Source organism: Triturus cristatus, chromosome 5_2, assembly GCF_964204655.1.
Source record: "Triturus cristatus chromosome 5_2, aTriCri1.1, whole genome shotgun sequence".
In the NCBI taxonomy this organism is placed as follows: domain Eukaryota; kingdom Metazoa; phylum Chordata; class Amphibia; order Caudata; family Salamandridae; genus Triturus; species Triturus cristatus.
In genome coordinates this window covers 580,871,417-581,159,774 of record NC_140588.1, presented here as the reverse complement: position 1 = coordinate 581,159,774, position 288,358 = coordinate 580,871,417, and the positions used below count along the sequence as shown (strand labels likewise).

Here is a 288,358-nt window from a genome sequence, read left to right as displayed (position 1 = left end):
TGTCACTCACAAACCAGACAGTCAATCCACAAACAGGCAGAGGCACACAGAAAGGTTGAGCAGGAAAATAGCCACTTTCTAAAAGTGTTATTTTCAAACACGGAATTTAAAAAACATCTTTCCTAAAAGATGCGTTATCAAATTCCGCGTTCAGAGATACCAGACTTCAGCTTCCCATCTTGCTCCTATGGGGAGATATGCAGGTACACATGGGACACAGCATTCCCCATTCTATCCTATGGGCAAGATGGCCTTTCAATAGCGAAAAACAAAAGTGGCAGTATTTCACTATCAAGACATGTTACCCACACTAGAACATGTCCTACCTTTCACATACACTGCACCCTGCCCAGGGGGGTACCTTGGGCCTACCATAGGGGTGTCCAATGTGTAAGAAAAGTGAAGGGTCAGGCCTGGCAAGTGTGTACACTGGCCAGGACAACATGGCAGTTCACAGACTGCACACAGGCACTGCGGTGGCAGGCCTGAGACATCATTTTAGGGCTACTCAGGTGAGTGGCACAATCAGTGCTGCAGGCCCACTAGTAGCATATGAATTACCAGCCTTGGCACACTCACTGCACGTTACTAGGGACCTACTGGTAAAACAAAGATGCCAATCATGGATAATGAATCACAGTAACAATTTACAGGGAGAGCATATGCACTTTAGCACTGATCAGAAGTGGTAAAGTGCCCAGAGTCCTATAGCCAACAACCACAGATCAGGAAAAATAAAGGGGGAAAAAGCAAAAGGTTTGGGGATAACCCGGCAAAAAGGGCCATTTCCAACAAGAATCGTGAACCCTGTGATGGCCAACCCAGCCACATGCTTCCCCATGGTTGCAAAGGCAATGACTGATTTACTTAACTGACTTTTCCTTCCCTCTGACAGTCCTCCCTCTACCACACCGCAATGACATGGCAGAAAAGCAGCATGTTTCCTCCCTTTGTTCCTCTCAGACCATTAGCAGCCAACAGGAAACTGCTGAAAAGCAATGGGAAGGACATGAAGTGGTATTTTCTGCCTCTTCCCCCATCCTTCAATGGCCTCATATTGTCCACTCTATTGTAGGGCTGGGTAGGAACAAAAGGAGAGGACATCACAAAGTGATTTTGACTCTTGAAGAACCCTGTTCACTTGTTTACTTCTATTTTCTCTGCGCTGGACCGGCCAATCCAGCCGTGTGCTTCCTCATGGCTGCAGAGGCAATGGCTAATCCCCCTAACTGGCTTTCTTACCCTCTGCCATCAGCTACGCCTCAGTGACATGGCGGAAGGGCAATATGTTTCCTTCTTTTGTTCCTCGCAACCCCTTTGGAGCCATCAGGAAACTGATGACAAGCTATTGAAAGGACTTAAAGTGGAACTTCTCCTTCTTCCATGCTTCAATGGCCTCATGTTGTCCACTCCATTGTAGGGCTCATTGTAGGGCTGGATAGGAACAATAGGTGAGGACATCACAGAGTGATATTGACTCTTGGATAACCCTGTTCACTTGTTTACTTACATTTTTGCTGGACAGGCCAATCCAGCCATGTGCTTCCTCATGGCTGCAGAGGCAATGGCTGATCAGCTTAACTGGCTTTCTTTCCCTCTGCCAGTCATCCCTCAGCTACTCCTCAGTGACATGGCTGAAGGGCAACATGTTTCCTTCTTTTGTTACTCCCACCCCCTTAGCAGCCAACAGGAAACTGATGACGAGCTATTGAAAGGACTTGAAGTGGGACTTCTCCTTCTTCCATGCTTCAATGGCCTCATGTTTTCCACTCCATTGTAGGGCTCATTGTAGGGCTGGATAGGAACAATAGGCGAGGACATCACAGAGTGCTATTGATTCTTGGAGAACCCTGTTCACTTGTTTGCTTCCATTTTTCTGGCACTTTCCTGCAATCTCTGAGACAGGGTTGCAAGAGCAGTGCCACGTGCTGCAATTTGCTACCCTTGGTAACTCCCAATTGACATCTAAGCCCAAATACAGATAAAAGATCCAGAGCTGGGGCAGCAGCAGTTCAAGGTTCACTCACTGTCAGACCCTGTTCGGGAGGGAGACAGGGCCTTCTGCACTCCAACCATAGTAATTGAGGCAATTTGCCAATGGTGTCCTACAGTCCATTCTACTATGGCTTTGCATACTGGGCCAAGTACAACCCTTTCCACATATAACATTCTGGGTAGCAAGGGCGAACAGACATTAGCTTGTCAGGGAGGTTATGTGGTAGGAAAGAGTTTGGAAGTCAACAGCCAAATAGCAATCACAATAAAGAATTGTTGAGTCCAGTGCTGTTTTAATTAAAACAAAGTACATTAATCAGCCTGCTCTAATGCAGACACAGTGTGGTGCCCACTTTTTTCATTCTGTTGTGACTCCTGCAAAGCTGAGGGTACAGACATAGATTAGGCACAGGTGCACAACTCTAGTGATTACCCCAAAGATTTGCCTGTAGGTCAGTTCAATTGTCTTTTGGCCCAACAAGTCTGTGTCACTAAAGGTTAGCGTTAGCAGCAACACCCTCTTCTCTTGTTTGGCATGGCATCTCAGGTTGTGCAGGTCAGTACCATATTATCTGCTCAGTTAGTCTGGTAAGTGCCGGGGTGAGTCTATGCAAACAATGTCTTCATGCGCTTGACCTTTATACAGATACAGAGGTCTAGCCCGCTTCAGGATCACAAATGCTGATCAATGCTCTCAGCAATCTTGTTGGAGGTTGCAGCCTTTGGGCCACCATGGGTGAGGTTAATCTTTGGCAGTTATGGCAGGGGGCAATGAAGGCAGATACTTTTTGGCATTAGCAGTCTCAGGACTGACACAGGTGGACACTCATATTCAGCAGTTGCAGCCCTTGAGGCCAATGCAGGTGAATGCCTGTTTTTGGCAGTTGCAGCCCTGAAGTTCCTCTTGTTTGGGCACCTCAGAGGGTAGCAGTAGCACTAGGCCCTCAGGGTTGATGGCAGGAATGCCAAACCATACAATGAGAATATAGTGAATACCTCTTTACGCAACTCTCATTGGGAGTTGCAAAGTGCAACAGTGGAACCCTGCAGATTCAGAGTCAGAAGTGACTTTTCTCCCTCTCAGCAGTCATCCACCTCTGGGTGCCCCACGCCCTGGGAACATACTGGGCTTCCACTCCTAAAATATCTTTCCTCCTTCAGGTACAGGTACTCTGCTTCCATCTCTCACCAGGTCGACACACTTCTAGGCACTTAAGCCTACCTTCATCATCTCCAGCAAGTTGCAGATTTGAAGGGATGTTCCCTGACCAGTGCTGGCCTCACAGCAGTCTTCCAAATACCCTGGGAAACAATCCCATTCTTGGTCATAAAGGACTTGGAATTGTAACAGTGGGGTGGGTTGAATCCCACTTTTATTCACAATTTCCAGACAAAGGATGTTGATTCACTGTCTCAGACTTCATAACTAGTTTCACTTGGTTATCATGGTTCTCTTTTAATGTAATTTCAGCCTTGTGCAAAGTGATCGTTCTCACAGCAGGAAACAATGGGCCTAACTCTAAGCAGGAGCATTCAAACATGGGCACAGTGAAGTGTGTGGACTCTGTATCCACTTGCCATAATCTTCCTGAAGCAGTAAGGCAGATAAAAGGGCAAGTATATCCTAGAAAGATCTTTATATTGGACAGCAGAAACTGCAGTCCCATCCCTAACATCTACCAAAGGGCAGTCTTGGAAGAACTAATTGTCAGGTTTCTGCTAGCAGGGCACTCAGCGAATTTCTTCCACTCTATGGGGAAGCTGTGCTCAACTTCTATCCAAAATGGATCCACTGGCCCCAGTACTCACATTCATCAAGCACACAGAGGTCTACTACCCTTCATGTGATACAATCAATCCGTGCATATACACACACTCAACATACACACACAGAGAATGTCAGCCTAAGGTTCTGTGTTTCACATAAAAGTAGACTACACTCTCACTGACACAAAGAAGAAGATCTGGTCTAACTATAACTTCAAAATCATTATTTGCTGCCTTTGGTTCTTTATTTGATGTACTGTGGGCAAAGAAAGATGTTCAGTGCCTAATCTACCCTTGGTGCATTCCTCTAGGTCTCAAGGCAAGTCCTGGACCTTGCATTGACAGGGACAGGCCTAAGGCCTCTGTGCACATGCTAGGTTAACATGACATCAGGGGCAAGATAAAAGTCAGGATACCAGTTTCACATGGAGTCAGACAGGAGTCAGGCAGGAGTAAACACCTGTTTGCCATGCAGGTGCAATTCTAGTCCTAACACTTACACACAGAACCTTCAAAACACAGGTAGCAGTGTTTGCAGAGCTTACTACATCTCTTGCATTTAGAGGTAAAGCACAAGCAATAAAGGAATAATTACAGTACAACAACAGCAGTGCATGATTCCTCAAACAAAGAATACGTGTAATATGCAAGGCAGCAGTGTAAGTTTCATTCATTAAGTACGCACATTTTGTTAAAAAGTGGTGTGAATGTCTGATGGTGTATGATCTGAGGGAAAGTTAAGGAGAGAAGCAGACCTGCCAACACACATGATGCCACCATGGTTCACACGTTATCAGCTCTGCTCACACTGTCTCCTGTTGAGGAGCTGATATCACATGGTAGAAGATAACAGGAGCTAGAAGCCCCTGTGCAGTTTTGGTTTCCAGGTTGTGTTTGGAGGCTGAGCTCAACTGATGTTCAGGCATTTTGCAAACTCCCTAGGATATTTGCAGCAGCCTCAGAAGTTTTATTTGGATGGATATAGAGGGGGCAGAAGAATCAGTGCTCGGCAGAAAGCCCTCCTGCCCTATTTGGCCCCTGCCCCCTCATACCTCTAAAAGTAATTGGATGGAGGCCCTGCCCTCTACCCTTTAATCCTCTGCCTCCATTCTTACTGTGAGACTCATCTCAACGGTGGCAGAAATGAAGGACTTAATTTGAGAGAGATGTGAGGAGGAGAAGGGAAGTTTGGAAACATGGAAAATTAGTTGACAATAAAATGGTGGAGCACAGATTGGAGAGGGAAGTGAAAGAAGAGCTCGCAGGAGGAAGAGCGTGGAGAAGTTCAGCACTCAGCTTCCTAAAATGGAGTGAATAACTCTGAGAAACAAATAGACTAATTGTTGTGCCAAAAAAGTGATGGCCAAATTCCTCAGTAGGACTGGCAAGTTTGGAGAATTGTTTTTTCCCCCAAAAAAGGAGCAGTTATAGAATACATATAAAAATGGTTTCGGTCATTTTAATAAATCATTCAGAACAATCCATTATCATTCATCAATGACTGCCTGAGCACATACGAGGACTAAGTCATAAAAATGAATACATCAATTTATCATGAAATTAGTTCATCATGGAAATTATACCGGTATCACAAGATTACAAAAAAGCAGAAACACAAGCTTCATCCAAATTTGGCAGCCCATGATTAGATGTTTTGATCCCAAAGACTTGAAGTTATACACTCCTTGGTTGGCAAAGTATCCTCAAATGGGGTGGTACCCGAACAGTACCCATAAAACCTCTACATCACTCATTTTAATCATCAATAACATTAGGCCCTACCACCATCAAGTCATTGAACCCCTGATTATCAGCTAACCAATCTGTCATTGGTGACCAGAGGCTCCTTCCAAGCCTCTTCTAGAGGGTTTTCTCTAAATTGTACATGCTCAATAAACACGCAAATCATTGTTGTAAAGTTGGTGGTTACACGCTTTGGCATGCTGTTGCTTTGAGAAGGCATGCTACAGCCATAGAGATAAATATAATGTACAGAAGCCCCAGATCCTCTGAGGATCCCTGATCAATGCCAAATAACATCATTGCAGGGCTGATATGAATCTCCACTGTAAACAACTTCCTCCAAATGGCCTCAATCCCTTCTTTAAATGCCTGCAGTCTTTCAGCATTCTTAAAACATATGCACCATATCTACAGGCCCCACCCCACAGCAGGGGCACTTATCATCATCTCTCTTACTCCAGCTAAACAATTTGGCAGGTGTATAATACAAATTAAACAAAGATTTGTAATGCTGGGTTCTGAAGTTAGAAGTTAAGGAGGTCTCATTCCGACTTCAATTGAGGCCTGCAGATCTATACCCTGAATGCTTTTCTTCCCATCTTGCCTCTTGTGATTCTAGCTCATCCAGTACCATATCAGTCGGCGATGCATAAATCTGGCCTGTCTTACTATCAGGATGCAGGATATGTCCAACAGGGTAATTCTTTAAACCAATATGGACTCATCCGTTAGCTTATTCATGAATTCCCTGATCCGTAGATATTTAAAGAACGTCATTACTCCCAACCAAAAATCCTGCTGTAAGTCACCAAACTAACACAGTTGCACTTGAGAGAAGTCATCCAGCCTGTACAGCCCCGACTTCTCCCATTGCTTACACTCCCCATCATTAAATGTTGCAGGGAAGATGGGATGTACCACTTATACCTTTTGATTCTCACCTTCCTCTTGAAATTCTTCCAAATTTTCCAGGCTGCGCCCATGGCCTTGAACTTCATTTTCTTATAGTAGTTAGGCTCAACCTGCCTCAAGAAACATCCCCTTGCCTCCTTTCAGAGGGATAGTTCATTGATGTTTGAAAGTACGATGTGTGGGAAAGAAATATCAATTGTGCCCCTCTTTGATTAATAAACAACGCCCATATGTTACAGGAAGGCTGCCTAGTAATAAAACAGCTAGTTAGGCACTGCCCAGCACCCTGCACTTGGGGAGGGTTAAACATTTTAAGGCCTGTTGCGTCCTTTTATGCTGCCATACAAAGTTAGTGCACATGGCATCTAATTTCCTGAGCAACTGCCCTTCTAGCTCTAGTGGTATGGCTCTAGACAAATATCATGTTTTTGAAAGGACAGTCATCTTTAACATATTACATCTTCCCACTAGGGTAAAATGTAACCCATTGATGCAGCTCAGGTCTCTACTAACTTTACCAAATAGCGGGTCAAGGTTTAATCCATAAATAGAACCTAACTAGGACACCATTCTAATCCCTAAGTAGGTAGCATTCTCTACCCTACAGATGTCTACCAAGTCGTTGTGGTCAGAACATACAGTCTGTTTTTTATTTTGTATTAAGAACGTATCCTCAAATTGACACACATTTTTCTGCCAGTTTTTCCACTTCAGCTAGCACATTTTAGGGGTCTGGAGTTAACACAGCAATGTCATTGGCCTATGCTAAAACATTTGTTTCACATATGTTAACCTTCACTGGCTTAATAATCTAGCTCCTTAATAATCTATTCACCAGTGGGCCAATATAAAGAGAAAACAGTATGGGGGAGCCCGAACAACCCTGTCTTGTCCCCCTAGTTATCGCAATCCTGCCTGACACTAGGCCCATGATTTGAAGTTGAGCAGATGGAGAACAATACAGCACCCTTATAGCCTTAATCAATCCTGGGCCCAACCCCCTACACCTGAGTGCTCCACAGAGATAAACCCCAGGACACTCTATCAAATGCCTTTTCTGCGTCGAGGAGGGTCATAGCCATCGGGATTCTAGTCGCCTCAGTGATGTTGAATAATGTGATATGATATGATCTGTAGTTCCTTGACCCAGTATGAACCTGTGCTGCCAGGCCATGGCCATTTTGGCCATGGCCCTCCCCAAACACGTCACAAGTATTTTTTAATACAATTTGGCATCAGAATTAATCAAAGGAATAGACCTATAGGAGCCCAGCTTGTCTGGTGGCTTACCCTTTTTCCTGAAAACCACTATACTAGTCCCCCCCCAAGAGGTTGGTGGGATCCCCTCCTGCTGCATCCCAAGGAGCATCTCCAGCAGATCCTTAGCCAGTTCTGTAAGGAATACCTTATAGAACTCTAAAGATATTTTATCAGCACCTGCAGCTTTGCCTGAGGCAATGTTTTTAAAGCATTAGTGACTTCCTCCAGCAAGATACAAGATTCTAACGCAAATTCCAAAGGATAATTCTTTATTTCCTCACGAAAGCCTCCTACCTGAGCCAATGAATGAGAGCTACCCTTCTGATATAATTCTTTATAATAGTACTTACAACACTTTGACAATACCAACTGATTCTATGACCGAGCTGCCGTTGCACTTTTCAGTGTTTTTGATGCTCTTACCCACATCTTGTTGCACCGTACAAAGGGCCAGTAGCCTACCCACTGTTTTGTATGTCTGAAACCTTTCCCCCAGCTTCCAAAGGGGGATAGCTACTAATCATAGCTTTTACAACTGCTATTGTCTACTGAGTCTCTAGGGCTTACGGACCTACTGCAATTATCTTAATATGTTGAACTTCCATTTCAGTTAATTTCTCATACAACCCACTAACCTCCTTAGCCTGCTGTCTCGGATTGAGTGAAGCAAAACTGATGGTCTCGCCCCTTACTCCAGGTTTTAATGCATCCCAGACCATCTCTCTGTGTATATGAGGTTCCAGGTAATCAGTTATCCACTTTCTCATATGGTTGGCATACTGAGTGATGAGGAGCAATTTTCTATCAACTCTACGTAGTCTGGCTCCTGGTTGCCCCTATATCAGAGAGCTCTAATATTAAGTGATTGTGGTCAGAAACAACTTTGGGAAGTCTCCCAATAGGGACTTTGCCCACTTGACCCAAAGATATAAAGAAATAGTCCAACCGGGCATAAAATTTGTGCGGGCATGAGAAATAGGTATACCCAGGATCTGGAGCTTTGATTCTGTCCCATACGTCTACCAGCCCATCGCTACTCATAAGATGTCTCATTGCTCTGCACACCGGCGGTTTCCTCCCCAATACTTAATCTATTGTTTCCTACTGACATCCAGATGCAGGTTAAAATCTCCACACACAATCAGCAAAGTAAGACAGGTAGCCAGCTCCACCACCAGTTGCTCTAAGGCAGCAGCTTCATCCAAATTAGATCCATAAATGGAACGGTTAGTGAGTCCATTCCCTACAATCTAACATTCAACAATTTCCTATCTACTGTATTTATCTACTAGCTAGCGTTTCCCAAACCCCAAACCTTTTTGCTAATATTGCCACTCCCTTGTTAGAAGTTCTTTGAGTTTTGCATTCAAGGAGAGAATACCCCCAAACCTTCAACAGGTCCTTTTTGCCCATGGTACATGAATCTCCTATTCACAGCTAATGTTGGGGCCCAGAGTTCTCAGTATCTCCGCCACATTTTGCTTCTTAGATTTGTCATTTAGCCCACAGATATTTACCAAGCACAAACAAATTTTACCCACCTGCATCATGTTTCAGTCAGATGTGTCTCCTGAAAAAAAATACATCCTCACCAGCACTCATACACCCCTCATGATGAAATCCTCCGATCCTTAAACTAGAAACCGTGGTGTTCCAGCTTCCACTGGTCTTAACTTGTACCCCTTTGCCTCAACTTTTACTTTTGCCCTAGCATACTTTTTTATCTTATCCACCCCTGACCCAATCCCCCACCCACCCGAATTCCCTCTAGACTCACCTTCCCCCTATGCCCCTCCCACCCATGTGAAGCATACAGACCATGCATAGGTGTGTTGGAGATGCATGCATGCTCAGCGCCCTGCCACCAGAGCCTAAACTTCTTCAATCGGAGTGAGTTAACCTATATAATGACACTAGAACGCTTGCAACAGATATCTTAATTATAGAAATACCTTGCACCCCCTAAATCACACCCGGCAGAAGGGTAGGAGAAACAAACATTTCATCAAATTTCTGACAGCCCAGGCTTTCAGAATTTACACAAATATGTCCTCTAGAAACACCTTAGCCTTAAACATCTGCTTTTTATTGTGCCAGACCACCTTGAGCCTTATGGGAGTCATCAAAAATGCTTGAGCCACCTTCTCCTGAAAGGGTTTAATCAGTTGTCATAGCTTCCCTCATCTCTCAACTAATATGTGGCAGTAGTCAGGTCTACAAAAGAAAGAGCAATCTCCCACTATACCCTTAGAATCCAGCTTTGCTTTCTCAAAGATTGCTTGTCTCAAGAGTAAGTTCCCAACATAGACCAGGATTGCCATGGGTTTCCCACCATCCTGATTTGTTTGCTTCAGTGTCAGTGGAAGTCTGTGAGTTCTTTGGATCTCTTGATCCCAATTCCACCACTCCATGTCTGGAAAGGTTCATTGAAACAGATCTACCGAAAACAGTCTTGCATCATTCCCTTCATTCCCTTCTGCCACTCCCAAAACCTGTAGGTTGTTTCGTTACTGTCAATTTTCATGATCTTCCAGCTTCTACTGGATATCAATCAGCTCGGCTTTATGTGCCTAATTCTGCCCACAGGCAGCAGCAACATCAGACTTGCAAGTTGGAGCCCTAGTTTCCAGGTGTGATATTCTCTCTGCTATAGAGGCACATGACTTCGCCAACTTGCGGACTGCCTCTTGTAGTTTCCGTTTCACAGCTTGGGCCCTGCTATTTGTCAGAGTGGGTCTCGTCCCTGTGTGTCAGAATACATTGGAAGATTATCTCTGGAGTAGGAGGATTTGAGTTGTTGGGGCCCTGAGCAGCTTTCACTGCATCTCCTACCAAATGAGCTACTTCCGGAAAATAGTCCCATTCTAGCCCTTTCACAGCAGCTGCATTTCGCCCCATCATTCTGAGAACCTTACATGTAGTTCGTGGAGTATTAACATCTGAGGTAAAACAAGGCTCACTAGCTTCACAGCCCCTAGGTTCATCCAATGAATCTGTATCTTCTTCATACCAATCTATTCTACCTGACAGTGAAAAAAATCTCTCATTAGCTTCAGGCTCAAACCACCTCTTTTAGATGCAGTAGGTGGACTTTTATGGTACTTGTGGGGCTTCGGAGATTTAAACAGATTAGCACAATCCGGTCTAGTAGGGTTTGATCCGGAGGCTCCCCATGCATCACAGGTTTCCCAGGCCTCCTTTACCTGGACGGCTTTAATTGCGAACTGTCCCTTTCGGGTACTTGTGCTTTTCCTGACTTGCCAGCTATATCTGTGCACGTACCTGTATATACCTGTGTCCCTGTCCCGGTATGATTAACCTCCATTATATGATGCTAGCATATGTGATCATGCATTGTAGATTTAGTGAGGTAATTTACCTCAGGTACAGCAGTCGGTTGTCCAGTGGGATGACCTTTTGCGCAGTACACTAGCCCAAGCTGCTCTCCATTGTATACAGTCTGCTCCGGAGGTACTGCATGCCCTGCCTTCATTGATGGTGTAGCAATTTCTTCATCCCTTGGCTGCCTGATATCCCCAGAAGATTTGCGAAGCAAATTAGCAATTGTAAGCCCAGGCAATTGAGGGAGAGAGGAGCCAGCCGCTTCACTTTTTCCTCTCTTCTCTGGCAAATCTCCTTTTCTGCCTGGTGTAGTAATGTGTAAATGACACTATGATGTCATTAGTTCCAAAGAGAATGTTAAGACTGAAGGAATGTTCAAGGGGCATTCAATTGATGCATGAAGATGAATGTGGAGGCTGATTTACAAGCTCCATTAAAGGATATTAATAACTTCATTTATTGTGTTTGGAAGATTCTTTTACATTGGCGACAAGGATGGGATCAAGATACACAGGAAAAGTGAAGATTTATTTCCTGAAGGAGATACACTATGGGATTTTAAATTGATCACAACTGAATGACAGCAGTTGGAAGCTTCAGAGTGCTGCAAGCTGAATTATATATTCAAAATCGCATGGACTACACAGGACCTGTATGGAAGCAGATTAATCAACAAGAAGAATGGAGTCAGAGAAAATCAGAAAGAATTGCTAAAAGACCAGAAAGATTAATTGAACATTGTTAATCTGTTTACCTTGCTTGCATTATTTTTCTCTTTTCTATCTTTATTTAATTAATTTGTTTTAGGGGGGAGGGGGGAGAATGTAGTAATGTGTAAATGACACTATGATGTCATTAGTTCCAAAGAGAATGTTAAGACTGAAGGAATGTTCAAGGGGCATTCAATTGATGCATGGAGATGAATGTGGAGGCTGATTTACAAGCTCCATTAAAGGATATTAATAACTTCATTTATTGTGTTTGGAAGATTCCTTTACACCTGGGAGTGCCTGGCAGTCACTCTTTCTCCCAGCTCCACTGCCGGTATTCTCATTGCATCTTCCAATTGCACCAGTAATTGTAAAATTTGAAACTGGCCTGTCTTTTGAGATACCAGCACTAGCACCGATAGTCTTTGGCCCCATCGTGGCCAGGGGCCTTCCCTGTGACAGCTTTTGCTGTCTCAGCATGCTCTGAACAGCTCACTGAAGTGTTTCCAGGCTTGCAGGAGCCGTCTCCCAGCTATAGCGTGTTCATGCTTACTGCAGCTAAAAACGCCCAGTTGGGGCACCGTGAACCACATACCAAGAACAGTTCTAGGATGTATGCTATCGCTGAGGTTCAGGTAGATTCAGATCAGGTTCTTGCGTTGACAGGATGTGGAGCGGCGTCTGACAGGCTCACATGGCCTCCGTCTTGCTTGTAAGTTTGGATAATACCCAAAATCCTAAGACACTATTAGCTACTAATTACTAGCTTCTAGAAGCAACTGGAATAAGGTCACCAAATGACTTCATGCCATCATGCACACCATTTTCCAGTACTGTGCTTTCCTTTATCAACCTAAATTATTCTGGAAGTTGAAGTCTTGGCAAGCTTTTGTTGATAACCTTCAGGACATTTCGAACTAGTTATGATAGGCTTTTATGGAAACGTCCATTACATCGCAGTCTTTAATTCATAATACCTTTGCCATGCATATCATTACCACACAAGCTTTAAATATATACATTTACCACACATGCCATTACCACACATTTTTGTTATATGCATTATTGGGTAAGTATACAGGTAAGCATAAAGGAAATGATATGGTATATTTATTTCCATAATAATAATTTTTAGGGGAGTGATATAGGGATATTGGGAGTGTATTGCACATTTTCAACTCGTAATATGGTCGGTGGTACTTGTACGGCTTTGGCCCAGCAGAGGCGCCATGGCGCCAGCGCCACTGTGCCAAACTTGTAATCAGGCTCAAAGTTATGGAGACTGGATGTTCTTTTTGCAATTTATAAATAATTTCTTTTCTTTGGGACTTTCCTTTTGGGATTGCTTTTATTTAGATTTTTTGTGGATTGCCACTGAATGGAGCGTAGGAGTAGCTTTGTTTATTTTATTTTTATTTTTCAAGAGTTGGCATTTTCCATGGATGTTGGTTTCACTCTTTTGATTATAGGACTACTCAAGACAGGTGGTAGGAAATATCACCAAGAAGACAACTACAGAAAGGAACACAAACTTTAGTTTGATTATGTTAAAAAAAATGCCAATTGCTTTTGTAAATGTTGATAAAACAGGCGAGTAATTCAACAGGTTGTTAGTTTGTGTTAGAAGAGTAAGATATGTGCAATATTGTCTAGGTATTCTAAACCTACCATCAATGACAATTGATAGATTTTTGCCAATAGTATATCAGACATTTTTTACTTTTTCTGAACACACTATAGACTATCTGACAATGACTGCACCATTCGTATTTCCTAGAAATGTGGGGGTTCATTACGATGGCGGTGAATCCGTCACCAACAGGTTGTCAGTAGCGGGTTCACCGCCATCGTGAGGTCATTTCCCGCCCACCATATTACAATGGCTGTCGGAAAATCCCACCGCCACGCATCCGACAAGCTCCTTGAGCCTGACAGTGCGGTGGAGGCCTTCCCATCCCAAAAATGGTGGCTGTGACTACCAGGCACCACCACTGGGTTTATGATGTGCCTCACCACCAGCCTTTCCATGACGGTTCACCCTCCATCAAAAGCTTGGTGGGGATGGACTTTGGGTGCCCGTAGCGCGCCCCCTTGCTACTGGGAACTTTGGTTTTGGTTTTGGGGGGCATCTATGGTGCCCTCCTACATTTCCCTGCACCACGTGGCAGGCACCGTGTGGTGCTTGCCACATTGTGTAGGCAAATGAAAAATGTGCATTTTTTTCCATTGCGGCAGCTGCTGCAGCCAGCAGCACGTGCCGCAATGGAAACCCCGAAACCGGTCCTAGGAGGCTTGTTTCCGGTCCAGGGAGGACCTGGCTTGGCAGTTCGGGCTGGACTGTTCCCATGAGGCACAGGGTCAAGACTTATTTGCATATGGCCAGATCTAAACTGGGGTGGCATGGTGAGCAAAAGAATGATGGATTTAACCCTGATCTCTTGACTGGGGGTGAATGTTTTGATTTGTTCTGCATTCCGTCTATCAATTGTGTGTCTTTTGATTTCTCACCCTAAGTGCGCCAGGTATGCCCAGACGTGGGTCCTGGGCTCACTGTGCCACTGGAATCATGCTATCCTGGCTGAAGAGGGGTGAAACCCCGCTACCGGTCCTAGGATGCTTGTTTCCGGTCCAGGGAGGACCTGGCTTGGCAGTTCGGGCTGGACTGTTCCCATGAGGCACAGGGTCAAGACTGGTTTGCATATGGCCAGGTCTAAACTGGGGCGGCATGGTGAGCAAAAGAATGATGGATTTAACCCAGATCTCTTGACTGGGGGTGAATGTTTTGATGTGTTCTACATTCCATCCATCAATTGTGTGTCTTTTGCTTTCTCGCCCTAAGTGCGCCAGTTATGCCCAGACATGGGTCCTGGGCTCACTGTGCCACTGGAATCAAGCTATCCTAGCTGAAGAGGGGTGAAACCCTAAAACTGGTCCTAGGATGCTTGTTTCCAGTCCAGGGAGGACCTGGCTTGGCAGTTCGGGCTGGACTGTTTCCATGAGGCACAGGGTCAAGACTGGTTTGAATATGGCCAGGTCTAAACTGGGGTGGCATGGTGAGCAAAAGAATGATGGATTTAACCCAGATTTCTTGATTGGGGGTGAATGTTTTGATTTGTTCTGCATTCCGTTCATCAATTGTGTGTCTTTTGCTTTCTCACCCTAAGGGCGCCAGGTATGCCCAGACGTGGGTCCTGGGCTCACTGTACCACTGGAATCAAGCTATCCTGGCTGAAGAGGGGTGAAACCCTGAAACTGGTCTCAGGATGCTTGATTCTGGTCCAGGGAGGACCTGGCTTGGCAGTTCGGGCTGGACTGTTCCCATGAGGCACGGGGTCAAGACTGATTTGCATATGGACTGGTCTAAACTGGGGTGGCATGGTGAGCAAAAGAATGAGGGATTTAACCCAGATCTCTCGACTGGGTTGAATGTTTTGATTTGTTCTGCATTCCGTCCATCAATTGCGTGTCTTTTGCTTTCTCGCCCTAAGTGCGCCAGGTATGCCCAGACGTGGGTCCTGGGCTCACTGTGCCACTGGAATCACGCTATCCTGGCTGAAGAGAGGTGAAACCCTGATACCGGTCCGAGGGTGCTTGTTTCCGGTCTAGGGAGGACCTGGCTTGGCAGTTCGGGCTGGACTGTTCCCATGAGGCACAGGGTCGAGACTGGTGTGCATATGGCCAGGTCTAAACTGGGGTGGCATGGTGAGCAAAAGAATGATGGATTTAACCCAGATCTCTTGACTGGGGGTGAATGTTTTGATTTGTTCTACATTCCGTCCATCAATTGCATGTCTTTTGCTTTCTCGCCCTAAGTGCGCCAGGTATACCCAGACGTGGGTTTTGGGCTCACTGTGCCACTTGAATCAAGCTATCCTAGATGAAGAGGGGTGAAACCCTGTAACTGGTCCTAGGATGCTTGTTTCCGGTCCAGGGAGGACCTGGCTTGGCAGTTCGGGCTGGACTGTTCCCATGAGGCACAGGATCAAGACTGGTGTGCATATGGCCAGGTCTAAACTGGGGTGGCATGGTGAGCAAAAGAATGATGGATTTAACCCAGATCTCTTGACTGGGGGTGAATGTTTTGATTTGTTCTACATTCCGTCCATCAATTGTGTGTCTTTTGCTTCCTCGCCCTAAGTGCTCCAGGTATGCCCAGACGTGGGTCCTGGGCTCACTGTGCCACTGGAATCAAGCTTTCCTAGCTGAAGAGGGGTGAAACCCCGAAACCGGTCGTAGGATGCTTGTTTCCGGTCCAGGGAGGACCTGGCTTGGCAGTTCGGGCTGGACTGTTCCCATAAGGCACAGGGTCAAGAGTGATTTGCATATGGTTAGGTCTAAACTGGGGTGGCATGGTGAGCAAAAGAATGATGGATTTAACCCTAATCTCTTGACTGGGGGTGAATGTTTTGATTCGTTCTGCATTCTGTCCATCAATTGTGTGTCTTTTGCTTTCTCACCCTAATTGCGCCAGGTATGCCCAGACGTGGATCCTGGGCTCACTGTGCCACTGGAATCAAGCTATCCTGGCTGAAGAGGGGTGAAAACCCGAAACCGGTCCTAAGATGCTTGTTTCCGGTCCAGGGAGGACCTGGCTTGGCAGTTGGGGCTGGACTGTTTCCATGAGGCACAGGGTGAAGACTGATTTGCATATGGCCAGGTCTAAACTGGGGTGGCATGGTGAGCTAAGGAATGATGGATTTAACCCAGATCTCTTGACTTGGGGTGAATGTTTTGATTCGTTCTGCATTCTGTCCATCAATTGTGTGTCTTTTGCTTTCTCGCCCTAAGTGCGCCAGGTATGCCCAGACGTGGGTCATGGGCTCACTGTGCCACTGGAATCAAGCTATCCTGGTTGAAGAGGGGTGAAACCCTGAAACTGGTCATAGGATGCTTGTTTCCGGTCCAGGGAGGACCTGGCTTGGCAGTTCGGGCTGGACTGTTCCCATGAGGCAAAGGGTCAAGACTGATTTGCATATGGCCAGGTCTAAACTGGGGTGGCATGGTGAGCAAAAGAATGATGGATTTAACCCAGATCTCTTGATTCTGCAATTGATGTGTAGAATTCATCCACACACTCAGGAGGTACAAGACAAAATGGTGTTAGTTTTTTCAAGTGCTTGATATATTATCCTCAGCTAAGGACGATTTTTGAATGTTTTGTCAGTGTACCTCGGAAAAGTGAAGAAAGCATTCTTGAATTTGGGTCTCAGGGTACATTTTATTAATAGTATTAATAATTTGTAATTCCAAATCAATTATAATTTCGTAGCACATGTATTCACAGCTTTGGTTTTTAGTACTGATAAAAATTCAGTGTATGTTGAGGATTGCTTGTCAGGGAGTAAGCTGTACACTAATGCAGTGGTTCCCAAACTTTTGCGACCCTCTGCTCCCTTGACCTATTGGCCATTGCCTGTGCCTCCCCATTATGTTATTTTGTTTCAGCAGGTGGGGCGATGTTAGCCCGGCCTCTGGAGTACTTTAATTTTTGTCCCGGAAAATGACTGGGATTAAGCAGATGAAGGTAATATAATCATGCAGCCTCCCTCTTGCCTGCAGGCCCCACAGTGCCAGCAGAGTGGCATTCACAGATGTTGGTGCTTCAAGGAGATCACCACTGTGAGGGTGATTAAAATACTCTGGGAGAGGTGTCAGAATCAAAGTACACCTTTTAGTAGATGCTAATGGAGACCTATTAGATTTCAGATACAAAGGAGAGATTTGCATCGAACATTATACACAAATTACAGACTTCAGTTACTGGCTGAGGGGTAGTGTGGCCAGGTACACATGCCAGAAGACAGATCTGTAGGTCAGAGATACCAACCGCAGAAGCAGGACTTGTGGTTTCTCACTAATCAGGCATAACCACTCTGTCTGCCCCAGCAACAAACTTGGAATGGACAGTTTGAAAGTTTCAGTGGCCAGGATTCTCATGAACCTTAAGTTCTCATGAAGCTTAAGATGTGGTTGGGAGTCAGCAGCAAACATATGATATCTTACACCAGTAGAGTTTAGGACCACAGAGTGAAGAGTCATACAGGACTTAAGCACCGCTGGTGATAGCGTGGAGTCTGGAGAAGCACCACAGACAGTTAGCAGTGGATCAAGAGTGGGGTGTCACCACCACAGTTATGAGGAAATAGTCGCAATGGTTTAAGAAGAGGCATGGCTGTGTGAAGATAGTATAAAGGAGTGAGGGGGACAGAGCAGAACTCAGGTGGACTCCACACTGCAGACTAGTGAATCATGATATGAATGAAGGAAAGATAAATTCCAACTAAGCAATCATCACAAAATACTGCCAGTGCGTTCTCAGTTAGCCCTGGCAGTACCAGGCGGTGACCTAGCATGGAGGGTGAGATGCAGTCAAAGAGGTCAACCAATCTAGGAGAACCATGGTAAGAATACTGTCCTGGACATTCTACAGATGCAGATCCCACACATTCATATGATGCTGAAATAGAGCTCTTGTTGAGCCTGAAGCCAGCCTAAGGATCATCCAGCTAATTGACTGATTGCACAAATGATTGCAACTGTGACGTCATCAACTCCTCCAACAAATAACAACCATTTGAAATTGGCCTAAAATGGCAATATATCTGTGAGCTCAAACAAGGTGAGTGCACTTTGTATAGATTCACATCACAAGAAAGTTGCACTCAGCAATTCACTTAAGCTTCTAACATGGTGCAAAAGTGCTAGGCACGTCATGCTCCCTCTTGGATGTGACAATGACCCCTCTCTCCTCTCATGTCCCTTTAAAGTTCTGAATACTTGTTTTTAGGCCACACAAGAGGTAATAGTCAAGTAACAAGCATTCAAACAAAAACTGAGCACCTGCAACTCCTGATTTAATCACAATTCTCCTAACATCATGACATGAGCTGAAATCGATGAAACAAAAAGAGGAGTCTCTTGATTTCAGAGCCCAGCCGGTCGCCAGATTCCTTCCTCGCTCTGCTTTGGTGTCCCTCCACAGCCCTGGTAACGTGGATGGTACAAGGAAGGTAATGCACCTGTGGAATCTGTGTGTCATATAACATATTTTGCAAAGGAGTGTCATCACTGGAACTGAAATATTTTGATTTTTTTCAGCAATTGTTAAGTTAAAAATAGGGACAGCTGAGAATGGACACAAAATAACTTTATCAATGGAAAGTGAATCCTTCAAACATACATTTAAATAAAGAGCAAACACACACAGAAAATCAATATTGGCAGTATTGCTGTTATTTGAAATGATTATGGGCACAGATAAATGTCAGACTATATTATTTGTCACAGTGTTCGCCCCACCTTGCACAAGTTTTGTGCACAAGGCTATTCGTGTATATGCTTTAAAGTACGTTTGGCTGGAGGGCTGGGGACACATTCGCTGTTAGGTCATTGTCCCAGGGTACAATAAAGCTTAATTTATTTTCTCTTCAAAGACTGTCAGGAAGCCGGGGTAGCTTCAATGAATGTGAGAAATGTCACACAGCAGGAGGGGAGGCTGGTCCCTACCAACAGGGTTGGTTTCAGCGGTGAACTTAGGAGAAAACTTAATAAAACAAGGTGCAAGGAATGAGAGAAGATGTGAATGTCAGGAGATGATAGTGCAGTCACCAGCACCCCTGTGTGGTTGTTGGGAGAATGAGCAAATATGGTAAAACATGATCTAAATATAATGCAATTATATAATTTTTACGCATCTGTTTGCGGCGCCCCTGGCTAGTTCTGACGGTGCACTGGGGTGCCGCGGCGCACACATTGAGAACTGCTGCACTAATGGGACAGTTGTGTTGTTTATGTTAGCATTGATAGTGTAAATCACGGTGAATGGATGGGGCTCTGATTTAAAAGTTTCATCCATCATCCCAATTTCCCTATTCACAAAGGTTACTATGGGGCATATTATCAAGCACGGCGTTAAAATTATCGCCGCTTTAGCGGCAGAAAACTGCCGCTAAAGCGGCGATAATGGGCTTGATTATATGCCCTGGAGAATTCCAATAGAAGCCCATGTTGACACCAGAACATGAGCTTCCATTGGAATTCACCAGGGCATATTATCAAGCCCATTATCGCCGCTTTAGCTGCAGTTTTCGGCCGCTAAAGCGGCGATAATTTTAATGCCGTTTCTTGATAATATACCCCTATATTATGGGTTGTGTTAAAGACTAATATTCTTTTGAGAGGGTTTTCGTTATTAAACAGGAGGAAAGGTTAATTAGTATAAAAAACTGTAAGTTCGGTGGGGATGTTCATTTCCGGGTAGGATTGTGATTTTACTTTTTGGGGATTACTTGCCTGTTTTTGTCTCTAAACCATTCTTTTCTAATTGGGTATTGTGGGTATTCTACAAGCAACATGCATGGGATGTTTTGGGCTTCCTTCTTAGAAACTGACCCACAGAGTTCATCGGAGTTGGATGCTAACATTTTTATCTGCTGGATATTCTCTCCATTGATCTCTATATGATCTCCACTGAAGAGGCAAAATTATTATATTCTGTGGTCCTTTCAAACGTGTCACCCAGACTAATCGTTCTGTCTTTACAATAGGAATAAGGACACTGCACACATCTCTAATGACTCCTGGGCCAGTTAATTACACCTAACAATAAATATAGCCACCATATTTCAACAGTCAGTTTCCTCACTGTGATTGAACATAGTTAGCCTGCTTTGGGATTTCCATGTTTCAGTGATCTGTAGACAAAGAAGAAAAAAATGTTTGTGAATGCTTATGATCTAAAATGGCAAATTATTTTGGTTGCGAAGAAGCTGCTTGCTATGGAAAAAATTATTTGTATTGTTATTTTACACAGTCTGTTACAAAGATTTTTTTTTACAGTTAGTTCTCCTGTAGCAAAAAGAGAGAAAGTGAATTGCTATTCATTGTATTCTGTGAGGAGACAGTTGTTAGATGTGGCAGTTTATATATATATATTTTTTAATGTAACTGGTGTATTTTTTCTCTGTTACAATGTGGTTTTGCAAACTTTGTTGTAAAAAATATTTTGGTTATCTGGTGTACTGTAATGCTTCTTGCTTGGTTTTCTATTTTAATTTAGAAGATAAAAAGGCAATATATTTGCTATTTTGTTTTGTTGTAGCTTTTTTTTGCATTTTGTCTTCTTAAAAAGATACGTAACCTGTATTCTGTTAAATCTTTTCAAAAGCTGAACTTTGATTTTGCGCTGTTTCTGCTTTCTTTTGTTCTTTAATGTCTTTCTTTGCTTTTAAGGTCTGTCGGAAAGAAAAAGAAGTAAGTACTCCACTGAGATAGAATAGTAATTTTGACGCCTCTAGTCATTGTTCAAGCTAAACATAAACATTTATGGGGAAAGATCAGACAGTAATTTGTATCGCAATGAAACTTAAATTAGTACCTGATATAGGAGAATGATTTAAAGTATACAAAGTATTTACTTTGTTGTGGAGTAATAATCTTCACTCCTCACACTTAATCACAGAGGTTTTTAACACAAATCAAATGTAACAACTAAAATGCAGCAGGCAATTTTTCTTCAGTCTTTCATTTGTTTTAAACAAAGCTTTGACTGCACTCTTTATTTAATGTGCAATCCATATGGGGAGTAGTCCTTAAATGGTGTCACATTGGTGGGCAATACTGTCCCCTGTCCCTGTTCAGCACATTCCCTGAGGTAAGTACCCAGTGGAGTTAGAAAAGCAATTTCACTCCACAGTCACTGTCCAGCACCATTCCTATGGCAAGTACCCAGTGGAGTCAGAGTAGGAATTGTGCTCCCAGTCACTGTCCAGCACCTTCTCTGAGGTGAGTACTTGGCAGAGTTAGAATAGCAATTTTGTTCTCAGTCACTGTCCAGCACCTTCTCTCAGGTAAGTACTTTTCGGAGTAAGAACAGGAATTTTGCCCCCATCATTATCCAGCACCTTCCCTGAGGTAAGTACCTGGCGCAGTCAGAATAGAAAATTTGCCCCCAGTCACTGTTCACCACCTTCCCTGAGGTAAGTACCCCGGTGGAGTTAAAATAGTAATTTTTCCCCCCAGTAACTGTCCAGCACCTTCCCTGAGGTAAGTACCCAGCGAAGTTAGAAGAGTAATTTTTTTCCCTCAGTCATTGTCCAGAACTCAATCTCAGTAGGTGGCATGTTTCATTTTTTATAAATAGCATTGTCATAAATCTTTTTTTAAATACGGTTGCTTTTTTACCTTCCATTGGTGTAAAATTGGTAATTCAACAGAAAATGGTAGCTGTAGGGAACTTTCACAAAGTCAGTAACACATTATAATTTTCTGAATAGATACTTGTTTTGGTGATAGCGTTTGTATTGTTTGTGAACGTTATTGGTCAAATTTATACCTACTTATCTAGCTAGATGTCAGAGTTTCGAACTACTCTCAATGGTGTATGACTTTATTTGATGTAGATTTTGTAAAGCAAGGCGTCTTCCCATGGGCATCTTGGCACTGCTATCCTCTTTAAGGTGAGAAAATTGCCCAAAGTCTGCCTCGCGTCTAACCAACAAGGGAAGTGTAAACAGCCAGGCTTTAAGGAGTTTTCTGAAAATAAGAAAATTGTGCTGATTTCTCAGATGCCATGGCATTTGATTTCAGAGATGACAAGTAACATGGGATAAGCTTCTACCATCCCAAGAGGCTTCGTAAATTAATGAAACAGACACTTTCCTAGCTGTGGCTGATCAAAGCAATTTATTAGGGGTTTACCAGGAGATTTTGTTCTTTAGAAAATCAGGTCCGGAGTGATTAAGCGTTTTATGTGATATACATAGCACTTTGAAAGTTACTCTCTTTTTTATTGGGAGACTATATAGTTGTTCCATAATCTTAAACACTGGTTCAAATTTCTTAACATTTTTAAGAAGTGTAACTGCTGCATTTTGCAGTCCTAGAAGATTTATTTTAAATGCCAGCTGAGCACCAGCATAACGGGAATTACAGTAGTCCAACTTTGATAATGCATAAGAAGTGACCACTGTTTTCTGTAGGTCATAGGGTGAAAAGGGAAGAATTTTCTTTAAGATTTTAAAACAAGGAAACATGAGGAAGTGAGTTGACTGGTCTTGTCTCTAAAAGAGAGATTGGAATCAATAATGATTCCCAGGTTCCTAGTTTTTGGTACTGGGATGGGGAGACAGCAGCCACCAAGCACCATTCCAAAAGGAGTTATCTCGTCCAAAGAGGAGCACCTCCATCTTCTTGGAATTTAATTTAAGAGCATTGGGTGCTTATCCAATTTACTATTGCACTAATGCACTTATTAAATTGGGAGGCCGCCTTGTTTAAGTTGTTGTCCATAGATACCACAATTTGGGTTTTGTCAGTGTAAGAGACAGCAGAGAAGCCATATGATCTCATCAAATTCAGAAGGGGAGCCTATTATATATTAAATAATGTGGGACTTAATGAGGTCCCCTGCGGGATGCCACAAGGTAAGGTGAAAGGCTTGGAGCTGAACTCTCCCATATTAACTGTTTGCTTCCTTTTATCAAAAAGGAGCATAGTAGCTTAAAAGTGGATCTTGGTCAGCCGGTGCTTCAAAAACACATGAATCAACATGTCAAAGGCTGCTGATATGTCCAAAAACACCACCACAGCCTTGCCACCGTTGTCCATTATGTCCCTAATCTCCTCATTAATGCTACCAGCACAGTTTCATAGCTATGCCCTTTCCTAAAACTGCCTTGGGCTCCATCTAGGATGCCATTCTGGTCAGAAACTTCAGAGAGAGAGATGTTTAAGTGTCTTTCTAGAATTTTAGCAAGCGTAGTGAGCTGAGCAATCGGCCGGTAGCACTTTTCCTCTAAGGTATGAGGAATAAGCCAGAGGGGGCACAATTAGTTCAGTTATCTCTTGCAACACCTTAGCGGGGCAGGGGTCCGTTATTGCTCCTGACTTATATACATTTATGACCTTGATCATACTTTCTGTTGTGATAATGGGAAACCTGCCAGAGAGCTGGAAGGCTATAGTCTAATAAAGAGGCTGCTTGAGATAATGATTCAGTACCCTTGCAAAGGTTAAAATAATTGTAAACTGCCTCTACTTTATTTCTTAAACAATTTGCTAAATTATTCCTAAGCTGTTGTGTGGGTAATATATTGGCTATAGCAGGGGGAGTGGAAAATCTCTGTGCTGTTTGAAACAGTTCTTGAGGTGAATTTGTGGCAGACTTAATCTTTTTTTTAAAGTAGCTGGTTTTCTCTGGGGGGTTTTCACGTCTGAGGCATAATTACTCCTCCAGATCCTTTCTTGTTGAGGACAATTCTTCTTTAAGTCCAGGAGCCTGGGGGAGTACCAAGGGGCCGAAGGAAAAGATCTATAGTTAATCACCTTCTTGAGCGGGGTCACTCACGACCTCTCGGGTCGATTTGTTTCGGTTCCCAGAAAGTGGGAGGGCAGATCTCTTAATGTCACATCGCTATATGTTCCTCCACGATTGCACGCTACCACCTTGAATGACTTGGGTGCACATCTGTTGCGTTTGCCTGAAAGGAACATGCTTTTGCGGGGGGATTGTAGTGCTGCTTTGGATGGGATGTTGGATCGCCTACCCCCTAGGTCGGGCGAATTACCGGGTAGTCTGCTATCTGATTTTTTGAGGGCTCTTGGCCTCACGGATGTATGGCGAGTTTGTAATCCCAGTGAGAAACAATATACCTTTCATTCTGGTGCACACTATAGTCTCTCACGTATTGATTATCTCTTCTGTAAGGCTGCTCAGCTACCCATGTTTGATGAGATGTCCATACTTCCTAGGGGCATCTCTGATCACTCACCCATTGTGACTTATTATGGAGGCACGCTCCCGCGGGCTGATGGGAGATGGTTCTTCAAGCCTGTTATCTCCAAATTCCTGAAATACGCTCCAAATTGACTGAGGATACTCAACACTATTTTGATGAAAATGTGGGTTTGGTTCAGTCAGATGTTGTATTGTGGGAAGCATTTAAGACCGTGATACCCGGATGTGGGGTGGCGGCGGTGGCCGGGCATAAGAAAGAAAAACAGAAACAACTTGAGGCTATGGAAAGTGAGAGTTTGGCCCTTGAACGGGATCTGGTTTCTGACGGATCGCCAGAGATTTCACATCAATTGGCCGTTAAGCAAAAAGAATACCAGGATATTGTGGGGGACGCTGCTAAGACTTACTATAGGGCCACCCAACATAGGATTTATGATATTGGTGAGAAAGCGAGTAAATTGCTGGCTTGACTCGATAAAAGAGACCTGGCAAATAGATGGGTGGCGGATATTGTTGATGACATTACTGTCCATCACCACGTCAGAGCTGGAATTGCAGGCGCCCTTGCCACTTATTTTAGCAACGTTTATACCCCCATGTCGTCATCCACGCAGGAAGAGGCAGCAGAATTGCTCGCCACGCTACCACTGCCGTGTCTTGACCCGCAAGTGGTCACAGAGCTGGATGGGGTGTTAACACCCGAGGAAATATCCAAGGCGATTTTCTCCTTGCAGTCTGGGAAGGCCATGGGCTCAAGTGGACTTCTGATTGAACTATACAAAACCGGGGCTTCGATATATCGCCCCTCATCTGCAGCGCATGTATGATGCCAGTCTGCAAGAGGGCGTTCTCCCACCCACTCAACGTTTGGACAATATAGTCGTCATTCACAAGCAAGGGAAACCTCCAGATCAATGTTCTTCCTACCGTCCCATTTCCCTCCTTGATCCTGAGGTCAAAATCCTGGCCAAAATACTGGCTCTACGCCTCTCGCCCTTTCTTCCCAAACTGATCCACCCGGACCAATCCGGCTTGATGCCAGCGAAAAATACAGCCCTTAATCTCTGTTGCTTATTCGGTGTCTTGGGGCCGGCCTCTACTATACAGGAAGATTCGGTTATTATGTCCTTGGACGCCAAAATGGCATTTGACATGATTGAATGGTCGTTCCTCTTTGCAGCGTTGAAAAGGTATGGTTTCAGCAACCGGTTCATGGCTTGGATACGTCTCCTCTAGTCGAAACCCCTGTCGAGAATTGCGGTTAACGTGTGCAGGTCGGCAGTTTTTAATTTGGACGCGGTACACGAAAGGGCTGCCCATTGTCCCCTTTGTTGTTTGCCCTGGCGCTTGAACCTCTTGCTATATGGCTATCCTGAATCCAGTTAAAGTAATTAGAAGCTGCCACGTTAGTATGATCAGTAACGATGGGTTGAGAAACCTCTAGGTTCCTTACTCTGTGGTCATGATAGAAGTCAGTGTAGTACTGACCACAAAATGGTGGAGGGCTGCTTTTATATTTTTTTAGGGGTATACGATAATTCACAGTAAAATATGTTTTGGAATGTATTTTATGTGGTGTTCATTCTGACTGAATTTACAATTAATTTGTTTATTGTAAAAAACTCCTTTTTGACCTTCACATTTTATGACAGCCACCTTGGTTGGGGACAGCTAACATATGTAAGGCTGAAATTAAGGAAAGACTATTGTGTACATGTCAAAAATGTTAAAGTGTTTCTTAAGCTGTTTACTCTATATTTACGTGTTTTTTTATATTTATCCATTTCAGAAAATGTGTACAAAAAAGTTACAGAGGTGCTTTGTTTTCCCACGTGTTGCATTGTTTCTAGTAATATTTTGTGTACTACTTAACTGACAATTTCTATATACAAATGTGTTGTAAATGTTCGCTTTGTAGTGGTAGGCGTGGTAATGGTTTGAGTGGTAAGGGTTCTTATAATGTATCTCTATGTATGTTTGTGGTAGTGACATACAGGGTAAAGACGTGCCTGGTGGTGGTAGATGCGTTGTAAAAACTGTGTTGTAAAGGCATGTGTGGTAATGGCATGCATTGTTCCGTCATACATCCAGACTTCCCAGTTCTATGTGAAGCTAATTGAGAGAATACAAAACAAGTAATTTAATCTGGTTTTCTGGCACCAGATCTTTGGTGAGCTGCCACATTGAGGGCTGCTTTCAAGGTAGCAAGGTCTAGGTTGGGATTCTGATGAGCAGGTTGATACCATAGACAAATCCTGACCCACTAGGGTTTTAACCACAGATTTGAAGTCATCAGGTGGGAGGATAAATTAAATTCTTATAGAAATCTGATTTGGTGGTTCACTCATTTAGCTTGGACATTAGTGTGTGACTACATATTTAAATTTTGTTTAGTGGTTAGCCTTAAGGATCTAGCACTGACTACAATTGTAGGTTTACAGTCTAACATGTTTATTGCATCCAGCCACATGTTAACTGGCTTAGAACATTTTTGGGGTACAATGCAAATGAACTCTGCTTCCATTAGGTTTAAAATTGAGTTGTTTGACTGTCGTCTTGCAAATCTCCCCTATTCCGATAGGAGCAGAGGGTGCCGAGAGGATCTTCCCTCTCCTCTACTTGGTGACTCGGTTGGGCTGTGATCTGCGGTGGCCCTCCTTGTGTACGGAAGCGACCGGAGCATTGAGCATTCTTAAGACTCCGAAAAGATTGGAAGCTACTTCCTTGACTCTTTCCCCCACCCCGTTATTTGTGGTGCGGCTGTGGTTAGTGATCTGAGCATCTGACACTGGCAGTGGGCCCCTCTGGCTATTTCGTTGATCTGGGTGTCTTGTGTGGTAGCGAGGGTGGAAGCTGCCACACATATATTTGACTCTCATTATATGCCCTTGGGATAGCAAACATGGCCGGGGCGAAGGGTACCAAGCAGCGCCCGGCTGCACGGCTTACTAAGTTTGCACACACAAGATCAGGGGGGGCGGAGGAGCACAGGAGTTCGCCGGACGCAAAGCACCAGCCGGAAGATATCGCATTGACCTTGGCTGATGTAATGGAGGCAATCCAGGGGGTTTGCATGGCACTCAAACGGAAAATCAACACTGTTACTACCGAGATCACCCTGATACACGCAGACCTCAGAAACATAGGGGATATGGTCAAGACGAACGAGGGCTCCATCTCCACCCTTCAACAACCCACAAAAGTGATGGAAACTATGATTAAGTGCCTTCAAGCACAGACCTTGGATCTGGCGACTAAGCTGGAGGACTATGAAGGGAGGGCGCGTCAAAATAACGTGCGGATTTTGGGGGTCCCGGAATGGGCAGAGGGGCAGGCGACAGATCTCTTTGTAGAAGACCTCATTCAGAAACATTTGCAACCCCGCTTTCTGTCACAATTCTTCCTTGTGGAGCATGCTCATAGGGTCCCTGGAGGTCCCTCGAAACCTGGAGCCTCGCTGGGCCCTCTTCCGGCCCGGATCTTCAATTTCCGTGATAGAGATGCCATTCTCCAGACGGCAAGAGCTGCTCCACCGCTTAAGATAGACAATTCTACCATAACCTTCTTCCCGGACTTCACCTACAAAGTACAACTACAGCACGATCCTTCCTGGAAGTCAAGTGTGCTCTTCGTGGTCATAACTTAAAGTACACCATGCTGTTCCCTGCTAAACTATGGGTGCAGGATGCTGGGGGACATGGTTCTTCTAAACCCCGGAGAACACTTCGGACTGGCTGGAGGGCTGGAGAGCTGCTGGGGCACAGAAGCGTGCCTCCCCATCTGTAGACTCTCGCTGTGAGGAAGTATGAAGCCCTTGGGACCTGGCGGATGCATACGGCATCTGCATAATGGTAGAGTGGTATGGTCTGTGATGGGTTGCTACGGAGTTCAGGTGGACTATTGTCCGGCTTGGTATTATGATGCATGGTAAATGGTTGGACAGACTGCAGATCTATTTGAATGACTTATTTGTATTGTTTCTCTTTTAAGATCTTTGACCAAAATCTGAGGGTTGTGGGGGTGCGGGTGGACGGGACTTGAGCTGCTATAGGACGTTGAGAAGTATTGCTGAGAAACTTGTTAGAACATTTGCTATTGGGCAAACTTATGATGTTGTTTTGGGGGACCGAAACCAGTTTTTCGTGGGCGGCGTCATTGGGATGTTTGGGCTGAGTACCGTTTCCCTCTATACAGTTCTTTGGGGTTTGGGAATACAGGCACTCTGCAAGTTTGGGGGTGGGCAGTTCTAAGTCCACAGTGCAGGGAGGCAGGGTGGGGGGTTTCTCTGAGTAGTTTTGGGGTTCTTTATTGTGTGTTTTTTTTATTTTTGTGTGTTGAATCCTCAGTGGACGCTATTAGAAGTCTAGCGTGCACCGAAGTCCGCTTTTTACATTGTGTTGGTGACTGTCCCATTGGATTGGCATATGTGGTCAGTTTGTCTCTATATGCACATTGTATAGAGAAGGGTTCTTGTCGGAGCGAATGTTTGCCGGATCAATAATGTTCATCATCTATGTCAGGGTCCGGGGGGCCCTGCCTATAACTGTACAAGAATGAGTGTTGAAGAGTGTGTGTGTCCTCCACTGGGCCATCTCAAACTTCTCTCCTAGAACGTTAATGGTCTAGGGGATCGAATAACGAGGGGTTGTGGTGTTACAATACCTAAAACACCATACGCCAGACCTGGTGCTCCTTCAGGAAACTCATATCCAAGGTTCCTCTTACTGTGCGCTCAATAGATGGGGCTATAGGCTCATAGCTCACACAGGTTATACCTGTGGATCCAGGAGGGTTGGAATACTAGTGCACAGCTCCCTTCTTTTTCAGGTTCAGAACGTCACTCACGACCTCTCGGGTCGATTTGTTTCGGTTCCCAGAAAGTGGGAGGGCAGATCTCTTAATGTCACATCGCTATATGTTCCTCCACGATTGCACGCTACCACCTTGAATGACTTGGGTGCACATCTGTTGCGTTTGCCTGAAAGGAACATGCTTTTGCGGGGGGATTGTAGTGCTGCTTTGGATGGGATGTTGGATCGCCTACCCCCTAGGTCGGGCGAATTACCGGGTAGTCTGCTATCTGATTTTTTGAGGGCTCTTGGCCTCACGGATGTATGGCGAGTTTGTAATCCCAGTGAGAAACAATATACCTTTCATTCTGGTGCACACTATAGTCTCTCACGTATTGATTATCTCTTCTGTAAGGCTGCTCAGCTACCCATGTTTGATGAGATGTCCATACTTCCTAGGGGCATCTCTGATCACTCACCCATTGTGACTTATTATGGAGGCACGCTCCCGCGGGCTGATGGGAGATGGTTCTTCAAGCCTGTTATCTCCAAATTCCTGAAATACGCTCCAAATTGACTGAGGATACTCAACACTATTTTGATGAAAATGTGGGTTTGGTTCAGTCAGATGTTGTATTGTGGGAAGCATTTAAGACCGTGATACCCGGATGTGGGGTGGCGGCGGTGGCCGGGCATAAGAAAGAAAAACAGAAACAACTTGAGGCTATGGAAAGTGAGAGTTTGGCCCTTGAACGGGATCTGGTTTCTGACGGATCGCCAGAGATTTCACATCAATTGGCCGTTAAGCAAAAAGAATACCAGGATATTGTGGGGGACGCTGCTAAGACTTACTATAGGGCCACCCAACATAGGATTTATGATATTGGTGAGAAAGCGAGTAAATTGCTGGCTTGACTCGATAAAAGAGACCTGGCAAATAGATGGGTGGCGGATATTGTTGATGACATTACTGTCCATCACCACGTCAGAGCTGGAATTGCAGGCGCCCTTGCCACTTATTTTAGCAATGTTTATACCCCCATGTCGTCATCCACGCAGGAAGAGGCAGCAGAATTGCTCGCCACGCTACCACTGCCGTGTCTTGACCCGCAAGTGGTCACAGAGCTGGATGGGGTGTTAACACCCGAGGAAATATCCAAGGCGATTTTCTCCTTGCAGTCTGGGAAGGCCATGGGCTCAAGTGGACTTCTGATTGAACTATACAAAACCGGGGCTTCGATATATCGCCCCTCATCTGCAGCGCATGTATGATGCCAGTCTGCAAGAGGGCGTTCTCCCACCCACTCAACGTTTGGACAATATAGTCGTCATTCACAAGCAAGGGAAACCTCCAGATCAATGTTCTTCCTACCGTCCCATTTCCCTCCTTGATCCTGAGGTCAAAATCCTGGCCAAAATACTGGCTCTACGCCTCTCGCCCTTTCTTCCCAAACTGATCCACCCGGACCAATCCGGCTTGATGCCAGCGAAAAATACAGCCCTTAATCTCTGTTGCTTATTCGGTGTCTTGGGGCCGGCCTCTACTATACAGGAAGATTCGGTTATTATGTCCTTGGACGCCAAAATGGCATTTGACATGATTGAATGGTCGTTCCTCTTTGCAGCATTGAAAAGGTATGGTTTCAGCAACCGGTTCATGGCTTGGATACGTCTCCTCTAGTCGAAACCCCTGTCGAGAATTGCGGTTAACGTGTGCAGGTCGGCAGTTTTTAATTTGGACGCGGTACACGAAAGGGCTGCCCATTGTCCCCTTTGTTGTTTGCCCTGGCGCTTGAACCTCTTGCTATATGGCTCAGGGGGGACCCCTGGATTCGGGGACTCAACTGGTCACCGGATTGGATGGACAAAGTGTCCCTCTACGCAGATGATATTTTGCTTTATCTTGTTAATCCCTGATCTTCTATCCATGAAGTGCTCCACGTCTTTACTCTTTTTAAAAAAGATTCCGGCTATTCAATTAACTGGGATAAGTCCCTTATATATGTTTTGAGTGGCCGCCCTCCTATTCTTCCCTCGGGTTGTGGTGCTAAAATTGTCACTGACGGTTTCTGATATTTGGAAAACTACGTCACGACAGATGAGAGTTTTTTTTATCACAAAATCTGCTCCCTCCCCTTCAGCGTCTCAGTGCGGATGTGCAACATTGGAGGACTCTTCCTCTTACGCTTCTAGGAAGAGCAGCACTTTATAAAATGATGGCATTCCCTTGCTTCCTTTATGTGTTACAGAGTACACCTCATTTAGTACCGGCTCAGTATTTTAATTCTGACGAGTCTGAAGTCCGTAACCTTTTGTGGAACAACGGCACGCCTCGAATTGCCTACGCCAAGCTTATTCGGAGCTGGTATGATGGTGGCATTGCTCTACCATCCATCAGAGCTTATTACTGGGCTTCGCAACTTATTGTTCTTAACCACTGGATGCATCGACCAGTACATGACCCAGCATATTGGATGGATAGGCATAATATGCTGCCTGAGATGTACTTAAGGGCGGTCTATGGTGGGTCGAAACTAGAGCCCAAATTCACTCAGACATCCACAACAGTCTCCGTCTGGCATAGGGCAAATGTAGCGCTGGGATGGAAGGGCAAAATTATGCAGGCAACCCCATTACTTGGCTCCTGTCGTCTGAGCATATTCAGGCAGCAATAAATGGGATTTGATAGGCTTGTCTAGGGTGGGCGACTTGTGGGTGAAGGGCAATGTGTTGTCTTTCAGTGCTTTGCAACGGTAATACCAATTGCATGATGAAGAGACTTTTCGCTATCTACAGGTGCGTAGTGTATTGACTAAGCTTCTTCCTAGAGGTGAGGACCTGCCGTTGTCTTCCCCTTTGGAGGACAGACTATTGGATGACTATCTCCCTAAGAAAGCCATATCTCTCACATACTGTAAAATTCTCAACAACTCGCCTGACCCCCTTGATAAAGTCTGCACAAAGTGGTGTTCTGATGTGGGTGAGCTAACAGACGAGGAGTGGAGGGAGGCTCTGGTGTCGCCCCGGCGGGAGGTTTCAATTCGCTTCCGGTTCAAACTGGTTCAACTCAAACTATTACACAGGACCTATTACACAAGCTCTACACTGGTTAAAATGGGTCTTCTGGAATCTCCGTTATGTCCGCGTGGTTGTGGCAAAGTAGGCACGTATTTGCACCAGTGGTGGGACTGCCCGGCTATTCAGGGCTATTGGGTAAAATTAATTGCTGCAATGTCTCAAACTTGCTGTAAAGCGGTGGAGGCCACCCGGAAGCCGTGCCTCTTGAATATTTAGGACGTCAATGATCTGTCTAGGCCGGAGCGGTTGTGGGTCACTTTGGGATGCATGGTTGCGAAACGCAATATCGCCAGGGCTTGGAAGGGAGGGGTTGCTCTGAAATGTGCTGATTGGGAGTCTGATATGGATTGGTGAATGCAGGCTGAGAGAGTTGTGTATGAAAGTAGAGGATGCCGGGGTAAATGGATGAAAATCTGGGCCCCCGGAACAAGAGCAGAGGCTGGCTATGTGCTTCTTTTACTGATACCTCTCAGTTTACTGTTGATCATGAAACATTGCAATTGAGCATCACGAGATTGTTTATCAATAGGTATTCTTTCATCAAGTTCCACTCGACTATGCCTTTGTGAATGTTCAGGATTATTTGGGTTGACCACTTTTCATTTATTGTATATTGTGCATTTTAGACGATGGTTTATTTTGTATTTGGTCATTTTATGTAATGTCATTTGATTTGTTTTTCTTTTCAATAAACAGATTTAAAAATATATATATATATATATATAAGCTCACACTCTTTGATACTTTAAACCAGACTAGAAAGTAAAAGTAGTGTAGGCCACTGCACTGAATTTGTTTATCCAGTGAATGTTGACTCACTTGAATAATTCCAATAGATGATGTTGTTCTTCCTTGTAGTTTTAATATTACCCAATGCATTGTAGATATACAATATCCTTCATCAGAGATTGCCGTTTCTATAACACCAAATCTTTCCTGCTGGAAAGATTTGGTGTTTATTCAGCAGAACTAGCAGATTAACAGGAGTGCAGCCAACAAACTCATAATTCCTTTTATTATTTGTGGTTTATGCTCACGAGTTTCTTGCACCCATATTTGAGAGTCATTTGAAGAAACTGCGCACCTGAATGGTTATTGGGATGCTACTTTAGCGTATACACAGGATGAAGTGTTAGAGGTATACTCATTGAGTAAACAAACCACACAGGCACCAGATTAGATGGTTCGATACAACAAAACACAGGTCAAGTTAAATATGTCATCAGAAGTGAGATAAACCAAAGACTTCACACAATGAATCTCATACAATGCCATAAGGCAAAAATAATTCCTCATGGGTTACCTGTGGCTCTTATACCAACTCTATCCCACACTAATAAAAAGTTTCTGGAATTATGGTAGAGTATTATCAACAGGTGTTCACTGTATATAAATTTATTGATAGTAGAGTAACTATCGAAAGTCATCAATGAACTGGAGGAAGAAATCACACAGGTTAAAACGGAACTGAAAAAAACATTAAATGCTAATGAATGGCAAACGATCTTAGAAGAAGTGATCAAAAAGACTGAATTCTATGACAGAAAAAATAAAAAAATTAAATGTGTCACAATTAACTATTAACTTCAAAAGGTTTATAGAGGAGCAGCAGTCCAATCCAGAATAAGGATTAACAAAAGTACCACAAATTTGACATCGGAGGAAAGTGGCATGTCTGATGAGGATAGACCAACAACATCCAAAAACTTGGTTCCACCAATGATAACTAGATTCCCATAAACTGTACCTACAAATACACAGCATACCCCCATAGTGAGGGTATAGAAGCCATAGAATGGGCTATGTTGAACACTGACGAAATCGTTGTGAGCAAAGAGTTTCTTATAGAACTGCTGCAGTTTTCACAATATTCCTTTGGCACTTATTGTTTCTAAGCCTATTAATATATGACACACTAAGCAACTAAACAGTAGACCTCCCTTTGGGAATATTTCAATACACAAGTGTAATGTTATGTTAAATGAACTTTTGAGCACACAAATACCCGTGGGTGTCTTGGCGCTGGCTACTGTGAACGTTAGTGAGAGTGTTCATAAATTAAGTAACTATACAGGGCTGAATAACCATGCTTTTAGAGCCTTTCTAGAAGATAGAAGATTTGAGGATGATTTAATGTGTAGGGGGAGCCTATTTTGTTAGTGGAGACACAAAGCATGAAGCTCCGGCATCCCCACGAAGCACACTTGTATCTGGGCACAATTACTTATTTTGTGGAAGAAGCTCTCAAAGGCCTGTGAGGGATATACCACTTCAGGCTATTCCTCAGAAAAACAGGTACTTGATTATGTAGGGCTGTGCGGGTGATACATAGTGCCTTGAAGATTATTCTGGACCTAATCGGTAACCAGTGAAGTTTCCTTCAAATGTATTGGGACTGATGGGTGCTTTGGAATATTAAGAAGAAATCGGGCCGTAGTGTTCTGTAACATTTGCAGCTTATTGATCACATAATGATGAGCATTAGGATACAATTGATTGCAAACATCCAACCTAGAAATTGCCAAAGAGGTTACTAAGGATGTTTGTAAGTGTGATGGAATGAAAGGCAGGAGCTTTTTTATCATCTTCATAGTGTAACAAACAGTGGAAGAGACAGCATTAGCTTGATCATTGAGGGAGAGTTTATCATTTATCACAACACCCAAAATGTGGGCTTTCTTGACTGGTGAGTGCAGAGGACCAAGCTCTTTGGGCCTCAAGCTCTGTGTCCAGAATGAGGAGTTTGCACTGGAGAGCAGGACATCTGTTTTACCTGAATTCAGCTGAAGACAGTTGTCAGACATCCAGTTACTAACTGCCTTCATACATCCAGCGAAGCAGGCACCTTGTATCAGACCATTCTAGCCAAGATAGACAACAAATTGTGTGTCATTTGCGAGGAGGTAATAGCGAAGCCATAGGATTTGACAAACTAGGCAAAGGGGTCACATAAATAATGAACAATGTAGGGCTAAGTGCTAACCCCTACTGGACCCCACATGGAAAGGAGAACGATGGAGGAACAAAACTTTCCAATCGGAGTGATTGTTCTCATGATGATAAGAATGAGCTGAGTAGGTTCCACACGGAACCAGTTGTACTGATATTATTCAAGTGCTTGACGTGGCCTTCTCTGAAGGCTCATCCACGTTTGTGGCATTCACCCCACCAGTTTTCATTCCCCATTTACATTCGATGTAATGAGTTTGTGCACATTATGACCAATAACCAGTGCTAAAGTGTTTAAAGACTCTCCTAATAGTCTTCTAAAGTTGCCTTTCACACTATATGAATTTTTTACTTCACTTATACGTTTCCAATAAAGTCCAAATACATGTATCTATTCTAGACCCTCCAAAATATATACTACTAGTGGTCCTTCTGTACTCATAAGGCCAACCACTTAAGTAGAATGTTCAGACATATTTCAGGTCTACATTTCAAGCCTGTGTGGAGTCTATTTATGGCAAATCGACAAGCCACATGTAACCTTTGTCCAAGCATAATCCTTCATTTCTAATACATATACGTCACCCCTGAGGTAAAAACTAAACAACTAATAGTCCAGGGTGCATTATTGTTACAAAGCTGGACAAGTAACATATACTTTAATGCTTAGTTGAATGTTAACTCAAATATCTGCAAATGTGCCTTAAGAAAAGACATTCCTTTTCCCTAACCATTTGGTGCCTGCAGCCTGTGTCTTCTATCAGTGTGATTAGTTTTTCAGGTGTTCTTGGTTTTTAAACTCTATACAGGTGCAGATTGTGGCTTAATTCATGGCAGAGTTGCCCATTCTGACTGGATGGATGTGTTGGAGAAATTCCTTGGCCAAATTAACTTTTAAAGAGTTCCTTGCAGAGCACAAACAAAGGGGCTTGGCACCCACCAGTCTTTTGTGACCCTACAATTCGTATAGATTGCCAGGTAAAGAAATGGAGCTGCTGAAACCAGTGTGGGTTTATGCTAGTTGTTGGGAAACATTTTCAAGGCTGACAACATCCATATTTGTAACTGCCTGTTTAGTAGAAATTAAGTTAACAACCTTTAAAAACTAATGATTAGTGTATCTTAAATCATTATTAATGAGCATTCATTTTGTGAGTATATATGTATATTTTTATTTGTGTGAAATATAAATATTTACCCAAACTGCTACCTACCTTCACCATATTTGTATATGTATGCATGTATGAATGTATGTATGTATGTATGTATGCATATACGTATGTATGTATTTATATAGATATGTATGTATATACACTTTGCCTATACCTATTTATCAATGTATTTTTAATTTTTATACAAATAAATTGCAAATTCTCCTTCATAACACATCTATCTATGACTAATAAACCTCTACATATTATTTAATTACATGAACATATAATTATATATTTTTGAAGTTTTATATGTGAGCTATTATCTTTGTTGCTTTATATATACATTCATAAAAAATTATAAACATGTATTAAATCACATCTCTCCTCCACTTTGTCTCTGTCTCTCTGTATTTCTATCGATCTCGATGTGTGTGTGTGTGTATATATATATAATTAAGTGTAATACATATAAATGTACAGAGATTTTATTTAAATACATACTATATATATATTTATAGCACACATATAGATACATACATATCTTTAAGTAATTTAACAAGAACATTTATTAAAGTTTTTTTTTAAACCATCTTTATTTTCTTTTCTAAGAATCACAGGCAGATGGGTTTCAAAAGATATGCATATATTCAGCCTTTCAATCACATTGCTAGAATCAATATTGCATTATATCGATATCAATAGGAGTTTCTGGTTCAATCTACTCAGCTAAATAAAGAAAACCATTCCAGGAACAGAACGTGTGGGATGTGCATTTGAAAGCATGAGAGAGAGAGATGTGGAATGTACTTCTTGATCTTGAAGTGCAGTGTTATAAGCAGTGGTTCTCAAATGTGCATTATGTTGTACAATGGGAGCTGAAGTGTGTGATGCTATAGGTAGTGGTGCTCAAATGAGCATTGTGTTCTACATTGGAAAGTATTATGAAGTTCTTGCTATTGACTTTGACGTGCCCTCGTGTCATCTTGCATTCTGACTCTGTCTTGCTTTAGCTTTTTGCGCGCACAGGCAGGCCCCCAGATTACTTACGTTGTTTAGGTTATTTACGTTCAGGGTTACTTTGTTTTGGGTGATTGTTGAAAGTACTGCCAGAGAGTTACATAAGCATTGTTAGGATAAAGGCTGGAACACATGAGAATGCAGAAGGAATGTGAGAACTCCTTTGCCTTTGGATTGCTTGCATGGAGAGTGACCAATTCCAGTAAGTTTCCTTGGCCGAGAGGGAAGGCCTCTCGGAACCTTCTTTTTTTTTTTTAAATATTTTTTATTTTTTCCCCACAAATAATAAACCCCACCCTAGCTCAGAACAATCCAATACATACAGATAACAATTTTTATCGTAACATGATACACTTAGGACAACATTGAAAAAAGCGGATGAAGACTTCAACAAAAAATGAACACTATGCTTTATCTTTGTAGCCATCGTAGAAGAGGATCCCAAATTGTTAACCCTTTTTTGCGTATGATAAAGCCCTTTCTTTTGTATATAGCTACTTCTAGACTGCAAACTGCTAAAAACCGAGCTCTCCATTGTTGAAACGCCGGAGCACTGGTATCTAACCAAGCTGAGGCAATACACAGTCTAAAGACAGCCATTGCAATGAATATTAATCCACGCATATGTTTAGGTCGTATGACATTTGACGTGCCCAGCATGATTTCTGCAATAGAAATTTCTATTCTTGTATTAAAGATATCGGAAAGGAAAGTGGAGATATCGTTCACAGTGTTCGATAATACCGTGCACGTAGCAAAAATATGAATGCTATCAGCTTCGGGTAGTGTGCATCTGGGGCACGTAGTTCCTTTCCCTGAACCCCATTTACCAATTTTATAAGGGGTATAATACAAGAAAAAAAAAGTCTTATAAAATTAGGCCTGAAGCTTGATTGACATAAAGCTAGACTGATATAAGCTAAATGAGAATTGGACGATTTCAGCCGAAATCCCAAGTTTATCCTGCCATTTACATATATATTTATCCATATCATCTGGAATACAAAAATGTAATAGTTCGTAAATTTCCCCAATTTTAATTTTTGAGTTGTTTAACAAATTCTCGATTAATGGGACTGTCAGGAATCTTGACCCACTCCCCCCTCTCTTCAAAAGAAAATCTCGAATCTGCAAAAATTAAAAAAAATCCCGGTGGTCTAGGTTAAATTCAGTCTGCAATTCGTCAAAAGATTTGATTCCGGATATAGTATATAAACAACCAAGTTGTGTAACTCTTTTCGTTATCCACCTTTCCATATATAAGTCGCTAAAAATCGCGGGAAGATTACTATTATTGAGAATTGGAGTATAATGAGATAATCGTCCAATACCGGCTAATTTCCGTACAAAGTTCCAGATTTTATGAATACACGTTATTGACTTAAATCTTACTTTTTTAAAATAGCCATCGTTCATATGACGCCATAAGCAGCCGCTAGACTCATTTCCTAGCAGTAGCTCTTGTGGGGTTGGGATATCTCCTTCGTTATTATTATTTATGGGAGAGAGTAGACCGACGCAGAATTTTAAGGTGGTAGCCCAATAGTATAATTTGAAATTGGGCAATGCCAGTCCTCCTCTATCTCTAGGTAAAGTGATAGTTCGTAATGCCCTGCGTGGTTTCTTATACCCCCATAGAAATCTACTGAACATATTGTCCATATTCTTAAATGTTTGCGGGGGGAACTCCAAACAGATTAATCTAAAAAAATATAGAAATCTAGGCAAAATAAGCATTTTAATTAAATTACAACGACCTCCGATGGATAGGTGAATATTGTTGTAACGAATCATGTCCTTCTTAGTATGCTGCATTAAAGGAGAGATATTATCATCAACTAGGTTTTCTAATTTTGAAGTTATGCTCACTCCCAGGTAGTTAGCTTTTTCGGTCACTCGTGAATCTATCAGACTTATTTTGCTATTGGGGATAATCTGGGTTTTGGCTTGATTTAATTTGTAACCTGACACTTCCCCAAAAATCTTCGCCTCTTCTTCGATCGCCCTGATAAAGTTTGCAGGGTCACTAGTGACCACTGCGATGTCATCCGCATAGGCTAGTATTTTCGTCGCTTGGTCCCTTACCCAAACAGGTGAGATCCGAGCGATATTCTCCAATCTCCGTATGAATGGGTCAATGTATATAGCGAATAAAAGAGGAGAGCATGGACATCCCTGTCTAGTCCCTCTAGTTATTGACAGAGATTCTGATATTGACCCATTCACCATGACCACTGCAGTTGGCTCTCTATACAGCATCTGCGTTGCTTTGATAAAGGGTTCCCCTATACCACTTTTAGTCATGACAGTCCAGAGATATTTCCAGGAGACCCTATCGAAAGCTTTCTCGGCATCTAATAAAATCAAAGCCATAGGGTCTCCTGAAACCTCGCACCAATCAAATAATGAGATTACTCTCTGGATATGATCGGTGGTACCCCTTCCAGGGATAAACCCATGTTGTCTAGCCGAGACTAATTTATGTATGTTAGGAGCTAATCTTGTAGCCAATAACTTCGAGTAAATTTTGGAGTCGCTAGTTATTAACGTGATAGGTCTATAGGACCCTAATTCAGTAGCGTCTTTATGTTTTTTAAAAAAGACTACGATTTTAGCCATAGACCAAGATCCCGGGGGTCGTCCCCCTTGGAATACATGAGCTACTAGCTCAGACAATATATCTTTCATTTGTAAAGAAAATTTAATATAAAATTCGGTAGGAATTCCATCCATACCTGCAGCTTTACCAATAGCAAGGCTATTCAATGCGAGGAGGATTTCCTCCCATTTTGGTATTGCGTCCATGCTATCGGCATCATTGCTCTCTAGCCTCATGTGGACATCTTGTCTTATGTATTCATTAATTGCATCGTGAATATTATGGTGTGTGAAAGTTTCCCTGTATAGAGTCTGATAATATTTATGGAACGTGATTCTAATTGTGTCGGAATCTGTCAAAAGCCCGGCTTCCGGATCTCTGATAGCCTTGATAAGGTTAGCAGTGTTTGATTCTCGGGGGCGCACAGCTAGCTGGTGCCCTACCTGTTCACTTAATTCATAAATATTTTCTTTATGTATTGTGGCTTGGTCGATAGCTTTAGCTGTTAATATCTCGATCACATGGTTCTTGGCAATTGTGATCTGTTTAAGCTCTTCTTCGACTTCCCTTCCCTCCCGAATAGGTCTTCTTCCGCGGTTATGACATTATTCTGTAATACTGCCATCTCTTGATTGATTTTTTTGTTAGCAGATAATGAGAATCGTAGAGTTTCAACTCTGATCCCGGCCTTAAGAGCATCCCAGACTATCTCGATTGGCGCGCTACCAATATTCTCAGCTAAAAATCTAGGGATCCATTGTCGCATGAGCTCACAATACGTCTCGTTAATTAGTAGTGCTCTTTCAAACGTCCATATATTAGCATTGCTTTTAATTACAGGAATTTCCATTGTCAATAAGAGGGGGTTGTGTTCAGAAAGTACCCTAGGTAATTTTTCAATAACGCAGCTAGAAACCAAAGAATTAGACACTAAAAAAAAATCTAACCTAGCATGACAAACATGGGGAAAAGAATAGTGGGTATAGCCTGGATTGTCCGGGTGATTAGTTTGCCATATCATGAGATCATGGGTCAAGCATAGATTCTTAAATGCTTGAAAGACTATAGGCTTCCTCCCTTTGTATTTAAAGCATGAATCATCTGTCCAATCAGTCGGTAAATTCAGATTGAAGTCTCCACAGATTATTACCGGGAGTGGCCAGTGGGCGAGCTCATTAGAGATATGATCCAAGAGATCAGGGTCGTCACTGATACTATTGTATATTGAACAAATGACTACTGTAGATCCATTGTTCAAGAGACACTCTGTGATAGCCCATCGTCCGTGTTTATCAGCTTTTGAGCGGTTAAATTGTGTCCCATGCATCTTCCCTAAAATAGCGACACCCTTAGTTCTAACCCCTTGTGTTGTGGCAGTGATCAATTTAAAGCCGAGTTTATGAAGCAAGTGCATATTAGATCCCTCGATATGTGTTTCTTGGATACAAACGATATTTGCTCCTATAGATTGTAGCCCCATAGCCACTCTATACCTTTTTCTCTCATCATTGAGACCACAGATGTTAATGGTCAGAATCTTTACCCTATCCATCTTGGAATTTTAGCTCTCCCAGTTAAAAGAATTTTTATCTTTCCTATAGAAGCTTTTTTTTTTTTTCCCTGTATTCTTTGATCTGATGTCCTTTACAACTAAAAACTTTACCTTCACAATTTATATGTATTATAGTGCTGAGCTTGTCTCCTCCCAACCCTCCCTTGGATCCCCTCCCCCCCACCCCCACCCCCACCCCCACCAATATATAGGCAATCAGGCTCAGTCCTGAGCCTGTTATGATGGCGTCTGTACTGTCCCCACCCAGCCCCGCCGTGGTCCGTAAACTTAAATGATAGTGATAGCCCCCCCTTTTTCCCCCTTTCTCCCTTCTTTTCTTTCCCCCTTTCCCTCTCCTCCCCCCCTTCTTTTTCCTTTTTTCCTTCTCCTCCCCCTCTCCTTCCCCCTCCTTCCTTTCCTTCCTTCCCTTCCTTCCCCACAAAATAGAGAAAAAAACCCAAAAAAAAACAACATTTTTTATATATGTTTCCTTTTCCCTTCCCCCTTTCTTTTTCTTTCCCCTTCTCTTCTTTACTATCCTTTCTATTTCTTCTTTTCACCCCCCGGCCACATAAATTTGCTCTCAGGAAGATTTTTTCTTTTGGCTAGCAGTGATTTCATCTCAGAATTTCTGAGCCTGAACTTCAGAAGTAAAATAATGGAAATGCCCATGAACATTAATCTTAAGTTTTGCAGGATTTTGCAAAAAGGCAGTGGCGCCAATTTTCTGGAAAGGTGTAATCAACTGTCTGAGTGGCCACCTTCATTCTACAGTAGCATGGGCAAAGTCTGGGCGCACAAAATATGAAAAAGTCTCCCAGTTCCTTCTTTTATCTGGTCTTGCGAGTTCAAATACTGATTGCCGGAGCAAAAAGTTCCCAAAAAAGATTAGAATCGCTCTGGGGTATTGTGATTCATCTGAACGTCGCTTGGATATATTTAGAGGGAATCTGTGCACCCGCTGAATTTCTTTGTCCCAGTCCCATTGTGCCAGTTCCAATAGAGAGCTTTTGAGGAGGTTAATAACAAATTTCCTGATGTCTCCTCCCTCGCTGTTCTCTGGAATTCCAAGAAGTCTCAGATTGTTCCGGCGTTGACGATTTTCCGCCTCCTCCAATTTCCACATTACATCGATCATAGACTTTTCTTGAGATGCGGAGTTTTGTTTCAAACCTTCGACAGAGGCTTCGAGTAGATCAGTTCGATTTTCTAATAGGCTTAATCTTTCAGCGATCTCAGTACAGGTTTTGCCGACTTTTCTGATGGAGCCTTGTATTTTTTTAGAGACCAAACGTGCTTGACGACTCTCGGCTTTAGCTTCATCTTGGAAAGCCTTCAGAGACTGTAATATTAAGGATAGGGACGGTTCTCCAGGGTCAGCAGGAATACACGTGTCTACCTGACCGAGCGCTGGTGTACTCTGTGGTTGTTCTCTTGAAGTTGTTGCGTCCTTGAACGATAAGGAGTGTGTATCAGAATAATCCCAACCAAGGTCCCCGTCCTCCTCCATCGACCTCCGTTTCAGATTACTTTTTTTCCTCTCAGAGAATCTCTTAGCTCTCCTAGGTAATTTCTTTCCCTCACCCTCTTGCTGACTGTAATGACTTGTAGAAGTATCGCCACCTCGCTCTGCGTCTGAGATCGAACTAGAGGTTGAGTTGTCTGAGTTGTCCGAGTCTACAGATTCTTCGTTTAACGAGTAGAAGTTCTCTAGAGGGTCTGGTGAGAGAGATCCTGCTTCCTGATCACCCCCCCTAGGTATGTGCTTTCCTTCCGGGATAGGGTGTAGCGGTAGAGTCGTGTTTTTACTGTCAGCAGTTTTGTGATAAGAGGGAGATTCTATCGATCCACTCGAAGTCTTGCCTGGAGCAGCCATATCCGCACTGGAGTTTTTAACTGTAGCTTGGATAGTATTTAAATATACTTCTGGCGTACCCATGACGGTTGTCTCACCACTGGACCCCCATGAGTACCGCTCATCTCTGGCCTCCGTCTGAATGTCAGTAGCAGTAGTATTGGGGCTGGAAGGGCCTATACCAGGTATTCCAGAATTGGCTACATTAGTTATATTACCATCATTAATAGGGGTAGTTGTAACGGTCAAGCCATCCATAACTATGTCTTTTAGATGCGTTATGTTTTTTTCAGGGACAGGTATGTCCTTAGATGGAAACAAGCTAGTGATAGCAAGCTGTTTTTTATTTGAGTCCGCATTAATAGAATTTTTAGATAAGGGTTTTTTAATCACTTCTTTTTTTTCCCCATTCTTACCACTAGTTGCAAGCATCTTGTCAGTCTCAGTCCTCTTAATTATTTCTGTGGGTGCGGATCCGGGGACTGCTGATGTCTGGGCTATGGAGCGCGTCTTGCTCCGAGCTCCGCGGGCCGCCATCCACCCCGTAGGATGTGTGGAGTGAGCAAAGAGAGTCCCAGCGTCTGCGTTGCCTAGCTGCTGTGCCTCAGCGTAGGGAATCCCGTATCCGGCAAACGCCGTCAGCAGAAGCCGAGCGAGGCTTTCCCAGCGTCTCGCTTGATCTGGAGTTTTCGGCAAGCAGTTTCTGCACCATCCGTTTGGGGGAGACCCGCCCTGGCCTCTCTCACGAGCCCCACAAGCCGCCAGAACCATGGGGAGTTTAAGGTAGGGGGTAGCCTCAGGGGGGGGGGTCTCAGTTCATTGAATCCGAAGAGGAGCGCTGCAGGGGTGGATGTCGGGGAAACTCACTACGGCGCCATCTTGCCAATCGCCTCTCATAACCTTCTAGTGTTTTTTGAGATTATAAAGCTGGTGTTTGCTGACTTAGAAACTGGGATTGGAACCTGAACGGTGGACATGTCTTCAGTGCAGCAATCAGGTTGCTAAGTCTCCTGACCTCGGCTGTGAATCCCCTAGTCTGGAGTGGGATGAAGATTGCACCAGATGATGTGTTTTATTTTTTATTGTTGCCATTGTGATGTGTGACTGTCTGTGTGCACAGTCAGTTTCCACTGGCTATAATAGTCATTGTGATGTGTGAGTGTCTGTGTGCACATTCCAGTTTCCAGTGGCTATAATCATATGAGGTCTTTTCTTTGAGTATTGCCTTTGTGATGTGTGATTGTCTGTGTGCACATCCAAGTTAATCATCGGATATATTTAGTCTATATATGTTTCTGATTTCTTGAAGGACGTCCAGCGTTACATGCTTGTGTTTCAATGTATTATTATTATCTGCCTGTGTTTTATTTCATATTATTATTCATGCATTTAACAGCTGCATTTGCCAAATGTGTTATTATTGCTTGCATATCTCTTTCTCTCTCTCTCTCTCTCTCTCTCTCTCTCTCTATCTCTATCTATCGATCTATATATATATATTTGAAAGACAAGAGTTGCCGCCAAAAGTGTTCTGCTGCTTCACTCGAGTCCAATGCCCCTGATGAAGTGCATCACGAAACGCGTCGGGTTGGACAATTGATGTGTGGTTCGAGTTATCTACTGGCCGCAGCTCTCTTGAATAAACGAATTTGGCAAATCACTCACCAGTGGTGCGGTGTCTTCCTCAGCAGGCAACTCGTGCGGTGTTTGATGTTGAGCGGCTGGCCTGAGCCGCGGAAGACGCTCCGATGCTGTTCCAGCATTCCTGTTGGTCCGTCAACCGGCGGACTGGCTAATGGCACTGGCGCTGTTTCTCACGAGATCCAAAGCTGTGACAAGGACAATAACTCTGTGCCACGATCCACTGGGATGTGACTTTAAGAATTAATCGAGTCAGCAGCGGGCAGCTCACCTGAGAAAAATAGCGGCACTACAAGTACCAGCAGGCCTTCGTGTGAGGGCCACGCCCACTGAGGCAGGGTATTTGAAAGACAAGAGTTGCCGCCAAAAGTGTTCTGCTGCTTCACTCGAGTCCAATGCCCCTGATGAAGTGCATCACGAAACGCGTCGGGTTGGACAATTGATGTGTGGTTCGAGTTATCTACTGGCCGCAGCTCTCTTGAATAAACGAATTTAGGAAATCACTCACCAGTGGTGCGGTGTCTTCCTCAGCAGGCAACTCGTGCGGTGTTTGATGTTGAGCGGCTGGCCTAAGCCGCGGAAGACGCTCCGATGCTGTTCCAGCATTCCTGTTGGTCCGTCAACCGGCGGACTGGCTAATGGCACTGGCGCTGTTTCTCACGAGATCCAAAGCTGTGACAAGGACAATAACTCTGTGCCACGATCCACTGGGATGTGACTTTAAGAATTAATCGAGTCAGCAGCGGGCACCTCACCTGAGAAAAATAGCGGCACTACAAGTACCAGCAGGCCTTCGTGTGAGGGCCTCGCCCACTGAGGCAGGGTATTTGAAAGACAAGAGTTGCCGCCAAAAGTGTTCTGCTGCTTCACTCGAGTCCAATGCCCCTGATGAAGTGCATCACGAAACGCGTCGGGTTGGACAATTGATGTGTGGTTCGAGTTATCTACTGGCCGCAGCTCTCTTGAATAAACTAATTTGGCAAATCACTCACCAGTGGTGCGGTATCTTCCTCAGCAGGCAACTCGTGCGGTGTTTGATGTTGAGCGGCTGGCCTGAGCCGCGGAAGATGCTCCGATGCTGTTCCAGCATTCCTGTTGGTCCGTCAACCGGCGGACTGGCTAATGGCACTGGCGCTGTTTCTCACGAGATCCAAAGCTGTGACAAGGACAATAACTCTGTGCCACGATCCACTGGGATGTGACTTTAAGAATTAATCGAGTCAGCAGCGGGCAGCTCACCTGAGAAAAATAGCGGCACTACAAGTACCAGCAGGCCTTCGTGTGAGGGCCACGCCCACTGAGGCAGGGTATTTGAAAGACAAGAGTTGCCGCCAAAAGTGTTCTGCTGCTTCACTCGAGTCCAATGCCCCTGATGAAGTGCATCACGAAACGCGTCGGGTTGGACAATTGATGTGTGGTTCGAGTTATCTACTGGCCGCAGCTCTCTTGAATAAACGAATTTGGCAAATCACTCACCAGTGGTGCGGTGTCTTCCTCAGCAGGCAACTCGTGCGGTGTTTGATGTTAAGCGGCTGGCCTGAGCCGCGGAAGACGCTCCGATGCTGTTCCAGCATTCCTGGTGGTCCGTCAACCGGCGGACTGGCTAATGGCACTGGCGCTGTTTCTCACGAGATCCAAAGCTGTGACAAGGACAATAACTCTGTGCCACGATCCACTGGGATGTGACTTTAAGAATTAATCGAGTCAGCAGCGGGCAGCTCACCTGAGAAAGATAGCGGCACTACAAGTACCAGCAGGCCTTCGTGTGAGGGCCACGCCCACTGAGGCAGGGTATTTGAAAGACAAGAGTTGCCGCCAAAAGTGTTCTGCTGCTTCACTCGAGTCCAATGCCCCTGATGAAGTGCATCAAGAAACGCGTCGGGTTGGACAATTGATGTGTGGTTCGAGTTATATAATGACCGCAGCTCTCTTGAATAAACGAATTTGGCAAATTACTCACCAGTGGTGCGGTGTCTTCCTCAGCAGGCAACTCGTGCGGTGTTTGATGTTGAGCGGCTGGCCTGAGCCGCGGAAGACGCTCCGATGCTGTTCCAGCATTCCTGTTGGTCCGTCAACCGGCGGACTGGCTAATGGCACTGGCGCTGTTTCTCACGAGATCCAAAGCTGTGACAAGGACAATAACTCTGTGCCACGATCCACTGGGATGTGACTTTAAGAATTAATCGAGTCAGCAGCGGGCAGCTCACCTGAGAAAAATAGCGGCACTACAAGTACCAGCAGGCCTTCGTGTGAGGGCCACGCCCACTGAGGCAGGGTATTTGAAAGACAAGAGTTGCCGCCAAAAGTGTTCTGCTGCTTCACTCGAGTCCAATGCCCCTGATGAAGTGCATCACGAAACACGTCGGGTTGGACAATTGATGTGTGGTTCGAGTTATCCACTGGCCGCAGCTCTCTTGAATAAACGAATTTGGCAAATCACTCACCAGTGGTGCGGTGTCTTCCTCAGCAGGCAACTCGTGCGGTGTTTGATGTTGAGCGGCTGGCCTGAGCCGCGGAAGACGCTCCGATGCTGTTCCAGCATTCCTGTTGGTCCGTCAACCGGCGGACTGGCTAATGGCACTGGCGCTGTTTCTCACGAGATCCAAAGCTGTGACAAGGACAATAACTCTGTGCCACGATCCACTGGGATGTGACTTTAAGAATTAATCGAGTCAGCAGCGGGCAGCTCACCTGAGAAAAATAGCGGCACTACAAGTACCAGCAGGCCTTCGTGTGAGGGCCACGCCCACTGAGGCAGGGTATTTGAAAGACAAGAGTTGCCGCCAAAAGTGTTCTGCTGCTTCACTCGAGTCCAATGCGCCTGATGAAGTGCATCACGAAACGCGTCGGGTTGGACAATTGATGTGTGGTTCGAGTTATCTACTGGCCGCAGCTCTCTTGAATAAACGAATTTGGCAAATCACTCACCAGTGGTGCGGTGTCTTCCTCAGCAGGCAACTCGTGCGGTGTTTGATGTTGAGCGGCTGGCCTGAGCCGCGGAAGACGCTCCGATGCTGTTCCAGCATTCCTGTTGGTCCGTCAACCGGCGGACTGGCTAATGGGACTGGCGCTGTTTCTCACGAGATCCAAAGCTGTGACAAGGACAATAACTCTGTGCCACGATCCACTGGGATGTGACTTTAAGAATTAATCGAGTCAGCAGCGGGCAGCTCACCTGAGAAAAATAGCGGCACTACAAGTACCAGCAGGCCTTCGTGTGAGGGCCACGCCCACTGAGGCAGGGTATAGGAAAGACAAGAGTTGCCGCCAAAAGTGTTCTGCTGCTTCACTCGAGTCCAATGCCCCTGATGAAGTGCATCACGAAACGCGTCGGGTTGGACAATTGATGTGTGGTTCGAGTTATCTACTGGCCGCAGCTCTCTTGAATAAACTAATTTGGCAAATCACTCACCAGTGGTGCGGTATCTTCCTCAGCAGGCAACTCGTGCGGTGTTTGATGTTGAGCGGCTGGCCTGAGCCGCGGAAGACGCTCCGATGCTGTTCCAGCATTCCTGTTGGTCCGTCAACCGGCGGACTGGCTAATGGCACTGGCGCTGTTTCTCACGAGATCCAAAGCTGTGACAAGGACAATAACTCTGTGCCACGATCCACTGGGATGTGACTTTAAGAATTAATCGAGTCAGCAGCGGGCAGCTCACCTGAGAAAAATAGCGGCACTACAAGTACCAGCAGGCCTTCGTGTGAGGGCCACGCCCACTGAGGCAGGGTATTTGAAAGACAAGAGTTGCCGCCAAAAGTGTTCTGCTGCTTCACTCGAGTCCAATGCCCCTGATGAAGTGCATCACGAAACGCGTCGGGTTGGACAATTGATGTGTGGTTCGAGTTATCTACTGGCCGCAGCTCTCTTGAATATACGAATTTGGCAAATCACTCACCAGTGGTGCGGTGTCTTCCTCAGCAGGCAACTCGTGCGGTGTTTGATATATATATATATATATATATTCACTTAAAAAACCATAGGTTTCACACATGTTATAGTTAGCTGTACATTTCACTCGTAAAAAACCAATGAAATTCCACGTTATAGTTAGATCAGGTAACTATAACTTGCGCGCCCACAATAAACTGCTGATGACGTCACATAGTACATCACTCATGACATGGTCAGTGACATCACTCATGACATCAATGATGACATCTGAAATTACACATTGTGGATTGCGGTCGCGCAAGTTATAGTTACCTGATCTAACTATAACGTGGAATTTCATTGGTTTTTTACGAGTGAAATGTACAGCTAACTATAACATGTGTGAAACCTATGGTTTTTTAAGTGAATTTGCAAGGTTTTGTAAATGATAATTCCTAACTATAACGTGTGTGAAACCTATGGTTTTTTCAGTGAATTTGTACGGTTTTTTAAATGCTAAGTTGTGTATTTATTTTTATTTTTTTTTCTGGTTTTTCACTATGCGCACACCCTGCTGTGGGCGCTTCGCACAGCGAGCGCCCACGTTGCGCAGTCCATGCCGTGCGCACCTCGCCTTTTTTTACGCAGTAACATTTGTTTTTTTCTCCCTTGTGGGTCCTTTAATTTATTTAATAAATGTGATTGTTACTTCTTTATTTTATTTTTTTATTTTTTTTGCCGTGCGCGTACGGTAAGCTTACCGTACGCGTACCCCGCGATTTTTTTTTAAAATTATTACATTTATTTTTCGTACTTTTCGGTCCTTCTTGGACCCCCTGACAAACACTAGGGGGTCTGCAACTCTCTTAGTTGCCCCCGTTTCACGTTCCCCACCTTTGTTTCTCAGTGCGAGAGACTGAAAATGGCGGCCGACACTTCCTGATTTCGACTGATTCGAATATTTACAGTCATGTAACCACCAATCAGAATTGAGCTCGCGCACGGCACCGTACGCGTACGGTAAGCTTACGGTAAGCGCACGGAGCGCGCTTACAGATATATATATTGATTTAAATGCTATTTTCTCAGGACCTACTGAACAGATTTACACCAGACCTACAAAAGGCACATCCTTGACCTGAGGACTACCTCTCTGCCAAATTTCAAGTAATTCTGTTCAGCCGTTCGGGCTGTAGCTGTGTCTAAAGGTCCTATGGAAAAATGCATGGGGAAAACGCGTTTTGGGACTCCCCTTTTTTCTCAGCCCCCGCTTGACGAATCCCCCCGAGACTTTCAGGGTAGGAGCGGAGCGTAGCGCCCCATTAGTTTTGAAAATTTCGCGAGGATTCGTCGACCGGCGCCAAAGTTATTCCAAATAGAATGTTGCGGATTTCCTATGGAAACACGGTCCTAACTATAACTATCTACTGGCGACCGCCAGTAGATAATATACATATATATATATATCCACAAAGAACCAATGCGTCAAACTCCTCGATTAAAGGCGGAACCAACACTGGAGCCAAGGCCTCAAATACAAAGAGTGTTTATTTCATCAACACTAGGTCCGACGCGTTTCGGACTTAACCGCACTCCTTCTTCACGGGCCCACTTTGTATTTGAGGCCACGGATCGAGTGTTGGTTCTTCCGCCTTTAATCGAGGCATTTGACGCATTGGTTCTTTGTGGATATTTGGGGGTGGCTACACCTGCCGTGTGCCCTCCGAGAAAAAGAGGCTTGGGAACAGCCAGACACTGTTGTGGAGATATATATATATATACATCTCCAGTAATCCAAATCACCACAGTGAAAAGATGACGACGCCATGTCTTGCTGAGATATCAAATATTTAATCGTCAGCTGCTGGACGCGGTTCGCCTGTCCTGCGGGCTTGTTCACCAACAGTATACAATAAAGTTCACCACCATTTTTAACACAGAAGAGCCATGTCACATGACTAAAACTACCAACGTAGTGTGTTAGAAGACAGACTGGTAGTTTATACATTTATAGATTAAAAAAAATGCACTGTAAGACCGCCTAGAATACTGCAAATACAATGAAATTACAATTTAATCAAATTATAATTCAGTAGTTATTTACCACTGCTTTACCAGTTAGCTCCTTTTATTCAAAAAAATAAAAATGAAAAAGCAGCTGGTAACTTTTCCAATGCGCAAGTGATCAAAGTTGTGGACTTTGTTCTGCATATCGGATGAAGATTGTCAATGACACTCAGTGTATAGCCCCAGTGGGCTTAGCAATAGAGGCGGACAGCTAACAATCAGTCTGTATATTTCATTCAATGTGACACCTCTAGTGAGGTCCACCCTATGTGAAAAAAATATATGTATGTAATACTCATACCATGCCAAAGCATTCTGATATGAAAATAAAAAATTGTTAAAAACAAACAGAAAGGGAAGAAGCTAGCGCACTTTAAAACATTTACAAATGTGTATGGAGATCCTCCTCAATGTTCAAACCAGCTGGTGCTTTACAATTTAGTTTGATTATATATGAGGATTCCATTTTCCTCAGCTTTTTCTCCCGGTTGCCACCTCTCATATTGAACCTCACTGCATCAATTACATAATAGGACAGCCCAGTTATATTTTTCTGATGGTGTCGCTCAAAGTGACGCGCTACTGGATAGGACTTGTCGCCATTTTTAATGGCTCTTAAATGTTGTAACACACACTTGTGCACAGGTAAGATCGTGCTGCCCACGTATCTCAATCCACAAGGGCATTGTAACACATAGACAGCATGATCCGTTGAGACTCAGGTGAGCGAGGGTCGATATCTGCGTTGAGGAGAAGGGAAAGCCTTTGTACATTTTGAGCCACGCTGTTTATTTTAACAGGGGCATTGGCGGTTCTTGCATGAGTGAAGGTGACTCACTCATAAGAAAATTGAATTTGATTTAACGATGTCAGCTGATGAAGTTAAACAAAGGGAAGAAGCGGCACTCTCAATATTTGATGACACCACGGCTCGGTCTAGAACCAGTCATGCTGCACATAAAGATCCTGATCAAACAGACGTAGTTACCCGCCTGAAAAGATTGGAAAAACTTAAACGAGCGGAGTTATCTAAATGGTGGGAAGCAAAATCTCTGAAAAGAGAAAAAAGTAAGCATTTATGCTTACTGCCCTAAACATTATTTAACATTCGAAACACACACGTAATGCATAATTAATGCATGCTTGGTTTTACCCTGAAAAAGTAGTAATACAGTTAATATCACACACATAATAATAATTAAATTGTGTACTTGTTGCTCTAATGTGTCATAAAGTTGACTGTACTGGGACTTTACTGAGTAACTCCAGCTCCTCTGCTGTGAAGTTTGGATTCCAGTCTAAAGTATTGTCCGCCATGGAATCTTGCAGAAATTGGGGAGCAGCAATTTTGGAGGAGGTCTGAATTCTTCAAAGGTTAAGAGGCAAGTGAGAAACGTTTACAAAATTGCGTACATCAATGCAACGTACAAATACGCCAACGAACGCCTGCACAAACCATTGGCTAGTTTCTTATCTATCAGACCAGGTTAATCAATGGGTGTATACATCCTTGAGGGACAAAACACCCAGTAGACATACAATGTCCAGCTGTCATGACGGAGAAGTCAGGTAGCAGCCAATTTAAGATGGACCACATGCAGCTTTCTAGATTTTAAAGGCTTCACTTATATTTGTTATATCTATAGCTAAGGATTAGCAGTGATGTACAACATAGTTAGGCCTGGGCAAAATTTCCGTTCCGTTCACGGAATTTGCGATAATTTGGCATTTCCGCGTTCCGCGGAGAGCGCGGAAATGTCAAAATTTCCGCATTCCGCAGCTTTGCGATAATTTGGTTCTTGCTCGCGCTGTAAAATATTACATTCTCGCGCGCGCGCGATCGCCTTACCTGAATCCCGGCGTTCGCCGACAAGTTTTCCCGATCCGGTCGCGTTCTCCATGAGATGTTGTATTGTTTTAGCCATTTGCGCTGTCTCGCGACAGTTCGCGTCCGCAGTGACGTCATGCGTCGCGCGATCACATCTTTCTTCTCGCGATCATGCACCGCGAGACAACTGAAAACAAGATGGCCGCGCCCGCGAGCAACCGCAGGGGTAAGTTAGCGACCCGCAACCATGCAGAAAATATCTCGAACGGGCGGGAAAAAAACTTCTGCATCTTCGCGATATTTCCGCTTGTTTGCGGAGATTTTTAACATTTTCGCGATAATTTGCGAAAGTGACTTCCGCAAATTCCGCCCACCCCTACAACATACCCATATTGCACGCAGTTTAAAAAATCTCAATGTAAGTTGACATACCCGATGTTCATTTCCAGTGCATACATACATGCAGGCAGTCTCATAAAGCGCACCTCCGAGGAGGCGTCCCAGTACTAGTGGAAAACACCCAAGAAGGAGCTGACAACTGCCTTAACAAGAATAAAAAAAGATGAGTTTTAAGGACTTTCTAAAGATAGCTTCAGAAGGGATGCTTTTCAAATTAAGAGGAAGTGAGTTCCACAGCTTAGAAGGCAAAAAGGTGATGGGTCTGGCTCCTCTTCTGGCCCTTTAAATGCAAGGGACTTGGAAGAGTTTAAGATTATTGGATCTCAAGAGTCTCTCTTGTGTGTATGGTTTGAAATGGCTCCTAAGGTCGAGAGGGACTCTTTGATGGTAGGCCTTGAAGACTAGGATCAGAGCTTTAAACTTGATTCCTTTATTAACAGGAAACCAATGAGGGACACGTACACTACCAGACACCGAAACTCAAGGTAGGATTTATTAAATCAGCTGGGCCGCAGCATTCTGAACGGTTTGAAGGCGCTGAATGAAAAAGGCTGGGAGGCCCAAGTAAAGACTGTTTGAATAGTCCAGCCTAGAGGTTATAAAGGCATGGACAATTGTCTTGCGAAGTTCTACGGGATTGAAGTGCAGCATCCTTCTCAAAGATCTGAGGGTAAACAAACAGGAGGAATATAAAGCTTTAACGTGGTGCTCAAATGTTAAGTCGGAGTCAAATTTCACCCCAAGGTTTCTAACTACCAAAGCAGGACTAGGGTACACACCCAACTCTAAAGGCCACCTGAGACCAGGTGAAGGGGTGGACTTGGTGTTGAGAAAAAGAACCTCAGTCTTGTTAAGTCTCAGAGAGCTTGTGTTCATCCAGTCCACTACAAATTTTAGGCAGAGTTTGAAGAAATGAAAGGAAGTAGGAATGTTTTCCTGGAAGGCCAAGAGGAGTTGGGTATCATCCTCATAGGATATTACTCTTACACCCCAGGATTCGATCAACTTAGCCAGGGGCTCCGAATAGATATTAATGAGTGTTGGGCTGAGAGCCGAACCCTGTGGAACCCCACATACTAAGGGTTGGGGCTCAGAAGTAAAAGGGTAGAGGAAGACAGCCTGGAATCTGCCGCTAATGAAGGATTTAAGCCAACAATGGGCTAGACCCCTCACAATGATCATGTCGAATCTCTCCAACAAAATATTATGAGAGACCATGTTGAATGACGCGGAGAGATACAAAAGCATCACCATGACCAGAGTATTTAAATCAAGGTTAGCTTAATGTATTTCTAGACTTCAAGTAGGACAGTCTTGGTGCTATATCCAAAACAGAACCCTGATTGAGAGTCATGTAGCAAGAGGTTTGATTTCAGAAAGTTTAATCGCTGCCTATTTTCATTCTTCTAAAGTTGCCATCTACCTTGGGGTTAGCAGAAGGCTTCCTTAGGAAAGGGAGAACAAGAACTTGTTTCCAGCTGGAGGGAACCAGCGCCTGGTCTAAAGATGCATCAAGCAGCCCATTCAACCAGGTGTTTACCACTGGTGAGGCAAATTTAGGAATGGCAGGGGGACAAGGGTCAAGAGGAGACCCTTGACTTGCACTGCACAAGCTCAATTGCAGATTCCTCAAGTAAAAAAGGGGTAAAGCTAGACAATAGCGGTCCAGAAAAAGTATCAGATGATCCTTGAGCAGTGATACTCCATCCCCGAAAAGTGTTCCCAAATGACTTGTATTCTCCTATCAAAGAAGTCACAGAGGTCCTCGCAAAGTTCCAAAGAAGATTTAAGGGTTTTTAGGTCTCGCCTAGGCAGCGCTTGGGCTGTCTCGTTGAGACATGCAGTATACAATATAGTGTATTTAAGCTCCACCCATCATTTTCATTGGCTGGTGTCCTAGATGGTGCCTTCCGATTGGTTGTAGGCTTGTTAGTCCCTCCTTATGATGGACATTTCTTCATTTGTGTCCTTCCACGGCTATTGGCCCCTTTACTGCACAGACTACTTTCTTCCAATGCCTTCTCACACCCCCATTCTATTGCATTGCCAATGCTTGTTTTATTTGTCTCTGCCAATGCTTGTTTTATTTGTCTTTTATGTGTCTATGCCAATGCTTGTTTTATTTGTCTCTGCCAATGCTTGTTTTATTTGTCTCTGCCAATGCTTGTTTTATGTGTCTCTGCCAATGCTTGTTTTATTTGTCTCTCCCCACAAAGCTTGTTTTATCTGAGATCTCAGTTTAATTATTTAGGATTAATACAGCCCACGCCGCTGACCTTCTTTTAATGATTTATCATTATACAGCCCAAGCCGAGAATCGAACTCTGCCCTCCAACTCCAACGTCGGCAGCTTTATATGTTACGCCACCGCTCGTCGCTTCAAAACAAGCCCCCTTAAAGGGGTTTATCTTTGTGTCCATTGCGTGCACTATAGTGCCCCTTGGGCAAAAGCAGGGACCTACTAGAGTGCTTCTCTATCAGAATGCACTTTGCGGTCCCCCAGGGCACAAGCAGGCATCCACTTCAGCATGCCTAAGCAAGCGTTTACAATGCAATAGGTCTCGGATTTACGCGAGTTTAAGCTATTGGCATTGTAAACGTCAATGTCTTTTATTCACGTTTTAAAATCCAAAACAAAAATAAAAGGCATTGTTATTTACAATAAAAATAGCTCAAACACGGGTATTAGAAGAATGTTCCTGTCGCAGGGGCGGCTGGTCCATAGGGGCGTCGGGGCAGTGCCCCACTAGTCAGAATCAACAAAGAAAAACTGCTCACAAGCAGCAAGAAATGTAAACAGACGGCAGACTTTGTCTGTTTACATTTCTGGCCTGTGCTGGCAGCTGCTTCACAGCCTCAAGTGCGCATGAGTCATTCAACAATTAACTCAGTGCATGTACGCAGGAGAGCAGCAGGAGTTCAGAACTGGACTCCGACTGCGCATCTGCGAGCAGAGCGCATTTTGTTTCAGCACCCCACCCATTGACATTACATTAGGCATGTGCAGGAGTCTGAAAATAGGGTCGTGCTCGGGCGGTGACGTAGAGTCGCCCCATGCCCTGTCAAATGTCAGGATACCGCCAAGTAGCCGCCCCCGGTCGCATCCAGTCTTATGATTTGCCACTTGCCATGCGAGGACTCGGAGACGTGATGCGACGCGGGACCGGCGGGGGAGATGCCTCATCCTAGTAAGTTTTTTAAAATTTAATTAAACGCCCCCCCCCCCTCTCCCTGCGCGTACCCCTCTTCCCCGTCATGCCAGCTGCGACCGGGCGGCAATCACTGCATACTGTTTCCGACTTGTGCTGCCTTCAGTTCACGCATTAACTCCAAGGAATTCCAACTTTAAATTATGCACTGTATAATAGTGCAGGCGCATAAAAACAAGTGGCCATTCTCCTCAAGTCCATCTCTCTGTATTTGTTGCAGGCACGGTGCACCATTCCCTTAGCACACCAGCAATCATTTCTGGATTTGAGCCGAACTTGTGGCGGTCATTCTAACTGCAAAGTTAAAATAGGTCTTAAATACCTCTACTGTTTGGACAGAGGAGCAGCTGCGGCGCTTGCCTTGAAACCAAGCGGGGGCTTTTTGTGTGTACCTGGCCTAAATGAACAAGAGCTGACAGCCCCTTCTGCGTTTCTTGGTGGCTGTTCATATTCGGCGGTTTCACTATGAGATATTTGTCAAACAGCAAACTTAAAGTCCAGTGGGAGCTGAGATAACCATGATATTAAGAAACGAGAGGACAGACAGTGAAACAGAGGGAGGGTCCGGGATAAAACATTTGGGACAGGATTTAAAGTAAGAATCAACATTCTCGAGAACAGGGGCTGGACAGCCTGGAAATCGACCACACATGCTAGATTATTTATATTGGCAATTTCCCCTCAAGATGGCCCTCGTGCCTTTGAGTACATTGTAGAATACAGGAGGAGGAAGTGAGAACTGAATTTTGTGTGACTTTAGAAAATGTTTTATCATATTATGATGCTTTTTATTTCACTCCACTTAACTCGCCAAAGTGGCCGCTCAAATTCATCCACAATTAATTAGGCCCATCTTAATCCCATGGAATATAAATTCATCGTACAGACTCGTAAAACCACAATTTTAAAAGTAGCAGGGAGTGGGAGGGAACACGAACTATCGACAGGCTTGGAGTGTCTGTTGGGCTTGATAGGATGAGGGGTATAGAGCATTTACATTTCCTACCCAACACTCATAGGTCCATGTAAACATCCAAATAAATAAATGAAGTTCATGCTGCAAAACAATTAATTAAAATGAAAAGCTACCATGGCCAAATACTTTCCAGAAGTATACGGACTGAAGTACATGCAAATGACAGCACTACTGTGAATGAAAGAAATGTGAACAATTATTTATATGCCTACAGTCAAATGTTGCACCTGCTGAATGATCTATTCTGCGACTTATTTCTTCAGTGAGATAGTTACTTGTTCCAACTGTGCCTTTATAGTATAATGTGAGAGGAGTTTTTACCACTTCATTTTCGTGACTTTGCAATAAAAAAAAGGAAAATCCTACGTTTTTAGGACTTCATTTTCGTGACTTTGCAATAAAAAAAAGGAAAATCCAACAGATAGGTTTACTTTATTGGATTGTAATTTCATTAGGTTAGCACTTACTACACCCGACGAGGCATTGAAGCACTTTGTGTGAAATTCTTTATCCCTCTGGTTTGCTTGGGTTTTGAAGCCCCGGCACGAATAACCAGGCAGTGCTTTCATCAAAGACAATGGATCCGACCCAACACAGCTCTCGTGAAGGGCACGGAGGCAGGAGCACTTAGAGGGCACTTAAAACCGAATTACCACATTCCTCGGCCGAGTTAAAGAGCTCTGCTAAAGCATTCAAGCTGGCTTCCAGGTAAGCTCCCTCCTACAATAAAATGTTATACTTGCAGGCATCATCTTTCACACTGTGAAACAGGTTTAGTGCTGTTTGTCCAGTTGCAACACTAGCTGAACGCGCACTCTGTTACACATATTGTTCATCTGCCATGGCCTTCATACGCGGGAGACACTACATGACACATACATACAGAGAAAACAATAGGAAAATAAAATGCAAGCACAGGTAACTTGAAAGCTACAGGCGAACAAAGGGAAAAACAGACAGGGAAAGCATATCGAGGAGTCCTGACCAAAACTTGAAAAACATGATACAGCAGAAAAAACCAAAAGAAAAATAACTAATTTCTGTATACAATGCAAATAATGTATTATGTGATGATTACGTTTCTTGTACAGATGTAAATTAATCTGTCACGCATTACATTGTCAGGTACTCCACAGGAGACTGAGTAATACACCACACAACCAACAGAACGACACGAAAGAGTAACACTCCTATGAATAGAGGCAAAGTACACTGTGCATTTTAAAGAATTGGTAACAATAGGTCTTTGCGACAGCTGCACTGTCAAGCCAGTCCTGAAAACCAACGGGATAGCCAATACATATGCTGTAGCACAGACACATAATCTATGCACATGAGACATAGTTCCCATAAATTCACATATATAGAGAAAGCAACACCAATGCCACCAATCATGAACATACGGGGCAATAGGCCTAAAGACATTTACATATTGTGGAAGGGTTCAATAAGGATGTGCTCTATTAAGCGCTGCTGTTTTGCACTGCATTGCGTACAGTGCTGTACTTTAATGTGCTGTGTACTGTTGTGTTATGTTATATTCTGCTTTGATGCTCACTGCTCTAATCGAGTGCCAAGGGGTTTACCGTATTGAATCGGATGTCCGGATTTGAGCTTTTGTCGTGTGCTATGTTGCACTGTTGTATGCTATAGTTTTCTGTACTGTAATGTGCGGTAGCGTTGTGCACTGTGCTTTCTATACCAGTCTTATGTTTGCTCCACAGTTCTGAGGCTTGCTGGACTGTGCTGTGCTTTGCTACACTATACTTTGTGGTGTTTTAGTTGCTTTGCTGCGCTGCACTATACTGCGCACTATTGATGTATACAGGAATGGCCAGCAGTCTGTGCTTTGCTGTACAGTGTTACACCAATCAGCGGCAGCTCTGTCACGTTTGAGCTCACAGCACTCACAGACTTGGGCGATGGGCTCAGGGCTCTTAATTAGGGAGGAAAATGTCTAAATGTATGGAAGTGCATTTCAGAACCTTTGGACCTTTTGAAGCTTGAATTTGGACTCTAAGCTTCACAAGGAGGTCATTAGCGGGGTTACATGTGGCACTTCAGAAGTATTCCAATCGGAAGATATAGTTAACCCAGTATGAACGTTTCTTAACAGGGTGGTGTCAGTGGGAAGTTAGAGGTTGATTTTATTTTATTTTGGTTGTGATTAGTTTAAAGAGCTCATTTATGAAAGAGAGCTGTTTCTATGACGCTGTTATATAGCAACAGGCCTCAGTCTCCTTGCAGTAGTAAGGGGGAGGTCAACATTTTTGTTTTCACAGTGCGCTTTGGGAATAAAAGGTTCAAACTATGAAAAATAAATAAAAAACAAAATAAAGCAAGTCAGAGTGTTCGCAAAGTGGCTAAATTGATTTTATTCACAGAAACAATAAAAATGTCATGATAACGCTGATGGTTAATGTTTTTCCTAGAGAGAGATCAGAGTTTTGTCTAGTGGAAGTTTTGACTCATGGAAAGGTAGCGCAGAAGGTAATGTGCCTGCTGCAAAGAACATGTACCTGATGCAGATCACAAAATGCACATGATGTTTAGATGTTTAGTTGTTTGTTAAATAAAAAACATCTGTGAGGTACTCAGAAATGCATTGTATCTCGAAATCTGTTATGAAGATCTGTGGTTATACTGAATAAGCAGCTACCTATACTGAATAAGCTACTTATGTTATATGACATTTCTTTATTAATGTAATAACTGCACTTTCACAATGCTTTATTAACCTTCCTGCTTTCTCAAATTTGCTTGAAAATGCACCATTTGTCCACTCTTTATTTCAAAATCCCCCCCCACAGCTCCCCTTAGGTTGTTCGGGCTCGCTCGCTACGCTCACTCGCTACGGTGCAGTATGACAATAATTTTACGGCCACCACTTTCAAATGTCACCAGCCGCCCCTGTTCCTGTGCTAAGTTATCCAGGATGGTATATATATATGCGTAGCAGTGTGCCGCCTGACTGATAGTTTGCTGCTTCTGTCATTGCATCCAGGTATATAATGCAACAAGTAACATTACGCCTACAGTAAGCCAGGACTATTGGCTTTGTCAATAACCGTTATTTGCATAAGATAAAAAAAAGCAACATCTAGGGCTTCGGTGTATAGAATATTGAAAATGCTGCAGTTCTAAAATGATGAGACTGTGAAAGAACTATAACCATCTCTTTGAAGTTACATCGCAGTAAAGGGTGGTTCTGCTGCAGAGGTAAGTTTTTTTCCCCTCTAAGGGTGAGGGCAAAAATGAGAGCCCGACAGGGACCCGTTTCAGCACCTGCTTTTTAGAACGGGGGTGCTGAGCACCGGCAGGACCTGGCCCACATACAGCCCCGGGTATTTTGAAGAATCAGGACAGCACCTGGTGCTTCAAGATGCGGCTTCGAAGCACATGGGTGTAGGGTCGGCCAGTTTAGAGGCTACGAGGTATGGCATGTTGTGTTTCCCTTCTTTTAGCACAGCTCCTCCGTCTCCTGCTATGACTACTCTTCAGTTCTCACATCACCCGAGCAGGGCCGCACTACATTGTTAATCGGTGACCTAGCACATATATCGGTGACTCGCGCTCCAGGCCACATGAAATTGCCGGGGTAACGGTATTATCCTGTGGCCCCATGGGTCAGTCAGTGGCAAGATCCCACGACCCCGCGGGGCAATAGGGAGGACCAGGCTGGGCCAGAGAGGCGTGATGGGGAACTGTGTGTCTTCCTGGCGTGGTCGGGAACTGTATGTCTTCATGGCGTGATGGGGAACTGTGTGTCTTCCTGGCGTGGTGGGGAACTGTGTGTCTTCATGGCGTGATGGGGAACTGTGTGTCTTACTTTTATTTGTGAACCAGCTATCAGGTCTCTGCATCTTGAAACGGTGGGAGCGATGGAAAAGAGTCAGTCACAGCCTTTGAAATGACACCTTGTCCAGAATCGGAAGTTATGCAGATTTCGTGTTACTCTCGAGCCAACCAGACATGTGTAAGGCTCGTGCCTTCTCAAAAGTCATAGGACGTATCCGGCTTTTTCTTAGAAGTGGGAGGGTCACTGAAAGCTCTAGCTAGGTGCCTGTCTCTGGCTCAGCTTGAGGCCAATAGGGCAGAGCTTCCATATGGCTGGCCAGATCCACGCTCTATCCTCGAGCCCCCAGAAATGTAAAAACATCACACACCTTGGATATTAAAAAGGTACCCATTTGGTGGCTGAATGGCATAATGTGAAACACTGCAGAAACGGTTTGCAAATGGAATCCGTTTAGTGCTTCTTGTTTGGGCGCTGCTTCTGTCTCCACCTACCGAAGCAAGAGAGGCAAACGAACCACAGCCGCGCTTCATCTCGTCCTGCTTCACTGCTTGTGCTGTCTCTGCCTCTCTTTGTCTCGCATGCGCACAATGTAAGGCATCGCGCGCATGCGAGACAAAGAGTGTGAAATCGCCCACCAATGAGACGGCAAACAAGCACTGAAAATGCAATAGGGCTCAAATTTACGCGAGCCCTATTGCATTTTACACAGAAGTGCGGGGGTATAAGAAGGCACAAACGGGAGGAGGTGGAGGGGTGGTAGTGGTGTAATAAGTGAAAGACTACAGGAGGGAATGATGAGAGGCACAGGAACAAAACAGTTTTTCTAGTAAAGGGGCTGATAGCCTCGTAAGGATAAAAATGAAGACATGACCGCCAGGAGGCGGGATTGAGAAGCCAAGCACCAATGAGAATGCAGGAATTTTGTTTCAAGCCAATAAAAGATAAGGCTGGCAAGCGTGTGATGAGTCGATGCTTGTGCGTATGCTTGCACACGTGAGGCTGCAGGAGTGTACGGATGGCGAATTTCACGATCGCCAGGCAACCCAAGATCTTTTAATTTTTCTGCTGCCCGGGGGTCAGACACCACAGCCGGGAGCCCTGACGTCAGCCTGAATGAGGGAGAAAGGCGGGGAGGGGGCAGTAAGTAGGGAACCCGGTTCGAATCTCACATCGGCTCACCATCTTGAAATCCTGGGCAAATTATTTAATATCCCAATGCCTAAAAATACACAAAAATGAATGTGTTCTTGTGTCATGCAAGCAAGTAGTGCTGATATAAATTTTGCATTCCTCCAGGTCGAGTTTGCGCTACATAGCCTAGCCCTTCCTTTATTTATTTCACCAATGAAATTTATTTTGACAGAATGAGGCTTGGAACGCACTTCTCCTCCCGTGTGACGTGTCTGACAGCTAGCTATAAGAGTATGCACTGCGCGTCTATCGCTTTCTGCTTCTGTCATTGTATCCAGATATATGATAGAACAAGTGACATTACACCTCCAACAAAACCAGGTATGACGCTCGAGGGATATTGGAATAAATAGATTTTCAGCAACTTGGACGTAGAGTGTACTTAGAGAAAGGCAAATTGAACCCTCTTTAATTAGGGCTGAAAAACAATCCTGGGTTTACCGGAAATTTTGAATCGAGTGTTTTTGGTGTTCACAAAGAGTGTGCTACTTCCTGTTTTGGTGTAAGCCGCTCCTCGAGAATTATTACTTTCAAATTAGTTGACTTTCACTATACTGGCCTGCGCACAAGAAAGTAATGCGCATCACTGCTATGTGTGATGGCTGCCTTTCATTGAGAAAAACCTCACAAAAAGAGATGCTGCCTTGGGATTATTGCATTGTTCTAATCATTCGTTGTAAGTTATTGTAGCTGAAAATTGGGTGTTCGCTCTGCGACTGCCTTCTTCCTGAATTTGCGGCGAGATCCTTTTATGTCGCTGTTTGGTATGAATTGATTGTCCTGGGGAAGATTAGCTTGTGGTGAGAGGTTTGCTCGCTAGGTTGAATGTGGCTGTAGACAGGGTATTTATTATTCTTATTGTTTTAATCTTTGCGAGGTGTCATTTACATTTCGAGTTTTTGTGAGATTAACTGTTCCATATTACCTCTAGAGGGACAGTGTTCGTGTTAGACAGCTGTGGCAATAAAAGAATGTTTCTCACTCATACGTTTATCTTTCAATTAACTTATTAATAAGAGAAATTGCGGTGGCTGCCTTGGTTTAAAAAGCACTGGAGATTTTCATCTGCGAACTCCCTTTTATTGTTTAGGTAAAAGAGGTGCCACTCTCATGTAAGTTTTGGCATTCTGCTATTTTAGGATGCATTTTAGCAGTGGTCTTTTGAATTTCTTCTTGCATTTTTACCTCTGCTAAATTTTAAGGCTAATTAATTCCAGGCCAGGGTAGGCAAATTGCAGTCTTCTACCAAAGTACCTCAAAGACAAGCAGAATTAAATTACCTATGCAAAGAGTGTACCATGTGGCAGACCTAGTTTACAAAGGAAGAAACGTGTATGGAGGGAATTAACACTCAGTGAAGCTACTGGTTTATCTGTGACGAATGTATAAAAGCTAATAGCGAATGAGGTGAATGAAGTGAGGCATAAAGACAAGCAAGGAAAAGTCCTTAAGCATCACTTGGCTTGTGTCCATATGCAGGAGGAAGTATTTCCCCAGTTGTGGGGCAGCAGTGCAGCAAGTTGCCATTGTTTGTTAAAATGCTTTGTGCTACTCGTAGATTGTTGAAGTATACTGCAAATTGCTACAAAGCGTGTGAGGAGGTACACTCACAGTTTTTTTAATTATGATTCAGATGACTCACAAAAATCTCTCTCTTCAATAGCCTGGGAAGTTCTATAATGAGTAATGGCATGCCAAATGGTATTTCCTGTAGGCGATTTCCATGATTTGTTGGAAGGTGAGTCTGCTTTAAATTTTGCTCCTTTTTTTTTCTTCTTTCCTCGTTCTATTGGCCTGCACAAAACCTCTGCAATCTGAGAGAGGTGGTCTTTGCGGGGGGCAATAAAGCACTGCAAAACTGTATCACCACTATGATAGCAAGGCTTCAATATAAAGTAGATACCAGAAAACATTTAAAATAAATCTTAAATTCAAGTTCTGGGCTCTGGTTTCCTCTAGGGGTGGATATTTTCTGTTGAGCGATCTTATTTTTCAGGTCGAGCATTGGAGACCTCTTGTATATACTTCTTTAGTATATACTTATTGTATACTTATGTGTGTATGTACTTTGGGTGTCTGGAGATCAACCCTAGGACTTGTCTGCTTCCGCTTAGGGACTTCTTTTCTGTTCAACTGCCTCTATTTAACTGTTTTGATAGAAAACAACCAGCAGAGGTCAGTAAAATATCAATCACTTTAGCATTCTCTCCATTCCAGTCCATAGAACTTATCTCCCCTGAGCACCTGTAGAAAATAATATTTTTTTCACATTTTGTATTTTCAGTGATATGACCACCAAAGGCCCTGATCTTATTTTAAAAACAGAGCTTTGGACTATACCATTTCCCTCTAAAAGGCATATTTCTCTCCATGTGTTCCCATACCTGGTGTGTCACGCAGTTTGGTGCTTACTTTCCCTCCATGTTAGAGAACAGTAGATGTTTCAGCACCCAGGCTAATGTGCTGCATAGCTATATACATATAAGGTCCCAACGGCGAGACCAATTGCATTGCAAATGCTTGTTTTAGTAACTGCCGGTGAAAGAAAAGAGTTGACTTTTTTGAAAAAGTCACACAGAAGGTACACAGCTTCTGAAATCGATGTGGCAATGAATGACTTTTCAGCCACCCGAATCGACACATGATATTTTTTAAGAGCAGCTTGATAGATCGCTTTTGCCCCTTCATCATAATTCGATCTTCATTGCCTTTCCAATTTTTTTAAGTAGAGATTTATCCACTTTAAGGGACTCGAAGAACCATGGTGCACAGGGCTTAAGCCTCTTTGAGGAGTGCTCTTTCAATAGTGCAAGGGTGTCAATAGCCTTCGTGAGCCAACCATTAAAATAGGACACATCCTACTCTAGATCCCCAGTCCTCTGACAACTAAAGCACTAAAGAGACTCCAGAAATGGAAGGCCTAGACAACTTTTTAGAAGACTTTGAGGTTTAAGGGGAGTCAGTGTACAATAATAAAAGGGATCAGAACATGTTCCACACAACTAAGATTCAAAACTGATTGTGTTACCCAAAATCAGGTCCAATGTATGACCAGCATTGTGGGTGGGCACTTTTATTAGTTGCTAAAGATTAAAGGATTCCATAGAGCTAAGGAATTGCTGGGCCAGTTTGTTTTTAAGGTCATCCACATGGAGGTTCAGGTCACTTAATACTATGCAATTGGCATGAAGTGGGTAAAGTTGACCTAGTGTGTCTGTCAGGAGCTGTAGAGAGGCAGCTGTAAAGTCAGGAGGTCAATAAATAAGAGTGTCAGAAACAGCAAAAGTAGGGGTAGAACATTAGAAAACAACATAGCCTCAATGTTATTAATGTTAGTTAGTTTAACCACAGAGCAAGAATATGTAGTCCAATGTATAATAGCCACCCTGCCCCCATTTTTGTCTGTTCCGTCAAAGTGTTTAATCAAATAATCCTAGAGAAGGGCCAGGGCAATGTCAGTAGCTAAACTACCTTTAAACCACGTCTCGGTGAGAAAAAGTAGATCCCATTTGTTGTCAACTAAAAGATTAAAAGTATCATGGGCATGCTTAGGCAGTGAGTGACAGTTTAAAAGACTTGCCATAAATTTGGCACCCGGGGGAAAGGTAGAAGAGCCTGCTACATCAGGAGGAGAGAGATCCTGGTCCATGATCAGTCGGGAACTTTAAAGATTAGGGGCTTCAGTAAATTTGCCACACCTAGGACATTTGCATTCACTGCATGATTCTTTATTGCAATCTGGGAGTTGGAGTCTTGACTATTCCATTATATAAATAGTCTGCAAGTTACAGATTGGAAAATGTTGGACCCGGCCTCGTGGCGTGGTCCTAACCCTCTTGGATTGTGCTCGTTCCCCCGCACCGGCCTACACGGGCCGCCCTTTCAGGCCGCCAGGGACCCCTCCTCCCTTCGAGGCCCCCCTTTGGATTATACCTGTTTTCCTACGCCCGCCTCAGCGGCCCCCTTTTCCAGGCCGCACAGGGACCCCTCATCCCTTCGGGGTCCCCCCATGCTTGCTCCACGCACCAGCCCACGCAGCCCGGCTCCCTCCGGCCTCAGCCCCAGCGAAGCCCCGACATCGAGGCACCAAGATCGGGCCAGGGGGCACCGCATGGCCACTTCACCACTCCCGGAGGAGGAGAGTTTCGATGGGACCCCCCACCGTCCCTCAACACCTAGGTGCGATCGTCCTCCGGCCTCCCCGGGCCTGGCACCTCTCCCGCTGGGCGTCTGGCCTCTCCCAGCCCGGCCTCTCCGCCCCCCAGGCGCAAGGGTCCGGACATCAAAGGGCTCCAGACCTATATCTGGGGCAACACCGCAATGGGACAGTAGTTGTATCCCAGAGTCAAGAGCCCTGCTGATGGAATCGCGGCTGACCCTACGGAGAAGAACTCTTGCTGACACTACCACGAGCCCTGCTGACTGCGTCGCGGCTCCACCTTATTGAGACAAGGAACCTCACGGAACATCGGAGCCCTGCTGACGCTGTCGCGGCCCAACCTCGCTGAAACCTCCACCAGAGCCCTGCTGACGTCATCGCGGCTCGAGCTGAACTGAACCACCTTAAGAGCCCTGCTGACCTAGTCGCGGCTCAAGCTCCACAAAATGATCGCCAGAGCCCTGCTGACGCCGTCACGGCTCGACCACTCCGAGACCCGGAGTCCCTCCAGCTTGAGGATCAAGAACTGGGCCCAAGGTACCCTCGTACCCAGCTGCTACTAAAGACTGTCCCGCTACCCCGTCCCTACCAAAGACTTTGAGACTCTTGCGGATTCCTCGATCCCCCCTTGTATATATCGATAACCGTAACTTCCTAAATGCTGATAAAGAATTGCTCGTCTTGATAAACATCCTCGAGTCCTGTGTGGTGGTGTTACTGTGCTAGTACGGAATAGGAGAAGGACCTCTCCTAGGAGGCTTCTCAGCAGCGCTCGGCTACTTCGTGCAGTGTGGGGGCCCCTCTGGGTGGTCTCTCTGACTCCCCCGAGGTCCGCCTTCCAACATTTGGTGGCCAGCGACGGGATCCGAGCCGAACGCAGATCGTACAAGCAAGTAACCCACTCGCTATCCATCCAGACGAACAGAGACCATGAGCAACCAGGAAACCACCGCGACCATGGAGTTCTAACCAGAACGATTGGAAGATTACACACACAAAGAGTTAAAGCAGTTCTGCAAGGACAAGGGCATTGCAACCACCGGCCTAGGTACCAAGGAGGAGATGCAGAAAGCCCTGAGAACCTGGATAGAGTCCGAGGCGGGCCCCTCCCAGAGTGGAGGTACCCTGCCGCTAAATGCAGCCACATCACCAGCACCGACCCCAGCGAACGGAGGGAGAAACAGCCTAGAAACCGGCATCTCCACGGAGGAAATACGAGAGCGGGAGAAGGTCCGGACCCATGAGCTAGAGCTCGCACGACTTCGGCTGGACGGCGAAATCCTGCTGGCCGAAAAGAAATTGGCCATAGAACAGCTACGGCTACAGGAGGAGATAGAGGAGAAGAAGCGGCATCGGGAACTGGAGGAAAAAAGGCTGACCCTCGAACACGAGCGGGGCCTCAAAGAACTCGAACTCAAGGCCCAGAAGGGGGAGACCGGCACCCCCAGCAATAGAGACGCTCTGCTGCCCACCGAAGCCAAGGTCCATATTCCCAAGGATGTGGTCAAGGAGTACTATAAAAACGACAACATCCAGCAGTGGTTCAAGGCGTACGAGGTGGCCATGACCTCCCATCGGGTACCCCGGAAGGATTGGGGTGCCGGCCTATTGGGGCGGTTCCTTAGCGAGGGCCGAGACACCCTGCTCCAGCTCCCGGAAGAGGTGATGACCTCGTACGACCATATGAAGGAGGCCCTGCTCACCCGCTACGGACTAAACGCGGAAATGTACCGCCAGCGTTTCAGAGACTGCAAGAAAATCCCCGGTACCACGTGGGTAGAGTATGTTGACTTCTTCAGCAGGGCCCTAGAAGGTTGGATCAAGGGTAGCAAGGTCACCACCTACAGGCAGCTGGTCGACCTCATTATTTGGGAACACCTCTCCAACAACTGCTTTGTGGAGCTAAGACAACACCTCCTCGACAGCAAGCTGACCGAGCCGCGGAAGCTCGCCGTCGAGGCCAATCGATGGGTCAACACCCGGGTCCCCCGGAACCCAATGGGGGAGTACCAGCGAAACCCCACCGGACCCCCCCCGCCAGCGCGGCGGAGGAGGAGGGTCGAACCGGAATCGGGACATCCCAGCCGGGCCGCCCCGGAGTCCGCCTCGGGGGCCGCCTCAGCAACACCCCTCCCCGAGCCTAGCCCGAAGAGGGACGACGCCAGCCAAAACCGGCCCCCGGCCCCCGATAACCTGCTACGGCTGCCAACAAACAGAACACTATGCCAGCGACCCTGCCTGCCCCATGAACCGATGAGGTGGGACCAGCGGGCCCCCGCCCCGACAACTGGCGGCTGCCGCCCTGGGAGAAGGGGAGGAAGAGGACGAACCCCTCGACGGGGGGTTCACTGAGTGGGAGCCGGCGGCCATGTCCCTGGTCTGCCTGGGCAGCCGAGAAATGGTGCCCCGAACACCCATCCCGAGCAACACCCAGAAGTACCAACAGTGGGTCACTATCAATGGACGACGGGCCGAAGCCCTCCGTGACACCGGAGCCAGTGTCGCCGCTGTCCGCTGCCACCTGGTGACCCCCGAACAGATCCTGCCAAATGTGCTATGCCCCGTCCAGACGGCCGACAACAGCGAAAGCATGTGCCAGATGGCCCAGATCCCCTTCGAATGGGGAGCGGTGACGGGCATGCTGAAGGTGACTGTCCGCGAAGACGCTCCAGTGGACTGCCTCCTGGGGAACGACCTAGAGAGTTCCCCCTGGGCTCAAGTGGAGCGGCGAGAGCATCTCTGAATGTTGGGACTACCTGAATGGGCCTGCGCCACCACCCGGTCCATGGCCGCCCAGGCCCCCCGCTCGTCCATGACAGCCGACACCATCGAGCCCGAGGGGCCCGTGCCACCACCTGCCTCCAGCAAGGAAGAAGCTGACACCGATGCCAGATCCAGGGTGCCCCCCCCGGACGAGATCGCCTCTCTCGGCACACTCCCGGAGCTTGCCCAATGGCGCCACGACGGGGGTCCCACCAGAGAACAGTTCTTGCAGGAACAGAAGACCTGCCCCTCCCTTGAAGGAGTCCGGCAGCAAGCGGCCTCGCAGGCCAACGGTGACCAGACCGGAACCCACGGGTCTATTGGGCCGAAGGACTACTGTACAGCGAGCAGAAGATTGCAGAACTGGGGGCCAGTCGCGTGCTGGTGGTCCCCCTCCGATTCCGGGAGTTCCTCCTTAACCTGGCACAAGATGTGCCCCTCGCCGGGCACCTGGGGCAGGACAAAACCTACAGCCGCCTGGTGACCCACTTCTACTGGCCCCGGATGCGGAGGGACGTGGACAACCACTGCCGGTCCTGCCAGACCTGCCAAGCCAGCGGCAAGACGGGGGGACGGGTCAAAGCCCCTCTCCAGCCCTTCCCAGCAGTCAACACCCCATTCGAACGGGTCGGAATAGACATCGTAGGGCCCCTGGACCCCCGGACCGCCCTGGGCCACCGCTTCATTCTGGTCCTCGTAGACCACGCAACCAGGTACCCTGAGGCCATCCCGCTTCGAACTGTGACAGCCCCCGTAGTGGGCCGGGCCTTAATGGGGATCTTCTCGAGAGTGGGGTTCCCCCGAGAAGTGGTGAGCGACCGAGGTACGAACTTCATCTCTAAATACATGCGGTCCCTGTGGCAGCAGTGCGGGGTCACGTACAAGTTCACCACCCCATACCACCCTCAGAGGAACGGACTGGTCGAGCGGTTCAACAGAACCTTAAAAGGCATGATCAAGGGCCTGGAAGAACCCCTACGGCGGAGATGGGATGTCCTGCTGCCGTGCCTCCTGTTTGCCTATCGGGAGGTCCCGCAGAAGTCCCTGGGGTTCAGCCCTTTCGAATTGTTGTACGGGCATCCAGTCCGAGGACCCCTCAGCCTGGTCAAGGAGGGCTGGGAGACGAAGCCCCGAGATGCCCCTCCCGACGTCTACAGATACCTTCTGACCCTACGAAACCAGACACGAAGGTTTCGAGCCCTGGCCGAAGCCAACCTCGAGGCCAGCCAAGAGGACATGAAAAGATGGTACGATCAAAACGCCTCTACCATCAAGTTTGAGCCGGGCCAGCAAGTCTGGGTCATGTCACCAGTTGACCCCTGCGCCCTCCAGGACAAATGGACCGGGCCCTTCAAGGTGGTGGAGAAGAAGAGCCCTGTCACCTACCTGATCGACATGGAGTCTCCCCGGAACCCCCTCCGGGTTCTACACGCTAACCGGCTCAAACCCCACTTTGCCCGGACCGAACTAAGCCTACTGCTAGCGACCGATGACGGGGGCGAAGGCGACTCCGAGCCCCTACCCGACCTCCTGCGGACCAGCGACCACGACGGGACCATCAAAGGCGTCCAACTCGCCTCCTCCCTGACCCCGGAACAGCACCACGACTGTCAGCAACTGTTGCAGCCCTTTGCGGCCCTCTTCTCCCTCACTCCGGGGGTGACTCCATGGTGTGTCCACGACGTCGACACTGGGAACAGTCCCCCCGTGCGACACAGAGCCTACAGAGTACCCGACCGGGTGCGGGCCTGCATCCAGGCTGAGGTGGCGAAGATGCTGGCCCTCGGGGTCATCGAGCCCTCCGACAGCCCGTGGGCCAGTCCCGTCGTCCTGGTGCCAAAGGCCGTCGCCCCAGGCACCCCCCCGGAGCTACGATTTTGTGTGGACTACCGGGCCATGAACGCTGTTACCAAGACCGATGCTCATCCTCTTCCCCGGCCCGACGAGCTCATCGACCGCTTAGGGGCAGCCCGCTACCTGAGCACTTTTGACCTCACCGCCGGGTACTGGCAGATCCAGCTCACCCCCGGTGCCCAAGAGAGATCCGCTTTCTCCACCCCTGATGGGCACTACCACTTTCGGGTGATGCCCTTCGGCATGAAGAACGCCCCGGCCACCTTCCAGAGACTAGTGAACAAGGTCCTGGCCGGGCTAGAGGCCTTCAGCGCGGCTTATTTAGATGACATTGCTGTATACAGCAGCCACTGGGCTGAGCACCTGGGGCACCTCAAAGCAGTCCTGGCCGCCCTCCAAAGGGCCGGGCTCACGATCAGGGCCAGCAAATGCCAGATAGGCCAAGGATCGGTGACCTATCTGGGCCATCAAGTAGGAAGCGGTCAGGTGGCTCCCCTCTAACCGAAAGTTGATGCCATCCAGGCGTGGGAACCCCCCACCACCCAGACAGCTGTCCGGGCCTTCCTGGGCCTCACCGGGTACTACCGGCGATTCATCAGAGACTATGGGAGCATTTTCGGCCCCCTCACAGAGCTCACGTCAAAAAAGCAGCCCAAGAAGGTACACTGGACCCCCCGCTGCCAGACAGCCTTCGAGACTCTCAAAACGGCGATGTGCACTGCCCCTGTGCTTCAGGCCACTGACTACAGCAAGGAGTTCGTGGTGCAGACGGACGCCTCCGAATATGGAATTGGGGCCGTCCTGTCCCAGGTAGATTCGGAGGGACGCGACAGACCCGTGGCCTTCATCAGCCGACGGCTGCTGCCCCGGGAGCAGCGGTGGAGCACCATCGAGCGGGAGGCCTTCGCTGTAGTGTGGGCCCTCAAAAAGCTCCGGCCTTATCTCTTCGGCACCCACTTCCGGGTCCAGACTGACCACCGGCCCTTGCGGTGGTTAATGCAAATGAGGGGCGAGAACCCCAAGCTGCTGCGATGGTCCATCTCGCTGCAAGGGATGGACTTCTCTGTTGAACACCGGCCCGGCAATGACCACGCCAACGCCGACGGCCTGTCCCACTTCTTCCGCCTCGACGAGGAGAACCCCCAAGGAAATGGGTGACTCTCCCTGCCTTCGGCTGGGGGGACGCCTGTTGGACCCGGCCTCGTGGCGTGGTCCTAACCCTCTTGGATTGTGCTCGTCCCCCCGCACCGGCCTACACAGGCCGCCCTTTCAGGCCGCCAGGGACCCCTCCTCCCTTCGAGGCCCCCCTTTGGATTATACCTGTTTTCCTACGCCCGCCTCAGCGGCCCCCTTTTCCAGGCCGCACAGGGACCCCTCATCCCTTCGGGGTCCCCCCCATGCTTGCTCCACGCACCAGCCCACGCAGCCCGGCTCCCTCCGGCCTCGGCCCCAGCGAAGCCCCGACATCGAGGCACCAAGATCGGGCCAGGGGGCACCGCATGGCCACTTCACCACTCCCGGAGGAGGAGAGTTTCGATGGGACCCCCCACCGTCCCTCAACACCTAGGTGCGATCGTCCTCCGGCCTCCCCGGGCCTGGCGCCTCTCCCGCTGGGCGTCTGGCCTCTCCCAGCCCGGCCTCTCTGCCCCCCCAGGCGCAAGGGTCCGGACATCAAAGGGCTCCAGACCTATATCTGGGGCAACCCCGCAATGGGACAGTAGTTGTATCCCGGAGTCAAGAGCCCTGCTGATGGAATCGCGGCTGACCCTACGGAGAAGAACTCTTGCTGACACTACCACGAGCCCTGCTGACTGCGTTGCGGCTCCACCTTATTGAGACAAGGAACCTCACGGAACATCGGAGCCCTGCTGACGCTGTCGCGGCCCAACCTCGCTGAAACCTCCACCAGAGCCCTGCTGACGTCGTCGCGGCTCGAGCTGAACTGAACCACCTTAAGAGCCCTGCTGACCTAGTCGCGGCTCAAGCTCCACGAACTGATCGCCAGAGCCCTGCTGACGCCGTCGCGGCTCGACCACTCCGAGACCCGGAGTCCCTCCAGCTTGAGGATCAAGAACTGGGCCCAAGGTACCCTCGTACCCAGCTGCTACTAAAGACTGTCCCGCTACCCCGTCCCTACCAAAGACTTTGAGACTCTTGCGGATCCCTCGATCCCCCCTTGTATATATCGATAACCGTAACTTCCTAAATGCTGATAAAGAATTGCTCGTCTTGATAAACATCCTCGAGTCCTGTGTGGTGGTGTTTCTGTGCTAGTACGGAATAGGAGAAGGACCTCTCCTATGAGGCTTCTCAGCAGCGCTCGGCTACTTCGTGCAGTGTGGGGGCCCCTCTGGGTGGTCTCTCTGACTCCCCCGAGGTCCGCCTTCCAACAGAAAATAAGAAACATGGAATGGGGAATAAATTAACAAATGGAGCAGGTAACTAGACATTTATGTATTTTTTCAAATGTGAAGTGACACATCACATGTTTCCCAATGTATATATTGCGATATATGTTCATAAATGTATGTAAGTAAATTAATTTACAATGGTATTTTTTTAGACACATCCTCCAAAAGCCCCAGTTAGACCCTAGCAGAGCGAAAAGATGGCAGTCAAGAGTTTTTCATCCATTACCTGGCTTGCCACCATGCAAGAAAGGGAAGTTATTCATATAGACTGAACTACCAAACCATATTGGATTTATGTCATCAGCTGGAACCTCATCTTCTGCCTCATAACCAAAAAATAACATCCATTACACCACTTGTCTATAAGAAGGCAGTACTACATTTTGCTGACACTGGATCTTTCCAATACACAGTAGTAGATTGTGATGGGATGCCACAATCAACTTACAGTGCTGTGTTACAGGAATTCCTGGCTGTGATTATGAGCCAAAGTAACAGTGTTGTTCAATTTCCAATGAATGCTGAAGCTATCAGCAATATCAAGGCAGAGCTTTGCATACCTCATGTGTTTGGTGCCATTGATGCGACACACATTGCTTTGTTTCCATGACACAACAGAGAACATGTCTACTGCAAAAGGAGAAAATGTCATTCTATAAATATGCAAGCTTTGTGCATTCTGGATCTTTACATAACAGGTGTGTGTGTCTTCTTTCCTGGATCCACGCATGATTCATTTGTGCTACGCAATAGCAATATACAACTGTAAATGGCACAACCTGGAAATGAGAGGGCTTAGCTTGTTGGTAATATGTTAAAATATACAAAAACAAGTTTAAACTTGTTCTTCAAAGATTATAATGTAATTCGTAAATCTCACTAATATGCAACTGTGGTTGTTGCCACCTCTGTGGAATTGTCCTGAAAGAAATGTTCTGTTGTCTGGATAGAACCCTCTGATACTCACCTGATAAGGTGTGCCACATAACAATGCTATGTTGTATACTGCACAGCCTTGCTCTGCAGGAAAACATCCCTTTCATCCCAGATGATGACCACCCTGAGGAGGCCCAGGGTGATGTTTATCAATTGCAGAATAAAGATGACAGTAGAGAGGAAGAAAAAAAAGGATGTAATAGACAACTTATTCTCATGAGGGTCAGTAGTAGTAAATGTACATAAATACATTTTTGGGCATTGTTTCCATACAGGTGAAAATCAATTTTATGAGATCATTAAAGTGTGAGATTTGTAATGTTGGTTTGTGTATGTTTGTTACCTAGAAGAGTGGCATATGGTGTATATGCAATATGTTTATCCTGGAGTGTTAGATAAGAAGGGGGTCATTGTATTATTGAAACTGATAACCTGTGATTTGAAAAATAATTCTAAGGTTAAAATCAAATATTGAAATGGATCCTACACATTTATGTTATAGGTCACATCACACTTTCATCTTCTGTAGCATTCACAAATCTGTGGTGAGTCTGGGATTGGGGACGTTACATGACTTGTGATGTACAGCTGTAGGATGCAAACAACTTGTGTCCTGTTGTGATACGTTGTAGTCTGTTTACATAAAACATTTATTGTTGGAAGCATTGCAGTGTTTATATTCATTATTGGCTACTAATAATGTCTGTATATGTACATATGTCACATTATGTGCATGGTATGCACATAAAACATTTCTGAACAATTATGTGCTGTCAAACATAATGAACATGACATTCTGTACTTGCTTTATGTAATAGAAAATATTTATACTAAATAAATTCAATGATTTGTTAAAATTTATTGAGAGGATAATCCTGAATACGTCATTTTTTTAATGAAAAAATAAATGATGGTGTAATCATTATGTGAACAAATGGAAATGCTATCTGTGACAAAAGAATACAGGGAAGAGCAGGTTAAATGGTCTGTTAACTAACAAATAGGGTTGTATAACAAGATACATGTGTTGTCTTACAGTGCTAATGTGTAAATTGCTTATTAACATTTATCTAAATAAATTTGTAACTTCAACATTTAATTACAAAGCCAGAGAAAATAACAAAAAATAGTTCCATGTATTGACCAATATTTTTTAAGTTTCTTAAATAATACAATTAACACACAATAATGACATTTCCATAAAAACAAATCATTTTAAATCGGCAAACGAAGTTACAGACACAGAATTAAACATTATGATAAACTTTAAATGAGAGCATAGAGACACAGTATCTTGGAGTCCATATCCAAAATACATATGTTCATCCCAAGGCAATTGTGCAGAAATAATTATCCCAACTTTCGTGCTCAAACTGGAACGGTCTTCCGATTCTTTTAGGGGCTGGAAAAAGTTTGAGGAAGACATTAGTAGGCTGATATTTCGCGCATTGCAGAGGAAGTCCGCAGTACGAGTCGGGACCGACCTGTATCCTAGCTTCGTCTTTCGCGGTATTCAAATGGGGTGAAGTCGGCGTTGATCACGTGATAGTACGTGATCTGATGTATACATCAGATCACGTACTATCACGTGATCAACGTGTATGATGACACTATAGGAATGAATGGGATGTCTGACAAGTATGCTTGATGAGTTTCAATGAATGGTGTGGAGAAATTTCTTAAAATTAATCACTAATAGACGGTTGAAGTTACAAATCATTCTTATAAATGGAAGTCTAAATAAATGAAAAAATAAAATAAATTCATTGATTAATTCAAAGAAAACGAAGGTCTACACTTTTTGTTTTATCTCAAAATGTGTTCTCATAAAAAAGTTGAGATAGAAGACCAGTTGCAGTATTAGCAGTTTTTTTTTTATATCTGATTAGCGGCCCAGCTTTACTGCTTCTGGCCCACCTCCAGTGTTGGTATTGGCTATTATAGAGGAGCATGGTAGAGTGTTTGTTGAAGTCGAAGGTCCATACAAAGGGGTAGAGAACTCCCTAAAAGCCCTTCAAATGTAAATTCACCATGCAAGTGAGCAGGAAAGTGAGCATAATATAGTATTGCCTCTCAATGAGGTCTTTATGCTCCTTCTGCATCTGGTCTTGCTCCCCTAGGAGCAGATTGTTTTCCTTGAGGAGCCCTATGAACTAGCCCATCTAGTCTTCGTGTCTGGGGGCTTCTCCAAAGATGTGGCCCATAGTTGAACAGAAACTATTGGCATCATTGCTCCCATTCAACTGCCCCATAGGTGCCATATCCTTACCAACAGTACCCTGTGGCCTTTGAGCATTGTGCACCATGACAGTGGGTCCTGCCTCAATTTCAGATGTTGTTGGTGTTGACAATACAAGAGCCAAAACGGGGGTGCACACTACAGAGGCAGTGTTAGATGGTGGGCCACAGAGGGCTGTGATAACTATAGACTGCAGAGGAGGGGCAGGCACTACATTAGTAGTAATTGGATTATTAGGCTGAAGGAGGCTCAACCCAGTAGCATGCAGAGACACACCTGATGGACCACGCTGCTCCTCATCAAGATCTGCACCAGCAGGAGTTGTGTCTCCACTGAAGCCTTCTCCAGCAGTAGGAGTGGTGGTTTGGGTATTGGGTGATGTTTTCAGCTCTGGTTGATGGTCCTATAATGTAAACCACAATAATGATTAGTAACACTTCTGTATATGAATTGTTTATATTACATTTATGTATCTGCTTTTTAGTTTGAAATGCCTCGTCCAAAGCTTAGCCTCATATTCTTAGTAATATAATAATATTCTTTTCTGTGTTCCTAAGGAAGAGTTAACGCCATATTATATTAGATCTTACATATTCCATGATGTAGTGTGACTGGGATGAGTTATAAAAACACACAGACCACAAGCATATCACCAAATTAGATGCAAAATATTGATATGACATCAAACTTTCAAGTCATTACATAAATGTGGCAGTGCTGTACTTTAGCATATTTTGGTTTCTCAGACCTCCACCTTTATTATTATTTTATTTTGCCTTAGGACAGTACATCATATTGATGTACTATCTGTATGACAATAAGAATAACTTGAAAAGGATGTAGATACTACAGTATTGCAACAGTAAGGTTCTGAACCTCTAGACCTTGCGGTACATAGAATATAAATATTTTAAAATAGAAAATGTGTGACAACAGGCAGATGTGCCGCAGCTTACTGTATAAAAACTCTGTTAATTAGGGACATAGCTTATTTGATGACTATCACTCTTGTCTAGATGTGTTATCAGTGCAACATATAGTATGTTGAAAGTGTCACATAATATACATAAACATTCTCCATACTGATACATTATAGTCGAAGTAGTCATTGACCATTAACCCCGTTGAAGCAATTAAAAAATGAATACTTTATTTAGAAAATCAAGTCCATTAAAGTGCCAACAACATAATACAGCAAAATCTGCAAATATGAAGAAAAGTTTAATAAAATAGATAAGCAATGTCTTATTGTACCTTGCAATCAGCTCATAAAAAGATTTAAAAAGCAGATGAGGCTCATAACGTACTACTTTAAAGTTCTAAGTGATAATCAGCTTGCATATAAAACAACGATTTAACATAAGATTATTTGCCAAATGAGACTTGTGAAAGACCCCCAATTGTGGACCTAATTACAAACATCAACTTGGGACAATAATTTACTGCAATTCCAAAGTAAAAGAAAAGATTTAAACAGATATAATTAAAACTGTGGTTTAAAACAGGTGCTGTAATATACCAAAGTGCTGTTCTCTAATAGAAACAGCTGGGCAATGTACTTTATATTGATTACGGATATTAAAAATCTGTCTAAGCTATGCATTTGTGGGTTATAATACACTATGCCAAACAAATGCTCAATTAATGCTCAGGTAATTGACCAGAAACATACTTAGAGACTGACAACATGCTTTTATGCAGTACAATCTAGATGATGAAAAAGAACACACAACAATAATGCTTACTTTTTTACTGAGTACAACACATAAAAATGAAAACTTAAATATGGGTACACAAATTATATTCTGAGTAGGAAATAATGAATATGAGAATGAACATTATACATTGCGAAAACATTTATTTTTCACAAATAAGTATTTTTATTCTATAAAATGTAGGGCCACATTTTAACCATTAACATCTAGCAGGATCAAAATAATGAAGACACTGTGGCTGTATGAAGTAAAGTGGTTGTATTTACCAGTCTCTAATCCACCAGGGATTCCTGTAAAACCCTCAGTAAGACAGATTTCACAAATTATTTCCTCCCAGAGCAAGAGGTTCATGGGCCTAGGGGAAGAACTACAAGTCTTTTTGGCCTCTAGATGGGCTTTAGAGGCCAAGGAGCATACTCTTCCCAGGAGATCATTCCAGCCTATCTTTTTATGTGCGGAGTTCTTCGCCCTGACGGCAGAGTCTCCGCACTCTGAAATTTACTATTAAAATGCAGTTCTGTGAATACTGAAAAAGCTTACACAAACGTGTTAATTTACCTTTGTGAATCAGGCCCAGACTGTCTATCGTTACCATTATATTTGTTTCTAGAGTGAATTATGTTACAAAAAGCATTCCCTGACGAAGGATATTCCATATCCAAAATGAATTAGATAACAACTACAAAGAATAACAACATTGTTTATTGATGATACTGAAGTCATTCAACATTCACTGTATAAATAAAACATCACCGGAGTGGCATACATTACTGTTACTATCTAGTCTGGTTTACATTACCAAAGAGTGTGACTTTATTTTTGAGCTTTGACCTTTGATAACAGTTCCTCGTGGCAGTCCCCTTGACTGAGATAAAAGAGGCTATCTATTCATATTTAGTTGCACCTGGGAACGGACAAGTGAAGCCTCAAGAGCACAGCAGTTGGTTTATTCAATAGAGCCAGCAGATTAACAGGAGTGCATCAACGAAACTCATCATTTTTTTATCATCTCAGAATTGTGACAGACATTCTCATCCATAATTTCATGATTTTCAGAAAATAAGCTAATTAATGGTATCAAACATTGCTGACAAGTCAAGAAGGATAAGAACACATAAGTAGTATGGAGCTAAGATGTGGATTGAATTGATTGGATTGAATTGAAAGGAAATGTACTTCTCTGCCACAAAAGCTGAAGATGAAGTAAGAGTCTGACGGTCCTTCACTTTGGGGAGGAGGGAAAGCAGTCTCCACACTTTCACAAACAATGCAAGAAGCTGGTCTACCTTTTATGTACAATACTTCTTGGCAGCACTGAACACTCATTTTTCAACAATGGCCAACCCTGACTATGAAGTTTTCTTACTATGACAAGCAAATCAAGACTCAGAAGACATCTTCGATGTATGCCTCAACAACCTAGAAAATACCTGAATGCTCTACTAATAAGAGAAGCAATTCAAAAGCAAGCCAATAGAGGGTGTACCTCAGCAGAACGAAGGCGCCCAAAGAGGGGCATTCACTTCCCAACATTGTCACGCTAGGCCACGCTTTCAAACTGACTGAACCTATGCATTGAATCTCAGGTGCCAACCCCAGAACGACTTCGATCTCTCCATTAGTCAGTCTATCTATGGCCACTCTTGGAGCGTTTACTCACGCTCTGAAAGCATCAAGAAGTGCTCAGCATTCTGCAAAATGAATTGTTATGAAACCATCTGACCATCCTGTTGATTGGAGATCACCAGTCCAACTTGGAAGTTTTGAGCAGTCACATCAATGTCCTCACTACGAGAGTTAGAAGACTTAGCTGAGGATGAGGTGGTGTAAAAAGACTTTGAATATGTGAAGTATGCTATCAGCATGTCCAAAACCCAACAGAAATACAGCAGAAACAGCAGCTAAAATTTGCTTCCAGCCTGCTACTGACAACATTGGAGTGACAATCACTTTGATGTCGACATCACAATACATACTACTAAAATAATCACCAATTTATCATTAATCCACAGTTTGCAATTTAGCATATAGGAAAAGTGCACCCCACTTTGTGATGTACTTATTGTGCATGTCACCAAATTATTTGTCATTAATTTGGTTCTGGCACACTCATCAGTTGTTGCATGGCTGATGAACTCCATCTCACTAGGTTTACTCCGAGTGTCAACACTAGTGAATTGAATAACATTCTTATTGATTTTCAAGCACTCTTAAAGGGAATATGATTACTCAGGAACAAAGTAACCATACTGTCCATCATGTAGCAATCCACCATTCCACATGCAAGTGAAACCCAAAGTCAAACAGATCTTACACAAATAAAAAATGCTGGCATGATAGAAAAGTGCAGGATCCCACAACTTCGGTCTCCTCAATCATAATAGCCCTAAAGCCCAAACAACCTTATGAAGTGTGCTGTATGGACACCATCTACCAAACACTGCAATTAAAGTTAATCACAATTTAATACCCACTACATGTGACATGTTTGCTGACACCTATGGAGCCTGATGGTTGACATCATCTGACCTCAACTGTGCATACCATTAGCTACTCCATGACCCTGAATCAAAATAAATCACTGTCTTCTCGATGCACATAAAACTTTGAACTTACATGAGGTTAAATTTCAGCTTTTACAGCACCGCCAAAGTGTTTCAGAACTGCAGTGGAGAAGCTCTCTCAGGGTTATGTTGGGTTATCAATCTTAAAAACACATTTATATGCTTATGACTCAAATGTAAGAGCTATTCTGCAGCACCTCCAGGACTACAGCTTTACCCTGCGTGATAAGAAATTTGAATTACTTAAACCCACTGTTGATTATGGCTCCCATTTCTAAGCAGTACAAGTGGCCTCTGAACCTACAAAAGTGCAGACATAAAGTCAGCTGTCCTACTAGCATCGGTTTTTGATGTATGGAACTCCCTGGGCATAGCCACAGAATGTATCTGTCTAAATCGGAATACTTACCTCTCTCCCTGACCGACTCTGTCACCTTCTCAAAAGTACTACAGCTTGGAATACGATAGTGGAACATCAGTAGGCTTTTCAAGCAATCAAGGACAATTTAAACAAAGACAACACTCCAGTACGTTGACATTCCTAAAGATAGTAAACTTTCTGTATGTGTGTGAGGAGAATGAGCCCCAGTAGAGTAGGTCATCTAGAAACCAAAACAGAGGCTATAGAAGCTCTGAGAGAGTTCACTCATCTTCCGTGAATGTATCCTTTTTAATCAAAGGAGAGAAAACAGCACTGGTATAAGAATCATGGGTCCCTTAATTGTTGGCCTGAAACCCTCAACCAGTAATTGCCACTGGTGGTGTAAGTGATCACAACTATGATATCTAATTGGTTGGCGTCACCATATGGTCTCGCGCCTGGGTATTCGCTTCCCCAAGTGTGTTGAGCCTGTAAATTTTGACATTAGTGGCTTTTTTCTAAAGGCATCAGGTCAGGTGAGGGTCCCATACCAATTTGGTTCAGAGGGGTCCTCGGCGTATTCACCCAAGTTGTCCTCACCAGTCCTGGAGCAGTTATGCCTACTTAACAGAGATACTCAGAGTTTAAAAAAGAAGCAATCACCAACCACTTTGGAGAAAAATATTTCTATGTCTGCCAGATGGACACATCTGTCATGTACTGACCAACCACAGGCCTCTGGTGCCCCTATTGTGAATGGGTAATTATCCATATCCCCACAGCAAACTGGAAAATGGGTCCTTCAGCTTCAAGAGTATTTATTTACTATTACAAATTGACTCAGATCTCAAAACTCAACAACTATCTATATCATCACCCTCAGCCTCCCTCTAATGCCAAAGCTGAGATCACCAGAGGTGGAGAATTATATATGTCTGTTAAATGGTTGAACATTCATAACCCCTGCAGATGCCACTATTTGACATTCAGTCAGAAACTTCATTCAAATCAGGATCTGAGCTACTCAGAAAGGCTCCACAAAAGCTGTCCTTCATGACAAATCATGCCACACACCTTAAGCTTCCCAGATCCTGGCATTGCTACACCATGTCTACGACAAACTGGCTGTGACCCATGATGGCCCACTCCTGAGAGACAATGGCCTATTCATTGTCTTACATTACTGAAGCAATCCTCTACCTTTCTCACAACACTCGCCAATTGTCAAGAAAACTGAAGTAAGATGGAGAAAGCAATGTGTGGTTTCAGCCACTTGATGACATGTTTGAAGCCATGGTCAGTGTGGTTTACCAAGCAGCTGGCCAATCAGAACAAATAGTCACTGTGTTCACAGAATCCATCTCTTCTTAGCCCTTGGTCCTGGTAAATGCCGACTTCAGATTTCTTCCAGATGGAAGACATTTTCAAGTTATCATTGATGACTACTCTTAAGACCTAGAAGAAGCTAATTTGAAACAAGAGAAACTCGTTGCTGCCCGCAAGATGTTAAAAGAATAATACATCAACAATGAGATCCTTTTCAGAGTCAGAATTTACAAGCTACGTCAAATCACTCAAAATATTATATAATAGGGACCCTTTTATATGTACCTATGAAGATGAACCTTTAATGAGTAACCTGAATAAAATCCTTCACATCACCAATGCTTCAATGCGTATTTCCAAGTGGGGATGTTACTTTTTCCTAAGGGAGTGCTGAAACACTTCTTATCTGACTTCAAACATTCAACTCTACATCAGAATGATAGTGGCTGACACCATGCCACATCACCCCACTTGCGGTCCTCTTCGTCCAGATGATGAGAGAAGCTTGTCATACAATCTGCAACAATGACCACACCCTCACTAGTCATAATGCCTGTGCCTCTGACATCAAAATAAGTGTACATAAGGGTCAAGTGCTGGTAAAAAACAGATATCCTGGGAGCAAGATAATGCCCTCATTTGAAATACAACCCTCTATTGTGTCATGAATCGAAGTCACTTTTGTGACTGCCCAAAGGGGAAAAAACATTACTACTGGGACTATAACTTCCTTCAAAACGTTTCAAAGACCTGAGAGACTACTAAAATGAGTTACTAAAGATGAGTACATCTCCCTGAGACCTGTGGTGCCATCATTATTACTGGAACTTGTTGAATGTTTGCTGTGAATGAACGCGAACCCTTTCCCATTCTACTTCTGCCCCCGCTGAGAGGCTCTGGGTCATATTTACAACAGAATGACGAAGCGTGGTGTTAGGAAAACATTGCTAACGCTACGCTCCGCCATTCTGAAAATGCAACGATGCGCCATATTCACAAAAATGCGGCGCATCCCTGCATTTCCCCTAGCACTGGCACTAAATCTAGCTGCCTAAAGCTAACACAGGCACCCTTGCACCATGGTGCAAGGGTGTCTGCCTTGGTGGGAATGATTGTTTATGTGCAGGAAGGTGTACCTTCCTGCACATAAACAATCCAGAATGCTGAATTGAAACTCCTATGTGTGCTGCATTGTGCAGCACACATAGAAGTTGCAAATCACCATTTGTTTAATGATTTTTTATCTGCAGGTGTCCCTTCCTGCACATAAACAATCAGCACAGGTCCAATCAGCACCGGTCCAGATGAGGCCTTCTACATTCAGAATTAGAAACTGTTCTGGATGTTAGATCAGCATTGGCAAACTAGCAAGCTGAGGCCAACTGGCTATTTAGCTTTGACGGCTGCTGCTTTGACAGCATTCCCTGTCTCCGTTGATTCTCCAGGCAAAAAGTTGGTAAAACATTGTAAATCCCAGCTTTTACAGCTTGGGGACAGGAGCAGTACACTCTAACACAAGCCAAGGGTCCAGGACCTGGGGGGCACCACTTGAGGACAAGGCCTCACTCCAGAACAGGCCAGCACCAGGGTCCAGGGCAGGTCCATTTAGAACTGGTCACCTGGGCAGTTGCAGGGAGAGAGCTCTTTGGAAGCTTGTTGTGTCTTTATACCTAACCACAAGGTCAGCCAAAAGAACCTTGGAGCGACCTCTGTGGTTTGGTGATCAAGGCAAGCAGGTCTAGTCTTCCTTCAGGATTCAGACAGTAGAGCAGGCTGTCTTCCGAGTCTTCACAGATCCAGGAGTGTTCTGCTTTCAGATTCTAGGGTCTGCAGCTTTATTTTCTTGCTTATGGTACAGTGAGCTTGTAGACTGTCCACCTAGCTCAAGGTAATCTGCAAAGAGGTGGCCTTCTTGGTGAGAGGCAGCAAGATGTGATGCATCAAATTGTTTCCTGCAGAGGGAGCATCTCCATCTCTACTTTGGCATGATGCCACTTCAATGCCACTTCACCTAAAGTTGAACATGGATGAGGTGAACAAATCTAACATTTGGAAAATTACTGACAATCTCTGAGAAGGTCTCTGGCATTCATCTAAACAGTGAATATAGCATTTAAATTCTGTAGCCTTCTTCAAGAGTTGTGGGTCATTTTCTATGAAATTCCTCACATGGACATCAGATTCTGGCCTAAACGTTGAATGGGAAAATGTCAACTCCTACAACTTCTACAGCCTGGTCCAATAAACCTAGAGGAACTAGCATGAAGAAAAACAACAACCTCATAACAATATTCTATAAAGTACACGATTGGAAAAAGAAAACTGAACAACATGTATTCTCTTTTGGAACCAACTCAATTGAAAGAAACTTTAGAAAATATTTGCCTGACAAAACTCTTACTCAATTATTAAGAAATCCTAATTCACAGAATACTAAACAAAAACTAATATAACGTTACTATAGACCCAAAAACTAAACTACACAATGGAAATGCCATCCATGAACTGCTTCTCTAAACAAATATTCTGACAGGATTCCCCCTTCAAGATGTTTCTTCCCCAATTAAACCCAACAGTGTTCTTTGGCACTAAAACTTAATTTATCATGATCATGACAAAGTCACAAAATACACACCTAGGGGTCAATTCCGATCCTGGATTTTTTTTTCCCGCAGGACTCATATCCGTATTTTTTTATGTACAAATCGTACAGCCCTGTACAAATGGCGAAGTACGATTCGTACATGGAAAATACATACGAATCGCCCCGGGAAGTCTACGAGACGTCCCCGGACCGTTTTACTTACAACTCGTAAAACTGAAGTCCGAGCGCGCAAGTACGATCCGTACCACCTGTCCGAAAACACAAGCGCATGGAAAAGAACCCGTACGAAGCGAACTTTGTACGACCCCTACCCCGAGTACACTTGTGCCCGGGGTATGAGTCGTACGGCCCCCCAGCCTCCCACCCCTCCCGCATACGTCCGCACCGTACCCCGCACTCCCCCCGTATGTCCGCACCGTACCCCAGGCGTACCCACCACCCGCTTATGTCCGCACCGTACCCCAGGCGTACCCCCACCCACGTATGTCCACACCGTACCCCAGGCGTACCCCCACCCGCGTATGTCCGCACCGTACCCCAGGCGTACCCAATCCTCACGTATGTACGGACCGTACATACGCGAGTATTGGGGTACGCCTGGGGTACGGACCGTACATACGCGAGGATTGGGGTACGCCCGGGGTACGGTGCGGACATACGCGGGTGGGGGTACGACTGGCGTACGGTCCGTACATATGGGGGGTGGGGTGTACGGTCCGTACATATGGGGGGGTGGGGGGTACGGCCGTACATATGCAATGTTGGGGTACGCACCATACATGATGACACGTACGATGTGGGTGATGGTGTGTACGGCGCGTAGCGGGCCCCCTTTTCCTCGTGCATCGCAGCGTACTTAGCTTTTCTGGCACTTTTTGGCTCCTGTAAAAATATAGCCGTGCGGAGTGCTGTAGGTACGAATCGTACTTGCTGGTCCGTAAAACGCTGCCTGATGTATGCGCTGTCCAGGTTCAAAATTGTATGTATTTTTTAGCCGTATGGTGTTTTTTACGATTCGTACGGAAATGGTATTTCTGTACGAATCGTACTTGCTGGTTTGTACGGTGGAATTCCCGGGTACGAGTCGTACGGAGAAAACGCTCAGTACGACCATTTGTACCCGGGTTTTACAGGATCGGAATCGGCACCCTATTGGTGTAAAACAGTTTGCATAAGAAATACCACACCCACAAACCCCTCTAACTTTCCTACAAGTCTTATGCTAACACACAAAGTAAAACCATAATTAAGAAGCATTGGCAAAGCCAATAGCTCTTGCCTGTGCAAGAGCTATTGGCATTACCAATGTCTTTTAGCTATGTTGTAAACCAGCATGACTGATGTTCAGCATGGCTATGTGGCATTGAGTAAAGTGCCAAAAAGTAGAGTGGTGTAGAGGAGAGTGGCATCGAGGAGGGTGGAGTAGAGTAGTGTAGAGTAGCTTAGAGTGGAGTAGGGTGGCATAGAAAAGAGAGGCGTAGAGTAGAGTGGAGTGGCGTGGAAATAGAGTAGAGTGGAGTGGCATAGTGTGGCACAGTGTAGAGTGGCATAGAGTAGTGTTGCCTAGAGTGGGGTAATCTAGTGTAGAGTGGTGTAAAGTGTAGTGGAGTGCTGTAGAGTAAAGTGGTATAGAGTACAGGGGTGTATAGCAGAGTAGCATAAACTGGGGTGGCACAAAGTGGAGTTTAATTGAGTGCCGGAGAGTGGTGTGGAGTGGCATGGCGTGCAGTAAAGTGAAGTGGCATAGAGTAGAGTGGAGTGGCATAGCGTAGCATACAGGAGAGAGGCATAGAGGGGAGTAGAGTGATGTAGAGGGAAGTGAAGTGGCATGGAGTAGAGTGGCAGAGAGTGAAGTGGCATAGAGTAGAATGGCTTCGAGTAGAGTGGAATGGCTTAGAGTGACATAGAGTGGAGTTGCATAGAGTGTAGTGGTGTAGAGTAGGGTGGCGTAGAGTCAGGTGGCATAGAGGAGAGTGGTAAGTAGTGGAGTGGCATAGACTGGAGTGACATAGACTGGTGTGGCGAAGAGTGGAGTGACATACAGGACAGTGAAATACAGTAGAATAGTACAGAGTGGAGTAGCATTGAGTAGACTGATGTAGAGTGGAGTAGAGTAAAGTGGCATACAGTAGAGTTGCAAAGAATGACATGGATAGAGTGGAGCAGCATAGAGTGAAGTGGAATAGAGTGGCATGGCATGGAGTGGAGTGGCAAAAAGTGGAACTGCATAGAGTGGAGTAGCATAGAGCAGCATAGTGTTGACTGGTGCAGAGTAGAGTGACAATCAGTGGAGTGGTGTAGAGTGGAGTGGTGTAGAGTGGAGCGGCATATAGCAGAGTGGCATGGATTGGAGTGGTGAATAGTGGCGTGGAGTGGAGGGGTGTAGAGTACAAATCTGCAGTACCTTAAAATTCTTCTGTGAACCCTCTGCGCACTCGAAATCCATCTCTCCCCTGCATGAACTATGTACTTCTCTATCTTTCTTTTGGAACATTATATATCGGTTCAGCTTATATCAGTTTTTCCCCGGTCCCTCTTCTCCCAAAATTCTCTCCTCTTCACTTGCTTTTCTCCTCACTCTCTAATTGTTCTTATGTTAACACAATAAGATCCAACTCCCTCGATCCAATACCTTGCCTTCGCCAAGGTATCAGGCCACTGTTAGTCCACTGCCTATGTCACTCTGCAATACCTCCTTAGCCACTGCATGCAATCTCAAGGTATGGAAACAAGCTCTTATCATCCTCTCGCTGAAAAAAACAACAGCTAATCCTGCTAGCCTCATCAACTAACACCTTATTTATTTTCTCCCTTTTCCTGACAATATTCTTGAGAAGGGGATAACAAGTGAAAGAAGGTTAAAAGTAGATTGCATCATTTGTTGAGATCAAAAATCTTTTGCATAACCCTCAATCTTCCTATGGTACCAAATACACCTTTACTAGGTATATCTGATAATTTCAGGGCTATTCGGGTTGAAAGTGGTAGAGGTAACCTGTTTCTCTTAGGCTTCTCTGAGACTTTCAATAACACCTCTCAAAATTGTCTTATCACCAGCCTTCACTCAATTTGAATTCTAGGTGATACTTTGACTTTACTTTGCTCATTTTACAAAAAAGATTTCAAGCACTCCTTCTTCATCTTTTTCACTCTTCCTTTCCAACCATCACCTGCTCCATTGCACAGGGCTCACAGAGCCCAATCCTTGTAAGTTCTTGCACGAGGCAGCTTCAGCTTTCTTTTCTTGAAAGACATATTGTGTATAATTCATCTTTTACAGTTGGCCTTTGGTAAGCCTATTGCTGGATGGCCTTATGGTAGTTTACCTCTTATTTGATGATTTGCCTTACCCTTATTGTGTTTGCCCCTCCTGTGCACCATTCTTTTGATTGGATCTATTTGTATCTTCTTCTGCTTCCATTTTGGGAACTACTTTTTTCTTTTGTTTCCAGTACTTTATGAGTGCATGTGTTTTCTTGCTTCTGCCCCTTGTTCTGCTTCCCCCTCAAAACCCCACCCTATTCCCGCTGCATTGCTAACCCCTGGTTCTTCCATTGCTTCCTCCACCTCTGTCTGTCCAGTTTTTTATTTTTCTTATAATTATTTCCCCAGCTCCACCGTTGCTTCCCCACCATTCCCTGTTCATAGTTCCCCGATGTCGAAGCATTTGGTGATGTTCTGTTGTTCCTCATTTCCCTCTGCTCCATTTTATTGTCTTGTCCAACAATTTGCTGCCGTACTGTTACTCTCCAAACGATGTGCAGCTGTCATGCACTTTTTATGATTTGTGTGTCACAGCATCATGAAGAATCACAATGCACACATTGGGTGTGCATGGTGTCATTTGCAAGCACGCATTTGCAGTGACTCATTTGAGGGTATGTTTGATGATGCATGTATGCATATACAGCATTGCACTGGGGCTTTTTTTTGCCAATGCTGTTCACCATTGGCAATAACCACCTTTTTAGGTCTCGCCTACGGAGCGCACATGCGCTGCGTAGGAAAGAGACCTCTTGAAATCGATTCAGCTGTGCAGGCAAAAACGTGCACGCGTTGCATTGCTTTCAATGCAACGCGTGCACTTTTAGCGATTCCCTTGCGGGAGCGAGCGGCGCCATATGTTAGCAATTATTGCGCTCGCTCCAGCAAGGGAAACGCTGCCTGCTCTCGGCCGCACTCCTCCCCTCCCACCCCGACCCCCTACTTGTTTTTTACAGTGCTGGCTATCACCGCGGCGCCCTTTCATGAGCGCCGCGCTGGTTCTGCTTTTTCATCAGTGCACTCTCAGTTGGCAGAGAGGCCTGGCACGAAATGGGGTCTTCCTAATTGATATAGAGGCAGCAAGGCATGCTTTCATCTTCGTAATTTTGCATGAAGTGTTTACAGTAATAATACCTTCCCTGATAACGCCAGCGTTAGAGACCACGTTCCAGTTAGAGTACATGGGAGGGGATGTAGCCTTACGGCCAGAACTACCGACTTTGGAGCTAATGAGCCGGGTTCGTGTCTCGACTCATCATCCTGTGATTCTGGACAAACCCCTTAATCTCTCCGTGCCTACCAAAAATGAATGTGCCCTCGGAAATGGTGCTCGTGTAAAGCACTCTGATACCTTCGGGTCAAATTCGCGCTGTATAAATCGGTAAAAACATTTACTTTCCTTGATATCAATATTTAAGTCACTCCAATATGTTATCACGGTCACAGAGCTTTTAATGTCCCTTCGGCTAACCTGGGCACATTATAAAATTGAAGCGGAGTCTGCAGTGAAGGGGGGGTGAAGGAGATGATATTTATGTTGCTTTGCTGAAGAGCAACAGTAATGTCATAATTGACCCGTCAATAAATGCTACAGGAAGGACTCGGGGAGGATCGGCAGCACAAAACACTACAAAGTTTACGTGCACACCTTTGCTATTACAATAACTGTCACGCATCTGCCAGGGTTTGCAGCGTGTTTCTTTTCTTTGAAGTTTTAATACTGCGTACTCGACACGAAGGTATTGAAGCGCTTTATATGAGCACCAGTTAATTACACAAGAATACTGGTGCTGAGGGAAAAATACATGTCTGATGTCACAGGCACTGGCTGTCATCCAGTCTGAGGGAGGATTTTGGTCATTTTGTGGCTCAGCATTGACAATCACCACTCAGCTGACGGTGATCTGGCAAAGGGGCCATGCGTCTGAGGGCAGGTTCAGAAAGGAGCACACCCTCAACCCCACCCCACAATGGGTGTTCCCCTTGTTTAGGGGCTCATCCCCAAAGAGCCACCCCTTGCCCGCCCCTGGTGCAGCTTTTAGCAGTGTGAGGATCGGGGGAGTTACAGGTGTGTACGATAAAGCGCCTGAGATTTTAAGAGATGATCAAGGCGGCAAGAGATCCAAACTCATTCGTCTCGCAAGGAGACGAGTCTGAGAACAAGAAGATGTTGCTGGCCTAACAGAGAAACGGATCACCACAGACTGATAGCATCATAGCATGTTATGACTTCTGTGCAGCGCAGGCAGCAGTCTGGAGGTCGCATGGGTAGAGTAGGTGTCTGCCTGCTGGACAGTACACTCAGTAAGTTCCGGGGTACTGTGGTGGTGGGAAGACGGACTCTTCCTCGTTGTAAGATTCTTGTGTTGACCATGAGATGAGCGCGGCAGAGGCTTGGGGGACACTGAGCTGTTGACGTTGTGTTTCTTGAGCAATGCGGCCACGGGGAGAAAACACATAGGTCCGGATTTTGAAATTGGATAAAGTTTAAAAAGTAAAAAGCACTGGCAAAGCTAACAGGTCTCGTCTATGTTAGCGCTCTTGGCTTTGCCAATGTCTTTCAGCCATGTTGTAGAGCAGCAGCATGGTTAAGTTACAAAAAAACCAAGCATTGGCATAGCCAAAAGGTCTCGCCTTTGGGGCCTTATAAGTGCTTAACCATGCAACAGTTAATGTTGTTGCAGTAAGGATATTGTGCTGCATAACTAAATACTTATAAGGTCCCAAAGGCGAGACCTATTGGCTATGCCAATGCTTGTTCTTTCTGTCAATGTCAATCAACATCAGGAAGGAATTGGTGTTGGCAAAGCCTAAAGGCGAAAACGTTTGGCTTTGCCATAACTTATGAATCAATGTCTCTATGGCTCTATCCATGAACAGTTTCACTTTTGCTGCTGTGGCTGTGAAGATGAAAGACAACTGCCTCAAATGCAACGGTGAAAAGAGTGGGAAGATTGAGTTTTTGACTATGGGAGGTCTCTGGTCTCTTTGTGCTTTCTCATGGTGGCCCCTGTGAGCTGCGCTCCCCTTGTTCCTATAACCTCTATCAAAACTCTCATTGTACATTTTGATTCCAACCTGTCCTTTCCAGTCCTTGCAAGATGCGTGGCCTCCGATTGACCTTTCTACCTTTACTTGTCGCAGGTGATTTTTCCATCGCTGCCAGCTCACACCAGAGAAACAGTAGTTCAATCCATCCTATTTTTCAGGAGACTACAGTAACTCATTTTACCTTGGTTTCCCATTGCCTTCAAATTGTTCAGAATAAAACTGCCCACCTCATTCTGGGATTTCCTCTTTGGCCATCTATCACTTTTTATCTCATGTTCCTTCATTAGCTTCCAAAAACAAGAGGACAATTTTCGGGTCCTTGTATCTCTGCCACCATACTCTGAATAGGTCTGTCTTACCTAAGATGCCATTTTCTACTCTACAATCCAAAACAAACTCCCAACAACAGCCTCCACAGCTCGATCCACACACTCCCTCACTTTAGGACTTCTGGAAAGGCAGACCTTCTTTTTCATTGCCACAAAGAACTCGAACACTCCCTTTCTAACAGCACTCGTTGGACAATTACCTGGCCTTCCACAAGAACAGAAAGTCATGGCTATTTTCAGCTTCCTTGATCTCTTGGACTTTTTAGTCATTATCCAAAGCGTCAGGTCACAATTTGCAGTATCAGTTCATGGTCTACAAATACAAAACAAAAACAATTTATTGCTGTACGAAAAGGTGTGTTCAGCCTCTTTCTTTCCATACTTGATAACTGCAGTTTTAACTTGTTTACTTAATTTTGCACCCATGACTCTACCCATGAAATAAAGGGCCTCAAAATGTGCTGATTGTAATTAACAGGTCATCCCTGCTATGTGAGGCTTTCAGTGTAAAGCAGTGCTTGCCTGACTCTCTTGAGCTCAAGTGGGCCTGACAAAGATAATCCTTGCTCTCCACTACAACTGGATGGAACTGGTTGTAGGAGTACCACTATTTGTGTTGTCAATTCTAAATTGAGAGAATCACACCCTTTTCAACATTAAATGGTATTGGTATAGTTTTCCTCTACTTTTTACACCCAATCCTATGCTATGGTAAGCATATTTTTTTATAAATATTTGTACGTAGATATGGAATTTACAGAGTAGAAACCGGGCTGCCAAGCATTGGACACTGTTCATGGAGGGTGGGATTTGGTTGGCAAGCTAGGTGATTATAACAAGAGCAGAGTGCTCGGGAGAAGGAGATGTTATAACATTTGGGAGTAAGAAGATATGATGGTGCATAAAGATACTAAACCAAAAAATAAATAAGAAATGTCTAAATTTAACTGTAAAAGAATAAGAGTAACAATGGGCTATGATTCATCAAATTGTAAGTGGTAACAAAAGTGACATCATGCACAATTTAACCGCTGGGTTAACACACAAATTGACATCATGTATGTTATGTTCTGTTATGTTAAGTTAAGTTATGTGTAAATCGCCCTATCATCCATGAGGTATCCTGGTACTGAGTAGGTGTGGCTGTTCAGCTTTGCCTATGGTTGGGTATTTAATTGAAAAGCCAGGACTTCAGATTCTTGTGAAATTCAAGGAGATGAGGAGGCTCTGATGTGGAGAGGAAGGTCGTTCCACACTTTAGGAGCAATCTAAGAGAATGCCCATCATCATCTTTTTTTTTCTTTATGTACTAATTTTGCCAATTCTTTTGCTGGTAAAGCTCTTTTCCCAATTGCCGGAGCATGGGTCAGAGCCTTCCATCCAATGCAGTTTCCACTTCCACCCCTTTACCAATGTGCCCATTAAAGAAAGGGAAACCAGGACCTACAGCAGTTTTGGCTTAATCATCGGACCTCATAGAGCGTCTGCACCATTCAACCAACCTTGCCCATACTTTATCCTCACTTCTGGGGTCGCAGGCCATGTCCACCTGACTTGTTGAGATTATGGGGCAGATTTATGATAACTGGCGCATCCCTGCATATCAGCAGGGATGCGCCAGTTATTATGCGCCACAGCTGCGCCACCATGGATGCGCCGCATTTATAATGCGGCGCACCATGGGACAAAAACGGCACAGATGCGTGACGCATCTGTGCCGTAAAAGTGGCGCATTGCTGGAGTTGCATCGCAAGCGCGACGCAGCTCCAGCAATGTTCTGGGGGGCCCTATCTGTACAATGCTGCATCAATCCTTACGCCTGCTTCAAGCAGGCGCAGGGTTTTGACGCAGCATGGGCCTAAAAGTGACTGAGTGAAATCTTGTAGATTTCACTCAGCCACTTTTAGGAGGCGTTCCTGCGCCGGAACGCCCCCACCTGCCCTGGAACGCCTACATGTGGCGCAGGGCTTTACAACGTGACGCATCTCCCAGATGCGTCACGTTGTAAATACCCCGCACCATGCCGCAGGATTTGCGCCGCTGCTGCGTCACAAAAGTGACGCAACGGCGGCGCAAAAGTGGCGCAAGTGCAACATAAATCTGCCCCAATGTTTTTAACACAATCAGAAGAACAAGGGGCACGTCCAGATTTCCAAGACATGCAGATCTCCCATCTCTCCAGAAGGATCGCATAGAAAATAAATCTAGCGATGACAGTGTTCGTTCGGGTGGCACTGTCCTGATGGAGCCCACAAAATATAAGATTGGGGCTTACCTTCACTTGCTGACCCATTACTTCAGTCATAAAATTACACAGCTCTGTCCAATAACCTGTGATCTTGGAGCATGTCATAAACATATGCATATCACCTGCTGAAGGGTGTCCACATCTTGGGCATGCGTACTGAATTCCTGTAAATCTTGATAGCTTGGCTGGAGAACAATACGCTTAAGAAAAGCAGGATTCACAACTGCTCGAAGAACCAACCCAAACCTCTTTAACATTTTCACCCACTAGTTTTTCAGCCCAAAGCTTTGAGATATCCATGTCCATGTCATCATCCGCCTCTAACAGGGCCTGATACCACAGAGAAACCTCCTTTTTAATGAGGCCTGTTCTCATCACCTGGTCTAGCCAGGAGTCCTGTTCCTCCTCTACCCTAACCTGCCTTGCCCACCAGGAAGAAATTTGGCAATATTTAAATCTGGTTAATTGACCCCTGGAGCAAAGACTCAGGACTTACCAGCTAACCAATGTTAAGGCAGATTTGAGATCCCTGCACCAAGACAACCCTGCAGATTTTGAAGGCAGACTAAGCTGGTCTCTCAAACACTCAGGAATTCCTGAAAAATCCCAAATCGGAGCACTGGAAGAGTAATAGGGGACTCCTAGCTTTTTCGAAGAAACACCCAAGTTCTTATGGCCCCCTGCAAGATCTTCAGCCTCACTTTTTTGAAGTACTTCGGATCTCCGCATTTAAAACACTTAACATAGCCCCAAAGAGTAAACCTAAGGGGGACCTGTACACTTTATTTAACAGCATATGGAAGTTCTTAAAATGAAATGCATAGCAATATGCCATAAGGTCGGGGAGGGCCATTCTCCCCTTCTCCAGTCTCCTGCTCAGCTTTTTCCAGGATATCCTTGATCCCTTAGAGGACTAAATAAAGCTACCAATCTTCCCCTGTAATTTAGCTATGTCTTCTTTATCTTTATCAAAAGGTGGGGGTATGGAATTAAAAAGGAAAGTGATTTTAGGGAGGTCGATCATTCTGATCGGATTAACCCTACCATATAGGTTTAAAGGTAAATTTGCCCACTTTACCAAGAGCTTCCCAATCTCTTGACTTACTTTCTTCCAAATAACTCTAGGGACATCATCCAACTTCTGCGTTATTATTATGACCAGATAAAGCATTTTGGTCTTAGCTCCCGGACTTTGCCTAGGCTGGTTCCACTCCATAATTTCGGTCTTCCCTCTATTTATCTTATAGCCTGATATCTTCCCAAAAGATTCCACCTTAGCCATTAAGTTTGGAATAGCCACCTCTGGATTAGTAGTAAATAAATAATCCGCGTACAAGATCAGCTTTGCCACCAGCCCTGCAAATTTCAATGGCAGAATAGTAGAATCGGCTCTAATCAAGGAGGCAAACGGCTCTACATAAAGATTAAATAACAGCGGAGACAAGGGACAACCCTACCTGGTTCCAAGTGTAATATTAAACCAGTATGATAGCTCCCCATTGATTAAAACCCTGGCTCTAGGCAGATGGTACAAATATTGGACAGCCCTTACCATATTCTGCAGGAACCCAAAGATCTTTAAAGCATCCTACAGATAGGGTCAATGGACTTGGTTGAACGCCTTTCCGGCGTCTACGGCTACTGCTGTTACAGGTAAATTCTGAGCTTCTGCCAAGTCCACAACCCCAAGCATCCAAAACGGGAGCTCATTGAGCTACCTCCCGGGAATAAAACCACTTTGGTCCTGATGGATAACCCATTTGATGACCTGGGCGACCCTAGAGGCCAATATCCATGAGAAAACCTTACAATCATAATTCAAAAGCGATATTGGCCTATATAAGATCTTTATTTGGTTTCAAGATTAACGTTACCGTGGCCTCAGCCCAAGACAGCTAGGCTTTTTCCCCGTCCAGAAATATAGCATTAAATATGTCTTTCAGTACAATGATATCAAGAAGTCTGGAGTAAACCTCAACCGGGAGGCCATCAAGGCCAGCCGCCTTCCCGCCTGCCATTTTATTGATCTGTAGTTGGACCTCATCCTCGGTTATCCCAGCCTTTAGAAACTTCTTTTGGTCATCGTTTAAACTCGGAAGTTCAATCTTCCCCAGCCAGGCCTCTATACTCGCCCTCCCTGGTGAAATATCATCCTTATATAACCTACTCATGTACCTACAGGCCTCAATGCCTATATCCGAATTGGTATCTAGTAAAGCTCCTGTTTCAGCATCCCTTAGGTTTCTGATTAGATTTCTAGATTTATCAGTTTTTACTTTCCAAGCAAGAAGTGACCCATTCCTCTTTCCATATGAGAAATGCTGCAACTTACTAACCTTCCACCTGTCTAGTAACTTTTTATCGAGTTGCCCGTGATATTCTGCCTGGAGATGTTCTAACTCTTTGCCGAGAAGAGAAACTCTACTAGAACCTTCCAATGAGGCCTTTTGGAGGTCACGTTCCTTACCCTTGATCTTTTTAATTTGTTCCTCCTCTTGCCGTTTCACCGTCTGCCTCTTTCCAATCATTATAGAACCACCTATTGCCTGAGAATGCCCATCACCCTGATCTGGATTTGTGTATGCGTGGGATGTGTTCAAATAGGAGTTGTGCGGGCCAAAGGTGTCTGGGCGGTTGGTGGAAGGAGTTGCGACTGTTCAGGTAGGTGAGGACTGAGTTGGGTAGTGGTGTGGGTTATGGGTGTGAGTCCAAGTTCATCGTCACCAGTTGGATTTCCATGTTGCAGTGTTCCTAATGAAGACCACTACTTCTGTCTTGTTAGTGTTGAGCTTGAGGCAATTGGCTTTCCTCCAGTTAGCGACTTCGGTCATGCAGGCGGTGAGCTTGTTTATTGTGTCGGGGGTCCTGTCCGAGATGGAGAGTATGAGTTATGTTTTGTATGCATAGGAGAGGATGTTGATGTCATGTACGCAGATGAAGTTGGCCAGAGGGATCATGTATGTGTTAAAGAGGGTGGGGCTGAGTGATGAACCATGAGGCATTCCGCAGATGAGTTTGCAGTATTCCGAAGGGTAAGGTGCCGGGCTGACAGGAGGATGACATTGGTCAGTGAGATCATGTATAAGGTTGAAGAGGGTGGCGCTGAGGGATGAACCTTGCTGCAGTCCCCCGAGGAGTTTGTGGGCTCCAGTGGTAGCTCCCACATTGGGGCGTGGGGGCGTCGCCCCACTGCTTTCTCGTAGTGCGAAAAGCAGAAACATAAAATGGTAAAACAACCATTATATGTTTCTGCTTCTTGCACTGCGAGAAAGCAGAAGTGACTGGAACAAATGGTTGTGGGCGGGCGGGTGGAGGGTCCTGCTCGAGGGCAGGGGGGGAGTGGCTTGCCCACTGTTGTGAGCCCTGACTGCTTGGGTCGGCCTGGGGCCAACCAAAGCAGTCATGTGCACTCTCCCTTTTCTCTATGTAGTCTGCTGCATGCAGCCTACATAGAGAAAAGGGCCTCCGATTAGGCACCCGGCTGGGGCGCTGTGCGCCTGCACCGCACGAATCACAACGCTGCCATTCCAGCATTGTGCTTGGCGGAGGGGACGGGAGGGAGCTTTTCAGCAACATGTTAGACTTTGCGGGAGCAGAACGGTAACAAATTTCCAGTTTTTCCCGCCATGATGCCAAATCACGTGCACGGATCTGAATCCAGACTTCAAGTGCTTCATGAGCAAGAGCGTTGCAGAAATGACCACGTCCAGTTCACGTGCTTCCTTGTGGCGTCTGGAGAAGACCTTCGGCGGTGTCCAGTGGGTCCGTGGATGCTGTGGTCTGCACGCTGGTGATGTGCTCGGTGCGGCATGTGGAAGGCGTACTCAGACCAGTGAGTATCTATCCTGGCGTGCTATTTTGAGATGTACAAGTTTAATATGGCAGGTGACTTTCACTTTTTCTAGTCAGTCAGTATTTCAAAGCACAAATTACAAGGAAAATCTTGGCAAACCATTAGCAAAAACCTATATAATAGACAAATGGCACTGGTTTCCCAAATGGCTCTTAAATCTTTTTAAGCTATATACTTCGTTGGATTCATATGCGAGTAAATAAATGCTCATGGGTTGGTTCCTTGTTACAGTATTTACTCAGCACGCATGTTTGCACAATATAGATTATGCCACAAAATTACCTCTGGAATTGTGAGATTGCAACAAAAGAAAATGTTGTTTTCTTTCAATTCAAAGGAAGGGGTATGAATACCCTGTCCAACCGCCGAGCTCTCTGCTTCCCTCCGAATCTTTAACCCTCTAGACCTCAGTTTGGGCATCACCATAATTGCTCCCCTCTGTTCTAATAAATGTTCTTTTCACGAACTCCTCAGGGCACCCATTGTCCTTCTCTATACTCCTGTCATTGAATCTCCATGCGCCCTTGCCCTACTTTGCCTATATTTGCTGCCACTCCCATGTCCTCTATGACTACTTTCTGCTTTACCTCTCCTCTGCAGTCGAATCAAATTGCATGTACAGGGCCTGCTGTCTCATCACTTAAATATGTGCGGCGCTCTGATGCCAAGACTGGCATAGTTAGCAGCAATTGAAGCATTGAATACATTTTGCGAAGTTTCTATTTGAGGTTGGGAAAGATCGGATTTAAAAGGTCAGGGGTGATTTTGTGGAATGTGGGTTAGTTTTTTTTCTTGGCATCTCTTTGACACGCGGTTCCACGGGTCCAGCCTGATGTGATTCTGGACGACTCACTTAATCTCAAAATGAATGTGTTCGTCTGTAATGCAATTGGTGAGCATGTAAAGCGCCCTGATACCTTCTGGTCGAGTACGCGCTATATAAAACTGAAAAAAAAAAAATTAAAAAAGTTCCTGTAGAAACCTGCTGCCAGCTTTCCCACATGATGGGGTTGCCCACTACAAATGCTGCCTATTCTTGATTCCACCTAATGTCTCTCCCTTCCACCACTCAGTACTTCCTGTCTGCTTAACTCACTTGTGGGTTCTTTTGCATCCCTGCTTTATCCCCTTGCCTCTCTTTTCTTGCCTTGCTTTACTTCCGTCTTTCTCCCTTTTCTGACTTTATCACCCTTGTTCTGGGCTAAGCCTGTCGATGAAAAATAAGTTGCAGTCCCCACAAATAAAGCCAGCGCCCACCACCTGCAACTACTGGCACAAATTAAGCACAGCAGGCACTGATCCCATAGTATGTACTCCAGATGATACCCCTGGTCTCCAACCAGCAAAGCAAGAACTTTTGCTTCAAAATGCACTATTTGTCTACTCTTTTTTCAGAACCCCCCCCCCCCCCCCCCACCTCCCCATAGATTGCTCGGGCTCGCTTGCTACGCTCACTCGCCGACGTGTAGTCCGACGATTGATTTACGCGCCACCACTTTCACCAGCCGCCACTGGAGGGCTCACAAGAAGTAAAGTGGAAGCCTGATTTCTAGCCTGAGTTTCCATGAAGTGATGCCACAAACGTACACAACTGATGGTATAGATCCAAAATAAATGCAAGATTAAATAAAACAAAAGTTACTAACAGTGATAAATTTAAACCATTCTAGATACTGCTTCAATTTTAGTAAGGGTACTGTAAGAAATTAGGTTAGGCAATTGCCCACCTCAATGAATAATCACAACTCTTGTCAGGGGAACTTTTAGATTTATTGAACTAACCTGTGCCCAACCCCACGGCAGCTATGGCACAAAGCAGACAGGCTTAATTTAGGACAATGAGTGTCATCAAGACAGTAATAAAGTGAAAATGAAAACAATAACATTCTCATACTAAGTTAGAAAAATCTAATAATGACACCAGAATGATAAAAAGTCATTAGGGGAACAAGAAATATGATTTGTTTAAGGTTATAAGTAAAAATAGCACCAAAAAGCATGAGGTGCCAATGATAGTCTATGAATGCTTCTGACTTAGGGGCTGATTTAGAGTTTGGTGCAACGGTGAAGAAGTCCCCTCTCTGCAAAACTGAAGGTCTGCCCACCTGATTTACAGAAGGACGTACCTTATGTATGTCAGTGACAAGACTACGCTGTCTCTGTTGCAGACATACTGCTTTGACAGCCCAACGGATGTTTGGCGATTCCATCACTCATGCAATTTTAAAGTGGGCCACCAAATGGACAAGTTTTACTGCCCCTAAAGGCAGTAAAAACTGCAAAATGACTCCCACACCATAACAGACTACTCCCATAGTTTGGGGGTCGTTAGTTTTTGTATTGTCAAAAACAAAATCCCGTTTTGAGTTTTGAAAATTAAAAAATATGTTAAAAGTTTGATGGACAGTACCATCATTATGACGGCATCGTCCGTCAAAATTTTCAAATAATGTTAGGAACTACTGTGATGGCTGTTCCTGTCAGCTTTAAGAGATGTTTGCAGGACTGGTGGTAAACTCAAAATTTGGTGAGCGGAGGACCCTCGGTATGGTGGAAGTAAGTACCCAGTCATATTGACGGATTTACCTCTGCCTTCTAAAGTCCAAATTAGGCCCTTAGTCTTTAAATTCCCAATCAACCACAGGAGTGCACCAGGATCAGGATCCTAGGGAGGCACTTAGAGATTCACGTGGTGTATGCTAAGGCCAACAACAGCCACTGGTCAGCTTGAAGCTTCCAGGAAAAGGCCTCGATATACATGTTGTCTTCCTGTAGCCACAGAGGATGTCAGTCAACTGAGCTTTGGAATCCACCTTGTTGTCCTTGGTATAAGAGGGAGCAGGTCTAGTTCTAGAGGGATCCACTCGGGACACATACAGCAGTTCTCCTCCTCCTCTTCTGATCATACACATATCCAGTAAGTCTTCTGAAGAGGCTGCCTGGTGGTGCCACATTTATTCTTGCCACCAGCTAATTGGTGGGAGTGATTCTTGGGCACTCCCTAACCAATGGGGTAAATGTTCCCAGGGCCAACCCTACCCACTTCATCCATAGTTACTAATTGCCTTACTGCAAACAGGCCTAAATTGCCTTGTGTCAGGGTAAGTTTCAAGATGGCAAAAGTATTTAGCAACACTAAACCTGGGCGCTGAGGCCACGGTTGTGTGCCGGGAGTCTACTATTGTAATCCAAGTGTCTTCCCACATCTAACACTAAATTCCCAATTGAATCATGCACTGTGCCCTCAACGGAACCAGAGATAAAGTTCTGGAAGGACAAAACCACGGCCTTTCAAAAGCCAGACAGGGGATCTACAAGACTTTTTTCCTGTTCTGAGCCTTTCAAGTGTGCCCTAAGTATGGCTCAACAAACCTGACAAACAGTGAGATGTATCGGGATCCCCAGAGACCCCGCTCTGAACATTCTGTGAAGTTCAGAGAAGTCATCTCTGCCCATTCAGATCAGCCTATTGTTTGCTCCTGGGGGGCATTCCACAACTTGTTGACACCTGTTCAAGGCTAAGCACAGGCTGGGAGAAGCTGGGAAGCTAATGCAAGTTAGCATCCAAGAATTTCAGACAAGAAAAAGGTGAGTTTTTAAAATTTACTGTTCATTAATATTTATTATAAATGTAACTTCAGTACTGAGTTAGATTTTTAATAACTATTGAAAATAGTTGTTTGATTATTTTTCTAGCTGGTCTTTTTCCTGAGATTCAGTATTAGTATTTCAATCTATAGTCTGGTTTTCTACATAGGAAAACCAGGCCTGCCGCAGAGAAACTAGCTTTTTGGGACTTGTCACAGTAGGGACATGATAATGTTAGTTTTTTACATGTCCTTCTTTTAAATACCATGCACCCTAACTTGTGGGGTACAAAGCCTTCATAGGGGTGTGTTAGACCTTGCATCCTTGGCATGGTGTTCCTCTTACTTTTTGCCTTCAGACCTCCTGTTTTTGCTCAATTTGTTTTTGCTGGTCTTAAGACTCTGTGCCCTTTACCACTGCTAACCAGTGCTAAAGAGCTAAAGCGCTTCTGCTTCCTGCTCAAAAAGTGGTAATATTCTCCATACTCAACATAAGCTGTATGAACTGGGGGATAGGGCGGGTAAGCTACTGGCATGGTTAGAGAAGAGGGAACAGGGAGAGAGATGGGTGCCCAGGCTGACTCTCGAAGACGGGACGCAGGTCACGAACCCGACAGAAATAGCGCACGCATTCGCTGATCACCTGGAACAAATTTACACCCCCTCAACGACTTAAACAGCGGAAGACTCCCGCCAGCTCTTATCGGATAGTAATCTGCCTATACTCTCTGATACTGACAGAGACACTCTGGATGAAGAACTGATGAATGATGAAATCCAAAAAGCCATAAGTAAAATCCTGTCGGGGAAAGCAATGGGGCCCAATGGGATACCCATAGAATTTCTGAAAACGATTGCTTCCCAAGCTGCGCCCCATTTGCGGGCTATGTATGATGAAACCTACGAGAAAGGAATTCTGCCGGACAACCAGCGACTAGCATCGATAGTTGTTATTCGTAAGCCGGGGAAACCCAATGAGGAATGCAGTTCATATCTGCCAATTTCTGTAATTAATGTGAAAGCGAAAATCCTAGCAAAATTGCTGGCCCTACGCTTGGTCGCGGTCATTCCATCACTGGTCCACCCGGACCAATCTGGTTTTATGCCGGGGAGAAGTACGGAGCTGAACATCCAGCGTCTTCATAATGTGCTCGCGCGCCGAGAGTTTATAGAGGAAGATGCATTGATACTTTCCCTCGAAGCTTCAATGGCGTTCTGCTCTATCGAATGGCCGTACCTATTTGAAGTTCTGAGACGCCTGGGCTTCGGCCCGAAATTTCTGGGCTGGGTGTGGCTGCTGTAAACGGGCCTGCGAGGCCAAGTGAAGGCAAATAACCATACGTCTCGAATATTCTCATTAAAAAGGGGCACTCGGCAGGGTTGTCCCCTGTCCTCCCTAATCTTCTCCCTATTGTTGGAACCACTTGCCTCCTGGGTAAGAAGAGATGTCATGCTGCGAGGGTTGAAATGGGCGGAAGGGCATGATGACCATATATGGTTATATGCCGACGATATCCTGCTGTACCTTGCTTCCCATTATAAGTCCATACATTGTGTGTTGAACATATTCACAAACTTTGGGAAATACTCAGGGTATGCGATTAATTGGAGTAAGTCGGTGCTATTTGTCCTTCGGGCCCGGTTCCCCGGCTCCCTCTAGGATGCAGAGTAGACGTTGCACTTGAGGGCTTTTGGTACCTGGGAGTCTTCATTACTCCGAAACCCCGACTCTTCTACGATCGCAATCTGGGCGCTCCCTTAACCAGGCTGCGCAATGATGTCAAGCATTGGATGTCCCTGCCCCTCTCTCTAGTTGGCCGAGCCAGCTCTATTTAAGATGCTGGCCCTTCCGCATTTCCTTTATATCCTTCAGAACTGTCCCCATAGGGTCCCAGATGCATATTTCTTGGGAGTGGAAGGTGAGGTCAGGACGCTACTATGTAACGGTGGATCCCCTCGTATAGCGATGAGCAAGCTAACCAAGGGGTGGTATGATGTGGGAATTGCCCTCCCTGACATAAGACTCTATTATTGGGCATCGCAGCTAATGGGGGTGAACCCTTGGGTGTATCGCTCCCCTATTGATCCGCCTACCTGCTAGACAGATATCAAATGGGTAGTGAGGGATACATGGGGGCATTGTACTCGAAGTCCCGGAAAGGACAATATCTCGGCCACACAGCCCTCACAGTTGCAATGTGGTACCAGGCTAACTCCCGTTTAGGTTGGTTGAATGTATTGACTAAGGTCACGCCACTGTGGTTCACCCAACGGCTTGGACTATTATGTCATCAGACGGGGTTTGATAAGTGGGACATCATCGGAATCTCCACTATACGGGATCTGGTGAAGAAAGGCACAATCCTTAAGCTTGGGGAATTGAAGGAAAAATACGATATGGCTCCAGGGGAGGTATTTAGATACCTGCAGATTCGACATGCCCTCACTACAGCTCTTCCTGACATGAGCACCATACCAGAGTCATCCCCCTTGGATGATCGGCTACTAGACGGGCCGTTGCCTACTAAAGCCATTTCACTTATAGAAAACTGTGCAACAACCTACCTGACATGTTCCACAATCTCCGTGAGAAATGACAGGTGGACCTCGGGCCCATTGACGACAAAGACTGGCAGGTGACGTTAATATCCCCGAGGGAGGCAGCCATCACCCTTTATTTCTGACTAATCCAACTTAAAATCTTGCATAGATCTTATCTCACAAAAATCTTACAAAAACCACACAGAAATAACTAAAGCAGCAGTCCATAAATCAAAAATAGCACTAAGGCGGCGTAGCAAGTCACAACTTGCTGACCACTATTCATTCTCCTGCCTATATGCACTGCACTGGGTATCCCATGAATTAGGTTGAGGGTGGCGTATGGAAGGAATGAATTACGCCTTATCCTAAGCCAATAGGGTTTGCTTTTCCCAGACGCTGTTGTCAACAACCTAATTCATGGGATACCCAGAGGTCTGCTTATAGGCAGGAGAATGAATAGTGGTCAGCAAGTTGTGACTAGCTACTCCGCCTTATTGCTATTTTTGATTTATGGACTGGTGCTTTAGTTACCTCTTTGTGATTTTTGTAATTGTTTTTCTGACCACACACAAAATACTGATGTATTATACACATTTGTAAATATTGTTTATATCTGTTAACTGTTTTTGCATTTTCTATGTTGAAAAATGTCATCAGTTTGTGTTGTCCTTAATGTTTGACATTAATTGAATGTCCTTGAATTTATGGAATAATCCAGAAAATTGTGAAATAAATCACAAGAGCCCATGAATTAACTCCACTGGCTCTGCTTTTGATTAAACTTCAACAGGAGCTACTGGATACTCTTGAGTATATAACTATTAGTGGTCCCATCCAGTTAGCTTAGGACCCAAGCCTTCCTTAGGTTCAAAACTTTGAGAAATTTAGCATTTTCTTGCCTTAGCCTTTTAGTGGCTGAAGCCTGCCTCAGGTCACATGACTGAGTATAGCTGACAGCTGGGCTTTGTGCATTTCTCCTGGATAGCCAAACACAATGGGGAGCTTGAGTGTGACTGGATGGCTCATCATTGGCAGGATGAGTGGGAGGAACTAGGCCCAGTCCCACTTACATTTGAATAGTATGTGTTCTGTCTCCACACAAATGGCTGCATACCCCCATTATACGGCCCGGACACCCAAGAGTGCCACAACACCCACCGACACCACCCCAGGACCACAACCCACACCGGAACACCCCTCGCGGACCACCACAGACGCAGCACAGACAAAGACGGCGGACCCCCAGGAAGCGTACCAGCCGCACAGACCCAACCTCTGACAATGTCACCGTCCACCACAGGCTGAAAGGGACAACCATTCCACGCATTCCGACCATCATCATCCAACAGGCCTACGGCACCAACACAGCAGACAACCAACATCCCACCCCACACCAAGCTGCTGGCTTGGCTGCACCTGTTGGCCCCTGGCACCACCCAACCAACACCCTCCAGAGTCAGAGGAGTCTCACTGCCAGCCACATCCAAGTCCCTCACACTACTCCTGGACATCACCATCACCCTGGTACCCCAGTCCCCATACATCCAACACAATGCGTAGGTCATGCTGGAGACCAAGCAAGGACCATATGCCATAGCAGGATGCACACACGTGTTGGGGCCAATCAACAGCACACATGTCCCACCTGTGCCCCCAGGTGACACAGTGCACAATCACTGCAACAGAAAGCACACATCCCACCCCAATGTGCAGGCAACAACAGAACACCGTGAAACCTCCAACAATGTCGCCTTCAAATACACAGCCAGTGTGCATGATTCCTCCATCCTCCGACAGTCCAACAGCAACCAGCATTCCCAGGATGGCACCAAGGGAAATGCACAGCCCCTTGGCAAGTTCCAAATGAACAACCCACTCACCTAAACTCCATAATCATGCAAATCACAACTCTGGCAATGCACACATCACAAAATCACAACCAACATGCACAACAACATGCCCACCCACCAGACACGACAGAACAACTCACAATGGTTACCTGGCCAAGCCGTGAACATGAGCCGTCAACGGCATGGCACCTCAGCCACACAACAGCCGAATGTGGGGAGAGGTGGCAAACAGGCATGTGTGAAGGATGCAGTAGTACCATGATTGGGAAAGTACACAATGCCAAGAGTGGCGGAGATGTGCTGGACAGACCGCAGTATGCAGCACACACCCATATCCAATAACCCTGGGCGTAGTTTGCGAAGTAGCACTTCGCGAAGCTACGCAAAGTGCACTTTGCACTACGCGAGCTACGCGTAGCACTTCGCGAAGTGCCTACTACCTTGTTCGCACTGTGCCAAATGTCGTTTTCAATGATTGCACAGTGCAGACAAGTAACCGGCACTGTGCAATCATTGAAAATGGCATCTTGCGCAGTGCGAGCTGTAGTTTTCTGCTGCTCGAGTAGAGTTTTACTCGAGCGGCAGCTTTCTCAACGCGAACTGGTAGTTTCTCATCGCGAGCGGTCGCGAGCATACGCGACCACTCGCAATGAGAAACCTGACCTCCTCGCGTTGGGAATCTCGCCGGGAGGTTTATTTTCCATGCTCGCGATCGCCAACTTGATGTTGCTGATTGCGAACAAGGAAAAAGTCTCGCCGGGATGTCATTTTGCTTGCTCGCGGTCGCCAACTTGACGTTGAGGACCGCGAGCAAGCAAAACATGACCGCAGCACTACGCAACACTACGCTACGCAAACTACGCGAACGTAGCATAGTGCTTTGCCCAGGCTTAATATCCATGGTGACATACACCTCTGGTGTATGCAGTGTAGTGGACAGCGGACACAACCATGTCACCACAGCCAGTGGGGGACCTCGTGGAAATCTTGCCTGTTACACCCCCCCTAAGCGTGACCGGAGTGGGATGACCCGGCGTACGTCATGTCAGTGTAGGGGTGTGAATAAGAAGCATGTAGCCCTGGGTGTGGGCCTCTTCCGGAAAGCCCAACGTCTCTGCCAGGGCAGAGCCTCTCACCCCACCACGAGGCCGAAGCCGTCCTCTAGAGCGGAGTTGCCTCCGACGCTGTGCAGCTGCCAGACCCCGGCACGCTGGACCACAAACCTGTCAGGCCTGCCCCTGCGCAGCCAGGCATCACTGATCAGCTGCCGACACTGGTGTGTGTCAAGGAGGGGCCACCACGGTCCAGCGCAAGCTCCAGGCCTGAGTCCCGCGACCTTGGCAGCCTTCTCAGACCATCAAGGCCTCCACGACACGGGCCCGCTTTAGTCCTTTTTCGTTGACGTACTCTACTGATGCCTCAGGCCTACTCCTCGGCCCAGTAGGTCCCATGTGTGAAACTGTGTCCTGAGTCATGAAAGGCAGTGAGCCCAAAGCCAGGCCTGCGGCAACAGCACCAGGCCCCGACCGATCAGTGAAGCATAGTTCCATATGGGCTACTTGTGACACGTAGTGCCACTAACCCTGTTCAACGCCAGCCAGCGACACGTGGTGCCACTAACCCTGTTCAACGCCTGCCGGCAACATGTGGTGCCACTAACCCTGTTCAACTCCAGCCGGCGACACGTGGTGCCACTAACTCTGTTCAACACCAGCCTGCGACACGTGGTGCCACTAACCCTGTTCAACGCCTGCCGGCGATACGTGGATTAGGGACCAGGACTACCCTGCGGACTACTAGGTCCCACATCCAGCACCTAGGTGCAAATCACGAATGGCAGAGTCCACACCAGTGGTCACACGGAGAGGAGTAAGAGGAAGATGCGGCTCAGTCCGGATGAAACCCAGGTCACATACACAGAGGTGTCCGAACACGTGATACCACTGAACATGAAGTACGCAGGCCGGTGGGGTCATCCAATCTATGCCGGCGACACTCGGTGAATGGCACGTGCTGACTGTTGCCTCAGGCCTACACTACAGTCAGGTAGGTCACACATTTGACACTGAGTCTTGATTACACCATGGCAGTGAACACCATTCAAGGCATAGGAAAAGTCACTATACTCACTTCGATGTGGTGCCAACAAGTCTGTGCATGGCATCACAACCACACGTGTCTGTGGCCCTATGCGGACTACTGCCCTCGGCCTACGATGCGCACGAGTGGGTCACAGATTTGAAACTGAACATCGGTTATTCAAAAGGCAGAATACATGTCATCGCACGCACGGAGAGGCGTAAGAGGATGACGCGTTGCAGTCCGAAGGGAACAAGGTCATCATTACGGAGGTGATCGAACACTACCGACAACTGCCGTGGTGTCACTAACTCTGTGCCTCGCCAGCCAGCGACACGTGGCTGTGGGCCACTGCTGACTGCTGCCTCAGGCCTACACTGCGGTCCAGTAGGTCACAGACTCTTCATTTTGCAATGGCTGAGTTTATATCAGCATACCGGCATCATCGCAGACAGCATCCTGCAGGAGGCACACGCCACCACTGCAAGGACCACCTCCAACAGCCATCTGCCACAGTCGACACGGTGGTCCTGACAGACTTACGGAGTTGCTCAGACCTGTCGTGGGTGCCATCATTGGCCTGATAATCTGCTCAGCACTCCAGGTGCCAGTGACTGAGTGCACCGCAAGCCATTGTCCGTTACTGATTGAGTTTTGAGCTGTGGAGAGGTTGCGTAACTATGTCACCTCAAACAGTGTGGGCGCCCTGAGACGTTAATGGGGAAGATAATGCAGGTATGACACACCCCACTGCATCTCCATCAGGTGTCTGTCAGAGGGACACACTCCGAGACTTTTTCTTCACATGGGCGCGCTCATCCCTAATGTTCCATCCCCAGTGCACTGTAACTCACAGACACTTCTATTTGCATGTTGGCTGTCCTCTGGACTTTCTCCGGCTCCCTCCATGTTGCTCAGCAGTTGACTCTTTTATGCATGTGTTTTCTGTTTCCGGCGCACTGGTGTTTAATGTTCAAGTGGTTGCCAGCGGAATGGTTTACAACCACCCCACACACACCCAGCACAGGCATCACTGTACATGTGGCCCTGCCAATAAAGGGGCCAGGCGCATGTGCCCGTAGCCAGTTCAACATGATATCTACATGTGTCCCTGTGGTGTTGTTGTATGCATGAGAGCCCTGGGCCCTATTCCATTACATTGTGCTCTGTACATCGGATGCAGACTTGTCACCGAAGGCAGCGGGTTGGAGCTTTGTCGTTACCCACTCAATTCATAAGGGAAGTGGCTAGGGCCATCGCACGCAGAGCCAACAGGGGTGTGTGACTGCTATTTGAGAGCCCCTGCCCATGGTTCTGTATGGTGAATGTGCATCTGCATGTGTCTCTATGGCAGTGTGGGTCTCCTTACTGGGGTGTTGGTGGCCCCTGAAGGGTGATAGACACTTACATATGTGTCCTGGTTCCCATTCCATGGTTTTGGCCCCCACCCACACCTGTTGGCGTGCAGGAACATGGGATTGGGGTGCGATGTATGGGTGGGTGAAGTGTTGTGAGCCAGCTGTGCTTGTGGGAGCTTCCTGCTGTGTGGTCTGTTGCAGGCTCGATGTTCTCCTCTGAGTAGCTTGGCTGTCCGGGTCCTGGTGGGGGGTTGCATGGGATATCCATGTGCTGTTGTAGGGCGTCAGTGTCAACGGTGTGGTGGTCCTCTCCGGCATCACTGATGTGTTTTATTCTGTGCTCTGCTGAAGGTGTTGTGTTTCCCTCTGCGATGTGAAGGTGAGGTGCATATTGACTTTGTGTTGACACATATGTTGGCGCATTGTGCAGGTTTGCATGCAGACTGTATGGCAATGTACATTGTGACTGTTTGGGGGTGCTAGATTCTTCTGCGGGACAGTGAACATTTGGTCTACATGACGGATGTGAGGTCGTACGCGTACATTTCCATTTCACAGTTTCCAGCTCTGTCAGATGTAGTAGGCATGTTTCTGTGCATGTGCGGAACCAGTTGTATCCTCTGTTCTGCAGTGTCGGCTTTGCGCGTTGTTCCTTGTTGTCATCAATGTGAGTGTGCTGTTTGTGCTATGTGTGTGTGCTGCAGTGTGCCAAGGGGATCGGGCCCATGGACCTGGGTAATTGTGGGTGTGCAGTGTGCTACACCTCGTTGTGCATGTATGCCATTGTGCCCACTCCCCCGTCCCCCCAGTCTCTGTTGCACTCCCTGTTGAGGTTGTGTCAGGTCCTCTCGAGCTGGGTCCGTACTCCCTACTCCTTGCACCGTCTCCACACTGATGACTGTTGCCTGGGTTCCTTCAGCTCCTCCGGTGGCGCTGGACTGCCACCTCCTGTCGCCGTTGCTGCCTTCCTGTTGGCAGCGGGTTTGTGCCTGGTTTAGGTAGTCACGTCATGCCGGCGCCTATTGGCCTCCTGGATTGGCCTCCTCGGCACTCCGACTGCAATTCCCCGACCCTGCTGTTCCTTGCTGGTAGTCTGTGGGGGTTGTGGGGTTTGAGTTGGCCCCTGCGTTGTGTCAGGGTGCATCCATGTTGCTACACACTTTGGATTGTTTTCGGTGTATTTTTTCTGTGGTTTTTATGGTACATTGTTCCGCCAGACATGTGGGATTTGCAGGCCTGTGGTTGGTTTTTGCTACTTTTTGTCCCGCGGTTGGCCTCAATGCATTTTTTTTGTGTTCGGGTATCGCATTTATGCGGCGTGGCGATGATTTTCACGTGGAGATTTCACGCGTTATCTGGAGATTATCGCATGGTACCGCCTTGTTGTGAATTACACGTTGACACAGGGTTATTTTCCCGCGATAGGCTGCGATATTGAAAGTTGTGTTACGCTACTCTTGCGGTAGTTATCACACATTCTTGTGAATATACCCCTAAGTTTAGTAAATTCCTTACCTCCAAGTAGTGCCCCTCTGGTCCTGAACACTTAGTGTGACTTAGCAACCTTCAATCAAGCTTTTGCGCTCTATGGGACCGTGAGAAGGCCTGTTTGAACCAAGACTGTGCTGCTGACACCAAAAATCAGTGCAGAGTGCCGCCAGCAAGTCTCTTCACACTGCAGCATTGGCCACTTGCAGGGAACTGCCAACATGAAGCTCCAGTCCTCCTGTCCATAAAGTCCGGCCTCCTCTTTGCACCACACCGAAGGGTTCCTGCTACTCTCTTCTTGCTTCTCGCAGCACTCTCTAATGGGAACAAGACTCTTGGTATAAAACTTAAGAAGGTAAAACTTCAGCTGGACTAATCTGGGAATGTACCTGACCAGTGATCCATCATGGTCAGCCTAAACGTTTGACTTTGACCCAGTCCAACGTGACCTGATATCTGCAGTTGGCACTTTGTGCTTTTAGGAATTAATTTACACTTTATTCTTTAAAAACTCATATCTCCGGTTCTACTGATTGTATTTTTGTCATTTTGGTCTTGTTTAATTTATTACATTCTGCTCTATTGTTCTAAACTGGTGGGGGAACTTTTTGTGAAGTGATTTCACAGTTCTACTGTTTGAAGTGTTTCACAAATACTTTATACATTACTTATAGATTAAGCCTGACTGGTCTGTGCCAAGGTACCAGGGGGGTTGAACAGAGGTTAATTTGGGGTTTGATTTTTCCTTACGCTGACAAAGATTGTGGTTGCTGCTTGACCAGGGCTCACACCCCAATCAACCAGTAACCCAAATTCTTGCAATGGTGATCAACTGTGAGAAACGGGACTCGTGCGTGTGCAGTGCCATACAGTGATTTGGTGTACACTACCATCACATATCTAAGATCAATTCAAGTTTAAAATACCTTTGATTGGCTTCTTTTTGTTTTTTCTAAATTCTTTCCCTGACTGTTGTGCATGAAACCACAGATGCAAGGATGGAATTTGAGCTGGCCAACATGGATGCCCACATAATGGCCCAGCTCAAGGAGTTCTGCAAAGAGCGAGGACTTTCAGCATAGAGTACCACCAGGAAGGTGGAGCTCCAAAAGTCACTGATGTGCCGAGGCAGAAGTTTACCAGAAGGGGGGTGAGGTGATGCAAAGACAAGGAGAGGACCCCCTGAGGTCCAGACTTCATTTGAAGGGGGTGGCTTGGGCCCCAAAGTGGAGCCCCCAGTCAGGGCAGGGAGCAGTGTGTCTTCCCACAGCATGTCCCCAGTGGAGGTTGCAGGGAGGAGGCAGCAGATAGAGTTCAGATTGGATATGGACAGACTCACGATGGAGGAAAATAAACTGGCCATGGAGGCAGCAAAGGAGAAAGTTGAGGTGGAGAGTGCCATGGCATAATAGAAGGCTGAGGCTGAGATCACCTTGGAGGAGAAGAAATTATAGCATAGAGTAGACAAAATTGTTTTTTGCTCTTGAACTGAGTCTTAAGGAGCTGGAAAAGAAGGCCATGTAGGCAGAGTCCAGCAGCAATGTTGGCCCAAATTTCTACAGTGTCTCTGGAGATAAAAGGGTTCACATTCCTAATGGTCTGGTTCCTGACTTAATTGTGGGGGACAACATTGATAAGTGGTTTGAGGCTTATGAGATTGGTTTACAGATGAACGGGATCCCTAAGGAGAATTGAGGAGCTAGTCTATTGAAGTAAATCCCTTGCAAAGGGAGCGACTCTCTGCTAGCTCTAGAGAAGGGGGACCTGATGAGATATCCCCCCATGAAGAAAGCCATTGTTAGAAAGTATGGCCTTACCCCAGAAAAGTATAGACAGTCGGAAAATAGCCCTACAGACCTGAATGGATTGTGTGGATTCCTTTTGCAAGGCTCTGGATGGTTGGGTGAAGGGCAGTGAACTTAAAGATTATCAGGAGCTGTACAACTTGATTGCAAAGGAGCACATATTCAGTCTTTGTTTTACAGATCCGCTCCAACGCTTGAGCAATAGCAAGCTCAGTGAAGCGAGGGAGCTTGCTAAGGAGGCAAATGCTGAGTCAGCACACGGGTCCACAAAAAAGGATCTTGGGGGATCACCACAAGTGTGGATAGGGTTCCTACCAGACGAATGAGAGGGGTGGCAAACATAAAAACAGGGAGCTCTCTAAATGCCCCAAAACTAGCTCTAAGGGTCAGGACTCCAAATTCGCACCTGAGCAGTAGAGGAACAAATGGTTGCCTAACAGTAAGCCATCAGGGAAGGCACCCCCTACAGCTATGGGTGCCAGCAGGAAGAGCACTTCAACGGGATGCCAAGTGTCTCAAGCGGGCACTGCCCCCACTGGTATTCAGTCACTGGGGTTGGCTAGTGCAGCTCATGGGGGGAGAGATTGTCTCAGTGAGGGGGACAGTGTAGAGGTTACCCTAGTGTCTATGTATGAGTGACAGAAAGATGGCACAGAGAACCCACATGCCTAGCAATACTAGTAAATATAGGCAGCGGACAACCATCAATGGGCAGAGGGTGGAGTCTCTAAAAGACACTAATGCCAGCATGACAACTGTCAGATGCCATCTGGTGACCTCAGAGCAGGTAGTCCATAATGCATTACACCAAGTTGTTACAGCTGACAACCATGAGAGTCATTACCAAGTGGCTCTGGTTCCATTTGATTTAGGGGGGGGGGTCAGGTTCCTTGAGGGTAGCTGTATGTCCATTCATGCCTGCTTGACAATGCCCTGGAGCACACCATCTGGAAGGAGGTGAAGCTCAGGTCCTAATTAGAGATATTAGGGTTGCCTGACCACACGGTCCATGGCCACCCAAGAGGGTAGTCATAAGGACCTTGAGCCTGGAACAATGACCCAGGATACTGCCAAGAAGAGGAAGGGCAGAGGGCACTGAAACTCACATGGTCCAGGAAGAAGCTGAACCTGAGAGCGATGCCCAGAGATTACAGGGAAGGATGTTGCCTCCCTGCGGGACCTATCTGAGCTAGCCAACTGGCAGAAGGAAGGGGGTCCCACCAGAGAGGAGGTCTGCAAGGCACAAATGGAGTGCCCTACTCTTGTGGGTCTACGGTAGCAGGCCAAGGCCCATGCAGCTGGCAACACCTCTGATGATCACCTGAGTTACTAGGTGAATGTTCTCCTGTATAGCGATCTTAAGGTTCCTGAGCCTGGGGCAATATGTGTGTTGGTGGTCCCCCAGTGCTACAGGGCCAACCTACTGGAGTTGGCTCATGATGCACCCCTGGAAGGTCACTTGGGGCAAGACAAGATCTTGGACAGGCTTATCTCACACTTTTAATAGTCTCAAATAAGGAAGGCCTCAGATGCTTTCTGCAGGGACTGTCCTATCTGCCAGGCCTGTGGCAAGTCAGGAGGGAAACGCAAGGCTTCCCTGCAACATTTTTCTGTCATTGGTACCCCTTTGAAAATGTGGTAATTGGCAGTGTTGGGCCTCTGGTCCTCAAGGAAGCCATGGGCAAGAGGCTCCTCCTGGTCTCGGCAGACCATGCCACTCAGTAATGGCAGGCTTCATCCTCTTGCCAATCCTGTTGTCTACATACCAAGAGGTGCCTCAGAAAGGGGTTGACTTCAGCCCCTTTGAGCTCCGGTAAGGATACCCTATGCACGTACAATCTGTTTGGTCAAGGAGGAATGGGAGCAAACTCCCAGAAGGCTCCCCAGGATGTTGTCATCTACATGCTAGCATTCTGGACCAAGACAAAGAGCTTCTGGAAGCAAGCTAAGGAAAATCTAGAAGCTAGCCAGGAGATCAAGCAACAGTGGTATGACTAGTAGGCCTCTCTGGTTGAGGTTCGGCCTAGCCAACATTTGGGTGATGGAGCCAGAGCAGCCCAGGGCCCTATAAGATCACTTTACAGGGCCCTATGAGGTGAAAGAGCGCAAGAGTGAGGTCACCTACCTGGTGGGCCTCAAGACTCCCAGGAACCCTGTTTTGCACATCAATTGCCTCAAACCCCACTAGGTCTGAGTTAACCAATGCTGCTGGTCTTGGATGATGGAGTGGAGGAGAAGAGTGAACCTTTCTCTGACCTCCTTTCTTCCAAGGAGCTTGTCATCAGTGATGTTATCAGTGATGTCATTTACCACGTCATGAGTAATATATAATATCTGAGGCCATAAGCAGTGCATTGTAGGGGCGTAAGCTATAGTTAGCTCAGGTAACTATAACTGCTGAATTTCTATGGTTTTGTGTGTGCAGAATCTGAACCTTACTGTAACATCCATGTAAGCTTTCTTTTTTTAATGCATTTTTAAGCTTTTATTTATTTTATTTTACAAGTATAATGTCTCGGTAACCTTTGTTTTTTTCAGTGAATTTCACTGTTCTTCTGAATATAAATTGCATTACAATTTCACCTATAAGGTTAATTCGTTAATACTATTTTTTAGAACTATATAAATACATTTTGTTTTCACAAAGTGTGTGTGAGTGGCTGTATGGGTCTGTGAATGGGTGTGTGAGTGGTTATGTCAGTGGGTGTGTGAGTGTTTGTATGGGTGTGTGAGTGGTTATGAGTGTGAGTGGGGTGGTGAGTGGTTGTATGGGTGTGTGAGTGAGTGTGTGAGTGGTTGTGTGGGTATGCAAGTGGGTGTGTGATGGTGTGTGTGCATGGTTGTGTGGGACTGTGAGTGGGTGTGTGAGTGGCTGTGTGGGTGTGTGAGTCTGTGTGCAAGTGGTTGTGTGGCTGTGTGAATGGGTGCGAGTGGCTGTGTATGTCTGTGACTGGGTGTGTGACTGGTTGTATGGGTGCTTCGGTGGGTTTTTAAGTGGTTGTGTCTGTGTGTTTGTGCCTGTGTGAGTGGTTGTGTGGGTATGTGAGTGGTTGTGTGGGTCTGTGAGTAGGTGTGTGACTTCCTGTGTGGGTCTGTGAGTGGGTGTATGAGTGTTTTTTTAGGTCGGAGAGTAACCCTGGGCAGGACTCCGCTCCGCCAGTGGAATTTGCAGAGATTTGCCTACTCCGGCCTCTGTGGCAAACGCGGAGATAGGCAAAACTCCGCCTCCATGGCAGAACAGAGTTAGCCGCTCCCTCTCTTCCCAAATTCTTTAAAAATAATAAAAAAAGGCACTTGCCTGTGTGTCTATCGCCTCCCCTGCCTGGCCGCTCTCCTTCCTGCTTCTCTCACGTCCTTTTTCATAAAAAAACACTATGTTGTATGTCTTCCAAGTGCGCATGCACACACAAGACATACAACTTAGTTTTTTTCAATGAAGAAGGAAGTAAGGCAGCGAGGAGCAGGAAGGAGCACGGCCAGGCAGCAGAAACACAGGTAAGTGCCTTCTTTTTATTATTTTTATGCATTTCAGAGGGAATGCAGCAGAGAGGGAGTGGAGAAGAGCTATTCGTAGCTCCGTGGTGTTTTTTTCAAACTCTGTGGAGCTACGCGTACAGGCACTATACCAGCTCCACCCACCCTTTGAGCAGGTGGCTGTATTGGTGTGTGAGTGGTTGAGTGGGTATGTGAGGGAGTGAGTGAGTGGGTGTGTGAGTGTTTGGTGTCAGTGTTTGTGTGGGTGCATGAGTGGGTGTGTGAGTGGTTGTGTGGGTGTGTGAGTGGATACATGGGTGTGTGAGTGGGGGTGTGAGTGGTAGAGTGGGTGTGTTAGTGAGTGCATGTGTGGATGTATTAGTGAGTGTGTGAGTTAATGTGTGACTGTGTGAGTGGGTGTGTGATTGGGTGTGTGAGTGCTTGTCTGGGTTTGTGACTTGGTGTGAGTGGCTGTGTGGCATGTGAGTGGGTGTGTAATTGGTTGTGTGGGTCTATGAGGGGGTGTGTGAGTAAGTTTATGGGTGTGTGAATGGGGGTGTGAGTGGTATGTGGGTGTGTGCCTGTGTGAATGGTTGTGTGGGTATGTGAGATGATATGTGAGTGGTTGTGTGGGTCTGTGACTGAATGTGTATGTGGTGGTATTGGTATGTGAATTGGTCGGTGTGTGATTTTGTGAGTATGTTATTGGCTGTGTGAGTGGTTGTGTGAGTAGTTGTGTGGGTGTGTGAGTGTTTGTGAGGGTGTGTGAGTAGAGGAGTGGTTGTGTTGGTGTGTGAATGGTTGTATGCTCTGTGAGTGAGGGTGTCAGCTGTTGTACAGGGTGTGCAAGTATGTATGTCAGTGGTTGTGTGGGTGTGTTAGTGTGTTTATGAGTGGTTGCATGGGTGTATGATTGGCATGTAAGTGCTAGTGAGGATGTCTGAGTGGGAGTGGTTGTGTGGGTGTGTGAGCAGATGTATGAGTGGTTGTGTTGGTGTGTGAGTGGTGTGTGACTGGGTATCTATGTGTCTGTATCAGTATGTGGCTGGTTGTGAGTGGCTATATCAATGTGTGAGCGGGTGTGTGAGTAGCTGTAAAAGCCATTAATCTAAAGGACATCTGTGAACTTGGTGCAATATTCTTACGCCAAAGGAAATATCCCCAATACTTTCTCCGATACACACAGACCAGCATCTGAAAAGGTGGTAGCCTGAGATGGCTTGGTGGGTTGAGCACATGCTGTAGAAATCTATGTGTAACCTTCAAGTCACTGGTGAGTCTTGGAGGGGCCAATGGAGGCACTGGGACTTCCAAAGTCAAATAAATACTTTTGGAATGGTAATAATAAGAGCAGATGTCATTTGCAGTGCTAAGATGTGGTTACATTTGTGTAAAGCACTTTAAAAAAAGCTCAGCATTTCTGTGCACTGTCTAGAAGCTGACGTAACTTCCTTCTGGTTCTACTGACATTTCATTAATATCGAGCTCTGGTATTCAAAGTTCTATGTCCTTCACTACTTTTGTTCTCAAAATTAATGGATTATTCCTGTAAATTCAAATAATCTCACCTTTGCCCTAAGTCCACATATCCCCTGGAGCCCGCCCCAAAAATCCCAATTTAGTTTGCTTCTTAAGGACTTTAGAAATGTTACTGAATTCAAAGAAAGCCAGGTGTTGTGGGTGTGCATGCTGTTAATCGTATTACCACCACTCCAGGAATAAGATGCAAAGGAGACAGTGTCAGGTTCTTATGTCTCCAGCTGGGTTGTAGCGGACTTGGCTGCTAACCCTGGCTTCCCCACTTGACCAACCATTTGGTCTTCGACAAATCATATTATAACCATGGGCTTCTGTTTCTTCTGGTGCCAAATTCGGAAGGGCTGAAAAACAGATGTGCCGCCTTTATTTAGCACCGTATAAAAAGTACTGGGAACTTATACTTCATAGCAAACATAAGGAGATGATGGACGGAGTGCTGAAACTTTTCAGACACTCACCCCCAGTCACAGATCTGGGTTGAATACATCATCGTTCTTTAGTTCCTAGTTCAGACCCAGCCATATGCAAATCAGTCTTGACCCTGTTCCTTATAGGAACAGTCCAGCCAGACCTGCTAAACCAGATCTTTCCTGGATCAGAAACAAGCATCCTGCGACCAGTTTCAGGGTAGCACCCTTCAGTAGCCAGGCTAGTTTGAATCCAGTGGCAAAGTGAGCAAGGGACCCATGTCTGGGTATACCCTGCCAACATAGGGGCAACAGAGCAAACACAAGGAGATGATGGGCGGAGTGTTGAAACTTTTCAGACACTCACCCCCAGTCACAGATCTGGGTTGAATCCATCATCATTCTTTAGCTCACTTCGCCACCCCAGGTCAGACCCAGTCATATGCAAATCAGTCTTGACCCTGTTCCTTATAGGAAAAGTCCAGCCCAAACTGCCAAGCCAGGTCTTCTCTGGACCGGAGCTAAGCATCCTGGGACTTGTGTTTGCTAAGTTATATTACATTACAGATAGAGGGGAAGTACTCCCCCAAATTATCGAAGACACCTGTGTTATGTGTTCTGATGAACAGGACTTGAATGAAAAGGCACTGCTCATGACCTCACATTTTACATCAATCATGACATGGTCAGTCACATCACTGATGACATCTCAAATGACATCACTGTTTTGGGGGGGGGGGGGGGTTTGTCCTCATGGCACCACCGATTGGCACCAATCAACTCGCTCTTCGTAAGTACCCGGAATCGCCTCTGAATCAATCAGATTTACTGGGTTATATTGAAACTCCACAGCCCTTCCAGTTTTGCTGAATTGAGAGGGTGTAATTATTGGACAGAAAGGTTGTCAGATCTTTAGCAAGTTCCAGACCCTACCCCAACTTCTATCCAGCTCTTAAAAAAAAAGATCTCTTCCATCCCTGCCACGAAGGGGCCACTGCCTGAGTCTAAAGTTTACATATTTCTATCCATGCTGGTAGTATTACATACAACATCAAATGGCAGCTGTTGACATCATCCAGTGACTGTGAGTGTTTTTAAAAAGTTTATAAGTGTTAAATATATATACACCTAGGTGTATTGGTGAATCAGTGGCTTTATGAGTGCCTGTATGGATGATTCAGGTAGTGCATGGCTGACTGCATAAGTGAGTGATTAGGTTTCTCAGTGAATGTATGGGTGTTTGATTTGCTGTCTGAGTACCTGTATGGGTATGTTAGTGTCTGTGTGGGTGGGTGATGTGGTGTGTAATTGCCTGCATGGGTGAGTGAGTCAGTGGCTGTATGGGTTAGTTGGTGCATCTGTGAAAGGCTGTATAGGTGACTGAGTGAGTGTATGACTGTGTCGGTGAGTGAATGGATGTGTCAGTGGTATATGGGTGAGTAACTGCATATGTGAAAGGCAGTATAGGTGTGTGTTGGAGTAAATGCATGACTGTGTGAGTGAGTGATTGTGAAAGTGGCTGTATGGGGGAGTGTGTGCTTGTGTCAGTGACTGTATAGGTGAGTGAGTATGTGTTAGTATCTGTATGAATAAGTAAGTGGGTGTATGTATAAATGTATAGGCGAGTAAGTGTCTGTGTGATTGATCCTATGGGTGAGATGAGTAGGTGTGTGAGTAGCTCTATGGGTGACTGACAGTGTGTCAGTGTCTACATGGGTGTATGAGTGGATGTGTGTGTAGACCTATGAATCAGTGAGTGGGTGTGTAAGTACTGGTATGGATGTGTCAATGGTTTTGAGAATGATAATGAGGAAGTCGAAGTGGGTGCAAGAAAGGTTATATTGGGGTGTGAATGGGTGCATCAGAGATTTTGTGGAGGATGTCATCAGTGATGTTATCAGTGATGTCATTTGAGATGTCATCAGAGATGCCCCTGACCATGTCATGAGTGATGTAATATGTGAGGTCATAAGCAGTGCATTGCTGGGGCTCAAGTTATAGTTAGCTCAGCTATCTATAACTGCTGAATTTCTCCGGTTTTGTATGTATGAGTGAAACCTGAGCCTAACTTTAATTATTCTGTAACCTTGTAGCCTTTTATTTTTTTTCTTTAAAATTTGTTTATTTTCAAAAACATGTAAATAAAGGCCCTGGGGGATGGGGTAACCAGGGCTGAAATGGGTCCGGCCCTCGTTACCCCATCCCATGCAGCCCCTTTCCCCTTTTTCTTTAAAAAAAAGCATATTATTAAAGGCCAAGCCCCCTGGGATGGGGTCCCTAATGGTGAAATCGTCACGGGGAGGAGGGCTGTGTGTCCTCCCTTCCCTTTAAAAAAATGAATAAATAATGTATGAATAAAGGCCAGGGCTCAGGGGATCGGGTCCCTGGGCCTAAATCAGCTCAGGAGGGAGACCGCACGGCCCCCCTTCTTTGTGTTTATGAAATAACAAAAAATAAAGGGCAGACCAAGGCAGGAATGGGTCCCGGGGGCTAACATCGGCCTGATGAAGGGGGCCACACAGCCCCCCTCCTATTACTTGAAGAAAAAGAAAGTATAAAAACGTAGGGACACAGGGGATGGGGTTTGCGGGGCCGTAATCGGCATAGGAGGGGGGTCATGCAGCCTCTCTCTCCATTCTAAAATGTTTGACCCTTGGTTATGGTGTACCCGGGGCCAAATATGGCCAAGGAAAGGGGAGTCACATCGCCCCCCTTCTTTTTTAATTAAAAAGAACAGGAATAATGGTACTGGCATGATGCTGGAGGCCCGCCCCTTTTCTCCTCCAATCTGCAAATGCACCTCCTGGTGCGCCACTGGTAAGGCAATGAAGTCCCCTTGGCTCCTAAAGGTCTTTAGGGGCCAACAAGACCTCCTGTTGCCTCCAGTAGGTCCCACACAGCTGGATTGTTGAGGTGTTTCTCCACCACTCTTCAAACTCAACTCTGGTCTGTGAGAAGCAACAAACCTGACTTGCCTTGTTCCAATTGATCCTAAATCCTGTTAAGTATTCAAACTTTGATTTCAGGGACATCGGTATTTGGACTGGCTACATTGAACAGGATGCCTTCTGCATATAGCAGTACTGTTCTGTGTTCCATGTCCATCATTATACCTTTTATTTCTGGTGAATCACTGATCTGTCTGGAGCAGTTTTACAGCCTTAGTGAAAAGCAATGGAATTAAGAGGTGCTCCTGTCTGTTTCCCCTTTGCATGAAAAATTCACTTGATCCTACCACACCTGAAAAAATGTATTCATTGGGGTAATGTAGGAAGCTGGCTCTTTATACAGTGTACTAAAACAAAGTACATTGTGCAGAGAGTCTAGTGGGTCTCCAGTTGGTTTACAGAGGGTAAAGTAGATATTACTAATGCTCTCTTTTGTGGTCATTTGGGCAAGCAGTTAGGCTTATCGGAGGGTAGTTCTAAGCATTCGCTGTACTTACAGAGGCAATAAATGAGGCACACACTCAAAGAATTAATCCGAGACCAATTTAGAAAAATAACAAGTCTTTTTATATATACTTTTTAACCAAGAACTACGTGCAGAGGTAAGTTCTGTATTTCTTAGGAATTTTCAGACAAGCAAATAGTTCAGAGTTGTGTGCAATTACACACCATACAATCCTTTCGGAGGAAAAAGCAGGTAGGTAAAGCACACAGCACAGGCAGTTGTAGGGGTTCACTTTCCGGGATTAGGGTAGCAGGAACCCAAGGTCCAATTTTCTAAGAACAGTTTGGCAGGTGCATCCCATATTCAGCTGTGAACAGGGAGTTGGTGTCATTGGTAGTTGTCACTACAGGAAAGGGGAGCATTCTAAAGATAGGCTGCACAGGGGAAATTCTGGGCAAGTGAGATAGCTCTGAAACGGGGGTAGGATCACAAGGGCCTTAGGAACAAGGGAGCACAGCCGGTTCATCATTACCCAGGCCAGACAGTCTGGCTGCAGAGGAGGTTAGTTGGCCGGCCTGGTGCATAAAGATGCTTCTCCTGGTCAGGAGCCAATAGCTGGATGGGGCAAATTCAGGACTGCTGCGCCACTCAAGAAGTGGGACTCAGGGGTCTTGATGTCCCTCGGCAGATGCTGAGTTCTGGTGCAGTTGGAGTCCTGACTTGGCTCTTCTATATCAGTCGTAGGTGTAGGGCCACCGGTACCCCAGGGGTTGGTACTCCATGGCTCCAGTCAGTCCTGGTGACTCCACACTTGGTGAGGAGACAGATCTGACCTTCCAGGACACAAGTATCTTTTCCTGGTCACTTTCTGTGTCGGTCAGGCCAAGGAGCTCCAAGTTGGTGGACCGTTCTCTGCGGTATTGGTGCCTGCTGTCTGCAGGCGAGTAGCTCCTCTACTCCAAGGGAGTTCTTAGGCAATTTATGGAGGCTGGTAGTCCTCTGGGGTTCTAAAAGGCACACAGCAGCAGGACAAGACAGTTCACCTCGAGGCACTCAGTTCTTGGGTTCAGCAGCTTTTCTCTGTCCTTCAAATGTTTAGGTCCATCAAATCTGAAGTTCAGGGTCAAGAGGTGCCGCCTAAATACTCATTTTAGTGATTTTAAGGGGAGTACTGGGTAGTAGCCAATGGGCAGCCTACCTGAAGGGCAACTACACCCTCTTTATGACCACTTCCTGTGGGAAGTGGGCATACCCCTGACCCTAATAGGCTAATTCTCTTCAACACAAGATGGGGGATTCTGAAAAGTTGGGTCCTCACCAGGTGGTGGAGCTGGCTAAAGGTGGACATACCTCCTAATCTAAAAAAATGTCCACCTGTCTTGCCACCAAAAATTGGGTTCAGAACAGGGGGTGGGTACCTCTACTATCTGGAGAGGCTGGAGGTCACATATCAAAGGTGGTAGGGCTTTTGAAGCTTTCCACTCTGGAATGTCAGTCCTGCTTGGAGGAGGTGAGAACTCCTCCACCCAGAGCAGGCTTTGGTCATGTCCTCCCAGAGTGAAGACTATCACCTCAGGAGTTCAGAAACCTGTCTTTGGTGGATGACTGTTCGTGACCAGTGAGTCAACATACAAGAAGTCTGTAGGTTTTCAGGGGGCACCTCTAAGGTGCCCTCTGTGTGCATTTATTAGTAAATCAAGCACTCGCATCAGTGTGGGTTGATTATGATGAGGTGTTTGGTACAAAACACCTTGGAGTACAGCGAAACCCTCATGTAGCTGGGGACTTTTAATGACAAGTGTCCAGCCCATGTACTCATTATGGCATTCCTGTGCACTGGTAATATTTAAGGGTGAACTTAGATATCAGCAGGGCATATCCACTTTTGCAGACATGCCCTCACATAGGTATAGTGCCTCCTGCGGTAGGGCTGTAAGGCCTGCCGTAGGGGTGACCTACCTATACCACATATAGTGCTGGCAGGCATGGCACACAGCGATGTGTGCAATGTTGGCTCTTTGGTTTTCACTGCACCTAGACACTCAGGCTGCAGTGGCTGTTTGCATGAGCTTGGTGACCTTAGGTACGCTGCCGCCTTTAGGGATCCTCTTTAGGTCCAATGCCCTAGATACACGGATGCCATTTACTAGGGACTTACAACGGATCCCAAAGTGTTTGCCAATCATAGAACAATCATACAGCTTAGGGAAAGAAAACTTGTGTTAGGGCCCTGTTTGGCAGGAACCCAGAAGACTTTCAGTCAAAGTTGCACCAAATACCAGACAAAAAGTGTGGGGGGGTGGGGGGTACTACAACAAAAATCCAGTTTCTTACAGGAAATCACACAAGTTTCATCTCCATCCAATAAAAGTTTTAGTAAAGCTGAACCTCTCCAAAGATTTCAGCAGAAATACCTATTCCACACATTCAAATGCTTTGTCGGCATTGATTGAGATGAGCACTCACATGCTATCTAGTTAGTTACTTTTGTGGATGATGTGAATAATACTCGTCATCTGGTCGGACAAATGTCTTTTTCATAGGAATCTGACTTAGTCACTATGATTGTTCTGCAGGTCTGACCACTTTGCCCCTTCAAAAATAATCTTTATTGAGTTAAGTCCAAGTATAACAAGGAAATTAGGAGAAGTTAGAACATTTCAGTGGTTCTGGTAGGCTTTGGGGGTCAGGGTAATTTCTGCTGGTTTCATTGCATCAGGGATATCATCCTGGGAAAGCATGTGGTTCTACAGTTCTGTAAGTTCTGGGACATGGTTATCCGCATACACTTTGCAGTATTCCAACAGGAAGACAAGTGATCCCAGCGCTTTAATGTCTTTCAGGGTCTTAATTGTTGACATAATTTCTTTTATGATGGGTTCTCATACTGCATGCACTTCTCGGTGAGACAGCCTAATGATATTTACATTTATGAAGTATGAATCTCGATGGTTCTAAATTGGTAAGCATTCTGATGCGTAGAGCTTTTTGTAACAGTCCTGAAATATTCAGTTTACAGTCATTTGGTCAGATGAAACCATTCTTTCTTAAACTCTTATGTTGTGGATGCTCTTTCATACATATGTTTGTTTAATGAGGTATACCAGCAGTTTTTTTGCTCTTTTTTTGCAAGAATATTGTTCTTGCTATGTACAGTTGGTTTAAAGAATATTTGGCAATATAATGTAACTTCTGGAGTTTGTCTTGGTTTGAGAGCTTTATGTATGCTTGCTCCAATCTCTTTGTTTTTTCCTGCTGTTCACCCAAGAGGCAGCTTTCAGCTTTCTTCTAGTGTGAGCCTTTTTGAATTAATGGTCCTCTAAAAACAGCTTTAGAGTAATCCTACACAGTTTTTAACAATCTGCTGTTAAGTTCAGGAAATTCTTCGACCTTACTTTTCATTTCTTTCAGTTCTTCCTAGCATTAAAAGAGAAACGTATTATACTTCCATAGGGCCGGGAGCTTCAAGTTGGTCCCGCTCCCCATGTAAACAACCACTACTGATGCAGCGTCAGACGTCGCTCCTGCTAGTATGCTAGATTCTAGGAGAGCAGTTGTGTTAGGTGTGAAGGGCAGGACTGAGTCTATGAGAAAGACAGTTTTGTGTCTTGGAAAGAAGAAAATGAAGCCACATGTAAGATCAAGTAAACATCATACGTCTAGAAACCTCTTGATTGCATCAGCCTTTAGAAGGATTCTCTTTGCAGAATGACCTCTGCAGCAGTTGATATCACTCCAGTGCTGGTCAAGCCCCTAGTTCCAGTGTCTGTCAACCACCATTTTTCCAATGATTTTCAACAGGGCAAGGTTTAGCTCAAAGAAGGAAGAGAGATCCTAATTAGTGCCATAGGCTGAATGAAGCTAGTGAAATCTGCATGTTTTGTGGTTGAAACAGCATGTGACTTTTCACCAAGTCTGCCACTCCCCTCCTTTTAGCACCAGATGCACTATAATATATGTAAAAGATGTATAATAATACCTCTCCTTCTCTTTCATAGTTTTTCGTCTTCCTGCCGGGAAAAGTTTTTTGGAGGGGGGAGTACATTGAATTGTTTCTTGAAGAAGGACAAAACATTTTGCCTTTTGTTTGCTCATTTACGTTCAATTCAAAGAAGTAATTTCCCTTGTGAGATTGTTCACCAATTTAGAAACATTGCTATATCCATGGCTTGGATCTGCTCCTACGAAACCGGTGGTCTACGACTGCTGCTACTTCATTATGATTGAATATGTTGTACGGATTGTTCCTACTGCTGAATATGATTGAGATTGGGGCAATCTTCGAAGGGTGTCTTGCGGTAGATTTTTTGCCTTGACAAAACTTTTCATCTTCTTCAGTATTCCAGGGGCTTGATCTTGGAAGATCCATATTTCGTGCTAGGCCCATAGTGTCTACTTCTTCTCTAATGTTCTAAGTGGCCAAAGATATGCCCAGACATTCGTCCTTTGCTTGCTGTCACAGGATCAAAACTGTACCTCAATGAGGAGGCCCAATAACGCTGGATTCTTGGTTGCTTGTGTTCCCTTCTGCAAGGTGCCTGTGATATCATTTTAAGATGGATTGTTCGAATGACAACCAGGGTCTGTACTGATGTGCATAAGTGAGCCTCTGTCAAGAGTGGCAGAGTAGATAAAAAATAATGAGTTAGAATGATACCTAGATCATTTGTCAGTGTTTCAGATATTTTCAAGTATTACTCCCATCACCATTGTGTATTCGTTGCATCTTCTCTACGGCCAGTTGTAAAAAAAATCATGTACTCTGTACTTAAAGAAGTGAAGTAGGATCGGTCTTGGATATGGAGCTTTTCACTTGGTTGGGAGCCCGATCAGCATAGCAGCAGGTTCCTCTTCATGCCACCTCCATCTGGCATATGGAGTGGCTGACTCACATTGGCGTTGGTGCAATCAGTATGGCAAGCTTCATGGTAGCCCCCTCTGGCATACAGGGTCACTTACTCACATGGATACAGGTGGCGGCTCAATCAGCATGGAAATCTTCACAGAGCCCTATCTGGCAAATAGGGTTGCTGACTCACAGTGCACATGGCGGTTGTCCGATTGGCATGGAAAAGTTCACGGCTCACTTTACGGCAGCCCTCTTCTGGCATATGAGAGCCACCAACTAAAACCTGCCCACGGGCAACAACCCTATCAGTGCACTAGTCTTCTACTCACACCTCCAGTCGCCAGGATCCCCCACTGGACTTCACTCCCTCCAGGTCCCATCTTCCTCACAAAGCACACTGGTCTTGGCAAGCAGACAAACACTGGTACTCCAGGCTCCAGGAGCAGGTGGTCTTGGATGTACCGGGGTGATGTCCACTCACCCAGCTGGGAGACTAACAGGTCTTAGTCTCTAGTCCTCGTCATAGTCTTGCAGAGCTTCCTCTCTTTGACAAGCCATTTGGCTGCTTGACAGTTGACCATTAGGGGGCCTGAAGCTCATTTCCATAAACTAAATGGGATTTAGGGTCTAAATCTTTGAAATTTTTGTTGGCGGTCTGCTTCCTTTTAAATTGTCCTCTACTCTGCCCTGCCTTTTGCCCAGAAAGAAGTCGGTCACAGCAGGAGTGATTACAAATCTGATATCCCCAAAACAAAGGTCATGGGAGGGACTAGAGGTTCACACTTGGAAGTTAGCCACAGTGATATGTGCCACAAAAGGTTATCTCAGGGCCTCGGCTCCAATCTTTATGATTTTTCTGACCAGCCCCATCTATCCCCTTTCCAATGACCTCTCTCTAAATCAAAGAACACCCTTTGAAATGTGCTAGAAAGCCTGGCTGTTCTTTTTCCAGTGTGTGCCCCACTCAGTTCACAGGAATGCAGCAATCCACAATCTGACTCGTAGCATTCCTCTATCTCATCATACTCTTCCAGTTAGCCCTGGGTCTCCCAAAATGAAACCCAGAATCTTGCATATATTGTACCATTCATAGGCATCCATACACCCAGAACATGCATACAACATACATACACAGCACAGCACTACATACTACATCCCAGCTTGATGTAGGGCAAGGGTGAGTTAGACACACAGCAATGAAACTCTACATTAGCATATAAGCCTCACTCCAATGTCACAGGTAAAAAGGCATGTTTACTTCTACTGATCACCACACGGTATGCTGCCACGATCTCACTTGTGCTGCTTAACTACTGACAAAGGCAGCAGCCTTTCACCACTATGAGAGTAGGCTTTGGGTGCCCCTCCAAGTCAAAAAGACCATGATCCGTGAGACAGGCCTATGTCATGGTGCAAAAGACACACCATTGATGAACGGAATGCAGAAAAAATCAAAACAGTCACCCCCAGTCAAGAGATCTGGGTTAAATCCATCATTCTTTTGCTCACCATGCCACCCCAGTTTAGACCTGGCCATATACAAATCAGTCTTGGCCCTGTGAATGTATGACATTGTTCTGCATTCTGTCCAATAACTGTTGTTTTTGCATTTGTCACACCGAGTGGGACGGGTATGCCCAGATGTGGGTCCCGTGCTCTCCATGCCACTGGAATCAGGCTATCCTGGCTGAAGAGAGGTAAAACCCCGAAACCGGTCCTAGGATGCTTGTTTCCAGTCCAGGGAGGACCTGGCTTGGCAGTTCGGGCTGGACTATTCCCATTCTGTCATCGACTGTTGTTTTTGCGTATGTCATGGTGCACACAATTGATCTTCAACTGCCCATGATAAGAACAATCATCACCGGGGATCCAGAAATCATTGAGGTTGGGGCACTCAGAGAAGGGTTAAGCTCCATCACCATGCAAGGGACATTTAATCCCAACATTGAATACATCAGTGATGCCTGCTCAGCAAGACAGTGTATGTAACAGGCACATATGACTGGGTCGGTTTGGTGCTTTTTTGTTGTTACATTAGGCTGCGTGTAGTCCTACACTAACAACTAAGAAGCCGAGATTTGCCTTTTAAAAATAACCTTTCAAATAGTTTGTCCTTAAACAATGCAAATTTAAAAAATTGTCACTTACAGATATCTTAAACCACACACAGTCCGAGAAGAAAGTCAATAGGTGAAGCTGTAACTTTGCTTTCAACCAATGAAAGTGGACTACTTCATTGTAGCCAATAACTTCACACAGTGAGGTTGCACTGGGCATTTGAGGTGAGAACCACATTTGGGAGAGGAAAACTGCGCTGGAAGTTGGGGTTTGTGGCTGAACACAATGAGAGCGTTATGGGCATATGTGCCCTACCAAAAGAGATTAAGGCTACACTGGGCCTATGTGCCAAAGATCTAATATTTGAGCCACATGGCCATGCCTGCTCATCCTGCCTGTCCATATTATGTTCATGCCATGCCATTTGAATCTTGGGATCCAAACCTTCATCTAGGCATTTGAGGCTGTGTCTGAACAAACAATTGTTGTGCTTGGTGCCTCTAGGTTGTTATAGCTGTCCTTGGCCTGTGAAAGCTGTACCTTGTTACATCCTGTCGATTTCTGGCATCTCATACGTGATGAACTCCTACTATATCACGGAAGCATAGTAGTTAATACATCAATGATGCCTGAAATTATTGTAATTTACTTGCTTTAGTAGCTGTTAACAAATCTGTACATGTTGTAGCTTCTTCACCTTAATTGGTGTCACTTCCTGTGATGTTATTACTGTCAAAGGTCACAGAACAGGACTGAATGTGAAGGCTTGGTAGTCAAAGGTCAGGTTCTTGCTTTTTTAGAGTGGGGAAGGCACATGTCACTTTTACAATGCCCCTGTTGGGCGCTAGTAAACAAAAACCCAAAAGATGTGCCTCAGTTTTTTAACCTGTAATTATAGATATGACCACGATTAGCATTTGATATCTGCACCCAGATAAATAATGGCTATGCCCCTGGAAAATATTTGTGACCTCCTTGCTAAAATATACGTGGTGACTAAAGTAAAGATTGAGCAGCTTTCATTACAGTTGTGCCTTTTTTAGGTCAAGCCTAGAGGCAGCATGCATGCGCTGCTCTGCCAGGATGTAAAGAAGCCCCACCCACTCTCTGTCCTTATTTATCATTAGCTTGTGTCATTGTCCTTCCTAAATGCTGGCTTCTGATTCCTTAGTAGGCTTGTCAGTCCCTCCTTAGTACAGCCTTGTCTTCATTTTTAACCTCCCATGGCAACTGGCCCTTTTACTTCGGTTGTTACACGGTACAACTTCTTTTGTCTGTGAACACTATTTTCATTAATGAGTTTCTCTTACTGCAGGCAGCATGTGGGCACCCGCTTTCAATAACAACATGGGTGCCCGCTTTCACTTTAAACCGGCACCGGCATTATCTAAATCCCCCACCCACCCCGTCGCTGCTTAATTGCTTTGTCGCCGTTGTGTATGTTTCTCCTCCACCAACCACACCTAAAGCCCCGCCTCCTCCACAAGTATACCAGAGTGGACTGATTGACCTTTTAACACCTAGGTATACATTGAAAACACTCCTATTCATAAATGTATGCTGCACTGAGAAGACAAAAAACAACAATATATTTACTAGTTTGATGGTCTGCCATGACCAGCTAGTAATGGAAAAGTTCAGGTGACGCTTCAAATGAAGTAATGCATGGGTTTGTTTCTTTACTCTGAGCCAGTAGTTGCTGAGGAGCCCATACCAAGCAAAGGAAGCACAGGTTAAGGGTCTTGTTCGATACCCATCATCCCATAGTAAACACGAATAGAAGGTGAGAGACCGTTTCAACCTTCGATGACAGTTTGCACAACTGAACTCTGGGCAAACGTTAGCAAGTTCCTAATAACCTGTGGTGTGACTGGCAGGAGCCCGGTGGAAAGAAATGGCCGTTGTCTTTGTTGCTATTCTTGTAATAATACCTTCTGGGCACATAATATGGCATGCAGAACATTTGACAGGAGCTAATCGGAGCTCACAATATTCCAGAAATTAGGTGTTTGAACTTCCAGAGGTTTACGCTAGAAAAAACACATTTACACTCAAATATCAACCAATATGGTCCGAAAGTCACACTCAGGAAATTCTCTTCATTTCGTAGGAAATGAACAAGAGCTTGAGTAAAAAGGTCCCGCCTCTTTAGAACAAGCATTTGCAATGCAATAGGCCTCGCATTCACATGACTTTTGAGCTATTGGCATTGTAAATGACAATGCCTTTTATTCATGTTTTGGTTTTTAACCCTTTCAGCGCTCATGACGGAACCACTCCGTCATGAGCCACGGGTGCCGTGTGCTCATGACGGAGTGGGTCCGTCATGCTGCGGCCGTTGGCCGCCGCTCCTCCCACGCTGCGCTGATTCCCCGCCTGTGCGGGCGATTAGCGCAGTGGGCGGAGTCATGACGGAACCACTCCGTCATGAGCACAGTTCAACCGTGGCTCATGACGGAGTGGCTCCGTCATGAGCACAGCGCCACCGCGCTGCCCCCAAACCCCCCCCAGCGCTGCGGCGGAATTCCCGCCGCAGCCAAGGGGTTAAAACATAAAAAAAGGCACTGTTATTTACAATGCCAATAGCTTAAACTCGAGTAAATGCGAGACCTTTTGAATTGCGAATGCTTGTTAAACTTGCACTTATTGAATGGTTCTTAATCTCAGTGCTGTCCATATCTGTGATGTCAATAAATTAAAAGGCCATGTAACATAACTTCCTGAGTTGTGTTGACACTGTTATTGATAACCTGATAAGATAGAATATAAAGCGCTTTCACAAGATTGGGGGTAGTGAGAGAATCTAATTCGTCAATAAACAGGCAACAAACTTAATTAAATAAGCCCTCAAGAGACATTCTACAAGCGGGAAACTATGAATGAATGAATGAATGAATGCAAGGAGTTTATAAAGCGTGCAGCTACTCAACAAGAGTGCTCCGGTGCTAGGGGTTCATGCATGACAGCACTAGGCCTGGGCGTAGTTCGCTGTGTTTTGCTACAAGGAACTCCTCAAAGTTACAAAAAAAAAGTCTGCGAAGTTCCGTGAGTGGCGTAGTGCAGTGCAAACTGCAGTTTGTGATGGTATTCCTGCCGCTCGGGTAGAAATTCTACCCGAGCGGCAGGTCGTGCTCGCAAACTTACCATTCGCGATCGCAAACTTACCGTTCGCGATCAGGAGCGGGGAAAAAAGTCCACTGCACATCGCGAGTGCAGAGTGCAGAAAACTCTGTAAACTCTGCGAACAGAGCGAAGTTCACCACCCAGGCCTAGACAGCACTCAGAGGCACGACTAGCTTTTAAAGAGCCAGGTTTTCAGGTGTTCCTTAAAATATGTCAATCCTGTTGTTGCTCTCAGAGTGGCAAATAGTTGGTTCAATGCTTGAGCACTCAAGAAACCGAAGGTTGATCTTCCACCCATACGGATAAAGCAAACTTTGGGGATGCAGGTGAGGTCAGAGGACGATGATCTTAAGGGTTCTATGGGTGCATATCAGCAAGCACGCCTTTTAAGATATCCCACCCCCATGCCTTGGAGGGCTTTGAAGAATATCACCAGGGCCTTAAACTTATCCTTTCCTTCACTGGGAGCCAGTGTAAAGCCTTGAGAGGAGGGGCCATGTGCAAACTGGGTTTCAGTCTACGGATCGCCCTGGCCGTTGAGTTTTGCACCACCTGGAGATGCTGGAGAAGGTAGCTCGGCAGGCCCAAATATAGGACAATAGCATAGTCTAATCTAGACATCACTAGAGCCTAAACCACTATTTTCCTGGAATCAGGTGGAAGGAGAGGGAGGAACCTTCTTAGTATGCAAAGCATGCCAAAACAGGAACCCACCAGTAACTGGACTTGGGATCTCATAGAGAGGACACTATCAGTCTAGATGCCAAGGTTCTTAACCGTGGTTTAGGCCGAGATTAGGGGACAGCTCCACTGGCCACCAATGACTCCAATTGCTCACGGAACTCAGGACAAAAAAGACAATCTATGATTTGTCAGGGTTGCATTTAAGCTGGTTTGCTTTGAGCCAGTTAAAAACCTTCATGAGACAAGATCTAATTGCCTCCCCATCAAGGTCTGCCCCCTTATCACAGGAAAAGATCAGCTGTGTATCATCAGCATAAGATATTATCTCAGCACCGTTGGCCTTAGCCAGGGGTCCAAGGGGAGACATATATAAATTAAAAAGAGTCAGGGTCAGGATGGAGCCCTGAGGGACTCCTATCTTCATGTTGGGCATGGGGGATGTAAAAGGAGGCATCCATATTTCTTGATTTCTATCCATCAGGAACAATGCTATCCAGGCTAGTGCCAAACCACCGATGCCTATGTTCCTTAGTCTATCGAGGAGTCTCTCTTGCGGGACTGTGTCGAACACTGTCGAACTCAAGTAGTATGATGATAGCTTTGCCCCTGGTCAAGCTTTCCTTAAAATGCTCCGTCACTTCCAACAGAGCTGTCTCGGTGCTGTATTTTTCTCTAAAGCCAGATTGAGTCGAATGCAGTGGGTTGTGACTTTCTGCATAATCCAAGATCACTCTGTTGACATGTTTCTCAAGCACCTTGGAGAAAGCCAGGAGGAGGGAGATCGGCCTGCAGTTCGCAGGAACTTTCAGATCCGCGTTTTTTTTAAGGAGAGGCAGAACTTTTGCCTGCTTCAAATGGACGGCACGATGCATGTGGAAAGCGATGGGTTTAGCACCTTATTCACTGTGGGGTTTATAGTGGAGGCTAGGGAACGTAATAAATTTGCTGGGCATGCATCCACCCGGGAGCCCGACTTAAGGCCCTTAAGGCATCTAAGCGATTTGTTCAGTTGTATACCCGAGAATTGTAATAATGCCAGGGGAATCTGGGACCTGACTTTTACATTGTAAATGTGATGAGGGGTCCCTCTCTGTCTCCCTAGAGAAAGACTGATGGATCGTGACAACCTTGTTATAGAGGGATAGGGCCACCTGGCTGGTCCATTTGGCCGAATGGGGGACTTCCTTCCTAGTCACCTTAGGGAAAATGAAAGACTTTACAATGCTAAAGATCTCCTTGCCCTTATTGTTAGTGGTCGCAATCTTAACCTGCATATGGCCTTTCTTGGCCTCTTTCACCTGCAGATACTGACATTTTAGAGCAGCCTTATAGATCAGCTTATCTTCCAGTGTATAATGTTTACGCCACCTTCTTTCTAGACATTTGCATTTGCTTTTGCTAGTTCCCAGGGATTTGTTGAACCAGGGGGCGGAGCGACTAATCCTCCTGGAAGTGCGGGAGGTCAGAGGGGCTACCTCATCAACATTTTTCCTGAGCCAGGATTCTAGAGCACAGGCCTCTACTTCAGGATTTTCAGACAGTGAAGGGGCAGAAGAATCTAAAGCCACCACAAGAACCGTCAGGGGTATTTTGTTGAGAGCTCTGAGGCTATGTTTCATAGTTTTCGCCTTGGGTGGGATATCGGTCCCTGTGCTAGATATCTTGAAGTTAATGAGGAAGTGATCAGACCAAGTAATGGCCGTTGGAGGATCTGTTTCCAAATCCACATTACAAAAGATCTGATCCAGAGTATGGCCTAAGTTATGTGTGGGAGAGGAAATGAAAGGGACAAGGTTGCATGCTGCCATTATTTCGGACAACGCAGTAACATGAGGATCCAAGGATTTATCCATGTGTAAGTTGGGGTCCCCCAAGATGAGCAGATGATTGTTTGTGAGGGCGAGAGGGGTTATGGCTTCATTTAGGGACTTGATGAAATTGTCAGGTGTCCCCGGGGGTCTGTAAATCAGGATTCCAGCAATGCATTGACGGGGTGATAAAATGCAGCGAAAACCCAGGCATTCTGCACCCACATCCAGGTCTAGTATGATAGAGGTGCAGTCCAACTTCTGTTTAAAAACAATGGCGATGCCACCTCCTTTCCCAACCGGAAGGTCTTTCCTCAGAATTTAATAGCCTGATGGAAGGTTTATGCAACGGTTGAAAATTCATTACAAGGCCAAAATATGGTCAGTCAGTCAATAGAGGGAAATAGCATTAAAAATAGCCAAATGCAGCATTAAGTCTAACAAAATATTCTAAGTCCTAAGCACGAGAAAGACTGACCTGGATCTGCTCTCTAAAAGTCAGGCAAGTATCTCATCGCCCACCTCCTGTATGAGCCCTTGCCGTAATGAAATATATGGTGACAATCACACAGTCAGCATAAGGTGATTGAAATGTTGCATACATTTAACAAAACAGAATACAAAATACAATGCAGCATAATCTAATAGTATCCCCTAAAATAATGTTTATAAATAAGTTCTCTCTGACCTGACATCATTGGATATGACAGTACAAATCGAGCTACACTCTAAACAATGACATACTTATATAATGATTAGACATATTGAAAGCAGGCAGGAAAGGTAATGGAACAAAAACATTTTGAGATAAGACTTCCTCTGAGTTTACCAAGAGCAACACATCAAATTAGTGTTTCATTTGTGAACAGTTTGCTGCATGTAGAGAAAAAGAGTGAAATGAAACCACGAACGGTTAAAAATACAAGATGGAGTTGGGTCTAGTTTAGGTCTTGTTTCGAAATACTAAGAAAAAATGCTAGTGTAAAGTCCGACAATTTTGTTTTTAGTGCAACACATTTAAATCACTAAGCAAAAATTATTCATTAATTAGAAATATATTTTAAAGGAGACATCAGGGACATATGTGAACTTTTATGTGATGTCTTTGGCGTCAAAGGATGTGTGGTGTTACTTACTTTATCACAGGTATTTTGGTGAATGGAAGCCCATGAATTTGTGCTATTAGTACTTGTGGTTACTTATTTATAAATTTGATATGGCCTGTATGAATGTTAGTGAGTTTCATGCTTTCATCAAGTTAAACACTTAAGACCTGATTACGAGTTTGGCGGTGTGGCATTGGGACCGCCCCACTACCACAACGCCAAACCCGTGGTCAGGCCGCCTGCCAGATTACAATTGTTGCTCATGTCTGGTGCACTTTTTTTATGATTCCATGGCGGTGACTCAGAAAATGGGCCCTGCAATGGGAACGCCAAAAACAGTTCCTGCACAAAATGGACAGAAGAGTTCATGCCACGCAGGAACCAGGGTACATGCACACAGGGGGTCATACGTTGTGCTCGCTTTCATGCACCCCATGGCCCTGAGGCACAAGTAGGGCCCCCTTTGTTTCCTCCCTGCAACGGTTTTCATGGAGGGGGAACCTCCATGAAAACTGTAGTGGAGAGGAAACTCGTAATATGCTTGGCAGGATCACAGCGGTCCCCCCAAGCATATTGCGGTCTCAAGACCACCATTCAGGGAATGGTGGTTCCCGTTCGGTTGTGGTGAGACAGTGGCAGTCTGACTGACCGAATTGTAAAAGGATGATCCGAAGACCGCTACCACCACGCCCGTAAGTCTGGCAGTCAATAGACCACCACACTTGTAATGAGCCCTAAACGTCACAGGAGATCTACTTTTCAAAGAAAAGTGTGGAACTGCGAACCTTTAGCTCTCCTGCACACATATCAAGCCCTAATGTGACAAACTGAAAAAGCAGCTGTCCGCACAGCATTATAAGGGGTTTCATATTGCTGTACACAAGCCTTTCAACTCTAGCTCAGTATTCTTCCACCATGCGACAGGGATACTGCTTAAGAAGCAATACAGAAAATGTTCACTGTGTAAAGTTAGGAAAGCTACAAAGTCTTTTTTGTGTCAATAATTGAGATATTTATTTGACACCAAGATAAACTACAATCCGCAGCTTGCAGCCTCGGCTAGGAAATGAATAAAGCTGCTGAATCAATATTTCTGTATATGTAGGAAGCATGCGTCTTTATTAAGAGCAGCTCAACAATTGTGCCATGATGAAAATCCTATAAATAGGCTCAACATGCTGACTTGCAAACACCGGTGTGCTCAAAGAATGTAATGACACATGCGCCATTTTTTTAAAAGGCATTACCAATTTTCCAGTGATTTTATGCAGGACATTTTCAATTTGGCTTTTCTAGAAATCTGGCTTTTCCAAGGGTCTCAACAAGGGAACACCATATAGAGGATGTCTCCCCTCTCATTTGGTCAAACCTTTCATGACCTACCTTTTTTCTGTTATCTCCTTGCAAGGTGACAGCTTGGCCCTTTGTAAAAAGTCAAAAAAAGTACACATTTAGTTTTAATGAGTCTATTTTGTATTGAGGATCCTTTGCAGAAGTGTGATTATTTAGTGATACAGTCATTTGACTTCTCAGAATTGTTTTGTACAATTTATTCATCCTAATACATATCACTGAATATTTGAAGCAACAAAATAGTTTTTAGGATTCAGATGTTGTTAGCTATCAAAGTAGTCCTTTTTAGGCAGGGCTACAGTCAGTGTTAGTCGTGTGGAAAACCTCATGTTATCAATTCTTCATAACATACAATAAAAAGAAGTACAAAGAAAGGAGACTTTGGCTTTGCACCCTTCTGCAATTGGCTTTAGGTGTGGAGCAGCACAATTTAGACCCCACCCTTACATGTTGAAGAAATGCAATTATATATGTGCATTTGACAGTATATTCATGCGTGCCTTAACTTCATTAACATGTGTAAAGTTTTCAAATATATTGATGAAATGTATTTACTGTAGAGACTAGAGATTTAGACACATGTGCACTAATGTTTAGTTTAAACATGAATCATGTACTCTTCCAGTTTTCACACTTACATTTCAAGTTATATTTACATATGTAAACATGCACTCATTTACTCAAATTACATGTGTGCGTGTATTATCATGTATTCGAAGTGCATAATAAATGCTTACTTAAAGTTAGCCTGACTACAGACCTCAGGTGAAATGCATTTTGCTTGCCAGCATGTTTGCCGTTTTTGTAAGGTTTCTTATTCTTTTAGAGAACGGTTTATTGCCTGTGTTGGACTGCTGAAAGAGAGGCCTGAAGGGAGACTTGGCAGTGAACGTGGTCGAAAGAACTTTCTGTTCATCAAGCACCAGAATGTCAAGATGTTCAAGGCCAAGAATCACACTCTCAGTTCAATGCGTTGGGAATTCAGAGTAATGGTCTGATTGGTCCCTGTAAATGTAAATGTGTGTATGTGCTTATATAGCGCCGAATCACCCCTGGGGGTATCTCCGCGCTGTATTCATACCACTGTAGGAACCCTTCCTGGCTATCCGTGTGAAGTGTCCACTCCTGGGCACCCCCATGGTAAAGCCAGGCATCCCAGCACTGTTGGGGCCATTGTGGAGACTAAGCAAGCTATTGCCCAGAGTTGCAGCATGGGACCCATGATTAGGATAGGCACTGATGTGAGAATATCAGGTCTGAGGAATTTATAGCCCAAGACCCTGCCGCGTCGGGAATCAAACCCTGGTCCCGGACCAGTGCTCTGCATCGAGGACTGCCACTCTAACCATTGAGCCACACTTCTCCACGTCAGTTTCAAAGGAGATAAGAACATTTCTACATCTCCTGTTACTTTTAGGTTGGTTGTCTCATAGTTAGAGTCACGTTAGATTCCCTTTAGACTTCTTTGCTTGCCTTATTCTTGTAAGTGGGAAGCTTTATGCTAAACACTTACTTCCTTTTTCATTAGATATCTACTGAAATATGATCATGCAGACACCTTCTTCTATGCTCCCAAATTAGAGACCCTTAATAGATGACCCTATATCTGACTGATGTTAGGAGACAGAAGGGAACACCTGTTCACTTTTATTTGTTTCTGTATTATTGTGAGTATCACAATTCTGTATCTCATTCTGTTGCGTCTTAATCAACTGAGGTATTTCACTTTGCTTATGATGTCCTTATTGAATTTACATTTGTCTTGCATGTTCACTGGATTGATTAGTAATCCAAATTATACCTTTTAATCATATTCAGTGATTTCTGGTCCTTATTGTGGAGTCACATTGTCTTCACACGTTAGAAATGTTGTGTAGATGTTATCTCCCTTCAATGCTTCACATCAGCTGCCAAGGGTTCATATGATCAATGGGGAAAAATCTTTAATGACTTGATTAAGAGACTGCGTTGTGAAGGCCCAGTGCTCTAGCAAGACGGTAGCATATCAGATGGTTAGCTACTGAAGCAAAGGTAGTTAGTGTATTTCTTGTAGAAATTCTAGACTCGCCCAAACCCAGTCCTATCTCTTAAAACCCATGTCCGAATTCAGAGGATCACCGGAGTTCCAGCAGTTTAGAAAACAGTGGCAATAGCGTAGGAGTGAATATTAATAGGGTTGTGTATTGTAATTGTCAAGTTGTGTGATATTCTAGATGTGCTACAGATGTGAATGCACTTAAAGCTGAGCAGTTGAAGTTGTTATCAGGATAGACATAGCCTAAGATCCATGGATATATAAGTGTTGAACATACTGTGATGTAATTTGTTTGCTAAGTTTTGTGGTGCTAGTCGTGTGGTGCCATCAGATATATACCTTTTGCAAGAGTAAGGTATGGTTGGTGTAGTGGATCTTCTTGTGCAAAGGAGAAGCTGCACTAATCCAGGTGAATCCCTCTGATTCTAGGTTTCACTCAAGTGTGTGTCACTCTGGGTCATTTTGAGTGTGATTGAGTACTTTGATTTGTTTGTGGAGCAGAGAAAAGTTATTTGTTGAACTAGCCCAGTATTTTTTTATGCTTGCTTTCAGTAGAGAAAAGAGTGCACTCGTTAAAAAGATAAAGGAGTGCGTGCCGCTGCGAGGAGTGAGAAATGCGTCATAATGTGCCGCACTGATATTGCATGGTTGGCGTTTGTGCCATGCTGCTATTGGCTGATTACATCACAGAATGCTGTGCTGTTATTGGTTGTTGACACTGAACAAATATTTTGGGCAAAGAAATTATTTCCTAGCTTGAAACAAATATTTTACTTGTGATAGTTGACATTATTGCTGAAAAATTAAAACTTTCAAGGCTATGTGAGATCTGATTAGGGGAGATGTGAGAGTCCCTGTTAGCGAATGAGAAGAGACTCTGCCAGAAGACACGGCAGGTCATTATACGGCCATAAGTGTGAGTTCCACACATGCTTTTTATTAAGTCAATGGCATAAGATCACTAAAAAAAGAAGGTGCTTTGATGTTTCCACACTATGGTGCCGATTCCGATCCTGTAAAACCCGGGTACGATTCGTCGTACGGAGCGTATTCTCCATACAACTCGTATCCGGGAAACCCACAGTACAATCCAGCAAGTACGATTTGTACAGAAATACCATTTCCGTACGAATCATACAAAACACCGTACGGCTAAAAAATACCTACAAGTCTGATCCTGGACAGCGTGTACGCGACGTCCGTACGGAGTCAGGCAGCGTTTTACGGACCAGCAAGTACAATTTGTCCCTACGTCACTCCGCACAGCTATTTTTTTACGGCAGCCAAAAAATGCCGGAAAACTGAGTCCTGCGCGAAAACGGAGCCCCGGTACGCGACGGACAGCCATGGACCCCATCCTACGTGTCATCCCGGAACCTCTTAGCCTACGACCTGGTGCACCGAACCCGACACACATGCCGCAGAAGGTGAGAACAACACCCAGGGGCCAAGGGGGGGTGAGGGCCAGGAAACATACCCCCTACCCAAATTAAAACCTACAATAATGAGGACATACATTACCTCAAGGGTCCGGTCACTCCGGGGGGCGTGTCCACCAATCCCTGCGTCACGCAACAACGGAAGTGGACGTGTACGTCTACCCCTACGGCAACACTACAATAGTGATACGCACCGTACACACACATACATAGCGTGGGTACGGTCCATAGCACTATATTAGTGGTGCTGTGGGGGTACGCATGGTACAGACCGTACACACACCCCCAGAGCGTGTGTACGGTCCGTATCACCATTGTACTGGTGCCGTAGGGGTACGCATGGTACAGACCGAACACACGCCCTCAGAGCGTGTGTACGGTCTGTATCACCATTGTACTGGTGCCGTAGGGGTAGCGTGGTACGGACTGTACACACACCCGCAGAGCGTGTGTACGGTCCATATCACCATTGTACTGGTGCCGTAGGGGTACGCATGGTATGGACCGTACACACGCCCTCAGAGCGTGTGTATGGTCCGTATCACCATTGTAGTGGTGCCGTAGGGGTACGCGTGGTACGGACCGTACACACGCCCTCAGAGCGTGTGTACGGTCCGTATCACCATTGTAGTGGTGCCGTAGGGGTACGCGTGGTACGGACAGTACACACGCCCTCAGAGCGTGTGTACGGTCTGTAGCACCATTGAAGTGGTGCCGTAGGGGTACGCGTGGAACTGACCGTACACATGCTCACAGGGCGTGTGTACGGTCCGTACCACGCGTACCTCTATGGCACCACTACCATAGTGATACGGACCGCACCCACGCATACATAGCGTGGGTACGGGCCGTATCACCATTGTATTTGTGCCGTAGGGGTACGGGTGGTACGGACCGTACACACCCATTGAATGCGGGGGTATGGTCCGTATCACACGTACCCCTACGGTACCAGTACATTTTGGATACAAGGCGTACACATGCCACGAATGTTGGCCTACGGCCTGGTGCAGCATATTACCACTATATTGGTGTGTGTGTAGGCCCAGGACAGCAGTGTACTGCACCAAGGGGGTGGGTGGGTGGGTGGGTGGCTGCATAGGATTCCCAGCAGTGGACAGACATGTGAGGTGTGGGTGCAGAGGACTCCCAGCGGTGGACAGACATGTGAGGGGTGGGTGCAGAGGACTTCCAGCAGTGGACAGACATGTGAGGGGTGGGTGCAGAGGACTCCCAGCAGTGGACAGACATGTGAGGGGTGGGTGCAGAGGACTCCCAGCAGTGGACAGACATGTGAGGGGTGGGTGCATATCACTACCAGCAGTGGACAGACATGTGAGGGGTGGGTGCAGAGGACTCCCAGCAGTGGACAGACATGTGAGGGGTGGGTGCAGAGGACTCCCAGCAGTGGGCAGACATGTTAGAGGTGGGTGCAGAGGACCACCAGCAGTGGCCTGCAATATGAGGGGTGGGTGCATATCACTCCCAGCAGTGGACAGACATGTGAGGGGTGGGTGCAGAGGACTCCCAGCAGTGGACAGACATGTGAGGGGTGGGTGCAGAGGACTCCCAGCAGTGGACAGACATGTGAGGGGTGGGTGCAGAGGACTCCCAGCAGTGGCCTGCAACATGAGGGGTGGGTGAATATCACTCCCAGCAGTGGACAGACATGTGAGGGGTTAGTGCAGAGGACTCCCAGCAGTGGACAGACATGTGAGGGGTGGGTGCAGAGGACTCCCAGCAGTGGACAGACTTGTGAGGGGTGGGTGCAGAGGACTCACAGCAGTGGACAGACATGTGAGGGGTGGGTGCAGAGGACTCTCAGCAGTGGACAGACATGTGAGGGGTGGGTGCATATCACTCCCAGCAGTGGAAAGACATGTGAGGGGTGTGTGCAGAGGACTCCCAGCAGTGGACAGACATGTGAGGGGTGGGTGCAAAGGCCTCCTAGCAGTGGCCAACATGTGAGGGGTGGGTGCAGAGGACTCTCAGCAGTGGACAGACATGTGAGGGGTGGGTGAAGAGGACTCCCAGCAGTGGACAGACATGTGAGGGGTGGGTGCCCTTTCACTCCCAGTAGTGGACAGACATGTGAGGGTTGGGTGTAGAGGACTCCCAGCAGTGGACAGACATATGAGGGGTGGCTGCATATCACTCCCAGCACTGGACAGACATGTGAGGGGTGGGTGCAGAGGACTCCCAGCAGTGGACAGACATGTGAGGGGTGGGTGCAGAGGACCCCCAGCAGTGGCCTGCAACATGAGGGGTGGGTGCATATCACTCCCAGCAGTGGACAGCCACGTGAGGGGTGGGTGCAGAGGACCCCCAGAAGTGGCCTGCAACTTGAGGGGTGGGTGCATATCACTCCCAGCAGTGGACAGACATGTGAGGGGTGGGTGCAGAGGACTCCCAGCAGTGGACAGAGACATGGGGGGTGTACAATATTATCAGATGACCACAACTCCATGGGTGTATGTACGCATCCCTAACTGTGTACAAAGATGATAGTGCCATAACAACACATAACTGACAGCAGTGTCCCACTCCCAGGAGGATGGATGTCACTCCCCCACTGCATGACACACCACATGTGGGTGTGAGGACAAATAACACATGCATACCCACCCCTGGCGGATGCAGCACAATACACACACTGAGATCATGCCACAAGACTGTATAGTCATGTCACTGCCTACTAAACTAAGAGAGCCAAAGGGAACACACACTGTCACGCACATCCCAGGACTGATAGGAATGCTCAGGTGCTGGGCCAGCCACCAAGATGTTGTCTCTCATGGAAGGACTAGGGTGGAGTTCCCACAGATACAATGCCCACAATTGTGAGTCATGTGCCCAAATACCCTGCAGAAAAAGTACCATATGTGTGCTAGGCCGGGAGTACACACATGCATAGTGCTGAAAACGGAGAATTTCTCCATGAAGGCATTTCGACATACTCAATACACAAGTACAGTGACTAGCAAGGATGGCACAGAAGATGCAGCCGGAGACATTGCTGAGCAGGCATGGCCATAGTTGAAGGGATCCGTCACCAACAAAGGAAATGTAGACACAGGTCAGCACAACAATTGTGCAACTCTTTGCAGGGAAGATGCCAGGTGCCACAGAGGAAGGAACACTCCTTGGGACAATGTCTCAAAACCAAAATAACACACACTAACAATGATCATTTGCAGAGACCTTGTGATGGCACACAGAAACCATGGTCCACCTCATGACCATCAGAGTAGAACATTTCTCAGAACCATAACGCATTACCACTACACCAACTCCAGGAGCCTCAGCACCAACATCAATACCTGAAATGCAATAGTGTGCAAAGTAAAAATAAATGCTTTATTCTGCATAAAATAAAAAACATGAAATGGCACTATATACAAAGGCCAATCACCAGTCCACAATAGAAGTCCTTGGGGGGACACATGGGCATGCGTCTCTCCTAGCTTGCCTGCACATTGGAACCCTCAGGTTCGTCGACCGGGGGGGGCATCATGTGGGGAAGGACCAGGCACCACAGGGACAGGAGGGGGAAGGGCAGGTGTGTGGGTGCAGGGGTGGACGTCTCCAACGCAGGGGGTGGGGCAGCGGCAAAGGTGGATGTTAGCACATCGCTTCACACTGCTGCCAGGGCGTCCAGGGTAAGCCCTACACCGGAAGAAATCCCAGGGCCAACGGAGGGGGTGGTGGCCGAGGGGGGGTGGGCGAGGGATGGGGTGCAGTGCCCATGGGGGAGGGGGTGGACAGGGGGGGGGACTTGACTACCCTGGCCAGGGACTTCCTCGCCCACTTGCGGGGTGGTGTCACAGTGTGGGTGATGGCCAACTCTTTGGGTGTCAGTTTGGCAGGGGAGCCAAGGGGAGTGCTTTTGGAGGGACTGGGTTGTGAGGCCTGCGGACTCAGACTGTGGCTGCATGCATGTCTTTTTGCCCCAGACCCAGTGGGTGTGCCTACATCCCCCTGAGTGTGCGTGACAGGAGGTGTGCGCTTGCCCTTACTTGGTGGTGTGCTGCCTGTGTCTGGTGGGGTGCGTGCATGGGAATGTCTTGGTGTGCATGGGACAGGTATGGGAGAGAGAAGTGTGGATGGGGCTGGGGTGGGGGGACGAAGCGCTGTAGGAGACTGACTGCTGCCGTCAGTGAAGAGTCCATGGACCGCAGAAACCTGCGTTGTTCAGACATCGATGCTGACATGCCCTCCATGAACGACACCATCTGTGTTAGCAGTGTGGTGTGGCCATGGAGGACAGTCTTTATAACAAACAAGAGCAACCCATATGTCCCTGTGAACTGGGTATTACTATTAAGTAAGAACAGTGTCCACAAGGAACTTATTCACAAAGATCCATTGACAATTTTGGAGTAAAAGTTATACTCCCAGCTGATTTAATCCCCAAGCCAAGGAAAAAGTACTTAATTAGTCTGGAGTACTTATTTACTTAAACAAAAACAAGAATAATTTATTGCACAATTCACAATTATATCAAAAACAATTTAGTTTTCAGGCACAAGGAGAAATGGTGAGAAAGGTGAAAATAGAACCCAGTGCGAATAGTAGTAGCCTACAAGGTGAAATAAGTGTATAAGAGGTCTTTTTTTAAAAAACAATGAGGAGCATATAAGAGTGTAACGAGTCTTTTTTGCTCTCCCTTTGTTGGAGTCGACGACGTTTCAACCCTCTCTGGGTACGGGGTCTCTTCAGGACATTATCTGGGGACTACAAACAAGGAAGGAGTAAGTGCCCGAATTGTACTAGATATGTAGGTTGATTCAAGACTCCAGTTATTTGTTGGCTTACCTAATTATGTTCAATTAGAATTTGAAGATTGGTAGATGGTATATGTCTGACGAAGTCTAAAAATACAAAAAGGATATATAAGGAAATTCATAATTCTATCCTTATAGGTATATCTATCTTTATTATGTTAAAGAAAAACAGGGGGTGTTTTACTTATCAGGCCCATACGTAATTAATCAAATTATAAGCGTAACATTGATTATAAGGACATCTTCCTGATAGGGGCTGGCCCTATTCTAGTATAAATCCAGTGAAAACCTAGGTGCTAATCACACTATAATAATTATCACTATGTATGTCACTTACTTGGAGCTTCTAATGTCTCCGCTGTCTCCGCAAACAATGGCAAGGCTTGACAAATACAAGGACTAATTTAGCCAGTCCGTATAATGATCTACAAAAAATATATGATAAGGGACAATCGGTACCGGAGGCTACAATAAACTGATTTACTTAATAACTGTAAGAAACTGCTACTCACAGAACTGCTGTAGGGATACAGGATGTCCGTGAACCAATTCCGACTGTACTTAATATGTCTCAGTAGTGAATACCTGTAGGACATGGAGGCCAAAAATTACTGCCAAACCTTCACATAGCGAGATAGTTTAAAGGAAGCAGTACGCGTAAGTAACTTACTTTTTCGAAAACTAACGGGTGAAGCATCCGAATCCTGGATGATTGAAGCATCCGAATCTGCCGCGCAAGTCGGTGAACGCTATCCCCGGAAGCGGAAGTATTTAATTCAACCCGGAAGCGTGCGCATGCACAGGGGAGGGAATGGGATTCTATGGCGGCCATCTTGAAGGGGAGGTTTTTTCTCGTAGTCTCTAAAGTAAGTAATCGGTCCTTCTGTGTAAAAAGGACTCGAATTGTAGAGAATGGCCCGAAGTTAGGCGCATAAGTGTGGGAATTGCATATGTCAAACCGGAGGGGTGCGCATAAGTACGGGAAGTTTATTATCAACCCAACGGTGTGTGCAGGGCAAGGTATAGGAATCAATGGCGGCCATCTTGGAGAGATGTTCTCTAGGGTAATTAATGGGTCCATACATATGAATAGGACTCAAGGGATTAGGCACATATGTCCAGGAGAGCAAAATAGACTCGTTAAAAGTTATCTTCGAGGGTCTCTTCATACATTATTATTCATACATGTAGTGTTCGATTACGAGTGATACTTAAGCTGGCATCTTCCAAAGATGTATTAATGCATTAGTACTTGCCGCTGTACCAATCAATTCAGGGCAATACATCGTTTTCTAGTCAAGCAACAATTTATATTTCATTACATTTGATTTTGTATGTTTATATACCTCCACCTCTTATTTCACTGACTCAAAAGGCATCTCATGAGGACATCAGTAAATCAAACATTACAATAAAAATTCAACTGTAATAGGAAATCGAATGCAATAAGGAAGATTAGATTCATTCATCAAAAACTGCTGGCATTCTACCTAATAATGTTCTAATATAGGCCCCATAACCTTTCATTTCCTTATATGAATTAATTCATATGTACAAAAATAATAAAAATAATTACTAGGCCCGTTATCATAGGTAGAGCTTTTTTCAATTGCACTTCAATGTAAACTAATGAATTTCCGCCATTCCTCTAGGCTGTTAAGGCCCAGAGTTGTCGATTGACACTTATCAATCCATTTACACTCCAGTGTCTGTAGCAGGATTGACATATCACCTCCCCTGGGTGGCAGTTTAGCTTTTTCAATTACCTGCCACCTGATGTCATCGGGTGAGTGAGCTTTCTCCTTGTAATGCTCAACAAGTGGAGCATTTTCAGTAGAACACCGTATTCTGCTTCGGTGTTGGCAGATGCGGTTTTTGACTGGTTGAGTAGTCTGTCCAATGTAAATCAGCTCACACGGACACCAGATGCAGTATATAACATTACAGGTCGCGCAGTTTGTGAAATCGCGCAAGATGTAGTTAATGTTAGCATGTGAGAAGGATTTGGTTTCCTTAAGATGCCAGCTTAAGTATCACTCGTAATCGAACACTACATGTATGAATAATAATGTATGAAGAGACCCTCGAAGATAACTTTTAACGAGTCTAGTTTGCTCTCCTGGACATATGTGCCTAATCCCTTGAGTCCTATTCATATGTATGGACCCATTAATTACCCTAGAGAACATCTCTCCAAGATGGCCGCCATTGATTCCTATACCTTGCCCTGCACACACCGTTGGGTTGATAATAAACTTCCCGTACTTATGCGCACCCCTCCGGTTTGACATATGCAATTCCCACACTTATGCGCCTAACTTCGGGCCATTCTCTACAATTCGAGTCCTTTTTACACAGAAGGACCGATTACTTACTTTAGAGACTACGAGAAAAAACCTCCCCTTCAAGATGGCCGCCATAGAATCCCATTCCCTCCCCTGTGCATGCGCACGCTTCCGGGTTGAATTAAATACTTCCGCTTCCAGGGATAGCGTTCACCGACTTGCGCGGCAGATTCGGATGCTTCAATCATCCAGGATTCGGATGCTTCACCCGTTGGTTTTCGAAAAAGTAAGTTACTTACGCGTACTGCTTCCTTTAAACTATCTCGCTATGTGAAGGTTTGGCAGTAATTTTTGGCCTCCATGTCCTACAGGTATTCACTACTGAGACATATTAAGTACAGTCGGAATTGGTTCACGGACATCCTGTATCCCTACAGCAGTTCTGTGAGTAGCAGTTTCTTACAGTTATTAAGTAAATCAGTTTATTGTAGCCTCCGGTACCGATTGTCCCTTATCATATATTTTTTATAGATCATTATACGGACTGGCTAAATTAGTCCTTGTATTTGTCAAGCCTTGCCATTGTTTGCGGAGACAGCGGAGACATTAGAAGCTCCAAGTAAGTGACATACATAGTGATAATTATTATAGTGTGATTAGCACCTAGGTTTTCACTGGATTTATACTAGAATAGGGCCAGCCCCTATCAGGAAGATGTCCTTATAATCAATGTTACGCTTATAATTTGATTAATTATGTATGGGCCTGATAAGTAAAACACCCCCTGTTTTTCTTTAACATAATAAAGATAGATATACCTATAAGGATAGAATTATGAATTTCCTTATATATCCTTTTTGTATTTTTAGACTTCGTCAGACATATACCATCTACCAATCTTCAAATTCTAATTGAACATAATTAGGTAAGCCAACAAATAACTGGAGTCTTGAATCAACCTACATATCTAGTACAATTCGGGCACTTACTCCTTCCTTGTTTGTAGTCCCCAGATAATGTCCTGAAGAGACCCCGTACCCAGAGAGGGTTGAAACGTCGTCGACTCCAACAAAGGGAGAGCAAAAAAGACTCGTTACACTCTTATATGCTCCTCATTGTTTTTTAAAAAAAAGACCTCTTATACACTTATTTCACCTTGTAGGCTACTACTATTCGCACTGGGTTCTATTTTCACCTTTCTCACCATTTCTCCTTGTGCCTGAAAACTAAATTGTTTTTGATATAATTGTGAATTGTGCAATAAATTATTCTTGTTTTTGTTTAAGTAAATAAGTACTCCAGACTAATTAAGTACTTTTTCCTTGGCTTGGGGATTAAATCAGCTGGGAGTATAACTTTTACTCCAAAATTGTCAATGGATCTTTGTGAATAAGTTCCTTGTGGACACTGTTCTTACTTAACATGGAGGACAGTCAGCACCGATGCCTGCCCAACCTGCAACTTCCGCAGTATGTCCACAGACTCTGCACTGAGGGCAGCAGGGGTGACAGGGGCAGGGAATGCGGTGCCTGTCCTGAAGGAGACATGGTGGGGCCCTGCACGGACAGAAGGGACTGGAGCAACTGGGAGGGCGGTGCTGGGAATGGAGGAGGCGGGGACAGATGTTTGGCTGCTGCCAGGAGTTGTAGCAGCCTCCGCCCCCTCGATGAGGTCAGCCTCGGACCCGTCTGTGTCGTAGTTGGATTCGCCACCAGACACGTCCTCTGACTGACTCCCCTCGCCCTTCGTGCCACTGGCTCCCGCAGACTCGCCAGCACTGGTGGCACTTGCACGGACAGAAGGGACTGGAGCAACTGGGAGGGCGGTGCTGGGAATGGAGGAGGCGGGGACAGATGTTTGGCTGCTGCCAGGAGTTGTAGCAGCCTCCGCCCCCTCGATGAGGTCATCCTCGGACCCGTCTGTGTCGTAGTTGGATTCGCCACCAGACACGTCCTCTGACTGACTCCCCTCGCCCTTCGTGCCACTGGCTCCCGCAGACTCGCCAGCACTGGTGGCACTTGTGCTGGGTCCCTCCTCCAGGTCCGTGCCGGTGTCTCCCTCGGTTTCCAATGATGATGCTGTGGGCAAGGTGAAGATACAGAAAAACATCAGTCACCTGTATAGATCTGACACATGAGTACAAAATCAATAGGTCACAATGCATATCAGGCAATGCATCATGAGTAACAGCTAGATTACTCCGCACATATGTAAGCCCTGTACTCCCCAGTTGGTAGACCCACCATGCCACTTGGACACAAGGAACAATAGGACACACCAGCCCAAAACTTGAATGAGAAAACACTGAGGAGCTAGTGTCTGGGAACAGGTGAGCACAGCAATACAATGAAGTCATGCCACCTCTTGTTTTACCTGAAAGAAACAGTAGTGGTGCCCCCAAGGCAAAGTAACACACCTCAATACCAAAGGTGTCCCCACACTCAGAGACCGGTAAGTACTTTGGAACATAAAACGAAAAAAAAGTTTGTCCCTTGGGAATCACAATACTTGACACAATCAACATGGTCAGAATGTGGGAATGTGCCATTTTGTGAACAGAACACACATGTGCCTTCATAACAGATGGCTCCCAAGGAGGTGCACACCAAACTACATTTACCCAGTCATTGAAGAAGCTGGCAGCCTTCTTTAAAGAAGCCACTGTTAGAAAGAAATGTAGTTGCAGAAAGTACATGTACATGGGCCCACAGAGGGCTTGATGACTTGACACTCGTAAGTTGGTATCATCAACAACCAAGGACCTACCCAATTTCAACAACACTGGGGGAACATGTATATGTATAATCAGAAAAACAGTCTCATTAGAACAGTGCCTTATTTAAAATTGTGCCAGTGTGTTCCCTGAAAGTGTAAAGGTGGTTTGGTGTGTACTAACTTGGGAGACATCTGTCATGCAGGCACATTATTGTTCTCAACAACAAAACATCAAACTAAAGCATAGAAAACATGAAGACCTGTTGACAAGTGTTGTGAGTGTCAAGGTACAATAACTTGTGACTAACAACTTGAATTATGTCAGTTGTCACATGGCCATCCGTTACCTGATGACACAGTTGCCAACACATCTGACCCACTGCTTGTCATGTGGAGTGGCACACAAGTCCAAACCCAGGACAATGCATGAGCTAATGGGCCTGCTATTGTGTTGTAAAAAGGCATACCTGCACTGAGGAGACACCCCCATGGCAAGCCTGAATGTCCACACAGATGTCAGCACACAAAGACCACACTATGTAGCATCTTGACCACACACTGGTGCAAAACATGAATGAGCAGGAATCATGTATCTAAACAATTGACACATGCTGCAAAGCACAAACATGTTACCCTGCACAACATCACGGGACACTGCATGTTGAGTCTCTGTCCAGCCAATTATCACACACAGGTCAGACCTGGCAAGGAGACATAAGGTCTGGCCATATAGGCCTCGCCCGCACAAATCCCCCATACCCGAGACATTGTGATTGAGACAGATCAAGAAGTGACACCTCTTAATCTGGGTTTACTAAAATGTGAATCAAGAAATCCGAAATGTTCTCCACATCATCTCGTGAGGCTGCCAACACAACAAACAACCATCAACAGATAGTTGTACATAGACACACAGGCACCGCCCAGTGTGAGGATGCACAAGCCAAATGGGGTCACCCTGTCCAGTGGACACATGTAGCACACTTTGCATAAATACAAATGAGGCCAGGGAACAATGCCACAGAGGCCAACCTATGCTGAACACACAGAGAATGGGCACAGTGTTGGATGACACACATGAATCAGAGGCAAGGGTGTCTCAGGGGACTGTAGTGGGCACACTGCTCCATGGTCTAGGAATGATCTGACTGTAACATGAGCAACCGTCCCGGCACTATGCATATCTCCCACTCATGCACATCATGTCTGAGGCCACAACATTGGTCATGCATGCTGCAAGGGTGTTCATTTGAAACCTCACACTCCCATGTTGAGACTCATCATCAGTGCCAACAAATATGGACCCCCCAACAGAGTGAACAGGACAGGGCACAGGCAAGGTAACAACACATGTCACAGACCACCCTCCCACATGATGCTGAAAGCAATGTGCACTTGGATCAACTGACAGGCTAGATGACCATGTGCAATTGTGATTACACACAGACCAGGGGACACATGTCAAGCAGGGGAAGGGATGAATAAGAGCACCGGTTGACTTTGGAGAACAGAATATGCACTGCACATATAAACCCTGGCAGTGTATCCATGCTACAGAGCACTTCCAAAAGCTGGGGACACACAACACAACAAACAGACAGGTACCAACCCCCTCCTTGCTGCTGTCCCTCCTGTAACTGCCTATCCATGTCAGGGAACACCACCGCCAGGACACGCATCATGTGGGTGGTCAGGTGTGGGCGCCCGCTGTGGGGGCGTTGAGGTGAGAGCCCCAGCTGGACCCGGGCGATCCACCGGGTCCAGCACCGGATGTCCTGCCACCGTTTTCTGACTTGGGCTAGGCGCCGACTGCGACCCCTGCCACTCTCACGGCCCTGCCGATCCGCTTCCAGATCCCCCCTTCTCGTAGGCAGTTACCTGTGAGGATGACAAAGTGAGACAACATCACTACACCTGCTCCATGTCACAGAGACACACATTTGAACATCGATGATGTGTTGAACTGGGCATAGGATGCTGCCAAGGAATCCCATCTTACTCATATCGTCATTGGCCTCTGTGGAAGCCCCAATGCACTACATGGCATTGAAACTACACAGGTGGCAGGAGTGGTGCGACACACTCCCTGATCATGGCACACACTGTGCATCACATGCAACACCAGGCTGATGGACAGCACCTCAAAGCAGTTACATGCCCCAGCCCACTGACGCAACCTCAGCAGAGTACACAGACACACACAGGCACAGATCAATCACCTGCCATTGGCTACAGCGGATACATACCTCACTCTGCACATGTGCCACTTGCCTGTGGGGTGTCACAGGTGTCGGGCTAGCCCAGCAAGTCAGACACACAGCATGGCTTACTCCTCACATTAGATGGGTAGAGCTGTTGCCTCCTCCATGCAGCTGTGGTGCAATACTTCACATAGACACTCACCCACATGACAAGGAACCTTCACACACATCAAAGTCCAGGAGTGCGTACACATCACTTGGACACTCTCACCACAGCTCCCCTCAAATCATACACATCTGTGGGTACTGTCACCTGTCACACCGGGGGGACCACTGAATCACCTCAGGACAATAGCCAAAAAATGCCACCCAGGATTTGCCAGGCTGACTGTGTCATGCACTATGCAGTGAATGTCACAGTAAGCACAATGCAAGTGAGGAGTGCACACAGGAATTACTTCATGCTCTTCATGGCAGACATAAGACTCCCCCCCCCCTGGGACCCACTCTAAACCTCATTGCATGTCTGTCACACCTGGACACAATGCCAGAAGTGACAGCCACGAAACAGGTGCACAGTCAAAGGTAGTGGGGTCAGCACTCACCTGCTCCCCTGGTCTCCCATACAGGCTGGGGTACTGTGGGAGGAGGACATTCAGCAGGGCCTCATTCTCCTCCATGGTGAATGGCTGGGCCCTCTCCACAGTCCGCGACATGGTGCCAGAGGAAGCACAGACAGCAGCAGTGTGGTCGACAGGAAAGTTGTGCAGGCAAGTGCCCTCTCATGGGTTCTGGCTGACTTATATCTGTTTTGCTGGGGGCTTTCTTTACAGAAGTACAGAGTGATTGGTCAGACTCATTTGCATCATACGTTTCCTCCAATCCCTTTAAACATACACCAATGACACGAATTTGCATGGTTCAAATTTTGAGCATCATAGCAAGGCAAACACCACTTTGCAACATTGTAATTTTTGGGCCAACTGACTTTTCAAGCCCACATGATGGCCAGATTGCAACTGAAATCTCTGTATCCATGACAACCAGCATGCATTTTGGGCCTAATACTTGTCCCCTATGTAATTTTTGATTCAAAAAAACATGTACGGTGCGTTTCACACATACCCGTACACGTACGGCACCACTACAATAGTGATACGGACCGTACACACGCTCTGAGAGCGTGTGTACGGTCCGTATCACTATAGTAGTGGTGCCGTAGGAGTACGCACGTGTGTACGGTGCGTACCACGCATACTCCTACGGCACCACTACTATAGTGATACGGACCATACACACGACATGTGTACGGTCCGTACCACGCGTACTCCTACGGCACCACTACAATAGCGTGTGTATGGTGCGTTTCACACGCTTACACTGGTGATAGGAGGCGCACACGAAAGGAATGGAGGTCTCCGACTCGCACAAGGCTGCACATCAAGTCATTGTCATTGCAGACTTTCATGTGCAGGGCCTAGGTGTGTCAGGCAGTGATCTTGCACATGTCTCCTCATGTAGTTGCACTATTGATGTGTGATGACCTGTGTACACATTGTAAATACAACAAAATCTCAGCTGGATTCATTAGGATTAATTCAATATGTATATCCAAGATATTACAACAAAGAAAAGAAACGAGAGGATTCACAATAATTATTCAATGTGCTCTTGGGCATCATATATTTACAAGAAGATCAAGAATTATTATGTACAAAACAATAGTTACAGCACTAATAGGCATAAATGCCAAGACAACCCTAAAGAACAGTGTACATGGTGCTCGTGACACAAAAGTGACGGCGCAAGTGACAACGTGAAAGGACAACAACAGCTAGTGGCGCAGAAAATACAAAATATAAACAAGATTAAACGGTTCATACAAAAATTATTTACAGTACATAATTTGTCATTTACAATATTTTGAGGAGAACCAAAATTCAAGAAGCGCCGAAGGCGTATGTAAGCTGGTGGACAAGGGTCGACAACGTTTCGATCCGGTTATTTTCAGATCATCATCAGGACCTGTGTGTACACATGTCATGTGTGATGGGTCAATACATGGCACACTTCCCCTTCACACTTTGCACATGTGTGCCTGTAGTACAAACGTGTCAAGCACAGCATCACTGGTATGGCACAGTCACCACCACCCGCAACTGTCCCCTGATGCCAGGGAGAGGGACACTAACAACTGACATTTCACAATCAGCGTGCCCCGATGTGACTATGTCATGTGTGTGTCATTTGTTCCCATGAGCTGTTACTGTTCCGTCAACTACATCTGCTGTTGCTGCATCCAACATGTGTTTGTGTGGAGATGAGCAGGGCACACATCTACGCACACCATGCCACATGTGGATTCCCACGTAAGCAGGGCCTGTTTGCATCGGACATAATATTTTCACAACAGGACATATCTGCGTCGTCTCAATGTCTGTGTTTTCTGTTTTCACGTGTACCCCTTCATCGCAATGTGTGTGATGTGTACATTTGACATTCCATGTGACCTGTGCGTCTAGCTTGCCGTCAGCTGTCTGTATGAGATGACATCCTTTAAATGCAGCTACGTGGATGAATGTCACTCCTGTGATGTCTCTGGCTGTTCACTCAGACTGGCCCTCAGCTCGTTTCAGGGCATGTAATGTAGACTTGCCAATCAACGGGTGTAGGTGGCTTTTCGTAGGAGTATCACCAAGCTAGCAAATGTGTCCTGGATGTATTGCATACACCAGACTCTGTATTTAGCAGATGTGTAGTAGCAGTTGAGCATGTGCTCTGTTCATTGACATTGATGTTGTTATGCTCTCAATCTTCGTCATTCATCACAATTTTCTGCAGGGTACCGCCTGTCCCCGACCAATGCCAGACTTGGGTGCCATGAGGGAACGTGCCTGCATCCGACGTTACAGATTCACTCAACAGTTGATTGAGGACTTGACCGCCAAGGTGGCACCACACCTCCAACCGCGACACAGGTATCCCACTGCGCTGACCCCCAAGATGAAGGTGATGGCAGCCCTACATTTGTTTGCTACAGGTACGTTTCAATTCACCATAGCTGATGTTGGTGGCATGTCCCAGACAATGTTCAGCCGTGTCCTGCGTGATGTTTTGGCAGCCATGTTGGAGCACCTTGATGAATTCATCCATTTTCCGACTCCTGAGGAGTTGACAGGTGTCAAGGGTGATTTCTATGCCCTGGGAGGGATGCGCCATGTCATTGGGTCCATTGATGGGACACATGTGGCTTTGGTACCACCACACACACAGGAGGTAGCCTATCGCAACCGTAAACATTACCACTCTATCAATGCCCTTGTGGTGTGTCTTGCTAACATGCTGATTTCCCATGTCTGTGCATGTTTTCCAGGGTCAGCACACGATGCCTACATCATGTGGCGTAGCAGGTTGCCACAAATGATGCTGCGGCTGCACAACAAACGAGCATGTCTTGTTGGTGGGTATATTCTGTTTGTCCTGTGTGTTGCGGTATCTCTGGCTCTTACGGCACCTCCTGACCCACTTATGTACATGATGTTTCCATGTAGGGGACTCTGGCTATCCCAACATGCCATGGCTGATGACGCCTCTCCGCAACCCAAGATCAGCTGCAGATCATCGGTACAACAATGCACACGGGCAGACCAGGCGAGTGATTGAGAGGACGTTTGGCCTCCTGAAGAGCCGATTCCGGTGCCTTCACAAGACAGGCATGTCCCTCCCATATGCACCGGCGAAGGTCTGCAAAATCTTCCTTGTGTGCTGCATGCTGCACAACATAGCAGTAGAGAAGGCAGTGCCACTCATCCTGGATCAGGATGAGCAGGAACATCCACCCGTGGAGGATGAAGGGCTTGGTCACGAGGCAAGTGAGGAGGAGGAGGAGGATATCTGGAGTCACATTATAAGCAACTTCTTCTCATAATGGTGAGTCACTGGGTCTGAGTGTGCACGCTTGTAGCCTTGGGTGGCATGTGTTGCAATGTGTGGGTCCAGCTGACTGCATGCTAAGTGACTTAGATGTGTGTTCTGATGTGTCACTCGAGTGATGATGTCATTCTGCACATTTTAGCAGGGACACTTTATTTTACATTTGCATGGGGCCAACAATGTTCCTGTTCAGTAAATGACCATGTATGTGGAGATAAATCTGTTAGCTGACTTCTTGTGTGTCTGTCATTCCCAGGTTCTTGGCCATGTTGTCTGCTCGTGTCATCGTTGTCCTCCTGCTATTCGTCATCAGTATTGCAACGTCTGCTGAATCAGCGTTCCATGCACGGACATGAGGAATTTTCATTTTGGGTAAGGATTGCAGCAAGGCATTTTGGGGGTGGTACGTGTTAGAAAATGGTGGAGACTGCTTCTATGCATGTTGTGTTACCATGCATACATGTTGACTCACCATGGGGCACATAACATGTAGCATGACTCCCATGAATTGACAGTCACCCTTCGTGACAGTCCTCTGTAATGGTTTTTGGATTCTGATGAAGGCATCAATGTGTGTAAAACTTCCCTCTGAAACATACGGGATGCTACGGGTGGACATAGTGTGGGAAATCCCCATGACGGGCTCAATGGGGAATTGCAGCCTCTCCGTGTGCAGCGGGAGGTGTTTGGCTCATCCCCTTAACTTGTGTGCCAGTTCATTTGGATTTACTACATCCGTGTTGTGATGGGGGTGTCCAGCGTAGGTACCACATGTTCAGTCAAATTACCTGGGAGTCTGTTCGTATTGATGCATTTCCCTCAGTGTGAGCTTGAGTAATGAAGGTGTTCCTCACCCTCCGAAGTGCCTCATCTCTGTCAATGCAGGACTCTTGCCACTTTGCATGCGTCATCACTGGCATAGTTGTCAAAGATTGTGCATATGTGTGTATGTGTAGTTCGGCATCATGCATGCAGTTCTTCATGGATAATAATCTCTATTGTTCATGAAGTCCATGGTTGTGTATGTATTTGGTCAGGTTGCTTCCACCAACAGGCCGTCAATGCCTACTGAGAGTGTGTCTCCTGTGCGCAGCTCGGCCTTCTGTTTCCTGATCCTGTGTCAGTCATCTTTGGTGATTGTTCATCCATTTTCTCTGGGTGAGCCATGAGTAACCTGACACTCCTTCCTTTACATGCACCTGTTGCAGTTGTCGTTTCTGACATCCTTGTCTTTGTGTGCTACTTTTGGCCTAGTTTCCAGTACATGCCGCCTGCTGCTGCGGGCCTTGCGGCAAGGGCCCACCAAGTTCCCCGATTCTGCAACCCACATGCCTCCAAGATGCTCCTACCTTCCTCCCTCCACCCATTCATTAGGCTGTCATCAGCTTGTCTGTGCCACTGTTGCGGCCAGGCGGTGCCAAAGGCAGGACCGTCAGCGCATGCAACGTGCACATTGCACGACCCTCATGTCCTTGCATGACCCACATCACACAACAGTCTCATGTTGCAGCCACCCTCCAAGCAATGTCCAAGCGAAAATCAACCGCCTGCTCTCAGGCATACCCTAAGCGCATACACCACACCTTCGCATGCTGAGTGTGCAACTCCAACTGCCTACACAGCGCTGCCCCGCCTTCCAGGCCCTGTCACACTAACCAGGTCATGTCCCTCCTACTCCACACCGGCTCGGTCCAACAGCATGCCATTGGACTCTGTTACCTCCTCAACACAACAGGCCCACACATCACCATCAGTGACCTGGATGAAAGCATCCTCAGCACACAACTTCTTCATTGCCATCTCAGACGGATACAAGAGCACCCGCAGGTACGGCACTAACAATCCCAAGTACGCACTCAGGGTCACAAATCCGGTTTGGCACAAACCCCCTGCAAACCATCAGAGTAACACTCATCTACAGATCTCCAGCCCTACATCCACAATTCCGCTGAGCCATCAACACGTCCATCATCACACACGCCCTCACATCCACAGGATACATGTGGCTGTGGGCCAGGAACTTCTGGCTGGATGAGACCAACACCAGCATCCATCAGTGGTCCATCCACATTAGCATCCACGTCTCTGACGGGCAACACACTGCCACACACCCCGCTACCAATCCCCCAAAGATGCTTGATGTAAGTCAACACAGACATGCTGTGTGGGACACTGGAGCCAACACCACCACCACACCCTGCAACCTCACACACTGGATCAGCAACTGATCCAACAATCTAGCCACGTTGACGGACTTTCCTGTGACGCACATCACCAATTAAGCCACCTGGGACAAGGCAGACCTACTGGACTCATACACGTCTAGCAGGACTCTTGTGCACAGCTTGCAACACAAATAACCATCAGTGGCCTTACAACCCTGGAAAACGGCACACACAGCCATCACCATATAATCAGCAAGGACAGTTGGAGATCCTTCAGATGGGGACGAGGACAAAAAACAGCACAACATCAAGGAGCTCATCAGCATCGTGAGTGCACTGACATCAGCTCTCCATCCAAAAGACACCCCACCCTTGCAAGCCTGAGCCAATCCCTTGCAACTTTCTACCACTGCAAGCTCATGGACATACACGCAAGCCTTGGCACACAGAGGCAGAACGCACGATTATACGCGGGACAAACCACCCTCAGGTTTTGGACTTCCATCATCAGCAGATACAACACCGGGCTCATGTGCAACATCCCCCATGCAACTCACCAGCATCTGTACCTCATGCTGCAACACCCTCCGCATGATGCACATGACCCACAGATAGATCCACTCCAAGGCAAGACAGACCGTCCCCCAGGTCCACGACACCAGCCATGTCAAATACAGCCCTGCCCTCTACAGAGCAAGTACAGCCAAACTTCCGGAAAACTTGTCCACATCCAGGGTGCATCTGCACACCTCAGCTTCAACATCCCGTGCCCCAGCCACATCACCGTCCACCTGAGATAGCTGCAATGGTTCACTGTCTGCTGCAGGATGACCTTCACACTCCTCACCCACACTCAGGAGGCAGTCCACAACCCCAGACCCCAAACCAACCTTGGACGTCTGTCATCCAAGACCCCGTTGGGCTAACTCCATGCATCCAACCTTGCCCTGGCCAACATTCTTCACATCCACCGAACTCCAGCATGCAGGACATAGTCCTCCCACCTGGCTACACATACCTGAGACTCCCTCCCCGGGCACCTCCACATGAGCCATGACCTCTACACCTTAATGATGCTCTTCCAAATTGGTCTGTCCGCACAGTATTGCAAGCCCCCCCTCAGCAGCTTGAGGCCATCACGGGTGAGTATTGTGCTCCATGTCTGTATTGGATGATACATTGTGACCCATGTGTGTCCTGTACCGGACTCAGATCCCAGGGTATGGATGGCTGGAGTTCGTTCAACACTCAGGCATAGTTTGACATTTCCCCACACATATGTTGTGGACTCATGCAAAATGACTACAACATCTAATTAAAGAAAGTTTGTTTTATTCTCGGTGGGGGACGTCTATTTTGGGTGAAAATAGGTGCTATACAGTATGGCTAGAATCCAAAGTTCACAGGGGGAGATGGGATCCTTTGCATTTGAAGTCATCAGAGTCCAGAACACAGAGTTTGTCATCATTGGTCAGACTGTGACCAGCAAGTCCATGTGGCAGAAAATGTCAGTGGATGAGGTGCTACTGTTGCGCATGAAGTCCAGATGCCAGGCCAGGTGACCTGGGAGATATGGATGGTCCGCTGCCTCTCACGGTCTTTTCCGTGGACGACCCACCTTCCTCGCGGGACCCTCAGATGCAGGCCTTGACGATGTTTGGGACGCTCTGTCGGACGAATCCTCCTCCTCCTCCCTCCCTGTGGCTGGTGTTGGTCTTCGCCTGGTGGCACAGGAAGGGTTGGCCATGTTGTCGGCGATCCGACGGAGTGAACGGCTTATGTCTGTTTGTACCGCCAGGAGCTCAGCCAGCCTTGCCTCTATCCGTCCTTGGTGTTGTTGTTGACTGGCGTGTTGCTCGGCCTGCTGGTTCTTAATCTCTGTGAGGGTCTCCACTACCTGGCTGATGGCCCTGGTGTCACGCCGGTATGCGTCCATGATGTTGCGTATGTGTGACATACCGGTCCCTTCAGCTGGCTGGTCAGGTTCTCGCCTCCGCCTGCCTCCACTCCCACCACCCCTGCCCACATGAGCCTGGCCTGCCGTTGTGGGCACATCGGGTCTACGGGACCCCTGAGGGATGGCAGTTTCGGGGTTGTCTGCCTCCTCCTGGGTGCCCGGCGAACCTTGTCCCTCCAGGTCAGACTGGCTCAGTTATTCACTGCGGGCAGGGCTCCTGGGTGTCTCCTGGGATGTGGCAGGAATGGGGGTGGTGGTTGGTACAGATGTACCTCAGGCAGGTGCTGCAGGTGCTTGGACACCAGAGGGTCCAGGTGGGTTGGGGTCATCCGCGGATTGTTGAGAGGCATCGCTGCCGGTGGGATCAGGTTCCTCCCGAGCCTGGGACTGTGATTCTTCCCCCGCATTGTTGGGGGGAGATCCATGACGTTGGCCCTGTGTGTGTGAGAGAGACAATGTTAATGCTGTTTCATGCGACATCCATGTTTCATACATACTCAAGTTGGCACAGTTCCTCCAGGTAGTTGTATGTGCCTAGCATTCCCCTCACTGTTCACTTGTGGATGGGTATGTTGTAGGGGACAGATTGATATGTTCTCCTGAGTGTTTGACATGTAGATTTTTTGCTTGGATGCTTCTTTGGCTATTGATTGATCTTGTTGTGTCACATGTCCATTGTGAGAGTGGGTAAATCCATTGGCTGCCCCAGGGGTGTCTGCTTGTGTAAGGGGTGTGTGTGACAGGGCCTGCTGGTGGGTGTAGTGTGATTTGGCTGTAGGTCTCCCAGTTGATGTATCTGTCCCCTCGTGGTGCATGCTGGCATGACAGTGAGTGTGAGTCCCTATCCTAGATATCTGAGCTTGTGGTGTTGGTGTTTGAGTTTACAGTGGTCACAGGAGGGCCTTGTGCTGGCTACAGCAGGGCCAAGTGTCAGCTACCTTGTCAGTACTTTGCTAGTCCCTGTGCATTGAGCATGGTGCATGGGTATGTACCTGGGCCATATGGGCTGAGGGCATGGGTGTCTGATTCAGAGTTGAACAATGTGTTTTGTGAGCCCCACCCTCCCAGCATCCCGGACATCCAGTCTTGGGTTTGTGCTTCGTGTAGCCTGGGACATGGCATGGCCTTGCTTTGTGGGTGGGGCATACACATGTTAGTGGTATGAGCGTTGTTTTTGAGTGTGGTGGTGTGCGGTGAGGGCTTGGGGGTAGTTGCGTGCATTTTGTGTAGTTGGGGTGTGGATGTCATTACCCCCATGTTACGTAAGTTGTTAGTGTACTCACCAGGCTCTGCAACTCCTTTGACTCCTTGTACTCCCACCGGCAGAAGCAGGGCCATCACCTTCTCCTCCCAAGGATGGTAATGTTGCGGTCTGCGGGGCAGCCCACCTCCAGTGATGTTGCTCTGGGCGTAGTCCTCGTTCATTTTGCGCTTGACTACCCTCCGCAGATCGTACCACCTGGCTTGGCATTCATTCCTGGTCCTTCTGATGGACGCAACAGCATTCACCCTATTGACGATCCTCTGCCACAGGCGTGATTTTTCGGCTATGCTGGTCTGTCTGACCAATGTTCCAAACAGCTGTGGCTCGACTCTGATGACTTCATTGACAAGGATGTCCAGCTCCTCCCTTGTGAACTTTGGATTTTTGTCTGTGGGCATGGTGTGGGATGAGGGTGTGGATGGTTGTGGGTGTGTGGGTGTGAATGTGAAGGTGTGTGTGGGAATGTGGAGAGGGGGTTTGTGTGAAGGAGTGTGTGTGAAGGTGTATATGTTAAGGTGTATGGGTGCAGTTGTTGGGGTGTGCTTTGTAGCTGCAGTGAGTCTGTTGCAAAGGCTCATGGTTTGTGTGTGTGGGCCCTTTTTATTGGTCCATTTGTGGGTGGGCCTGAGTTTGAAATTTTGGTGGGTGTGTTATAAGAGGTGGTTGTGAGTTTGGGCCTCTGTTTACCTGTTTGGATGTGCCAGGTCAGTCATTTTGATGTTTTTGGTACTGTAGACGTGTTTTGTGGTGTTGTGTGAGCCGAATTGACCCTCCTTGTGCTGTTTTACAGTGTTCAGGTTCAGTATGAATCGTTTTCACGTATGTAAGGTGCGTCCATACGCGATGTTGTGTTACCGTGCTCGCATACGCAATGTTGTTGTAAGGTCCGTACATACGCAATGCTGGGGGACGGTTCAGGGGTACGGTGCGTCCAAGTACGGTGCTGGGGTACGGTGCGTCCAAGTACGGGCCTGGGGGATGGTGCTGGGGTACGGTGCATACAAGTACGGTGCTGGGGTATGGTGCGTCCAAGTACGGGGCTGGGGTACAGTGCGTACAAGTACGAGGCTGGGATACGGTGCTGGGGTACGGTGCATACAAGTACGGGGCTTGGGTACGGTGCATCCAAGTACAGGGCTGGGGTACGGTGCTGGGGTACGGTGCGTACAAGTACGGGGCTGGCGTACGGTGCTGGGGTACGGTGCGTACAAGTACGGGGCTTGGGCACGGTGTGTCCAAGTACGGGGCTGGGGTATGGTGCTGGGGTACGGTGCATCCAAGTACGGAGCTGGGGTACGGTGCTGGGGTACGGTGCATACAAGTATGGGGATGGGGTACGGTGCAGACATGGGGGTACGGTGCTGACATACAGGGGGTAGGGTGCTGACATATGGGGGGACGTGCGGACATACGCGGGGGGAAGGTGGGGGCTGTACGACTTGTATCCCGGGCTCAAGTTTACCCGGGATATGAGTGGTACAGAGTTCGCTCCGTACGGGACGTTTTACATAAGCTTGTGTATTCGGTGGGGCGGTACGGATCGTACTTGTGCGCTCGGACTTCAGTTTTACGATTTGTACGTAAAACTGTCCGGGTACATCTCGTAGACCTTTTCCCGATGCGATTCGTATGTATTTTTCACATACGAATCGTACTTCACCGGTGGGACGGGACTTGTACGATTCGTACGTAAAAACTATACGGATACGAGTCGTACGGGAATTTTTTTACCCGATCGGAATCGGCACCTTAGTCTCATTAATTTTAAAAATTATCAAAAATCTGCGAAGGGTATTGTATAAAATAAAGCCATGTCCTAGACTCACACAGCACAAGACACCAAGGTGCCGATTCCGATCCTGTAAAACCCGGGTGCGAATGGTCGTACGGAGCGTTTTCTCCGTACGACTCGTACCCGGGAATTCCACCGTACAAACCAGCAAGTACGATTCGTACAGAAATACCATTTCCGTACGAATCGTAAAAAACACTGTACGGCTAAAAAATACATACAATTCCGATCCTGGACAGCACGTACGCTACGTCTGCACGGAGTCAGGCAGCGTTTTACAGACCAGCAAGTACGATTCGTACCTACAGCACTCCGCACGCCTATATTTTTACGGGAGCCAAAAAGTGACGGAAAAACTAAGTACACTGTGATGCACGAGGAAAAGGGGGCCGCTACGCGACGTACACGCCATCACCCACATCGTACGTGTCATCATGTACGGTGCGTACCCCAACATTGCATATGTACGGACCGTACCCCCCATATGTACGGACCGTACCCCCAACCCCCGTATGTATGGACCGTACCCCCCACCCCGTATGTATGGACCGTACCCACCACCCCCGTATGTACAGACCATACCCCAGGCATACCCCCACCTGCATATGTCCCCACCGTACCCCAGGCGTACTCCCCACCCGCATTTGTCCGCACCGTACCCCAGGCGTACCCCCCACCCGCGTATGTCCACACCGTACACAAGGCGTACCCCCCACCCACGTATGTCTGCACCGTACCCCAGGTGTACCCCCACCCCCGTATGTACGGACCGTACCCCAGGCATACCCCCTACATGCGTATGTCCCCACCGTACCCCAGGCGTACCCCCCACCCGCGAATGTCTGCACCGTACCCCAGGCGTACCTAATCCTCGCGTATGTACGGACCGTACATACGCGAGGATTGGGGTACGCCTGGGGTACGGTCCGTACATACGGGGGTGGGGGGTACGGTCCGTACATACGGGGGTGGGGGGTACGGTCCGTACATATGGGGGTGGGGGTACGGTCCGTACATACGGGGGTGGGGGGTACGGTGCGGACGTACGCGGGAGGGGGCTGGGGGGGCCGTTGGATAGCGGGAGGGTAAAAATTACTATTCCCATTCCAGAGAGTGTAATAATAGGGAAAGCATTGGATAGCGTAGGGGTAAAAATTACTATTCCCACTCAAGAGAGTGCAACAGTAGGGAAAGCGTTGGATAGCGGGAGGGTAAAATTTACTATTCTCACTCCAGTGAGTGCAACAGTAGGGAAAGCGTTGGATAGCGTACGGGTAAAAATTACTATTCCCACTCCAAAGAGTGCAACAGTAGGGAAAGCATTGGATAGAGTAGGGGTAAAAAATACTATTCCCACACCAGAGAGTGCAACAGTAGGGAAAGCGTTGGATAGCGGGAGGGCAAAATTTACAATTCCCACTCCAGTGAGTGCAACAGTAGGGAAAGCGTTGGATAGCATAGGGGTAAAAATTACTATTCCCACTCCAAAGAGTGCAACAGTAGGGAAAGCGTTGGATAGCGTAGGGGTAAAAATTATTATTCCCACTCCAGTGAGTGCAATAGTAGGGAAAGCGTTGGATAGCGTAGGGGTAAAAATTACTATTCCCACTCCAAAGAGTACAACAGTAGGGAAAGCGTTGGATAGCGTAGGGGTAAAAATTATTATTTCCACTCCAGTGAGTGCAATAGTAGGGAAAGCGTTGGATAGCGTAGGGGTAAAAATTACTATTCCCACTCCAGGGAGTGCAATATTAGGGAAAATAATAATTTAATATTTTATTAAAAATAAATTAATTATTAATACCCAAGAAAAATTATCAAAATCATTGATCAATCACACAATATTTAATTATTAATTATAAATACCAATAATTTTTTTAAATTAATTACCTATTAATAATTATTAACCACCAATTAATTTTCAATACCAAAAATGTATAAATACAAATAATACCAATTAATAATTAATTAATAATAAATGAATGATCAATATCCAAAAATTATTTCAATAATTAATTATTTACAATTAAATTACTTCCCACCATATTCCCCTATAAATCAACAACCCGCTACAAATAATAAATTAATACAATTAACATAATTATCAATTAAACAATGAATACAAATTGATTACTAATTAATACAAATTATTTACCAATTAATAATTAATCAACAACCAATTAATTTTCAATACCAATTAATAATTACTTAATAACAATTAAATTACTTCCCACCCTATTCCCCTATAAACCCACAACCCGCTACAGAAGTAAAATGCAAAATTAAATTAAAATAATTAATAATACCTAAAAATTATTATTTAATGTACTATAATTAAATTACTTCCCACCCTAATCCCCTATAAACCCACAACCCGCTACGGAATTAAATTACACAAATATTAAATAACATAAAATTCATTACTTTAAAAATATTCAAACATACATTCCAAAATTAATACATACTTTTAACACATATAATAACACTTAAAACTCTATAAAAAAAATCGATATTTTTAACAACTATATTATGACTGTCGATATTACTTACTTCTATATTATGTAAATCGATATTTCTTACCTAATTTTCGATATTCTTTACCACTATATTTTGGCAATTCGATATGCTGTCCATTCTATATTAAAAACTCGATATTCTGTCCAATCGATATTTTTTTTTCGATATTATGACTGTTTACCCTTGGGAGCATGTAGCAGATGTCAAAGGGAAAGAAAAATATCAGGATAGAGTCAGAACGGCAGTACAGAGCTGTGCAGAAGCTAAAGGGGATACAGAGCAACAAAAATGGAGAACTGTCATGACTGAGACGGCTAGTTATACCCTGCATTAATGAGTGAGGAGCCTGAGAAAAAGAAAAGTAAAAAGGAGGATAAAGTGGAGAGTAAAAGGAGGAGAGGGATGAGGTGAAAATAGTGATAGTGATTCTAATGATTACTTTTTGAATGTGTTATTGTCAACTCGTCCACTTTCTTATAATGTGATCCAACCTGAAGAAATGAGTGGGGTTATTACCGGTAGAAGCTCAGAGTGAGCAGCCTCACCACTAAATATGAGCCAGAACCTTATGGGACAGAGTTCAGGGATTAGTGCTCCTGTTAACTCAACTGTTTCTTATAACCCAGATACAATAGCTATTCTGGTTACTATTGATCCAGCATTTCCCTTGTAAAAAGCTGGTTCAACAGGGACCACAATGCATATTTTGACCGTTCCTACTGGAGTAAATATGTCAAATACTGTCCCTGTTACTCTTGGGTGGGGAGGCACGGGAAGAACTCCTTTGGTCCTGAATATGGTAACTTTACCGTAGGTTGCTCCTGTACCGTCAATATTTAAATCAGACAGGACATACCCCTGCAGAGAAACTAGCTCAGAGGTCACCCAATTCTCACCTGTCCATTTGAAATTCACCTCAGTGTATTTGTATTTCAAGTAGTAATGGAAGGGATGGTGCCCAATGCTTCTCGAGTCCAAAATTGTGGTAATTCACAAGAGATAGATGATTTGATTAGGTTTTTCAATGGGTCTCCATGAGAAGCTGAGGGTTCAGGATTGATAAGAGAACACCTATCTCTAGGAAGGGAGAACGTTGTGGATGTGTTCAAATTAAAATTGGAGTTGGATGAAATGATTTTAGGAAGTCTTGATCTTTCCAGATTAGATACTTATCAAGAGAACATATTTATATACATGTGCAAAGACGTCACTAAGCATGCATCACATGCAAGCTGTTTGAATTAGCTCAAGTATATGATGCAGGTTTAAGTGGTACCAAATCCTTGAATAAAAGTTACCATATAAGTTTTGATGAAAATGACAATGTCAGGAAGTAAAATGCAAATTAGAGAATGAATTGGCAGCATCAGAAAATGGAGTCAGTTAGACAAGTGGAAAGACCCAATTAAGGTGAAGGGAGAGCCGCCTCCGTCTTGAATAGATCGGGAAGGTACTTTAACTTTCCAATCGAGAGAACTGGCTGGTAGAGGTTACCAAGGAGTAGGAGTGACCTTGTGTCATTCACAAATGATTTCCACAAACTGAGAGATAAGTCAATCGAGTGATACACCCAGGTTGAACTATTTGTGAAGATTTCACAGGTATTGTGGATAGATTTGAACACCCTTTTTGACATTGTAGACATTGTAGTACTGAGTGATTTGTTGGCAAAATGTAAAGTAGGTATACAGTGGCCTGAGAAATAACCACAGATAATTCAAATATCTCATCCCCCATCGCGTTTTGGTGATGCAAAATTATCAACAGTATCAACAGGTGATGCCTTTTTTGAAACAAAAGAAATCAGCGAAGGATAATGATAGGATTGAGAATGACAGAATGATTCGGACCCTAAAGAGACTGTGCATTCTTTTTATGAGAGATTGTTGCAAGTTAAAACAGCACAGTGGAATGGAAATCTTGACTCCAAGAATATGGAAAGTTTTGTGTCTTGGTCTTTGACAGGATTGAGACCTGAGATTAGCATGATGGTTCAACAGCATTTTAGTTGTTGGCGGAATAAGTTGATTGAAGAGATCTTAAGGTACACAAAATATTGTACTGATAAATTGAAAATGAAACAGAAGTGGTTGAAGGAAAAGTTGGTGCAGATGGAAGCAACACAGAGAAGAAATCAGAGTCAACTGTATATAGGGAATGTTGGTTCTATGCAAGATAGTTATCCACACGGAGTTCCTGTGATGCAAGGTGGACATGGTTATCCACAACAGGGTAGAAGACATGATGTTCCAATTGGCCCAAGTTCTAAAATTGATGTTGTCACATCAAAGAAATAGAATCTGTGTCATTTAAAAAAAAAAAATTAGGGCATTGGAAGAAGGAATATTGTCTTAACCCTTCGATGCTCATGACGGAATGGTTCCGTCATGAGCATCGGTGCCCCTGTGCTCATGACGGAACCATTCCGTCATGAGGCCAGGGGCACGAAATCCCTCTGCTGCAGACAGCAGAGGGATTTCTATTTAATCCCTTTGACCTTGGGAGCTGGGGAAGAGCTTCCCCAGCTCCCGAGGCCCCCTCCCTGGTTTCTGTGCAATGAAGATCAGCGCACACGTCGCGCTGTCTTCATTGCACAGAAACCAAAACTAAAAGGAGCCTTTAGGATCATTTCAGTTTCACTTTCTATGTGCTCAGGGGGCTATCTCAGCCCCCCGGGCACGTAGAAAGACGGGATAGGTATCATTGGAAAGGGGAGAATCTCGCCTTGGTACCCCCAGTAGATCCCTGCTTGGGTATTGCCCCAGGAGGGCAATCCCCAAGCAGGGATCCACCCACTAGACAGCAGGGAGGGGGGAGCGGCCCCTTGGGCAAGGGCTTTTGCTCCCCCAAAATGTAATGTGTGTAATTTAGTCTTTTTGCCCCCACTAGGGGGCAAAAAGCCCACTAGACACCAGGGATATTTACTTTTGGGCGCATCATTTATTAGGGTGGGGGCTGCCCATAAAGGGCATATCCATGCCCCCATCCTGCACAATTTACAGCCTTTCTGCCCCCCCCAGGGGGCAGTTGGAGGCAGTAGCCCCTAATCTGCCCCCCGGGGGGCAGAAAGCCCACTATACGCCAGGGATTTTTTTTTTATATGTTGACATTTTTTATTGAATTTTATCACGAAGTACAGAGTAACACAGAAATATTAAAACAATGAATTATTGATAATATTAAATAAATATGAACGAATAAATAAGAAATCATATTATATATAATGATTCAAATGAATAAATAAGTGAGTAGATATATGGTATAAAGAACACGAATAAGAACTGGATATTATACATATTATAATATTGAAAATATGAAAAAATCTAAATATAAAAGATAATGACTTTGCACAAGAAAATTAAAATAGTTAGTTCAGAGCACAAAAATAAAAAAATAAAAAAAAAGGGAGGAGAAAATGGATATGAAAAGTGGAAGAAAGAAGAAAAGAAGATAAAAGAGAGAAACTGTAAAGAAGAGAATAAGAGAACAGTGAGAGGGTGGAGAAGAAGACTTCCAATGACGCAAAATACAGATTTTAGCTGTAGACAATGCAGTGTGTAGAAGACGTATTTGTGATTTAGAAAGTTTTGGAAAGTGTCGAAAATCATGCAGAAGGATTGTGGCAGGTGTAAATGGTAAGGATAATGGCATTGTGGAATGTAAAGTCTTGCCAACAAAGGACCAAAAGGACCTTGTTGCTGGGCAATTGCAAATGATATGAACTATGTCACAACCAGAGGTGGAACATCTCCAGCAATTAGTGTGTGAAAGCAATCCAGCTTTATGTAACTTAGTTGGTGACCAGTGCCATTCACGAAGGATTTTAAATATACAAAATTTAAGCCTTGCTTCACGAACGCCTTTATGTAATCCCTCCAGTATCTTGTCCCATTCAGAAGCCGTATATGAAATAGATAAACGAAATTGCCATTTATTTTGAAGAGCATACGAGAGAGATTGTGAAAATAAAGGAGACATAAAGGTTTCATAAAGACCAGTGGTCACTCCTCTAAACTTTCCCCACAGATTTAGTAAGATAGTATTGGGGACACCTGCAACACCCAAGGGGGAGATCCCAAGTGTTTCCTCAGACATTGTTGAAGTTGAGAGTATCTAGAGGAGTGTTGTATAGGAAGATTAAATTCCTCACATAATTGAGAAAATGATTTAAAATTTCCATTCATGAAGAAGTTGTTTTGGGGAGTAAATACCAGCTGCTTGCCATAAAGGCAAGGATAAAGTGCGACCATTGATACGGATAGCTGAATTGTTCCAAAGAGGAGCCTTAACATAAATACGCGCGTTTGAGCCTAGTATACGATGCCCCCTTTGCCAAGCTTTGTGCATGACTGATAAGATCAGATTCTTGGGATCAGAAGAACTAGTGCCACTACCATATAAAAGAGAAAGATCTGAGTTCTTGGATAAAAGATGACACTCGATGGAAACCCATTGTGGGACATCTTTAGTTGCTGGCAAAAAATAAGAAAATTGGGAGATGTGTAGAGCAAGGGAATAGTGTTCAATGGATGGAAGACCCATACCTCCACATAACTGATGGGCCTTTAATTTTGTTATAGCAAGACGTGGTTTAGCTGAGCCCCATATAAAAATCTTAATCTTAGAATCTATTAATCTAAGGGTAGCTAAAGGAATCTGGAGGGGAAGCATACCTAAAACATAGATGAAACGAGGCAGGGTGACCATTTTGATAGCTCGTACTCTACCCCAAAGAGATAAACCCAGAGCTTTCCACTTATCGAAATCCCTCTGCATTTGAGAAAGTAAAGGAGCTAAGTTATCTGCAACCATATCTTCCAAACCTTTGTTGACCAAAATTCCTAGATATTTAAGATGTGAGGACTGCCAATGAAAAGGGAATCCATGAATCACTGCCCTTGTAGTGCCATTAGAAATGGGTAACGCTTCACTTTTGTCCCAATTTATTTTATAACCCGAAAAGGAGGAGAAATCATTAATAATTTGAAGAAGGGATGGAAGAGATCGAGGAAGATTAGTAAGAGTAAGAAGAATATCATCTGCATATAAATAGATTTTAGAATGTCCAATTGGGAGAGACACACCTATAACATCATCAGATTGACGGATAGCAGCAGCAAGTGGTTCCATAGCTAAAAGAAAAAGAAGGGGGAACAACGGGCAACCCTGACATGTTCCCCTCCGTATTGGAAATGCATTGGACAAAAAACCACTGAAATTAACCTGAGCTGAGGGATTGTCATATAATAAACGCACTTTATTGATGAATTGATCACCAAAACCAAATATATGCATAATAGTAAAAAGGTATTCCCACTCAATGTGATCAAACCCTTTTTCTGCATCAAGCGAAAGGGCCAAGGTATCTTCTGAAAGATGTTTAGCAGACCAAAAGGTGTGGGCCAGGGTGAGGAGATGGTTCCGAGAAGAATGCCCTGGTACAAAACCTACTTGAGTGAAATGTATTAAAGAAGGCAGTACTTTGCGGAGTGGAGACACCAAGATGCTAGTCAAGATTTTAATATCACAATTTAATAAAGAAATGGGACGATAGCTACCGCACAAAAGAGGGTCTTTGCCAGGTTTAGAAAGTACAGCTATAAGTACTTTATTAGAGAGAGGGCCCAATGATGATTCTTTATCAGCCTTAAGGTATGCAGCATGTAACGTATCAATCATACTATGACCTGCCCATCTATAAAATTCAGCAGGGAAGCCATCTTCCCCTGGAGCTTTATGATAAGGCAGAGCAGTAATGGCTTTAGAGATCTCATCTCTTGTGATTTAATCATCAGAAAGACGCCGAAGACTCACCTTCTCTAAAAAAGAGGACATCTTACCTAGGTCTATTTGACTACCTAGAGTATATAAGGATTGATAAAAGGGGGCAAATTCATTAACTATCTCTTGGGGCCTTGTAAGTATGTTACCTTGAGTCGATCGAATAGCTGGAATAGCCATTGCTGCTTCCCTTTGACGTAATTGTGCAGCTAACAACCTCCCGGCCTTCTCCCCTTGCTCGTAATGTCTTCCTTTCATCCTTTGTAAAGCAAATTCAGCTTTGGATGTAACGAGAGTATTAAGAGACATACGTGCTTGCTCCAATTACTTGCGATTATATAAGGTAGGATCCGACGTATATAAATGGGAATAGAGTTGAATATCTCGTTCTAATTCTGTCTGCTTTGCAATATTATTCTTATTGGCAAGTGCTACATTGCGCATTAGTTGCCCTCTAATAGTGGCTTTAGCTGCCGCCCAAACAGTTCTGCTGGAGGTGACAGAACCCTGGTTAATAGAGAGATAGTCCTGTAGATGGGATTGTAACTGAAGTTTACCCTTGGGCGTCCTGTGTCTTTAAATGCTCATACGCCATGGTTTACGCCATGGCCGGGATAGACCTAAGTCTAAAGATAAAAGGACAGGAGAATGATCAGACAAGGCTGCTTCTAGGATATGTGATTCCGTGACTAATTGAACCGTTTTGTGCGATATCATATAATAGTCTAAGCGGGAAAATGTACCATGTGAGGATGAGAAGAACGTATATTCTTTGTCTTGTGGATGACTAAGACGCCAATGATCAACCAAACCGTTATCCGAAAAAATTTCATTTAATACCGCTCTATCCGCTGCATTGGCCTTATCAAACGAACCAGTTTTATCTAAAATAGGATCTTGTACCAAATTCTAATCCCCACCAATGAGGTATTGCGAGGCATCAATTTCTGTGAGGAGGCGATTCAATTGAAGGAAAAAATACTTTTTAGTGCCAATCGGAGCATAATTAGACCCAAGACAGATGTAAGAATTCCCGATACGTAATTCGACCATCAGGATCTGACCAAGTCTTGGAGATCGTGACTGGAAGTGATCTGCGGATAAGAATTGCAACTCCCTATTTGCGGACAGGATTAGTATCTCTGGGGTCATTTTTGTGAATGCTGCTGTGAATGACCTTCCCCGCCCAATCTCTGCAAAGTTTGTCAGATTCAATCTCATCGAGGTGAGTTTCTTGTAATAAAGCTATGTCTACATGTTTGGACTGTAAATAAGAAAGTACCTTCTTCCGTTTAATGTAATGAGTGAGGCCATGGACATTCCAAGTAATGGTAGATAAAGGATGAATATGAGCCATGATGGGATACAATCAAAAGGGATTGGGAATCAATGTATTAGTCATAAATAGGAAAAATAAGAGGTAGGAATACAATGGGAGGGAAGGGGGCTGTATGGGAAGGGAAAGTACTCTGGTTGATAAGAAATAGAAAAGTGTAAGAAAATAAGAGTTTTACTGGTTAAGAAAGTTTAGTATATGAAAAGAAAAAGAAAAAGAGAAGAAAAGAAAAAGACTTATGGAGGACAAACGTGATAAAGAAGCAAATAAAGAATATAATAAAGTATTGTATAGAACAATAGAGAAAGATATAAGAAAATGTAAAAGAAGGTTCTTATTGATATATATTAGAGGGATCAAAATGTTCTATGTAATCAGTATATTTCTGACTGTTAAAATATAAAAGAGAATCAAAAAAATGTATATAGATTCGTTACCTACAACTTTTAACTTTTAATCGCGGGTCTGGGCTCACTGGAGCACCACTACGGGTACAGACACCTTAAGGAGGCTGGACAATTAAAATGAATATCAACCAGGACAATAAATTAGAAAAGCTGTAAAGAGAGTGAAAACTCCTGCGACCCAAAGACATATAATAGTATGCGTTAGGAGGATAAGCACATTTCATTAAGAAACCTAGATAAGCATTAAACGGGTCTAAAAGCAATAAATGAATGAGAATGAATACCAGAAGTTAAAGTAAACTATTAAAATTATCATTCATAAATACAATTCTCATAATATTTACATAATAAACAACATTTGATAACTTAAATTCATAAATAACTATAAGAAAAAACGTTGGTTTTATTTAAGAAAGAATATCAGCATTGTAAATATGGATAAAGAGCCTGTTCTTAAAAGTGAGATAGTAATACATTAAAAGCACATATCATAGCGTATAACATATGACCAATGTGAAATAAAATGATATGTAATGTTTAGAATAAAATTCTTTTGATAAAGGGACTGAAATAAGATACATATTAAAATACATAGTAAGTATATCCATAAGGAAAAACACTCAGTAATATATTATAATCATCTATAGTAAATATACGTAGACCTTATTCATCTTTCTGGCTGAAGAGTAAGATGTAAGTAAACACAAGGAGTAAGCATTAACTGAACTTAAAGAGTCAGGTAAGTTGATAAAACGATATTAACTGAGACCGTAACTATGAGGATAATAAATAGGGACTCAACTCATTCTCCATCTGGAGCAGATTTTAAGGGAGATCTGGACTTATCTCTACGTTGATCTTGTGTGGTAGTAATTACAGACTGCAAGGCGGACGCTTGATCCTACGAAAAGGTCGCTCTGTTTCTCTACCTCGAGGACGCACATCCCCAAGGTTGCGACGCATTTTATCTGTCGACTGTTAAGGTTGTGCAGAACTTTGACCAGACTGCTCATGAGAAATCTGTTGTACATCCATATCCTGAACTGTTAAACTGTCTAGAAAATGCTGTAAGTCTTCAGGGTTGTAAAAGTCTTGTGATTCACCATTTTTAGTAAGGCGGAGGCGAGCTGGGTCAAACAGGCCATACTTGATATCCAACTTTCGCAGTTGTGGTCGCATAGCTAAGAATAGTTTCCGTGCGAGCTGATATTAGTATCTGTCTGACTTGCTCATGTCTCAGAAAACAAGCAATTAGAGGCCTTGGTCGAGAATCCAGGTTTGGTCGTGGAGGACCAATACGATGAGCACGTTGGATTTCCAATGGTGGGTCAAAAGTAGTACCAAGTAATTTGGGAAGAATTTTACATAGAAATAACCGAGCATTTTGGCCTTCAATTTTCTCCGGAAATCCAAAGAAGCGAACATTGTCTCTTTTATTGCGATCTTCCAAGTCAACAAGCTTACCGCGAAGAAGTAGAAAACCCTGGTCCCTGTTTTGTACTGAGTCAAGCCTGTTTTCCACTACAGTTAATCGCCGATTCAGCCCATCAGTATTTTGATGAAATTGCGCAATATCCGCTCTAACGGATTTGGTTTCTGTTGTGAGGGAGGAAATGTTATTATCCATTTCTGTCAGACGGCAACTAATCATTGAAATTTCCTGCAAAATATGATTCATAGTTGCTGCTGACTCAGCGGTTGAGTTGACCAAAGATGAAGTAGGTGGTGATGGGGGTGAACCTTTAGTAGGCATAGTGCGCAGTTGCTTATGTGTTTAGAATTTTTGTTGTAATTTTTGTGATTAGACATCTGTAAAATGTGTCCACAGAGTGTTGAAAAAAACAGACACAAATGAAGCGATTAACAATCAGATGCAAACAATTAGAGCATGTAGGGGTTCATATGAGGGTGAAAGAGTAAACTTATCACACTTAATCATGTAGGCTCATGTAAATAAATATTTTAGTCTCTTACCGATAATAGTGACAAAAATATTCAGTCACAAATGACAATGTATGGCATCCTATGACATAAAATATTTAGCGTTTGTCACTGAAAAACAACATCAGCATAAGAAACTAGTAAGATATAAATTATAAGAAAAAAGAGCTCAATCTTCTACTGCATTGCAATATAAAGCTGACAGCGTGCTCACATCATTGAGCGAAAAAACGCATAATATGCCATAGAAATTCCTCTACTTCATAGGTGGAAAGATATTTCCACTGGACAGTGAGGTGGTATTCAGTGAAGATATTGCGCATTACCAACATGAAAGGGCGCTTTGAAATGAAGAGTAACAGTCTATCTGAAAGCATGTTGGAAATGAATATGTCACAGGAGAGAAAAAAGTATTAGTTGACCTGTGAACTCCATTCTTGAATTTTACTCTCTGCAGGTGTTGGCAGACGAAGGTTGGAGAATATAAAAAAAAAGAAAAAACAGTGAGGAGCTTTAACATTTCACACATTAATCGAAGAGCAAAAGGTTGTGTGTGAAGTTGCAATAGAACAGCTGAGTTGATACATCAGAAGTATTTGGTGAAAGAATAATTGTTCCAGTCAGACATAACCTTGAAAAGGGTCATGTCATTGCAGGAATTAATCACAGAAGCAGAAGGCAAAGATACTTCTTACCGGCTGAGAAATATTGAAGCACTGAACCAAGAGAGCCTTTTTCCACTATGCGCGGTAATAAAACCCTCTCAGGAATGCAGCCAGAGGGGCTCTCCGGCTACGCAAGAGCCGAGGCTTCTGAGGCCTAGGACGTGCTTGCCGGAGCAGAAAGTATTTCAGTCAGAATTAACCCTAAAAAGGGTTGTTCGACTCTGAAATTCAGCCACAAGTAAAAGCGCTACTGTAGGAAGGCATAGCTGTCACAGGGGTGATCCTAGCTGAGGTGTAAAGTGCGCCACCTCCGTCAAGGGTCCGTCTCTCAGTGAAGCCTCACATTCAGGCGGCCATCATCCTTCGTGGCCAGACTACGCCCTCTCAGGGTTTATTTTTTCTTATAAGTTGTGGTGGGGGCTTCCCAATATGGGCAGCCCCAAATCAGCCCCCCCTGGGGGGGCAAAAAGCCTAGTAGACGCCAGGGATTTTTTAGGCAAATTTTAATTAGAGTGGAGGCATTGGTATGCTCGTTTTGGGCAGCCCCCACCCTAATTAAAATTTGCCCAAAAACTCCTTGGCATCTAGTGGACTTTCTGCCCCTCCGGGGGGGCAGATAGGGGCATTAGCCCCCAATCTGCCCTGCCGGGGGGTTAAAAAACCCACTAGACGCCAGGGATTTTTTTGTAGCAAATTTGAATTAGGGTGGGGGCTTCCAAAACGGGCATGTCCATGCCCCCACCCCCACCCACAAAAATAACAGCCTTTCTGCCCCCGCTGGTACTTGGGCCTCCCCCACAAGTGAGGCACCATTTTTATCCGGAGATCTGGGGGACTGCTGGGTGGTGGAAATTTGTGTGAGCCTGGTGATGCCACAACTTTAACACACAAAAATGTGTGAAAAAAGTGACTGTTTCAGCTAAAATTGAGGTTTGCAGGGGATTCTGGGTAAGGAAACGTTGGGAGATCCACGCAAGCCAAACCTCCCTGGAAGCCCCTGAGTGTTTAGTTTTCAGAAATGTGTGGGCTTGGTAGGTTTCCATAGATGGGCGCTGAGCACGGGCCCAAAAACCCAGATGACCCCCCTTGCAAAACCAGGTGGTTTTGAGATAGGCAATTTTGATATTGCCTCACTATGTTTTGGGCCCTTACCAGTCGCGGGTACTTGGGCCTCCCACACAAGTGAGGCACCATTTTTATTGGGAGACCTGGGGAAACGCTAGGTGGTGGGAAATTTGTGTGAGCCTGGTGATACCACAACTTTCCCACACAATAATGTGTGAAAAAAGTGATTTTTTCAGCTAAAATTGAGGTTTGCAGGGGATTCTGGGTAAGGAAAAGTTGGAGGATCCACGCAAGCCATACCACCCTGGAAACCCCCGGGTGTCTAGTTTTCAGAAATGTGTGGGTTTGGTAGGTTTCCCTAGATGGCCGCCGAGCACGGGTCCAAAACCCCAGATGACCCCCTTGCAAAACCAGATGGTTTTGAGATAGGCAATTTTGATATTGCCTCACTACGTTATGGGCCCTTGCCAGTCGCGGGTACTTGGGCCTCCCACACAAGTGAGGCACCATTTTTATTGGGAGACCTGGGGGAACGCTGGGTGGTGGGAAATTTGTGTGAGCCTGGTGATGCCACAACTTTCCCACACAATAATGTGTGAAAAAACGTGATTTTTTTAGCTAAAATTCAGGTTTGCAGTGGATTCTGGGTAAGGAAACGTTGGGGGATCCACGCAAGCCATACCTCCCTGGAAGCCCCCGGGTGTCTAGTTTTCAGAAATGTGTGGGTTTGGTAGGGTTCCCTAGGTGCCAGCAGAGCTAGGGTTCACAAGCTACAGCTAGGCACTTTGCCAAAAAAGGGTCATTTTTCACTACGAAATTGAGGTGTGACCACATTGCATTTTGCGCCGTTTCCTGTTGTGGACACTAAGCCAACTCACACAAGTGAGGTACCATTTTTCTCGTAAGACTATGGGGAACGCGGGGTGGGGGGAAATTTGTGGATCCACGCAGATTCCAGAACTTTCCACCACAGAAATGTGGGGAAAATGTGTTTTTTTGACAATACTTTAGGTTTGCAAGGGATTCTGGGTAACAGAACCTGGTGGGAGGCAGCTAAGTCACCCCATCCTGAATTCCCCTGTGTGTCTATTTTTTGAAAATGTATAGGTTTGCTAGGTTTGCCGAGGTGTCGGCAGACCTATGGTTCAAAAACTACAGCTAGGCACTTTGCCTAAAAAGGGTCATTTTCCACAGCGAAATTGAGGTGTGACCATGTTGCGTTTTGCACCGTTTCCTGTCGCGGGCACTAGGCCGACCCACACAAGTGAGATACCACTTTTCTCATAAGACTTTGGGGAACGCAGGGTGGGTGGAAATTTGTGGATCCACGTAGATTCCAGAATTTTCCACCACAGAAATGTGGGGAAAATGTGTTTTTTTTTACAATTTTGTAGGTTTGCAAGGGATTCTGGGTAATAGAACCTGGTGGGAGGCAGTCAAGTCAGCCCATCCTTGATTCCCCTGGGTGTCTAGTTTTCAAAAATGTATAGGTGTGCTAGGTTTCCCAAGGTGCCGGCAGAGCTAGGGTTCAAAAACTACAGCTAGGCACTTTGCCAAAAAAGGGTCATTTTTCACTGCGAAATTGAGATGTGACCAAGTTGCGTTTTGCGCTGTGTCCTGTCACGGGCACTAGGCTGACCCACACAAGTGAAGTACCATTTTTCTTGTAATACTTTGGGGGACGCGGGGTGGGTGGAAATTTGTGGATCCATGCAGATTCCAGAACTTTCCACCACATAAATGTGGAAAAAATGTGTTTTTTTTGACAATTGTTTAGGTTTGCAAGGGAGCCTGGGTAACAGACCCTAGTGGGAGGCAGTCAAGTCACCCCATCCTGGATTACTCTGACTGTCTAGTTTCCAAAAATGTATAGGTTTGCTAGGTTTCCCAAGGTGCCGGGAAAGCTAGGGTTAAAAAACTACAGCTAGACACTTTGCCAAAAAAGGGTCATTTTTCACTGCGAAATTGAGGTGTGACCACGTTGCGTTTTGCGCCGTTTCCTGTCGCGGGCACTAGGCCGACCCACACAAGTGAGGTACTATTTTTCTCGTAAGACTTTGGGGAATCCGGGGTGCGTGGAAAATTATGAATCCACGCAGATTCCAGAACTTTCCGCCACAGAAATGTGGGGAAAATGGGTTTTTTTGACAATTTTTTAGGTTTGCAAGGGATTCTGGGTAACAAAACCTGGTGGGAGGCAGTCAAGTCCCCCCATCCTGGATTCCCCTGGGTGTCTAGTTTTAAAAAATGTATAGGTGTGCTAGGTTTCCGTATGTGCTGGCAGAGCTAAGGTTAAAAAACTACAGCTAGGCACTTTGCCAAAAAAGGGTCATGTTTCCCTGCGAAATTGAGTTGTGACCACGTTACGTTTTGCACCGTTTCCTGTCGCGGGCACTAGGCCGACCCACACAAGTGAGGTACCATTTTTCTCGTAAGACTTCAGGGAACGCGGGGTGGGTGGAAATTTGTGGATCCACGCAGATTCCAGAACTTTCCACCACAGAAATGTGGGGAAAATGTGTTTTTATTGTCAATTTTTTAGGTTTGCAAGGAATTCTGGGTAACAGAACCAGGTGGGAGGCAATCAAGTCACCAAATCCTGGATTCCCCTGGGTGTCTAGTTTTAAAAAATGTATAGGTTTGGTAGGTTTCCCTAGGTGCCGGCAGAGCTAGGGTTAAAAAACTACAGCTAAGCACTTTGCCAAAAAAGGGTCATTTTTCACTGCTAAATTGAGGTGTGTCCACGTTGCGTTTTGCGCCGTTTCCTGTCGCGGGCACTAGGCCGACCCACACAAGTGAGGTACCATTTTTCGCTGAAGACTTTGGGCAACGCGGGGTGGGTGGAAATTTGTGGATCCACGCAGATTCCAGAACTTTCCACCACAGAAATGTGGGGAAACTGTGGGGTTTTTGACACTTTTTTAGGTTTGCAAGGGATTCTGGGTAACAGAACCTGGTGGGAGGCAGTCAAGTCACCCCATCCTGGATTTCCCTGGGTGTCTAGTTTTCAAAAATGTATAGGTTTGCTAGGTTTCCCTAGGTGCCGGCAGAGCTAGTGTTCAAAATCTACAGCTAGCCACTTTGCAAAAAAAAAGGTACTTTTTCATTGTGAAAATGTGGTGTGTTCATGTTGGGTTTTGAGCCTTTTCCTTTCATGGGCACTATGCCTACCCACACAAGTGAGGTACCATTTTTATCGGGAGACTTAGGGTAATTCAGATTTGTAAAGCAACTGTTATTACCTATTGATTTTTGATGCATTTCTGCCTTCCAAATGAAAGACATTGTGTAAAAATAAGTCATTTTGAAAAATGACTGATAATTCTCATGCTAGTATGAGTATCCCCAATTTAGAAAATGTGCCAATGAGTACTGTTTCTAAACTCTATAATTTGTTCCCATTTCATAAATACATAGGTGTCTTTCATACCGATTTTTCCATGTATACATTTTCCCACAATAATTGCTATGTACCTGGAAGATAATAAAAAATCATTGCAAATTGCTCCTCAGTTTTTGACTCTGGGTTCGTCGGGTTCTTGGTGAACCTACAAGTCCTATATATACCCACAACCAGGGAGGTCCAGCGGATGTAACGGTATATTGCTTTCAAAGAGCTGTCATAATTAGAAGAAGTAACAGGTGAAAACGTTGACACAAAAGGCTGTTTTTTTCAACTAATTTTCAATTTTTCCTATATTTAACTGTTAGTTTCTGTAAAGAAACCTTGATGGATCTACACAAATGACCCCTTGCTGAATTCAGAATTTTGTCTACTTCTCAAAAATGTATATCTTTCTAGGATATATTATTGATTTCACACCCATGTCTACCATTAACTGGAAGGAGGTTGAAAGCACAAAATAGCAAAAATAGGCTATGTCCCAGAAAAATGCAAAAACTGTGCAAAAAATGTTGGTTTTCTGACAAAAGTCTGTCATTCCCTAAAAACTGGGAAAATGGTGATTTCATCCCCACAAACCCTTTTTTGATACCATTTGCAGAGAAAAACCCAGACACTTTCATTTGCAGCCCATTTTTCCCCAAAAAAACAATTTTTCTGTATTTTGGCTAATTTCTGTGACCCTCCCAGGGGAATCCACAAACCCTGGGTACCTTTAGAATACCCATGATGTTGGAAGAAAAGGACGCAAATTTGGCGTGAATACCTTATGTGGTCAAAACGTTACAGGGGCCTAAGGGCGCACTACCCCAAATAGCCCAAAAAAGGCTTAGCACAGGGAGGAAAAAGGCCTAGCAGCGAAGGGGTTAATCCCAACAGAGTAATGAATGAGAATCAAGTTCAAAATTCAGGGTTTGTACAGACACAGGTTAACGACCTCATATAAATACAAAATGTGCTGAGACAGAGAATGCAAAGCCCTAATATGCAACAAGTTCCAGTAATGCAAGTTCCTCAATCCCAATTCCACAGCAAAATATAAATGGTCCCAGATTTAACTCTAACCAAGTCCTGACTTTTAATAAAAATTCTCAAGTCAAGTTTCAAAAGCTTTATTCGACAGCATGTCATAAAAGCAGGTACATCCTAACAATTTCATAAATACTAAGCTAAAATGTAATAATTCTACCCTGGCTATCTAAGATAGCAGAGGCCCATGTCAACGGCATTCTCTCAAAACATGTGGACCGTCACGGAATCCTGGATCCTTCCCAAAATGGCTTTCGAGCGGGCCATAGCACTGAGTCTGCCTTATTGGCCACCACCGAACATCTCAGGACGATCCTGGACTCCGGACAAAGTGCTGCGCTTATTCTATTAGACCTCAGCGCAGCCTTTGACACGGTGTCCCACGACATCCTCTTGGCTCGTCTAGAGGAGGCCGGTGTGACAGGCCTTGCTCTCTCATGGTTCCAATCCTTCCTAAAGGACAGATCATTCAAGGTGTCAGCCCCCCCATTTATTTCTAAATCTCACCCCATAGCCCAAGGAGTCCCCCAGGGTTCAGCGCTGAGCCCCTCCCTCTTCAACTTATACGTCCAGCCGCTTGCTGAAGTGGCCAAAAAGTGGGGGCTTACGCTGGTCTCGTACGCCGACGACACCCAGCTTGTCGTCACCCTCTCTGAAAGCCCGTCCACTGCGGCATCCAAGTTCAAAGAGGGCATGGAATCAGTGGCTCATTGGATGACGGACAACTACCTCCAGCTTAATGCCGGGAAAACCGAGGTGCTACTCCTCGGCCGAAACACCTACCTATGGAATGAGCACTGGTGGCCGTCATCCCTTGGCACCATTCCATCCCCAAAAAACTGTGTAAAAAATTTGGGAGTTTGGATGGATGCCAACCTCAGCTTTCAGTCACATACTAAAATGGTGGCAGCCACCTGCATTGGGCTCCTAAGAAACCTCCGGCCCATACTCGGGCTATTTGACTCTAAAGCTCGCCAGCTAATTATCCAGGCAACCATCTTGTCTCGCCTGGACTATGCCAACGTCCTTCTATTGGGAGCAAATAAAGCTGAGACGGCCAGGTTCCAACGCATTCAGAACACGGCGGCCAGAACTCTGGTCGGTCTCCCACGTAGATGCTCAGCCAGAGCCACCATCCGCAAACTGCACTGGCTGCCCGTAGAACAGAGAGTGAAATTCAAAGCTCTTATCACGATCTTCAAGATCGTCAAAAAGGGAAATCCCCCTCTGCTGCGAAAGCTGGCACGACTATATGTCCCTGGCCGTGACCTTCGCTCCTCTAATCAACTTCTTCTGACAGTTCCCAGAGTCAGACTCAGTCGCATTGGCGGCCGTTCCTTTAGCGTCCTAGGGCCCAAACTATGGAACGATCTCCCACCCAGCATCCGCTCCATAGACTGTCTCCCAGTCTTTCGCAAAGCTATAAAGACCCACCTCTTCCCCGCTTTCTAGGGTTCTTGGCCTTTCCCTCCACCGCTTTTTAGGAGTTTGCTTGTTGCTAGCGCCGGGACACCCCATTGCTGGGGTAGCTGTTGCGCTCTACCAAATCTAGAAAATAGAAAATAGAAATACATTAAATCATAATGCTGGCGAATAACATCAGATAAAAATGACATCAGTGGATAAAAAATCTTAAAAAGATCAAATACTGAATAAAAAGTTAATTAGACATTTCTTGGTGACAAAACATTCATTGATCAATTTCAAGGGATTTCAGGGCACGAAGACGTAATATCCATGCCCACCCCAGAAATTTAGCAACAGCAATAGCCAAGCAGGGGGTGCAATCAGATTCTAAAATTCTTAGAGCTTCCTTGTAGCTACGTGTTCCCAAATTTAAACATACTGGCTTTAACCACCTAAGGCGGGGGGCAATATATAACGGACACACAAACAACAAGTGACCGATATCCTCAATCAGGTCTAAACAATATTGACATTTATCATCATGGGAATGTGACCATTTATGGGTAAAAGCTTTTACAGGGAGAGACCCAGTTCTGAACTGGAAATACAGTTTCCTATCCATGGGCCTCTCTATAATATCCCAAAATGCCTCACAAGATGGTAAGAATTTGATATCAAGAAAGCGGCCAGTCAAGTTGGAGTCTTGGCCAGCACGAGAGGCAGATGTCAAAGTCATATCCCAGTACAGTTTCTTGAGGATTGTCTTTGATGGAATACTTGAACCGTTTAGATCATTCCATAGGTGCCCTAGCTCCAGTTTTATAAGCAAGTTCTTAATTTCTTTGAGCCATGAAATGGAGTGAAACCAGTCAGCCCTAATAATATCTTTCAGGGCAATAGCGTAGTGTGCAAGTTCTGGCGTTGTCATAATCCGCCGCCAATACAAAAGTGGACGAAGTCGCGTCAGGTCTTCAACTTTTTTCCTCCCTAGATCGTATTTTAATGGAATCATTGGAGTGCTTTGGGGAACACCTGTTAGGCTACGTAGGAACTTATTTTCGGCCAGCCTTAAGCAATTCAGGTTAGCAAAGCCCCATAGTTCCGAGCCATACAGCGATGCACTAATAACTTTCATATTGTAAATTTCCAAGGCGGGCCTAATTGGCTTAGTCAATGAGGATTTATGCTTGGAAATAATTGCACCTGCTAGCTGGTGGAACTTTAAGACAGTCATGTCAATATGGTTTGACCATTTCATATTGTTCTGAAGGGATATTCCTAAATATGTGAAAGCCTCAACCTGCTCCAGGGGAATACCATTAAATTTTATCACTCCTCTAAAATTTTGTCGCTGGTTTAAACACATAAATTTAGTTTTGGAGGTATTTATCTCAAGGCCCCGTTCTTGGCAGAAATCAGCAAATATGTTTAACGCTTTCTGTAATCCGCTTGGAGTTCGCGAAACCAGCAACGTATCGTCCGCGAACATGAGAACAGGCACTCTGGATCCTGCCAGTATAGGGGCATCCGTAGGGGAACAACCAAGGTGATCAACTATCCCATTAATGTACAAGGAAAACAACGTGGGCGCCAAGACACAACCCTGTCGAACACCACGTTCGACAGGAAATGGGTCAGTCACCTCCCCCTGGCTCCCCCATCTAATTTGTGCATAATTGTTCTGATGTAAGCGGACGAGTAAGGTTAGTAATTCCGGGGCCATACCTGCTTGGGCGAGAACCCTCCAAAGTTTAGAGCGAGGCACCAGGTCGAATGCTGATCTCAGGTCTATAAAGACCGCATAGAGGGTCCCTTTGGTCAGCTTCACATTCCTCCAGTAAAGAGCTAAAAAGTAAAAAACTTGATCTATAGAGCTGGTGCAAGGTCTAAACCCTGCTTGATATGGTGATAAAATATTATTGTCTTCAACCCAAGATTGTAACTTGTTTTGCACTAGTCGACCTATTAGTTTTTGTGCTGAATCTATGAGACTAATAGGTCTATAGTTACTTGGGAGTGATTTGTCCCCTTTTTTGAAGACCGGGATTATTTCCGCCCCTTTCCATGAAGAAGGGATGGGTGCACCCATGGCTACTAAGTTGGCTAGCCATTGAAAATATTGGCACCAAGATGATCTGTCTGTTAAAAACACATCCGCAGGTATCCCATCCATTCCCGGTGCACGGCCCACTGTTATACTATCCAAAGCTAGGTTGACTTCTTTGATTGAAAACACCTGCGTTTGGAAATAGATGGTAGGGGGAAGTGGATGCTCTCCTACAGATGGGGCAGAAGCGTACTGTGGTTTAAAAAAGTCTACCCATTGATTTTTTGCCACATTATTTTGAGGGGAAGGTGCAGACCCACCTCTATCCCACTTTACTGTAGCCCAAAATCGTTTTTGGTCTTTGGCCAAGCATGCATGTTTCAAATCCTGCCACTGTTTCTCATCCCAATCCTTCTTAGCTACTAACTGGACTTGTCTATATAGCTTCCTGGTTGACCTCACATCTTCCGCAACTCTTGATCTCAAAGCAACACTCAAATTCTGGCGAGCTATTTTACAGGTTTTGTTGAACCATCCCTCCTCTGGTGGCATCCCTTAATAGCTTTTCCACTGCTGGGGGGCTTCATAAAGAACCCTTGGAGCTTTGTGAAAAAGATGTTATGGGCCTCAAGCATAGTTAAATGGAAATTGGTATTAGTTGATTTGGAACCTAAGTTAGCCACCTCACAAATAGTCGCTTTCTTAAGGTCCTCCAAATTTCCCAACTTCTCTATAAATCTATCCCATTTAACATGTCGCATGTTGTTCGATACGACAATGTCCAGGGTTATTTTCTCCCCCCCAGTTTTGGATTCTCTAGGGGTATTTAATAAATGTAATTCCATACACAGGGGATTATGGTCACTTTCGTCCCGTGGGATTATGGACATGTCATTCAGTCTGTCCCAAGCTCTAACATCCACCAGAAAATAATCAATCCGACTAGCAGACCTGCCGTTGTCAAACGTGCTTACGCCCTGGCGATCTGACTTAGTGCGCCCATTGGCAGCTCTAAGCCCTCTTTCTAAACAAAGAGCTTTAAGTTGAATGGCTGCAGCGGACCATTTCTTGACTGGGGGGAGATCCAGCTGGGGAATACCCCACCTATTGTCCTCTTCGACAGCAAGAAATTGGTCCTCAGGGCCAAGAGGCTCAAAGGTTGTGTTGAAGTCTCCTCCAACAATTTTTATCATTTCAGGTGGGAGCGCTGCAAGCTGGTGGTCCAAGACAGTTATCACATCCGACGAAGTTCCTCCAACCATCCCTCGAGCATAAGTGTTGAAAATAGCCATACCCTGGTTGTTGGGCCAGTTGAGGATTAAAGACAAAATATCTATGGATGGAAGATTGGGTTGGGTGATTTTACAACATAGTGACTGGCGTACCCATATTATTAGACCACCCAATGGTCGGCCTTTTGCTTTTTTGGTAGCAGGTATATAAAAATTAAGAAATCCAGGGCGAAAGACGTGGACCAGAGACCACGATTCTTGGAATAAAATAATGTCAAATTGGTCAACAAAGCTGCTCCATACGCCAGAATGTAGCTTATTATTTATACCTGCAAGATTCCAGGATAGGATAGTCAAACCTGGATCAGTTGCAGGAGGGTAAGGAAGGTTGTTTGTCAATAAACCTTGCGTCTCGCCAGTTGACCTGCCCAAGCAGTCAATAGTGGAACTTAAAATACCTGGTAGAACATTTACCAATGGATCAAGTGCTAAACTCACCCCTCCAGGATTATTAGGGAGTTTAGGCCCCAATGATTCAATAGCATCAACCTGGATTTCTTGATGGTTCCCTACTGTCCCAGTATCTCTGGGGCTAACAAAGGTTGTAGAGGTGTCTACAGTATTGGGCGATACTATGTTCATATTCACCAAATTGGTTCCATATTCAAGTCAATCACATGCGTTTAAGTCAGATAACACCTCAAACCTATTTTCTAGGCTAATGTTCCAATTGCTAGTGGAATCACTCCTACCCCCTTTGCTTAGGGACGGTGTCCACCCTGGTCTCGGTAATACTTTATGTGTGTCTCTGTTTCTCTTATAGTAAAAGTATTTGAGAGTTAACGGGATGATAACACCTTGTCTTCGCTGCGGGGGGTTTTTATTAGCCAAAACATTTGGGAGGACTTCAGGATTAGAGAAATTAAGGACCACACAATCTCCTTTGGATTTTTTTGGATGGTGCACTAGCCATTGGACCCTTCTAGCCATAATAATTTCCCCAGCTAATTTCTGCTCACCCCATGGAGACATCTTCATGTTGTTCACCAACCAGTACAAAGATTTACTGATCAAAGAAGATGTAGTTTCTGTTTTATCAACAGTCAAAGCAGGGACATTGGCAAGAACCAATGTAAGGGGTTCAGCCTCGGAGATACATTGAAATTGGTCACTAGCCAGTGTTAGAGCTTTAGGGGTATCTATACTTGCCTTCAGGAGATTTTTATTGATTCCAGGTTGCTGGATTTGGATGTTCACATTCTCATTTACTACGATTCTTTGTCCTCCATTTGAGGGCTCCCCATTTATAGTACGTACATTTGGGGATATTGGTGTTACTCTAGTGACTTCATCCACAGGTCTATTTATTATAGCGTTCAACCTAGCTACCTCTGCCATAAGATGATCAATTTTGGCTACCAATGGGGTTATGATACTTTCTATTTTGGTATCAATCATATCTATTATCTTCTTAGAGAGCTCAATCTCAGGATTTTTGTTAGAAAGCGACCCTGGTGCATCTTCTTTATTAGCGCTTTTGTTCACAGTGGTAGCCCTTTTCCTCCCTAGACGAGTCCCATTGTTTTTAAACTGGGATTTTCTACACGCTCTAACTAACCTGCTTCTCAAGGGAAGAGCGGGAGACTGCGGGTCAACCCCTACATCAGCCTCTTCTATGTCTAAGGCGGGATTTAATGGCGAGTTAGGAGCTGGGGGTGCGCAAGAATCAAGGATATCACTATCCAAAATCATTAGATCGGAGGACATGCTACTAGTAACCTGTGAAGGAGAATCCAGCGGTAAACTGGACAGAGGAATCAACGGTGTAGAGTTAGGAGAACATGTTAACCCCAATGATGCCCTCCTGTCATTGTTGATTTTACTAACAATCTGGACCAAGTAGTTGTCCATAGTATTTGTCGTTGGGGGATTCCTTGTTTTAGACATTATATCCATGTGCTATGGAACTGGCTGCAGATGGATCTGGTGATAGTATCCCAAAGCAACAAATGATTTCAACAACAACAGTACCTGAAATGTAGCAGTCCCAGGGGAGGTGACTTATAGGCACAGATGACAATAATGTGGCCCGTCCCGGCCTCGCTCGACCTCGGACGGCCTCAGACGGTCCCGCCCTTGTCCCGGGCTTCTCCCGGCGCCGACCCGCGCGCGATCCCGCGTCGCGGGGGCTCACAGTTAATTTATGCGCCTGCGAGCGCGATGCGGATGACGTAGGCGGGTTTCCCCCGCAAAGGATGATGGGAACTATGGTCCCGCTGCACACTGCGGCCGCGAAGATTGGAACAGCGGCAGCGGCAGGGATTCACCGGAGCACGCTGGCGTGGCCGTCCAGGGATACTGCTGCAGGTTCGACCAGGGCACAGGTAGGATCAGTTGTCTGCTACTGGCAAGAGCACGCCCGCTCTGCCGGGGCTCACAGTTAATTTATGCGCCTGCGAGCGCGATGCGGATGACGTAGGCGGGTTTCCGCCGCAAAGGATGATGGGAACTATGGTCCCGCTGCACACTGCGGCCGCGAAGATTGGAACTGCGGCAGCGGCAGGGATTCACCGGAGCACGCTGGCGTGGCCGTCCAGGGATACTGCTGCAGGTTCGACCAGGGCACAGGTAGGATCAGTTGTCTGCTACTGGCAAGAGCACGCCCGCTCTGCCGGGGCTCACAGTTAATTTATGCGCCTGCGAGCGCGATGCGGATGACGTAGGCGGGTTTCCCCCGCAAAGGATGATGGGAACTATGGTCCCGCTGCACACTGCAGCCGCGAAGATTGGAACTGCGGCAGCGGCAGGGATTCACCGGAGCACGCTGGCGTGGCCGTCCAGGGATACTGCTGCAGGTTCGACCAGGGCACAGGTAGGATCAGTTGTCTGCTACTGGCAAGAGCACGCCCGCTCTGCCGGGGCTCACAGTTAATTTATGCGCCTGCGAGCGCGATGCGGATGACGTAGGCGGGTTTCCCCCACAAAGGATGATGGGAACTATGGTCCCGCTGCACACTGCGGCCGCGAAGATTGGAACTGCGGCAGCGGCAGGGATTCACCGGAGGACGCTGGCGTGGCCGTCCAGGGATACTGCTGCAGGTTCGACCAGGGCACAGGTAGGATCAGTTGTCTGCTACTGGCAAGAGAAAAATTCTATTCAGAACCCAAACCTATTCCAACAATGTTCCTGCGTTTGACACACTTGAGGGTTATGGTTCGGATCAGTCACAATGATATTGCCTGAGGGGGGAAGACTAATGCGTGATCGGGCACTCTCAGAGGTAGACCACACTGGTCCATTCATGGAATGTGAGGTGAATGTCCATCCAGTATCATTCTTTTTTTTTTTACTTGTCTTTTTATTAAACAAATGTGATGGTACAGTAACAGGTCGTAAAACCATTTAGTAGTGACATAGTTGATGAAAGTATACATACAGGAAGCAAAACACCCAGTATCATTCTTGATTGACACTGGTGCTACCTGTTCCACTGTTAGACCAGACCAGCGGAAGTTCCAAACCTACCTCTCTCGGGAAAAAGAATCCAAATGCAAATAAACAAATGACAAATCCAGTAACACGAGAAGTGTCTGTTTAAATAGAGTCCTTTGAAAAGAACCACCAGTTCGTGGTGTGTGTTTCTAGCACTGTAAATCTTTTGACACAAGATTTGCTGTGCAAGTTAAATAGTGCCATCTATTGCATGCTGAAAGGTGTGGAGTTTCACATTCATGATGAAGATGTTGATTTCAAATTGGTGAGTCAACGGTCAAACACTGGATTATTCCCTTTGATGACAACTGATGATCTGCCACTGGATCTCAGAGATACAGGGAGGCCTAAAGTTAGGGTTTTCTCGGGAAAGGACATAGGTCTCATAAAAGAAGTTGAGCCTGTTCATATAAGTATTAAACCTAATGCTGAGTACCAAAGAACCCCACAATGCAATTTGACACAAAAAACGATTGTTGAGATTACCCTGGTGATTGAGTCAATAACACAGCAAGGCATTTTGAAGGCAATAGTAGGGAATCCATGTAACTGACTCCCACAGGGAATACAGAAAGTTCTTTGATCTTTAATCAGAACCTTCAAAAGACCCTTGAGTCTTCAATAATGCTCTGTAATCCAGTCTTAGTGCCGCATATTGATTACCTTTTGGAAGCATCAGAGATACCATTGCACTGTTGAACCACTTGGCTGAGAATGTACATGAAGTGTCCTCTGTGTAAGTTGCAATATTGTCAGAATGTTTAAGTTACTGACAAGTGTTAAAAGAATGTAACTAGCAGAAATGCTTACATGAAGAAAATGTTTTGCAACGTTCTACACTATTCATGTACTAAATGTGTTAATAATAACTTCTTTCCAAAAATAGGTAAATGTGTTAGCAAAAATGTACTGTAGTTATGAGCATTCATTATGCTTAAGTAGTACGTTCTTATGTTACCCAAAGTGGTAGGCCTGAAATGCAACCCCTGACAACTCTTGCTTTAGAATTAATGATTTGCATTTTATATGCACTGTGGAAGTTGTTCTTTCTCACGTTTTGTATTGCAGCGGAGAAGCGTTCCTTTAGGAAAAAGTAATGTCTTTATTTTAGCAGTTAGGCAATGAGGAAAGAAGTTACATCATATGACTTGAAGCCGATAAAGGAAAGATGCTGGTTTCACACGGAAGAAGGCATGAGAATCAAGGATGAATTGTTGCAAAGGAATGTACATGGAGAACACTGTGGAAAAGTACGCTCATGACAGGACCCATTGTGGAACACGTGTAAAGTGCTGCATCATGGCAAAACTACCTGTGGATAACTGATTCTTGGAATTAGGTAACGTGCCCATATTTGTCTTGCCTTTGGAGAGGGAGCATCTCAGAACAAGCTCTTTCTTGTGCTGGTGGCTTTTTGCTACCTGGCCCATCTTGACTGTGGAGAGACTTCTTAGGAAGTCTCCACAACTGACACCTTTTCTCTTAACTTAAATTGCTTATCCATTAGTGTGGAATGTCATCGCAGTGACAGAGTAGGGATAGATTTGATGCTTTACCTTTGCCAACCCTGGATGCTGGGGAATTTGGGCTCTTGCTTCCTAATCATCCATATCCTCCTCCTCAAATTAATTTTGTTACTCATGTTGCACCGCCTGAATTTAGTGTGTAGATTTGGCTTCATGCTGTTTCATTAGTATTTATACACTCTCGAGGTGAGGTGTGTTTATGCTCAATTATTGTTGGCTTTGTAATAAATCAAACTAACCCTCTTAAACTGTCCTTCAGTTATTAAATATCAGGAAGTGGTTTTTTAAGTTGTAACTTAAAAAAACAATATATATTGAGCAGAGCATGAGGCTTATGACAATGATGATAAATAAATGATTTGATCAGAACATACAAATCATGAAGAAAGCCAATACAGTGAAAGTTCAAGATAAGTGCAAAGAAGCATATTGCAGCCATAATCTGACAGCGTATCCGGTTTTCAAAAAGTGCTTTAGTTAATATCTCGACCTTTTACAGATAAGCAATTATAACTAGTTTCAGTACTAAAGTGCTAAAGTGCTAAAGTTAACGGAAAAACCAGGAACCATCTATCCTTTACCAAGCAAGATCGCTCCAGGGGATATACCACATTGTAGAGTGTTTACATTTTTTTTTTAAGATATAAGTCCCGGCCTTAAAATTTGGTTAATCCTACTTAGAACGTCGATAAGACTTCTATTCTGACGTAGTTTCAAGATTCACTAAATGTTTCTAGACCGCAGTAAACTTTTTTGTAGCACCCACCCGCTTTGCATATGCTTCTTCGAAGATCCTGGTTTGTTTCATTTTGTTTAACCACCTCCAATTCTGAAGAATTAGGGAATGAGCAACAAGGGAGGAAATAGCTAGAGAAGGTCTCCTCCGCTTTTGTCAAGTTAACCCTAGATCTAGTAATGCTGAAAAAGGCAACCCTAGATCTAGTAATGCCAAAGAGGGCTACCTCAACCTCTGGATCGACCTTCTTCTGGAGCGCCCAACTTATTGCCGGAAAAATCTTGACCCAGAATGGTCCTAGCTTTGGACACGTAAAGAATATATGTAGTCAAGCCCCTTCCCTTTTTGCCGGACAGTGAAAACATCTATCCTCTACTTCTGGATATTTTTTGTTGAGAGCTTTAGGTATGTAGTAAGCCATCCACCAAGACAAAAAGGCCATTCTTTTAAAATTGGCAGCTCTTAAAGCCTTGCTCCCTAACTGAGATATGGCCTGCGACTCCTGGCTTGAAAAGGTACATTGAGTTTCCCGGGCTAACACTTTCTAAAATTTGCTCGACCAGTGGAGATTCGCTTTGGGTGCAAAAAGGGCAGAGCCAATTACCCACCCCTCTCACTTTTGCTCCAGATAGAGCAGACACCAACTTAGTCGGGGTGAGACGAAGAGTTATATCTATTTAAAAAATATATGATCAGAAAATATAAAAAAAAACAGGCTTACTCCAGTCGCCACATCTATTCTGAACCTCTTGCCAAGTAATTACTCTGTTCTGGATTAAAAAGCGCCCCAGCTCCTCTAGACCACATTCCTTCCAGTTGCTGAAGTGACTAGATTGGATTTGGAGACCCAAACGTTTACATTCACCTAATTTTAGATAGTAAAACTCAGAGGAACCAGCTTGCCTAAAGAAAAACTGTAATCTAAAGGAATATTCCTGAAGAGTCTTATATCTGGTCCTCTGGAGCTTAGATGATTTTAGAAATATCGGGATCTTCGAACCAGATTCCTGCACCATTTTATCCAAGAAATAGTTGTCTGATAAACCATCTGATGCCAGCAAACGAGCTGTTAAATCTAAAATAGTTGCTTCATAACATGTACGAATTTGCTGTAATGCTAACCCACCCTGATTGATATCCAATTGTAACACCAAGAATTTCACCCTGGGTGCCTTTTTACTTCAGACAAACTTTCTGAACTTGGGGGCATATCAGAAACAACTGGCGATAATTATCGCTAAGTGCACTTAGCGCTTGGATAATTATCGCCGGCTAACATGGATTTTTATCTCTGAGATAGTGTGCTATTAGCAACGCTTATCTCAAAAGCGATAAAAATCCTAGCGCTAACTGCCTAACGTGAGATTTTCGCTGGAAACCCAGCGATAATCTCACAAAATGTGGTGTTAGCTTGTTGATAGAGCCTCACAAACTTAGCCATGGTATCCACCTTCCATAGGATATCATAGCGAAGTCAGTCCTGAAGCAGGCGTAAGGAAAGTAGCGATAACAGGGGTTATCGCTACTTTTCTTGCCGCTATGCTTCATAGCGTGGGGCTTGATGATAGGAGAAATGTCGCCAGCAGAGAGCAGCAGAGTACCGCAGAAGCGGCACCGGCGAGCGAGCGAGCAGCGAGCACCAGAGAGTCGCCAGAGAGACGCGGAAGCGGCGAGAGAGCAGAAGCAGCATCGCTGAGCTCGGTCGAGTCACGGACCCACCCCCGACCAGGTGCCTGATCCCCCCGGACCCCCGTCGGAGACCACCACCCACCGAGGTGGCGCAACACCTGAATGTGAGCGGCTCTAGACGTGAGCTAGCTCAACCTTCACAGAGCTACGAGCCGTAGGGGTGGAGACAGTGCACGGGAGCTTTGGTCCTGGTTCAGCCGCACCACCGGAAGAATCTCAGTGGCTACCTGCCCACCCGCCTGCACCCGCCAGGCCCCACAGGATCGAAGAACCACAGAGAGCCGCCAGCAGCGACCCAGCGAGCTAGCAGGAACAACTGGGACAGCCGTGAAAGGGGCAGCAGGACAGTAGGTAAGCCGTAAACCGCGAGCCGAGAGCTGTGAGGGGGGGCATCGGGGGAGAGAGGACCAGACCCCGAACCAGGACCCAGTACCCGGGCAGAGGTTGAGTAATTCAGCCCACAGAGGCCCCCACAGGGAACGGAAAGCTTTGAGTCGCTAAGCAATAAGAGCGCAGGAAAGCATAAGCGGCAGTAAAAACGCGGAAAGTGCACTAGTGCACTAGCAGCGACCAATAGTAACAGCAAGCTACAGGAAAGCAACGCCCAGAGTTGAAAAGGAACCCAACAAGGCACAAAAGCAAGGGTAAAGGACTACAGAAGCACCGGAGCAGACCATCAGCAGACAGAACAGGACAACACACATACAAGGACAACATGAGGTCAGGAAGAGAAAGAAAACCTCCAACAAAGCAAACGGCGAAGAACAAAAGGAATACCATAACCTCAAGCGCAGGGCCATTAACAAAAAACAAACAATTATCCAATAGTTCAAACGACACAGACTTACAAGGGAGTTTTAACACCGTAATTGACCACTTCACAGACGAAAAACAGTTAACAGAAACAGACCAAACCAAGACCTTAACTTCTGTTTTACCACCTATCAAAAAAACTAGAAAGAGACAGGACTTAATTAACTTTGCAGGTCAGCATCCAACAACTAAATACGACTTCCAACCAAAAATTTATACCAAATTCACCTTTTTAAAGAACCCGGGAAATGAGATTTATTCATCAAACTATACTGCAACAGGTTTGCAAACCCCACTGCAACCCGCTGACGCAAGCAAACCTTTACCCCAAGCTTACAATCAAACTGTAGTCGAACTACATAAGCATCCAAGTCTAAGGGAGAACAAAGAACAAATCATAGACAAAACCGGGGCCAGAGAAGAACTGGAACTAGACGACATTAACCTAACTCCGAACGAAGGCGTACCTAAACTAGGTGACATTAATCCAGCCCCACTAACGGAAGGTCTAATCCAGGAACCAATTGTATCCCACATAATGCTAAAAGACGTCACACCGGGCAAACTTGCTTCAGAGCTGGATGACTCACCAGGTCCTCCTGGCAACCGCACCCCAAATAGAGAGATCTCCCCAACTCAACTTCCAACTCCCTGCTCTGCGCCTACAGAGAAAACGGCTAAGATGTATGCAAAAAAAGAGCCAGAAATCAATCCATCCAGCGGTCACGAAGTTTGCTTCGAGTCAGAACTAAACTACCCCTTTGACAACAAGGGACAAGCTCTAAAGGAAAAAGCAACACGCCCAAAAAATTCCTCCCCCATCAAAGTAACAAGGGACTCATTTTCCTCGGAAAAAGATATGACTTTCCTGGTAACACAAGAATGGAATGATCTAGTGGCCGCTTATAGCGCAAAACAACCTGCGAACCGACCAAGAAATGAGAGCATACACCAGTCCCCAGAAGGGACAAAAGACCCCACCGATATCTTCTGGACAACCTTACTAAATACAATTCAACTATCATCCACAGCCCTCCAGTATCAATCAGACAAATTAGATTTACAACTGATAGTTTTACACAAGCTGGCAGAGGCTACAACGGGGATTGATAGAAAACTCGCCGATCTTAACGGCCTCATCAAAAGAGGACAAGAGTCAGTAAAACTGACTCAAATTGAAAGAATTAATTGCGTATGCTCACCGATAATCGACAAACTATCTTCATTACCAACGATGCTAGGAAATCTCTTAGAGGAAATAAAATCAACAACAACAATGCCACTAACAAACAAAGCAAGGTTGGAAAGTCCATCTTGCGACACAATTTTAACTGTACAAGAAAACGACCTAGTCGGCGCCACACAGCAATGGTTCCAGCAGTCAAACCTTGAAAAAACAATAGAAGAGACCTCAGAGAACAACTCAGCAAAAGGTCAAGTAGACCTAGTTCAGGATATAAAAAACGCGCGCACTCGAAGAAAACAAATAAGGAAGGGCAGGTATAACAAACCAGCTAGCCAACCGCCCACACAAGAGATCGGCCTGGCAACTCCACCAAAGGAGCAGGATCAGCCGGGAGTCACATCCCAACCCATGGAATACAAAAATCCTTCACCTCAACACATAAATCAATTAGTTAAAGAGACCCCATTCAAAACAAGAATAGGAACCTTGACCATTACAAACGACACAACCAGGGAACAATCAGGGCAGGAGTTACAGAGTCATCTACGACCCCCAACTCATAAGACCAAAAGGGGCTACAGCACATGTCAAGCAGAGGAACCACCAGCGGACCCAGAAGCAGGTAAACATACCCAAGAAGAATCTGAAATCTCTAGAACATCGACTAGAGTAACCGCCCATTCAACAAATAGTACATACCCCACAATACAGCCAAAAACCATAGAACCGAAAGGCAACCTGCAAGCAGACATTACAACAGTAGAAGATAGCAGTAAAACCAAGGAATTAAAACATAGCGCAAGTATAATCCATAGTTCAACATTATCCAATACCCAGAGCTTACAACAGAACAACACAACTAATCAACAATTACACCAGGAATCGCGGTTCCCAAGCGAATCCGAATCAGATACAATACTTTTCATACCCGAATTTAAATCTAGAGGAAGAGCAGACACCCTAAACAGGGGCAATATACTGAAGTTAATTAATTCAATCGACAAATTAGAAAAAATAAACACCCTCGACCTGCTCGCCATCGAATTCCATCCAGCCCAATCGCCCAATGGAAATGAAATAACGAAGACCTTCTGGACAACCAACAATGTTGCAAACCAAATCATGCAGGAAACAAGCAGATTCTCCCACTGGGGAATTAAACTCCAAGCAGTAAAAAGGCCAGCGTATCCTACTCCGCTACTTGAAGAAAACTACCGGGATCGCCATCAAAATGTCAAATCGATTTTGAAAGGAGCCCTCAGTCGATCGCCGGGAGTGGGAAACCACCAAACTAATCCTCAACGACTAAGCCCTAATCAACTAGCTCTACGCAGAACAACCATAACACGGACCATAAATTGACATACTGCACCAGCATCAACTACCAATTCAGGAGACACCCCAAGATCTAATCTCAAAATTTGTAGCTGGAACATAAACGGTCTCATGGATAAACTAGAGGACCCCGAAATAATAAATTACTTTAATACCTTCGACCTGATACTCCTACAGGAAACATGGGAGACAAATGAAACATCACTACAAGGCTACACAAGTCGATCAAACCCGGCAATCAGTAGTTCCCCATTCGGACACAGGGCAGGAGGACTGGCAATATTCGCTTCAATAACAACAATAGGTGAAATAGAAACACTTACAATAAACCTAACTCCACCAAATGCGATACAGGTATTATCATTAACACTTACATCCAACACAACCATCAAAGAGCTATACATCGTCAATTTATATATACACCCAAAGCACAGACAATCCGGTTCAACGGAACTCGTCAAAGTACTAACAAAACTAATGGAAGAAAGGGACATGGAAAAGACGTTTATAGCAGGCGACTTTAACCTTCACCTCTTTGGCGACAAAACAACAGACGATATGACCAAGGAAATGGATAAAGTTTGGGAAATTCCAAGCCAATCTTTCCCGACCCAAAGCAAACCAACAAAAACAGCTTCCCAACTGCTGAAAGACCTAGAGCAGCTAAATTTGAGAGTACTCAACGGTCGCCAAGAAGAGGACACTCCACCGGCACCAACATTCTTCTCTTCAACAACCACCTCATATCTAGACTATATGTTGGTGACTCTTCCACTCTACGAGAAAATAAGCAAGTTTAGGATAGGGGAAGGCTCTCAAAGTGACCACTTACCTTTGGAAGCCAATCTGAGCTTGACTTGCGAAAACCACGCAGAGGTGCAAAAAAGCCAAACTGGCTTAGATTACACAGCAAACTACAGACGAATAAGGTGTAAAACGTCAGATATTGAGAAGTTAGCAGCCAGCGCAAAAGCCATCATACACCAAACACCCAGCCCACTTCTTAACTTGACCAACATCTGGGCAAACTTCACACAGACACTGGGAGCTAAACATGGGACTGAACTAAAAACCCACAAAGGACACACCTCATGGTCTATTTTCGGTAAAATAACAACGCCAGAGATAAAAAACATAAAACGAGGTATAACAAAGATCCTCAAGCGGCTCCGGAAAGACCCCAATACCGATACTCTACAACAGGAGCTTCGCACTCAAAAAGCCCAATTAAAAAAGAAAACCTGGGAAAGGAAAAGACAACTGAATGAGGACCTCTGGGTAAAAATCGCCCACAGTTCTAAACAAAAGAACAGCTCTAACTTCTGGAAAATAATTCATAACCTTCAGCATCCAGGCCACAAAGGAATAGACTCTAACATATCAGAATCTGACTGGGCCAACTTTCTAGAAGCACATTTCAATACAGTTGCATTGGAAGAGGAGACCTCCATCGGCGATGATCGGTCCGATGACACGTATCTGAACCTAGAAAAAGTCAGCACAACCAATAAAGCAGGAAATTCACCTTACATGAATAAGTCAACTCACCACCAAGTACAAAAGGAGTTCAGAGAACAACCATCACCATCTGATCTAACAGAGTATAAGGAGGAATCCTATAACTCAGAAATAGCGGACAGAATTATATCCCAAATATCCAAAGGTAAAACAGAGGGAGCCCCCGGTCCAAACGGGATACCGCCAATATTGTACAAAAGTGACGCAGCATTTTGGAGCAAAATTCTAGCACCAGTCTTCTGTGAAATTAGAATAACAACTATAATTCCACCATCCTGGAAAGGATCAATCATAAGTCCGATCTACAAAAAGGGGGCCAGGAATGACCCTAGAAGCTATCGCCTCATAGCTCTAATCGACACCGAAGCAAAATACTATGCGGGCCTAATTTTGGAGGACTTAACAGCTTGGGCAACAGAAAAAAACATCATCACAGTTACCCAAACCGGGTTCCGAAGCGGCCATGGAACTACAACAAATATCATGGCGCTAACCCTTTTGATAGAAGCGGCGAAAACCACCAAAACCTCCTTATTTCTAAGCTTCATCGATTACTCCGCCGCCTTCGATAATGTGGACCGGCACAAGCTTTGGCAGAAATTGGACAAATGGGGAATTCCAGGACCGCTTTTACAGCAGCTGGTAGCGCTCCACACCAACACCTGGGTCAAGATCAAATTAGGTTTCGGGAGGTTTCTTTCTAGAAAAATACAGACCAACAAGGGACTGAAACAAGGCTGCGTCTTGGCCCCAATGTTATTTAACCTCTTTTTAGCAGATCTTCCAAGAGCGCTTATAACAATTACATCTCATGCACCACGGCTGGGCGACACATTATTGTCTAACCTCCTTTACGCCGACGATTTGGTCCTCATCAGCCGATCCCCTGTTGGCCTTCAACATCTTTTAGACAAAACAAACGAATTCTCTAAAGTAAATTCATTAACAATCAACCTAAACAAAACCAAAACAATGACAATAAATTATCATAAAAAAAGGAAATGTCAATGGCGTTTGGACAGTCAGAAACTAGAGCAGGTACTATCCTACAAATATTTAGGCATCATATTAGACTGCAACGGCTCCTTTAAACAACAATTAGAAGCCATTCGTCGGAAGGGCACAACCTTTTCCATGTCGATAAAGCCACTCCAGAAAGCCCTTCCAGACCGGACCCTTGGCCCTCTCTTGCAGGTAATAAAAGCTCGCTTACAACCAATGCTTACCTATGGCTTTGAATCTATGCAAGGCAAAGACGCAACAACATTGGATAACACCATCAGTTATGCATTCAGGGCAATATTCCACCTTACAAGTTACTCGTCACCAGCTCAAATTCGCCTAGAGTTCGGCTTACAAAAACAAACAGTGGAGAGAAGAGGCGCCTACATAAAAAGCTGGTGGAAAATAAGAAAAGCTGAACAAGGAACACTAAACGCACATCTCTGGATTGAACTGATAAAACGAGACAAATCCCCAGCAAGGACCTATTTAATGGAATCATTGGACATCCTGGGCCTAACAGAACTGTGGGAATCTCCAACAGATGCAGGAACCTTCAAAAGAGTGGTAACAAAAGTTACCAAGGCGATCTCATTGAAAGAGGACAAGGCAACTTTAGCCAAGAGAGAGCATGGTTGGGGAGTTTTGAAAGACTACACAACTCTCAAACCACAACAGTACCTAACAACGGGTCTCACACATAAAACAAAAAACAAGTTCCTTAACCTCCGCCTAGGAAACATACCCATAATGCCACATTTAGCACCCTGGAAGAGGGATCAAACAAAAAATCTTTGCAGATTATGCCTCTCCGGCAAGGAGGATCTAATACACATCATCTGCATTTGTAAAAACCTTTTGGATATAAGGCGTTCCCTGCTCCGGATTCTTTGGAATCAGAGGAGGATAACCAGCTGCAGACAGGCCGTGTTGCTGTGTTTTAACCCCACGGAAACTCAATTAAATTGCAGAACAACAAAATATTTTGAAATAGTTGCGGCCAGACTCAAAGAAAAAACGGGACACTAATAGATTCCAACTAAGACTTTTAAAAATCTTTTAAAGACCTTAAATAAGCTGACATTTTCCTTTTAATTGGTTGTTTTAAATCTAAATTTTTAGCAATGAAATCATGTTATTAAATGTTGTGAGTTTTTATTAACTGTGCAATAAACTAAACCCTTAAACCCATCCTGTCATGTCAGGTCAGGAACGCCCACTTTGCATCTCATTAGAGATGCAAAGCTGGGCGTTAGGAATTTGTGCGCTAAGATATAAAATAATGTCATCCTCGAACAGCTTTAATTGGACAAACCTGGAATTGGAGCTCTAATTGCTGCATTGACGCGGATGGATTTTAATAGCCAGAGGTTCAATAAAAAAAGTAAATATTAAGGAAGAGAGGGGACACCCTTGTCTGGTCCCACGATCCCTGCACAGTTTGCATTAATAACCACCTGGGCCTGAGCCCCTTGATAGATATTCCAGAGCATTTTTGTGACCTGAAGGGGGACACAAAACCTATCTAGGCAATAAAAAAGGGCGTCCCAATTACCCACGTCAAGCGCCTTTTCGGCGTCAACCATCATAATGAATGCCAGGGTACAATTATTATTAAAAAAGTCGAGAGCCTGTATTAAAAACCCTGTATTAGAGGCCATCACCCTCCCGGCGACGAACCCAGACTGGTTTCGATGGATGACTTCCTGAGCTAGGAGAGTAAAACTCTGGGCCCAAATTTACATTAAAATTTTGTAATCAGCATTAAGAAGGCTGATTAATCTGTAGGAGTTGACGTCCTTGGAATTCTTACACTTTTTCACAAAGCTAACGATAATAGCTTCTTTAAAGACTGAGGGAACCATCTCGCCGGTCTTTATATAATTAAAAAGCTTTGTCACGAAGGGGGTCAACTCCTTAGCCAATGCCTTGTAAAATTCAATGGGCAACCGATCATTGCCGCAGGCTTTCACTCCTGCGATCGAATTCAGAGCTGCCAGGATTTCAGCATCTGATATGTCAAGTTGAGTCTGTTCCAAGAGAGGGATAGACAATCTCGGGAGATTTATACCTTCAAAGTTTTGAGTTTAGTCTGACTGCATATTTGGTCGCGTAGAGCTGTTGATAATGCTCCATGAAAACTTGAGCAATCCCCTCCCTGTCCGTCACTTCAACTCTGGTCTTGGGATCTACGTCCTCAGTAATTAAGGCTGCGTCCTGTCTGGTCTTGGTTAACCAAGCTAACAGTTTACTGGCCATTTGACTTTCTTCATATACTCGTTGTTGAAAAGTCCGGGAACTGTAAATTTTTTCTAATAGGAAAAATTCCTTTAACACCTTTTTGCCATTTTCAAGCTGACCCAGTAGAAGGTAATTTCTCTGATTTAGGGCACTATCAACTGCTTGCTGGAGTTCAACTATTCTAATACGTCGTGTTTTGGACTGAGCGGCCAAAAAGGCAATCATTTGCCCACGTACAGCCGCCTTAAACTCCCCCATACTGAGAATGGTTCTGCCGTCCCCTCATTAATCCTGAAATAATCAAGTATTCACTCTCTTACACCTCCTACCCATTGATGATCTTGGAGAAGGAGAGGATCCATCTGCCACCTGGATCTCATCCTCTTCCCCTCTTCGATTTCAAAATCGAGCTTAATAAATAGTGGCGTGAAAATGAATTAGCCCCAATTTGTGCAGCTACATAATTCAGGGACCGAGATGTTAAAAAAAATGTATACGAGATGCTGTCTGGAATTGATGGGAGTAACATGTATAATCAAATGTGGACAGATTGGCTTTGCGCCATGGATCAATCAAGTGGTGCTCCTGTATTATGGCATCAAGGACTTTTTTATTCTTTGGCTTCAGTTGCTTCTTGTTTTTGTTGGAAGTAAAAAAATGTAGGTCTTGGATGTAATTAAAATCCCCTTCAAAAATGATCTGACCGGGGACTCCCCTAAGCATCTCATTAACCTTCATCAAAGCTGAGGGGTCATCCATAATTGGGCCATAATAATTAGCAAAGTTCATATATAGTCCCATTTAGTTTAGCCATAACTCATAACCATCTTCCCTGAGGATCTCTCCGGACTTGGACAAACTCCCAAGCCACCCTTCTACAGAAGTAGATAGCTACTCCTCTCATAGCCAACCCGGCAGATGCAAAAAAAGAATTTGAGAAGTCTCTAGGGAGAAGGAGCTTAGGTGAATTTGTTTTAAGGTGGGTTGCTTGCAGGAAGAGAACTTGAGGCGTGAAGGAGGCCAGCCATCTTTTAAGCCTTCCATATTTTTCTTTGTTTAACGTACTGTCCACATTTACCAACATAATATGGCATTTACTAACCATTTCTGAAATTTAAATTGCGACAATAATCATTTGAGTTCAAAACCCTGCTTTCCTCTTCCTTGTCCCCTTTGCTACTGCTCTTTTTACTGCCATAAACCCCCCACTAATCCCTAACCCAAGAAATGTGGGAACCTCCGCTGACCACATCTCTCATCCCCGCTACTCCACTATGGGGTGCCCTGGAACTGCACCCTGGGTGACCCTCCCCTTAACATCAAATTATGCACATTTTCATTTTGAGGAGGAGATCTCCTTCAGCAACTCCTGAGCTTCCTCTATATTGGAGAACATATGGAATTTCCCCCTCACTAAGACTCGAAGCTTAGATTGCTGGGCTATTGAAGCCTGCGCCCCTTGAGCTTTAAATAGATACAGTAGCTTCAAAAACTCTTTGTGCCTGGGTGCGGCTACCACAGATATATCAGCAAATATCAGACATTTGGAGACCTCATTGATAAAAAATTGTCTCTGCTCTATTGCTTTAGCCAGAATCTTCTCTTTAATGCGATAGTCTGCAAAGTTAATCAAGATTATACATGGGATCTTTGAATTGGGCAGGGGGTGTGATGGAACTCTATGTGCCCTAGTTATCATAAGGTCTGCAGTAAATTCAGGCAAGACCTTCTGCGTAATAAACAACTCGACCCATTGAAGAGTTTGGGATCCCACAATCCCCTTTGGTACCCCAACTATACATAAGTTTGGGTGTCGAGAATGATTTTGAAGTTCCTCAAGTTTATTCTCTGGTACGATTTTATCTTTTGCTGCCTCATTTACTCTTAGGAGCATGGTGTTCATTTGATCCTCCAACAGGGCGATCCTTGATTCAGCTTCTTGAATTCTAGCTGGAAAACATGCCACCACCTCCTCGATTTTCCCGAGACGCTGGTGGAGGGAGGCTATCTCATTCTCTTGGGATTTCTTCATTTCTCTTATCTCCTCCAAGATAAGATTCAACATGCTCTTTATATCAATCTGCTGAGTGTTAGCTCCTTTGGTTGGTAAATCGGACTCAACCTGTTGTGGCTTCCCATTTTGCTTCTGATTCCCTGCTAACTAGTCTAAGCCTGAAAATTCAGAACCGGCCTTACAGGGTGTCTAAGGCTGTATCTGGGGCGGTATCTGTTCCTCCGGCTGCTGCACTATGATGTCATCAGGGGGTGACTGAACCGGTGCCAGGGCCTGAGCCTGTGGCGTTGTTAATATAGTCTGTCTATGCAGAGATTGACCAGACTTTTGCAATACCAAAGTGACTGTAGAAGGAGCCTGCCCAGGCACCTGGTCTTGTGGAAATAAAACTGGAGCCTGCGATGGGCTGGTTCGCACACCCTCTGCCCCCAACCCCCCCCCCCAACTTCCTCGACAAGTTGCTGCAGTTTTGCCGTTGATTTGCCGGAGATGCTTTTTTTAGAAAATAAAGGAAAGCCTCTGGAGTTTTTTTTATCTCATCCTTATTTGTCCCTGTTATAGACTCAGCTGGATGTTCCTTCTCCACATTGGTTAAATCACATATTTGCTTCTGAACAACGGGATAGCCACCCTCCAGATGGAATTCAGATGACTCTTCTTCTGAGCTCTCGAAGATTGAATTAAGGCCAGGTCGATTCGAAGTGTGTTCCGCTCTGGCCGCCGATGACCCCACTTTTGCCTGGGCTAAGCGAGTTGTGGCTTTGAGCTCTGCTGCAGAGTCAACTTTAGCGATAGCATTCGCCTGTTTCAGAAAAGGGGGGGCCAATCGGCCCCCACGCAGGCATGGCGGGGCCCGGCCCCTCCCATATCCCGTCCCCTTCGTGGTGGCTGTTCCCGCCCCCCCTTGCCCCGGAAGTAGTTGTGTGCTTCCGGGCTGGGGGGGGGGCGGGGCCGCGATCACGAAGGGGTTAAGAGCCTGGGGGGGCGCGGGAGGCGGCCTCTTTGTGCCCGCGCTCCCCAGGCTCGCTCCTCGCCCCACCGTGGGGCTCTTTATTTTCTCCTTTTTTGTTGTTTCAGGCCCGGATCCGACGTGTGGCTGAAGTGGATCGGGACTTTCGTGGTCAAGCGGGCATACACAGCTGCGGAGGACTGCGGTGATCTCGTAGCCCTTTAGGACGGAAGCGTGGTGGGGAGAGTCTGCCGAGTCGCCCGTTCGAGTGCAGGGAGTTTTCCGGGCTTGTCTGGAGGCCGCTTGCGCACTGCGGGGACGTCCGCGTCGTTGCCAGCAGGACACGAGGTATTTTGTGGGGCGGGCGGGGGGGGCTGCAGAGCGCCTCAGCGTACGTGCGGGAAAAGCCGGGCGGCAAAGGTGAACGGTTTCGTTTGTTTCTATTACGAGCGTGGTTGTGTGTAGAACGAAGCTAAGCAGGGACAGCTAGGGCAGAGGGCGGATGGGTGACCAAGAAGGTTTTTCATGAAGGAACATTTGTTTTTGAATTAACAAAGGGCTAGGGTGGTTACACGTTACTCCTGTTACAATCTAGCAGGTATATTGTCCGACGGGTGTATTGTTTAACAGGTGAATGATCTTCTTGTTCGTCGACTGGTGCTAGATAAGGGGCTCTGTTACAATTTGAGCACCTATTTACAATAACTTGCAGAGGTACATGATCTGAGGTGTGCGCATAGCACAGCAGTTTAGTGTCATTTTTTGCCTTTTTTCCATAAGGAAGGGACCCATTTACAATTCAATTGGGTATTTGATCGGATGGTGTGTCTTACAGGGGTGGTTGGTCTGGCCTCAAGACACACGTGAAATTGTTTAATTTTGTTTTACTGGGGGTAGTGCTCAACTTACTTCAGGCTGCCACAGTGTGAAATTTAACGCATTTTCTGTTACAGGTCAACAGGACAAGGAGCTAGGTCTGTATTCCAGCTTGGGCGCCTTTTCAATTGGGTCAGGTACGGAGCACGGTGTGCTCATAAGTATGTCTGCAAGAAGGGGGCACGCGAATGCTAGCGTGGGTTGGATGTTTCAGAAAATGATGCGCAGAATGGCGGCAATGGAGAAACGCCTGGGGAAAGTTGACAAGCTGGGTAGGACGGTAGCGGAATTGGGAGAGAAGGTAGGAGCGCAGGCCGGCCCATCGGGAAGACCTAAGCGAGCGATAGTGCCGCCCAAACCAAGGGGCGAATTTGCGACACCGCCCAAGCGGGCGAGATCTAAGAAGGTGGGGGGTCGTCCACAGGGTCCAACTCCCATGGTACCGCCGGCGGCACCTGTCCCTCCACCTCAGGCACCTGTCCCGCCACCTCAGGCACCCTTGGGCATCCCGGCACCGGTGCCCCAGCTACCAGTTGCCGTGCCAGTAGCGCCGGCAGCACCTTTAGCACCATTGGCGCCACCGCCCACCCCGGTTCCCGTGGGGGGCTCGGTACCGAGTGGGGTCCCTCCCCTCCTGCCCACGTCTGGTCCAATGCCAGCAGATTTAGCAGCCCAGGTAGCAGTCGTTCTCCCCTGGTTAGGTAAGGGCGCGTTGCCGGACATCACGAACCTCACGGCAGAACAACGAACATTAGTTGCGCAGATATTGTTGGCTAGTGGTCAGGGCAGCCCGCCACTCGCACCGGTTTCTCCCCAAACAGGTCCAGCGAACACCGGGGGCCCAGCCAAGACCGTGGAGGTGGCGTCATCCAACGACAATGGTAAGGAGGTTGCCCTGCCACTGTTGGGCGAGGGCGCGATGCCCTCCAGAGGGGAGTGCCTGGCGCAACATGTGTCACAAAGTGTGAAAGAGTTGATTTGGGCGGATAAATACGTTAATATCTTTTCATTGTAGATAGACAGCAGGGAATGGGAATATGCGAAATCACAGAAAGATATGATGTTGCCTAGTGAATGGAGATCAAAATTGTACAAATTTAGGGTTGAAGAAACCATCCTCAATTGGGTGAGGGCCTTTGCTGTGTACAGTGCAGTAATTGGGGAACGTTTTCCAGGAATGCAATCAGTCATGAGCTGCTATCAGAGTAGGATCACAATGTACCATGATAATCATGCGGGGGATGTCTGGAAAGAGTACGATATAGCCTTCAGAAAATCTAGGGAGTTCAACAAGTCTTTGGCATGGGACAAGGTAGATTCTATTTCTTGGCATTCTCAATTTGAGAAGGGGCAGGGGGCGGGCCCTAGCTCTGACTGGAACAAAAGTTATTCTCCCAGGCCACAACAGCCATCTCAGCAGCCCTTTCGGCCAGCGCAGGGCGGGGAGACAAACCAAAAGGCTAGAAGCGGGGGAAGTGCAAAAGGGGTGTGTTGGGACTTCAACAAACGGACATGCAACAGGGCACCGGGCACTTGTAAGTTCAGGCACGCGTGCAACATATGCGGCCATCCTTCCCACCCAGAAGCGACATGCAGGAACAAGGGCAGTGGGCCTGGGAATAGGGGAAGGAAGAAACCAGAGTAACAAGATCCATCCCATTATAGCACATTCGCCCATTCTTTTGTCGGTTATGATCCCATGGCTTAACAGGTACCCCAACCACACGTCTGCTAGATTATTGCAAGAAGGGTTCACTCATGGTTTCCGAATTCCAGCTGGGGGTTATGTCGGGACACCGCAGTGCAGGAATCAGCTGTCAGTGCTCTCCAATCCCACGCTGGTGGCTAGCAAAATAGAAAAGGAGTTGCGCTTGGGTAGGGTAGCGGGTCCTTTTCATGTCATTCCTACTAAGAATTTTGTATGCTCCCCGTTGGGCATAGTGCCAAAAAAGGAGAAGGGCGAGTATAGGCTTATCCACAACTTATCTGCACCTAGGGGCCTATCCTTGAATGATGCTATTGATGAATCAATCTGCAACGTTAAATATGCATCTTTTGATCAGGCGGCGGACATGCTGAGGGACTTAGGCGCGGGTGCACTGATGGCCAAATCAGATATTGAGTCAGCCTTTAGACTACTCCCTGTTCACCCGGAGGATCAGCGCCTCTTAGGTTTCTCCTTTGAAGGGAAGTACTACATGGATAAGTGTATGCCCATGGGCTGTTCCATTTCATGTGCATATTTCGAACAGTTCAGCTCTTTCTTGGAATGGGCCCTAAGGCAATCTACAGGGCACCAGTATGTCATGCATTATCTGGATGACTTTCTTTTCCTTGGTCCGGCGGGGTCACGGGAGTGTGCGTCAGCATTGCAGGAATTTTGCGTGCTCATGCGCTCTTTCGGGGTACCCCTGGCGCAGGGAAAAACGGTCGGGCCAGTGGCATGCTTGGAATTCTTAGGAATTGAACTGGATTCAGTGGAGGGTTGCTTTAGATTACCAATGGAGAAGATACAAAGATTCAAGAATACCCTAGGATCATGCATACAGGCTAAGAAGGTTACTCTACAAATGTTACAGCAGACAGTGGGTCAGTTAAACTTTGCATTGAGAGTAATACCCATGGCGCGCCCTTTTTCACGCTCGATTGCACAGGCCATGAAGGGTCTTCGGGAGAAGCATCACCGGACACGGCTATCTGCAGAGGTTCGCCAGGATATGCGGATATGGATTGCATTCCTGGAGGATTTCAATGGCAGAGTGCTGTGGGGTGCACCCACGTTGTCCTCGGAGGACTTGGGTTTATGGACGGATGCTGCAGGAAGTGTAGGTTTTGGGGCAATCCTTGGTAGGAAATGGGTGGCACAGAAGTGGCCCGCCTGGTGGGAGGAGAGCGGGCTGACGATGAACATTGGTTTCCTCGAGCTCTTCCCAATCTGGGTGGCACTGAAAGTGTGGCCCCAGGATCTGGCCAACCGATCAGTAATCTTCTGGTCAGACAATATGTCTGTGGTGGAATGTATCAACCAACAAGCTGCAAGGTGTCCATTCATATTGCGCCTGATGAAGGAGATTGTGCTGTGTTGCATGACATTAAACATACTTTTCAGGGCAAAACATGTCCCAGGGGTATTGAACAATGCAGCTGATGCTCTTTCTCGCTTTAAGATGCAGGTGTTCAGGGATCACCTGCCGGACGCAGAGACCACCCCGGCCCCTTTCCCGTCGACTCTCTGGCAGATTGGTGCCCCCAACTACATGACCTCGTGGCAGCCAGCATAGCACCCAAGACAAGAAAAGCTTATGAAGGGGCGTTCAGGTCTTACTGTCACTTTCTGGGCCAAGGCTGGGAGAGCGGGTGGTTTATGGAGGCTAGCTTTAATAACTACATGAGCGCGTTACACAGGGAGGGGTGCACGGCAGCAACAGCCGGCAGGCACAAGGCTGCAATCTCCTTTTTTGCACGTGCTAAAGGGGTGAGGGATCCCACAAACAGTTTCTTAGCGCAGAGGGCATTGAAGGGATGGCGGCGCATGCAGGCACCGGCCACGGATACTAGGAAGCCGATAGGTTTTGAGCGCTTGTCGGCAGTGCTCCTCGCGCTGCCGGATACCTGTAGCTCCGCGGCCGAGGTATGTCTGTTTAAAGCGGCATTTTCATTAGCCTTTTATGGGGCATTCAGGGTAAGCGAACTGGTGGCGGCCAACAAATGTGATAGGGTAGGCGGCCTTCAGCTACATGATGTCAGCATGAGGGGTGACACAATGTGGATTACCATCAGGAAATCAAAGACTGATCAAGAAGCCAGGGGCCAAACCTTGGCGTTACACCGGGCACGGAGCAATGTCTGCTGCCCGGTGGCACTAGTAGAGGAGCTCTTGAGACAGCGGGCGCAGGAATGTAGGGGGCCACTGCTGCTGCATGGGGACGGGACACCTTTGACTAAGTTTCAGTTCCAGAGGGTGCTGGCCATGAGTATGGCCAGGGCTGGTCTTAACCACAAAGAGTTTGGGACGCACTCCTTTCGGATAGGGGCAGCCACAGAAGCAACTGCCAGGGGGTTGAACTCAACCAGTGTGCAAGGGATTGGGAGATGGTCCTCTAATAAGTACAAAGGTTACGTGCGGTTGCACATGTTGTGAGAACAGTTGCCATTTTGAGTCTTGACACTTGTCCTTTTTTGTCTGGTTATTTACAGTTTCACGGGCCTGCAACGCAGGACGGAAACTTCCCATGGATCATCTCATCAACTCAGCAACATCAAGGAATTGCCCAGAGGACAAGAAGAAGACAAGGGTAGTTTGGGTAGTAGGACATTCATTTGTGAAGCGCGCTAACACAATTTTTCTTGCAGGTTTGGGTAGACGGAGGGCGGAGAGTGGGGGGTGCACGGTCTCCTTCCACGGCAGGGGTGGGCTTCGCCTTAGTCAGTTCAGGGATTATATGTCGGATTTACTAAGACGACATACTGCACCTCCCTCGGCGGTGATCCTTCATCTAGGGGGGAATGATCTGGCAGGCCTGGGTAGGAGGGTCCTTCTGGAAGAGATGATAGCAGCAGCAGGGTGGGTGGCAAAGCGGTTACCGGGGTCTGTGATTGTATGGTCACAATTGATACCAAGAATGCAATGGAGGGGCGGGGACTCTGTTAGCGCCCTGAATCACTCAGTAAAGAGGATTAACAACAAGCTGGACAGGTTATTTAGAACCCCGGTATTACAGACCATACCTCATGGGTGCATCTGGGGGGAGCACTTTTACCTGCGGGACGGGGTCCATTTAAATGAGGCAGGGAATGCTCTTTTTATAAGGAATATCCTGGCGTGGGTTGAGGACTTTGGAGGTAGGTTATGACCTTTCTATAGGTAGGTGTGCGGGGGGGGGGGCCAGATAGTCGGTCAACTATGCTGGCCTGTGGCGGTAAGGTCATAATCGGTGAGCAGCATTTTAAGGTCCTTAGGGGGGGGCGGGCCCAGTCACGAAAGGGGCCGCCCATCGGGAGGGGCCATTGGTCTCTCCCAGAACTTCAGGGGCAGGATATGATATCCATTACTTAGAAGGGTGCGGGGGAGGGAGTCCACGCTTTCCTCAGGCTGGTAGCCACCCCTCACAGACACTATGACGTCATCAAGGTGCGCAAGTGTGGGCCCTCCTGTTATGGTTTAATGGAGTTCAGAGCGCACGGGGTGAAACGTGCCCTGGGTTGCGCATGCGCATCTCGAACGTGAGAGCGTAGCTGTAAGGGATCTGACACCGGTTAGCGACCTTGCCGTCCGACGTAATTATTAGAGTGCTTAATTTTCAGGATGTTTAGATTCGGTTAGGAAACACGCTGTACTAGATATTTGTTAAGGTTAGCCCATCTTATAATGTCAAAAATGGATGTAATCTAATGTTCTGAAATGTGCATTCTAAAAATTGTCAAAATGTTTATTTTATAAAATTTTTCATTTTATTTTCATATTTTAATAAATACGGCCAGGGGTCCCTTGACCCCTGCCTTCCAAAGACCCATGTGTTGACCTGCTGAATTAAGTAATGCAATTTGTGTAGTAAGGAGGGGGGTGGCCGGTAGTCCCAGCCCATGAGAAAAGGGGGGGCCAATCGGCCCCCACGCAGGCATGGCGGGGCCCGGCCCCTCCCATATCCCGTCCCCTTCGTGGTGGCTGTTCCCGCCCCCCCTTGCCCCGGAAGTAGTTGTGTGCTTCCGGGCTGGGGGGGGGCGGGGCCGCGATCACGAAGGGGTTAAGAGCCTGGGGGGGCGCGGGAGGCGGCCTCTTTGTGCCCGCGCTCCCCAGGCTCGCTCCTCGCCCCACCGTGGGGCTCTTTATTTTCCCCACCCTCCGTCCCCTTGGTTAGCGAATTGGGTGATGACAATGGTAGGTATACTGTTTAATGTTGTCGCGTGATCATAAGAATGGCATGATTGCTGCCTCGGGCGTTCCCCCGCTCGCAGGGGGATATGCAGGGATATATGCTTGGTGCTTCGCTGGGTGTTAACTTATTCTCTCCTTAGGCCTTTTTTCCCGTCTACAGGAGAATGTGCAGATGTAAATGTGGTGTGCTTTGCTGTGGTTTTTAACTAATTCTCTCCTTAGGCCTTTTTTCCCGTTTTACAGGAAATGTACAAATGTAGATGTTTTCGTGTGTTGCTGTGGTTTTTAAGTAACTTTTTCCTTAGTTCCCTTTTTCCCTTTTAGAATAGCAATGTCGTATTTATTATGTGGGTCTGGCGGTAAGGTCATAATCGGTGAGCAGCATTTTAAGGTCCTTAGGGGGGGGCGGGCCCAGTCACGAAAGGGGCCGCCCATCGGGAGGGGCCATTGGTCTCTCCCAGAACTTCAGGGGCAGGATATGATATCCATTACTTAGAAGGGTGCGGGGGAGGGAGTCCACGCTTTCCTCAGGCTGGTAGCCACCCCTCACAGACACTATGACGTCATCAAGGAGCGCAAGTGTGGGCCCTCCTGTTATGGTTTAATGGAGTTCAGAGCGCACGGGGTGAAACGTGCCCTGGGTTGCGCATGCGCATCTCGAACGTGAGAGCGTAGCTGTAAGGGATCTGACACCGGTTAGCGACCTTGCCGTCCGACGTAATTATTAGAGTGCTTAATTTTCAGGATGTTTAGATTCGGTTAGGAAACACGCTGTACTAGATATTTGTTAAGGTTAGCCCATCTTATAATGTCAAAAATGGATGTAATCTAATGTTCTGAAATGTGCATTCTAAAAATTGTCAAAATGTTTATTTTATAAAATTTTTCATTTTATTTTCATATTTTAATAAATACGGCCAGGGGTCCCTTGACCCCTGCCTTCCAAAGACCCATTTGTTGACCTGCTGAATTAAGTAATGCAATTTGTGTAGTAAGGAGGGGGGTGGCCGGTAGTCCCAGCCCATGAGATATTGTCTCATTTTTTCCCTTAGCTCTAGTTTTGGGAGAAGTTTGCAGGGTATTCAAAACCCCAGTAAACAAACACAAGTCCTACTTTACACCCAGTGAACCTAGAGCTGGAAGGGGGGAGAGCCACTGACTCCGAAAACCGTCAGACCCCTGAGGCTGGCAATATAGACACCCCCTTCAACCTATTTGGTAGCTGAGTCAGTTGAGACAATTATTGCCTGGCAGGCTCGCCTCTACAGACCGGCTTCATCTTTGCTGCACCGTAGCAACTTCCAGCCAGATCCAGCCTCAGGCACCAGGATTGCCCCAATCACCGATCACCGCGATGGTCAAGGGAAAGCACAACCTTGAAGCACCAAGCTTTGCCTCGCGCTGTCTTCGACCGCTCACCAGCTGCCAGCCAGCGGGAATCCAAACCTTCAGCCACAATCTCCACCTGCATCCACTATCGCACTGCAGGCTCCTTTCATAGTGAGCCCCTGCTGTAAGTCGTGAGCAAATCCGGATGGCAGCCGTTGCTAAAGACACCAAGAATAGCGAAAACGCCAGCCGGACGAGACCTCTGTTACAGGTCACTGGCGCTCAGGTGCGGGAATCCAGGAACTCCATTATGGGGGGAGGAGCAGCGGTCACTGTGGCTACACGGAGGCGGGGTTCTCCGCAGCCATCGACAATGTTTTAAGTTGTAACTTAATGATTCCTTCCCTCCACACTTTCATACTGCTTTAAGATTTAATCGGAGAATTCTGTATCTCATTCTGTTGTACTTATTGAATTTACATTTGGCTTGCATATTTACTGGATTGACTGGTAATCCAAATAAAACCTTTCAATCATATTCAGTGATTCCTGGTCTTTATTGTGAAGTCATATTGACTTCACAAGTTAGAAATGTATTTTTGATGTTGAGAAAACCGCCGCTAAAACAGCAATAATGGGCTTGATAATATGCTCTATGGAATTCCAATTGAAGCTCATGTTAGATGTCCTTCACATCTAACATGGGCTTCAATTGGAATTCCATAGAGCATATTATCAAGCCCACTATCTCTGTTTTAGCGGCAGTTTTCTGCTAAAGCGGCGATAATTTTTCTTTCTTTCTTCCTATCTTTCTTTCTTTCTTTCTTTCTTTCTTTCTTTCTTTCTTTCTTTCTTTCTTTCTTTCTTTCTTTCTTTCTATCTTTCTTTCTTTCTTTCTCAGGTGGGACAACACGTAGTGCTGCCCAACACATAAAACAAACCTCTCCCTGATAAAAGGATAAGCCAATTGGCTTTGACAGTTCTTGTTTCGTACAAAGTGTTTATTCAAAGTAGGTCATACCTAAATAAATCTCGGCACAGCAAGGGGAGAGGTTAAGATGGTGTGTTAAATTTAAAGAGACAGCTAGGGTGTACATACCTGATAAGAGTGAAGAGGTGAAGAAGTACATTTAGAATATTATAAACTTAGAGGAAGATTTAAAGGAGTTACAAGCTACAAGTGCTAGGGAAGCAATTGGTAGTGGATTTGCTGAATTAGGAAAATGGTTTGAAAACCTTGGGAGTGGAATATTTGGTTCCATTTTGAGATACCTTGTGACAATTGTTCTCTGTGCAATATGTCTGTTCGTGATCTTTAAGGGGTTCAAGTGTATGAAAGCAAAACGATAGGTACGGGAAAGAAGGGAAATAAGAAGAAAGAGAAAAGAAGTGGAACTAGAGGAGAGTCACTGCACATTTCTTGATTAAATGAATTCGCCCTAATGAAGTAAGTACTCTGAGGAAGAAGAGGAGGTGAGGCAATACATTTCATATTTCCCCAATTTGTGTTATACCCTTCAATGCATGGATAGTTAAACTGGATTTATATACACACAATGCATTTTCAATAATAGTTGTTTTTCAAGCTCAAAATCCAAATTGAGGCATTTATTTGTCAAAAAGGAAACAATCTACGAATTGCATAACCATTCTTTTGAAAGTCGGTGCCTGGCAGACCTTCCTTTGGGCACAGTTAAATGTAGACACGTTCTCAAGGCCCGGTGCTTCCATTATTGTCACACCACTTTAAAATAGCCAGCGCGCTTCCTGCTGCTTTGTTTTGCTGCTGTAGTTCGGGCGACCGCTGCTCTGTTGTCCTCGTGTTGTTTCCATCCCAGCAGTAATACTACATTTGTTCTCACTGCGATGGTTTGCGGGTTTATTATTAGTGCTGTGTGCCAGGGATGTCTCAATAAGTCGTGCAGTAGATAAAACAGCAGAAAACAGGCCCCATGCTCAATGTTCTGTCTCTCATATTGTCACGTCCACTCTTTTATAGCTGTAATCTTCGATCAAGCTTCGTTGCTTCCTGATTAGTCTGTACAAATGATAAATTAGGCTGTCTCTCAGTTAATGTGTTTTTATCCAACCCTGGCGTTGTTTGTATTTTTAATTACTGGTGTGATGCGATCATTTGCTCCATGCTGCCAATATTAAGGGGCATATTAACAAGCCAGCCGATAAAATTATCGCTGCTTTAGCGGCAAAACGGCGATAATGAGCTTGATAATATGCTCTATGGAATTCCAATTGAAGCCCATGTTAAATGTGAAGGACGTCTAACATGAGCTTCAATTGGAATTCCATAGAGCATATTATCAAGCTCATTATCGCCGTTTTAGCGGCAGTTTTCTGCCGCTAAAGCGGCGATAATTTTATCGCCTGGCTTGTTAATATACCCCTTAACCCCTTGCATCATCTGTAGTCTTCGTTTAATTTTCTGAGTGAGAAATGTTCACAGTGTTAGGTGGGTTTCCCACGCAGAACCAAACACAAATACCCTTTCTCCGAATCCAGTGAGTGTGTAAAGAGGAGGCAGAGAAGGGAGCACGTTCAGAGCGTATTCGTAATTACTATACATTTACTTTGTCAGAAACACGTCGGTTTGTTTGCACCCTTCTTTACTGAAATTACATTCGCGTTCAACGCTATCTGGATTTGTAAGATCTCTGGGGCATATTAACAAGGACTTTATCTCCGCTTTTTTGGCTTTAAAAGCCAAAGAAGCGGAGATAAAAATATTGCGCTATCAACAACAGGGTGCTAACGTGCAAAATCGCATGTTAACACCCTTTTTCACTACGCTTCCCTTTGCATCTCTAATGAGATGCAAAGTGGGCGTTCCAGAGCAAAATAATAGGAGAAATGTCGCTAAGCGGCATTTCTCCTATTATCAAGCTTCCCGCTAACCCTGTTAGAGACAAAAAAAAGCAGCGCTAACCACGGTTAACGCTGCTTTTTTACGTCTGCTAATTTTCAGACTTAGCCATGTAATCCAATGGGAGGTGGATTACAAGTCCACCATGGGCTATCAACAAGGGTATCCCTATCCTTGTAGTTTTATCGCTGCATTACCAGCGATAACCTCCCAAAATGCCACTATCGCTGGATTTTTTATCGCCTATGCGGTTAGCTTTGTAAATAACGCGATAACCAGGCATTATTATCCAGCGATATCGGGCATTAAAAAAATTAACGCTGAGCGCCCTTAGCGTTAATTTTCCCTTTTCCTTGTTAATATGCCCCTAAGTGTTTTATCAAGTGCAAAGTTCATTTTGTTTTGTTAACATGGCGTGTAATTAGTAGATCTTAGACAGTACGTCTGTCTCTCTTGCGCAGGGCCAAGCAAGCTTCATCAAAGCCTTCCCTTTCCAGCATAAGTACATTTTTTGAATAAGTGACAAGGGTAAGGTATCTGTGGAAAAGGAGGCGTCCATCGTGTGCTCTCTGCTCAAAATTGAACAGGTATTTGAGTCCTCTCAAAGGCCTTTCTCTGATTGTCATATTATTATGTGAACATGAATGTAACTCTTTGCATACACGTTGTGTCCTTATGTGTTGATGTCTTAAAGCCACACAATGCAGCGTTCAATCCAGCGCCAGGCAACCGTCTCATACTGCTCACCATATCAAATCCACTGGGTCTATTTCCAAGGATGCAGTCATACTCTCTGTGCCCAAATGATGCGGGTGTAAGGAAGCAAAGCGCAGGCCTCGGCAGCAGGGTTGGATTGGGGCTATGATTAGGGCCAGGCATACCAAAAAGGTGGCCTACATTTGCAGATTGCAATCTTTTGCAAAACACTGTTTGGTTAGGATCAAGGAGCTGATGTTGGAAAACATTTGTGATAATAAAAGTATGTTAAGTATAGGGCCTATAACTTTCGTTAAAACCGGAGACAAAATATTCCACTGCAGCACACCCCAGTTTCCTTGGCGATCATCTTCAGGGCTATAAATCTTGTTCTCACCCCAGGGTCCCGGAATTTGCATCTCAACCTTAGGTCTTGTAGCCAATGCTCAAGTCTCGTAACCAATGATCAATCTTAGATCCCTGGATATCCTGTCTGCACAAAGTTTCTAAAGTTTCTGTTTATCCTTAAGGATGCTTCCTTCCCATAGACCAGCAGGTCTCCGGAGCATCATACTCACTCTTAGGTCTTGAGAGTTCCTCTGCACCCTTTAAAGACCTTACGCCCCTGCTTATATTAAATTATCAGCAAAAGACCCTTTGGGGTAGTGGACGAAATTTAAATGCTGTCACTCACTAACACCTCATGGTTCTAGCTTATCATCAGTTATTTCCCCAAAAACGCAGTTACCCTCAGACCCCTTAAGCTTATTTCCACTGGTGGGTCCAATTAGGCTCTTACTCGCACTTGAGTCCATGAGGCTCCTTCCCACAGAGTTGACCCCAGAGGTTACTTCCCTCTCAGGTGCTCTTGGAATATTTATCACTCTAAGGTCCCCTGATAGACCCCTTCATCCTTAGGCCTTGTAACTTTTGCTCAGTCTGACCTAGACAATTAGGTGCCATGAGTCTTCTATTTACGTTTGCTCACTGGTTCCCTGAGGCATCCACTCACCACCAGAACTTCAAAGCTCCTGCTCAACCTGAGGTCCCATGGGCCCCTACTCACTCACCAGGTCCCCAGCAAGGGCCATGCTCAATTGAGGTCCTCAACTGCTCAAATCTAATTCCTTAAGGCTCCAGCTGACCCTCTTTTCCTGGCTTTCCTTTTCATTATCAGGGCCACAGGGGGTCATACTCATAGAATGCTACAGCTGTGTTTTCAAAACTGAATAGTAATGGTAAGGCTGCCAGTACATCTTAAATGCCATCAATGAATGAGGTGCACTGGTAAGATTGTGTGTGAACAGTGTACTTACAGGTTAGGAGTGAAGTGCAAGATGTACTGGTTAAGAATGAGGTACACTGATGGAGCTGAGAGCACATAGGGTATGAACATGTCATGATTGTGGGGTGCTTGTTGAGCAGTGTTAGGGTTTTGTGTGCACATAGTATTTGGAGAGCAGTGTCAAAGCCCAAAGGCAGATATGTGCATGTTTTATATGTTCATCAAAGCTGAATTGTAAAGGCAGAACTGAATTAACACAGGGAATGTGCTGGTCAGTGTTGATGCACTCAATGCATGTGCTGGTCAGGGATGAGGTAGACTGGCAGATCTGTATATGCACATGAGTGTTGCATGTCAGTGGTGACGTGTGCTGTTAACGCTGAGTGTGCAGGTTGGATCTAATTGCAGGCCATGTGCACAAGCCCTATTAGAGTTTAAGGTTCCAGGTCAATACAAATGTAAGGAAATTAGTGTTTCACACTGTAATTTGTAAAGAATATTTGCTCCAAATCATCAATGAAAACTAATTATGTTCGAAAACCATCTAAAGAGGACACAATCCTAATACCCTAACATTTGTAATTGGCACACAGCCTTGCTAACTCTTCCTGAGTACCTCATCATCAGGGTTAGTACCCAGCATGACTACAAGTAGTCTACAAGGGTCTGCCAAGATTGAAGTTACTGGATAGGGCGATTAATTTCTCGCAGCATTTCCCTGTCTCCACATTTCAAGTCAAAGTGCTGTTGTTTTGCTTAGAACAATTACAAAAAAACATTGGCTTTAAGATGAAATTACTTTTAGGTCGAGCCTAAGCAGCATACATGCGATTTCTGGAAGACCTGCTGTAATCACTATACGCAGTGTAATTACACCTGCTGCTTGCCATTAGTTCAATAATGCGGTGCTCTTTTTTCCTTATTGGTTGGTGCTCCCGATACATCATTTCCGTTGAATGCCCTGGAGCACCGGCCAACTACAGATTACTTACGCTGTAGGTGTTTATGTGTTCCTTTAGGGACTACTTTTTTTATTTTCTACTAGTGATTCACCACGGCACCCTTCACCTGCCGCCATTCGAACTACTTTTATATACACGGACGCCATGCTTAATGTTTGAGCACAGCGCCCGTTTCAATATTTACAACACGGGTTGTATGTACCTGGGAACAGTAGTAAGACAGGTGCCTTCTGCTTGGCCTCTGTGAGGGGCTGCTTTCCTGTATGAGTGTGTGCCAGGCGCCATGGGGATTCGTGCACTAGAGTTTGAATGCTGTGCAGCCATCTTTCAGGGACTGGATGGCTTGGGACACTCATAGGAAGGAAGATTCAATTAATCAATCATCATATGCATACTTATACTTTTGCAATGACTTATGCTCAGAAAGGAGAGGACAGAGATAAAAGAACATCTACAAATTCAGGAAGGGATAATTACCTAGGATGGTGTGAAGACCAACCCCCTGGCCAAAGGGCTGGTAGGGGTTCCCTGGGATAGATCAGGCGACAAAGGCTTCAGGACAGGATAGATAACCTCTCTAACACCGACGCTTGCGTCGCACCCCTCTCTGACACTCTCTTCCTCCTCGTGATTCTTCTGCGATTTGCTTGTAACTCAATTAAATTAAGATAGATGGTTATGCATTTTATTCTTCATCAGCATCTCTCGTTACTCCGACAGCATCCCAAGCTCTGCATCATTCAGCAAATCTCCGTCTAACTAACTAACTAAGACTACCTCAATTATATCCTTCGTAATTCATGTACCACCCATCAAAGTTTCAATATCGTAAAAGTACTAATTCTGATTGGTCAGGCAAAGGGGAAGATCATCACACCATGCTTATATGTCATCTTAGTCTATCAACCCATTGTTCATAAATCCAACCCCTTAATTTTTATTCATAAACTTTATTCCCACCCGTATTCACACTTCAATTGAAACAATTGTTTTTATTTAACATGTGAGTTCATTCATCCAGAGGTCTTCAGCGCTTGTTCCCAGGGTATGTAACTTTTGTGTCCTTGGACCATATTCAAATGCATCGTCATTCTACTGACTCACTTTCAACAGGCATGCGCGGGGATCACGTGCTTAACAAACTCTGGACAAACACGAGAGGCCCAAATGCGCACTAATAAGAAAGTCAAAAAGACAAATGTTATTTTCAGAAATAAATGGTTCCACTGTATACCAACCATCTCTACTCTAACCCTCTTTATTTATTAATACTTTCCCAGCATTAGCATGAGTAAAATAGCTCGCTTTAGTTTCAGCTAAGCAGGTGACATGCATGCAAGTCTTCGACTCCATATTAGTATCTTCTGCTCATGCGCAAGAATTTCCCTCCAAGCAACAGCTCTTAATACTGCGTAGATGCAGTTGACTCATGCACAATAAAGATTTCCATTTGCAGCCATTTTAGAAATTTGTTTGAGTTACTCATGTTAGTAAACACATAGGCAAGCTTCTCTAACCCTTATTTTGATGTGGTGTGCATTAGTTTTACACACTACGTAATTAATTTCATGTTAGAAAGTTAAAAATGAGAGGATTGCTTCCAAGCAAGTCTCTTTCCTACGAGTCCTTGCTCCATCAGCGGCACGGAGCTGAGTGAGAAGTCGCTTGTGTGAGAACATCAGAGCATGTTTATGAGAACATCGCCGGCCACTGTCAACCACTGACCACCTTGTTGCCAGGCCCCAAGGGATCTAAACAGGTGAGGCACCAGCAGGAGTTTTTCAGCCCCGACTTGCTGTGTGCTGAAGGGATTAACTTATGTGTGGCCCTGAGGTAGCCATGCATTATAGGTTTGTGCTAGTTTGAAAACAGTGCCAATCACCATAACCCCACCTTTACCCCCACCCACCATCCCCAGGCACTGATGGAAGTCTTCATCCAAGCCTCCCTTATCCTAAGGATAAGGGGATGCTATATTTTGTAGCAGTGGTCAATATTCAGCACGGACCATGTTATCACCAGGGAACCTGGGATTCAAATTAACTATTCATGCACAAGCTGCAGTTCCACCAGTCCCTCCACTACGTGCACTGCCATAAGGGCAAGGGCATATCTGTGGAAATGCTGGAGACTTGCTTGTGTGGCACTATCACCCACTACCATAAAGCACTTATCATCCTTGCAACCAGTTATCTCCAGAGTCTTGTGAACTAGTGATGCTCGGGAAATGCAAGTCCAGGCTCGCTGTGCTTCTGTCAGGGCTAACTGTTGTCAGAAAGGGGTAGGGAGATGGCAGTGCACTGGGAACTTGTGTAGAAATATGAACAACAGTTTTTCTTTATGGCAGCGGGTTTTCTGTCTCATTAAAAATAAATTATTGTAGAGATATTGTTCTTATTTATGGTGCTTTGCTATGGTATCTGCCATCTAATAGGCAAGTACTTACTGTCCTTCTTTTATGTCTTTATAAAATTAATGTCGTTAATGGCCCTGCTAATCCCCGACAAGATCAAAGACAAACATTTGCAATGCAATAGGTCTGGCATTAGTGAACGTTTGAGCTATAGGGGTTGCAAATGATGTTTATTATATTTTTTATTTTATTTTTAAACCCCAGCAGTCGCATATGTCATAAAAGAAAATCCACAAAGCGAGGAAAAGGGTGCAGTACCACAGGCTGTTACCAGGTTTCTCAGAGGGGTTGTAAAGGGTCTCTATCAGCCTCATAAACTACTGCACCCTTAATGCAATCATAGAAGAAAGATTGCAACTGGGCATACATTTCAATTTGTTTTTATAGGAAGTGAGATTTTTACTAGCTTATGTGGCTAATAGAGGTTACTTTGCAACTCCATAGGCATACCTAGTAATAGCCTATGGTACTGCACCCTTTCCTTGCTTCATGGATTCTCTTTTATTACTTATGCAACTGCTGGGATTTTCTTTAACAAAAAATAAATCTAACACACATTATCATTTGGAACGCCAAAAGCTCAAACTTTCACTAATGTGAAACCTATTGCATTGCAAATGCTTGTTATTAATCTAACACATTTTGTACCTAAACTAAGGGCTACAAGAAAAGCATAGAGGGATTAACATAACCAAAGTAGAGGAAAAAAATATGTGTTGTCTCCAAGTTCTCCCACTGTATTCCAACAATGACCCACCTCCCATAGCATTTGAGATAGAGGAGAGGTGGGAATGCAGGGGAGAGTTGGGGCAGGAAAAGAAAGCAACCCACCATCACATCTAAGGATCACACTCAGGCTGAAACTAAAAGGATTCTCTTAATCTGCACCCACAGGCATGCTACAATCATGCCAATCCCAGCGGCAACTCAGGACTCGTCTAGTGTAACAGCACCTAGTATTACGCTAAACTCCTTTTTCTTAGCTTGCGGAAAGATCTCTGCTGCTTCAATCTGTGTGAAAACATGGTATTTTCCCTCAGGGATTATGTCATCTTGGCAGGATGCCAAAGAGATGTCTCTGGGCCTAACTTAACTAGCCCCTCCTTGATGACCTGCAATCTCTTTCTCCTGTTCTCTTCCACCTGTTCTGTCTGCTGTAATCTGGAAAAATTGTAATTGGGTTGCCATCCTCATGATTGTCTTGAGACTGGATGCAGTTCTAAAAAATGTTCTTTCTTGTGGTGCTCATACTTCAGCTGTGACAATTCCACTGGATTCTTTAGTACCTACCATTCTCTTTATTGAGATTCAGTATGCCTTCCTTAGTATAACTCTAGGTCATCCTTTACAGGAAGGTCCTTGAAATACAAAATCCTCTTGATTCTAGCCTTATGGTTTCCTCACTAGATTTCTCAGATTTCCCAGCAGATGGATGTTCATTGCACCGATCTAGTCTTCTAGGCCTTCACTTTGGGACTCCATGCATACTAGAATTGGAATGGTTCAGATCTTAAATCCCCTGAGCTTCTTGTTATTATCCTTCAGTACTGTCACTGTGGCCATCAGCTTGCCAATCCTTTTATTTTTATCCTGTACTGTTCCCTCAGTTCAGCACTGCTGCTGGTAAATGATGCCATTGTCATTACTATTGCAGTTGCCTTCTTGATATCTGAAGTGGCTCACCACAGATCTCTGCGGGCTGACAGGATTAGATTCCGTTCTGGACTTCCAAGCATCAGTCTCAATGACTGATGCTAGGAAGATCACAGGAAGAAAAAGTCAAATGGATCTTTCTTGCTTTCATTATGTTTCTTTGGGAGGCGTGGTAAGTACTGTGCTAAAAGCCGCTTTAAGTGCAGGCCTCCCCAATCTTGCCAAGGCCTCCAGGATCAGCTCTCATGCAGTGACATTCATTCACGTTTGTGTGATGGAACCACACATGCGTTTACCTCACATGCCGGTTTCGCACAGTCTCAACAGTGCCTTTACCACTGTTATATGGCAATTAGGGTCATTGTCGATATTGCTAAGTTAGCATTAGCTCTGCTGCCATGATGCTGCTTTTACGCACGTTACTACATGACTTTATTTTGCAAGACTATGTTTGTGCCTTTCACATGAGAATTGTCTGCTTTCTGCGTTCTCTGCCTATTATGGAGTTTAGTCTGAACACGATGTGCAAGGTCGATAAACAATGCCCCTTGTTATTCTGTTCTGGTCAGTCCCTAGCACCTAGACAAAACATGCTAACACAGCTGCGCTGTTCGAAGCTCGTGCTTTCATATTACGGGGATGCATGTTGCTCAATGCACACACTTGGAGAGGGACCTTTCCAGGGAGAAGAGCTATGCTTTTCATTTGATGTAAAACTTCCATCTAGGCACTTAGGTATGGGGTCTGCTTTCAAAGCCTAGAGATCTTCCTTTATATATTAAACTTCACCTTACCAAGGGGAGGGTGGTTAGGCCTTATAGTCCTTTTGCCACTGTCTGTGTATGATGACATTCCCCTTTATGTTCCATGGAATTGCAACAATGCGAATTGTTTTAGGTTTATACATTTTGCTGCTGGTAGTGGCTCGTATACTGCAGTATAGAGCACAATAATAAAAATAAAATTTTTGAACTATAACAGTGACTCAAACAATTCTTATTTTGGACAAGTACGAGTGAGCGAGCAAAAGGGTATGTCTTGCTACCACGATTCCTGAGAGAGTCAGGAGTGTTATGTTCTGAGTTGTGTAATCATTTGTAGCTTCTTGATTATGTAGGAGAACGAATGACACACTATAGCTAGTTGGTTTTGTGATTTTGGGTACTAAGGTGGTAGGAAGGTTCAGCCCCTATACACGAGGTCCTGTTTTCCTGCTCATAGTTCTGTGTATGTGCAGAATCCCCGCAACATGGCACCGCCATTGTTTGGTCTGGTACTTATCTGCGAGATTCCTGAGTTCTTTTGCTTGTCTACAAACCCCTTACTTCTGTTTCCAGAGACAGTTGTGATGGTGTAGCCTCCTATATTGTGATATTTTATAGGTTTTTCAAGCTTGAATTTTAAAAGGTGTTTCTTTTTAACCTGTCATTGCGCTGACACACTTAGGTTGTTATTCTCTACTATTGATTATGACGGTTGCCATTACACCTCCTAACCGCGCACCTATCACTGCTTATTTGACTCAATATGGCGATCCTGATGATGGTGTTGCACTTATTTTTGTTGTGGAAGCGGATGCAGCTTACCACTTCAAAGTGTTTTATTCTTGGGTCACCTTTCTGGCAGTCGATGGGACAGATCATTTGTTTCACGAATATACTGCCATGGCCCTTCCTCAGAATTATTGGCCTCATAGATCTCTTGAAGTTCCGCTAACGGCTTGGCAACATGCAATATGGTTCAATGACGCCCTTCCACACCCAATGACACCGGTCTGTTTAGGCCCCTTATTGATAGATGGGGCCACGTGGCCCATTTTGGCGGGGTATCTTCCGCACCCAAATTATCTAAATGCTACAGTCGCAGAGCTACGCGTATTGCATACTTCGTTAATTTGTGTACAAAGAGCTGGTTTTCAGTTCACGTCACCCAACTTCTAGGTGGGACCACCTGGCGTTGCTGCGCAACGGCCGGGACCTGGTGGTGTAATCATCAGTCCCGTCATGATTAATTCAGTAATGGGCAAGTGTCCACAAAATAAAGACAAACTTCCTTATTGGCTTGCTGAAAAATTTGGACAACGCGAAGCTGTTTTTCCTAATATCAATCCTGTGGAGAAACACAGGATCCTGACCATAAGTTTACTGAGAGGCCTAATTCCCAAATTAGCTGACTGTAACACTTGGAGTAGGGTGTTTACAGCGGTTTATTCGATGTGTTTCAGCACCCCGTCAATTACCGTACTCCCTTCCGTGATAAAATGTGTTCAGGATGAATATGGGGCAGAGGCAGACCTGGAGTTGGGAATGAGACTGGTGGGAGTTTTTGATATTGTTTGCGATATGATCCTTGCTAATGTTAAGGGTAATGCAGTAATCTTGCAGGTGACGTAACGTTTGGAGGCTGTGGCAGACACAGACAAACAGGGCAAATTGCCAAAGATGATTGCTAAAGCGTATAAAACCTTAGGGCGCAATAGTCTGGGAATTAAGCCTTTTACTCAAATGCAAACTCAAGCTCAAATTCAACAAAAAGCCCAGACTGATAAGGATGGGTGCCCGTTCTTCCCTAAAAGGAACTGGAGAAATAAAAGACAGGGCCAGCAACAACAGAAGCAGGGTTTGCATGCTGGTTCACCGACACCTGAGTCTTCTTATGACTTGTGTGACCGCCTGAAAATTAAGACTCCTGATAGATTTCAAGTCCCTGATCAGCACTCTCCTTGCTCTTTACAGGCCACATCGGACTCTCAAGTCGGTGGTGTGGAACGTAAGGATCAGCGCAAAGGTCCGACCACACAGCAGGGAAGGGATCAAACTTGACAGTTTGACGTTAAGGCCAAACAAGAGGAGTTGCCTCATTTTAGACCCCCACATCAGAGGAAAAAAGTTGTCGCTTTAACAGTGATGTATGCCTCAGACGGTGAGAACGTGGCTTCTAGATTGGAATGGGCGGTGACTCTACTCGACAGCTGAGGTTACCGTAGTCCTTGTTTGGAGGCCCGAGCTACTGATACATTTAGTACAGTGGAAACAGCAGATCCACAAGTTTCACCCCCCCCCCCCCCCCGGAGAAACTCTATGAAATTGTCTTCCAAATTGAAGGTGATATTGCAGCGTACAATCACGGCAGTTTTCTGGGAAAATCTCACCTCCTCATACAACATTTTGTTGGCAGAGGCAGATTGGCCTCCACCATTTGAGCTAGCCGTTTCAAGAGGGGAGGACGTGATGCTTCAGAGTTTTTCACGCTACGTCCCTGAGGAACATGCAAAGGCTTACGTATCTGAGTGGGCTTTGGCCCTTGCCCCAGCAGTGTTCCATAATCAGATGGGCTAGGATAGGGATTCTCTGGTACATGAGATACCATTACGGTCTATGCCACAGCCACAACTTCAATATCCAATCAGACGAGAGGCCAAGGCTCCCGTTTGTGACATTCTAAAACAGTTGGAGTATCATTGAGTGATTAAATTCTGTATATCACAGATGAATATTCTTCTTTTTCCGGTATCAAAACCTGACGGTACATAATGCATTGTATCAGATTATCGAAATCTTGATAGTCATTGTCGTACATTTGTGATACCGAACACACACAGAACACACACAGCTCTTCGCTAGTGAACAGACATTCGTAAAAAATAAAAACTACACTGGATATATCCAATGGTTTCTACAGTCATAACTTGGCTCCTGGGAGTTGTGACTTGACAGCATTTACCGCTGTCGGAAATCAGAAAGGTTTACACGCTTGCCTATGGGGTATAAGAATAGCCCATGGGCTTTCATTGAACCTGTTGTGTCCTTGATGCACAGCATTAATCCAGATGTGTTCTTGTATGTGGATGATATTTTTCTGATGGACGATGAACTGATGTTGCATCTTGTCTGAGTTATTCTGTCGTTTGACGACTATGGATACAAATTCAATTTTGCAAAATCACACATCGCTTGTTTTGTGGTGCCCTTTTTGGGCTGCAAGCTCAACAACGAAGGTAGGGGGTTAGCCCATTACTTTCTGGAGAAATGTGCACAATTGTAACCTCCGTCTACACTGAAGAAACTTCAGTCTTTGCTGGGATTTTTGAATTTCGGGGGGACTTACATCCACAATTATGCCCAGCATGTCAAACCTCTCTATGCGTTGATACAACCAACATATTCTTCTGCCAGCTGGCTACCGGAACATACCACTATACTGCAATCTTTGCAATCAGATCTGCTTGCGTCTAACTCCCTGTTGATGCGTGATAATACCACGGACCTGGTAATATGTATAGTACCGGGGATGGTGGGTTTCACTTACTTGACCTTCACTGAGGGAGACAGAGTACCTATTGCATAGAAATCACATTTGTACACTGCGGCTGAAATACGATTTTCAAATGCTGAAAAAGTTTCAACAGCGGTCCAAATGGCGATTCTGAAAAAACACTCGCTGGCGCAAGGAAAACTCATTCTTGTGGTCACGCCTCTCCCTGCTTTAGAAGCAGTGACTAAGGCAAGTGTACCCAACTCTAAGGCACTACATCCCCATTGGATACAATAGGCTACATCTTTGACATCAGCTGATTTCACGTTTATCCTGGATGCTGCTCTTCAGACACAAGAGTTTTTACAGTATGAACATGTTCATCCTCCTCCGTTGTCATTGCTTCCTTTGGATGAGTACAAATATATCATTTATACCGATGGCTCGGCCCAACCTGCTGTCGGTTCCAAATACGCTTATTCAGCGGCTTGCTCTATTGTGACTGGTTCAATTGTAAATGGAGAATTACCATAGTGCATACACAGGCACTTAGTGGGTGTACAGCGCAATTGACAGAGCTGTGTGGTCTTGTTCTAGTTCTTGAGTTTGCTGATCCTAATGTGAATGTTCTTATTGTATGCAATTCTTACTACTGTGTTCAGTCTTTTAATGACAACTTATTCTTTTGGTCTGAAAATGGCTATCGAGACTCTAAAGGCAGTGCAATGAAGCATAAAATGCTTTGGGTGTTGAAAGCCGGAACTTACAAATCGTCTGCCACTCACACAGTTTAAACATACTCTTGGCCATCAGCATGTGGGAGCATATCATGTTGGTAATTTTTTGGCTGAAAAGGCAGCCAAATCTGCAGTAGCCACGTGTTCCATTGTAGCAGTGACAAGATCCATGACTAAGATAGATAATTACATTTTGGCAGCTGTTGCTACTACGAAGGATGGAAGTGCTTATCCGCAGGGTTTCCATTTGAAGTATTCTTATCATTTATCTCCCGAACAAGTTCCTTATGCTAAAATTCTGTCAGTCGGGGATCGGTTGATTCCCAACATAGACTGCAGACTTGCTTTGATCATTGCCGCACACAAAGGCATGGCTTCTGCGCATTCTGGGGTGTCTGCGACTGTCTCTATGTTACAGCAACGTTATTGGTGGCGTGGTTTATATAAACAAACCAGTAATTATGTACTTTCTTGTGACATTTGTCAACAAATCAAACCGTCTACGGTCTCACGACCACCACAAACACAGCTGTGCATTTCTAATCAGCCATTTGGCTGTGTATATCTTGATCACTGCAGTCCATTGTCTTCTGATACTGCATATAAATACGTTTTCTTTGTAGTTGATTCAGGCACTAGATTCCTTTGGGTTTGGCCACAACGTAGTGCTGATGCTCGAAATGTCATTAGAGATTTGCGTGTCTTTGTCTGGATATTTGCTTGTGGCACCTTCCATTCAGACCAAGGCCCAGGGTTCGCCTCTAAGGCGTACAAGGACGTGATGAAGTTGATGGGGGTACTGGTGCAGTTTTGTCTCCATAAAGGCCTGAGGGCAATTCTATAGTGGAGAAAATGAACCGTGACTTAAAGCAATCTGTGACAGCTAGGGTCTTAGGTACTGGCAGCAACTGGCTGGCCCATTTGTATGCTCAATGTGCACTCAATAATCTCCCTAGATAATCTCTGGGTGGGCGGACCACATACAAAATGCTATTTGGCATTAAAATGTTTGTGCCAGACCTTGATGGTCTGGATGTTGTGGCGACTGCCACAACGTGTGACTTAGGTAATCATTCCACTATGTTACAGGACCTACAAAAGACCCGTGACGGCTACGCAACTCAACATTTGCCCTCTTCCAATACTACAGCACTGCTGATTCCAGTCGCCAGCTGGCTTGCTAAGATTGGAGATATGGTACGAGAAACGCTGGAGAACAAAAACAAATTTGGTCCCTCTTATCGTACACCAGTCCTAGTACTTGGATTGAATGGTACTCGTACAGTAATTCTACCACCTTTGCCTGGTCGCAAAGACAACAAATACATTTCAGTGGGCAATGTCAAACTACACCGGCCGATTCTGAATAGTGTAACTCCTACAGTTTCATGCAACACTACCTCCTTGAATCCGATGCATTCAACCTCTTCAACTAATCCCTCTATAACTGAGGGTGAGATGGAAACCACTAGTCACCTTTTGCCTGTTCTGCTTCCATCCTCTTTCAACGCAGAAGTCAAGTATACTTACCCTGAGGATGAGTCCCACAGTGAGGTGCCGAACAGTCCTCGACAACATCAAGCTGATTCTGCCCTACCATCTTCAATGAACATGGGTGCAACCTGTGTTTTTGGGAACAGTATGAGCTTCTCTTATGACTCTTCCTCCTCATCTTCCATGTTGGCACTTCCACCAACAAAAACAAGTATTTTCAAATTTGGTTAAAAAAGACTTACCTGGTCCCACCCTGGACCTACATCTGGTGGGTATGTATCCTGATTTTCCTCTTCATGTTGATTGGATTTGTGACTTGCTCATCAATGGTCATTATTTGCCAAAACACTTTGCTGTGAACTTGGTTGATGGAATTCTGGCCCCTCATACATCGTCCCATAGCATGAAACACGATCAAACTCTTGTGAACATTTAAGCTTTCCCGGTTGCAGATGGCATTGTTTGGGATAAAGTAGCATTCAAAACTGAATTCACGGCCCGACGGAAGTCCTCAAAATACTATACATGTTTTGTGTTTCTTTAGGAGATGTGGTAACCCGGGACATACATTCCAATGATTGGGATGTACAAGCAGTACATTCATTGTTTTCTGATTTAAAGTATTATGCTGCTTTTGATGCTGAAGATTTATATTTAATTTCTGCCACTTATGCTGATTTATTCCGTTATCAACACTATGGGCATAATTTCTTACACAAAACAAACACATTAAGACCTTTTTTTAATCACACGCAATGGGAACGTTGTCCAACTCCCATACAGGGGAGTTCTAAAACCCTTAGGGATAAGTTCACCTTTTTCACAGATTATAACATGTCCAATCCAGAATCCTATTTCTTTAAATAGCAATTGTCATCTCCAAATGTATTCTCATCCACACTAAATTATTCTATTCCAATGCCTTTAGAACTGAACTGGCCACACAGGGTTATGATCACTGGAGGGATACCATTGATTTGAAATCAATTTGGGGCACTAAGGCTTGGCAGGTTCAGGGAACTGAAGTGTTGCATCGTGCCTGCTTAATCCTGACTCAAATATTATTTTTAAATGATACAGAGCACCAAACTACTTTCTTTGGCCTGGCAACTGCCAAAAATTTAAATATCCCATCCACTTTGTCTTTAGCGGAATATGAAAATTGGCGTACACAAACAAATTATACGATCAATGTATTACAAGCTTTGCTTCGAAGTGACACTTTCAATGTCTCTGATGTTGACTTGTCCAGATGGTTGGTGTGGCAAACCAATTCAAATGCATGACAACTGAGTTTTTATAATGCAATGCCTGGTTTCACACGGACTAGACTAGATCCTCGTTTTCCACATTCACATTCGGTCACCACATAGTCGGTGGGTAAATTGTGCCAACAATTGTTGGAACACTCCACTTTGTTGTCAGTAAAACAACACTTGTCACTTTTGCCGAGCGACATCAATTTGGCTGATTTTATCTTAGGTCCTAGAATTCCTTAGAACAAAGAGGTTTATCTATGCAGCTTACAATAAAGTATGGAAACTTTTGCAGATTGAGGCAGCGCTTCGTCTGCACCAAATTGACAAAGCGAATTTAGAAAAAGTCCTTGCAGTGGACGACAATAGCATTAATACACTGTCTTCAAGCATTTATACCTTGGATAATATTGTTTCATCTGTTATTGATATTGTTCAGAACGATTTATCTGTGCTATATCATGGTCAAAAATCACTTACGATCAGTGATGCAGTTTGCATGGACGTTACAGACTCTCAAAATGGGAAAAGTCCCTTTGGATTATTTGAATGCTTCTGCTTTGTTTTTACCATTTAATCTAATTGATAAACATAGATTTATGTCCATGAAAGATGCTACATACACGCTATTACACATTGAACGATTAGAACACTTGCCATTCTCTGTGTCGGAGACAGATTCAGCTGTATGGTTAATTCATGGGGTTATCTCTATCCCATTTTGGCTGTTTCAGTTTAAATCTTGCATGAAACATTTTTCAATTGGCCGCTTTGAACACCTGGGTAGTGTGTATCTCAATGAATTATGGTCCCTACCTTTCACATATAGATGTCAATGGGAAGATAAGGAAGTTTTCCTAACAGGGAAGGACTGTGATTCCACAGCAGGACATTCCCAAGTTTATAAACACGTTAGGTTAAATGGCGCATGTAATGTATCTGCGCTTAATCTTGCTTGTTTTTTTAAGGGAACTCCGTCACTGCAATAATTCCGCTTTTACATTGCTTACTAACAGCAGTTATCTTATTTTGAATCACAACGACGGCTGTGGTTTACGGCCAGGAATCCGGTGTATAGTAACAGTTTCACAACGTGTTACTTGTAGCAATGTGCTTTTTCCACCCCCGGATGGGAAAGTAGATAGTTACATTTGGCCTTCCATTCCAACTTTGAAAACAGATTTCAACAAATTAAGCAGACTCAAAGCGCTCTTGTTTCAACAAGAAGTGCCTCTCACTTCGGCTCGAGAGACCTTCGAATTGCAGGTGGCTAGAACATCTCGCAAGGTTCAGTCGCTTCTGAACACGAACCTCCAACTTCACTTTGGGGAGCCTATACATGAAATATTGAATGCGTCTGACACCAAAGGCCTTGCTCATTTTTTTAAGCTTTTCGGATCCAGCCTTGTGATATCTTTTCAGACGATATTAGGAGTAATACCGGCATCTATTCATTCTATTTTTTCTTGCGTCTTCGGAGGGTTCCCATTATTACGGGCACAGCTGGTGGAATCCTGATTTTTCTGCTCCTGCTACGAAATGACTGCTCATCTTGTGGTAATAGACCAGGCCAATTGCAACTGTACCGTGACCGAATGCAGAAACATTTTGGATGCTTGCCATTAGCAACGCTTAACGTGAGTTAAGGAATAAGTTTTCACTTTGCCTACTTCACTTGCATCCAACCTGTGTTCTACTGTTAGCGGTGCCCCTTCTATTGGGCTGTGGATTTATGCCTCTTCAATACGTCATGTTCAGACCCGATTATGACCAGTTAATGGGTCCCTTAGTGGCCCATGAGCAGGCCTGTTCTGGGAATGGCCCTATGGCACGTGCAGCTGCACTTGGAGTCTTGGCTGAGTGGAATATATGTGCGGCTGCGCAGAACCTCCTACGATGAAGTTTCATCGAATATCACACAAGTTGCCCGGACATGCTCTTGGAAGCATCGGATTAAGAGGAGCATGTCTGTTCCTTTGGCCTACTTGATTGGATGGCATCCCTTTTTCATACTAAAGATAGTGATGACATTCCGGAACAAATTGCATTCTTAAGTTCACGTACTTTGATGGACTTGCCACCTCCAATCACATTTTCCGTGCACCAATAATATATATTTTTAAATTTTTCCTGTTTGGCTTTTTCAAGCGCTTCTGAACACTACTTACTTTTGAACTCTGTTTTAGTCTTTTGTCTATTTACTATGACCTTACCATGGGGAGGGTGTTATATGGCCATTAGTGTCATTGTCGACATTGCTAAGTTAGCATGAGCTCTGCTGCCATTATGCTGCTTCTGCGCACGTTACTACATGACTTTATTTTGCATGACTCTGTTTGTGCCTTTCACATGAGAACTGTCTGCTCTCTGCGTTCTCTGCCTGTTCCTGAAGTTTAGTCTGAAAACAATGTGCAAGGTCGATAAACAATGCCCCTTCTTATTCTGTTCGGGTCAGTTCCTAGCACCTAGACAAAACATGCTAACACAGCTGCGCTGCTGGAAACTTGTGCTTTGATATTACGGGGATGCATGTTGTTCAAAACACACACTTGGAGATGGACCTTTACAAGGAGAAGAGCTATGCTGTTCCTTTGATGTAAAACTTCCATCTAGGCACTAAGGTATGGGGTCTTCTGACAAAGCCCAGAGATCTTGCTTTATATAATAAACTTCACCTTACCAGGGGGAGGGTGGTTTGCACTTATAGTCCTTTTTCCACTGTCTGTATCTGATGACATTCCCCTTTATATTCTATGGATTGTAACAATGCGACCTGTTCTAGGTTTATGCATTTTGCTGCTGGTAGTGGCTTATATACTGCATTAACGAGCACAAAAGTAAAAATAAACATCTTGAACTATAACAGTGACTCTGATCATTTTTATTGGGGACAAGTACAAGTTAGTGAGCAAAAGTGAATGTCTTGCTACCGCGATTCCTGAGAGAGTCGGGAGTGTTTTGTTTTGAGTTGTCTAATCATATGTAGCTTCATGATTATGTAGGAGAATGAATGAGACACTATAGCTAGTCGGTTTTGGGATTTTGGGTACTACGGTGGTAGGAAGGTTCAGCCCCTAAACATCGAGATCCTGTTTTCCTGCACATAGTTCTGTGTATGTGCAGACTCCCTGCAACACCACGCATGCCTATACAACGAATTGTGGGTTGTTAAGGCATGTATGGTAAAAACATATCCTTGATTAAGACTTGACAGGAAAGTCCTAACCCCCTGACCCCTGCACCCACCCTGAGTCCTAAAACTATCCCCTGAAAAACAACCAGTCCTAAAAACTACAACACCCTCCCCTATGTCATGAAAATTATACTGACCTACCTCTGAGCCCTGAACACTATGCTGCCCCCTAAGCCCTAAAAAGTATTACAATCCCTGCCCTGAGTCCTAAAATGCCCCCAAGCCTCTGCCCGATACCTACAACAACCCCCTCCCAAGCTCTAAAAACTACCCCTTCCAGCCCTGAAAACAACTGACTCCCGAGCTTCGAAATCTACCCTGAGCCCGCAGCTCTGAAAACTAACCCGAACTTCCCTGCCATGAAAACTACCCTGAAACTCCTCCAGCCCTGCAAACTAGCGTGACCACCCCAAACACTGAAAACTACCCGACCCCCCAAAACCATACAAACTACCCACAAAACCCAGTTCCAGCCCCACTTACCTCACTGCGTTGCGTCCTCTCTTGATCTTTCCTTCTTCCTACTCCCATCAGCAACCAGCTACACCACACACTGCCTTAACCATGCATATGTGTGGTTAAGGCATATGCGTGGTTAAGGTGATACCATTTGTGAAGTTGGAGCATGCATGGCTTTGCCTGCGTTGTTCTGACTGTTTCCCTCATTCACTCTCCCCCTGGGATGCTGCTAACTCCTATGGCCTCTCCCACTCCTTCAGTATTGAGCCACAGTGCTGTGCAGACACTGAGAGGTGCTGGTGTGCGTTTCTGGTATACCTCCTGTCCCTCTTAATTCTTAAATTAGCAGGGCCACAATGGAGGCCCTCTCCTATACCCACTCTGGGCCAGCATTCTCACCGGGAGACCCAAGGACTGTGGGTACCACTATTTTGATGTCAGCAGTTTCACAGAGGTTGCACTTCTGTTTCCAGCAAGTATGGGGAGGAAAACCTCACAATGTGGAATCCTCTAGCACAACTCGGGGAGAGCCTTCCCTGCCTGCTGTCAGACCTAAAGTGGCTTTGGTGGCTCTGTAAAAAAGGAGTCTGACCAGGGCACTCATGTAGGAAAGTAGGATATGCTTTCGTGGTCTCCCCTAATTTTTGCTGGTGTTTAACTGTTTACTGACTACTCTGAGTGGGATCCCGCTACTCAGGACCCCAGACACTGTGCTTCCTCCCAAAATTGGTTATGGTATCTTCCTATTTGGCTACTGGGGCACCCGGGTAAGTCCCTAGGAAATGATACTAAGGTACCTAGGGCATGGGTATCCCTGGGTCCCCTATGGTCTGTAGAATGCATTATGCCACCCATGAAGGAACCTCCAAACTACCACTACAGGCCTGCCACTGCAGAAGATAAAAGTTTTCTTATATCTAACACTCACTACACTTGGGACCTATAAATCACCCCTCTAGCAGGCCTTTCAGTCCTTGAAGGCAGGGTGCTCGGTCTAAGTGTGAGGGTGCCCCTGCATGAGCAGGACACCCCCACAACCTTCGTATTCCACTTTCCCGGGTAGTAGGTGCATCAGCCATTATGATATATTTAGAGGCCAGGTGTCATCACGCGAACACCATCTCTAAACTGGCTGAAACGAACCTGGGCATGTTTGGAATCAAACATGTTGGAATCATACACCATATCTGGTGTTGAAGGTATGATTCCATCCATGGTAGGGCCCCTCCAGGAGGCCCTCCATGCTCCCGGGACTGATCTTACTGAGCCTGACAGCAACTAGGGCTGCTGCTGACCACAGATACGATTCTGCCCTCTTGCTGCTGGGCCAAGTCCAAGCAGGGGAAGGTAGGACAATAGGTTTCCGGAGGTTTGACCACCTCCCAGACAGGACTTAGTGTATTGGGCTGGGGTATTGGGCTGGGGTGGGGGTGCTTGCAAGCACCATATAGTCAGCTGGATGGGCACATTTGGTGCCCTCCTTGCATAGTCTGGTTTAAACCAGATCGGGGAGCCGTTGGCTCTGGTGCAAAACTGGACAAAGGGCATGGGAGTATCCTCCACACTGCTGACCCCTCATCTGGGAAGGGACCCCTGAATTCTCCCAACCCTCACCTTAGGGTACTTAAGGACTTAGCTGTGGGTGGGTCCCTAGATTAATCATGGGATTTGATTGAGATCCAACTCCACTTCCTCTTAGACCGTCTGGACATCTTGGTCGAGTCGTGCTGACTGTGCCGTACTGTTCGCATCGTCCTTTTGCTTCCAGACTAAGACTGCAACAGAGAAGACTCTGTCGACTCCTGACCTTGTCGTCCTGCACGCTCCATGCAACCTCAGTGTCCGTGTTCCCTACTGGTTCTGTTCTGGCCCTGTGGACATCTAAAGACATCCAAAGGAATGTTCCTTGGAGTTAAGGAGTCACTCCTCTACATCCACAGGCACTGCAACAAGATGGACTGGTTTGCCGAACCTGGGCTCCCCCAGACTCCACAAGGGTCTGCAACAGAGGTGGTGGTTCTGCGTTCCCTCGAGGCCTGAGCTGTCCTCTCGTCAAGTTGAGGACAGCATCCCTCGTAGAACGCTTGGAACCAAACCCCTGTGCACTGTGTCACTGCATCGCTTCAATTACTGGGTGACCACAACTGTTACCACAAACGGCTCATCGCAACAGAGTCGGACGCATCGAGAGGTTCTGTTGATGAGTCTGTCCACACTATAACTGACCCGTGCCAACGCGGTTGGTTGGACAGACCGACTGTTATCTTCAGCAACCTGGTGGCTCGGGCAGAGCTACCACTTCGGTGTACCCAAGCTAGAAGCCTCTTCACTTTACTGGTTTTACTTGAACTTGAGTGGCCATCGTCTTCCGTGACTCCTGGACGTTCCAGTGTGGCATAGACTCTGTCCCCTCTGCTTTCTGGTACACTTTGACTCAAACTCACTTCTGAGTTCCAAAAGACGCTTTCGTCCTTCTGTGGTAAGACTGCAACCGTAACCGTGACGTATCAGCTGATCCGTATTGAGTATATGTTTGGGTATCTTATTCTCATCCGACCATTGGGGGGTTCCTGGACTCTCACATGGGGTGGGTCCTCTGGTACCTGACTCTTCTACGTCAGGAGACCACTGTGTATTAGCGCTAACTGCTGTTCTACGTCCAAAGTATTGTGTGCATTGTGAATATCTTCAGGTAGGAGATACCGTAATGTGTTAGTGAGTGATTGTAGTAAGTACACTGTGTGGTTCTTTTACATTTAGCCTACACTAAACGATTAGATACTGGTAACCCGAGCCGCTCTGCAGTCTTCTTAGATTAAACCTGAAGGCTGCTCTCCACAGCTACCACTTAGAGAGCTTTCTATGGTTGTCTTAACCCCTAAAATCACCATAAGGGTCGCCCGGGTTAGTGCAGGGTACTACACTTACATAAGTGAGCACCATATATTGACCCAGCTTCTCACAACTCAGCTATCTTATGTGCTCCATCACTTGGCCATCTTGGGCCCCAAAATATTGATTTTAAAGAACATTTGGCGAAATGGGGTCTATCAACCGGATGTTACATCCAAGATACTCCGAACACCTACACTAATGCACACACATGAGCGGAGCAATGGGCTACACACACGCGGGCATGGCAAAAAGACACAGCTGTCTCACACTTTCGTCCTGGCCCGATAGCACCTACACATAACACAGCATCTGCACTGTATAACTCCTTCCTATTCTACTACCATTAGCATCTATCACAGCAGGACCCTGGTAGTTTGCGCTCCACATAAGTGGCACATTTAGCGGTAATATATTTACGATGATCATAGGACATCCACACTAGTTCGCTGGTATTATGTTTATTTTTGATATCATGTTTTGAGACAGCTTTGTACAGCAACATTTGTTGACAACCTCTGAAGTGAATTAATGTCGCTATTGATTACCTGTAATGATGGATATGGCGATTCACCCCCCCCCCCCACACACCTATTGGGCACAATATTGCAAATGGAGATGTACTGCAATATGTATTTTACTATGCCGTATTTACAGCTGTATGTTGTTTTTGAGCATAAAATGCATAAAGATTTTTTTTTTTCAAATGGGGTGTAAAAAAATCTGGCATGGATGGTGGATGCCAAGTATATATTGCTGATATGTAAGTGGGTCTCTTCTATCCCTAAGGACTTTTGCAGAGGTATCTTCCTGTCAGTAAATCTTTGCCCTCCACTTTAGACTTTGGATCATTGTATCGCTGTCAATAACAGTTATTTCATTTCCAGAAAAATGAATTAAAAATATACTTTAATTCAGAATATTCCGATGTTCACAAAAAGATTGTTAAAGAAACATATGTGTCAGAGGGACTTAAACTGGAAAGGAATTCAATAAAAAAATATACCTTAGAAACTCAAAATTATCGAAAATACTAGGAATTAACTCTTAATTGCTTTTTTGTATTCCTATATTTGCTGTAGATGTGTTGATTATTATCATCTAGGAAACAGGACAAAGTCAGCTCATGCCAAAGCCGCTCCGTGTTGTCTGCAGGGATTGATACTTGACAGCCAAAGGAGAAAAGCACAAACTGATTGATCTTTGCCTGTTCCATGGAGGGCAAGGGGACCAACATTAACTGAGGAGTTCCCTCCGCGGCATTCACTAACACCCCCCCCCCCCCCGCGAACCACCCAGACTCTCCAGTCCTCTCTCATGTGAAGGCCTCTGCAAAGCAAATGCTGATGGCTACCCATGGGCAGCTCCTTGTGGCCTCTGTCCCAGGCAGCGGGTACACCTCATGCTGTGACAGCATGGGGTGTACCATTCTGTCATTCTGACTCTGACAATTAGCTAGCCGGCCTGAATTCAGGTGCATCAGGTCAGCCTCATGATATGTGAATGCAAGTGGAATGTGAGATGGCCCAAGCAGGTTGGACCACTTAGAAAACCCAAAACATGGCCCACCAACTGGCCTCAGCCACAGGCCCATTGGCCAAAGGTGATTGCCCACCTTGCCTTGCAGCCCCTATGACGCAGGGGGACTCCAACCCCATAGGGGACCACCAGCCCCTCAGGGGGCCATCATGGAACCCAAGACCAATGAATATGTGTTACCTGGGTGGCTCTGGGGTCCCTCATCCCATTCCGCATGGGGGGGGCATCATATTGTGTTACCCCACTGGCTAAATTATGCACACCGAAACATCATAGCAGCATTACTGAATTAAAATACACAAACCGATGAATTACGTTTGTGAAAATTGCTTCGTCCAAATTCAGCAAATCAATATGCACTGACTTTACTACAAAATGATCCTCTGTTCTTCCCTCGAGTAGCTTGGCATACAAATGGAAAACACAGGCTGGGGCATCACGACGCAGAATTCTATGTTCTGTCAGTTAGATAATTTTTATTTTTGCCAATCGCATTTCAAAATTACTCCAATAATGCAAACTCCTAGAGTTTATGCATGCAATTTATTTCTCAGAAAAAAAGTAAAGGAAGTTTTAAACCATCTTTCTCCTCTGAGACTTCGGTGCCTTTTAATTACAACGCAGGAAGTTGTGCTTTCTTGAAAGAGGTAATAGAAAAATAGAAAGTCTTCAAAAATGTCGATAACTGAAACTAGAAAACCAGACTTATTAATTTTAATAGCTTTTTCTAAATGAATCTAAGGGGAAAAAAAATCAAGCCGTGCATGGACGTGCTGCCTATCCAGAAGCAGGTCAGCCGAAGAGCGCATCCTGCTGTCGGTCGGGTGCACGCGCACAGCCTCGGCATGAATAGATTGATTTGTTGGAAGGCCTAACAAACTGATGGTTGTCTTTATGCGTCTCCGTATGAATGCGTGCACCCATGAAGTCGAGGGGAAAGTGTCAAGGCAAGCTGTTGTCAAAGATGGCAGATGGGTGTTGTCAAGTATCGGAAATCTATGTTTGCAAATGGACATCCATGCAGATTGTGCTGCATACAACACTGAGGTTGCCACATTCTACTATACCATAAGGGGCATATGAAATGAAATGAAATGAAATGAAAAGTGAATTTATAAAGCGCGAATTGCTGCCCAGGGGCGTCGAAGGGCTAGTGTAGACTAGTGGTAACTGAGCACTAAGGAGGGATCAGCCAGAAGAATTAAAGGGGGGTAGTGAACAGGAAGGTTTTTAATTGTTTCCGGAATGACAGCAGATTGGGATTGGACCGAAGTTGAAGAGGGAGAGAGTTCCACAACTTGGCAGCATTTAGTGCGAACATCCTGCCACCAGCTCTCGCTCTTTTTACTTTGGGTATTGAGGCTAGAAAGGCCTGGGTGGAGCGGAGATTTCTGGTTATAGCTACTTTTTGTGATGATCTGGCGGCACAAATCTCAAAATCATATTTATGAGGTCACGCAAATCCACTTTGTGTGATTTTGAATGGCACGATAGATAAGGAGTAAGGCAAGGCAGCGCAAATCACTGCGTTGCCTTACTCTGCGTTAGGGATGCGTTGCAGTGGATTTCAAAGCTCCCCCATATTTACAAAACCAAGTAAACCTGGGGATGTGCCAACACCTTACGCCTCCCCAAGGAAGACACAAGGAGAAATAACTTTATTTCTCATATTTATTTCCTCTTTTCATGTGCACTGCATTCTGCAGCACATGTGGAAAGAGGAAAAAGCCTCCCAGGGTTTTTTTGTGCAGGAAGGTGCTCCTTATTGCACAAAAACAATCCTGTCGACGGGGGGCGTGGCCACGACGCCGACCAAGATGGCCGCCTGACGCGGGACCTCCGACGCAACGGAGCTTCTCAATCTTCCCGTTTTTCCTCCGGAGAGCCCTTTCTCACCGCAGACACAAGATTTAGACGTCGGAATGCAGCGCGCTTCTGGTGAGCGCTTTTTGACGCATTTTTAGGGCCGGGGTGCCCCTTTTTTCGCCGCAGTCGTTCTCTCCTCAGAGAGCGGCCGCCATTTTGTCTGTGGCGTGATGTCCGTTTTTCTGCCGGCTTGACTGCATTTGTTCTACATTGCCCTTTTTGGAGTTTCACGCCTCCTGACTGCGGTGTCATCCATTCTGGGCGCTGCAATGCCACATGGATATCTTCTAGCCTGTGCTGCTCCACATGGATGGAATGAGGTAGTTCCTGATAAATGACTTTCTCTTTGTGATGTTCCTGTCTTCCTTTTTTGATTGCACTCACTGCCTCTGACGGAGGACGTCTTTGACCTGGTGGGTTTCTGACCCTGCACTCTTCATTTTTGCCTAGTTGGGCACTGGCTTGTCTCTGCTCGCTCTGGAACATTTCCTTACTCACTCCACAAGCTCTCCTTGGATTATTATTCCACCTCTATGCGACTGAATCCCTTCATCTTTCCTCACAGTCGCCCTCTTGTTTACTGCTTGTTTACTGCTTGTCAACTCCTGACTGGCTTCTATGGGCAAACTACGTAATCCAAAGTTTGTCTTCACCCCTTCGGGGAACTCTCCTGTGGTAACCTCCTCACCTCATTTACCGACGGACTCTCCTATCAAGGGAGCACCAATGGCGGGAGTAACCCTCCCTCGCTCCTCCTCAACACAGCCTCCTTCAAACAAATCTTCACCTCCATCTGCTTCATCTTCTAAACGCCTCAAGCAGGATGCCTCTTCATCAGAGAAGCCATCATCCCCTATTTCCATGGAGATGCTTTTTGAGGAGATTTGTGCCCTTCGGCCTTTTGTTGAGGAGACTAATAGTAAAATGCAGTTTCTTGAGGAGAAATGGTCATCTATCGACAACAGAGTTACGGTCGTGGAGCAACAGATTTCAGACCTTCACTCTACATCTCAGAGAGTCTCCTCCTTAGAAAAATCTGTTCTGGCGCTTCAGCAGCACACGGAGGAGTTGGAGAATAGGAATAGGAGGAACAACCTCCGTATTTATGGTTTGCCGGAAGCTTTAGAAGGGGACGACCCTGTGCTCTTTTTCTCCTCCTTTCTCCCGAAGCTTTTGGACATGCCATCCACCACCTCCCTTAATATTCAGAGAGCGCATAGACTTGGTCCTCGTTCATCCACCTCAACCAGGCCAGGGGGTGTCATTATCCTCTTTCTCAAATTCACAGATCTTCTCTCTGTCCTTTCAGCGTCCAGAGCCAAGCATCAGATCTCCTGGTTGGGTCAGAGAGTATACCTTTCCCAAGATGTTTCAAATGCCACTGCCTCCCGTCGGAAGGAATTTTTGTCCCTGCGAGCTCCGCTGAGGTCCCTTGGTGCTAGATTTGGTTTATTTCACCCATGCACTTTCAAAGTTACGTTACAGAATCAGACTTGGACCTTTCAGGATCCTGCTGAACTCAAAAAATTCATTCATACCCGTTCTAATTCTGCCATGGAGACCTCCTCCTCTTCTTGTGGCTGATTGTTTAACTGTTTTGCATCTTTTGATTACTTGATATGTCTAACTTTTGCTTCCCTTACAGGTCATCCATTTCTGTTCCTGCCTCTGTCTTCGTTTATTAATTCTTCGTATTAGGTTATAATGTGTTTTTCTTACTCACATGTTTTTAACCTTAGACTTCCTCATATCTTTTCTAAGCTTTGTGTCCAGTTTTGTCCCTCAACACTTGTATTCTCATCCTTGGTTCGTCATAGTATGTCTTCATGTTCTCAAATGTTACTCTTTCTTTATTCATTTATCTAGATGGACCGTCTCCCCCTCATCCTGGCTCTTCGGTTATGTTCCTTTTGCTCCGGTGCGATCCGGCCTGGTCTCCCGTTCGGGGGATCTGTCTCGTTGAGTGTCGCCACTTCCCCGTTGTCCTATTTCGTACTCCCCTCAGGTATGTTCTCCTCAGTCGTCCCTTTGGGATATGTGCTGTCTCTCCTTGTACTTATTTTCCTTTCCCTTCTCCTTTATCCTTTTCTCTTCCCTGTACTGGTTGATCAATTCCGATGTCCCTTTGTTTCCGTTTACCTCTTTTCCTCTCTTCTTAACCTATTTCATCGGTATTTCTTAAAGTTTTCTCTTTTTCGACTTGTCATTTGCGTATGCCTCTTCTTCTTTATTTCTTCTGTCCTACTTGATTCTACGTTATTTGTTAATTCAAAGTTATTACATGGAATGTAAAAGGTTTTATTAACCCTATCAAGCGGCAGAGAGTTCTGTCCCATTTGGCCTCCTACAACCCAGATATTGCTCTCTTGCAAGAAACCCACCTTAATGATGCTGAATCCCTGAAGTTAAAAAGAAGTTGGGTAGGTACAGTCTTATTTTCACCCTCTGACAACAAAAAGAATGGAATTGCTATCCTCTGTCACAAGAGGCTTAAATGTACGGTTCTGTCCCAGGAGACGGACTCTGAAGGTCGTTGGGTGCTGGCTAAATTATTGATAAACTCGATTCCTTTGACTGTGCTTAATGTTTATGGACCTGTACAAGCAGACTGTTCTTTTTGGCCTTTGATTACAGAGAAATGTATTCAATATAAAGATGTTTCATTTGTTTTTGGAGGTGATTGCAACCAGATTGTTGACCCGTTCCTTGACCGCAAATCCACAGTCCGTTTTACACCACACAAACCCCACAAACAATTTCTTAATACTATCTCACAATCACATCTTATTGACTCTTGGCGCCTTTCACACCCTGACACGTTGGACTATTCCTTTTTCTCTCCTCCTCACTCATCCTTCTCTCGTCTTGACTATATTTTCCTTTCTAATTCTTTATCTCAGAACGTTCTGTCTTCTTCTATTGAACCTATTGTCATCTCGGACCACGCTCCCATCGTTACAGTTTTTGATCTTCTCCCACCACAGCCTAAACCTTCCAGTTGGCGCTTTAACAGTGCACTCCTCACTGATCCCAATTTTTCCTCTTCTTTTCGCTCTTTCGTTGAAGAATTTTTCTCTCTCAATTCAGACCCTAGTACTTCTCTTCACACTCTGTGGGACTCTTTTAAAGCCTCCGCGAGGGGTTTCATTATTGACTTCGTCTCTCGGAAGAAGAAACAGTTTATTCAAAAGCGGAAATCCTCCCTGGCTCATATTAAAACCCTAGAACACCAGTTTTACACCTCTTCTGATAAAATTATGTCACCGGATCTCCTGCGAGCTAAACTAGAGTTCAACAAATTAACTACAGATAATGCTTCTTCTATTCTCCTTCGCAGTAGTGCACGGTATTACGGAGGTCGCAATAAATCTGGTAAGCTCTTGGCCAACTATCTCAAATCCCGTAAGGAACGCACTCTTATAGACTCAATATATTCCCCTGCTGGCACTCTTCTCCACAAAGACAAAGAAATCCTTGAGCAATTCCAATTGTTCTATCAGAATCTTTACACCCCAGAGTGTCCTCCCACTCCTTCCCTTATTCAGAGTTATTTTGAGAAGCTCCCTGTACCATCTAACTCTCACCTGAATTTTCCGGATCTTGATCTCGATCTCTCTCTTCAGGAACTCTCCACAGCCTTGTCGGCCCTTACTAAAGGGAAGACCCCTGGCCCTGATGGCTTTCCTGTGGAATTTTATTTGCATTTCTCAGACATCCTACTACCTAAACTTTTAGCCCTCTTTCAATCATTTTCCTCTTCTGGCAAGGCTGAAGGCACCTTTCAAGATGCCTCCATCTGTTTGATCCCCAAAGAAGGCCGCGACCACCAATTTTGTAAAAATTACCGACCGATTTCGTTAGTTAATGTAGACTACAAAATCTTTGCCAAATTACTTGCAATGCGCTTAGACCCCCTTATGCCTCATCTCATTGGCAAAGAGCAATGCGGATTCGTTAAGGGCAGGCTTACTTCAGACAACTCTCGCCTTCTTCTTAACGTTCTAAATAAAGCCCCCTCACTTTCAACCCCTCTTGCTGCTATCTCTGTCGACGCAGAAAAGGCCTTTGACAGGGTTGACTGGTCTTTTTTGTTCGCTTCATTGCGTTGGCATGGTTTTGGTCCCAAATTTATATCTCTTGTCTCTCTCCTATATTCTGCCCCCAAGGCCTCGGTGCTTGTGAATGGACAACTCTCTCCCTCTTTTACTCTTCAGAGAGGTGTTCGCCAAGGTTGCCCTCTTTCCCCGCTTCTTTTTGTTTTATCTCTCGAGCCCTTTTTATCCTCCATTCGCAATAACACTTCCATTTCTGGTTTCCCGTATGGCTCTCATCAATTGAAACTTTCTGCCTATGCGGATGACATCTTGCTATTTATTTCTGACCCTGAATCTTCCGTCCCCCCCTTATTATCCGAGTTTCACTCCTTTTCTTTGGTTTCCGGTTATAAGATCAACTCGGACAAAACCGAAATACTCCCTCTCACCTCATCTTGTCTTCCCCATCTTTTCTCTGATACTGGTTTTGCATGGAGTAGCTCCAAGATTAAATACCTTGGTATTCTGTTTTCTAACTCCATCTCATCCTCGGTTAAATTGAATCTCTCGGCAGTTATTTCCAGGATTGATCAGTCACTCTCAGCCTGGAATCCCTTATTTTTATCCTGGTGGGGTCGCTTGGACTCAATCAAAATGATGATCGCCCCTATTTTAATTTACACCCTCTCTATGCTACCGGTTCACATCCCCGCATCTTACTTTAAAAAAATTGATTCTCTTCTTTCTCGCTTTCTCTGGAAAGGTAAGAAATCCAGAATTTCCATTGCCTCCCTTCGTAAGCCTAAATCCAATGGTGGGGTTAACTTCCCTGATTTCCGTCTTTATCATAGATCCTTCTCTTTACGTCAGGCCTCGAGATGGATCTCATCTACTCTCTCTCCTTTCACCCCCCTCTGGCTCCTCATTGAGCAGTCTTTACTACTGCCCTTCTCTTTTGCCGAGGTGATGCGATTCTCTTCCAGGAATCCCTTTTCTCTTTGCCCCCTATTCAAACATACCTCTTCTCTTTTAAACCCTCTGGTTCTTCCCTCCGAGGTCACACGTACATCCTTCTTAAACTCCACTATCTGGTATAATTCTCTTATCCTTTTAAGAAATAGACCTATTTTCTGGAAAGCATGGAGGGTAAAGGGCATAATATGGGTCAACCAACTTTTTGACGGTGTATCCCCTTGCTCTTTTCCCCAATTTCAACTTTTATTTCGATGCCCTCGCTCCTTTTTGCGGAAATTCACAACCCTCATGGCAATTATTCTTGATTGTTTCTACTCTCTTCCCTCCTCATCATCATCCTCGTCGTCTCCTTCTCCTCTTCTTAATATTCTTGCCATGCTCCCTAAAGCATCTCTCATCTATAAATCTCTTGTATCTTCTAGTCCCAATCGTGTCAAATCTAAAGTGGAGCTCGCTTGGGAAACTGATTTTTCTTGTAATTGGTCAACTACTCTTTGGGATAAGCTGTGGTCCAGATCTCTAAAAATCTCCCGCTCTGCTTCTCTTACTCAATCCTTATTTTATTTGTATCACAGGCTTTACCTTTCTCCTCTTTCTTTATCCCGTTTTTCTCCCTCCTCCGACTCTAAATGCTGGACCTGTTCCTCTTCTGATGCTGACCTTTTCCACATGCTTTTTCTTTGCCCTGTTGTCTCTACCTTTTGGGGGAAAGTGTGGTCATGCCTCTCCCGTATCTTCCCTCTCCCTTCCTCTTTTACACACTCATTTCTCTTCTTGGGTAGCTTCTCTGATTCCTTGAATCTCCCTGATCATTTACACGGTCTCTTTGACCTCACGCTTGCGCTTGCCTTCCAACATATTTCCACCAACTGGAAATCTTTAGCTTCCATCTCCTTGCAAGGTTGGTGGAATTCATTATGCCACTTTCATAGATTGGACGTTTCCTTTGCCTCCTCTTGTAAACCCGCTCGTAATGTTGATTTTTTCTGGTTGCCTCTCACCACATATTTGGACTGCTTGGCCCTAAAGAAACCTATATGTCTCAATGCAGAAAATTTTAAACCTCCTTGAACGTCTCGAACTCTCTCCTTTCCTATTCACTATTTTGTTTAATATCCTTACTTGTTTTATGATGGTAATTGTGCATCGCTGACTTTTTACGACTCTTACAATTTGGATATGTGTCGTATTTTTTAGATATTGTATGGTTATTTTATTATCTTTATATCCTCCTCTCCCTCTCCCCCTCCCCCCTCCCTTCCTCCCCTCCCATTATCCCCCTCAATGTTTAAAATCCTCCTAAAATGCTTTGTGGTTTCTAATACTGATATTAGCAGTGTTAAGTTTCTCAATGGTTTTTGTATTGCAATCTGTGCTGATGTCTCTTTCTTGTCATCAATTTTTTAATAAAGCTTTCAAACATAAAAAAAAAAAAAAAAAAAAACAATCCTGTCGACAATACAGGCAGTCTTAAACCATGAGGCAAGGGTTCCTGTGTTAGCGCTTGGCTGCCAAAACTGCAAAAATGCTGGGGAAAGGACAGCAATGCACCGTATTAGATCAATACGGTGCATTCCTGCCCTTTGTCTTTGACATAGGGCAGCCAGCAAGGTGGCTTGCTGCGCTGCCCACCCCAAATCCCCATAAATGAGGACCGAAGTGATTATGCTTTGATTACTTCCCACTTAATCACCATTACTCTTAGGCCAACTCCAGTTGAGGTCATTCGTAATGAGATACTGGGAGCTGCCTCAGGGGGGTGAAAGAAGACCAACAGTGTAAGTAGGAAAGATGAATCGTGGATGGCCATCCTCCATGGCGCTCGGAAGTTTCGTTGGAAGCAGACACATACACTATAAATTATCCTCATCATCGTCATCACTGGTGTGGCAGTGGTGTTCCTACGCCACACTAGCACATGACCATGGAAAGGTACAGGTGTGCTTTACGTAGTAACAGTAACTATGAAGCAAGGTCTTACAATGAACTGACGGCCATATTTATGGCCAAGTCATGCAGTGCAACAAGTCACCTTGCTGTGCTGCAGTGCGTGACAGGGAAAGGGCAGGAATAGACCGTATTTAAGTCAATACGAGGCATTCCTAGCCTTTCCGCAGTGCTGGTGCCCTTTTGGCGGCTTGCGACAATGCAAACATCATTGCAACACGGTGCAGCGGTGCCTGCATTGTAAGGAAGATTGCTTTTTGAAACAATCTCCTGAGGCCTTTTGCACATTTCCAGGTTTACCATTTCTGGTAAATCTGGGAATGCATCAGAATCCATGGAAGTTGCATGGGAACATCCAAACAACACCCATGTCAACGCCTCCTTGGCGTGGAGTAATGCAGGGATTTGTGCTGCGTTGCATTACTCGAGATTCGAGAAGCCACTCAGGGTCAAGCAAGACAGCCTTGTGTGGCTTTATAAATCTCATTTTTTAGTTTCGTCACTTTTGCACCACATTGTGCGTGCAAGAGCGACAGAAAGGGGCTCGTAAATATGCCCCTAAAGAGGGACAAATGAGAGGGAAGTGAGGGAAAGAGTGGAAGTACAGTAGATGAGTGGTGGGGTAGAGCTATGGAGTGTCATCAAGAAGACTTTGAGATATGTGGGTGCAATGAAAATGATGGCATGGAAGGAGATGAAGAGTGGAAGAGTTGGGAGGAAAGAGCGGGGGAAGGAGGGGCCACATGGGTAGGAGGGGAGGGAAGGGAAGGGGAAGGGAGGGGCACGAAAGAAGGCAAGGAGGGAGAAAAAGGGCATCAAAGGTAGGGATGACTGGAGAGATAGAGTGGAATGAAGGAGGAATGGGGAAGAGATGGAAGGAATGATAGGACCACGGAGCAGCAGTGGAAGGAGAGAGGGCAATATGAGGGAGTAGAGCAGAGTAATGAATGAGGAGAAGAAAGGTCACAAAGAAAGAGGAAGGAGGAGATCAAGGATGAAGACGAGCAAACAAGAAAAGGGGAGATAGAGAAGCAGATGTTGAACAGTGATGCAGCAGAGTGAAATTAACCTGAAACAAGCCAGATGAGGAAGGGCACAGCATACAGGAAGGAAGAGCATACAGGAGGTAATGGCACAGTAGTTAAGGTCGGCAAATTGAGGAATGCATGGAAGGAGAGAAGTGTGTAGTAAGGAGGTGAGGAAGAAACAAAAGGAGGATTGAGAAGCTAGAGGAAAAGGAGTGTGGGTGGGTCTGCGATGGAATAAATGGAAAGAAGGGGAGGGCACAGGAGCAATCAAGGAGGGAAGAAGAAAAGGTAGTTGTTATAGAGGAGAATAAAGGTCAGGGAGGAAGTGGAAAGAGGAGACAGACGGTGAAGAGGAGAGAAAAGAGGAAGGCTGTAGAGGAGCAAAGTGGGAAGCAAGATGCAGAACGGGAAAGTGTGGTTGATGGGAGCCAAATAAGGAAGGAGCTAGATGAGGAAGAGTGTAGAGGAGGGAATGGCAGGTGAGGGAAGGTCAAGAAATTAAGGAAGAAGCACCCTGTAGCTTCCTACCAACCTAGGCACTTGCCAATAAGTACGCCAAACACAGAGAGTAGTTTTACATGCCATTATTCCGCAGTGTGTATGTCAGAATTCAACATTTTAAGTCTGCCTTCAACTCATCCCTCTAATGCTTATGTCACAGGCCTACGGTATACAGTGGGAACCAGAAGAGTTTCGGCGTTCTTTTATTACAAGACAGTACATTTCCCGCTTTGTTGAATAAGGAGTCACAACTTTTTAAAACAGTTAAATAAATAAATACATAAATAAATATATGAATAAATACATAAAATAAAAAACATAGATATACAAGCAATTACAATTCTTCAATTAAGTGTTGTGGTACCTGAATCTCACGCCCTGATCGAGTCACTGGAAACCGGGAATTGGCAGTTGAAGTGTTAGTGATCTGCACAGGTGAGGTGGAATTGTTATCAGATACAGAGTCACCAACAGTCTGTTTATGACCAGTCTCTACATTGACATTGATGTGAGTGATGGGCCACACGTTGAAAATGAGAGGAATCTCTCGTAAGGGATTTCTAAGGACACTGGGCAGTCACCATGTGTTCTTTGGTGTTGGTGATGATGAAGGGTTCAACTTCAAAAGGAGCACCAAGTTTCCTTCTTCTCTATTGTCTAACTAGCACTCGATCTCCTCTTGTAAAATTTCCTTTGCATGATATCGTCAGTCAGTATATATTTTCATCTTCTGTTTGGGACCGTAGTCCTTAGTGTGAATGCCTTCTCATTCTTAGATCTGAGTTTGGTCCACTGGGGCAGCTTGGACGTCATGGCTCGTCCAAACATTAGAGTAGTAGGGCTTTCCCCATGTCATTGAGTGAGGGGTTGAACAGTAAGCTCGAAGAGTAATGTTTAAAACAGCTTTGAGGTTGAGCTTCTGAAATGGAGCCCATGGCTCCGAGCGGCGTGTTCTGGAAGTGTGACTACAGGCATCCCTCTCCCTCTGTTTTGGACTCATGATGCTTTATCAAGGCTTGTAACATATTATCAAGAAATAACAGCAATTAGGAGCTGCATGTTTTGATATTTAAATTTTATATATATATTTTGATCAGCATGCAGTGAACTTCAAGATAACAAGAGTGGTATCAGGGAGTAGACATCCTTGGTTCTGAAGAAAAGTCTTGGGGTAGGGCTTGAAACATGTTGACCAGTGAATCCCAGGGACATTATCCCATTGAGTTTCCTTTTTCCCCCCACTTTTTAACCATAACGGATAGAGGTGCGAATAAATGGTATTTTACCTACTAGCTAGGTATTTTTAATTCTGCTTAGAAACCCCACCCCCACTCCTATTTTTTCATCTGGATTAGTCCAATGCCATCAGTGCTTCCACGTACTCATAGGTCGCAGCACGCCCCGTTCTGCAGTGGAACTGGAAGAACCCAATTATGAAGCATGCCACAAAGGGGAAAGCCTGGTGGGTGAGGTTATTTAAAGACATTTTCTTCCTCCCAGAACATCTGTGGGGTAAAAAAGAAGTTGCTAAGGATGGAGTGACTCTCTTTGGTTTGCAGCACGACATTTTGGAGGACGAGCCTCTGTATTTATCTCCTCTACCTCCCCAATGTTGTTTCATATTTCTGTACAAGTAAACATGGAAGTATTCACAAGCCCAAACCACTGCCAAACTTTCTTTCTCAGGTTGCGAGTAAGTACGTTCTGTTTGTGGCTCTTGCTGGAGTATGCCATTTTATGTGCCCTGGAATTTGCTGTCCGCTACCTGTGAAAGGACTGCGCTAACCGGACGGGGCTAGCGTCAATTATAAACTCTGTATGTAGCTTGGGTTCAAAGTAGGCAATTTCAATGGCACTCTCAATGGCTTGCTTGATATGTTGGAAGCTCTTCTCACACTCTTGTGACCAATGAAAAGATATGTTATTTTCGTTAGTTCTTGTAGTGGTGCACTAACTGTAGCAAAGTCTTATATGTATCTAAACAGTAACTGGCCAGTCGAAGAAAGGATTTTAACAGAGAGATGCTTTGAGGGTGATTTGCAGTAGATAATGCTTACACTTTTGCTGGATCATATTTCATACTCTCTTCAGATATGACATTGCCAAAGAATTTCAAACTTTTCTTGTGGAATTCACATTTGTTGGCTTTAAGAGTTAAGGCTGCATTGAGCAACAAACAACATACTTGCATGAGAGCCTTGTCATGTTCTTTCTGTGTGGCACCAAAAACTATTATGTCATCACTATAGTTAAATGCATTTACTACAGGCTGTATGATACGTCAAATGACGTCTTGCAAAAGTTTTGCAATAGATCATACACGAAAACTCTATCGCTTATAGTGAAACAGACCAATATACGTAGAAAAGGGTGTAGTGTACCTGGAATATTCTTCTAACTCCAATTGGTGATATATTGTATTTATGTCAAGTCAAGAGAAGACCTTTGCTCTATTCAGTTGAGTTACCATATCAGCAATGTACGGACCAGGATGTCTCTCTAAATCGCCATGTTGACCTGACACTTGTCTATGCATATGCGTACAGCTCCTTCATTGTCTCTTTTGGGCACTACTACAATGAGAGAAACCCATGGTGTTGGACCAGTGGAGCATTCTATTATGTCATGTTTGAGTAACAAATGAATTTCCTTTTCAACAGCATCTTGTTTGTGAAATGTAACTCGTCTGGGTTTTTGGGCATCAGGAAAAACATTCTCATTTATGTGTTACTTTACATTGAGTTTTCCTAGCCCTTGAAATAATGAAGGAAATGGACTTGCAATTTCATGATGAGCATTCATATTGTAGTTCAATGATATCTGTCCCATATCAGCTGCAGTATTAAAACACAGTAAACAGGCACTTGAAGCTATTCCTTTAAGTACATGAATAGGTGCTTGTTCCACATTTTTCTTGTATTTCATCGTGGCTACAAAGGATCCTTGACTTTTTAAGTACACAAAAGTAGTCCATGAGTATACTTCTGTCTTTGAGTTAGTAAGTTGTGGAAACAGAGACAGTTCTTGATACTTTTTAAGAATGGTATAGAACACCTATTTATTTTTAGAGTGATCTTCAGACATTGTTTGAATGTGTTTGGTGCTTTTTCATGTTGATTTTTCTTTACTATAAGTCTTTCTCACATTTGACAAGTCCCACATGTGCATGCCTTTCTGAGGTAAAGATTGACATTGCACAATTATCATTGTCACTTTCACTGGAAACTGAGACAGAGGAATGCTTTGTTGATGATTTAGGCGACGATTAACTTTGTTTGGTGTCGATTTACCTCAGTTGGTGTTACTGCTTGGCCTTGTGGGAGCAAATCAAAACTCACTGAGGAAGCGTTCTATCAGTCATTTTGTCTTCACAATGTGACACACTTAATTTTTGCTTCGCCTGTCAAGTAATCATGAAATGGATAGCTTTACCACAGATGAGGCATGATTGTCCAATGGTGGGGCATTTACCTTTATGTGAAATGACAATCCACTTCGGTAACACATTCACATTTTCTGTGGAGACATCGACTTGTGTCCCTCAACCTTGCACCTACTTTTCATGCTCACGACTGATACACTTTGGGCACCTTCGGCCTCCATGTCAGTCGTTTGACGATCAACACACTCTTCAGCGCAACCAGACTTAAGTTCTAAGCTCAAAGTTTACTTCAGCATTCATCATTGAAACGAAACGGACAGATATCCTTTGATTACTCGTTAAACTCATTGAATCTACAGTGCTTGACTAGAACATCCAGTCTCCTAACAAATTCATTGATGGTTTCATGTTGTGTCTGACATTCTTGACTGATTATGCATCTTTCATAATTCACATTTAGCACTGGATTAAAATTAACATTCAAGGCTGTTTTCGATTTGTTCATATGTCACTTCACCTTCTTGTGATATTTCTTTCATGGCTTCTTTCACTCCTTCACCAGCCATTTTACTCAGATACTTTATAATCTTTTTATCTATTGCATCAATGAAATCTTCAAAAATCTCTTTCCATTCAGTCCACCTATTGCTAAAATTGTGTTTTTTGGTAGTATCAAAGGCAGTTGGTGGTTTTAAGACTGAATCAGCCTTTTATATATTGGTGGACAATAGTGGTCTGTCAAGCGCTTGCTGCCCCACTTGATCAGGCAGAGCGTCTAAAGCCTTGTGACATACTAGCTGCAGAGTCAGCCGTACCAACTTTTTCAACTTGTATCTTGCCCTTGATCTCCATTGGAGCTCTTTACTTGATGGCTATCTGGGAAGTTGTTCTGGGCCCCTGAGCTGCAGTTTTGGTGGTGGGGTCCTTTATCTGGGGACTACTCCACAGCCCATTGAAGCACGGCAATTGATTAATGGTTTTGGTAATTGAATAAGCCTTGAATTCTTCTAGTTCATGAAAGTAGATAACATAATGATTTTTAGTCGGCTTTCTGCTTAAATGTTTTCTCACAGCCACCTGATTAATATCTTCTTCATAGCATGTCAATTTCAATTTAATTTGTACTGAAATATCATTGTGTGCTACTTTTGTAATATGGTTGCATCCGCCTTTAGTGTTCTTTACTCTGTATAGCATATGACATTAATTTGAAATGGCACAGTACCTTTATTTGCATTTGATTCATTCAGTTCCTAGACACCCACATATAGACTTTCCATGTTGCTTTCTTTATGTCCAAGCATTTTATGGAGTCTAGCGTTGTGCTGAGACACCACCTGTGCCAGTGTTGATTGAGCACTTCGACTGCAGCACATGTGGCACACATGAGCAGTTTGCTGGACAACAGCAAACTCTCTGGAAAAATGCTTACTCTGTGCGGGCTTCAGATCCCCTATCTGGACACCAGTTTTAGCGTCCTGCCAGCCTAGGCACTCGCCAATAAGTATTCCACACATGGAGAGTAGTTTTACACATTTTCTTCTTGATGTGTGTAATTCAGAACTAAACATTCTAAGCATGCCTTCAACTCATCTCTTTTTTTTTTTTTAATATCTTTATTTCCATAGTAAATTCTGGCAGGGTTACAATTTATATACATACATGACGAGGCTGGATATTATACAGAGTATTATAATCAGGCTCTACCAATTTAGATTTGAGACATATTAATACATTAGTGGTAAATCCATACAATGTTTCATGATGAAAGGTAATCTGACAAAACACCCCAAGTTAATACTCCAATACGTTTTTTTTTCTAATCCCCTTCAATGCATATAGACTCCATTCTAATTCATAAATGCTGTACAATTTGTTTCTCCAGAATTCAAATTTCGGAGTGTCAGGGGAAAGCCAATCAGTTGCAATACATAAACGGATCACAGTCATAGCTAAAAAACATAAAGTATTTATGCTCCCTTGAGCCAGGAGAACCATTTAAATTTGGTTCCACTCCCAATAGCAGCAGCACCGAAGATATCCTAAACGGATAATTTAATACCACTGACATAAATTTTTCAAAATTAGTCAAAAAAGGTAATAATTTATTGCATTGAAAAAATATATGTAGCATATCAGCATCTAAATCCCCGCATCTAAAACATTTCCCGTCATATTTACTACCCCAGCTTGCCATCCTTTTAGGGGTATAATATAATCTAAAAACTGTTTTATACACTTGAGCCTTCAAGTTTGCAGCTAAGCATATCTCCTTAGAAATGGATAAAGTATCCTGAATATCCACTTCCGGGACTTCAAGCAGGTTTTGCCAATAAGTATTATATTTTTTTATATCATCCTCTCTGGCCTGCATCAAAATCAAATAAACTGAGCCAATCCTTGATCTCCTCCGAATTCCCTCCACCAAATTATTAGGCAAGGGCTCAAATTGTTTTTTTTTTTTTAAACAAAAATTTCTAACTTGGAGATATTTAAAAAAGGAGTTTTGAGGTAAATGATATTTAGCTACTAATTCTATAAATGTAGCAAATATACCGCTTCCATTATATAAGTCTCCAATTCTAAATAAGCCCTTTCTAATCCAATTCTTAGCAACATTATCCCAAAATACGGAAGGAAGAATTTTATCCGCAGTGAAAGGGGTATAAAAGGTGATTTTGCCAAAATGTATTAAATGCCTAACACTCCTCCAAACTTGATAAGCAGAAATCAAAACCTTAAATCGAGTATGCTTGTAATAATTACCCTCCAGTTCTTTTAATAAACATCCTTTTGCTTGCTCACCCAATAACAGAAAAAATATCGAAGGAGCTTCCGCTTCATCCTCCGTAGATTCACCTGTCAACAAATATCTCATTCTTTGTAAAAAACATACATAGTAATAAAGTAAAAAATCCGGTAGCCCACGTCCACCCCTTTCTTCAGGTAACGTCAGCCATTTCATAGCTCGACGTACTTTTCCTGGGGCCCAGAAAAATTCTCCACAAACAATCTGAAATTGTGATATATTTTTGGAAGAAAACTGAAGTGGAATACTCCGAAATAAATACAATATTTTGGGAAGAACCTTCATCTTAATAATATTTCCTTTACCAATTATTGATATTTGAAGTCGTCTCCATCTAGCCAGCGACTGCTTAATTTGTAATATTGTTTCTTGCCAATTAATATCTACGATCTCTTGCATGCGGGGTGTAATTTTTATACCTAAATATGTAACTACATTAGTAACTCGTGGATCCTTAAACTGAATATTTTGTGTACATAATATTTGAGTTTTTTCCGAATTTAATTTATACCCTGACTTTCCACCAAAATCTCTAGCTAAATGTTCAATCTCGGTAATGACCTCTTCTGGGTGAGTTGTTACTACTGCGATGTCATCCGCATACGCAAAAACTGAATAAGCTATCTCCTTAACTATAAATGGTTTAATATGGGACGATTTCTGAAGACTAATGATGAAAGGATTTATAAACAACGCAAACAACAGAGGAGAACACGGACATCCTTGCCGTGTCCCTCTTGTAATAATAATCTTTTCAGATTTTAGACCCATTGTGGTTGTCCTAGCATTTGGGGTTTTGTATAGAGCTTGAATTGAAGTTAAAATACCTTTTCCAAAACCCATCCTTGACATAATTAACCATAAATATGACCACTCCACCCGGTCAAGCGCTTTCTCAGCGTCAAGTAATATTAACGCTAAGTCCCTGTTCTCCCCCTCTGCAATATCAAATAGAGTGATGACCCTGTTTATATGAGTTACTGTGCCTCTTTTCGGGATAAAACCATGTTGGTTTATTGATACTAGCGGGGTTATAATCTTAGATATACGATTTGCAATCATCTTCGAGTAGATCTTGCTGTCACAGTTGAGCAACGATATTGGTCGATACGACCCGGGTAGCTCTGGTGGTTTTCCTTTCTTACTAAATACCACAATTAAGGCCTCATTCCATGTATTTGGAGCTGTTCCTTTTTGCGCCATTCTAAAGATATCCAACATAACTGTCTTTAATGAATTAAAAAAACATTTATATACTTCTCCTGGGATAAAATCAGGACCTGCCGCTTTTCCAGAAGGTGTACCTTTGACAGCTTCCTCTAATTCTTCCATAGAGAATGGGGTATCCAAAAATAGCGAGTCAGTATTACTTAACTTGTTAAATATCCCCTCTTCCCAATCATGATTTTCAACCAAATTGGGTTGATGAGTATATAAGTCAGTATAAAATTGTTGGAATATATTTAATATTTCCCCCGGTTCTTCATACATCACCCCTTTCTGATCTTGTATTTTAGGGATAGAACGCGAGGTGGAATTCATTTTTAGGCGCAAAGCCAAAGACCGGCCGATGGTTTCTCCGTATTCATAAATATGACGTTTATGAACTAAATATTTTTTTGCAATCTCTTGAGTCCAAATTTCGGTTATACTCATGCGACACCGTGCAATTTTAGCCTCTGCCTCAAGTATACTAGATAGATTAATCTCCTTCCCTATTTCATTAATTAGCTCCATCTCCGCAGTTCTTAATTTATTATATTGTTCTAGCATATCAGATCGTATTTTATTTTGATTATATAACCCATAGCTTATCGTCTCCCCTCTGAAGCAAGCCTTGAAAGTATCCCATACACTTAAAATGTTAGCGGACCCAATATTAATATTAAAGAAGTCTAATATCCAATTATTCATATAAGTTTTATATTGTTCATCCAAACACAGTTTCCTGTCATATGAAAAATTTCTTACTCTATATATCTCTTCCGAGATTGAGACCTCAATTAATATCGGGGAGTGATCAGAAGTGACTCTGGGAAATATCTGAATCTTAGTCCCGCTATGAATAGATGTAGACATAAAAAAGTAATCCAAGCGGACAAATTTCTTATGAGGAGCAGAATAGTGAGTATAGCCTGGGGATATCGGGTGTTTTTTACTCCATATATCCAGCAATCCATGATCGGTAACCAAGTCATATAAGGCTTTAAAAACTCGTGGCTTACGACCTCTATAATTATCTAAACCAGCAGCGAGTTCGACATTACTTAAATTGATATTAAGGTCGCCACAAATAATTAAGGGAGATCACCATTTTGCTAGTTCTATATTCAATTTTTCCAAAACCTCAGCTTCATCAGTATTAGATCCATAAACTGAACATAAGGTGAAAAATCCATTTCCCACTTTTAGTTCTGAGATCGCCCATCTACCCCATTTATCCGTCAAGCTACGAATTGCCTCACAGTAGCCTGGTTTTGATAGGATCATTACACCTCTGGTATTATTAGTTTGTTGTGTCGCAGAAATTAAAACATATCCTAAATCAGCAACAAGTTTCCTATTATTCCATGCTAGATGAGTTTCTTGCAAACACAAAATGTCAGGTTGAATAAAGCGAATTTCAGCTGCAATTCTCCTTCTTTTATTAAATTGATTAAGCCCAGATACATTAAATGAGCATATTTTAGTATTACGCGCCATACAGGGTAACTTGTAAAATGCTCAAATCATAACCACTCATAATAAATAAAGAGTTTGTTATACTACATAAGCTAATGTTCCAGCCACTATATAATTCCGCTTGACCGTCGCCATCATAATTTACCATGGTTTTTCCCCTTTTAACCCTTACTACCCCTAGTGCCCACCACCTTCTCCTTCCCTCCCCAAACCCCTCCTCTACCCCTCCCTCAATTAACAACTCCAACCTACCCCCCCTTAATGAGGCTTCAGGACTGATGGTCCTATCGATGGTTCCGAGCTAATTACCCCCCCCTACCTTCACCAAAGGAAAAAAAAAACAAGGATTATCCAAATTACATATCAGGATACATAACTCAAAAAAGTTATAAATCAGTAATGCCTTAATTAGTACTGCTAGCTCTAGTGACTCCAAAAAAGAATACACAAAGAAATTTCCTGATTTTCAAAAATCTAAGAAAGAAAAAATTAAGAATCCTTCAAAGAGTGTAAATATTCGTTGGCTGTCTCAACATTTGTAAAGAAGCAAGTTTTTTCCTTATAAACCACCTTAAGTTTTGCTGGGTTCATAATATAGGCTTGAGCGCCCTTTTTTTTATATAAATGGACCAGCTGTCGCAATTGCCATCGACTATCCATTGTATATTTGGAGTAATCAGGTGTGGCAAAAAAAGAAAAACCCTCCGTCATAGATTTCCTATTAGGTTGAGTACTCATGTATACATCTTCTCTAGCGCGAAAGCTGTTAAAAGCTACAATGAAAGGTCTTGGTTTAGTCTTAGTAGGATTCTGATCAGGTCGAAGATGAAAAGGAAACCTATGAGCTCGATCAATTTCATGCTCCCAGTTCCATTTATTCAAAGTCGGAAAAGCCAGTTGAAAAAGTTCCACTATATATTTGCGCGGATCTTGGCCTTCTTTCCCTTCAGGAATCTGCATTAATCGTAAATTGTTGCGACGAGCACGGTTTTCAAAATCAGCCATTTTCCATAATAAATCCTCCTTATTGGCACTTAAGGTTTCTGTTATCGCTTTTTGCTTAACCAGCTCGTCCTCGATGTTGGAAATTCTAGTCTCCACCTCTGTGAATCTCTCCCCGAAATCTGCCTGTGCCTTAGCTAACTTCCGAATTGAGCCCTGTAACTTCCGGCATGAATTTTGAATTTTATGGCTCTCTAATGCAGTGGCAAGATGGCGCACGGGCCGCCGATTGTGCTGGACGTGTGAGCTGAAGCCTCCCTCGCTGACATCAAAGGATTGCACTAGCGGATGATTCCGCTTAGCAGCTGGCTGTTCTTTTTGAAGCTTGGAGCTTCTATTTGAGTAAATAAGGAGCGAGACTTTTTGGAAAAACCTGCCTAGGACGCCGAAACTTAGTGATTACGGTGAAGAGGAAAGGAAAAAATACCCGCATGTTGGAGGCAGTTAGAGCGCTGCTGAAACTTCGTCGAGCCTGGTGGGCGGTTACTTACACAGGTGTAGCTGGGCTGTTACGAAGCAAGCAGCAGCAGGATTTCGACAGCGCCCGGCTAGAGAACCTGCTGAGATGCACGAGGGCTCCTAAAACTACTCGAAAGCAGCGTGGACAGGAGGCTGTTACAGACTGCGAGGTGCCAACTACTCATATCGATCAAGGTGAGAAAGCTATAAACGGTACTAAGAAGAATGTAAAGGGGACTCCGGTTAAAGCGAAGCAGACGATTACTGCATTATTCACGGCCTCAGAGCAAAAACAAAGGGGTCAGGCTTCGAAAGCTTTAAAAGCTCAGCAAGAATCTCACCGGGAAGATTTAATGGCAGACCCGCAGCAGCAGAATGTTAAACAGTCTGACACAAGGATTTATAGTGATGATGTGAATTCAGCAGCACTGCGTAATACTGTAGAGAAAGAAGGCTCCACGTTGAATTTGGCTGGTGTTACTATAACGGAGAAATCTTCCCCTTTAGTGCCTGGTAGCTCAATGTCTGTGGCGGCTGCAGAGGCTGAATCTGTGGATTTTTTTTCTGTTTCAGAAAACTCAGCTTCTTCGTGTGAGGATTTAGTCACACAATACTCTAAACAGCTCAGCTTAGAGGAGGCAGAGAGCGACTATGATGAGAATGAGCCAACTGACTTTATGGAGGAAGAGAGTCCTGTAACCGTTAGAAGTTTGAGTGATGTGCATGTACCAAACGGCGTGGAAGATGTGTCAGATAAGATTACGCTAACTACAATATATCAGACGATCCTTAGTCATATGGATAAAACTGCATTAGAGAGCCATAAAAAAAAAAAAAAAAACTTCAACTCATCTCTCTGACGCTTATGTCACAGGCCTACAGTATACAGTGGGAACCAAAAGAATTTCATTATTTAAAAAAAAAAGCATAAATCGGTGCTAGACCCTGCCTCTTATCGCCCTATAACTCTGATAAATGCGGACAGTAACATGTATTCCAAAATATTAGCGGTTCGATTAGCAGGGGTAATACATAAAGTAATATCTCCTAGGCAACATGGATTTATACCTGGACGTGGTACAATAGATCATATTAGGCGGACTATTTCATTGTTCGATGCCGCCCACATTTCTAGAGATCCAATGGCACTTATTCTACTGTCAAGGGTTGGAATAAGCCAGGGATTTATACAGGCATTTAAGATGCTATATTATCAACCCACCGCAAAATTATTTTTAAATGGCACATTAACCGATACTTTTAAAATAACTATAGGTACCCGCCAGGGATGTCCGAGCTCACCTCTCTTTTTTGCACTGTATATAGACCCCTTTTTACGTATTTGGAAGACAATCGAAAAATAAGTCCTATTATTTCACATGGTTGGGAAACGAAAGTACAGGCCTATGCCGACGACATTGCCTTGGTGACTGCTAATCCTAGAATATCTATGGCTGAGGTTGAAGCAGAGGCTTGGATGCTTATCTGGATACTCCCTTAACAGATCCAAAACCCAGATAATTTGCAAGAATGTTAATAAGGGTGTCAACACTAGACAGGTAGAAAAGGCTACGTATCTTGGTGTAGTTGCTATGGCCAGCGTTGAAAAGATAGTTGAGAGTAAAATTGACCCCTTGATTGATAAAATTAAACCCAACTTGCATCTTTCTATAATTGGTAGATGCAATATAATTAAAATGCTCTATTTTCCTAAATCTTTGTACCTTATAAGAGCCATCCCGTTAGAGTTTAGTAATATGTGTCTGAAAAGGATCGAAGACCTGTTCTCGCGATTTATATGGGCTTATGTTAAACCTAGAAGAGCTTATAAGTATCTTTCTCTACCAAAGGAAAGGGGTGGGCTGGCGCTTCCAAACATAAGACTTTATTATTGGGCTACCACTCTTTTGCACAACCTCACCCTTTTATCAGATAAGCCAAGAGATAACATTTTGAAAGATATACCCACACCTATAGAACTCATAATGGGTAAAGGTGCATGGGGATGGATCTGGAGGTTCCTAAATGACTCCCACTATAAAAAGGTACGTTTTAAGATGCTGGCTGCTGGGTTTAAAATTATGAAAGTGGTCAGCAAAATGTTAGGATTGGGTCGCTTGAATCATTATACACCGATTCATAACAACCCAAACCTGCCCGAAATCTTTAAAGACTCATTAATTGAAAAGTGGCAAAATAAGGGTCTGTCTAAACTCGGCGATCTATACTCTTTATCTGATATAGTTCTTTCAAAAATCTTTAAAAAAGATACGATTTGGATTGTAAAGATTTTTATAAATACCTGCAAATACGTGATTTTTGAAGGAGAAAATGTGGCGGCCCATCAGGATTTATTAATAATTCTATTATAGACAATTTGAGAAAGAAGCATCCATCTATTGCAACCGTGTATAATTTTTTAACTTATTAATGCCGGATGATTTGGCAACACGGGCCAGGAAGTGGAAAGAGGAAATTGATATCTCCAAAGTTCTATTCTTCCACTCAACTGAGCTAGCACAAAGTCTGTTAATTCCGGCGTGGCTGCAAGCCCAGTATTATAAATCCTGCTTTTCGCTGTATTATACTCCGAAAAAGGATTGCGAAATGGGGGACGGGGAGAGGGACTTTTTGTCCCTGATGCTCTTTGTATCAGGCGGATCTTAATCACATGTTTGCCTCTTGAGACATATTAAGGAACTTAAAACTTGAGATCGCAATTTTTTTAAAAGAAGTATTAGAGAAGCATGTTCTTCTTTCTTCCTCCCTGATTTGCCTTGGGGTAGATCAGGAGATCTAAGGCAAGCCGGGAGAGTATTTGGTTTTCATAGGCATGGCGATATACCGACTTTGCCTAGCCTCATACTGGCTTGATCCACCCCCCCCGGTTATCACCAATGGCTAACACGATTAGTGGCAAACTATAACTTTAAAAAAGCCATCTATGAAAAAAGTGGTACACGGTCCCGCTCGAAAGGTTTAAAGATTTGGGAACCTTTGACAAGATGGCTCGAGAGGTAGTATTGGGCTCAAAGCAATCTCTGGCTTAACTTTTCTGACATCAATTATATTCAAGTGTGTGCCTAACCCCGGGGTGGGAGGGGTGGGAGATGGGGTAGGAAACTTGAAAAATGTGTGCATGATGAAAAGTTGCTGATTTTTTATTAATTATTTTTATAACAGGTTGTTTGAATAGTTGGTATATGCTACCAGCATGTGTGACATATGCTTTGTACTCCTAAACTGATTGAATGTTGATGCGCTATTTGCAACATTGTAATCATGCACTAAATAAAAATATTTTTTTTAAAAGAGAATAGGAAGATGAGAAGGCTGTGGTGGAAGTTTAGTAGTAGGTGCGGAGAGAGAACCCAACTATCCAAATGAACATTTTAAGAGTAAGATAGAGTAAGGGAAGTTAAATACATCCAAAACTACATTACAACAGAATCAATGAGTCAGTTACAGTCTAAAAAGATGAGACTTTAGAAGATGGAAGAAGTAGTGAAGATCCTCATTTAGGCAGGTCAAGCGCTCAGGAGAGAGGAAGTTCTGGAGAATGACTGATGCAAGACATGGTAGTTGCTGTATACGGGGATTTTCACAAGAATGCTGTCATTGCTACTGAGGTTTCACGTACCACCATACATATTTAGTGGATTGGCAAGGAAAGGTGGGGATCTTGACTGGACTGCTCTGTATACAATGCCCTGTTAAAATTTGATTTTGATCTCAATAGGCCCAGTTTAAATTTGATTCTGACCTCGATTAGAACCGCTGGTAGCTCAATTTGTTTTGGAGGGATGTGGACAAATTTCAAGGATAGAAATCTGGCTATGGCACAAAAGACAGATTTGAGAGGTGTGAGGACAGGTGGAGATGGGGTTTAGGGGGTTGCCAGAATGATATTAATGAAGTCCAGACTTCAAAGAATTTGAGTGAGAGCTGCAGTTTACAGGACGTTAGTTTTCAAGAGTGTTTATATATTTTTTTCAGAACCTGTAGGTGAAAATTTAACATTTTAGGTATTTGGTTACATGAGGTATTGTAGGAAGGACTCCAATGTGATTCCAAGGGGTGAGAGTAGGTGAAAGAGCGGGAGAATATTCTGCAATATTTAGATGTCTCAGCAGGTTAACTTTGTCGTATTTTGTTTGCTTAGTAGAGAAGAACTTGAGGAAAATTCCTTCATCCAGGTTTGGATATTGTAAAGGACCACTTGAAGGGTGTGCATGTGTGAGAATGCCGCACTCTTCATATAAATTTGTTTATTACTTACATATTTGTGGCGAGAAACACCAATTTTTTGGCCCATTTTAGCAAGTTAAAGAGTTTAGAGCAAGGCTGGTTTCAGCGCTGGTGGCACCCGATGTGAGTTCCCCATCCGTGTGACATTTACGTATAGGTCAATGTGAACTGCGTTCACACACAGAAATCTCGCACGAACTGCACCATGCAGTTCGCATGGGGAGGGCATCTTATTTTCAGTCCATTTATGGCGCTGGGGCCTACTTTTTCAATCCTTTCTGAAGTTGTTTAATTATTCCCTTCTAACACTTATTTTCCCGCATTTCTATTTATTATCTTACCTTTTGTCTTTGTGTGTGTTTTTTTTATGTGTTTTCAAATAAAAATGTGTTTTGTACTTTTTTTTGCTTTGCTTCCGTTTTTTTTCCCTTCCTTTCTTCTTTTTCCAGTTTCTCTTATTTCTCTCTTACCCCCCAGTGCAATGGCAGAGCAGGGTGCCAAAATTAGGCGGGAAGCAGCCTTCTTCCTTGCAGAATGGGAACAGGGTCAAGACTGATTTGTATATAGCTGTGTCTGAACTGAGGTGGCAAAGTGAGCTAGAGCACGATGATGGATTCAACCCAGATCTTTGACTGGAGGGGGGAGTGTATGAAAGGTTTCAGCACTCCGTCCATCATCTCCTTGTGTTTTACTCGCGGAATGGGCAACAGGAAGGGGTGCAGCCCATGCCCTATTTTCAGAGGTGGAGGTGGCAGCGCTAGTGTTTTATGTCCAGCGTCGCAACCCCTCCCCCTGGCAGCAGGCGGCAGGCCTGGTAGTGGTTATGGATTCTGTAAGTGTCAGCAGTGGTGAGAGGACATGCACTGGGCAGTGCACCGTTGCTCTGGAGTCCAGCGCACCCTGAAACGGCAGAGGCATCGGTGATCTGATGTCGTAGACTGAGATCAGGGCCTGCTGCACCTGCTAGGTGTTGAGGTTACGGGGTTCAGTGAGTAATTAATATTATTACCTGTATTCTTTACTAAAAATGTTTCCCAAATGGCAAGCATACTGCTCACACTCAGGTAAGTTAAGTTTACAAATCTTATGTGCTTGTTATTCTAGATGGGTGCTCGGCGCTACCTAATCGTACTTGTTGGCGCACGCTTGGGCTGATTATTTAAGAAGTAATGCAGAGCCTCCTTTGTTCTGTCATTAAGATAGTTGTAGTTAGTATAAGTGAGTTAGCAAGTTCTCTCACTTCTTAGAGACTGTATTGTTTTGTAGCTCGTACAGTGTCAAGCAGGTTCCCAGTGATGTGTATGCATGAGTCCATCTATATAACGAAAAATTCAGACTTAGTGAATTGGCCTGTCAAAGGGGGTTGAGAGATTGTGAATGAGATGGGAAGCAAACATCATTTGCTGCAACTTATTAGTAATTCCAAATCTAGTTTAGTAAATTTGTAAAAGGATTAGGTAGGTTTAGGAAATTTGGAATAGGACGGTCCACAATACTATCAGTCGATCTGATTTAGAAAACTTCAATTTTATTGCGCTTGCCTTTTCCTGCCAAAAACTATTTTTGGAGAGTTTATTTATTTGCCACCATTTATTTTTCATTTTCTTGTCTTTATGTTTTACATTAGCATTCAGGGGCAAGAAAAGCGCTGATGAGGCGGGTGAGGGAGCTAGAAGTGCCTCCCAAAGTTCCGTGGCTGATGGCTCTGCTGGCCCCAGTAAGTCCGCCTGTTGTTAACATTAATATTTATTTCCCAAACTTTTACCAATCCTTATTTTGAATTATTTCGCCCATCCCCCCCAAAAATTCCAAATCCTCTTTGATCCATCTTTTTCAAAATTTTTGTTATCTATGCATTATCCTATTTAAATATTTTCTATATTTCAAGTTTCTGTACTTTACTTCAAACTGTCTTTGTATTAGTCTCTCTGTAGCTTCCTTTCTTCTGCTTTGTCAGTCAGCTTTCCCTCTCCCCCTATATATCTTGTGGACTGCCTAGTGGTGGTACTGTAAGACTCAGAGAACCTACTGATCACATACTATTACTGTGCCCTGAAGTTTGCATGCTCAAGTAAGGTATTCTACGCATGTTTGTTAAGATGAAAAGACTTTCTTTTACTTGCTCATGCTCAACCAGTAAAATGAGAGAGTTGCCGTGGTCATGTTGGATGTCCCAATGTTGTGTATGTATTATTTATTATAGTATGCCAGCAGTTGATGATGACCGTGCATTTGCCAACCAAGACCATTGGTCCAGTTTTCCACCCTTTTATTTCTTTTCAAAAACTCACATTCAGCAATAGCTCTGCCACTCCATTACAGAATGTTACTACTTGTCTTGACTACCTGTCTTTTCAAAAATTGCCACCAACAAAATGTCCAACGTGATATTTTTGATAGAAGATACTTTAACTGAATTGTAGTGATGTATTGTGGTTGTATTTTGCTATAAAAGATAATAGGGGGAAATGTATTTGGCTTCTAAAAAATGTGTAATGTTTTTTGTATCTGCACCGACCACCAGTGCTGGGGCCAGCAGTGAATGCGCCAGCCAAGCAGATGGAAAAAGTACAATTGATGGACAGAATGCAGAATAATGTCATACATTATTCTGCATTCGCGCGCAGAGCCTGAACTGAAGAGGTGCTGCCGCTAGCTGTTGTAACTAATCTTTTTTAATACTCAGAATCTACCCCATATGGGCCGTTTTTAACCATTTTAATACGTTTCATTTACTGTGCTGCTAAATTGTTATTCGTGTGCCTTGCTCCTTGCACTTTAACTCACCTCCTGCACAGAGTGCTCCGAAGCCCCGGTCCGACTTGGTTTGTGCCATTGAGCGGAGGGCTGGCCGGAGACACTCCTTGGGCAGGTTACTTCCGGTTCCACAGTCAGCCAATCAGCGCTCCTCGCTCGCGCTGACCCGGCACTTATCTAGATGCACTCACAGTCGCGCAGCGGACGCGCGCAGAGCCCTAACTGAAGAGGTGCTGCCGCTAGCTGTTGTAACTAATCTTTTTTAATACTCAGAATCTACCCCATATGGGCCGTTTTTAACCATTTTAATACGTTTCATTTACTGTGCTGCTAAATTGTTATTCGTGTGCCTTGCTGCTTGCACTTTAACTCACCTCCTGCACAGAGTGCTCCGAAGCCCCGGTCCGACTTGGCTTGTGCCATTGAGCGGAGGGCTGGCCGGAGACACTCCTTGGGCAGGTTACTTCCGGTTCCACAGTCAGCCAATCAGCGCTCCTCGCTCGCGCTGACCCGGCACTTATCTAGATGCACTCACAGTCGCGCAGCGGACGCGCGCAGAGCCTGAACTGAAGAGGTGCTGCCGCTAGCTGTTGTAACTAATCTTTTTTAATACTCAGAATCTACCCCATATGGGCCGTTTTTAACCATTTTAATACGTTTCATTTACTGTGCTGCTAAATTGTTATTCGTGTGCCTTGCTCCTTGCACTTTAACTCACCTCCTGCACAGAGTGCTCCGAAGCCCCGGTCCGACTTGGCTTGTGCCATTGAGCGGAGGGCTGGCCGGAGACACTCCTTGGGCAGGTTACTTCCGGTTCCACAGTCAGCCAATCAGCGCTCCTCGCTCGCGCTGACCCGGCACTTATCTAGATGCACTCACAGTCGCGCAGCGGACGCGCGCAGAGCCTGAACTGAAGAGGTGCTGCCGCTAGCTGTTGTAACTAATCTTTTTTAATACTCAGAATCTACCCCATATGGGCCGTTTTTAACCATTTTAATATGTTTCATTTACTGTGCTGCTAAATTGTTATTCGTGTGCCTTGCTCCTTGCACCTCTAACTCACCTCCTGCACAGAGTGCTCCGAAGCCCCGGTCCGACTTGGCTTGTGCCATTGAGCGGAGGGCCGGCCGGAGACACTCCTTGGGCAGGTTACTTCCGGTTCCACAGTCAGCCAATCAGCGCTCCTCGCTCGCGCTGACCCGGCACTTATCTAGATGCACTCACAGTCGCGCAGCGGACGCGCGCAGAGCCTGAACTGAAGAGGTGCTGCCGCTAGCTGTTGTAACTAATCTTTTTTAATACTCAGAATCTACCCCATATGGGCCGTTTTTAACCATTTTAATACGTTTCATTTACTGTGCTGCTAAATTGTTATTCATGTGCCTTGCTCCTTGCACTTTAACTCACCTCCTGCACAGAGTGCTCCGAAGCCCCGGTCCGACTTGGTTTGTGCCATTGAGCGGAGGGCTGGCCGGAGACACTCCTTGGGCAGGTTACTTCCGGTTCCACAGTCAGCCAATCAGCGCTCCTCGCTCGCGTTGACCCGGCACTTATCTAGATGCACTCACAGTCGCGCAGCAGACGCGCACAGCGGGCGCGCCAAAGGCAAGCCCGTCTGCGCCCGTCCGCGACCGACCGGGACCAGGGGCCAGAACCCTTGACGGTGGCAACCCCAGTATCCGTTATAGTGGACATCGTCTTAAAGCTCTTAGGGGCCCCACACCCGTTAAGTGCGCCCACTCTATTAATCCTGCCACGCAATACACCTGTTCCTCTTGTCACTTTTCACTGCTATCCCCTCTCAAAAAATTACATACGCCCTCCCCACCTCTCACGCTACTTTTGCTAAACTGCCGCTCCTTGCCCAGACACTCCACAGAACTTCATCTTCTTCTAGAAGATCGTCAACCTGACGTCTTATTTTTAACTGAAACCTGGCTCCACGACAACTCTGCACCGGATATTGTCCAGACTCTTCCTCTGGACTACCGTATTTGCAGGTTGGACCGGAAAACTGCCAAAGGCGGAGGCTTAGATATAATATATAAAGCATTTATAAGCTGCCGCAGCTTCCCCTCAGACGGCCTTCCCGACTGCGAAAGCATGCAGTTCACCTTGGAATTCTCCCCTATATGCACCTTTTCCGGCCTTCTGATCTACCGACCTCCCGGCCCCTTGGGTCAATTTCTCTCGTCCCTCCCATCATTTGTGGCAGAACGAGCTATAAATCTCTCTAACTTTACCATGCTCGGTGACCTAAACATTCATCTGGACGATGTCTCGAACCCCACTACTATAGAGTTGGCTACTGGCCTCTCTGCCTTACAAATTATTCAAAAGAGTCCGTGTCCAACCCATGATAAAGGCCACCTTCTTGACCCTGTTTTTAGCAATGTACATAATCTGTATGTGGCTACTCCCATCCCACTCCCGTGGTCTGACCACTTCTTAGTGCCTATGGTCTGGGAGCCCGCGCACTCCACCCCCCCCCAGCCACCGATAAACACACTGCAGAGACAATGGGCTAAGCTCTCGACCACTACTTGGTCCACTAAATTAGCCATCAGCAAACCTACCTATGACCCCAACCCTGAGCTAGCGAATGATAAATTTAATTTTTGGATCTGTAACTCGCTAGATTCATTTCTGCCTAAGGTTCCAGCACAAAAAAAAGTTAGGGAGAAATCGGCGCCCTGGTACACCCCTAGTCTGAGAAAACTAAAGCAATCATGTAGACGCCTAGAAAGAAGCTGGAGACAGAACTATGAGGCTGACAGGAAACATGATTATAAAGAAGCAATAAAACATTATAAATCAGAGATCAAATCCACCCAAACACGCTTCTATGCGGAGAAGATTAATGCCGCCGCCTCTGCTCCCAGGGAAATTTTCAAAATTGCCAAATCCCTCTCATCTGTTCCTACTGAACCTCTTAAAATCAAGGACCACTCCCTCCACTGCAACAAGCTGGCAGAATTTTTTAACCAAAAAATTCAGATCATATGCCAGTCATTTTCGCCCTATGTGTCCGACTTTTCAGACCCCAGTCCTAGTTCAAAGTCGTCAAAAACCCTGGAGAATTTCCCCCTGCTTGACACTAAAACTCTGGACACTCTTTGCTCCAGTGTTACATCTGGCTCCCCTACTGACCCTGCCCCCCCGCAGCAATTAGCCCTGGTCTTACACATGGTTGGCCCGGTCATTGTGAATATACTGAACTCTTCTATCATCTCTGGTAGAGTTCCCCACGCGTGGAAATGCGCCCAGGTCAGAGCGCTTTTGAAAAAACCTAATCTGGACCCTTCAAACCTGGCCAACTATCGACCCATTTCCCTTCTTCCGTGGCTGAGCAAATTGACCGAACGCCACATCAATTCCATTTTAGTTAATTACCTTGAATCTAACAACTTACTGCATATCTCTCAAACAGGCTTCCGTCCTCAGCTAGGTACAGAAACTGCACTACTGGCTGTTACGGAAGAGGCCAGGAAACTTCTTGACCAGGGCGGATCAGCAGCTATCATTCTGCTCGACCTCAGTGCCGCCTTTGACACTGTTAACCACAACATTCTGCTCGATAGGCTTTCCAACCTGGGGATCAGGAAAAATGCCCATACCTGGTTTCAATCCTTCTTAGAGGACCGCTGTTATCAGGTATTTGAAGGGACAACCACCTCCAAGCAATGGCCTCTTAAGTGCGGGGTCCCCCAGGGATCCTCTCTTAGTCCCACCCTCTTTAACTCTTATATGGCCCCCCTAGCTGAGGTAGTACTTCCCTTCGGCATCAAAATAATCACCAATGCCGATGATACCCAGCTAGTGGTGGCCCTTAACCATCCGGAGGGTTCATCGGACACTCTTCGCCTCTGTCTAGAGGCAGTCGCACATTGAATACACCGTTCACACCTCAAATTAAATGGGGAAAAATCCGAACTCATGTTCCTGGGAAAGTCACCCTCGCCCTCTTCCCCCATCTCTTGGCCCCCTTGCATGGGACCTTTGCCACCTCCAAAGCACCAAATCAAAAGTCTAGGCATTTGGCTTGATAATACTCTCAGCTTCAACTATCAGACCACGAAGCTCTCAGCCATATGTTTCGGTCTGTTACGCCTGATCAGAAAAATTCTCCCCCTACTTCCTTTTCAAGCCGGGAGAATCATGGTCCAGGCACTAATCTTATCCCGCCTAGACTACGGGAACGCACTCTATCTTGGCGCTCCCCAATCCACATTAAATAAACTACAGGTGATCCAAAACTGTGCGGCACGTCACCTGGCACAGATCCCTCGCAGACAGTCAGCCAAACCCGCCCTGAGGTCCCTACACTGGCTGCCCATCCGTGCTAGGATTCAGTTTAAGGCCATGTGTCTAGCACACAAAGCTTTTTGGAAACATGGCCCACAAATTCTTCAATGCTTGATCGTACCTTACCAACCGACTAGGGCCCTTCGGTCCAGTAACACCTTCCTTACCGCGCCCCCAAAAGTCCGTAGAGCAAAATGGGGCGGACGGTCCTTCATTCTAAATGCGTCCAATCTGTGGAACACTCTCCCCCTCACGCTCCGTAGCGAACCCAACATTGGTCTCTTCCGCATACATCTTAAAACCTACCTTTTTCCCTCAGCTTTCCAATGACCCTTTCTTTTTTGCTCTAATTGCCGTCTTTAAGCGCTAGGAGGCCTCCGGGTAGCTACGCGCTATATAAATATCCATTGTTTTTTTGCTCACCATGCCATTTCAGTTTGGACCCAGCCATATGCAAATCAGTCTTGTCCCTGCGCCCAATTGGAACAGTCCAGCCCGAACTGCCAAGCCAGGTCTTTCCTGGACTGGAAACAAGCACCCTAGGACCGGTTTCAGACTTTCAGCCCTCATCAGCCAGGATAGCTTGACTCAAGTGGCACGGAGAGCACGGGACCCACGTCTGGGCATACCCGTCCCACCTGGGGTGACAAATGCAAAAAGAACAATTGATGGACAGAATGCAGAATAATGTCATAAATTACCCCAGTACAGAGATCTGGGGCTAAATCCATCGTTTTATGCTCACCATGCCATTCCAGCCTAGGACCGGTTTCGGGCTTTCAACCCTCATCAGCCAGGATAGCTTGACTCCAGTGGCATGGAGAGCATGGGACCCACGTCACCCCAGATGCACCACATTCTACTGGCCAAGTGATATATTTTATTATGGCTTCCATAACGGATTACGTCTGTCCACATTTTCCCCTTTCAACATTTGCCAACCAGTGACTCACAACTAGCCAAATCTTAGGCACGTGATGATCAGTAAAATATCTACATACCCGACCTAATCCCTTTAACTCACCTCATTAGAGTAAGTTAATAATTTGTTTCCTTAGTGCCAAGCAAATCTGTTTTGTTGTAAAAATGTAATTTCAAATTGTGGTGCCGGAGGGTGATGCCAGGGAGTAAAGTGGGACTAAGAGTAAGTGTCTTGACTTTTGTGGCTGGATTAGTCTGTGATCAGTGTGCCAAATGCAAAATCCTGTTCCTTAATCCTTTCCCTGTACTGTAGTGCATCACTTTTCCCACTGTCTACTTATGGCAGACAGACGGATGGCTGCATGATTGATTTTGTAGTAGCTCACGTGATGTATCTCATTCATAGTATTCATCTGCCTTGTAGTCAGGGTAAAATTGAAAGGCATTTTGGTCAGAGCATGGGCATAGAAATATGATTTATTACAGCTGCCACACCTGCAGACAGTAGCAAAGTAACTCGAGTATGACTAGGGCGCCAGCTGAGCTAGCATGCATTCATTAATTTAGCACAGCCAGAGAGAGAAGAATTCTTGGGTACTCCATAGTGCATAATGTCTAAAACTCTAATCACATCAAAATTGAATTCCCCGAGGATACTAGCAAATGTACTGCTACTGTGCCACTACAGTATGTGTTTTTCTAAGAGCATTGTTTACAATCTGTCTTTTTTCTTTCTTGTTGCAGCTAATTCTCCTGGTCCTGACAGGCAGGAGATAGCAGCCCAGATGCAGCAGAGGAAACAGAAGGCATCAGGGAACAATACCAGCGGCTGGTGATCTTGGAGGAGGAGGAGGCAGCAACAGCTGCCGATGCACAGCGCCCCAGCCAGATCCCAGTGCCTGCAGTCCTCTAGTGCCACAGTCCAATGGCAGCCGCCTGCTGCCCATTCCTAACTATTTCTACTCATTTCAGAGCTGTGTTATACAGAGGCAGGTGCGCTCTGAAGCCAGGCAGGCACTGATGGAAGGGCACCTAAAGAAGCTCCTGACCCGTCTTTAGTGCCCTCTTCTGCCCCTTTTTTAATCGTTTTTTGGGTGGGTGAGAGGGTGGGAATGTGGGAGTTGCGTCATTTGGATTTTTTATGTACAATTTAATTTTGGGCCTTACTTCAGTTTGGACACAACTTTCTTTTGGGACATTGGTTGGGGACGGGAAGATTTGCTTGGGGAGAGGGGTGGGCCAATTGTGCGTTTAGTTTATATTGATAGGGGTATAAATATTTCATAAATTTACATTATGATTTAAATCTTTTTTGGGGTGGCTTACTTTGCACTGCTGCCTTTGCCGCAGCCTGTTTTTAAAATCCGATGATAGTGTATAACAAATTAGTTATGTAGTACCCTTGTCCTAGTACTCTCCTCCTAGTCTCCGCAGTCTGCAACTATATTGACCCCTAAGGAGGGGAGGGGTGATTTTTCATTGTCTATATTGCAGTACAACAATGCTCCACAGTTCTCTTACCTGAATAGATGAAGCAGGGTTGCATGGTTTGCTGAAGTGCAATGGTGGTGATAGTAGAGAAGGCATCAGAGACGAGGTCCCACTGCCTCCTAGGTGAACTCAAACTGTAGGATAAGGACTATTCATCGCAAGGAACTAACTAAATTGAAATAAAAACAGAGCTAATGGATTATTTATTATTATATGAAAGCTTTACAAACAATTGAGGCAGTCACCAGATTAGACTACTACTACACGTGAAGAGAGACAATAGAGAAAATATAATAAGCAATGCTAAATTGAATTATTCAGAACAATGGTAAGCTAGTAAAAGTTATAAAATGAAGCAAACTCAAACTCTGAAATGGACAAGGGTAAGCTTTGACGCAACACAATGCCTGAATGATGATGCTGTAAAGAACAACAAAACTTCCTACACCTATCTCATTCAATATTAGGCGCTATGTCCATATGATAAGGCAAAACCCACAGTCAACAGTGTACCAAAATAGATCCATTCATTTATTTAATATTTTTTTCATTTTTTCATTTTCAGAAAGACATATACATGTATTTTTTAGACTGTATATTGATACATATAATACATATTACATCACAGTAATAAGATAACATTATAACTTATCTTCAACAACCCACACCATGATGACATAAATAAAAAACACATATACAAAATACAATACAAAAACTGAGACACTGTACATCAGAAATAGCTAAGGGAAGAAAGTGTTGTTATTAAAAACAATAAACCATATAGCGCGTCTAAGTTGAGCTGTGCAGACCCGTAGAAGTGTGACAGGATATAGATATCGGGTGTCACAATGTCAATATTGCAGGTGACACGCTCTATGTTTGGGCAGATTAATAATGGAGCAATTCCCAATGTAAGGTCCGTACGCGTAAATCATCCACTCGAGTTTGAAAGCTAGAGATCCTTCATAGAATCTACAAGGGCAAAGAATGACGGAAAGTCCAGAAAATCAGCCTCCGGGGTCCGCAGCATACAGCTCAACTTAGACGCGCTATAGGCCGGTATCTACTCCTGGCCCCTATATCGCCTTTACCTTTCTGTCAACTTAGTTGGTTCTTTTCAAATAACAAATACATCAAGTGAAGTTGCCCTATGTCTGGTGCTTCCATTTAAAGCCCTTCTTCCAAACCTACGGTTGTCAATATTGAATTTGTACCCTCACCGTATGACGTTGGACATGAAGTTATGTCTTGTAGTTGTTGCCCTTTGAAAGACCTATCATACACGCCCTGAAGAAGGAGCCTTTATAAGCTATATAGGATCTCCGAAACGCGCGTTGGCGCTGGTCTTGTGTATAATTTTATGGTTTATTGTTTTTAATAACAACACTTTCTTCCCTTAGCTATTTCTGATGTTCAGTGTCTCAGTTTTTGTATTGTATTTTGTATGTGTGTTTTTTATTTATGTCATCATGGTGTGGGTTGTTGAAGATAAGTTATAATTTTATCTTATTACTGTGATGTAATGTGTATTATATATCAATATACAGTCTAAAAAATACATGTATATGTCTTTCTGAAAATGAAAAAATGAAAAGATTATTAAATAAATGAATGGATCTATTTTTGTACACTGTTGACTGTGGGTTTTGCCTTATCATATGGACATAGCGCCTAATATTGAATGAGATAGGTGTAGGAAGTTTTGTTGTTCTTTACAGTTTATTCCCTGACCTCGTCCTCACATAATTGAAATATTCAGGGTGCCTCTGCTGTAGTTCATTGAATGATGATGCTGGCAATGATGTTCTTCAGAAAATATCGAACACTGTTTTCATCCGTGGGTGGGTAATTGTGGCCAAAATGAGCTTTACTTAGAGCTGCCGACCCTGAGTTGGTGTTGACTTTACCAAGTGTGTGATCAATAATGGTGTAAGTTATTAAGTCACACCTCAAAAAATCACACAGCTTGGAGGAAGAGGATTAGGGGTTTGATGAATGGATGGGAGAGAGGATTTGGGGAAAGGTATGACAAAGACAAACACTACACAGACAATAGTCATCTCTGCAATGAGCAGCCAGTGATCATCAATCTATTGTGGGAGGAAAAGAAAATTAAGGGATGACTATGAGATGAGACACAGTTAAATTAAATGAAATGGAAACAGTCCGATAGCCCCAGAGAGACCCAGGTTTTACTATGTCTAAATGTTCCATCATCTAGGTTTGAAAATAGTAAATTCAAATTATGTAGGAGTGAAGCACACAACACATACAGTTCTAAGAAATGATTATTATTGAAATAAAAATGATACTGTATTGCCAACTAGTAAGGTAAGCTTCAGTGTTATGGTGCTTTTGCCTTTTGTGCAGGAGAGAGAAGGCCTGCAGATTGTAAAAGAAAAATGATATTGTAGACTCAGCATGGGGAAGGACAGAAGGGAAACTTCATGAGAGTTCACCAAGAACACTCAGAGGTAGAGCAAGAGAGAGTAGTCCTTTGCAATCATTCATTTATTCACTGATGTGCGAACAATTATGGGAGAGCAATTAAAACAACTAACAGTCTCAGACAAGTGGCCTCATGTATCGGGCTGATCAAACTCACAACTGTCATGATCATCATCATAATATATGTATCCTAGCTAGGGCATAATGTGATAATCACCACATGTCTGTCTTTAGTTACCTACAACAGGCTCCTCATCCAAACACCACCACCACATAGTTTCAAATTAGAGCCAGCCATCACACACACTCAGAAACATTGCATTTCCTAAAATCAAGTCACTAATGCAACTCTCCCCAGTCCACAGAGTTGAGTAGGCCTCTATTCACCATCACCATGTTGGGTTTCTGTGAAGCTGATGATAATTTGCTCCTTCTGGCAGTTGATGAAGTAGTCACGCATCCCGAGTCCTTCCATCATCCTCCTGATTCCGAATAACTATATGTTCAACTCCAGTCCTCACTCAAATGAGAGAGATCGACCTGTAGTGCAATGCTGTTAATGAATAGCAAGAGACATTGAGTAGTTTTTTTTGTGTAACCTAGATTTGTGTTTGTTGTTAGCTAAAGGGACTGGTCATGTCTTTGAGGACTGTGAACTAGAAAACAAAGCACTCTGAACCCAGCAAACAAATCTCACTAAGTGTAAAAGAGGAAGGGAAAAATCACCTTTAGGAAAAAAATGACAACCGCCACCATTCGGCCACCAACATTGTAAATCATCACATACACAACCAAGCTTAATAGTTACAGATAAACAGACACCCAGTGTTACAGCCTGCCACCACATGAATCATCTCAACACACTCACAAACAACAATCACTCAGCGTGTAATGCATACCATTTACCTGTTCCTCTAATTCAGGCAATGTAACCGTGGTATATTGACGATCCATTGCTTCATGAAACAGACATTGGCAAGTTTTGTAAGTCAAATAATATAGGGCAGTCTGACTAGGGGAATAATCTAGGAAAGGATAGATAGGCACGGGATGGAGGCAGGCACAGAGATGTATCTCCAATTCCCATGAGGGAAAAGAGTTTGGGGGGACTTCGTCACTGCACACTGGTGCAACTCCAATCCGGCAATAAAATGTGTTTAAGACGGTGGGTCTGTATTAGGCAGCTAGACATAAATACATTAAAAAAAATAATGTTCCCCTAGCAATATCTTTTCTTTTTGGGCGTCAAAGCAGATCAGTGATAGAGAGAGAAAGTTCTATGGTTGGTGACCCAGGCCTAATAGTTATGGAAGTAAACTCAAGTTGTTCGCCCAGAAGTAGTACAGCTAACTACTTCCATGACCTGAGTCTCCCTCATCTTCCCCCTATCGTACTTAAGGTATGGAGTAATCCGGTGGTATAAAGTGCTGATTCATTTTAATCATGGTTCATTTCTCCACTTTTGGGGCGAGAGACTGGACTGAAAACACGCTCAGCTGAGACACCGGCTACCAGGAATGCCAGATAGTTTATTGTCTGCCTTCTGAAAGCTGCCCATTGGTGCCTCTTCTCATACAAATAGAGCAATGGGTTTTGATCAAGATAGACCTCCGTTGGGTCATCCAGATAGGCCTAGACCATCCACTCAATGGTCATTGGTGCTCCACCTTGCTCGGCCTCTTTTCCCTTTGCTTCCGCACTGGACTTATAAGCCCTGCTGTTAGAAAACAATCATATGCAGATTTTGGACTGATGTTTCTGTTCCTGTTTTTGCTGGTGTTCTTGTTGGTTTGGGCTGCTATGAGGCAACAGCACTGCCCCCATGCTCTGAGGTTGATGGCTGCACTACAGAACTTGTGTCCTGGAGGAGTGGACCTCTAATTCCCATCCGTTCTTTTTCTAGTACACTGGCTTGCTCAGCAATCGATGTTTTGTAGTTTGCAACATCCTCATCTGAAAATGGAATGAAAGTAGACATTAATGGTTTGTACTGTGGATCAAGAATTGTGGCACAGATTTAATGTTTGGGTGACACAATGTTTCTTTTCACCCTTGTATTAACAGATAAGCGAAGGATTAAGCTCTCCACCAACTCCTACGCATCTTTTTTTCCTCCACACCTGCGTACATTATCGACACCTCCTTTAGCTGTTCCTGTAGCATGTGCAACAACGGGATAGCTTGGCCCATGGCACTGTCCTCCTTGCTGACTTCCCGTGTGAACACCTCAAAAAGAAGCAGCATCTCTGTCAAGCATTTGACTAGGCCCTATTGGGCCATCTCAATGATCATGCCTTTCACAGTTGCATCCCCTCTTTGCATGACATGTTCATTGATTGGTCTGTACTGCTCAAACATATGTAGCAACATGTAAGAAGTCAAGTTCCAACGTGTTGGCACCTCCTGTATGAGTGCTTTCACAGGTATTCTATTATCATGCTGAATGACCCTCAGCTGCTTCCAGGTTTTAAATAAATGGCTTAAATGAATGCAGATTCTTCTGCAGGTGGACAGTAAGTTGCTTACCTGGCCTTCTGTTTTTGAGAAAGTCCTGTACAATGATGTTGATGCAGTGCTCCAAACACAGGACCCTGAAATAACCACCATTGGCCATGGCCTTAACTATATACTGCCATTGCCTGTGGCAACAAACACAATGTCAAGACCTCTTGGTCACAACCATTCAGAAACCTTGTTGTTAAAGTCTTCCAAAATGTTTGCAGTAATATGGGATTTCTCCATGGTTAACATGGCTACTGTTGCATGCTTCCGAGTGCCATTAAAAATCTCAGCAGTGTCAACACCTGCAGATATCTTTTTTCTAACCCTAACAAAAGAGATCCAGTGTGTGGTGATAAACATGTAATCAGTGGCTTGGCAACTGGTCCATATGTTTGTCGTCAGGAGGATAGTTTCTACAGCACTCTGCTACAAAGCTTGTCCAAGCAATACCAGCACATCGCGATGTAGCGCTGAAAAAGCAACTCTGGCAAAATTGGACCTTTTGGGAACCTTCCATTTCGGACAGGTGGCTGCCACAAATTCAAGAAAACCCACCCCTTCCACAAAATACCAAGCATTTGCAATGCAATCGGTCTCGCCTTTGGGATCTTAAATTTAGCTATGCAGCAAATTAGCCTGGGTACTGAAACATTTACTGTTCTTCAACATAGAGGGAAAGTAAGCACCAAACTGCGTGACACACCAGGTATGGGAACACATGGAGAGAAATATTGCCTTTCAGCGGGAAATGGTATGGTCCAACTCTCTATTTTTAATATAAAATCAGGGCCTTCAGTGGTCATATCACTGAGAATACAAGATTTGAAAAGAATATTATTGTCTACAGGTGCTCGTGCAAGACAATTTCTATGGACTGGAATCTAGAGGATGCTAAAGTGATTCTGGTAATTTACTGACCTCTGCTGGCCGTTTTCTAAAAAGAAAGTTAAATAGAGGTAGTTGCCAGAAAAATTTAAAAAAAGAAAGTCCCTCTGCAGAAAGTAATTCTGGTATTTTACTGACCTCTATTGGTCGTTTTCTATCAAGACAGTTAAATAGAGGCAGTTGATCAGAAAAAAGTCCTTAAGCGGAAGCAGACAAGTCCTAGGGCTGATCTCCAGAGCCCACAAAGTACATACACATATAAGTATATACTAAAGTATATACAAGAGACCTCGAATGCTCGACCTAAAAAGGGAAGGAGTCCAGCGCTAACATTTTAGCCAGCTTTGCGTTGTACAAATATGCCGTTAGGTGGTTCCGTTCATACTGCCCCTCCTGCCTAAACATGCCAAGAATAGTAGCCTTGATTTTTTGGTCTCACCTACACAACGCGCATGTGCTGCATAGAAGGAGACCTCTTGAAATCGATTTGGTTTTTCTGCAAAAAACGTGCACTCATTGCATTGCTTTCAATGGCAACACGTGCACGTTTGCCGATTCCCTTGCGGGAGCGAGCTAACAAACCATCTGTTTGTAATTAACTTTCAAACAGATGGTGCTCCTCCTACTCGCTCTCTCAAGGGAAACGCTGTGTGTGGCTTTCCCCATCCAGAACTAGGGATGTGCTGCCACCTTGTGGCTGCTAACAGCAACATGCCCATGGATGGAGGCCATACACCATTCAGTCTCAGGGTTGGTCCACTGACGGGTTCATTTATCATGAATTTAAAGGGGTCAATTTCCAATTTATAATAAATTCGACTAATAATGCATTTTACTGGTTGAATTGAAATTGAATTTACATAGCACTTACTACCCCTGACGAGGCGCTGAAGTGCTGTTATTGAAATTACAAATGGTTGTTTAAAATCAGATTAATAGGAGAGGCAGCGTTGTAACAGATATTCGCACTCCCATACCACTGTCACAACTCTGCAGTTCTCCTCCATGCGGCTTGCGTGGCGTTTTGTGCTAATCCTTTGGCCCTTTGAAGTGGTTCCTGCGAGCCTCGCCTACTCAGGTCAGGTATGATTTGCAGAAATGATGATAAATGCGTGGTGTCAGCTTCACGAAACAGGTGTTGATGGCGCCATGGCCCTGCCCCCGGCCCGCCTCCTAGATGAAAGAGAAGAAAGAGAGCGAGCCTGTGGGGGCTGGCCATCCCAACCGGGGCTGCAGCTGGGCTGTCAGGGGTCGTGTTGTTTGAAGAAAGCCCCACTGCAAGTCAAACTCCTGGCACACAGTATCACAACATCCCCATTCAGCAGAGTGTGAGGGAGCAACAGGCAGTGCGGGAGAAGCACGAGGCCAAACAGACTTCTCGAGGGTGGGCTGGCCTCTTGAAATGCAGCGTGTTGCCTAGCATTGACTGCTGCAGGAAGGAAGAAGGGAAAGCAGGGTTTCCTATAGAAAAACAGTATTGTTGACTCTTCCAAAAAAAAAACTGAGAACGGAGCGAACTCTCGCCTCTTCCAAATGCACTTAGGCTCTGAACTCGATTGTGTTCCGAGAAAGTTAAAGTGAAAGGGAAATGTGTGTTGAGATAATGTGTGCAGTCTCTTAGACTGCGATGAATCCAGTGCTCTCGTCATCGTCCTCTGTTGTTGGGCCATGGCATTGGCGGACTGGGAAGCAACCGCAGCCCAGGCATATATGGTCAAACCATTTACACTCCCTTCCCCTCTCTTTCCATTCACTCGCTGTCTTTATCTGACAGAAAAAGAGTGAGCGAAAGAGAGAGATAAGGTCTCTATTTTTCTGTCATACACCCAGGGGAGCTGGAGACAGAGGCGGCTGACTTCTACTTTCAAACAAGCATTGGCATAGCCAATAGGTCTCGCCTTTGGAACCTTATAAGTGTTTAGACATGCAACAGCTGATGTTGTTGCACCAAGGATATTGTACTGCATAACTAAATACTTAAAAGGTTCCAAAGGTGAGACCTATTGGCTATGCCAATGCTTGTTTCTTTTCTGGTGCCACTAATGCAGGTGAGTTCTTGAGAGTAGACAGTGGTAGGCTCAATGTGCTTTTCAGCAGGGCAGTCACTGTACTCTCTTGCCTTGGTGTCTCAACCTGAGTCTCGTGCCATTGTGATATTGCTGGTGTGGGCAATACTACTGCACTGCTGGGGACAAGGCTGCTTTGGGTAACAAAACTGTCTTCCTCTTCTCCACCTCCCACCGTGATCGGATCAAATTCCCAGCTCAGTCTTTCACCCCTTCACTAATAACACTTGCAGATTTTTGGGGATAGAGGTGCACCTCCCAGTGAATTGTGTAGTGTTTTCTCAAATGGGTTGTTTGACCTCCAGTACCATAGTTTGTACCAAGCTAACTCCGACTAACACTTGCTCCTCAAATGGAGCATATGGTAATGTTCACCTCCTTCTTTCTAACCGTAAAGAAGTCTAAAACTTGGGATTTTCACTTTCTGACGCTGGTGCCACTGCTAATGTCAAATGAACTGGCAGTAGGTGGGTGTTTTGACGTTTGACACTCCACAGGACCTACTTCTACTGAAGTGGTTGTGGATGTAGGTCGTTGCCGGGAGTTTGCAAATATGGCAACTGGCAGTGGTGGTATATGCGGTGCCACATCCCTCACAACAGTTTGGGATGGGGTAAAGTCGGTCTCCACTGGGGCTGGGCTAACATCCCTGATGACTGGCTCGTCGTCATCCTCCTCATCTATGTCCATAAGTCTAAGGATTTCAGGAACCTTCCTTTTCCATAGCCTCTCGTGGTGTGTCTCACTCTCAGACTTAGGGAGGATCCAAGTGTTCTCTAGATCATCAGATGGGGTCATGGAGAAGAAGATGATTCAGTAACACTCCTTTTTCTTGCTGGAGATCTGGAATGCAATGGATTTTCTGAAAGAGCAGCTTCCTGTACTTCCTCAGCATGAAGCTCAATCTCCTGAACTGCACCTACTTTGGGAGGAACTACTATTGGTGGTTTCAGCTATTGTTGTTGGCCACTTATCTGAGTTGGGTACTAGTTTGTGAAAATGAAAGTCAACTTCAATAGCACTGCTTGTCGGCGTTGATGTGATTAGACTGGCTACCTCTGTGACAAACATTTTTTTTTTCAGAGTTTATATAGCGCGAACATGACCCGAAGTTATCGGGTAGCAGAACACCTTACATGAACCCCAGTTTTGTTACAGACGAACACATTATTATTATTTTTTTGTTAGGCACAGGAAGATTACGTGATTTGCCCAGGATCACAGGATGTTGAGCGCCGTTGGCAAGACTTGAACACTGTTCCCCAGATTTGAGGTCAACCGCCCTAACCATTAGGTGACAACCACTCCCCACATGGGTTTGGTCTTAGGTTGGGGTGGGTCCGCTGATGCGGGACCGCTCCTCCCAGCTTGCTCTTAGGAGGCCGGTGCGGCAGGCACAGGTTTTTTTCCTGAAAAAGGTGTGGGTTGACATACCAGTGGTGGTAAGCTCCTTCTTCTTATCACTGGCCACTTTCTTGGTAGCACCTTTTTTTTTGGGGCCATCTTGAAGCTTTCAGTTGGCATTGGCACTTAGCATCACAAGCAGGGTTGGATTGGGATTAAAAATCGTCCCGGGCAGTCTAAAAAAAGTGGCCCACATTTGCATACTGCCTTTCCGCAAAACACGGCTTCCGCAACATTTTATTCAAAAAATGGGATGAGGGGGGGTAAAAAAAAGGCACTGATTTGTTTACACTGGTGAAACACACCAGAAAACAAGCAAGACCACTTCTGCTCAGGCCCCTCCCCCGCTCAATATGTATACATGAATGGGCCAGCCCAGCAAGAGAAAGGGAGTGACACCTATGCCCGTTGATATAAGGGAGGTAATGGACACCCATCTGCCTCCAGATAGGCCACTCAGGCACCCACTGGGCCGCTGGCAGCATCCGAACAATGCAGAAACCGCCCACATCGGCCCCCCAGGCTGCTCAAAAAATCAGCCCCAAGCTGGAATTCGTCTACCGGCCCCTTGGGCAATTCCCAAGTGCCCACGTTACCAATCTGACCCTGATCACAAGTTGAAGAGATGTTCGTGATATCTGGTCACGCGTCAAGTCATGCACAAGCCTTCTGACTGGCAGTACTGTGGGTGATGTTGTCTCTTATGCATCTAAAAGAAAACAAGGAAGAAGAACATCAGTTAAACATGGCATTGTCACATTTAAATTAGTAGTACAAACCAACTGTATCATTTAGTATGGTTACTGGCTACTTTAGTTATTATAAATAATAAACAATACAGTGTATCCACTTCCTATTCGTAAAACCACTCCTACATAAACTTTAATGATGTGTAGACCCAGGAAGGATAACAAAGAGCAACAACAACATACAGATGTAACTGTTTGCTTTATGTGCATCCCATGGGATGTGGCACTCAGCGAGGTGCAACTGACAAATGATAACAATGGAATAATCCCTAGACAATGAATGGTGTTGTGCAGTGTGCACCTATAGTAGACATGGGCCCAGGGATTGATTCATTGATGCCAGCTGTTACGAAAATGGTTAAAAAGGTTTTTGAAATGTAATTCAAAAAAATTTAAATACAATATTTTAATAAAAATTAAACAAATAGAAAAAATAATTTAAAAATAGAACTAAAACGTAAAATTAAATAAAAATTAAATACATTTTTTAAATAAACTAGAATTTTAAAAAGTACAACTAAAAAAAGATAAATATCAAATAAAGTAAAATTATTATCATGCATATATCATTTATTATACTGCTAGCTCATTTCTCAACCATCAACCATCCATGCAAACCTGTAGCATAGGGCCACACTGGCTGGATGCACAAAATGGCTGCATTTCCACATAGCCATCAACAATGACAAAATTGGGCAAGAAGGCATTGGGAACAAAGAGAAGACATGCAGGCCTATGGCAAAAGCACACTGTCTGGCTACACAAAAGGGTCACTGACCACATGGTCACAACAACAACCAGCAAGAATGCATGGCGCTAACAAAGAAGACATGCAGACCTATGGCAAAAGCACACTGACTGCATATAAAAAATGGCCGCCAGCCACATGGTCACAACAACAAAAACCAGCAATAAGGCATGGCCACAACAAAGAACACATGCAGGTCTAAGAGGAAAGCACACTGGCTGGTTATGCAAAATGGCCACCAGAAACATAGCCACAACAACAAGCAGGAGGCCTGGAAAACAAAGAACACATGCAAGTCTATGGACACTGACTGTACAAAATGACCCCTGGCCACATGGCATGGGGAACAAAGGCAAATTGTGGCCTATGGGAAACACACACACACACTGGACAGACAAAGGAGACATTGGTAACACAGAGAACACAGCACTGATACAGCAATGCCAAAAATGAAAATTAACAGAGCTAAAAATATTTGCAACAACACATATCCTCCAAAGGCATTGCCCCTCCTATACACTTTTTGCAGGAAAAAGAAAAATGTGAAATGTCACAAAAAGCACATTTTGTATTATAATCAAATGCCATCCATGGCCTAAATTATGTTTAAATTCAAAAGAGACCACATAAAAAGGTGTTTCATGCACCCATTACTAGCACTAGGCCTACTGGCTGGAAGGCCCATTGGCAGACTAGGCCACATAGAGCATTAAATCAATATTACTAATGTATTAAAAACATAGAGATAATGTAGTGAACTACTCAAAATTCTTTCTTTAAAAAAGAAGAAAAAGTACATGCCAAACAAAAACCAGCAAGCAAGCATGGCCACAAACAAATAACACATGTAGACCTATGGCAAAAGCACACTGACTGACTACGCAAAATGGCTGCCATCCACATGGTCACAACAAGAAGCAGGAGGCCTGGAAATCAAAGAACACAACCAGGTCTATGGATGCTGACTATACGAAATGGCCCCTGGCCACATGGTGTGGGAAACAAAGGCAAATGGTGGCATGTGGCAAACACCCACATGCACACACCAGCCAGACAAAGGAAGCATTGGTAACATGGAGAACACAGCATTAATTCAACAATGCCAAAAATGAAAATTAATAGGGCTAAAAATGTTTACAAAAATACACATCCGCCAAAGGCATTACCCCACCTATACACTGTTTGCAGGAAAAAGAAAAGGTGAAATGCCCCAGAAAAACACATTTTGTATTTTAATTCAATGCCGTCCATGGCTTAAATGCTGTTTAAATTCAAAAGACACCACATAAACAGGTGTTTCATGCACCCATGACTAGCATTAGGCCCACTGACTGGAAGGCCCATTGGCAGAGTAGGACACATACTGAATTAAATCAATATTACAAGTTTAATATAAAAGTCATGGAGAAAATGTAGTGAATTTTACCGTTATAAAAGAAGAAAAACTACATGGAAAAAATAGGCCCCTACTAAAACTGCAGGCCACTCACCACAATACATTTTTTAAATTGATAAAAAGTACAATTAAATCCAGGTGCGTGTCCCCAATTAAACAAACAATACCCTTATACACCAGTGTTTCAACTTACTTGTGAAATCTGAAATACAAAGTCCTTAAATCCATTGGTATATAAGCAGCAGACAAGGAGAGTGATCCTTCCAGCTCCAAACCCCAAAGAAAAGTGACCAGGAGTGGGACAAAGCACTGGGAGGAGCCTGCTGGACAGGAACAGGAAGCTGAAGACTTGGGGGCACTTCCTTCCTTGTGGAAAAAGTAAAAAAGAAAAAAGGACTCCTCGCATACAAAACACACAACGCCAACCATCCATTTGAGGAGGTTTTTTACTCCAAATTGTAATTTTGGATTTTGATGCTTCGCAGGGAGAATAAGATACCTCAGATTGCAGCTCTGTTAGATCCTGTGCGTTCAGGATTGAGTACATAACAAAACATCCACCGGAAGTTCCTGGCGTGCCTGAATGACATGTTGGCGACTGCAAAACCTTACATTAGCATGCAACCATCTAGCAAATCTTGTGGCACTCCAGAACAGCTCAGAAATCTCATGGGCGATCGTGAGCGCCCTGCAAGTCGGTCCCGCGCACACGAAAGGACATTTTGAGTGCTCTAACAAAAGAAACCTCAGCTCTGTAGTAGAATGCAGAGTTTATCAAAAACTCTGCGTTCTGTGCAGATTGTGGAGTTGCCAAACTCCGCAAACTCCACTAGCGGAGTTTTACGTCAAGGCCTACTTTACATCATTAAACAGAGCCAATTTATCTTACCTGTGTAAATTAGTCTATGGAAAATGGTACAAAAGGCAATGAGGAATACTAGGTGTAGGAGTCACATGTCACTGGTACTAGTAGGTAGTACATTTTAAGAGTGTTTGGTCTGGACAAGCTCAAACGTAGGATTTAACACTTGTCACAGTGGTTGGCTTATATGATAGGAATGTATTTTATACCCAAATAAAGCCTTTTTTTAGCAACATTAGCATAATGAAGACTGAGAAAAAACATAGCATTCTAACCTATACCATGAAGTTTTCCCTGCATAGATAGAATATATGATTCCAAACTGTAAAATCTCCCTATCGAAGTCCCTCAAAATACAACACTTTTACCCCAATGTGGTTAAGTTTGGAGTGGGAATACATAATGTAAGTTACAAAAATAGTTTTAATTAGGTTATGTTGTTTAGTTTGGAGTTAATGCTATTTATGTTTTTATTTCGTAAAAAAATAAACTTTATTTATAATTTCCAATTTTAAACATTTCTTTTTGATTACAAATAACACAGTTTAGTGTCATAATATCCATTGAAGTTAATATATGTATTTTTAAAATAAGAATTTATCTTTCTGTGTGTTTATATATAAATATATAAGTATATAAAAATATATGTATATATATATATTAACTGAAAAAAACAAAGGTACATGGACGTTATAATTAGGTCCTGAATTTACTCACACAAAACCATAGAAATTCAGCAGGTATAGTTATATTTTAGTTAAACGTATGATAAGAAACTAAGACTCACTGCCTTGAGTTACTTAATGGCATGCGTTATAGTATCTTCAGATTCATTTAACAATAAATATAACTATGAGTGCCTAATTTCCATGTTTTTGTGTGAGTACATTCAGACATAGCTAAAATGACCCTGTAACCTTTGTTTTTTTTCAGTGAATTTCTATGTTTTTTTGGCATGCATGTTAACGTAACCAGTGCCATTTTGGCCATGCGCAGCATGGGGTTTGATGAAGTGTGTGTTTTAATTTTTTCATTTTTTTTCTGGATCCGTGTATCCTTTTTCTGGTCAAAAAATGTACCAAGGGGGCTGTGATGAGACTCGCTGGTGGACACTTGGATCCGCGGATAGGATAAAATAAATTGCCAATTTTTTGCCCACAAGGAGTCCCTAACAGACCTCCTATAGGGTCACTATACCTGTATCCTGACCCCATATGTGTTTTTGCACTCTCATTTCCCCCCCCCCCCCCAGCCAATGCAACAGACAAGATGGCAGCCGCAACTTTTCTGTGAAGCTGCAGCCTGACAATCACAATCGTTCTTTGGGGCACAGATCCGCAAGTCCGTTGTAAGAATCTGCATCCCTATATATCTATTTTTTTGGCCCTTTAATATTTCTAAAACTACTGAACGAATTTACACCAAACCTCAAAAAGCATGCTTTCTGGACCAACATCTGGCTTTCTGACAAATTTCTATTTGGGCTGTAGACGTGTTCAAAATCACTATGTGAAAATGCATGGAGAAAACTCATATTGGGACCCTAATTTTTTAAGTCTCGCCTGACCCAGCGCACGCGCTGGTATGGCGAGACTTTTTGTGAGGGCTCCAAAAGGTGCTACCATGGCCAGCCTTGAGCTACAGTTCATGTGCGCTGGCGCTCGCGCTTGATCGCGATTACTTTCACTTTCGCGGCCGCTTTGATGTTTGATCGCGATCACTTTCGCAGCCGCACGGCCGCTTTGATGTTCTCCGTAAGCCAATGCTGCACTCGCGGCTTCAGCTATGGTGATGCCCTTTGACCTCATGCTAAAAACATGCCTCAGTTGCTAGGGGAAGCGTTGATTGGCTTCAGACTCTCTGAGTGCAGCAAACACTGGGCCCGGCCGCACAGGCTGCTTGTGCACAAGTCTTCGTTTTCTTTTCACCCCTGCCCTTCTTGTCTGTGTAACCATGAGTGACTGCATCATAACTTGAGCCCACGCCGCAATATAGAGGTTATTGCTGGAATCCAATGCTCAATATTAAAGGATTTCCTGTGTGTCCCCTCTTCTGTTTCAAAATGCACAATTAGTGAAATGTAGGGAAATGTTGCTCTTTCCTCCTTGTAGTACGACTGACAGTGCATGCCTTGAAAAACCAGCAAAACATAAGTAAATAATCACAAGTGTCGTGATTAACTAATAGCGCTCGTTTGAGGTTTCGTTTACAGTGATTAGAAAATTATAAGATTACCAAAATTATTATTTAGCTTGGTTCCCTCTGTTTGCCTGTACCGAAGTTCACACATGCAGGGAAGCGTTTTTATGAGCCAGGGAGTTGTTTTTGAGTTTTGTTCAAAATTGAGGCATGTCCATAAATGTCACATAAATTATATTTACTGTAAAATACTTGCTGAGTTTATTTAAATAATCTTTGCTGCTGACGCTGCTCATGGCACCGCAAGTTCTTATGTATCCAAGTGCATTTTGTCTTCACCTCACAAGATGCTTGTTAACTGCCTAGCATGTCAGAACACCACCCGAATTTTTTTTTTGTAATTGTGTTAAGAAAAATATTCACATCTACAACGCCA

General features: G+C 44.9%; 1 long non-coding RNA gene across 1 annotated transcript; it reads left to right on the top strand.

The window, feature by feature from the left end:
* Nucleotides 1–56,258: 56,258 nt before the first annotated feature.
* LOC146829033 (uncharacterized) lies at nt 56,259–272,405 on the top strand. The gene is made up of 4 exons (XR_014961899.1): nt 56,259–56,453; nt 242,049–242,187; nt 264,877–264,966; nt 271,977–272,405. It is a non-coding gene; the product is annotated as an uncharacterized LOC146829033 (long non-coding RNA).
* Nucleotides 272,406–288,358: the final 15,953 nt, after the last annotated feature.